The sequence below is a fragment of the Scatophagus argus genome, chromosome 6, assembly GCF_020382885.2.
Source record: "Scatophagus argus isolate fScaArg1 chromosome 6, fScaArg1.pri, whole genome shotgun sequence".
In the NCBI taxonomy this organism is placed as follows: domain Eukaryota; kingdom Metazoa; phylum Chordata; class Actinopteri; family Scatophagidae; genus Scatophagus; species Scatophagus argus.
In genome coordinates this window covers 19580806-19809190 of record NC_058498.1, presented here as the reverse complement: position 1 = coordinate 19809190, position 228385 = coordinate 19580806, and the positions used below count along the sequence as shown (strand labels likewise).

Below are 228385 nucleotides of genomic sequence, written 5' to 3'. Positions count from 1 at the left end.
AAACTGTAAATGTGTTTCAAACTTAGATTTAAAAAAAGCAACAGGTTTTGGCTCAATAAATGACGTAAATCTGTACATCCACATCCATGAAAACTTAAATGAGCCTGTTTTTCAAAACGTGAAACTCTTAGAGTGATGTTTTCTCTGAAAAATATCTCGCTCTTCGTCAGTACAGCTCTTGTCCTCTGGGAAAGCACAATAAAAAATACAAAAATAGTACAAAAATAGAACTGACACTATTACACATTGTCTCATTTCCACAGGATATCTGTTACACATCACTGCCACATTTCATCTTCTGGGAAGAAGCTGAAGATCTCCCAAAATGTGCTGATAACAAGGATATTGTCATTAATTTGATACAAATTGTGTGTCTGTGTGTGAGAGTGTGTGATTATCCTTCTGTACAACTCATTTTTCTGAGAAGTGCCTGTGATCTTTCCCAAGAAACAGAGTAAGAGGTCGGTATGATGTCGGAGACCACCCGTGGGTTTTCACCGTGGCTTCATTTTGATATCTTACAACAAATGACCGGAAAAGACAAATGGACTCTGTCACCTCTCGCCTTGCTGCTCCTCAGATCGTACTAAACAAAGGAAAATCACCCTGTGATAAACACAAGCTGGCCAAAGGTGTCTTAATTATGAATATGCAATTATGATTGCCACTTATGACACTCAGTGCCTGCTCTAGTCTCTAGGCGGAGTGTGGGAGGCAATGATGTACAGTAGCCATAATTTTGGCATAAAGGGAGCTTTCGTCTCCACAATCTGCAGATGTGGAGTCTCTTTAGCCTCAGTGTGTGCACATCCCTGCTGTTGTTATGTGATGATGTTGGGGACATGGAGACAAGGCTGTGCACACCAACAAAATCTAAACAGTCTTAATTTATTATTTATGAGCAGATTGTGTCATTTATCTAACATGCAGTGGTTTTCTGCCCAGTCAACATACCGACAGTATTAGGTTGATGTGGGTGAGCTAATGAGGCAGATGATTATTATAATTATGTGTAATTAAAATAATTTGTGATTCAGGCGTGTCCTTTGAAGCTCTGCAAAGTACAGACAGTGACGTAAATACAGCATAGCGAGAACAAAGCTGAGCGATTGTTTCCTTTGCATGATGCTCCCTCCAGCTGAAGCAGGAGTGACGACTGGTGGGTTTCATAATGTAAAATTTTGAGGAATACATATTCTACTCTTGACATTGACATTTTCATTGCAACGTCATACTTAAACGCAGGTGTGAGGAGGTTTAAAAAACTTAGCAATATATTCTGGACATAAAATTTCGTTTAAAAAAATTCTTTGAGTGACGATTTATGATCCTTTGGCTTTTGATTAAAGCCCGCAGAGATGTTTTCTCTTACTTCTCACTAGACCTCCTTCGGACTGTGTGGACATGTGCAGACCTGATTAACACCTTCTGACACCCTTGTTCTGTTCGTGCGACTCACATCTTTATGACCTTCATGTTTCCAGGGCAACTCCACACAATGCAAATAAATCAGAAATCAGTTTAAACTGAAGCTCCTGTGGACAGAGCTATGGGAAAGAGACCACAGCATCTTGTTACAAGCATCACAGGTTTAAACCACTTTTGAGACTTTACTTGGTGATCCTCAAGCAAGATGAATATCAGGTTCCAATTTCTACAACAATGTGCTTTATAATTTGCCTCATGATTTGTCTAAATGTTGTATTGAACAGTGACATGATATACAAAGGTTTTCCAGGAATGTGATGCACTTTTAGACCATCCTGTATCAGGGCAAACACATACAGATGGCACACAGCAACAAAGTCTGTGGGGTTTAAACAGGTTCCTGTGAAGAAGAGAACTAAAGAATCTGAACAGTCACATGTGAATGTGTTGTTCAGTGAAAATATGTTTCTCATTGTGACTCTCAATTCAAGCAATATTCGTGTGAAAACCTTTAACTATGTGTTCTAACATGTTTTATTAGCCAAGGCTGGAAAAAACTGTGCAAAGGGGCCCTGAAAACTCCTGGGTCACAGTATGGCGGTTAGTCTGTGGCAATTTAGTGAATGGAAAATATGTATAATATTGCACGCATATCTAAAAAGCCTTGTAATGACAACACCAGGATTACTACCTAATCCTGAGATTTGGTCTTGTATAGGATAGCTGAGAATAACATCTAGTTTTATTATCTTTGTATTGTGGCATTTTGGTATTATGGTGCATTTTGGGAATTTGTGCTTAATCCACAAACTAAGCAATATGGGCCTGCAGATTATTTTTGCCACATGACCCCCAGGTGGGTTAATCTGGCCCTGGTCGGAGAAAACAAATTGCATTTTAGAGTGCACTGAGCAGAATGTGGGATGGATGTTTTGTGAGAATGAAGAGAATATAAAAGACCAGCTTCGTCACACAGAGAATTTCACCTCACCGAACCAATAATCTTGAGTTCAAACGGGCAACGCAAACAGAATTTTATCTGAGGATATAAAATAAAAACTGAAGGAGTGAAAAAAAAAGGTTATGGGGCAAATATTGAGATTTGAAATTATATTGTTATTTTATTTAAGTCTAAAAAAAATCTTTTCGTTGCTCTATACAGTTCAACCAAACTACTATCAAAACATATGTTCTCTTTTATCGCTTGCATTTTCTATCCCTACAAAAAGTTTCATTTATTTGTCCAGGTCAGGATTTCCGTCTCTACGATTTCTGCATCCACACTAACAAATGGAGGTGAATGGACTGTTCATTTTGTGGCAAACTGCTCATGTAAAAGTTGTATAAGACAACATTTTAGCCTTTGAACTGGGTAAGATAATATCTCTAACATCTTATGTACATGAGTGATACTGGATATGTGAAGTTCATTGATTCAGATATAACATTTGTCAAATCAGGTGTGTGTGTGTGTAACTCCACACATGAATTTTCATGCTGTGTCCTGTGTTTTCTATACATGCAGCCTCAGTGGGAGCTGGAGTAGAAAACATGGGGAGAGAAGAGGGAAAAGTATCAACACAGAGTAAAGACTGTGCCAGACTCCTGGCAGCAGCTGTATGTTTTCTGCCGGGGGATTAGCTGAGGTTTCAGGGTGACTGAGAGGACACAAAGCTGATAGCTGTAGAGATGGACATGTTGTCTAATGCTCAGTGAAAACCAAAACAAATAGGAAGTTTCTTTTAGACAGAGATATGTTCTGGATAGACTTGGACACTGTGTGGGTGACAAGCTGCCTTGAAAATGTTTTTTTTCTTCTCTTCTTTTTGGGAAAACTGTAACATAGCATTAATCTTCTCAACGGAACATGCTCTTTTTTTAAAAGATGTTTTCAGGTTGTTTTCCTACAGGATGATCACATAGTAACATGCCTAAACTATATCCCAGTGCTGTATGTAGCAGTTTGTTCATACTGATAAAAGTGACAAAATAAAAGATGCTGGACTTTCACATATGCCGTATATAGGCACTGTTCTCCCTCTGTGCAATGCACAGAAGTTGGTCACAGTTTGAAAAGTTAAAACTAATTGTGGTCCTTTACAAATCCTTTAAACTACTTTATATTTGGGATGCACTCAGTCAGTGGGTTGTTCCAGGTCTCAGCAATGATATTAACCTGCAAGAGGTCACGGATTCACATTAAGTAGTTTCTTCAGTACTTTTTTGCAGTTTTGAAAAAAAAAATCTTGATCTACAATGTAACTAGTATTAACTAAAGTTGTAAAATGAGTAAAAAGAACAACATTTGCTTCTGAACTGAAGTGTAATAAAAATAGAAACTGGCATCAAGAGGAAACACTGAAATAAGTAAAATCAAAAAAAAAATACAGTTACATTGCACCACTGATTGCTCATTATAAAAGTTGATATTTAACATGCATCAGTATAAGCAACATATAATGTCCTGTTACTACAAAGCAGTTGAAGTGTTCCGGATACTAAAAACATATTGATTTATGTACTGATCTACAATGTTCCATTATATGGTAATCATCATCACTCAGGGTTTTCTGGATCTGTTTTCCCACCATCCAGTTTATTTTCTTTATGCATTGCATTTTCGGAGAATCTACAGCCATGCTAGCAAGCTAGCTATATGAGGCTGAAGTCAGCTAACTGCTGTGCTAAGCTAACACTGACCACACTCACCATTTTAAGTGTTAGCATGCTAATATTTGCCAGTTAGCAATTAACACAAAGTCCAGCTGAGGCTGATGGGAATGTCAAAAAAAAAAAGGACTCCACTAAGTTAGCTGATAGTCATTTTATTGAACAGAAGAGAGAAAAGCTCAAAATGAGTGCGTTAAACTGTGATTCTTCATGTTAAAGCATTAAAGCTCATCACTAATAAAGTGCACTTTCAGTTTACAGCCAAATGGAGACTCAAATTCATTTCCTGTTTACTTCCAACAAGCACAATCAGATCCCAGCTGATGCTGGACTCTGCACCTGAGCTCTCCTAGGTACAAGACTATCACAGTAACATATATAAGACCAAGTGCAATAACTCAGCATCTCAGTGAGGACGAGTGCATAAGTGTTAATGGAAGATCGGCGCGTCAAGTCTCTTTCCTGTTACCCCAGACTAAGATGTCTCTGAGTATGCCTGCTATTGTTTTCTATCCTGGCTCAGTTAAACCCAGAAAGAGAAATAATATGACAGATGGTGACTTCTGCACAAATGTAACTGATTATGTCACCAAGTGATTGTAAAATAACAGCATTTATCAAGACGGTTTCATTAATGGGCTGCGTGCTAAAATCTTTGCCAAGAATGTTTTTTAATTTCAAGATCTTCCCTTTTAAAAAAATATTTTCCTATTTTCAGAAGTGTTTTTCTACATAATATATATGTACAAGTTGTATCTTTACAAAGAAAATAATGTTCTGTTTGCAAGGTCCGTATATACTCCAGTTTGGCACGTATTCCCTGTGACTTCACCCGGTAACAGACTAAACGCAAGAGACAGCAGCCTTCCTCTGCTGAATAGACAGACACAAAGCAAGCACGTTATTCCTATTACTGCCTCTTATTTATGATGAGATGCCTTCGAAACTGTAATTTCTCTGATGTGCAGCAAATAGGGATGTCATACACATGAAAACAAGTTGTTGGATGAACAATACTCTACAGGGCAAGGCAACAGACCCTGGAGGAAAGGGTCAAAGATTCAAAACATCCACAGTACAGGGAGGAATATTGTATGAGTTAGCTTGAATTTTTAACTCTGTGTGATTAAGGGTTCCATTATGCTACATATGACACACACTATTTATGTCAAAGTCAGAGACAAACCAAGACAAAACTACTAAGTCGAAGTTCGACATGGGAATGAAAAAAAGACAATGTCATGTCAGGTTACAAAAAAGATGGATGAAAGACGGTTGTAGCTACCATCCCAGCTGGTAGTGCACTTTGCACATGGTGACGGTGGGGTGGGGCATTTACTTTGATATCACAAACACACAGCACTGGAAACAGATTAGCCACTAAGAAACACATCTACTAACATTTAAATGTACTTTATATTAGTCTCACAAGGAAATTCCGCACTGGATAACTTCACCTTCTATTGCACTGTTATCTCTCTCCACGTCAATCGAAACATTGGGCAGTCATGTGGTGTCTCACTTCCATTGTGTTAATCTGTCTTATCTCTTTATTTAACATGCAAACTACAAAACAAACCCAGCAAAACTATTTTTTAAACCTGTCCTACCAAGTTGTGTATTACATACACCATGTCCTTCACACTGACAACTTAGTACAAAGCTCTCGAGAGCCATATTACACACAAACACCTTCATTACCTAACAGTCTGAATTACGAGTAACAGTAATAAATATGTTCAATAAATAGGGGTTTTCTATCAGAATACAAAATTAGAAAGATTCTTCTGACCCGAAAGGAGGAAACAGGATGCAGATCTCCTTTCATGTGTAGTGTTAATGTAATGATCCTCTGTGGGATAAAACCTCTATACTGTCAACATTTGGAGTTTGAGTTTAGGTAGTTTTCAGCTTGTGAGTTCTCCAGTCAGTGCTCAGATATTGCTTCAAAGCCACAGGAAACGCACAAAATCTCTCTATGCTTATTATACAGTGTTTGTCTCCAACTTCATCCACTTCTCATGCATCCATCCAGTACACAGAACATGTCAAAGGGATGGACAGTGATGGGGAAAATAGCCCTAATGAAGGGGATTATGAGGGGGGGGTGACCTTATATATATATAATTGATAAAGTACAATTTCTGACAAGTCTGTATGTGCACAAGACCCTTCAATCCCCTGTCATGTTCCCGGCAGAGAATCACCTCTCCAGGCTTCTGCAGCTACTCCACACCAAGTGTGTAGGGCTTGACATGAATGTATACTCCTTTTTGTTTCTGTCATGCTGTTGAGCATTTTTGCTTTTGTTTTAAAGTGCAGTCCAGATGCAGGTGACTAAAAGGCAAGAAGCAAATTACAGAGAGAGAGGGAGAGAGAGAGAAAGAGAAAGAGAAAGAGAGAGAGAGAGAGAGAGAGAGAGAGAGAGAGAGAGAGAGATATGGAGAACAGGTAAACCCAGAGGTTGGAGCTGGCACATACATTAGAGAGACCTGACTTGGAGAATAGGAGCAGGATGGGGTGGAGATGACAGGAGTCGGGTCATTTTTAAAAAAACATCATATTCAGTCTTTTCCTCTGTCACCAGTCCAACTCCAGTCACTCCCTGGACTGATAGAAGAGGATGTATCCCGACTCTGAGTTCTTCGAGATGTCTGAGGTAAGCCCGTAAAACTCCTCAATAGCCTGGGCGTCAATTTTCTGCACAAGACAAGTTAAGATGCTGGTCATACAAACAATGGCAAATGGACAAATAGATGAGTCAGGGAACACCGAGCAGACCATAACAGGCTGAGAGTGACGCACCTCTACAATGTCGTCATCGAACAGCAGCCAGAAGCCATGACTCTTCACTATGGTGATGTAATGACCTCTGTTTGGGCCGCTGAGGACACAGAGACAAACAGTGAATCCCACATTGTACTACATCTATCTTAACTTCCTGCAGCAGCTGCTGAAGTCATCTGTGCAACATAAGCACAGTGTGCCACACAAATATTCACAGTCATAATAATGGGATTTGAAAATGAAGTACATATAGCAAAGTTATTAGGCTATTATTTATCATTATTTTGTAATGCAACAGAATATATAAACTTAGGTTCGATTAATTTACATTTTGCCACAAACCGAATTAAGGTCACATTTGTGTGTAATTCCGAGCAACTTTGGAGAGAAGAAGAAGAGATCTACCCATCCCATAAGAGAGGTTGATTTGCCACTCTTTTTCAAATGCAAGCCTACTTGCGTGCCTCAAGTCTTGGCATGACAGGGAGAACCTTCAGAATCTGCACATATCCTTTCAGAAGCTTTATACTGAATCGTGATTGACGTCCCAACTGGTAGTGATACACAAAATCATCTCATACGTACACGTTTTTAACACAGGGTGAATGCAGCCAAAGTCTGTATGACAATGTGAGCACAGCCTTGTGGTGTCAGACTCTGCACACAGACGTCATTCTGAGGAGTGAAGGCCACAGCATGAGTCATACTGAAGTTTTCTACTCTGGGCTGAAAATCAGTACACCGTACCTGCCACAGTGAACCACCACAGCCACTAGATCGTACATGCGATCCAGGTTAACTGCATCCCCAGACGTATTGAAGAGGCGGAGCTCGAGGGGGAAAACCACTCGATAGGACAGTTTGGTGTATCGGTGCAGCTGCTCCATGTACTTGAACCTCTTCAGGTGTAGCGCCAGGATCATAGGCAGCTTCTTCACACGCATCCTGTAGAGAAAGTACCGGTAATGCATGCTATGAGTGAGTGTGTGTGTGTGTGCGCACGTTGACACATCACAGTGCCATTGGGCTCAGCGCTTTACTGACCGCTTCTGTGCTTCCTGTTTGCTGCAGCATGTCTCACAGTAGTATTTGTATTCGCTGCACAAAGTCTCTGTGTTACTGAAGTCCCTGGAGGAAAGAGCACGACACAGGATTTTATTCAATCTCATTCGCACCAAATGGAGCCTTTTAGCTGTGACTGCATGCTTAATAAAATCAATCCTACCTGAGACAGTGTGTTATTGATGTGTTCTGCTCCACGTCCACAGAAAGATCCAGAAAATCTTCATCTTTGCTGCTCACCTGCCAGAAAGGGGAGACACATCAGGTAACTAAGCATTCACTTCCTTTGACTGAGCCAGTGAGGATAAACCCTCTGAGCTGTGACAGAACACTCAAACCTACACACACACACACAGTCAGTCAGTCAGTCTTTGAAATGCCAATTATACTGAGGAGCTTTTGTGTCTCTGCAGTGCAACGCCTTGCGGTTTGCAGGGGTTGTTCAGGGCAACCCATCCCACTCCTCGCCCTCAAAATAGCGAGGACAAAGCGCCCGGCAGGCCCGACGTAGAGTGGGTGGCCAGAGCCCACCGGGTGTGCACATCGAATTTTTTCTTCCTTTATTTTGCATCTCTCAGCATCTCTGCAAAAGGCTAATCTCTTTTTCAGACTCATTCAGGAGAGATCTGTTATTCAGGGTGACACAGGGACATAAAATAAACTACCCCTCTATTGGGAGCAGAGCCACACACACCGTCTCACAGTTGAGGCAGCGTGTCTCATTGGTCAGTGTGCCTTGGAAGATATCGTGAACCCATGTTGGCTCTGTCTTGTTCTCAGTCTCGGTCTCTGTGGTGATGGCGGTGCCGTTGTTCTTGAGGCGTCCATTCTGCTTTTCCTGCTTCTTCTCCTCCTGCAGGATGTCGGCCACTGTGTTCAGAAGGTAGTTGAGGAATTCGTGGGCGTCCTGCTGCATGTAGTTGTCAAACAGGTCTGGAAGCAGAAGCACAGATAAAGTAACTTGAGATTGTAGAGCCTAAAACAGGCCAATATAAAAACTATTAAGGCAAATTATTTGTAACAGACAGCCAAAAAGCTTTGTGTTAAAAACATCTGACCTGAACACTTCAATGCTCGGTGATACCACTCTGCTGTTGGTTAAATGTAAGGCTACAGCCAGCAGCAACTTAGCTTAGATTAGCATGAAGACTACAAAGAGAGAAAAACAGTTAGCCTGGCTCTTTCTGAAAGTACCAAAATCCACCTCAATTTGTTTTAGAGTTGCTGGTAGGTAGATTTGTTGTTTTCTTCAGACAGAGCTAAGCTAACCTTTCCCCCTGTTTCCAGTCTTTGTGTCAAGCAAAGCTAACTGGCTGCTGACTGTATGATATAGTATTCTATGTAAAGAAAACTAATGTTGATCGATGTCCATCACTGAAGACACTCTGACTTGTCTCACTGAACAGAGCCACCATTACTGCGACCACTCACACCCCGTCTTAAGAAATTTCTACTTCTATAGAAAGGTCGACTGTAGATGATGGAAATAAAATCAGCTGATGAGCGAACATACCAACACCCATACGCACTTGTGTTGTGACAGATCCATATGTGAGAGGTGAAAACTGAACTGAGATGTGGAGAACCCTGGGCTCTCTCAGAAAGAGAGAGCAGAAGCGAAAAAAAAAAAAAAAAAAGGGTCCAGAGAGGAGGCAGCTGACCAAAGCTGGGTCCCAACAGAGATTGCATTGTTCCTTCACATAAAGAGCTTCCTCAATATGGACAGCAGAGAACAGTCAGCCTCTCTGTCAGTCCCACGTCTCCGAATGACCTTATGACCAACATGCACCTGCCCTTCACCTCTAATATTCAGACTACATTAAAGCAAGCACTGCTACAGTTTGTGAACATGCATATGGGGAGGTGCACTCAGGTGGCAAAAACAAGAATACACAAGGCTACAACAGACGACGCGTAATGTTCAGGGACATCAGGATTTTTTTTTTTTTTAATTTCATTTAGGCAACAGAACTTTGTCATGTCATGGGATGCAACAGCAAGAAAAGCACTAATGTAACTAATAATTAACAATGGTTTTGTAGGATGCACCTGTCCTGTGCTGGCAAGGGAGCATGTACAGTCTCTTAATTAGTCACTGGTATGTTTTGGGTGAAACCTGAATTAACCAAATCAGACTGTCACCTCCCATCCTAGAGGAAACGGATCTGCTCGAGTGTGAAATGAACTGCATGTGAGAAAATGCACTGATATTTAACCGAGCTGCTGCACATCGCCGTGTGTGTAATAAGCAGAGTGTACGCACATTATGAAGTCACCTATGCAGGCGCTTTTTGCGATCTGAATAAAATGTGCTTCAAATAGAAGGAAGAACACTGTGCCGCTGACATTAGACCTCAGGCCAGGCTTTTGTTGTCTCGATGACCTAAAGACCAACACACAGATGGACATGAGTACGACTACTACTAACACATCATGGGCCCAGGGCATGAAACTGACAACTGTGCCAGTCAGACATCAACACGCTGAACTGGGCTGTGCGCCAGGCATAAGACAGAGCAACTGAAATTCCATGTATGAAGTCAGGGTTTTCAACTTTTAATGTCTTATGATAAACAAAATATTTCATCTCAAGATGTTCATCTATTCAAGCTTTTCCTGTCTCTCTCACCATTTTCTTTCCGTAGGCGGGAGATGAACTTCTTGGGCGGGATGACGCCCACTTTCTTCTTCTGTGTGGCAATGGAGTGGAAGAGGTCAGCCAGGCATGTGAGCAGGTTCTCCTTCTTCTTCTGCAGGGCTTTGTAAGCCAGCACGTTCTCCCGGAAAGGCCGGCAGAAGTAGAGAGCCTGGAGCACTGAGTTACAGTAACATGTGTTTCCAAACTGACGAAGCCAGGGACAGGAACACACGAACAAAGAAAAACAAAGAGGTTTCAGTCCATTTTTCTTTTCACTGGTGGAAAAATACAGATGCATTGTTCATTTGTTTTTATGCATCTAGTGTTGAGAAACTTGGGAATGCAGAACATCCCTGTGCCGGCCAACATACCCACCGACAACACTGTCAACTTCAAGTAAAGGACATGACTCACCTCAGTCCTGAAGCAGTTTGTTTCGATAAATGAGTTTTTCCTTTTTGGCATTGAGCTTTGTTTATGTAAGAGAAGAGGTACTGATACTCACGTTGACCAATCCAAAGTAGTGTTCATTGATTGGGAATTGCTCTGGGCCGATGTCTTTCTCCAGAGCAGAGGCATTGGTGCCCTGAAAGACCAGCGACAACATCATGAGACATGTGGGAGTTGGAGAGGAATGGAAAGTTACAAGCTTAGTCTGCGCGACTGTAGACAAATTAATATGGGAATTTTGTACAGTCGAGGAGCGGCAACAGGCTACTCAGAATGCCTCTCTTTCATACGGCATAATTGATAAAATGATCCTTCCTGCCCGATGTCAGTGTATCAGTTTCTGAAAGAAAGTTGTAGCCTCTCAGCAAAAACTTCCTGTTAACATAGAAAAGGGATATGGTCTAAATAGGCAGACTCAGGTCAAAAGTCAGGGGTATTTGCGCCCAATTGCTGAGAGAGACCACTTATCTCTTGTCAGAGCTCAAAGCTTTCCTTTTGTTGAGCGAACACAGAAGACAGTTTTGTTTGGGGATGGCTTTGACTTTCAATGACTGTCATTTCTCTCTGTCAAAGCAGGCGGTGAATACCTCTTTGTCTGATTTACTGCTTCCAGTCTGAGATGTTGTGGGACGTCTGCATGTACTGCACACACACAATGAGATTCTTTGCCTCTGGGAAATCTTACAGTGCAAGCATTGCACTTGAATCTACACAAAATGCTGGGCAAGGCCAATAGAATATATGCATTTCGGTCACTGCCATAAAAGGACCGAAGTTCAGCACCCAGCCCTAGATAGGTGTACTGAAGAGTCACGGCAACAGCACACACTTGTTATGTGTTATTTATTAATGTTATTATTTTTATTATCTGTCTTCAGCCTTTTGTAAGCTTGTGTCTTATCTGCGTGCCTTTAGTGCTAAGATCCTTGACCGACATACCACAACAATAACAGACACAATCAGTGTATTGGTACCCTGAATAAGCCAAAAGAAAAAATAATCCTTATATTTCTTCAGCAACAACTTGCCAGTTTTAATTCAGAGACGTCTCTCAACATCTGTGAAACCTTGAAATTTTCTTCAGGAGAAACGCTAGCTTAATTTGTCTTCAAGCTCAAACTTTGTGTTTAAATATGCACTCTATTCCAGTATTTAGCTTTTTACTTTGCTGCTGGAATCATGTTTTTATCAGGTTGTGTGCCTGCAACACAAATCAGCAAACATAATAAAGGAGGAAATGAAGGTTTGTTTGTCACACAGACAGAGTTTTGTCTGACGCGATGCAAAACAGGAGAACACAGTTCGCATGTCATCATGTCACACACTAACCATACTGTAATATATCAATATCTGAAACAAAACTAGAGGTGTGAAGATTAATCAATTAGTTAGTTGGCAGGAAATTAATCAGCAACTATTTGGATAACTGATTGATTATTATGTCAGCTTAGAAATATGCCAACAACTGGTGTATTTCCAGCCTTCATGACAGTAAACTGAATATCTTTGGATGTTAAGACTGTTGGTGGGGCAAAACCATCTTCCCAATCAAAAATAAATCTTAAAATTTGATACTTTTCCTTGTCGTGATAGTAAACTGAATATATCTGGGTTTGGACAGCTGGTCCAATAAAACAAGCTATCTGAATGCATCACGGTGGGCTGTGTGAAATTATAAAGAGGCATTTCTCACTATTTCCTGACATTCTAGAAACAATAAATACAATAAATTGATTCATTAACAAATATTGTCAGAATAATTTAAAATAATTGTACACAGCTCTAACTGGAGAAATATTCAAATTAATGTTGGGATTTGAACCATATCACTCGACCTTACAGCGAACCACAGAAGACTGAGAGACACCTGGCAACTACAGCCATGTCATGTCTCCAGTCAATCCACTCAGACTTGACATTCTTTAGCAGTGCTGTTATACTGGTTCAGGAGGTCTATCTACACCAGCAGCTTATGTCTGCAATACTGTTAAGTTGTTCTGCAAGGGAAACAGTGTAGTAAGCTCAGTGTATTATTCATTAATGCAGACAAGCAGCACCCAGAGGAGACACACACTGCAGGCTTGTGACACTAGTATCCGCTCTAAATAGAGACCAGGCTAATGTCTCTGCTCCCGCATTATGCAATCACAACAAGCTGTCAGAGGCAGCGCGCAGAGTCATTCACCCGCCAATCATCGCTGACAGCTACTCAAACTGAATACTGTGTCATCACGCCAGGCTGCAACACACAGTTTCAACGCTACTAATGTCAAGGTGGGGGATGCAGGCCCGTCTGAGCATCGACACCTGGCACACTGCATATCCTCCTCAGAAGTGACCACCGATAAATTCCCTGTGCATCCCTGCTGAGTCCCCCCCCCCCGCACACTGTGTCTGTGTGGAAGGATGGGGGAGGCGACTCATCCAATGTACATCATTACACATCAGGTCCAAACACAGTGGCTGCAGGCAAATCGATAGCAACACACACATTAACAGCAACATACTCACCATATTACAAATGGAGGCGATGTTTCTGACAGTCATTTAGTTTACAGTGTCCCCGTCACCGCCATCTTCATAAAATAAACATGATTTCAGAGGAGGGCGACGCTGAAAAATGAAGTTAATTCGCAGCCGCGGCTGGAGGCCAGACTGCAACCCCAAGCGTCAGAAAGCGGCCAGAGAGACACGGAGCACCATGCGTCCGGCACGGAGCTGACGGTCAACCTGCACTCAGCGTCGACACGGCTTCATCCTCGCACACATTTTACAAATACTGCAGCCTGAAAGCGTCAATGCATGAGCGAACAGCGGACGGACGAAGTTACAGGCAGCAGGTTGTTAGCAGCTACCAGGAAACAAGCATGATGCGTGAGGAAGCGCAGAAGCCCCACCCACATGAGGTGAACTCCGGAGCTGATTGGTTCGGATGTACTCAGTTTGATTGACAGGATTTCAAGGCCAAATACAAAGCTGGATGATGAAGCTTAGGTGAGCTGCCACCAATCAACAGCAAGTGCGTGACACAATGGCGCAAGGGGGTTGTAGTTCATATTTGGGACGCGAATTTTTTTTTGTGCTCTGTGTTAAACTATGTTGTAACGCAAGATGCGGTGTTAAAGGTATAAAAGAATCCCTTTATATTAAAAAGAATCTGTTTACTTTAAATGATACAGTAAACAATTGAATTAACTGATTATTTCAATCTACAAACATGTCAGAAAATACTCACTTGTGTTTGGAACCAAAAGTGTGTCTATTGCAATACCATAAAGGATTAATTGTCTATTAAAGTTCAGTTCAATTAAAGGGGCACTTCATCAACTTACAGTTGCTATTACACAAAGATGTTAGATTCGCAGTACAAAAGAATAGTCAAAATTGATGCCACAGAGACAGAGAGATTTTAATCCCCATTATGTGTCAGGCTTCAAAACCATGGGACCTACACTTACCATAATGCAGCTCTGTAGTTCTCATCAGACCTTTCCTGTCTGATAAACACATCTTTTCTCAGCATCTTTCAAACTCCACATCAGCAGTTTGCAGTACTGTTTTTTTGTTTTTGTAAGTTGACATTTTCTCAGACTTTAGAGAAGCCGCCCCCACAGTGGAGTGGCTCTTTAATCCTTAGAGACAAGTTGGGCTCTTGTCATCATTTCTGACATTTTGTATACTAAATAACTAATAATTTAACTTGCAGGCATTCTGCAGTCAAACCACCAATTAGCTGAGTATAACGAAGAGGGAGGGCATTAAAAGGTAAGTCTCTTCTCTGTAGATCTCTGCTGGAGTCCAAGGCCCTCAGGACACTCATTCATCACAGGCTTTATTTGTGCTTTCACAACAATCCCTCAGCAATTATCTCCTTAACATTTACATGTGAACAAAAAGAAAGGAAAATAACAAACAATTATGATTCTTCTTGATTTTTAAAGGAATGGGAAAAAAGAGAGAAATAAAAGCATTCACAGAGAAACAAATAACAGAATAACAGGGCTGCCAGATTGAGTGGTAGAGGATGGGAGTTTCATTGTTGATCAGACGTCTGGCGAGCACCATGAGTTTGCTGAGAAATTGGTTGATTGACGTGTGCTCATGGATTTATTCATGAATAGGTTTGACTGACAGGGAAACAATTACATGTAGAGAGAGCTTGTGGGCTTTTCATGCAAAATGTTCCCAGACTTACTTTCTATTTTAGTCTAGTTTTTATTAATAGGACTGAGGGGCACTGAGGATGCAGCTGCCCTTTTCCTGACTCATACTGCTTTAATATAGCTGCTCTTCGTGTGCTTACTGATATATTTGTGGATATGGATAATGTTCTCGTTGTAAAAAAACGAATAAGCAAAAAACATTTCACCCACACGCATTGACTTCCAGAGACCAAAGTAGGCATGAAAACAGCTCCAGTTCTGCACGTCTGATGATCTTCTCCCTGGTTGTTGAGATAAAATCTTTTCAAGCTGTGCAGGTCAGCTGATGTGTTGACACAAGTTTTGAGATGAAGAGAAAAGGTGGGTGATTTAATTTTGTGTTTATGTGGAGCTAATCCAGTATGTGGTCACCTCCTTATGTTTGGGAGGAGCTGACAGGACTTTTGAATGCGCAGCACATTTTTTTCATCAGGCAGCAGGTGAACCTGAGAGGACCTTCACTGCTCGCTTTGTTTGGGATTTTCATGTGGGCGCACGTGCACTTCACACAGACAACACACAAACACACGCAAATTAAGAGTTCAGAGAATGTTTGCAGCAAACAAGACTATCTGCACTACTAAAAGTACTGCTGAAGCAGCCTCTGAAGCAGCTACAAACAGAGAAATGTGAATTATGCATCATTTCTGTACCATGAAGAAAATAATCCCCCAGTTTAGACTGTGATCACTGCAGATTGGTGACATTTGGTACAGGCTGAAACACGAAGGTTAGGAACTATTCAGATTGTTTTACAGGAGTTTACTAGCAGCAGAGAAGCTCTTCTTTTCCACTCTCAGAGCTATGCTCCAGGGACTCAGTGTATTGTAATGCCTGCTAATATGAAATGAGTCACAGCTCAAATCTTGACAAGTCTTACACTTTGGTTGATTGAGCAGTCAGCTGCACCATTTTATTCACTTTTGTTGTATCCCAATTTAAATGCGGTATAAAACCAAATCAAATTAATGTTACTTACAAAACTAAATTAATAATAATAATGCACAAAATCATAGGGACTGTGATTATAAAATAGCTGTGACACAGATTTTAGATAATCCAATATTTTTTCTTTTGTTTTCTGTGAAGTCAGTGGTTTTCAAATTTATTATTGACTGAGATTGGCAAACAGGAAGAAGATGTTCTCAGTGAGCTGAAATACTGGCAAAGTCTTGTGAGTACTTTGGGAAAAATGTGTTTATTGTGTTAAAAAGACGAGTGTGTCGTCATTAAAGTGTTGCAGTTGGCTTTCAGAAACATTTTAGAGTTGCTGCATGTAAAACACTTTGGGAAAAAGTTTCTTTGTGTCAAAGGCATCATTGTACGTTGCTTGCACAAAAAAAAAAAAAAAAAAAAAAATCTGGACAATTGAAATTTATTGGTTCTCTAACCTCCAATCAACTTGACCAATCAAACAAGCCCTAGAGTTGGAGTTACTGTTCTGCACTCACACGTCTCTCCGAACACTAAAACCTAATAGAATAAACATTGTCTGTGTTTTAAGGGAGGTGAGGAGGACAACAGTAAGAACTTGGCCGGAACAGGGAGCACAGCAAGGAGGCGCAGTGAATTATTGCATACGCAACTCCTGGCACACTTATCGATGTCTGGTACACACTGTTCCAGATGGACTCATCCGGACTCAGGTTTACATGTCAGGTACCTCTGCTTCTGTAAGCAGAGGAACAGGGCATGCTGGGTACAGGCACACAACAGGCTCACCGCTGTATTGACACATTGGCATGCTGGATGTCTGTTTACTGTGCCATCAGCGGCTAAATCAGGAACACAGAAAATTAACACAAAGAAAGAATCATTTTGGGAGAATCTATTTCTTCTAAATGGCACAAGTAAACATACTGAAACCTATACGTGTGTTCAGTGCTAATTATTCTTATTATGTGACTTTTGAAGTAAAGACCTTTAATGTCAAACAGATCTCAACAAACTGATCAACATTATTTACAAATATAAAACACAAAATACTTACAGCTCACTTTTTAAAGGCACTGTGGTAAAAATGGCAAAATTTTTCACCACTGTACATGTTATATTTACCTGCATATATTTTACATAACTTATCTGCACATATAGAAATTTCTTACATTACTCATACAATTTCTGTTCCAGAACTACTTGCAATCCCTTGCACTGCTGTAATCCTGTGTACACAGTGTACAGGGACAGCTTGTATACAGTGTGTGTGTGTGTATATGTATTGTACAAGTATATAGACTTAAATTATACTTTGTAACTCTGAAATTTCAAATCCATGTCAGAACAGAAACACAATACATTTTACAAAAACAAAAGTCTAAAAATACGCATGTGGAGAAATGTTTACCCGGGTGATGACAGCTTGAACTATGCCAAAATGCACCTGTTCTGCTTCAGAAACACTTTCACTCAGTGAGACAGTGACACAAAGGCTGCTTTGTTCTCTTTACACAAAGCAGGGAGAAGAAGAATTCACTGTGGCCATCTAATACAGGCAGCCTTGGGTACTATGTCAGCATGATTGCCTGTATATATGTGCACTGAGTGAGTGAACATTTTTATATGGATGACTCACTGGGTAATCAGATTGGTATACAGCACCCTGATTGAAAAACCTGACAAATGCTGTTTATTCAAATTGTGAGCTTTAAGATAGGGGGTTAGTGTCAGTGGATAACAGGGTTAGGTTATATAAAGCACTGGCCTAGTTTTTATAAATTTTTCACCCACTTAACACAATGAGAATGACAAAGACAGGCTTGATTTGCTATCAGGTCATGGGTAATAGGTGCTCAAATAATGCCTATAAGTTCTCTTTATTTAGATAGTAAAAGGTGAATGAATCTCTAATGAAACAGGAGAGAACCAGATCTCTCATGCTACAGACGTATAGCACAGTCCTGTCCCTCTATATCTGAATATCAGAAATATGCATGTCATTTGGAAGACAACCCTCTGCCACACATGTGCACGTACACGCACATACATATGGCAGTGTTAGTCGGATGGCCCACCACTTTGGGCATGAAATATCTCAAAAACTCAGGCTAAAATTTTCATTTGTCCAATTCTTTGAACCATAAGCACATACCTGCAAAACTGATGACATTCAAGTCAAACACAGCCCTACTCTGTTTAGTAATTATTAGCTAACATTGCACAGTTAACTGAGATGGTCAGTGGCTATACCTGCATGTTAGCATGCTGTCAAATTTATTAGATGTTTTTTTTTAGTATTGTTTTGGCCAGCTGTTTCCAGCCTTTGTCATGAACTACGCTAACTGACTGCTAGCAGTAGCATAGTCATCATACAGACGGCGATGTTTTTGGTTAGTCTCAGTGACAGAGTGAATAAGAATATTTTCTAAAATGTTAAATTATTCCCTCAAAAAAATATTTTCCACATCCTGGGGCAATGAACGTGGATCAAATTTAGTCTTCCAGAACTGTGATACATTTGTGGTTTGATCTTTGGTGGCAAAATATGCAGCGGTCTTTCAATCTACCAATCTACCGCCATCATTTGAGACTGGGATGCTGAAATAGGTTAGAAATGGTGTTGATTTTTAGGCTCACTAATTGGATGACACCATGCTCATATATCCCCTGCATATTTCTCTCATTTTTACAGCAGCTCCAGATTCCTGGGCTGCCCTTCTTCTCTTCTGAAAGCGAAGCAGCTTCTTGTCCTCATCGTGGTCAATAACAATGGGTCTGTTTGTATAACTGGATGTCAACAGTGAGCTGAGATGCAGTAAGCACTGGAGCTTGACCCACTTTCCAGTCCTGTGAACTCCATTAATTCATCCTGCCAGGTGCTTGAGAGCCTGGACGTCTGAAGCCTTTACCTGCCTCGACATGGAAAACCATGACACAGGTGTTCTTGTATATATGTCTCAGCAGAAAAATACACATACACAACGTTTATAGGGATACTGAGTTCATATGGATACTGAAATGCAAAGTTACTTGAAAACCTAATCAGTCACTCATTCGATATTTCTTAACAGCAAAGTGGTCAGTAACTTGACTTTAATTACTCAGCCCAACTCCAAATTCACACTCATTCACACTCACATTTAATACATGTAGAAATGGAAAACAAGACACTAAGCATTTCCATCCTCCTTTCAGATTTGGTGTATAAGTCACGACGAGGCTTCCATTTAACTGAAAGGATGAGAAAATCTGACAGATGAAAACAGTGGATATGTTGGTGAAGACACCGTAACTTATGTAGCACAAATTAACTCGTGAAACACAAATGCTGTATTTACATCATGATTTCCTCATAGCTTTCGTATGAGGTTTGACTGGTGCTTTTCGAGTTATTTCAACTCATTGAACCTACTTCTTCTGTAACGATTTACTGGCATCTGATGGGAGAATTAGTGCTACCAACTAACATTGGCTTAACAGTTGATGTTTCAAAATACTGCATTAATGAAATCTGGGAGTGTACTTTTAAACACATACGCATTGCAGCCAACACGTTCTTAATCTTGCGTTCTCTGGTGACTGCAGTGACAAAAACATTTATTAAATCAATACATTTTTTTTTTAAATGCAATATTACTGAGCACAAATCTTATTGAGGTTGAGCTCCTCTCTGACGCAGCTGCATAGAAAATATTACGTGCAAGTCTTTTTAATCTGCTTTAAGTGAAAACATTCCTCAGAAAATAATCACTGTGCTCACCTTGAGTTTCTTTTGTGTGTCAAACCAGAGGAATCTGCTACAGTGGAGACTAGCTGCAATGAAAAAAACGAACTTTCAGTCTCTGCAAGATAGAAAGTGCATGTATGAATCAAGCCATGTGTATTGAAGTCTATCAGTTTTACATGGAAATCTTACTAAAATCTCATAGCAGCACAAAATTTTATCTTTCTTAAATTAAAGGGTTTAATGTGTCATTTTCGGTGATGGCAAGTCCCCCCGACTGTGATGTGTGAAGCATAAGGAAGAGACAGATCTTTCTGCAGTGACACACAATGCTGAGGGACCCCTCCTTCAGGGTGTTTGACGCACGTCTTTTTCTTTATTCATTATTCTTGGTGCCAATTTTTACGGCGAGTACAGTGCGTACCCTTGAAGAACACATTTCCTCCATTATTGCCTGGAGCAGTTTGGTCCGTTTGTTTTCTTTTTCTCACTGTGTGGCAAGCTAATGGCCCCGCTACGCCACAACTCTTCCCTGCAGCAGACATTATGTGTTTCTGAAAGCCAAGCTTGAGGGGGAAAAGGAGTGGGTACTTAACCAGCATCCAAGTCTCATCTGGAAAGAGACGCTGGAGGGAAACAGGGGCAGAGCTGACTGCTTTAATGTCACTTAAATATGTGGGATTTTGCTTGAAGTGTTATATAACATAATGGTGAAAAATGAATGAACTTTTCTGCATCCAAATAGCATTACACTTTGCACTTCCGCTAACGCACATGCTGATTAAAATTTCCCAGCATCTGTTCCCACACACTCTCTTTCTGTTACGCACCTTCACAAAAGAGAGATGCTGCAGGTGACCTTGAGAGTCTAGGAGGAGATTGGTCTCAAAGTGCCTCTGCATCAGGCATACATACATTCAAGCGAAAATGTTTAAACTCTTTGTGAGATGTCTGGGCTGCATAAACACGCCAAAGCACGAGAGTCTTTGTGGGCGTGTATATGCATATGAGTGAATGCAGGCCACAGTATGTTGATGAGTGAACATGTTGGAGGAGTTCACTGCTCCTGAGTATGTCTGCATGTGCAGGGTCAGAACAATTCGGAGTGGTTTTAGTGGTTTTAATGGGAGGGAAATAAGAATAACTCATGATAAACTGTCTCGGAAACTTCACTGTGAACAAACACTGTGACCTGAGCACAGACAAAACAAGGTGTGGATCACTTCTGGGTCACAGACTGGCAGACTAGCCAGAATAGCATCAGTTATTAAGTGTGAATATCAGGAACAAGCTGAAAATATTCAGGGTGTCCAAAGAACAAAAAGGGCAAAAGATGACAAGGGCATCAGCTGTATGATGTGGGGCACCAGCACGTAGATGTCACAAACCCGGCGGCACGGTGGTGCAGTGGTTAGCACTGTCGCCTCATAGCAAGAGGTTCGAATCCCGGTCTGGGCCCTTCTATGTGGAGTTTGCATGTTCTCCCTGTGCCTGCGTGGGTTTTCTCCGGGTACTCCGGCTTCCTCCCGCAATACCAAAAACATGCACATTAGGTTAATTGGCTACTCTAAATTGTCCCTAGGTGTGAGTGTGAGAGTGTGTGGTTGTTTGTCTTTGTATGTTGGCCCTGCGATTGACTGGCGACCAGTCCAGGGTGTACCCCGCCTCTCGCCCGTAGTCAGCTGGGATAGGCTCCAGCTCCCCCGCGACCCTGACGGATAAGCGGTATAGAAAATGGATGGATGGAGTCACAAACCCTAAACTATTTACTATAGAGGGCACTTTATCACATTCTTTCACGTATTATTACATGTTTTATCTACTATAGAAGTATGCAAGGCCAGTCTGCATTCTGGTCATTTTTTGATGTACCAATTTGTGCCTTTTCTACTTCAGTGTATGGTGAAGATGTTTTTATTTATGTGAAGGAAAAATTTCAAAATATAATAAGGCTCTCAGCCAAGCAGTTTGTCAAAATAAAATTCCTCTGCGACTTTTATATATTTCTAACTGCTGAGATCCAAAATCTCAGCATCTTGTCACAGCGCTCAACTGAGAAAAGGAGATGAGGCGTAATTTAGCAAGGATTAATCAGCTCTAAGCCCTCTGAGGAAGCACCTCAGGCGTTAACTCAAAGACATGTTTTCCCTATGAAAAGGAAAGAAAAGGAAAAGTTTCTCAAGGAAAGTTTCTGGGTCACAGAAAGGCTGTTATCATCCTGCTGTTGTCATGTCTTTCACTGTTTTCTGTTGGTTTAGGTGCACCTATTTATGCCATCAGGTGTGTGTTCACAGGTGCCTAATCCACCCGTATTCACGCTCATACTTCCTGTGAGAGGGAGTGACAGGACTGAGCCTGTCTGTCAGTTTGCGCACAAAACTTTATTTAGTCTTGAAGACACTGGACTGACAGGAAAGCTGCTCCTGGGGTGACAATAAGATGACAGACACATGGATAAGCTGTGAAAATAAAAAGGTAATTGAAGTTATCGAAATGAGATGATGAGAATGATTAAGAATGACGTCTGACCGAGATCTGGTTGTAAACGTGATCAGAGTAAATATTTTGGAGCTTATTTTCTATGTGCACATACTGGTCCTATCTGTTCTGTTTTTACTTCCCAGAAGTCCAGTTCTGGTCCCTGTATTGTACACATGAACCTGAACTGGGCGTCTGGGAACTGGGATGACTATCTTCAGCCCTATTCATCACTGGGCTCTTGTTACTTGTGAGCTGAGGATGGGTCACTGTGTCCCGTTGAGGGCTGTGAAGAGGCCTGAGAAGAGCTGTGATAACACTCATGTGAGAGCTGGCATATTTAGAGTCATTTCATTTCCTACTTTGTTGCATAAGAAGAGCAAAAATTTCACTCTGTACCCAGCAAATGACACAGTACACACAGTTCTGCTATGCATAAACTTACTCATACTGTTCGTCTAATTTCCAGTGAAGCAGCTCTTGGTCGTGGCTTCATTTTTGTCAGTAACCACATCCACAGATCAGAGTTCCAGTCCGGGCCCAGAATCAGCCCCAGGGGAGCTGTCTGTCTATATTAAACCACCATAGAGGCTCTACTCTGAACCTCGCTCTGCCTCCAGCATGGGTCTCCAGCTCCGTTCAGTCTGGGCAGTAAAGCAGGCTAGACGGACAGTCAGGGCCCGGAGGGAGAAAGTCTGAATTACTGACAGAGAGGCCCAGAACCATAAATCTCATCGACTGAACCCCGTGTCCCAACACGATCTGTCCAGAGCAGAGTGTCCCCGTCCGTCTGTGTGCCTCTGTCATACTGGTGATGACTTTATCTCATTACAACTCCCATGTGTCACTGTTGCCATGGAGACCAGAACAACAGTGATTCATAAAAAATGAGGATGAAGCTGTAATGATTTGTCTGAAAGATATCTGTAGATCCAACTCCTTTAAAAATGAAACAAATACTTGAACTTAGTGTTTTAAAAACCCCACTCCCTTTTTGGTGTCTAATGGGTGTACCACAGGGTTTAGGTGCCAATATTTCTTGTACACACATGGAAAAGGGGTGGAGGATGCTGCATCAAAACAACTGTTACTGTTGTGTCTTTCTCCATCATAGTGCATCATCAGATTTTTTAACAAAATGTATTAACATTGCCAGCATTGCAGAAGCATCTCTAAATGTAATTTGCTTAGCATCATACCAGTGATATTTGAGATTATTCACAACAGTTTCCTCCATCAAAACAATGAAAAATGACCCCGTCAGATCGACTTTTCATGGTTAAAAGCAGTTTTACTATGTTTTCACTCACAGGTTTTGCACGTGAGAGGAAAAACAACTTCTCACTCGGTGAAAACAGGATAATCCCAGAGTTTAGAGTCTTACTTTAAATACATGTCTACGGTCACATGCACGTCAGGGAAAAACAGCCCGAACCTCCGTTATTACTGCAGCACCTACTGCTTTCTGTCTGGCTGTCTCTTCTGCATGCACAAACAGCCACACATGTTGACACACATAAACAGTTTGGGATCTGTCACGTGCACGTCAGTCGTCAGAAATCAGAGTGGAAACCAGTTATCCAATGTTACGCCCGAGATCAGCTGTGGAATGTAAACAGGAGAAGAAGGGGAGCATGAATGAGAGATGGAGAACAAAGATTTAGATATTTTGCGTCATGTTTCTGAAGTAATTGGCTGTGACTAACTGGCCAGCTTCAGTGTAAAAGCTTGAGCTGGCATTCCTTGAGAGGGAGGAGAAGGCGGTGAGTGTGTGGGGACTATTGTTATTCAGAATCAGTGCCATCTACACACAACCTCCTAAATCACCACTGCCATCCCCCTACTACTGTTGACACTCAGAGGTATGCAAATGGGAGAGCATGTTAGAAGGTTTACATTTCAATAAGAAAAAAACAACCTCTCTTCCTTTGTGTGGCTCAAGAGCTGCTTGTGCCGTCAGGCCTACACAATTTCCATTGGTCATTGGAAATGTAAATGTGCTTGTAAATGTAAACAAATAAGTGAAAAATCTATGAAAAGATGTGTGAATAGATCAGCATTTTCGCTCTTACCCCATGTTTGAGGTGAGGCCAGCAAGATAACAGAAGAAGTGAACAAGTGGTTGTTTCATTAAATTATTTCTTCATTTTTTAATACAAACATTGAGCTTTTATTGAACATTTTAAAACCCTACAACTTTGACGCACCTACAAGATAACATTCAAGAGCGGGACCTAGCATAACATAATTGTCTCTTAACAATCACCTTTGCGTGCAATGATTAAAGGCAATGGGAACGATAAGCATCTATCACGACGGTGATAAACATATGACCGTGGCTCATGAGGATTGCCCCTGGGGCTGCTCCAAAGTGCCTCATTTTCTCTGATATCCCAAATGAGCGTCCTTTGTGGGATCCGGCCTGAGGGGTCAGGTGACAGCAGTGTGTCTCTTCTCAGCTCCACTGTAAAGGCGAGGCTACCTCGGGAAATCAGCCCTCACTTATGTGTCAACAAGGACATCCTTCTGAGACCCCCTCCCTCCCGATTTCACCTGCCCCTCGTCCCCTCCGCCAACCCCCAATTAACTCCACATTCCTCCTGCTTGCAGTGAATACCCCAAATTCTCCCTGATAATTGCCCACACCCTGGGTTAAAAGATCACCCCCTATTTTATCCTCTGTAACCATCTATTGTCACCTATGTGCGGGTGACACTCTGATCCCCAAGTCAGGCCTTGTTCTGCTCTGTTGTAGCTTTAATTGTCCGCTTTGGCTCAAAGGTATTTTAATTTACCTCCAGTCTTCCCTCAGGGAAAGTGAACTCAACACCGGCGTGATTACTCAGGTGCTGTTTTAGTGGAATTAGAACACTGCTGCGTGAAATGTATTACTGCCACATCAACAGTTTTACAGATATAAAACAAATGATGTGGGATTTCAGTTTAAAGTCACTGTGTTAACACGCTGCTCCTTTGACTTCTTGTGTGAGTCACTCAACATTTCTGAAAAGGCTATAAACACCTACACAGCATCCTCCCATTATCTGTCATCATTAGCCTTCTCGCCTGGTTGCCAGAGGAAGGAACAACTGTGATGCATTTTATCTTACTGTGTTACAAATATGCTGCACCGTGGGCTTAGATAACAAAATGGTGACACCTCACTCACATCATTCGTTTACAAAAGCTTTAGCTTAATTTGTACTCGCGAACTCTGGTTTACAAGTATTTACTCGCTATAAGCAAGAAAACAGGACTTCGCCTCCCCACAAATCCGCTGCATCAGCTGTAACATGTTTCGAGAGATGGCTCTCTGTGTACACACCTAACGACCATGTCTGCTCAAGAATCCTGGGCACTAATTTCATATTTCAGCACAGCCGCCTGTCATCAGCACTCTTATCAAAAATACATACCAGCCCATAATCACAGAAGGACTGGATGCCAAAATACCTCAGAGCACATGAGCACAAATGAAAGATGAGAGAGGGAGAGGGAGGCCTGTGAGGGGAAGGCAGAACAAAATGGGACAAAGAGATGGTGCTGGTTAAATCAGAGCAGAGAGCAGCTGTTGAATTCATTTGCCATGTGAAATAACAACAAATGCTCTATTTTGTGACAGCACACTCCTGAAAATAGATACCCATTTTACTGCTCTGCTGCTATTCTCAGATAAACTGCTCAAACATTGGGTCATTTCTGGATGTTGAGGACTCGTAGCTTTCACATCCATGGCATGAATGCTTGCATGAGTTCTTGTGAGGTATGTGTGTGTATGTGTGTGTGATTGTACAACATCAGCAGCCATTAACCCCCTGTGTGGTGGGAGATTCACAAGTGTAAGGGCATGTCTGAACAGGTTACCTGCTGCACCACAACACTGGGAGGTTGAGCAGGATCCGTCTGCATCCTGCACTTCCACGCTAAACAGTGGTGTTACGGATGAGACGCAGAAAACATGCAGAAAGAAACAAAAAAGCTGTGTCTAGAGGATGCGACTAATGATCAAATAAAAACTTAGGCAAACTATTTGTAGTTTACTCATAGGGAAACGGCCATGTTGGTATTTCGCAATGAAAAAATATAACAGTTTTTGTGACATGTGTGTTGTTTTCTATCACAGTACATTCTCTGGTAGTAAACAGTCAAGTCGCTGTAAAGCAAAGCAACATGCCCCCCCCCCCTCCTTTCTCTTCCAGAAGAAAGCCTGTTCTGTCAGGATACCCAGCTAGAGGTCCTACCTGTTGCAGGACCGTTTCTTGCTTGTGTACAGCTCGCACATTCACGTGTAGGCGGGAGCGCACGAGAGACGGAGGGGAGGGGGGGAGGGCACCAGCATCCAATCAGATGTGACCGCCGCTCGAGCGCTTTAAAAGCCGCGTGCGCTCCTCGGCAGCAGCATTTCCTCAGTGCGCTGCCTCTGCTTCGTCGGTTTATTTCACCTCTACTGAGCCACCTTGGGACTGACATAGGATTATTTTAGGAGCGTCGATAGACGTTGGACGACAAAATTGTTTGCTCTCTCAGACGGAAAAAAAATGCGTCTCATCCATAACATGACGACCATCGCGGAGTGTCCAGCGCCCGAATACTCGGTCCCCAACCGGGTCATTAAAATGGCTGTGATGGGAGGCAGCGGAGTTGGGAAAACAGGTGAGGAAACGAGTAAAATCCTTGCGCTATCATTAACACACAACATGGTTATGGAGGGATTTACTATGTGCTATATTATGTGACATATTTATCTAATATCGCGCTATCTCTTTTCTTTATTCCAGCGCTAGTGGTGAGATTCCTAACCAGGCGCTTCATCGGGGACTATGAGAGAAATGCCGGTGAGTCACTGAGCAAAATAATGTTTGGGAATGATATGAGCTACATTGACCGTCTACGATTGAGAGACTTGGTGTTAAAATCCGTTGTTTCCGTTTTGTGTGTGCAGGTAATCTGTACTCCAGGGAAGTCCAGGTGGATGGCGAGCAAGTGACAATCCAGGTTCAAGATACTCCTGGTGTGGAGGTAAGATCCCCTTTCCCTTTCCCAGCTCTTCTCCTCTCCTCAGACAAAAAACAGACACATTATAGTTTATTTTCTCTGGGCTGATTATCAAGTAAACTGAGCTGCCAGGGTTCAACACATGAAAATCTGCTGAGGACAATCCAATACTAAGATGATACAATCTAGTTCACAGTCTGGCTGTTAAAATCACCTAAGCCTCCCCTGACTGGGCACCAGTCCAAAACCAAAGATCTATGGACATTTTCTTCTGCTGTAGAGCCCTTCAGTCTGGCTGTCTAATCTCCCATTTAGGCTAATGGATGTCTGAGGCCAGAGTAAATGATCCAGATCGAGATCCAGACTCCTCAATCACCCACACCTAGCTGTTCTGGAGGAGTAACTCTATAGCTGTTGTCTGTCTCAGTCAGCATTCCAGTCATGACTGAGGATCAGTTGCAGAGAGTCCAGGAACATTTAATCTAGGCTGACTTGATTCATTTTTGTTTAGAACAGAGAATGCTTAAATATTTTAATCAGTCTCCCTTTGTCTTTTGTTCCCAGATGACTGATAATGGCATCAGTCTGCCTGACCATGTGACCTGCTCCATGCAGTGGGCCGACGCAGTGGTGCTGGTGTACTCTGTGACAGACCGCAGCAGCTTCGATCTGATCGATCAGCTCCACCAGCTTGTTGTTCGTACCGGCGGCGCCAATATGCCTCCGGTAATCCTGCTGGCCAATAAAGCGGACCTGCTGCACCTGAGGCGGGTCGACTCTCAGCAGGGTCCTTTGCTGGCGGGAACGCTGGGCTGCTCCTTCTATGAGGTATCTGCCAGTGAGGACTACAACCAGGTGCACAGTGCTTTCCACAGGCTGTGCTGCCAGCTAGCCAAGCAGCCACCTCCCCCCTCCTCCAACTCCTCACACGGCTCTGCCAGCGCCGCCACGGAGAAGAGGCGCTCGCCACTCATCCCCAGGCCAAAGTCCCCCAACATGCAAGACTTGAAGAGGCGCTTCAAACAGGCACTGTCAGCGAAAGTCAGGACTGTCACCTCTGTGTGAAGAGGACTAGAAGTCGAAAGTGGTCCAGAGTGGCCACAGAGAGAAAGAAAGCATTGAAGATGGAAGAGAAAAGAGGACAGAGAAGATTTAAACTTCTCCACTGCAGTCCTGTGTCAGTATGGCTGAAGGAGGCAGGTGTGAAACAAAAAGTGGTAGGTTCTCAATTGCCAGAGGCAGCTGAGTCTTTACAGAGGTGATGACCTCTACATGGGCAGGTGTCTGTCCTGTCAGATACCATGTGTAAGGAGAAGCAGCGAGGAGGTTCGTCATCTGTTCAGGAGAAGAAATGGCAGCTGAGGACACAGAGTCAGCCGTGTGAGGCTGACTGAAATCCACTCTCTCTGCAAATAAATTCAAAAACTGCATATCAAGCTCTCCTGGCAACAGCAGCTCTGAAGGACACTTTAGCTTATTTTTAGCTGTGTTGCCCATTGTGGCAGTTCTTTATTTAGGCTGCCAAATGTTGATGTTATAATAGCAGCTGCTTGAGTCAAGGCTGTGTGCAGCCGTGTGTGTGTGTGTGTGTGTGTGTGTGTGTGTGTGTGTGTGTGTGTGCGCTCTGTCTCTTACATGTCATTACCTGCAGTATATTTTCACAGCATCCATTGTGCATGACAGAATAGTGAGAGTGGAGGCGCGGGATGTAGAGGGGCAGTATGTAGCATGTGGCGTTTATTATCACTGATGCACTTTATAAAAAAAGAAGTTACAAAAGGGCCTGTTGTTATTTATTTGTTACACTTTTTGCTCACAATAAAATGATGATGAATTTCATGGCGTCTCTGGTTTGTCTTTGCCTTTGACAGCAGAAACAATCACATACGCAGGGAGCACATGTCAAAAATCTCACTTTTTGAGCCCGTGTCACGTCTCTGGGCTCATGTGATTATAAGAGACATCTCTGCTATTATGAAGGGGATGACTCATGCAGAATAAGACAGTCTAACTTATGAATACACCAATATATTAAACCTTATAAAAATGCATGAACAGCTTTAAACTGACAATGGCAGCATGACTGTACGGCAGCTTCTCAGGTGTCGAGATGCATCTAAAAAACCAGTGCAGTCCCTGACCCTACGAAATCACTTTGACAAATAAAGGGAAAAAGCTGTTGAAATAGCCTGAGCTGAAGGAGTTCATGTTAGTTTTCATTATCTCCTAAGAGAATCGCAAGGTCCCAGAAGATGAGGAGAAAATAATATTAAACAATTTTCCAATAAAAATCCAGTGTGTGTGTGTGTTAGTGATCTGTTTATTGACAATCCAGAAATAATGAGAGAATCCTGAATATCCTGTTCCAATCTCTCCCGCAAAACACATGATTTAGTGGATTCATACACTCCCCGTCACTCTGACAAAATGTGGGGGACTCTCGTATTCACAATCGATTCAGGTGTGCGTAGGTGGGAGAAATTACTGAGCTGTAGCCTACGTGATTCGTGTTGGAGAGAATAAAGTTGTGTGTGTGCGTGTGGGGCGTGGATGAGTGCTAGGTGTGAGCAAATTAGCAGCCTTAGCAGACAGTGTGAAACAACTTGTTAATTATTCTCCTCTGATTTGCCACCATATGATGTGGAGGTGTGAACGGCCACTAACAAGAGTGTGTGTATTCATTCCACCACAACAGCACACACGCACACAGTGTGTGCTTTCAAAATGGCTAACAAATAAGCCTGATTGCCTTGATGTGCAAATAAAAGAAAGCCATCACATGATGGTGTTTGAAAAGTCACTAATTTTATTGCATTAAAGTTTGCACCTGATGTGCTGTTGGAAATCCACACCTCTGGTTGAGGAAAAGTGCCAAGAGGCTTTTGACAGATTTCTGTTGGGCAGCAGAAGAGTCACAGAAAAACATTTTTTTTTCATTGTGCCTTCGAGAAAAAAAAAAAAAAAGAAAAAGAAAAAGAAAAAAACAGCCAATAGCTGCGCTGATACAATGACTTTACAGTTTAGAATGAAATCAGACGTAAAGCTGACGTAAACAGGATGGGAATGTTGCTTTTCTTCGTCTCCTTGATTTCCACTTGAGGCTTTTAACAGCGAATCTCATTAAAGCCCCGCTCACACCTTTTGAGGTGTCAAGGTGTTTGTGACACGTGTCCTGCCACGTGCGCCTGCATGTGTTTCCACGTGACGCCCTTTCACACACCGATATCGGGAGACAGCCTTTGGGTGGTGAAGAGCAGCTCGGGGATATCCGTCGGTCTCAGTAACCTGGTGGACAGAACCAGCACCTGGTGCAGAACAAAACACACTAATTACGTTTAAAACAGGTCAATGTGGATTGAAGCAGAAATGAATTTCAGGGTGAGTAATGTGCAAATCGGCGATCAGCAAGGTGCGTGAATCAGGTACCTTGGCAGCTGGTTTATTCTCTTCACTTCTGCCAATGAGGTTATGCTGCAAGCCCTGGTTGTTTTTGTTGTTTTTTTTAGGTGGCATGTTGTCTCAAAAAAGTTTCGGTTGGTGCTACTTCAACAAAAATCCTTTGACTGTGAAATACTCATTGAGGATGCAGCCATGCGTAAAAACCAAGCAGAAGCTGGGGACTGAATCTGGTTCCTGCTGTCTGAAATGCATCTGAGAGTCACACATGCTGGCTTCATACGTCTGTTAAACTGATGGCTCTCCAGCAGACATGACGGGACAGTTACGGAAAGAAACGCTGCTCGTGACATTTGCTACCTGCTGTGTCAGAGGCAGTGAGTTAAAAAGTAATGAAGGAGGAGGAACGTTCTCAGCTCTGTCACAGGCTGTTGCTTCAATGATGCATGTTAAAACTTATTTTTCTGTTGAAACGTTTTGACACCAAAATCCCCAGATAAATGTTCTATCAACCGAATCATTTATTATACTTTCAAGTCACTCTCCTGCCTGTTTAGTAAAAGTACCTATTTTACAGTGCGCAGGCAAAAGCATTTATCACATTGATCATGACTGATTGAGTCATCCATGCAGCTAACACAGGCTTCGGTTCAACTGAAGAAGCCTTTTGGATGAGAGGTGAAACGTCTTCGCTTTTAACTTAAGTCAGTTTATCTTAAGCTCTTCTATGCAAGGTGAGCTGAGAATCTACACGGACAAAAAAGGGAGGGAGTGCTGGCCTGCTTAGCTACTGGGCGTCGATATTAAAAACAAGCAATAAAACAACGTAAAAGTTACTTGGGTGCTTATTGAGTCTTATTGCTTGCCATCACATTTACGTAACGAGGAGCATGTCCGAAGAGAGCTTTAGAATACATCTGTACCTGCTGGGACTTCAAGCTGTGCAGTCTTTTTTCTGTGTAAAGAAGCAAAGTACTGGCACAAACACCAGTACTACACTCACCTGTCGAGTCTACAGGTGGTGAAGGCTTGACACAGAGAGAGACTGTAGGTGGGGCATCACTTTCGATTTCAGTGAAAATAATCAAAGAGTCCTGTGAATGTCTGATTGAATTTGTTTTTTTTTTTTTACCCCAAAGCTTTTTTATACAACAAAACATTTTTGAGTGTGTTTCAATAACTGCTGTACTCTACTCAGACACATCCCATGCTTTTCTATCACCATGTAGTAAATTTTGATGCAGATTCACTGTAGCTGAAGTACTTTCTAGTGTGAATAAGAGCCCTGGTTCTCTTCTGTTGTATAACAGAGAAGCTCTGTGTGGCTGCAGCAGTGTTGCTTTAACTCTGGGTCAGCACCTAAAGTTGGCAGCGGACCTGTTTGTAGTGGCAGAGCGTGTTTCAGAGGAATTTAGTCCAGCTTGTTTTCAATGTAACTGTGCATCAATGTCTGGTCTGTATCCATCATCTGGATGCACACTTGTCTCTATACAGTATGTCGTTCATGTATGTGCTAAGACTCGAACATGTGTGCTGACATCAGTGTGTGTGTGTGTGTGTGTGTGGGCCAGCAGGTTATTGTGTAAGCTCGTCTTTATTCAGCTTTCCTGATTACAGATGGAAGGCTTTGATCCTTGCCAGGCCTTTCATTGCCCCTGGCCTCCTTCTCAAAGCCTTTTATCAAGACAGACTCATTGCACTCGGCCTGATCTCCCTCTTCTCCTTATTTGCACTCCTCTCACACAGAGAAAACACACTCATCTGCATGTTCTGCATGTCACTGTGGTCTGCATATGTAATCAGCACTTAAATTACCCAAACACACAGGCGGACAGACACAACATCTCCCGCATGCAATTACTGTGTTAACGCAAGTCGAGATCAGATGTCACTCTCACCTCTACACCTGATCTGAGCCACCTGCGCTCGTACGTTAGTTGTTAGGTGCACTCTGTCTGAAATGAATGTGAGAGTCTCGTCTCATCTTTATCACAGGAGATTTGATGTTTTATAGCTGTGAGAGTGTTAGAGGTTTATGACGTGGATGTTAACATACACTGCAAGTACAAGCAACAGTACTAGCTAAAAAAAAAACGAAAGAAAAAAACCCAAACAAGCTAAAACCAGAGCTTTGATAATATTAATGATAAACACACTATACAGACAAAAGTATTGGGACACCTGACCATTACACCAACAGCAACTTTGATGAAATCACACTATAAATACACAGACAGCCTTGGAGCTATAACAGCTTCCACTCTTCTGGAAAGGCTTTCCACAACATTTTGGAGGGTTTCTGCGGGAATTTCGGCCCAATCATGCAGTACCAAACTCATACAGTCATGTCTTTACGGACTTTGTTTGTCCATTGGGACACAGTCATGCTGGAATAGAAACGGACCTTCATCAAACTGTTGCCACAAAGTTGGAAGCATAGCATCGTCCAACATGTCTTGGTATGCTGAAGCATTGAGATTTCCCTTCATTGGAAGTTAAGGGGCTGAGCCCAACCCCTGAAAAACAGCACCATCCCAATACTTTTGTCTATATAGTGTATATGTTGTTTTCATTGGGATGGGACTAAAATGTTAGCGGGGGACTGTCAGACATTCAAAAAATCGATGATATTTTCCCCCAATTGTGCGTCAAGTTGGTCTGTCAAAATAAAAACAATGCAGTCCCGTTATTGATGTGATGTGGGCAGATTCCCACAATCTCAGGTGATGCTGTCCCAACCTGACAGCAAGTTAATGACAACAACAATGATGGCTTCAATGCAAAAAGATTTTGGCAGGGAAAAAAGAAAAGATGTATGGACACAATTAACTAATTCATCAGAAAAGAAAATACAAAGTACTGCAGTGAAGCAACACAGAGAGACGCCCTGTGGTTCTAAATTAAGCGGGAAGAATTAAACCAACGTGCATTCAATGCCTCTGTAATTTAGCTGATTGAAGCTGCTAACTTTAGTCAGTGTTTCCTGGCAGTCACCCTTGTCAACTTGTGCCCAATGTGCAGTTAGCACATTGGGCACAAGTTGACAAGGGTAGCTGAAGCTACGCTTGCCGCTTTCTTACAAAAAAGTGTTCACTTTGTGGTAACACATCAATGAATGAATGAGACTTTTCATTTATTTCTATATATGGGAAGACAATTTGTACTTATGCTCCATTATGCTCCATTTTCACTTACTTGTCCTTACCAGCATAATGGAAGGCCCTGAACACAACATGAACTGAAATAAATGTTTAGTCAGGTTGTTTCTTCTAAACTTTTACAGGACTTCATTTGGAAGATGTTTGTGTAATGCCAGGTAAGCACATTACTCAACTCATTGTTTCAGCGCTATTTTAAAAGCAATATTTATAATTCAATGATAATATTTGTTAGTCCAACCTAAACGACTGCCCGATCAAACCGGCATGCTTAAAAAGAAATCTGCAAACACGGAGCTGCTGATGATGCCGATGCTTCGTGTCTTCTCAGGAGGACAGCAATGTGCTGGCTGCAGACCTGCAGAGCATCTGTACAACACTGACTGCACTCCAGTCTGATTACTATAGATACTGATATCTGTTACCTGCATTAGCCTAAATGAAATACTTTCAAGAGAAAGAAATTGACTAAAATGTGATGACTTTTGGCCAACTAAAACTATTAGGGAAGAATGGCTCCTTTTAATGTTATATAATACAAAACTATTACTGATTCTCATATTAATATTAACCATTTTACACACTTTTGCGTATTTGTATCTAAAATAAAACCTCATACTTTAGTATTTGATTACACAGAAATGTAGTGACTCTTGCCCACTCACCTGGGTCCCTGGTTTGTGTGTGGTAACAATCTCTCTGATGAGACGCAGCTCTGAGGGCGTGACTCCACCCACCAGGAAGAGGAAGAGCAGAGGGTTGTCGCTGGGATGGGGACGACTCACCTGGAATTAAGAGGGGACATTACAGTCTTAAAACAGTCTTGTGATAAACAACCTGCTTTGTCTGAGGGGGCACTTAATGATTTCCTCATCACATTATTATTGGTAGCTCTCTGTGTGCCTCCATGCTAAGTCACTGCTTGGCTGTGATATCGTGGTGGTACTGATGAGAGTGGACTCTTCCAGGACACAAGTCACTCTCACCCCAAGCAACAGATAATGTCTTCTCATCCCGGTGTTATGACAGCTGATATGTGTGGCCACATGTACAGTTCACACTACACATGGAGACGCACCACTAACATGTCCCAAATCACCTGCGTTAGAGCTTTCACAGACAACAAAAAAGAATTATGAATTGTCACTTAAAAATACATTTTAACAGCAGGGTTAACTCTGGTGATTCAGCTGAGCAAGACTGGCTGCTGGGGGGATAATGGTTATGCAGTGTTGCTTGTTGAGCTGCAGTCGGGGCACATCTGCTGCCTGTGAATGCTAACAATCAGAGCTGCAGGGAGCGGACCCGAGGCGAGGGTGGCTGTACACGTGAAGCACCAGTAGGCTGGGGAGGAGCGTGCTGAGGATGAGTCAACATTTGTGACATGTGATAGTAAATGTTTTCCAGGGTATTCTGCTCCTCTTATATTTTGTGTATTTTGTGTTTCAAGATGGATTCTTGCAGCGCCTCATCACAGACATGCCAACTCCATGTGCAAGCAGATCGCCACACGCATGTTTCCTGGATCCAAAGACAAGCTGAAGCTGAGAGTGTCTGAACCATGTGCACGGCCATGGGATGACAGGGAGGAGGGGCTTATAGAAGAGTGCAGACGTAAGGTGTGAAATGTGCCTCTAAGTGTAAGCAAGGTAAAGGAAATGACAATGAAACACATCCACAGCTTTTATTTAGAGACAAAGCTCACTATGTTTTCTTGATGTAAACTCTTTAAAATATCATTTCTTTAAGGCATGAAATCATGTTCCACATATAGATATATAGATCGTCTTCAAACACATTCTGATGATTCTCATCCAAACATTTTGCCTGAAGTAAAACTCACTTACTCACACTGAAATATAATACATTTGTGGTGCAGCAGTTTTACTCTGAAGTACCATCTTTGATCTAGGAGACAGGAAATGACACTTCAAAACTGTCATCTTAGTGTGAGAGGGTCAGAGGGTCCTGATCTCCTGACGTCAAACATCCCAATCATATTTGAACATTTTGTTATAGCTCTGGAAAGTATGAGATTACAATACAGTGTGTCACGCTGTCCGTCGCTGTGAAAATCACACTTTAACAAGAAAGTCACTGCAAGAGATGGAGAAAGTGTCGTTGCCTTCATGGATCAATAGTCCTGGTAAGCAAATCATGCTCCATAAATTTGAGATATCCTCTGACTTTAGGACTCAAACTCATATGTGCTTGCTGGTGTTAGTCAGATGGAGGAGCAGGAGCCAGATCTGTGGTACAGCTGGGACTGGGTCTCAACAAAGACTAAACCTGGCACAGCAGACACAAACTCACACATGTACCATTTGGTTACAGACAGTTTAAGATGACAGTTTGGCTAACAGTCCACAAGGCGTCATTTGGTCATAATCCAGACTGCAGCGTCCAGCATGTTTAACACAGTGGGCTCTGTTGTTAAAAATAGCAGTTATATAGGGTTGTTTTATTGCATGAGGGGAGTGCACGGCACTCCTACAGAATGCAAGTTCAGGGCTATTACTTGATTCTGTTGAAGATGGTGGTTTGTGGGCCAAGTTTCTTAATTTGTGTAAAACCAGGCCACGGTTACACAACCAGTCTAATTCCTCCCCCCGGGTATTCATCAGTTTAAGCAGGGCCAGATGTGGGATAATCAGACTGTGGATAGTGATCTGCTCTGCGGTGGATATACATTACCCACAAGCCCAAAATTATATGACTGTTGGAGGGAATTCATTTGACCAAAATATTAACATAACCCAACAACTCAGGTCCTTGTGTCTGATGCTGTCCTGTTCTGATGATTTTTAAAATTTAGAAAAAACAAAACTTTGAAAGAATGAATGAATAACTAAAAGACTTAATTCAAGAATAACTGATGATCAGTCCAAGTGCCAATTAACAACAGACGAGTGTCTGACTTTTGACGATCTCTGCCCGCCCAACTGCCCCGTTGTAAAAAGGTGAAGTCTGTGTTAGAGTGGATGAATAAGGGATTAAGGTGTTTCTTGTTACTGTGATACTGTTACAAACTACTGCCAGTGTTTTCAAATGAAACTGAATTGACTCATGGACTGAAAGTGACCACACCCATTTGGTCCTGGGAAAACGTTTGTGCCATTTGTGCCATTTTGAACATCTTTTAGCCAGTCTCCACCAAACTTGGAACATACATTTGGATCTCCACAAATGCCTGCAGTTGATGTTTCAATATAATTGGATACCGACGTTCTGGGGGCATGGCTGATTGATAAACATATCAATGCCACGATTGCAACCAAAGTTGAGGAATGTGACTACAAAGGGTTCCTGAACAAGTCTGTGAATTTACATGGCATTTCATCTGAGTGCTCAGCATATTTAAACAAGATACCTAAAGCACCACCAGGCACTCTGCATTTACGCTGGTAAATCATGAACCAAGAGGGATTTTCTTTCTCTGGATTCCTCGAGTCAGACCAAACCACTTTGAATTTGTGAGCAATTCAGCAGCAGCTGGCAAGCAAAGGAGCGACTGAGTGTTCAGCAGACAGAAAAAGGTGTGCACAGGCGTCATGGCCATGACTGCAGGGCTCAAGGTCCGGCTGCCGTGATTCTTCTTATGCATGTAATGATGATTATAAAACAGACTGACTGATATGCTAAAGTTTTTGATCTATTGGCCACATTACGGTATAGTAAGTCATGTTGTGTCCAAGGGTAGAGTGGTTGTGGTTTAGGAGAAAAGTGGTGGGTAAATACAAGTTTGATGGTGTTGTTTTTGATGGTTTCATTGGCCTAAACACTGCATATGTCCAGATATGAGAAGCATACACAGCAAACTGTCAAAGCAGGTCAAGTTCAGCCAATGAAAGAAGACATTTCATTGTCCGCAGCAGGTAGTGGGCAAAAGTCAGGTTAAAAGGATGTCACAGAGCTGACACCAATACATACAAATGTGTATGTGTGGTGTGCGTGTGTGTGTGTTTGTGTGTGTGTGTGTGTGTGTGTGGGAGAGCAGTGTCTGACCTTCATGAACATGCTGAAGCCGGTCTTGAGCAGATCTGTGAGGCCTCCGGACATGTGCTCTATGTCAGGGCATTCAAGTCTGTCAGGGTGGAAGACTTCCTCCAGGATCTGCCGCAGAAAAGGACGATAGGTCGCCTGCAAAACACAAACAACGAACAACACGCTTGAACATGACAACTAGCTAACGCCTCAAAACACTTGCAAATTTTAATATACTGTATATCTACAAATGTGCAATGAGTGATAAACAATCACAGTATAAACAACATGTACTGTATGTGAACATGTGTGTATAAATGTGGCTGAAGTGCTGTTCTCATGTGTGTTTTCCACTGAGAGCCCTTCTTTTAGCCTCTGCATGTGTGAATGAGGGTGGCTGTGAGAGACAGTGGAGTTATAAACATCTCTGGGCAACCAAACAGACTGCTAACTTGTGAGTCACTTCAGGAAGAGGTGCTTAATCACTGGTGCACTCAGGGTGTAAAAAAAAATCTGTCTGCACTGCTGGGAAAACAGCACTTTGTTCTATTAGGAGTTAAATCAAGAATGAACTTACTGTCAGAGAACATCTTTCTTTCAATGGTAGCAACAAAGCTTTCCACACTACTACCGGTACTATGTTGTAAATGTGATAATTCATAACAGAAATCTTCATTATTTAATCTACCAACTACTGATAAAAGCAGATGCTGCTGTAAATGCTCTGTATATGTGGAACACGGCAAACATCCTAACTGCTAAACATCAGCATGTTAGCATAGTCACAATGAGCACAGTTAGCAAGGCAATGTTCTCAAAACATTGTTGCACTTAGGTCTCACAGAGCTGCTAACGTGGCTGCAGACTCTCACTGTCTATGCAACAGAGAAGACCGTCTGAGCAACGCTAAAGGTCAGCCATATTTCAGCTTATTTTTGACGAGGCTGAGTTTGCTTGTGCTGCTCAAAAACAGCTGTCGTTTTCCCATGAACATAAACATACTGACACCATCATATGTCATGACCTGGCCCTCCAGTCACAGTCAACAGCACCTGACTCACTTATCCATAGTTATGAGCTGCCTAACTTTCACAAGCATTTTATTTCATCCCTTTTCCGGTACTTTTGAAAATAAAAGCTGAAGTTTCAATGAAATGTTGATGTCCTTGGAGGAGCAGAACTGTAGAACATCAACTAAAGCGTCACAAAATGCCGTCTAATATTCCTAAAGGGAGATGCATGAAACAAAGACAAACTCTTAAACAGTAACTCAGCTTCTTCTGCTCGGCTACACAGGACACTATGTCCCATTTACAGACCTCCAAGCTAGTGGCTCAGGAATTCAAGACAGATTTTTTTTTTCCATGAGAGGTGGTGTCTCAGGGAACAATAAAGACCCAGATAAGCTTTGCCAAAGCTGTATTTGAATACCCTGAGTAGTCCTAAAATAGAAACAGTCTGAATATCTTCCAGCACTGGAACTCGGGATAACTTCCCTCAGTTTACATGAGGCTGGAGTTAGTGACACACCGAGGCTATGTGCCAAAATCTGAGTGAGGTAAGGACCATAACTTTTCCATCATGAATCAAGATGGAAAAGCTTTATTTATCTACCAAACTGTTGATTCATTCAAATACACACACACACCCACACACTTAATATGCTAATGCATCCAGGTGTTTCTGCCCACAGACATCCTCTCACCTAAATAAGGAGTATTGGTATGTATCATCCTTCACTGACGTCTCACAGCCTCCCACTTCTCCAGCCCCTGTGAAGCAGTCAAATTAGGCCTGGGCAAATCCTGCTGTTCAAGCTGTATAAATCATGATTTATAATTAACTAATATTTACAGCTTCCAACATGACTGTGCTACATGGGTCAGCCTGCACAAACTAAGCTAGAAGTAAACACATTAATGATTCAGCGCCGGCTAAATAACAGACTCGGACATGCATACACCAACAGCATCAGGTGCAAACAACCAATCAAATCCGTCCCCACAGTAACACATACTCCATTTGCATCTGCTACCCAAAAAAAGCTAAAAGCAATCCCATTAAATCACTGCAAAGAACACCCACATGATGAAAACAATATTGGAATTAGTCATATGATACTGCCATCACTTAAACATTCGTCTGTACACACACAAACAGACCCTCACATGTGAGTATCAGTTTCCCCAGAGTTTATCTTGGCGTAGATATGGAAGAACAAATTAATGCTTCAAAACAACATGGTGACAACATAAAAAAAAAAACCCACACAGAATAGAACAGATTGGAAAGTCTTCAGGAATCAAAGCTGTAATCAACGTGCATCTCATTTAAATTCTTAAAAACCAAAGATCTAAATTCTAACCAGCATGTGTGTCACCACGTGCACGGTGCGTTTTTTTGTCTTCAGAAAATGCTCACCCCCAAGCTAATTTAACTTGTTATATCTTGTTTGTTTAATCTGTACATAGATTGAATTGTAATAATTACAACCGATGTTTTTATGGGAGGGTATTTCTCGGCTGGACACACAGACCTCTTGAAGTCTCTGCTGGTTGTCTGGCAACCTCACACTGCTGACAAGACTCCTGGGACATCACTGTCAAATGTCAAATTATTCCTTGAAAGGATTGGAAACAGCTGCATTGGGAAACTTGATTATAATTTTAACATTGGAATAGGGGTTAGTAAATAAGAAAAAGTGTTTTTTTGTCATTTAAGTAAACTGAGCCTTTAGTTTTTTCACAGTATTCACAGCTGACGCGGTAATAGTGGATATTCAGAGGGCACGTTGATGTAACTGATGTAGGAGAATGTTAGAGGAGAAAACGGTGTAGTATCCTTATAGTCATAGATGTGTGCTCCTCCATGTGCCACAGTCTGTCAGTATAAGATCAGATTGAGCCATTTTCTTCTTACAATAGCTTTTATTTGGTTATGTAACACTCCTCTCGTCTCGTTGCTTTGCAATGCAAAAGATTTTAATGATAGTGTTCATACATTAAAATTGCCATCTTTAAGTGTTTCTCAGACAAAGAAAAAAAAAAAAGAAGTGGCTCCCCTCCGCTGAGGTCAGTAGACATCAGACAGAGCTGTTAAATGCTTTGCCGCTCTGACTTCATTGGTGTATTTTTTTTCCCAGAAGATTCTCAATGTTCAGTTACTCACAGCATGACATGTGCTCAGGGAATATGCAGTTTTCATGCAGCTCTACATACATGTGACAGTGAAGGTATATGACAGCTGCTGTCTGCTGCTCTGATTAACTAAGGCTGGAATAAACAGAGAAACTGTGATATTCACATTTATGTTACTGAATCCATTTACTGTTGTTAGCATAATCCTACTCTTGAATGAGCAGCGATGGCTTCATTAGTGAACACGGTGCTCAGTGGTGCCGGTACATGCTGGGATGCATTGCTGACACAGTCTTATTTCAGACTTCAGAGAAATAAAAACAGAAACTTAAATGAGCCACAGTAAAAGCGGTAAACTGTGTGAAACCCTCCGTGAACACAGGAGAGGAGAGCTCTGCATTTCAAGGAAGTCTCCAATGAGAGGACATCTTGACCATCAGGTATCGGCCACATTGGTGGAGTGGATATGTGCCGGGAGAGGCTGGATGGATTTCTAACGTGTCTCAAGAACAGCAGGCATGTTGTTCTCCCTTTATATGAAATCATTTTTCTCAGCAGGAGTGGGGACAGACAGTTCTGTCCTGACAGAAACACACTGCTGCTTATATGCAAGCACAATCACCCATACAGTCACAGACAAAGATACTGACTTCGTCATTCAGTTCAGCACTGAGAAACTGAGTTTTGACATTCAGCATTTCACATTTTTGACAGTTAGAGAGAAAAAAACGCAATTTAGATTTTGATTCACAGGTTGAACAGTAACTTTAATGTACTCACGTTGAATCTATGATCTCATAGGTGCATGGAATTAAAGGAATAGTTTGATGTTTGGGGAAATGTGCTTATTCCCTCTCCTACCGAGAGCTGAATGAAAAGATCATGTCTGTATTCTAAATATGTGACTACTGCTAGCAGCAGGTTAACTTAACATAGCTCCCACAAAAAAGTACAAAACATACATACATTTAGTATATGAACCAAGTGTTCCCAAAATGTTCCCCAAAATATGCATATTGCTGAATAGAAACTGAAACATATTTAGCTACAATGTTTTAAATGGCAATGAAAATTGATGAAATACTGCTGCTGAACACTACAGCTGCATGTTGATGAGAATATGGGACTGTATCACCAAATTATTTTATGCCAACTGAAAACGACATGTGCTCTTCTGAAAACAAGCTTTGGTTGCTGTAATACCAATATCTGCGCAAGTAATGTGTTTCAGCCTACTTGATTTCTGCTCTGGGTGAAGGCATAGGAATAGTTTGTCACACTGATATTGTGATACAGTGTGGATCTGGTAGAGCCAGAGCTCAGAATTATTAACCTCTTCGGTGTGTTGTCAAACTGCTGGCATTTATAAATATGCAGCACTCCCATTGCAAACTAATGAAAAAAAGCACTGGCCTCAAAAAGTACATAAGACTATCTAGCTCATTGTTTCACGACTGAATAAATATCTTACGTAAAAATTGGAAAAATAAAAAGCTCGATCAAAATGAAGATGCAAGCAATAAAACACAAAAAGCAAAGGCCACAGAGGTCTCTGCTGTTTCAAGGCTTTTGTTCAAACTCAACTCTAGTTCCAAGAATGTCCATGTATTTGGCTAGGGCTGTCTTGAACTGTCATTGACTAACCTTTATGCTCCTGACCTACAGTTCTCTGAAAAAAACAACGTAATCACAGTGAAGGACAGTGCCAGTGAAGCTGCACTGTTGACTATCCATAAGAAAAGGTAAGAGCCTCTCATGAGGACAAAGCCACACGATGCACACAGAGGCCCTTCTGAGTTACATAAGCTGTAAGAAACAGACACTTTGTGAAGACTGTCTCACAGTTCACCATGTGGTGCAAGCCAGAGAGGACAAAAGCATCCAAGGCAAGAGGTCCCCTGCTAAATCTGTGCCTGTGTTACTACCATAGCGCAGAGTGCAAAAAATAGGAAAATAAAACACAAGGAACAGATGATGAATAATCTAAATAGTCTGCCTTTCTTAGGTGTGCTGGCTAATGTCTGAAGACTGAGTTTTGATGCTGACAGGCTGTGTTTGTGTGTCTTAGACCTGGTGAACTCCATCGCTGGAAGTGTAGACGGAGCGCAGCTGCTTCAGGTGGTCTCTGGTGTGGCTCAAATCTCGGAGGGTCTCGAACATCTTCTCCACAGCAGTATGGGCTCGCTGTGTGGTCAGCTCCTCTGGGTTTGCACAGCCTAAAAACACACACATGAACGCACAGTCTTAATAACTGAAGAGAAAGCTATATAATCATATATAAATGTTTGAAAGAGAGGAAACCCAAAAAGCATATGTTAAGTGTTAAATACTAGGGTTAGGGTGTCTGTGGTGTGACAGTTTGTACAATACACTGACATAAAATGAAAAACACCCCATGTTTCTTCCAAGCTGGCCTGAGAAGAAAGCTAAACATGCAAAAAAAAAAAAAAAAAAAAAAAATTGCATCTGCGAAAAATGCCTCATAAGATACAGCAAGTTGCTTTTCGAGGGTAATTTTCTCAGCTGGGTGTGCACTGAAACCAATTATCAAGGTAAACGCATGGCAGCGAGTAGACAAGAGCTCCTTTATTTGAGCAGAAAACACTGCGGTCTAATCAAAAGCTAATGTTCCCTCCTTTCTGAAGGAGTGCATAGGGAAGCAAAGACCTGCTGTGAAATAAACCCAAAATGACAAAGTGTAAGATAAAAGGAGAGAAAGGCTGTGAAAGCGTGAGTGTGGTGTTTGGGGAAACAGAGAGAGAGTGAGAGGACAGAAACACTGCAAAAGACGTCAGAGGATGGCAGCCAAGCAGTTTACTGAGCTCTTGGCAAAGTTGGTCAACTCGCACCTGCACTTCCCCCTCATGCTGTTCAGGAATGCAACTGCCTTCTGTTAACAAGGTGGTCAGCTGGGGTATAAAAAACATAAAAGTAAACATGAAAACTGTATCAGCACAGCTCAACTCTGAGAGGCTTATAAGAACTAACAAAGACAATGATGACCCCAAAACCAGTGCTGCAAATCAGCAAACTGACCTAAGATGGTGTTTTTAAATACAAAGCAATGTACAATAGATTGCATTTAGAAAGAATAATTCCATATTCTCAGCCTATGGCGGACTTTTATTGACTGGAACTTTAAGTTCCCACTTCATCCCAGTCAGACGCTCTGAACTGGATGCTGGGATAAGAAGATTTAGCCGCAGGAGCCACTTCAAACTTTCTTCCCCTCAGGGCTCAGTTGGTTCACTCTGTGATATGAGTCCTCTTCACGTTGGCCCAAAGGCACTCAAGAAAAAGTCACAAAAATATACAGAAATTTATGCCAATCCATCTAACAGTTGAGATATTTTAGCTTGAACTAAATTAGTGGACCCACTGAAACTGTCATCCCTGTAGCCATGCAGCCAACAGGGCCAAATGTCCTGTCAAATGTGGACTCACTGATTATAAGGCTCAGTGGAATATACTTATAAAAAAAATCTTTAAAGCAAAACGCAGAAAAACAAAATGTGAGAATATATTGTATAAGACAATATATGAACAAACATTGTTCAATAACTCATAGTAAATGGCTACATTTATATAGATGCTTTTATCCAAAGGGCTTTTGGCGCTCACTCAACCATTCACACACACACCTGTACCATGCAGATTGCTAGTCTGACCATCAGGAGCAGATTGGAGTACAGTGTTTGACCCAAGGACATTTCGATATGTGAACAGGAGGAGCTGGGATTGAACTGCCAACCTGGTGTGCCTCCTAAGCCGCAGTCGCCTTGGTATAGTGTATGCTTTGCTCTCAGCAAAAGGCAGCAAGAATTGCCAGGCTCTCCTTTGATTAGACTAATTAGGCTCGACTCAAAAGGTGATGCAGGAGTTCTGTCACCGTGGGGTCACCATTAAACTCCGGAAATTCAATTAAACTCTTACTTCAGGATTATATAATAGTGGATGAGCTCACATATCATATAGCCGTCTTTGTTTTCTTGAAATGAAAACAAAGACGGACACATCTATGTGAGTAATATGTGGGTGCAGTTAAGATTAAATATTTACAAGCCATGAGGTAAAAATCTTCCTTTATGCAAACTAATACATTGATGGGCACTGACTGTAGTGCTAAGTAAATGAATAGGATGTTAGAGAAGCTCTGTCACTCCACAAGATTGCTTAACTTCCACAAGGCTGAAAAGTCACCTGCATAAATAGTTTCCTTCATTTTATTTGGCACATTATATAAGTTGAAGAAAACATCAACGTCAGCGGAGTAAGATAACATACACAGAACAGCTTGACTTTGTCAGGTTTTAATCTCTGTTATTTGTTCTCTGGTAGTTCCTTTTCCTTCCCATATAGACGATATCAAATTTAGCACGAGCAGTCTTTGTTTTGAGTTTCTGTCTTGAGGAATGTATAGTGTCTAGCCTGGAGGTTTGCTCTCCTGCGCTGCCCTGGAAGAAAAGCAGCAGGGCTATCTGGAAGAGCTGAGCGTGAAGACTCAGTCAGATGTGGGTCTTATCTGTCCAGACACCCGCAGAGGAGAAGGGCAAAACAAACAACAACTGAAGTTTTTCTTTGAGCATTTATAATGTCAAAGAACTCTACAATGCAAAGAAAAAAACAAACAAAAAAAAAAAGAAGAAATGCAAATACCCTGGAAATTTAGTTTCGTGATCTGATGGTAGCTCTGGAGTTGGCTGGATATATCATAAGGGCCAGGTAGGAGGAGATGTTTGGTTTGAGTGCATGCATGCCTGCCGTGAGAAAGCTGGTTGACTTGCTGCCAAAGCATACAGTGCAGGCCCAGGGCTGTGTCTGAGGGCAGTGGCGGGCTGCTGGATGCAGGCCCCCTCCTCCCCTGAGGCAATCTGTGGTTTAGATGTTGATCATGGCACTGTAGATCCTGAGTAGGAGTAGGACCAGGTGCTGCTCCTGGAACATCCTGCCTGGCTGTGAGGCTGAACACCTGTGTCTCAATTCATCTCACGCAACGGTGCCACGCCACCAACCATAACGGCACCACACTACATTTACAACACCAAACAGCATATGATGTCTCTCACGCAAATATGGGAGCTGAATTCCGTTTTTTTCAAATCAAGGGCAGCATACATGCTTATTTAATAGCCACCTGGGGGTCTTCCAGCACCTTCTCTTCTTTATATCATAACACCACCACTCAAATACCATCTACGTCTGTACACATTTACTTCCCGAAACAACTCAGTTTAACAGTCAGCAACTTGTCTGGACAATTACAAAAGTAATCTCTAAGACTGACTCATCACTGCTCTGCTAAGAAACAGATTAGGGAGAGTGAGAAAACGGAGAGAGAATGTAGTTTGGTCTTGATTGAGGGTTTTCATAATTACATCTAACAGAGCCGGAGGTGAGCAATTGTTATGAAGAGGGACATAAGTGCAACCTGTGACGCTGAAAAGGTGGAACCTACCAACCAGAGGGGCACAGAGGAATGTATCACTAATGAATGGGGCTGGATCTGGATGAAGAACTATATAGAGAGGAGTGATTCATATAAACCTGTGATGGCGACAAGCTACAAGTTCATCCTTGAAGTAAAGTTAGCATCAGGCTCACACACTTTGCTGTGTGTTGATTTCAGCTAAGCATTCAACACAATCTCCTTCACGAAACTGACAGATAAACTGAGCTTGAGTACCACACTCTCTAAGTGGATATTGGACTTCCTCACAAACAGACCTCAGGCAGATTGGCTTGACGGTCACACCTCCTCCACTTCCCTGTTGTTGATCACCGGAACCCCTGAGGGCTGTTTGTTGAGCCACCCACCACTGCAATCCCAGAAATGGAGAGAACTCTATTGTGAAATTTGTGGCGGAAACCACCATCATCAGCTGGATCTCAAACAACAATGAGACATCATACTGGTAAAACTAAGAAGGTTAAATTCTGTGGCCAAGTCCTTGGCAATAGAAAGAAAAGAAGCAATAGAAAACATCCTGACTGGGAACATCACACACAGGCATGGGATGTGCAAGCCCAAGGATAGGAAGGCTCTGCAGCCAGTGATTGAAACTGTCTAATGATCAGTGGCACCCATTTACTGAGCATCTGTGGTATAAGTGAAATAAGATGTCTCTGCAGAGCCCAGAGGATATCAAAAGACACCCCCCCAAGCCACAGCCTGTTCACCACCAGACTACAGAGCAGCGTCATTCCTCAGGCTGTGAGACTCCGCAATCCATCACCTCACCTTAAATAAATCTAAAGAAATAACAGTTTATTTTGTGTGGAGCAAAAAGGCACCGCATCCCTTATTCATCATACACATGAATCTTGGATGATGATCTTAAATGGTCAGCATTACAAAGTGTGTGCTGTGAATTTAAGGCAGCAGGATGGTAGGATGGTTTATGTGAAACTGACTCAAAATACAGTGCTAATGAAGAAAAGTGTCACCCTAACAATAAGGCTCACTGAGGTGTTTTTGGACAACCATGGAGATCCATATGATAATCAGGCTTTGTGAGATTTCTTGATATGAAGAAAAAATTATGATGCTAAAATGAAAAGCAGAGACTGGATACCCTATGTGTGCAAATAATCAGACAAAAAAAATCTGATAAATGTGGAAGTAAGAGGACATTTGTGTTCATTACCCCCACCTCACTGTTGTGCTTACAGGAAACACAGCCTCTGCTAAAGAACACAGGGAACATTAAATTGGAAAAACACAGTCTGTTTCCTCAACAACCCACAAAAGACTGCAAAAACTCACCATCTATGCCTGACACCGCAACCAAAACTAATCGTTCTGTACTTATCACTGGAATGTAGACAATGAGACTACTTATAAATATCCCAGCTTATTTTGAAACCTGATCAAAAATTCTATTCTGGTCTGAGAAAAGAATGAGAGTACGTGATTTTCAGAGGGAGAGAGAGAGAGAGAGACAGAGAGGACATTTCAAAAGAGTTCGTATCAGACAGGGTGATCCTGTGTGGAATGCTAGGAAGGAAAATCTCTCTGCTACTGTATCTCAGACTGAAAGAAGAGACACAGAGATGGTGGGCAATCAAAGCTACATGCTTGTCAACCCCCACCCCCATGATGCTAGCTATCACCATGGCAACAATGTTGTTTCTGGGTCAGAAGGAAGTCAACTGCGTGTGGTGTTATCATGAGAATGACATAAGTACAATGCAGCTGTACTGAGGAAATATGCACTCACAGGGTCAAAAGAAGCTACAATGCATTTATATGTATCTGTTCTTCTTGGTTTTGCGAGTCAAACCAGTCACTTTCCAACCAAAGTTGAAGAAAGTGAGCGGAAGCCACACCTCTGAAGCCCACTCCTCATTGCAAGAAGCTGCCGAACCCTCAATGCGGACAAATGGCAGCTGACTGTTAGCTTGCTGTGTCAGTGCCCTAAAAGTTGGGTCCAGAGTGGTCTGAATTCCAGTGTTAGAGTTAATCCTCTCCAGATTAGGTTGCTTGAGAGAAAACACAAGACCTGTTAATCTGGGCTGCTTCATACACTCTTAAGGAAGTGCAGAACAATGCTCCTCAAACTGATTCACTCACACAGTCAAGCGCCAAAGTCCTTCATTAACATAAGACTTGGCGGACTCTGTAGGGCTAAGTGTGGATGTGTGTTTCATCAGAACATAAAGATGTAAATATGTAACAGTGGAGTGAGAAGGGCACACACACACACACACACACACAGTGTCCACAGCATGTCAGCATCCTCAGCTTTCCCTGCTGCAGAAGCCTGTGTACACACAGTGGATGTGATTAATCACATGCTGAGGAGGGTGCGGTCGCAGCACTGCCACTTATGAAGAAATCCTTTCATGGTTAGAGCAGACCACAGGCAGCATAACTGTGGAGAACAGAGGGATCTGCATGTAAAACGCTGTCTCCTGAGCGTATTCATGTCAGCTGGGTGGTTGTGTTAGTGGATGGACATGTGGGCTGCGCAGTGGCTTGATGACAAGGCCCTGAGATGTTGTCTGCTAACAGGCGTGAGGAGATCAAACAGCAGTCATGTAGTACTCGCCCACTGAGGGGGAAGCACCTTATCGCCGCCAAAGGGAGTTTCTGCCTGTCTGCATGGGCATAATAAATGACTAACGGGAATGAGGGTACGAGTGTGTATGGCGTTGATCAGGGTGCTCTACATGTGCGTTCAAGCATATGTTTGTGTGTATAAAAAGAAGATGAAGGTGAAGACAAGGGCTTAAATAGGGGCTTAAATCAAAGGGTAGTGATCTGCTCAATTAGAGAGTGGCAGCCGCTAATTTCCCCATCTGACTTCAGTTTTTTTAAAGCAGATTAGATGGTAGGCACCCACACATTCATGCATTCACACTCATTTGTGTGACACAACCGAATATAGGCAACGTCTGAGGGAATCTTTGATAGATATTAGAAGATTTTAAAGAAGATGCATCGGACTGAGACAAGCTAACCAACAAAGCTTTCATAGTTTCTAAAACATTCATATTGAAGTTATTATTCACTAAGGAGTCACAGTTTCTCCCCTTTTCATTTCAAATATGCAGATTCTACCAGACAATGGCTGATTCATGACCAAAGTATTAACGGTAGAAATGAAAACCTCCAGCACTCTGAAAGAAACTTGTGTGTCCTGATGCTAATCCAGGGTTTGCTCTTTGATATTGTTCCTCATGATTTGTGTTTCACCTCGCTGTCGTCTACTATTAGCTTGACTATCAGACTCACTGAATTTCACTTTGATCCTCTGTAATTACAGTGCTTTGTGCTTGTGAGTGTGCATTAGTGTGTGTGAATGGTGGTGTATATCATAATCATGGTGGTTACAGTGTTTCAAGCATGGTTTTGAGGTAAATCAGTGAAATCTGGCAAGGCCCAGAGAATGCCACCGACTCCAGACAAAGACAAAATTGCGGCTCTGCACGCAATGCAACATGAGTCCCCTCCTTCAATGGGGAGCAGGGGAGAAGTGTGTGTTTGTAACAGTGTGTATCTTGGTGAGACGTTAAACAAACCCCCTTTTTCCAATAGGCTGTCTGGCTGACTGGTATGTTAGCTCTCCTGCCTAATAAATTTAGTAGTTACATAACTACATCCCAGTGGAACACCAGGTGCTTATGAACATGTCAGCTGCAAATTTTTTTTCATTAGATTGACTGAACACAGTACACAAGTCATGCATACAAATGTTGCACTCGTGTGTGTGCACATTAAAACCAGAATTACAGCCTTGCAGTTGTACGCCTTTGTGCACCAGTCAGGTTGCAGTTTACATCCACGTCTGTTCAGACAGAAGCCTCTGCAGGAATTTAATAAATGATGTAATGATGATAAATGATGTCTTGATGAAATATCAGTTATCACTGTATGATTCCAGTGAGAAACATGGAGTCTTCACTTCAGAGGACTGATGGAGAGCTTCATCACAAGGTGCAACAACAAGCACCTGAAGCTCAATACAATTAAAACCTGTTAGCATATGACAGACTACAGCTGTATGTCCATTAGTGTGTTGAGAGGAACAAAAACAAGAGTCAAACTCCTTCCTTCACATGCTTGGACAGTTAAAGATGATTCTTATAGAACATAAAGAAGCCATACATTCTATAACATTGATGCTTCACACACATCTTTAACCTGGCACCACAGAAGATCTACACAATGAGCACAAGATAAGTGTCACCAGTTCAGTATCTGACCAGATATGAAATATGGTCACAATGTGAGATATGGTGTTGAATAACGGACACATCATGATGCCACAGTGAAGTTGACCTTTAATATTTTGTATATAAAATGTCATCACGTCTTCATTTTATCATATTGAAATTTGTGTAAAATCTTGTCATAAAGAGTATATATATAGACTATGAATTCTTGGGAGACAGTTAGAGGTATGTTTCATGAGAACATAGTGACTTTTGACCACCAAAATCTGATCAGTTCATCCTTGAGTCCAACAAATCCAAATTTCCTCAAGGCCTTCCTGAGATACCACATTGACAAGAATGGGACAGATGGACACACAACGTACAACTGAAAACGTAATGCCTCCGGCCATGGCAATGCTGTCACAGTGAAGATCCTTGGGGTAGTTATGTAAAAATGCGTCTCTCCTCACACAAAAACATGGCTCTTAACATGTGAACAATGGCAATGCCAACATGCTGATGCTATGCAGCTGTGATGAGTATCATGATCGCTGTCAGTACCTGATCTGTCCTGGAAAACCCATTGTGTCCTGTGCATGTGTGAGTGATTGGGGACTGGCCCTAGAACAGTCAGGGATCACTTGAGACAGTGAAATTCATTATCTGGGATGAATTTGCATATTTTGTGTAGTGGATATTTAGGTTACATGCAATAATCCATGGAAACAGAATGATGGTGCTAGAGCATTATGAAGGTGAAGCTCGGTTGTTTCGTGCTTTAAACCTGCATTAGTAGGTTATTCGGTCACTTGGGGGCAGTGAAAACAAGCTGTAATACAACACTGGCATCAGCTAATAAAGTTCTTATTGAAAATCTATTTTCAAACACTTGCTTATGCATTTCTCACAGGTACAGGGCATTCTTCTGGAGTCACGTTTGTAATTTTCATTCTCTTTTTAAATCTAATTTGCTCCACACTAACTCTTAAGGGAAATATACAGCCAAAATCGTTGCTATGAGAGCTGTGAAAATGTTGCTGTTTAGAAAAACCAAAACAATGACCTGAAGGATGTGATAAAGTAAACTGCAGATTTGGATAAAAATATTGTGAAAGTTTGTCACTACAAGCAACAAGTTTCACATTATACATGCTCATTTCATTCTGTTAGTTTTCACTGCAGAGGCGCACTCGATGAAAGTGGGATCCACTTGATCTTAGCACAGCAGAGCTCTTCTCGTGCTAATACGTTAGCACTTTTTCATTGGTTTCACACAGTTTACACAACCTTTATCAGTTTACACAGATTTCATAGAAGGACCCAAACTTTGTCGGATTAAACAAAAAGAAAACATCAGTAATGGATGTTTAGAAAATAACGCCTGAGTATTTCTGAATTTATGTGAAATTTTTTATTGATTCTTTGGAGAGGAAGGAATCCAGTACAAAAGCTGCAAAACAATGAATGTGCATATTTGTCTAGCCTGTATGATTACTGTATGTCAACAACAATTCATGGACACGGAAAGACGTGCACATGAGAATAAAATGAATGAGGAAAACTTTCCTACAGCGTTTCAGCAGGGGACTGAAAAACGTGTAAAAAGCCCAGGTGCAGAGTGCAGCAGTGTTTGTTATCTCTAGTGAAATCATTTTCTGAGAAAAGAAAACAACTCATGTTGTGATTTGCTTGCTTGACCTTTTTGGCACATTCTATGACTGTGTAAAGTATCAACAAAGGGCACATGCATATGGCACAATAAAGGTCCAAAACATTTATACTAATGGATGTATTTTGACAAATTAATGAAATGTTATTTACTGGGATATATACTGGGAATATATGCTTTTGCTCCATGTTTATAATATCGACTGTTAGACCGTTTTGCACACAAAATTGTGAATGTGAACTGTTTTGAAAATGTAACTACTGATGGGTTCAAACAAATGAGAAAAACTGTAATACCAAATACTGATTATGGCAGCTATAAAGGACTGCTGTCATTAAGAGGTAACGCAATACTTAAAATACAGTGTATACATATCAGTGCAGCTAAAATGTAATATAAGTGATCTAAAGGAAGAGAAGATTCAGCCAAACATCAGAAACTGTAGCATGCACTTGATCATGCTCATTGAAGTGTACAGAACACATGTGTTGTAGTTAAGGAGCTAAAACACATCGGTAAGTCCTTTAAGCAAACCTCTGAAAAGTATATGTGCTTGTGCAAACTCAGGGTGTCTGAGTTCATATAGTCCATCACAAGGTGCTTATCCAGTCAGTCTGCAGGATTTATGTTCCTGTAGTTGAGAACGTAGTTGACATGGCAACCCAATACCTTCACATATAGGTTAAAAAGGCTGTGACAACTGAATAAGCACAGTATAGCTCAGCGTCTCTCTCTTTGTGTGTCTGTGTGTGTGGGGTGCCTGTTCATATACACGCATGCATGTGTGTATAAGCATCTGGTATGTTTTGTATTACCAGCAGTGGCTTTTCCTGCTATGTGAAATAAGAGCTTTAATTAAGAGTGAACATTCAGTGAGGTTTGATTACCTCTCAGGAGCCAAGGTATTTTATCACGCAACTGGCTAACGATGAAAATGTTACGTAATGAAGAAAAAAAAAAATCTAACACCTCTTTAAACAGCAACTCTTACATAAGTGTGAAAGAACTAAATGACGCCACTGAATGTGACTTCGTCTTCAAAAAGAGAAACTTTAAGACTGCTCAAGAGATTTTCAGGAATATTTTAAACCTCCATCTGATCTTTTTTTTCTGATCTTCCATCCATCTTCCACTTCCAATTCTTTCATTCATTCATGTTCTAAATGTGCAAAAACCATGCAAATTAGCCTGAATTCAGGGACAAACATCTCTCTCTGTCAGGTCAGGCACTGAACCCAGCTGAACCTGCAGAGTGTTGCTGCCCAGTCATACCTGCCTGTATGTCAAAGAATGTCATTAGCACTGTGATGACGGAGTGTGTGTATGTGCCAAGGCAGGGCAGACAGTTTTTTTTTTTAATTTGGCAAAATATGCTCTGGTTGTGTGTGCATATGCGTGATTAAGCTGTATGCACACTCCAACACAAGTGTGAATGTGTGCATTCTCTGTGTGTCCTAACCAGCAAGGGACAGTTTTCATCACTCCTCAATTGGAGATCATTCCTGAGGCCAGGCGTCAGCGGCTGCAGACACCAGGCCATTCCACAGAGACATGACTCTCAGCTGAACAGCTCTGTCTGCTATTGATAGAGGCAGTGGTTCAGTGTTTTTGGCAAACTTAAGCAGAGAGCACTATGAGCCAAAGTGGGGTTATTCTGCCCCCTACAGGACAGCAATGATAATGCACACATGGAACTGTCTGCTGCAAACTTTGGAAGGAATAAATAGCAGCTTGTTTTGCAGTCAGAATGAAGCTGAATGAATAGCGTGTCTTGTAACTGAAGTTCCTTCAACAGTCTAAACAGTATAAAACTTTATTACAGTACATCTGTTATAAGCAAAGCTTTATGAGGATAGAGGGCTTTGCCTGCGAGACTAGTAAATATTTTTTCTACTAACAGAGAGCCCTCTGTTGGTCAAAGACAGAGCAGCACATAGCAAAGACTGTCTCACCTGCCAATATACGGCACTCACCTGAACCTAAAGAACAGTTTGGCACTGTCACACAATCTGAAACAGTCAGAGCAAAATCAACAACACAGGTGTCAGAGCAACAGAAAGTTTGCAACAGTGGAGTTAAATAAGTGTTACCTGTAATGTATGTATTTATCATCAATACATTCTTCTGTAATTTAACACAAAAACTAGCACAAAACCAACTGTCACTGGTCAGAGATGCTGCACTTAAAGCTGCCATGTTGTACTTCTTTGACAAAGCCAGTAAAGTCAGTTCACTTTCTGCCACATGAAACAAGTTTGAAAACGATGTTTCAGTTTTCGATCACACACTCGCACTTGCTTGTTTAAGACACGTACTCATAATTTCTTGAAGTTTTCTCAGATTTACACATATACTATTTATCAAACATTATGTAATCAGAAAAAAGAAATAAAAGGAAAAGATGTTGAGACACCTGTGTGTCTGTCCTAGCCTGTGAACAGACTAAAAAATGTCATTTGTCTTTCAGACATCATCTTGAAATGATGAGATTACAAGCATACCAGTAACAGTCAAAGTTTCAATGGCTGGTTGGACACCTCAACAGTTTCTGATCCAGTTTAACTTCAATAGCACAATGTCTACAGGGTCAAAAAGCCTAAAGAAAAGGGAGGTCAGAAACAAGGTTAAATATGAGTAAACAAGGACTTCCTCCCTGAGGGTGAAAGCTGCACCTGGACTTCTCATTACTGCTGCGTTCGGAGCCTGCCCAGCAACATGTGGCCCAGAGGAAACAAGCTCATAGCATTGCTCATTTCCAGCATTGCAGCAAACACATACACACAAACACACACAGACAGAGACTTCGGGGAAAATATGTTGGCCAGTTGGGGTTCAATGGACCAACTGTCCTTTTTTCTTGGGTAACCATAGTGCCATTATTATCCTGTTTAAGTATTGAAAGTGTTGGTAAAAATCCATATGCAGCTGCACACACACACATGCACACACAGGAGTGTTTTCACAGAGCTGTCTCACGGTGCTTTATCAATCAGTGTAATAGAACGTCTGCTCCATCTATCCACAGGGAGGGAACAAGATTTATTTATGAATCACTGACACTTTGATCCTCTTCAATTTCACAGCTCAAACGGCTTGTTTGCTTCCCCTCTGCTCCTACTCTGTCACACTCGTCTCCTGCTATCAGCGCCGACATAAATGACTTTTCTGCTTTTTAGCTTTTCTGTGCCAGTATGTGCTTTCACTTGATGTCTTCAGTTCGCATTCATTTTTATGTCCTAGACTGATGCATGAATCAGGTTAAAATAACCCACGTTATCAATATAAGGCCACAAGATAAATGTTTGGCCTATAACATGCAGAAAAAGCCATCAGGCTTGCACTCTTCCTTCATGTGTTTCTCTTATTCTCGTCCATTCCTGTCTCCTTGAGGTCTTCACCTGGGGCCCTGTGAGGCCCCATGGAGCTCTGCCATACGCTGCATTAATCAAAGGTGGAGCAGAAGGAGGTGGAGGAGAGGGTGGCAGGGGTGGCCTGCTCTCCCACCGTGTTTTCTCCAGTCCCACCCTCAGTCTTCAGGATTTTCAATCTCTCATTTTTGAGGAATCATCACCCTCACAGCCCTTGGCCTGCACTACACAAGAGTAATGGATGACCCAGAGCATGTACAAACATACATGAAAACAGAATACGGAAAAGACTTGCATATAAGCCTAATATGTCCAAGTGAAGGAAAAGACACATCCTGCAAAACTGTTTTTAAGAGAGAGCAAGTCGTGATCTGTCTATGAACAAGAGAGTCACTGTCAGAGGTCCAAATGGGGGGGCAGCTCTTATTTTGACAGTCCCTCTGTCCTGGAGAAAATGGCCTCTGTTCTGTTTGTTTTCCATGGAGAAACATCTGAACATCTGTGGTGCTCCTCGGAGCAACATGCTGGGCTAGAGTTACAAGCTGCACTGGTGCACAAATACGCGTAAACACATGTGCACTGTTGGACACATAAAGATGCGTGTGTGCATGCGCACACACACACACACGCGCACGCACGCACGATAATGTCAATCTGAAGATGATGCACTGTATTTTTGCTGTATCATGTCATTGCTATTATTTTGAAACAATGTAAAACACACATGTTTTACTGTCAGATGGTGTGGAAATGCCATAAACTTCAAAGGCAGCCTGAGGAATGTCGCCTAATGCCTGGACTGCTGTGACACTGTGTACATGTGAGTGTGCATGGCAGACACATGCTTGTCTCAAGTTTATACCAGTAGCTGTATGGACAACGTCATTGTGTTGTGGCTGGAGTTTGTATTGCATTACTACATATTGAACCAAGAAATCCAAGGCTCTTTAACAACCCCTAAGCAAATATTGTGTAAGCGCTAACTTATTTTACTTGGCAAAAACATCTGGCCTTTGTCACAAGCCTCCTTTTCCAATAGAAAACGTAGGCCTTCGGCTCTTTTGCTGCGAGAAATGATAAGAGTTCAATAGAGAGCAGTGATGATGACACTCTAAGGACTTGGAGGCAAATGTGTTTTCAGAGATATACTTTGATCACAGAGAGATCTGTGCCTATCTGCACTCAATCCACTTTCACACAATCTCAGTTGATGCAGGTCTCGACATGGTCACTAGGGTGCACTGTTGCATTGCTTTCTGGACCCCAACACATGTACATGTACATGTACACACACACACACACACACACACTCAAAAATACATCAACCCCCACTCCTAAACACACTGCTGCCACGACAGAGCTGTTTTCTCTTGCTCTCCTGAGGGAGATCAGCGACTTTTTTGTTTTTTTTTTGGAACAACTTCTCCATCTCAGATAATACAGCGAGGTTGTGGCGCAGATGTGAGGCACCAACTCTAAACCTGCTAAAAAAACAGTCACTTTCCCTCCTCCTCTGATCTGATTGTGTTTTCTTGTCCATTTTTAACTTCTATACTTCTCCTGACTGTTTGGTGGCACTCTTCTACTCTGTTTTGACTCCAATCACAAATTGAAAGAACCGCAAAAGCAAGTAAAACATTGTGTGGAGCAAAGTACGAATATATTTCAAGTTTTGCAGTTGAAAAGAAAAACAGCCCACACACACAGGGTATGCATGCAAGTATAAACAGTTGCACTGTAACTTGGAATAAAGAAAACCAACACCAGTTGAAGCTGAGGCAATCTATCAAATACAAATCATAATTTTAGTGTTTTCACATTAGCGTCCAGGAAACATTTCAATTGAAATGTAGAGTGCAATGACTCTGTCTCGAAATGTGTAAAATGACGGGATTTAAAATCCTGTATCTTCTCTTTTGTTATACCGGTCCTGTGCATATTCAAAACAATTCAAAACCACTACTCAAGTGACAATTTACACTGGTCTGATACTTGGGTGTACAGCATTTTTCTAACCATATCTGGGAGTTGCTGTACCTTGCACTGAAATTGTGACCTGTAAACTGGCAATGATGATTAAAAGTAGAGGTTTGCCCTGTTTTGCAATAGCACATACAGAACTGATAGACTACCATAATGGACACACGTTGACATTTGTGGGAGACGTTGAAGTATAACAGCTGGACCCAACCCTTTGAGATAAAGACAAGGTGATGGAGTTCAGTCTGTTATAAAGATTCAAAATCTGAATTGAAACGACTCATCTCACTAAATATGTAAATATGTAATATAAACCCAGAAATACGTAGCTGAAAGCAGGTAGCTTAGCTTAGCGTGTCAATCTCCAGGCAACCAGCTGAGACTTAAGGAAGTTACTGCTCCCAGCCAAGAAATAAGGCCTACAAAAAATTAAATTTTTGTTGTGCATGTGTTGGTTTTACACTAAACTAACTGGCTGCTATCTGTAGCTTCATATCAACTGCATAATTTTTCCCAAATTTCTAAACTAAACTTCTTTCATGTTTGTTAATGGCAAAAACAAACTTCACGAGTCTCTGCAAGCATCCTCTAAATCTGTGCAATGATACACTTCTATTTAACCACACTTGTTCTCTCAAGAGACATAATTAAAACAGTGCTGCAAAACATACAAATCCAACATATGGTTGAGCTGAAGGAGCTGTTGGTATGTCACAAAAAGTATGCATAATTTGTAACAGAAAAAATGTGCAGCCACCACCGGAGAGTAGGATTTGTAGCAACCTCTGGGAGGAGAAAATGGGGGAACACACAATTATCAGGTTCTATATATAGTTTCTGTCTGGTTTGTTTTGTTGAATTGAGTTAGTTACATAAATATACTGTATTGGGGCCCATGAATGACTTTTAGGTATCACTTTCTAAAGTAATATTTGTGTCACAATTTGAACTCGCCCCCTCACTGGCTTCTGCACACCTACAAGTCAGCATACTAAAAAGTGAAGATAGCAATACTTATTGCAAATGTACACAGTAAATTAACTGATTCACTGAGGCCAACTGGAAGGGTCTGAACGTACATGTATTACTCCACAACATGCTGTTGCTGTTGTGCTTGGCTTTTTGCTTGACATATTCTGCAATAAATCTGCCATTTAAACACTACAAATATTCCAATGAAAAGTGGAAACGGTTGGAATGAAGAATCAGACAGACCATAATATAGCCAACATACCAAACTCAAAAAGATATATGGTGCTTTATTTATGAAACTATAATCAAAGTTCCAAAGCAACTTCAATGTGAATGTGCGTCAGATCAGTGGGTGAAAGTGCTTTAGGAGCCTGATGGCAAATGTTCAATCCCACACACCAGGAAGCATGATAATGTGATAATGTGCATGGCAGCCCTCACTGCCCTGAGCATAGCCTGTCTGCTCCAAGCCCACATCGCCATGCCGATGAAGAGCTGGAGGAGCAGCAGGGCTCCAGGCCAACCTCACGGCTGGGGTTATCATTAATGAACTGTGGAGTAAGGATGCCATAATTCATGGCAGAATATCGTCTTCCCTGCCAAGGCTGCTTGATTTCCCAATGAAAATCAGCCGGATGCACTAGGAAACAACCATACAACAGTTCAACAGTCATGGATGTAACTCTTTGTGGTTTGTGTAACATCAAGCAAGGGTAAAATCTAGTGTCTGGGCACACAAAGTCTATGATAAGAAAATTAAGAAATACTGAGATATAATGCAGTTAATTGTGAAACACAGTTTCAATTTTTAATGCATTAAAATCTTGATAAATTCATCCAGTGCTAGAATCAAGCTCTGAATGTACTTGGTTGCATGCTCTCAACTCCTCCCCAAATAATACATAATTTATTTAATTTGTTTCACGAGCACACTGCCTGAAGTGTTGATATGCAAACTCGCACACAGAGGAATATTTCTAAATATCAACTAATGGTTTAACATAGTTGTGGTGTTTAAAAATGACTGCCGTGGGAGATGCGCGGAAAAGACAGCACATAATGCAAAAATCAAGACTGCAAGAGACTAGCTCATATTCACAGTGTTATTTAAGAACAGGAGGACTTTTCATGGGTCACTGGTCAGGCTACAGGATCACCTCATTTGCAGCAAGAGGAAAGCATGCATTTTACTCTTCTGTACTTCTAGTTTGAATATCATACGTGGGTTTTGAACGCTACAGTTTTTCTCTGCCATTTTGTGTGTCCAGAAACTTCCATTTGAGGGTGCGGGAGAGGGTTTTCTGTAAATGTACACCTCCTGAATGAATAAGCACTTCCTGTTTCAGTCAGGGCTGGGGTTCACGCAGGGGGGTTAGACTCTAAAATATGCCCTTCTCTCTATTGCACTTTCTTTCCCAACTCTAAGAAAAAAAAAACTTACTCACACAGTCAAGAGCAGGATTTTCAGTTCACTTGCAGACCCTTAAACAAGCAACTAAAATCTCACATACTTATCAAATTATAGAAAGGCTCTATTACACAGACTTTATTGGAGCATATATCAAATTAATAGACAATTTTACAACACTTGGTTCCCATTAAATCAGCTAATGTAAATATTTCATCTCAAAAACATCCAGGAGATGAAAAGAGATAAAAGAAAACAATGGAAGAGGAGGACAAGACTGCTTAACGACTGTGTGCAAGCAAAAGAGTGCTTTCAAAGTGTCGACTAGTGAGAACAGAAATGCTGCCTCAAACGCAGACAAACGTCATCTGCTCGTACACACACACACATATAAACACAACCATTAGACAGGAGGAGGACAGATAGAGGAGAGGGTGGTGCAGCTGATGAAAAGACATGATTAACCTTTGATCTTCTCTCTGTATTGTATGTGTGTGTGTGCGTGTGTGTGCGTGTGTTTGCTGAATGATAGCTGTGCTATGTGCTCAGCTGCTCCCGTGGGAGACAGAGACAGATAATGTTGATGCTGTTCAGATCCTTTGATAACGGCTGCAGGGAAGGAGCAGGAGGAGGAGAATGTTGGTGGAGGTGGCTTTTTGTGCACGCATAAGTGTGTGTGTGCATTTGACGGGCAGGTGACTTGTTGGTTGGGGTGGTTGTGTGGCCTCGACCCTCTGGTGGTCCCTGGGTGCTGCTGGTCTGAATTACGCGCTCAGTGGACAGAGGGGCGGACAGGAGAATTTGTGTTTGACCTCCGAAACCAAACTGACCTGGCCCGAAGCATGGGAATGCAGTAGCCTTGTATGTGTACGTATGTAGTGTGTATGTCACAGTGGGAGTGAGAGAAGTAGAAAAAGTGAGCGATGATGGGAAAAAAGACAGACAATGCGAGTGCGTTTCTGTGGGAAAGCAGAGAGGAGGGATTAGCTTCTATATGTGCTGGACAATAACTTGTGTATTTGTGTGAACAAGTTCATGCACGACTGTTTATTGACTCTATAAATCTATTACTACACGGTCAGACCGAGGGGGTACATGTGATTGTGAGAGTTGCGGGTTTCATTTGATACCTGAAAGCCAAATAAACAAGTCAGCCCTGCCAGATCTGAACCCAGAGCAATAAACTGCACCGATATCTGAGACGCAGGGTTTGTTTACCAGCTCATCAGTCCACACACCACAAAGGCATATACACACACAAGGGCACATCTTAACCCGGATACTCTTATGATAATTTTTCCTGAGGAGACTCTTGCGTAAGATCTGATTCTTTTGCCATAGTAGTATCAAACTCTGAGTGAAATTGGGAAAGAACTCACTGGATTTCAACCACGGAGACGTCTTCAGTGGTCAAAAGTCTTTGTGAAGGGTAAAAGAAGGGTGGGACGCAACAGAAAACAGAGATTGAAGCCACATGTTGAAGCGCAGCACACATCCCTCTCTCAAACACACACACACACACACACACACACACACACACACACACACACACACACACATGCACACAGATTGATTGATTAATCTGGAATGCCTTTTCTTTTCCCTCTAAAAGCACAAAGTTCCACAGCAAAGCCAGAGCAGATGACAATGCACTGCTCATACACTGGATTCATTTCTCTCCCTTTATCTCTTTTTTTTTCAAGCACGCTCATACACTTTACTGTGACTCACACTCATCTGGTAATTCAGATACACACTATTGTGTGATGCGATGAGTCACATCTTCGCCACGCACGACCGTGATGAGGTGTTACTGCGCTCCCAAACAAAGCCCCACTTCTGCAAGAGCACTGCAGTTGTCACAAAAAAAAATTGTATGATCTCAGACTCACGCCTGCTCTGAAGGGTGGAAGAACTTTCTGATGTTGCTGTAATGTGACAGTAGCACATAGGAGGAGGGACGGGTTGTAATCCCACAGTGAGAGTGAGAATGAGGCTGCACAGAGATGAGGGTTTTACAGAGAAGTTAAGAGAAAAAGCAAAAGATCTTAAAGGATGTGAGGGGCATCGTGGGAATTAAAACACACTAATGAACTCTTACAGCAACAGCATCACTTCTGTCCTGCTTGTATGGGGGGGGTTTCTATGGACCACTTCGTCCATACTCATATATATCATAAATGTACTAAATTGTTGTTGAAATCACAACAATTTATTGGAGATATTCACACACAAACATAAAAAATACATTTTTTAATTAGATATGTTTTTTTTTAAAATAACACTGAACTGGCAGACAGGGCAAATTATTGTCTTTGATTGGTGTGTCTTGCTCAGAGCAAACATCATTAATCAAAGAGCTGTTCTTCCTTATACTCCTTGCTGTGGCTTTATTCTTCACACCCCATGGAGAAATTTTTTTTCGACTCCTAGGTTGACTCTTGAAAGCGCTATTGAGTGTAATTCTTAGCAGTCTGATAAATATAGGCCCTAGTTACTGCAGCACATGTAAATGCCTTGTCCAATTTCCTAAACAGACTGACTGGACCTATGCAGGAAGGAACCTGGTCTCCTGCGTTGTGATGCCTTGATTCTGAGACCATGTAGCTGCACCACAAACTAAATTCAATTCACCTCTATTGCACTGGCAGAGGCAGTGAGTGCAAAAAAACTTTACTTTTTGTAATTTGTGCGCTGACTCTTTAACCTGGAAATAAATATGTGTGACAGAAGCAGCTGGTATGTGCAGGGAATACTAAATGAGAGAGCAGTGGACTCTAAGAGAAGTCATTGGCAGATAGAGAGGAGGGCGTGAGATAAGGTGCTGAGTCCCACGGACACAGAGGAAGCCTCCTATCACAGGAAGCACCTCTTGCAAATGTCAGATCCTCCTAATCGGAGCTTCACTTCCTGTTTTAGTCCCTTGAGCTGGACAGCATCACACAACGTACCCACAACCTAACGGGATCATACATATACTTACCAGCGCAGACGGGCATCCTACACAAACATCACATCCTGGTGGGGTTAAGGTCCACATCAAAGTGGATTACAGGGTGGAAGGGGCCAGCGCTACAGTGAGCGCTTGCAGACATACCACTTATTATTTCTGACCTCGATATGTTGACGCCACCCATGAGTTAGGGAAGGTCTCTGAACTGTCTCCTTCCTTTTTTTTCCAGTTTCTTTCATTTTTGTCCACAAATACACACAATACACAAGTAACAGCTGAATCACAACTTTCCACTGCCTTAATATTGTCAGTATGGTTTTCAATTGAATGTGTGTGTGACAGTTCTGGCTTGAGCTCAGACTGTGCCGTAACAGTCCACGATAACCTCAGCAAAACAGATACACCGCTTACAAAAATGGGTGAGCATAACACAAATAACATGCCACTCTCCAAGTAACACACACACTCCATACACTCCAGCCCTACAGAAACAGACAAACTTCATAATCCCATCATTCAAACCACACAACGTGCTACTCTGTTTCCATACATCGCAGTGGAGGGCTATTACGGATGGCCAAGGAACTGCAGCACAGTGCATCACAACTGAAAACATTTGGACTACAAAGTTAGCTAGTTTTAGAATGCTTTTGCGTGAAAGTGTGAGACAGATGCAAGGAGGCCTACCAGAGGGAAGCTGCTCCCACCTGACAGACAGATGTTAGTGTTACGTGTGCATGTGTGAGTCCATGTGTCTACACAGGCAGACAGTGGAGGTCTAGACCTGCCACAGTCATGCTATAAAATGCACATTAGTAGGTCTAATTGTATTTCAGTAACTCATAACATAAGCACTTACATACAGTATTTTGACTACATGATTATTTAAAGAATTCATTCATAATTTAACAGGTTGTGCTGTATTTCAATCTTAATTCTATTTAACATGCTGTATGATCCATTTCCAAGATGTGAATCAGACATCACAGTGCTAATGCTGCTTTGTCAACACTCTTCAATAAATGACTCAGTGTTTCATTAAAGCCGAGTGGTTGTGTACAACTGTGAAACTCTGGAGGGATGATACTGGAGAATTGTGAACACTTGCAGCAGCAATATGTGAGAAAAGTTTGGAAAGGGGATGGGAGGCGTAAAGGAGAGAACAGGAAAAGGAGAAAATTAAAACCATACATCCCATCCTGGAAATAACACATCCCTTACAGTGGATTTTCTTTGGACTTGCCTTCGCTACAGAACGTAGAAAGAAATTAAAGTATGCCCAAAAATAGTATACGTTTTCAATATGGAGACTTGAGTTTGTGTGTTCTGGATCATGGACGATAGAGAAGGAGCTGGTATACTGGGTGAGTATACAGTAGGGACAGGGGGTTGTCCTGGCCTTGAGGCAAGGGGCGACAGTTATAAGGAGAGGCGTGTGCGTGTATATGTGTGCGTTCTAATGTGTTTGTTTTGTGGGGGGCTGAGTTTATGCTGGCCTCTGTGCAGCGACCCTCGCTACAGACAGTCATTATCACCGTATATACACGCCCACGCTGTGTGGATGGCGGCGATAACGGCAACAGTCTGCGAGACTGAATGGGAAATGTTACAACAGCCAGTTCATTCATCCCTCCATCTCTGCCCATCAGAGAGAGACGTTTACCTGGACTGAGAGTGGGCTGAGTCCAATGTGATAATGCTGAACTCACAGATACAGTGCAGACGGCAAGCAGCTGTCAGCATCAAAGAGTGCTCCAGTGTGTATGTGTGTATGTGAGTGTGTGTGAGAGAGAGAGAGAGAGAGAGAAAGTGAGAGGCATCCTGAGAGGATCAAGGAGCAGACAGAGCCAAGAGAAGATAAGGTGAAATGATGGAGAGGCAGACAGAAAATGTGATGTAAAAATAGGTTCTATTGATAATAGGTTTTAAATGATAGCGACCATCCTCAGCAACAGCCTGTGTTTTATCAGACTGAGCCAACTCAGCACAGCTAGAACACTCGGGTATCAGGGTGGACAGACTAGGAAACCAGGAACACCTTACATTTAGGGGTGGGTATCACACCTCTGCAGACCACATTCTGTTTAGTGCTCATATGGCTGCTTGGTGTTAAAGAAAATTAAACCCTGAGGCATCTGGGATGTTTGGCTTATTTGTTAAGAGAGAGTTTGTGTTGATTTTTTTTTTTTTTTTAAATAATTTCTTGTAAAAATGCAACCCTGCACCTTTGCCTTGGAGTTGGAGTGGTAATTTTTGAGGCTGGTGCCAAAACATCTTTGTGATGATAATTTAATAGACAAAAATCTATTGCAGAACATTACACTATTTACTGGAGGGTGGTTGCATTGGACTATGTTTTATTATACAGGTCTTTCTTCAGGAGTGACAATGGCTTTGTATCGACTATCCACAGACACCTGTTTATTGGTGGTCATCTAGTTATGATTAGGTGGTTTACACTGAAAGGGTGCAATTGTGTGCATGTCATGCAGGGTTGGGGAAGCTACTCTGAAAGCATAGCTTTGTTAGCAACCAGTTACTTCACACTGATATCACTGCTCATCATCATGATCTTGTTTTCAGCACTGATTACCTGAGAATGAGAGATTACTGTCTTAAAAGTCCTTCCTTTTGTGTTGTTTGCCCATATTGAATAATGAGAACGAGAATTGTAAACACCCAAATATTTTGGACTACTTATTAGTGTGATTACTGAAAGTCACCAGGAACAGTGCTGGGCTGAGAAACTATTTTACCAGAGTGGCTGCACCAGGTATCGCAACTTCTAGATAATCATGTCACCGGGTTAAAAAGCTTTCTTCTCACATAAAATCACTAGAAAAGGAGCATCTATAAACACAAACAATTTGGTTCAACAACATTTGGAAAGTCTGCAGCTGTAAGATTAAATCATTTCATTACATGAAGTACGACACCTCAGACACTGGCTCAGCCAGAGAGGGACTCTCAAGCGCTCTATGGGAACAAAAATGCAGAATCTTTTGCTGTACATCAAATGAGCAACTAACATACGAATAAAACGGGTGCCATATTCAGTATTGTCTCCTCTGCAGTATCAGATGAGATGAGCCCAGTTATGGCATGGAACAGTCTTCAGAGCAATGATACCTGAGACCTGAAATCATAAGTGCTGAGAAGGTTTAACGCATGAGAATTGACACTCACAGAAATTTATCTGACTCAAAGATCTAACTGAAGAACTATCAGTTAGGTTCTGATAGAAGATATTGTTTCTGAAGTTGTGACTGCTATTAGAGAAGAAAGAAATGTTCTTCAAAATCAGCAATAGTTTGGACTGTTTGTGGTCATCAGAGTTAAATCGCAAATTGGATAATACAACAACAGCAAATCCCAAAATCTCATGGAACATTATGTTTTCATGCCAAAGTCTGAATCTCATACTTGGTGTTTTTCACACTCAGCGTAACCACATTTTCTCTAACTGAATTAAGTTTTTATGCATCAACCCAAAACTAAGCAACATGAGCTACATATGCATGAGTCCACCTCCAAGCATGTAAGTCTCTCCAAGGAAAAACCACAGCTGAGGCAACGTTTCACCATTGAACACTAGAGAAGAGACACGTAGACCACTGAGCGATTAGGAAAGACATAGCAGGAGAACTCAGTCCAAACATTCCCTCTGACTGCCCCCCTTCAGTTTGTAGGCCGGTGTCTGGTCAGTGAGGAGGTCGGCTGAGCAGGAGGAGCAAGGAGATAAGCCTATCTCCCACTGTGTCCATCACAGTACAGGAGAGACTAACAGACACAACAGAAAGGGACCAGACATGAGACTGCTAGTAAAGAAAGACTCCTCTCACCCCATTCCTTATTATCTCCTTCTATCTATTGGCTGGGCCTGCAGTCCTCCATGGGGACACTTTGATAACAAAGACCATTACCTCCTGATGATTTATGACCACCTATGATACTACCATCTAAGTATGACATGTATTAAACAAAGGAGGAGTATGGTATGGAAGACAAAAGAACAGAAACTAAAGGATGAAAATAGGGGAGGAGGGGAAAATGTGTAATTTTTGGGCTCTCTGCTAGATGAGGGGGTGTAAAAGGAGAGGGGTTGTAAAAAAAGAGAAAAGGAGGAGGTGGTAGGGGAGTAGGGGGCGTTCCCGCTGGCTCAGGCCTTGATTAACACCAGGCCTCCTGACAGGAAATGACCCGGCCAGCTCATAGCGCCAGGAGAGCTTCCATCTGGTGTCGAGGCCGTGGAGGAATTCTCCGCCCAGGAGAACCGAGCAGAAGAACTTCGGACTGAATGAGCACATTTCACTTCCACAAATGCTAGATTGGTCCCACTGCACGCACAGGATGCTAACACATAAAGTATCATTCTGTTCCTCTTGTCATTTGAGGATGTAGTTGTTGAAAGCAGTGCAGCCTTTTACTCCAGGCAATTGTGAACACATCACTAGATTTTATTGACAGTCAAGGCCGCCAAAAATTTAAGGCTAGAAGACCATCGAGGGGTGTGAGGTGGGTTGTGAGTCCCTCAGATTCAGAAACTGGAGGAAATTGCTCTGGTTGGGGACGGGAGGGTGTAGAGCGAGTGAGGGGACAGCTTGGGGAGGAAAGCAAGTAAATTAGGACAGGTCGTCTTTCACTGCCGACTGGAATCCTAAACGTAAACAAGTTCTTCCGCACCAACAGATAAAACAGAGATATACTGTAAAACCAAGTGGCTCTGGTAAAAAACAGACATGCACACAGTCTCAAACACTTGCTGATGACTGTTGTTTGAGCCAAGACATGTGTTCCTATAGAAAAAAAAGCACAGACAGAGAGGCGTACATACACAAATGCCCACAAAATACAAAACTCTTAAATTCTTTGTCTCTTAGTCTAAGGGCTGCGCAGACTTTAAGCAGAAACGTATGTATGCAGATCAAAAGGGATGTCTTCCCAGAGGAGGCGAGCGGGTAGAGCGTGTTGGCTGGACTCCTCCGCTGACCCTCCGTCAAAGGGTCACAGATTGACCCTCGCCTGCATCGATGCGTGTGCAGGGGCCAGGGGCCGCTGCCTCAGTTCAGTCCCTCTGGAGCCTGCCTGCACACGCTTTTGCCTTCGCTGTGACCGAGTGTGTGTTTATCTATTTGCAAGTCTGTGTGGGATCTTGATATTGTTCTTTTTCATTCCACAAGCCCAATTTCCAGTGGAGATATAAGCGCTTATGAGTCTTTTACGATGTGCATTTCCTGTCATAAATAAGAAGCAGAGGAATTCTCTGCTGAGTGCTAACACAATCCATAAAACAAACAGAGGTGTACAACTACACTGTGAGCCAGATCTGTGAAGGCTACTGACTGCACTATTTTTACAGAAGATGGTTTGCTTCAGAGTGACAGGTACCACTATTTGTTACTGTGCATAGTGCATTGTCAACAACAGTCTGAGGACAAAAATATCTTTCAAAGTATAACTGCAAACATCCCCCCAATGATTAGAAAGCCCCTTTGACTCATGATACCTTAGTGACAAGCCAAAATAAAATTATCCCCTGAGGTTGCAGAGGTGATGTTTGACAGCTTTCCCTGTTTCATGAGTTGTATTTCAGCTTGATTTTGACTCGACAATTTACTTCTTGAATGAAAAAGTTGAGCCCAGTTTATTACTGTCCTGCACTAAACGATTTAAGGGAGTTTTATGATATGGATGAGAAACATGAATTTGATCTTTTTCCATAAACTTCATACACAGGTAAGTTTTACTAATTTCACATTAGGACCAATTAAAATTTGAGGAGAATGAATGTTATGCTGAAAACTCACTTAACTCATTAAATTAAGTTTAGACACAGTAAAGACACACGATCATTAGCATCATTTGAGGGTAAAAACTCTCCAGAGACAAACCAAACACAGAAAGCTGCTGGGTGTCTTTAATATATGTTAAGATACTGTAAGTCCTGGTTGTTTCTTGATAACAAATAAAACCATGTTAACCATGTGAAAGGTCAGTATCCCATTCTGTGGTTACATCACATTGTTTCACAATGTAATGACATCTGTGAAACTATCCATCCATTCATGTATCTGTCCATTGTACCTGGTTACAGCCTCCAAACTAATTCCAGGTCAGTTTCTGGCAAGTGCCTGCCTGATATCAAACTGAACTGCCAACTTGTTCCATTCAGACTACAGAATGAGTCAACTCGGTGGAGAGAAAGCTGATTTGTCTGGATGCAGACAAGGCAAGTGGAACATCAGAGACATGTTTCAAAGCTCACCAATTGTTCTTATAAGAAGAAGACTGTTTTTTGCACAATAAAAATACTTTATCAGTCAGAGACTGAGATAATAAACAGAGGTCACTGACAGGATTTATACACTGATTCATCTCTACTAAGACAAATACTTCCATGAGTAGAGGAGGGAGATGATACATCTTTTGGCATTCAATTCTAATGTAGCATAAATTCTAGGTACAGCCTCCAAACTAATTAAATGATTTGAAAAGAAAAAAAAACATGCTTTAGTTAAAGTAATTAATCACTCTGCAGTAAGCACATCTGTGATGGAGGGTCACAAGTTACAGTCTCTTAATTTGTTCTGCACAGTCTTCCTCTAGTCCTCATAAAAAGGCCGTTTTTCAAATGCACTTGCCACTTCATCTATATATCCATTTTGCTCTTCTATTTTGTAGCTGTAGTCTTTCCTCTCTGTTACCTGCTTACAAAACTGTTACACTGTCCTCCGTGGGTCTAAACCAGCATACCCCAGAGAAGAAGAAAGTAGGAAGTGAGATGGATACCAGAGAACAAGAGACCCAGTATGGAGACCCAACCACATTGCCGACTTGGGAACAGACTTGGTGAGGTTTGAGTCTGGGGGTTTGATTGTGACTCTGTGTGTGGCCCTGCCTGTTAACCAGGCCTGTCTGGCCTGGCAGAGAGGAGCTGATGAGCCTCTGTTAATTAAAGCCTGAGCTCCATGTCATCAGCTTATCTGATGAAGTGAACCAGAGAAAAAACGCCACTGGCTGCTTTGTTCACCCTTAGATCTATGGTTTTCACCTCATACACTGTATATATATATCTATATCTATATATATATATATATATGTGTGTGTGTGTGTGTTTGTGTAACAGAGGAGGAAGTAAAGAAAGACCACCAATTAAAAATAATTGGGACTAATTTCATAAACACAGTGCAACAGGGGAAATATATTTAATCAGGCACGATCATTAGGCTAACTTATGCTCCACTTCCCCCTGCAACCAGTCTGGTGCTTTAGGGAATTAGAGAGAGGGAAGGAAGGAGAAACACAGGGTGGTAGAAAGAGGGAGAAATGGAAAAGGAAATTAAAAAAACAAAGAGAAGAAAATTTTAAGAAGTAGGCAGACGGAGAGTTGGTGGCCAGAGTTATGTGTGATCCCTTTCATGTCCCTCTACTGGCTCGTGTTGCCGTGCCAACCCAAACAGCAGCGTTGGGGAGGTCTGACTCTCCCACTGGTCCCCTCGTACTTGCCCCGTGCACACCCCACTGACAGGATGAACAACAAACCCAATGTGTGCCTGAGGCAGAGAGAGGAACATGACATGAAACCACAGCCATTTCAGTTAAAATTCACGTCTCTAAAAACTTATTTGCAACCTTCTTCCCTTCTTCTGTCACTGCTGCCTGTAAATCACTATCATCACCATCTGGGGACTGGGATTTCACATTCTCACTACTGGAGCTGTACACCCACACGCTGACATGAGTGCAGACAAACTATGATCCATAAACTAGCTTGATGTTTTAAGGTGAAGAATAAGGAACATTTGGGTTGGCCTGCTCTCTGTCTTGGCCCACTGTACCCCAATGATGAGAGCAGAGGAGAAAAAATGAGAAATGACTGGGAGGAGGTTTGATTCTATACCAAAGAAAATCAGGATCCACCGAGGCTGACAGGAAACAAATCCATAAAGAAGTCTGAGGGAGACTGATTTTCACTCTCTCACCAGCATCAATGTTGTTTTGTGCCACAATTGAAGGAGGGATTAACAGTAACTGCTCATGGCTATTTACAACCTGCACACATCACACATACCACCAATGTACGCAACAGATCGTCTGGCAGCAGCCAATCAGACTCCGGGTTTAAGGAGAGCAGTGGGTTCCTTACCCAGTCACAATGTTTGTTCTCCATTCGCGGCATAGCCCATGACCAATCCGACTCCTTCCAGATGTGGTGTTGGCTGTGGAGCATTTGGTTTAAGAGCTCATTTCCCAGGCTGCAATAAGCGGAACCATTTTCTTGGATAAATACTGTTCAAGTCTTTAATCAAAACCATACCCTAAGACAACAATGCAGATACACTGCAATGTACCATATAGAATCAATGTTCATTTCACATACAATTCACACACAGTATTGTTTACTAAAATATTATCATATAGACATAGCAAAACGTTTCTGAAAACTCCAAACCCCAAACTCAAGTTAAAACTTTATATTAGGACATTTTGTTTAGGCTGCTTAGCTATGCTCTCTTCAGTGTGAGGCTGCAAGATGAACCACTGTGGTGAGAGCTATTGTTTAAAGTCTTATTACGAGATATTTGATATATTTCTTATTGTCAACAAATCCCATGGAAAGACCAAAACAATGAATAAATCTTTCTCACAAGTTTTGCTTACGTAGCTAAAGTCTGATATAGCTGTTTCGTACAGCTGCATCCTTGTAGCTTTTCTCTGTTCTGTGTGGTTCAGTTTGGTTGTTTTGGTAACAGAACTATAATTTCACGCAATTTATTCAAAAGACATATTTGTACCGTCAACTCCACCCTCACAACTGACTGTAAACCATTGCTCTTTTGAGAAACAGCTTGTACTCTGACAGTGAAGTCTACAAAAAAACTGAACAACCCCCAATTGCTTCCTCCTCCGAATGAGCAAAACCACAGATTTCAGTCCTGAAGTGCGGATATTACTAGGACCTTATCGTTTAAAGTTCCCCTCACGACTATATTTTATCACATATACCTTGCCCCAAATGCCACCTACAGTATATGACAGTATCTGAACTAACAATGGCAAAAAGTTGGTTTGTAGCTATTCTTAATTTTATTTTAGAGTTTGTAATTTAATGGAAAATGATTAAAAAAAAGTCCTGATGACTCATCCTGGGCTTAATACAAATTATGCATCCTTTGAAATGCTTTCTGAATTTTTATGACACCACCATGGGTGGGATTAGTGTACTAAACCACAACTCTCTAATCCAAAGATTTGGGTGAAACCGGATCATATTTTATGGGGAAAATATTTTCTGGTTTTCCCTCTGATGTCCACCGGCTGCTCTGCCTGAACTCGGGACAGATAGCTTTATTTATTGCTAAAGTAACTGCTAACTGTAGCCTCCTAATGAACACGACCGGACCACAACCTCCGAGACCAACAGAGGTCAGTTTCAACACTGTTTTGTTGCTAAGTAACCACCAACTGCTGCTAAATGTAGCCAACGTCACCCACTTAGCCAAGTTAGCTTATTCCTAATAGCTGACTCAACCCTGAGGTGCCAGGAACCAAATCCAGCAAGAAAACCACCTCAGTACCGTGATGCCTGACATCAAAATGGCCTCTTCAGTCTTGGGGGCTGTGTTCTGTCCTGCTCAGGCTGCGTTCACTGGGAGCTCTCCTTCAATGCTATTGAATCAGAATCAGCTTTATTTGCCAAGTACGTGTGACCATACAAGGAATTTGACTCTGGATTTCTCTCTCTCCTGTGCACCATACAAAACACAAAAAATAAAAAACAGTAATAAAAATAAAGTATTTACAAAAAGAAAAACAAGATATAAATTGGTTACTGTAAGTGCAAAGTGTCAATAGCTGCGACAAGTCCGTTCCTAACTGCCTGATTTTACAAAATAAAACAGCAGTTTGCTAGCCATTTCACAGGAAATTTAAATATCCCTATGAATAACAATATATTTCAACCTCAATTATGCAACAAACCAAAACATTGGTCTGCCTTATTGTAAAAAACTATGTGTTTATGTAAGTTTGAATGTGCACTAGAGAATACTTAGGTCCACCAGGGCCAAGAAGCATGGAATAGCCAAAATGTCTACAGTGTACAGTAGGAGGAACACCATTCCCTGAAGATGCTTTTTAATTAAGTTCCCAGAAGGAGGTAGTTAGCAGTGACAGGGTGTGTTGCATTAGCTTGTCCTGCATGTGGTCCTAAATTTCTTCTCTTTGGTTCTGGCATTCTTGTAAGTGTATATTGTTCTTGCATTTCTGCACTCTGTTTGTACATGCACTGTAGCCAAGGAACAAAATAAAAGAATTTGTAAAAACATTGTTCTCATGGCGACCAGGTTTCATTCAATGTCTGGTTTCCATTTGAGTTCTTTAATTGGGGAGAATGTCACAATCAGTGTTTTGCTCTGGATGCAGAGAGAGACGACCTCCCGCCTCATGTTACTCCAGCCAAGCACTTCATCAACTGCCATAAAAACTCTAACACAGACGCTTGTGCACGCGCATATACACACTCAAACTTAAAAGCAAGACGCACACCCTGTTGAATTCCTCTGAATGGGCAAGACTCACATAGTTTTTTTTCTGTCTAAAACACACCTGGCACACTATGACAGGGTAATTTCCAATGAAGTGTTTATAACAGAGAGTCAGGTTTTTAACATGAGCCACATCTCTCAGTCTGTGACTGCCAAGAGGCCCCTCAATTCCAAAGCTGCAGTTAGCCAAGTAGAACAGGAAGAGAGAGAGACAGAGTATAAGAAGGAAAAGACTGAAAAAAAGAGAAAGGATCAACAATCTTTATTAGCGCTTTACATAGATTTTACTAACCCTATATATATACTATATGGGCCTATGTGCGATATGAGATGAAAACCCTAACAGCAGTGTATTATTTCAGGGTGTGTGCTAAGGTACGCAGCAGGCCAAAACTAAAAGTAGCTCTAATTATGAACTATGTGGCAGGGGAGGAGGCTGTGTGTGTGTTCAGGCTCAAGGTTAAAGACGCTATTAGTCTGGGAAGTACAGCTAGCCATGGTGGTGGAGGTAGACAGTTAATTCATCTTGAGGGCTGGCCTTGATCTGCTCTACCACACAGTTACCAGCTCAGCTAAACCAACAAAACCTCTAGTTCTGCACGGAAGAACCAAATAAACCAGTAGACTACACGCACACATGCAAGTTATCAAGTTTGAAACACATAACACATGAAAACTTTTCCTATATCTGTTTACAGGTAAATCTCACTGTCATGGCAGAGGAGCTACAGATGTTAATTTGTCTCTCACACTTATGTACATGCAAGCACAGACATTCCCACACTCCAATGTTTGTGTAGCTGCTTGCCAAACTGACCAGACTCTGTCTGTACGTGTGTGTGTGTGTCTTTGCATGAAAGAGTGTGAAGTAAAGATAGAAAGAGAGGGATGGGGTGTGAAAACTTTGATAAAAATCCACCCATTAACAGCACTGGAGGCAGACAGAAGAAATAAACAATCAGCACTTCCCACTCTCCTACTCAGATTTCTCTTCTTTCAGACCATCAGCAAATCTGGCAAACTGGGCAAGCCCCTGGAAGTAATCATGGAATTGTGGTCACACTATCACTCTCACCAGTGAGTTTCTGGAGCAGGGGGCTGAGCTCAGGCTCTCGGGTGATGACCAGGGTGAGGGCTCCTATCAGCTCCCTCTCCAGCTTCTCCAGCTCCTCCTCCTCGGCATCCTGCTCTGCGGGTTGTGCCTCGTCAGCCAGGGAGTACAGGTAAACCAGCAGGAGGATCAGCTCATCAGGCCCGCATTCATCCTCCCTGGACCTTGACCCCAAAGTTGTGCTGTCCTCGCCTCCACTGGGCTTCATCAAGGGCAGCAGCTGCCTCAGCACAGCAGGGAAATCGGAGTCTCCAAGAGCCTGTGACACCCAAACACAACACACATGGAACACAGGCAGTCAGTCAGAAGACCTGCACCTTCTAGACACATAAAGATGTCATACATTTCACTGCCAATACTACAAAACGACCTGGGCCTGATATCATGTCAGTTAAAGGGGAATTGATTTTACACATCGTCTGTTTACAGTTGTTAGGGAGTACTACCGCATGTTAAAAAAATAAGTTATATAAATCCTTTTGTGGCTTCAGAGGGAGCTGCACAAATTCTGATAATTTACCCCAAGTGACATAATTTGAGTCAGCATCTGACTGAACAAGTTTAAAAATGAAAAAACCTGAGTGTGGAGTGTGAAAAAAGGGTAGTTAACAGACCTATATAGCTTCCTAAACTCTGCTTGAGGCTACAGCAGCCACTACTAATGTAGTACACCTGACCACATTGCATTGTAGTTAATGTAGGCATCGGGTTTTGATGAGAAAGAACGTGTGGAACAAAAAATATGATGTCTCTGGTTTTGCTGCATTTAAATAAAAATCTGTCCATTTAGAGTCTGACAATGTTATAACAGTGCAATGCTAAATGCTAACTGAGTACTCTTTTACAGGAATACTTCCACACTCTCTGAACTCTAATTACTGGCTTTCTTGTCTAGTTGGATGAAAAGACTGATACTCTCAAGTCTGTATGTCAAATATGAATGTAACAACAGCAGTTGGTTAGCTTTGCTTGAAATAAGCTACTGGGACACTGGAAGACCCACACTAACAAACATTTTATCGAGTTTATCTAGTCAAAAAAACTAACTGTAGAAACTATGTCCCCCTTTAATTCATGTGATATTACCTATTCATTAGTCTACATTCTTATTAGTTGGCGTCTGTCTATAAACGACTCACACAGCGTGAGTGAGCTCATCGTTCCATTCAGTAATTTTACAGTGCTGTGAGTGACTGAGGTAACATTTAATTTTGTTTCATTCTTTTGTGGAATTTGCAAGGGCACTGAAATATCTTTGCTTTCTCTCTCTTTCTCTAGTGCACACACACACACACACACACATATAACATTTGGGCCCATGTTTAGGTGCAATGACCTGTTTTGGTGAGCCTGTCTGAGCAGGTTCGAACAGTCCCTCACGATGGCTGCACTCTAGTCCAACATGCTGCAGATCACCAGACCGTTTACAGAACACTGGCCTCTCTCACAACAAGAGTGAGCTCATAGAGCTATAAAACAAGGGTGTGGAGCTAATCTGTCGGATGAACCGCATTAAAAAATTGAATGAAAATAGGTCTGTACAGGGGAAACAGAGGCAACAGGGTCACAGAGTATGGAAGATTATGAAATATACAGCGAGGAAGAGAAGGAGTCCAGAAAGATACTAAGACAGTGCAAGAGGAATAAAGTTTCAGATGATAGTATACAGGGGATGACTGTTGACAGAAGACACTATGTTTGTGTCGGACAGAGTTACAAATGCCCCTGTGGATATATTTCATTTTAATGAGGGAAGAACTTTGTGTTCCTCTCACCAAGACAAACACGCTTTGAGAATGAGGGGCTTTAGACCTTGTGGTGGGCCCACTGGGGGGATCCTGTGTCTGACCCAGAAGAACCCTTTACTGAGCCAAAAACGCAATACAATTAGAGCCGCAGATGGTGAGCCAAAGCCACAGAACTGACTGACGGTCCCTCATGAAGTAGTGGCTGAGAAGAAATGACTGTCCCTCATGGAGAGTGTTCACAATATAAGGTCAACATGAGTGACTCTGTTGATGTCAGTAATTTCCTTAAGTTAAACTTAACATCACAGTTACAGTCATTTATAGCCATTCCTACATTAACAGACACTGCTGAAGGTGACTCATGTATCAGTCACATTCTCTCAACATCTGAGGTATCAGGAGAACCCTCTATTCCAACAACTCCTCCCTGCTTCAGCCAACCTCTTGCCCCTCTGGACCATTCAAACACAATCTGAACACACATTTTTCTTCTTAAACATTGTGAAATCAAATACCTCTCTAAGTTGCACTCATTTGAACTGCCAAACAATGTTTGTGAACTTTTCTCTGCTCACTTTGCTCCTGGACTGCAGTGAAGAGAGACAGACAAAGGAAGTTAAGGGTTTCTTGTTGAAACTGAGTGCTTTCTCTTTCATTCTTCACTTTAGGACTATCAATCGCCTACACACCTGTCTGTACATGTACAGGAGGACATTCTTATGATGCCTGGGTTTTCAAAGAAAGTGTGCCCACTGTCAGCAAGTTACATTTTCATTTTGACCAGAGCCTGAGAGGTACCTGCAGACATGTAATTTTGGCATCAGAAGCTCTCAGCATGGGTCAGTGAAGAGAGGAGGAGCTGAAAGAGGAGCTCTGGAGGGACTCTGGGCCCCTCACATCATTTGTCAAGAAGAACTTCACTCAAACCTGAAATGGTGTTACCTCCTAGGGCTCTGAGCACAACAGAGTTTGCACTCAGTTGTAGGCACCCAGTATTTTTTGCGTATTGTTCTTCAACATGTGGTCTTAACTACTGTTTGACAACTACCAGGTTGGTCAGCATAGCTGCCAGATAGTAAAAAGGTTAATGGTTTTATCGAGGTCAACTTTTTGCTGCTATCTTGCATATAACAAGTTTTTTTTTTTTTTTGAAAAAAAGAAAAAAATCTGTAATTATTTACTATCATCACTGTGGTATTTGAATATCAGAGAAAAACACTTAATAACACAAAATAATTTTGTATTGTGGCAATATATAGTTTCTGTTTTTGTCTTCTCATAATCCCTCAGATTTATCTCCACACCACCTTGGAAACCATTGGCCTCATTCATTAGTCACTTTGTTTACATTTCTTTGCCAGCTTTATTTAAATTAAATTGAAACACCACATTCATGTGGAAAACTGAATCTGACTTTGGAAAATGGAATTTGACACTGTAAATAAATTGTAAGCATTGTTTTTAATAGAACAAATGTATGGAACAAATGTATTTTTTTAAACGATTAGAATTCCTGCCATCACTTATCTCTTCTATTATTTCTCTTTCTGTCGCACAGATGTCTTGCATGTCTTTTTTGGTTCATGGAACCTTTGTACAATTACTTTCACCTCTGCACCATAATATACCTTCCTTAACCATGTGCTCAAACTGTGTGCTGTGCAGTGAGCATGTGTATGTGCTTTTACATGTGACAGGAAGCATGCACTGTAACTGGGTCCCTTCAGGAGTTCTATAAAAGCCGCTGTCAGCTACATGCCATGGCGCCAGGGCAGGAAATGGAGGTCTTTGGTACAAAACTGAGACTGAACTGCGTGAAGCGGAGTGGGAAGACTGACTAAAGCTCTTTCCAGCACTGAAGCTAAACTCAACAATGCCCGCCTCACAGTGCTGGCACACAGGCTCACTGGAAAGGTAGTGAACTGTACACCTCTGGGAACAGAAAGGAGCTGAATACAGCATGCTTTCCATGGCACTTTGGATAAAAGTTGCAATCAGGATTTAGCACTGCTCTCAGATATTACGTGTTTTATTTCATTAGATCCATTTGACTGTTGAAATACCTTACTTTGAGCAACAAGCAAACTACAAAAACTACAAAACTCACAAAACACAGCGCCACAAATGGTGAGTGGTTAGACTTTGTGCCATCTGTACCACCAACAGCATTTAAACACATTTAACAGGTTTGCCGGTTAATGCATCAATAGTCAAACACTTAAAAAGAGCCCATTCAAATTGTTTTACCGGTAGTTAAAATAACTTTTAAATGGTATCTTTCCACCACAGCATTCATCTGACTTTCAAAAGTCAATTTAGCATTTTCTGCAGGAAACCCTTTAAATACTCTCAGTGACAGACTCTAAAAAAAAAAAAAAGCAGATAAATTCATGTGGCATTTAAAGTCCACCTTGCAGATTTAGGTGCAGTGCTCGTGGCCTCAACTACATCACTGCAGTAATAACAGGAAGCTAACGTTATTATTACACTCCATTACTAAATGCACTGGTCCTGCTGTCGTGCTCTAATGTGACTATTACACACAATTATAGAATAACAATGGCACCGCTCTGTCAAAACAAGGCTAATTTTGGAGGCTGCAATTACTCAAATAAAGCAATTACTTTAAATTACTTGAGAGTTTCTTATCATGACACAATATTTCCCAAAGAAAAACTGATTTTGGATAAAAATACAGAGCATAACACCTCTTTGTTCTCTGATTGGGCTCTGATTAGCTGATGCCTACATTTGCCACTGAACTATTACTATGTGACTGAAACATCACTGGTTTCACGCTCACGCCTTTGAACCAATCATAAGCTCTCTCTCACATTGTGTTCTGTTTTGAATTGGTATGCCAGTGATTGACAGATTACTGTTTGGCAGTTGCAACCATCGTGGGGTCCATAAAGGCTCAATCTCGCCCAATCACTGAGCTGGGCCAAACTCCGCCCCTGACCAGCGCAGCCTGAACAGGAAACCAGCTCCAGATGCAAACCCTGGAGGAAGGTGAGTGTTTCAAATGCAGCACAGCGTGCTAACCAGAACCAGGCCTCACTTGCCTCGCTCCCCGTCTGCACAATGAACCTTTTCTGGGCCCGAGGGCAGGGGGAGGGGTGGGTATTGGAGGTGGGGGTCCTTGTAGGAGCATGAACAAAGTGGGCTATAGGTCAGTTGTTGTAGTGAAGCAAAGACAACCTGGACAGAAGTTACCTTAGCTGGATGTCAGCCAGCTCATCATTATCATGGCAACTAAAAAAATATCTCATTTGCATTCTTTTGGAGAGGCACACATGTGCTTCATTTGCAAATGTGTAATCATATCCAATTTGCATTCACAAATAACGCCATGTAAAGCTGGAAGGGATACAAGCAAACTTCTAAAAATGAAAAACATAAATCTTGGAGTTAGAAGATGACAACTGAACTGACTCTATATACAGCAAGCTTACTCTGATTTGTAATAGAACAGCTGGAAAACAATAAAACAGTATGTCTTCACCCTCAGAGACACTGGCAGGATTTTGAACAAGACAATGCCAAAACTCAGACCAAACAAATGCTTTGACAGACATTTTGTAGATGAGTGTGCCTTTTCTGAGCCTAACAGTACACTCACACACATAGAGCATCTCAGCAGGGACATATGCTCATTGTAACCTGTGGTGATGACAATGATGAATTCGAGAACGGTTTCACCGGAAAACTTCTGTTTATTAAAAGACGGAAACTTACTTTAAGTTGAACGGGAATGGAAAAATAAAGTTTATCTCTGGCTCTCTTTTTATAGCCATTATTCTGTCGTGTGTGAAAGGTGTGCACAACAGATCAGGTCTTTAACAAGGAGAGCGGAAATGTGACTTTAAACACAAAAAAGAGCAGGTCTGCAAACAGGAACATACCTTCGCTGAATGGTGGAAGATCACCAATTAATCAAAATCAAGTTTGACACTTCTTTGAAAACTTTTTATCAACATTTTTCTTCATCTCCCTCATTATTTTTATAACTAATCAGCTCAAACAACAGGATTATGTTCTGATGTCTCAATATTGCCAAATCACTTTGCTATGATTATGAAGGTTGTGACTTTTCTGAGGCTCGAATACAAGGTGAGAGATTTGAAACTCCAACATCTGTCAAATGTTAGCGGTTACCTGCCCTTTTTAACACGCTGTGGTGTTCTCAAACTTAATGAATTGACTTTTCATAGGATTTTCATAAAATCAAAGCCCATTTTTGATACCATTTATGTTTAGCATTTTTCTGGAATAGTCTGTAAATGAATTTAAGTTCACTAATTACATCATTATAAATCATTTTCTATTGTTAGTGGTAGAGACCAACATCCTGTGCTAGATTGAAATATCCTAAATACATGTGAGGGATTCACAGGGAAGAATGTGCTTTTTTTAAAAAATATCAGTAATCAAAAACAGTTTAATCGTCATTATTATTATTAGTAGTAGTAGTATTAGTATGACTTGCTTCACTGTTAATGCTAATGTAAGCCAATAACTACTACTGCTGTTTCTTTCTTTTAAAAGCATTCAAATGGCAAAATATGTGATGGTATTTATTTTAAATTAGTCCCAGAAAACACAATGTATTTGTCACTGAGGTTAGTGCTGACTAAAATTGTTCATCAGAAATGTTCCAAAACAAGAGCCAATTTCTACATTTTTTGACGGTGAATCGGTTTTAAATGTTGCATTGAGTAACAGAGTAAGTGGAGGCAGCCACAGTGAGCTGTTAGCAGAAGAGCTCCAACTCATCTGCAAGGTAACCAGCTTTACGGTGTCCTGCCACTGAGGGGGAAAACTACTCGCGCCGTGTGTATCTGCAAGTTATCGGTCAGAAATTAAGCACATTTGTTGGTCTGAACAAAGTCTTTGACTACTTTCTTCATCAGATCTTCTGATGACAAAAAAAAAAATACAGCTTGAATGCTAAAGGAAAACAAGCAACCATTTTCTTTAAAAATCAATTAATGCTCAGTAAACAGTGGAATGTAGTGATGTACTCTACAGCCAGACCTCTGCTCTGTGGCTCAGCCATCCATCCATTGTCAGTTAACTCTTGCATATCACAGTTCACAGAAAACATGCATAGAAACATAGTTGAGGAACCAAATTTAAGGAAAACATAAAGAGAAAAAGAAATTGCGAAGATCTGATTGACAGATTGATTGATTGATTGATTGGACAGACTGTTGTAAAGTGAGAGATAGGATAATAGATGGCGCAGTGGATGGAAAAGTTCCTAAAGTTAAGGTGACCTCTGATCTGGTTCCATCAGCCTGATGCCTGTTATGTTTGTGGGAACACCAAGACATAAATCCTATGCTTTAAATGAGGCCTGAATTACCACACAGAGTGTGAGGTGAGTCTGTTTTGTTTCTGCCCAGCTTAGCAGCCTCGTCGCAGATCTGCAAGGTGGACTGTTGGGAGGAAAAAATCAATGGACTCTTGCATGTAGAGACACACAGCTGAAAGTCTCCTCACAGGATAAGTGATGGACAGGCAGCTGTCTCTCAGGCAAAAGCTCTCAATAGCTTTTAGATCAGTCCCTCTCCCTTTCACCTTTTATCCTCTTTAAGCCACTGTCTCCACATGCATGTCTGTCTTTTATCTGCACTTTTTCTCTTCTGCTCTGTGTGTCAAAGGTTGGCTTGGCTCAGAGCATGAGGGCTATAATTTAGAGGAGACGTGGGACCCAATCACAGACACAAACATAGAGTCCCTGCACGCCGCCCTGTCACCACCAGTCAGCCACATGCTGGTCACTGCGGCTGGACTCTGTCTGCCTGGCACACGACACGCTGCCTGCTTATCACACTCAGACTGAGACCTGCCGCTCCTTTGACACTATGAAGAATAAATGAGATAGAAATTGTATGTAGCTTTTAATGTGAAAAAGTGTATGAAGGCAGAATACTCCAAGCGCTCAGAAACATAAGAGAATTAATGAAGCTTTATTTACACCACATAGGCTGCAACAGATTACGGTGTAATTCACCAGATGAGAGCTGCTCTGCAGCCATAAACCCCAGGGCCATGTTAAACCTCCCGCACTTTTCTCACACTGCGAGAAACTGAATCATACGCATTCATGGGTAAACACACGCACACACACACACCCCAATACTGCCAAGGACAGTACATTACATCCACTAATAATTGACTAAGGAGGCTCCAGCAGGGAGAAAACATCCTGAGGTAAACAAACGGTTTCTAGACGGAGCAGAATGAAACAGCCACAATTTATCCGATGGGATTCAAAGCAAAACAACTGGTTTCGACATTTTGCAGTTGCACACATTCTTTTTCCACTGCCGCCAATCAAAAACATTGTATGAACATGATACAAGCGATCACTCTTTTCCTCTCGTATCTTTTTTTGTAGTGTGAAAGATTAAAGCAGCCCATCTGATTCCAGTTTCAGTCTTACACATGGAAAGTAGGGTGCAGAGGTGTGTGTGTGTGTACTTATGTGTGATCGGGGGGCTGTATAAGTTTAACCAGCACAAAGGAGCCTATTTCAAAATAAGAGTTTGGCTTGTTTGGCTGAGAACAAGCTGACTGCAAATTTGTAGTGCGGTCCTTTTCTGCTTTTGAGTTTGATTTATGTGAAGGAAAACACATTTTTAAGTTCATATGAACATGTCTGTATCAGAAGGATATAAAGTTTTTGAAGTCTTGAATTCAGTTCCAGAGCTAGTGGAGACTTTTCAACATCAGGGGGCCAACATCAGGGGGCACTGTTGCACCACGCCGAGCCCAGGAAGGCTGGATCTGCACGATCGAACAGCGTCAGCCTGTCTCTTTCCCTCCAAAACTCCATCACTCTGTCTTGGAGAAGTCTTCAATGGACAGGAAATGGAGTGCAGTCACAGTGTTGGATATTTTTAAACCAATAGCTGTATGTTAGGTGGATCACGACCGTATTCTGCACCGCTGACCTGAGCCCTATCCATGCCGTCATCTCTAACCCATCAGGATGTCAGGATGTTGTAGTGGATGCAGACCTCTGTCAAGTGTAGGCTTCTGTAGTGAAGTTTGAATAAAACATGGAATTCATCATGAAGAGCTGTGTCACTGACTAGTGCGCTGTGATGTGAGTCATTACCCTGAGGTACAGTCAGTATGCTCTATGTCTCTTAAAGGAGGTTATGCACTGTATGCGTCAGTGACTGTGCCACATATGGGTGGAGACACGGCTTCTTTTCTGAACCCCAACATTAACACAGAGGTCAGGTAGGTAACAGAATTTATGGGTAAATGAAAAAGAGGTAATGTGTACATCTCCCTTAAAGAAAAGGGCTGCAAGGCCTTAGCAAGGGAGGGCTGTGTATGTAGAACTGCACGTGTAAGAGTGCTTGCGTGTGTTTTGTTGTGAAAATATGGTCTACATCACAGTCTGCAGCTTCCCAGCCAACCTGTTCATGTATCTCTGTCACAGACACTGACAAACGCCTACACCCGGCTGCTCTTCCCTAAACATTTATAGAACACTAATTACAGGCACAGGAAATGGAAAACAACTAATCCCTCTCTATTGCCTTGCAAACACACACTTGTACACACACCTGGGCGGATGTAGAGATGAATTATGCTCAAAATAATAAAGCGAAGGAACATTTTAACATTTCATAAACAAGCAAAAAAAAAAAAATCCTGAAAGGCAAACAAGAAGGAAAAAAAGATAAGATAAAATAGGGAGAGAGACAAACAGGAATAAAGTTTGGGATGAAGGGAAGGAAATGTAGTAAGAGCTCCGCTGAGAGATCATATCGCCACAGTGATGGTAATGTGAGTGTGCGTCTCATGATGCTCCCCAATGACCACACTTAAGAAGTGACTCAAACCAATCTTCTATTTACCAGTCAATTATGATCAACATGATTATTTACTGCCTTGCTAACATGACTGGTCTCTATGTCAACAAAAAGGATTAAATGTGGACCTGTAGCATGCACGCACATCATCAAATAAAAGCATCATTGGGTAAGACCACGTAATAAACTGTTACAGGCATGTTTTCCCATCTGCTTTTTACTGGAAACCCCTTTTCACACAAAAAAGAGACACAAAATAGAATTAGGAAATAGGGGGTAGTCACAGCACATAGCAGCCGTGGCAGATGGAAGGAAACTTTCAAAATAAAAGTTAAATAAAAGTGGAGGTAATAACAGTTCTGTTCTTTTCGTAAGTTTTATTTACGACAGGTGAGAGCTGAGTCTTTTTACACGTTTTCCTCGCAGACGCTCAAAGAAAAAACCTTAAAGTGAAATTTAATACATTATTCTTAAACAGCAACTTGCCCCTCAGTGTATCAGGGCAGGACGCTGTGAAGAAAACACTCTTTCTTTGAGTAATCTAAGACCTGAGACAGGGAGGCATTCTGCACCTAAACAGCAGTCCTCTGTCACACTGCATACTAACCTGCCACCACCAACACAGGTTATATCGAAGGACGCTGGTATATGTGTTATGCTGGTGTTTACTGAAGTGTCATGAGAAGGACTGAACACAACACAGGGGCTTGAATGAAAGAGAACACAGACATACAGAAATCCCGCTGCAGACTACATGTCTGCACACTAACACCCCTCGCCCCAGCATGAATTCCATCTGTTATAACACTCTGAATATCAGCGGGGTTTACCAGAATCTCTGTATGGCAATTCATTTGAGCATTGACCCACATTTCATGAAAGGGGCAAAGACCAATAGATGCAAACATGGACGGGGCAGAAGGAGAGTTAGCAGTCGGGGTGAGGATGGAGACAGAGTGATGAGTGCATGGCTGATTTTTCTTTATTCATGTGAGTGCGCCTGTGTGAAAACAAATGAAAACAAAACACAGCGCTGGTCTGCTGACGCTGGTTCGACACACAGGCTGAAATAGAACAATACAAACAACATCACCCAGGGTTTCTACTGCACAAACATTCCCAGAGCCTTAAGCCAACAGCTCAGCTAAAAACACAACCCAGAGGGGCAACAAGACAAGCTCAAACCATTAATACAGCCTAACACCTTTTGTTAAAATTGACTTTCTTTAGGACTAAATACATAATTCTCTCTTATTATCTCCCCTTTTCCCAGATTTCCTCACCCATTCCTCAGTCCATCTCTCTCTCTTCCTTTCACTGCCTTGCTTGTGGAAGCATAACTCTGCTTGACATGATAAAAAAAAAATTCCCAAGACTATCATAACTTTTAGAAATCATAACTTATATCTTTAACCAAATCAAAACTGCTAGATCGCATAACACAAATCAAATAACGGCTCCAGTGAGGTTTTTTTGTGAGACAGTAGAGCTGAGACAGTGTTGGCGAAGGAATGGAGGCATGAATGGATTGCAACACCGAACCCAGGCTGGAGTAAACTCCATTACTCTGACCTGTTTCACCCCGCTTCAATCCTTGCCTTATCCCCACTGGGTCTAAGGGACCACCTTCACTTCACAGAATTCTTGGGTCACAAACTGTGTTCCCCTCACAAATTACCTTCCTCAAAAACTGGACATTTCTCACACTCTCTGACTGTTCGCATGGATAATTTGGAAACAAGTTCAGCTAACGTGAGGAGGTAAAATTCTTTGTGTCTGAGTGTTGCATCAGCAGGGGTTGTTTAAAGGTTGGCAGCTGTTTCCAATGTGATTATCTCCCTGTCACCTTTGGGGTCCTTACCACAGGTGGGTCTTGTATTATAAAGACAGCATCATCGACAATTCCTGGCCTGTCTTCCAAATTAAGGATGACAGTGTGCCACAGAGTGCACGCCAATGTTTGACTGGCCTCTCTGATAAATAACGGCTGATGACTGGCAGTAAATCCTCAGACGCCCCCCCACCATTGCCTCTGTACACCGTGAAAATGTCTCTCTTCCTCATCCTCTCCCATCATGTCTGTCCTTCCTGAACAGATGGTAAACACATCACTAATGCCTTGTCTATGTGTTTGTCTTGCCTGTGAGGCAATGCAGAGCCTAGCTGCTAAACTAGGCCTAAACACATCACACTGGCAAAGAGGCACCGCTGCGCCAAACACCACTAAGAATGTGAGAATCACAATGTCACTGTGTGCTTGATGGTCTAAATGCTCAAGTGTCCAAAGTATACCAATTAGCTAATACTGCTTATTTCTTTTTTAGCTTTGTTGACCACTGGGTGTTTTTTTTTTTTCCCATCCTTTCCGGTAGTAGTCCATATGAGTACTTTACTGTCCTTTACTTTTAATTTCAAGACACTTTACACGTATATGTTCTACAATTTTACAACTTAAATATGATACTACTTTGTAAAAAAAAGAAAAAGAAAAAAAAGAAGAAGAACATACAATTTGAGCTTAAACAATCAATCGATTGTTAGAATAATGTTAAAATGAGTCTTACAATTTTAAAATAAAATTAGTCAGTAACTGTTTTGACAACTGATTCATCGTTAAGATTATTGTTCATGTTAAAATGGCAAAAATTTCCTAATTTCAGATTCTCAAGTTAGAATAGTTTGAATTAATGTAGTTTGAAATAATTTGAATTACTTTTACTTTTAACTAACTTTTACTTGCAATGGAGTATTTTTATAGTGCAGTATTATAGTATGATGTACTTTTGGCCAACAGTTAGCAAGTCTATTAAAAAAGGAAGATATTTTTAAAAAACAGTGAATGGTTGTTTAATATTGTCAGGTTAATGACATGTTGATGGTTTAGAATTTCAAATAATTCAGACATATAAAGATATATTTACTTTCAAAAGTCAGCTAAAAATGATTTGGCATGATGAGATACAATTCTACACTAACCTCCAAACCAGGTGTTTGTTTCAGTTTGGCCAGATCCACTGACATTAATGTTATATGACAAAGCACTGCAAACAGTTTTTCCCTAACTTAATGCAGTGCAACATCTCCTCACACTACAGCCTGTAAAACTGCCATAGAGCTGAGTCAGCGCCTTTCAACGCAAACTGAATATGATGATAAATGTAAAATGTGTTGCAGGGCTTCTGCATTCACTTAAGGAATTTATGTCTATTATAGTCAACCACATACAAAACTGTTTTATTTTGTAACATATGATGACACAATTGAAGAAATTCTTACAGAAAAAGTTTTGTCTCTTCAAGGAAATTAAAAGGAAACACTGAAATATGAGCAGTGTCAGCCTGCTGCAGACTGGAGTCATGCAAACTTGCAAAAATAAAATTTGATTCTGCAGTTTCTGCAGTTTAATCTCTGAATTGTTATGTTTTAGGCAGGATGTGGAGTAGTGGTTGGTGCAGTGTGAATGAGGACATCTGAACTTGTGAGCCTCACAGCCAGATGTGCAGTGTGTGTGTTTAATGTGTCATTTCAGTCGATGCTTCATTTTCTCAACAATGAACGCCTAACAACCACAACAAGCAGCTGAAAATCAGTTGAAAGCTTATGGCAATTTCAACACAAACATGATCACCAAAAATGATCACACATTTATTAAATCATCAATTTATTAGGCCTCTCAAAGACACAATACAAAGCATGTAAAAAGGCCTTGTCAGCATCAATAGCGCCTCCCATGCTTGGAGATATGAGAGGAAAAAAGCAGATATCTCGGCTGTGATGTTTAGACACCCAGAGCTTAGAACACAGAAACGTCAAAACTATAAACATGAAAGAGAGAAAACACAGCATCTTAAAAATCTCCGAACAGAAGAAAAAACAGTGGGGAGGAGAGGATGGAGAGCTAAGGACTCCTGCTCCTTAGCTCTCCATTGGGAGGAGGGGGTGAGGGGCACATGGTGGCCGTATGAGAAACCAGTCTCCTCCTCTAGCCCCTCCATCCCTCCTCCTACTCATAATTAGCGGTTCAGCGTCTGCTCGTTTTGGGTTACTTTCATTCCTTTTCCCATTTCCATGAAAACAACAGTGGGACAAACAGGCCCACATGTGTCTCTGAGTACATAAGAACAATAGAAGAAGAAGAAAAGTGGGGCATGTGAGTTCACTTGAGATGAAAGCTTAAGTAGGAAAACACAGGAATTAGTGAGGTTTTCCTTCACATGTTTTCCAATCAAGTTTTCCTATTGGATAAAATGTAGTGTGGAAGGCTGGAACAGCTTAGTTTGGCTTCATCTGGTATACACTATGACAGACAGTGGAAACTTTTCAAATCAAAAATCACTCTTGTACAATAGCCCACATGTTTTATTATGTTACACACATTCACTACAAAAAAATTAAATCAAAGTAAGATGTTAAATCTTAAACCAAGGCAGTATTTGTATTTTTTCTCTTTGGTCAGACAAGATATTTCTTCTTGCCAGGCAGTTTTATTTCACATTTCAACTTATTTTGTCCTTAATATTTTATAGATTTTATAACTTATATAACTTAAGGCTTGATACCAGAATTACCAGAGTTTTAAAGCTGTTTAATCAGTGATTTTGATATCGTACTTAAAATAAGTATATTCCAGTCTTGTTTTGAGAAAATCACAATAGCATTTCATGCCAGATTACAACTTTGGTATGGTAATGTCAAAATAAAGAGAGAAGGTTGTGTGTTCAAACCCATCTGTTGGGTGGTGCTGTTCTGTGTAGACTTTGCATAGTGACCTATCTGAGGGTGTATACTGCCTCTCGTCCAATTTCAGCTGGGATCAGCTCCAACTACCCAAGACCCTCCAAAAGAATAAGCAGTTATAGATGATGGATGAATGGATAGACAAATGTACTGGTTTCTGTATTGTATCTGCATTTTATACTTCCTAAATATAAAGCCTTATTTCAAGACAATGGTTATGGCATTTGCACAATTTAAGCATATCGAAAAACTAATAATAACTAATTCTACTAATTAAATATTTTTCTTTGTAGACAGACAAATGCGCTTGCTTTTAGTTCGGCTGCAATAGATCAAAGATATCCATGAGTTCTGTTCTATTGGCAGATATTATTGCTTATTTTAAGTACCATTTCCCCAGTTTATTGCTTTCTTTCTTGCAGTGTTCAATGTATCTATGTCATGTGTAGCTCAAAATCTTTCTATCTGCTATATCAAGCAAACGTGGGCAATTGGTCTCTATTTGTCATAATTGCACTAAACACATACAGTATTTTGGCAACTGTTCTGAGGAATTTCTAACAAATCCATTTACAAATATTTTGTCCATGTGTACATGCTCACATCAGCCCCTCTGGTTTCAGTCTCTTGCAAGATGTTTGAGCATGTGGTTGCAGTCCTTCACAAAGCTGTACTAGATACACCGTTGTGCCCCTTAAAAAGACTATGCAATTCTAATGAGACACATTTCCACCAATCAATGCAAAACCAATCTTATTAATAACGGCCGAGGGGAGGAGAAAGACGATGAGAAGAGAAAAAACCCAGAAGAAAAAAAAGACAAGACATAGAAGGATACTTAACTACCTCCAGACCCCAGCAGTGAGCCTGGGGGGTATCTCCCAGTAGTCTACACCCTGATGTCAATCATGTTATGAGGGAAGTGGAGTGGTCTGTTCTCCAAAAATCCTTCAACAGATGAGTTTCATTTCTAGCTCATACAAAATGATTCCAAAAACAACAAAAGGCAAACTTGCCAAATACAAAAAGGGAAGCTGTATGCATTTTCTTTTCTTCATCCACATAGCTCCTAACAAATGCAAATACCAGCTCAAATGAAAGCTGAGCTTAAAAACCAGATACAGCTAATGCTGTCACGACCTATAAACTTTGAAACATTTAAAGTTAGAGTGGACTGGGGTCTGTACGCTCTGGCTGCTCAAATCAAACTCTGAGACGCTGCTGGACGAGTCTTAGATTGCTCTGCTGTGAAGTTCTCAAACATTTAATCAAATAAAGCCTTCCTCTCGAGTTAAAGGTCTCTGTAACACCCCACAGGTCACAGGAACGATTGGAGTTATTATTGCTAACATGACATATCAATTTGACATACCAGTTTCCAAATGCTGTTAGAGGTGGTATACACACTTAGCTGGTAATAAATACCACACTGACCCTGCCATAGATACACATATGAAACAAATGGTGTGCTCCACCTGATCATAGTCTCAGACCACTTGGATCCAGCCTTTTGAGCTGATGTGATTACATGTGGCGCAGTGCCCCAGGGAACTATGGGTAATTAATGACAGAGCAACGGTGGCAAGAGTCTGCCTCTGATTGACCCGGTTTGACCCTCACTGCTTAGTTACCATAGTGATTGGTCAGCCTCGTTCTCTTTGGGTGACTGGGTGATTCCCTGGGGCAACAAGGTGGTCTACAGGGTGGGCATGAGTGAACAGAGGGGTGGGGGTAGAGCAAAGAAGGATGTGCAGACTGGGATTTCAGATGGGTACAATTACATGTTAAAGCAAAGAGGAGTCCTTGTCCCACCTTTGCTTTACGACCTAAGGGGGTCAGTCCCACATCCCCCCACCTTACCCCATTCATCTCTGATAAGAGAATGCAAGTCTTGGCCCATCCTTGGCAGTAGGGGGCACTACTAATCTACTGTGTCTCTAAACAGGTAGGCCAATAAGAAACTGGCCAAGTAAGTTTAAAAGATTGCTGTGCACTGGCTCACAACGATGAGCATTCACCATTTGTCAACCAAGCACAGAGAGACTGGAATGTCACACGTCCATCTGCATGGCAAAAAAAAAAGATGATTCTGTGAAGGCTAGCGGTAGAGTTTCCCATTTGCTATTGCTGCTAATATACTCTTTACCCTTAACTGATCAATCATGATGGAATCTTCAACATGTCTAAAATCTGTAATCTGGGTATTCGGGGTCATTCAGTATCTGAAGAAGACACTCAAAGATCCTGGAATGTTTCTCTGTCTCCATTTCACATCAGACATACAGACACAAAGAAAGCCACATGTCCTGTGGGCTGTGACCTCCTTTGGCCTGTGCTCAGCAGGTAGTGACAAATGACCTGATAGTTAATCTGTCCTGAGGTGGAGCTTTTCCACAAGGAACAGAGAGCCTGTTTGTGAAAACAGGAAGTTAAGACACTGTTACCAGCATAAGCACATTAAAGGATGCACATGCATGAATGCATGCATGCACACATGGCCGCACTCACATTTACAGGCAAGCACACCTGGCTATAGATTGAGATGTAGTTCATAATGGAAAACTGAAATATAAAACAGTGAGTAGTGATATTTTAAAATGAAGGATGTGTGCCATTCAAATTAATATAAAATAAAGGTATGAAGTGGTTTCTTTGGCCAGCTCTGTCTGGCACACTGTGTCATTGTTTGGCTTCTTGCAACCCCTGCCATCTTCCCGAATGGTCAGCTATTTCTATGGCCTTCCTTATTAACAATCCATGGGTGAATGCTGGGCATTGTGGGATTTTCCCCAGTCTGTGGTGTCTTGTTGGAGCATGCTCAAATCAAGTCTGACGCCAAGAGGCCAAGTCAGCAGACCACACTGACCTGATTCACCAGAGATGGAGAGTGTTAGTTGGAGCTTCAAGAGCCCCCTCTGATCATGTTCCCAAGATCACCTCACCCAAACACTGCAAGATGACAATACAGCTCAGTACAACAGAGTGTTGATTTACCAGAGGAGTGTTTAGGTGGAGCATGGATGATCTCCAAGAAAGATGATCCATTTCATTCTGCAAGTTTGATCTGAGCAAGTGTGAGCAAAGACTTTGGCTGAGGATGTGAAAAACATTCAGTTTCAATTCCTGCAGAACCCTCAAATACACACATTCGTGAGGGGAAAAAATCCAGGCCACATGAAAAATCCTCCTGACATGAAGAGTTTTGACTCCACAGTTAAACAGCTGCAATAAACAATAGAGACCAGTACAAAAAATATCCGCAGATGCACACATGCGGCAAATGCAACTCTGAAAGAGTGAAACTCTGAAAGAGTTGCATTTGCTGAAAGAGAACAATGCCAAAAGAAAATAGGCCACTTTAAGTAAAAGAGAAAATGTTTAGTGTATTAAATCCTTACAAGCCCATCTCACTCCCTCAGCTTTAACATTCAGAGAGCTGTAGCTCCATAATTCTACAGCTGTTAACACCAAAGCAATACCTATAAAGTTTCAGCTCAGTGGGCTGAGATATAGATTTAGTGAAAAGATGCTTAGTAGAACATTTAAAATGCAGCACATGTAAATTACTACTGAACTAAGAAATGGGGCCACTGAGGTTTAATAGAAGGCAACTTGATCTTAGGTTCCTCGACAGATTGAGCACAATCATAGCCAGCAGGATGGCGAGGCCATTTGGGATAAGTAATGCAGAAAGTGGAGCCAGCCAAGCACCTATCTGCCTAAGAGAAGAGGGGTAATGATAGCAGGAAGTGAGATGAGTTGGTCTTGCCCTCTGGCCTACCAGCCCATCACCTCTGTTAAAAAGGTCCCTCTCTATAAACAGGCTTCTCTCTGCCTATTAAACAGATAGTACATTAGGCCAGAGCTGTGCAGAACAATGTAAACACAGCCGTCTCAGGGTACCGGCACTGAGAGGTGGGGGTGGGGAACTTGAAATGGGGCCTATTCCTGTGTCTTTCTGGGAGTGAACTCCATCACTGTTCTCTTCCACTGTAATCCTCTCCAACTAAACACAGGAAGGAAGAGATAGGTAAATAACTCAATCTTCTGATAAACCCAACTTTCTCCCAATTTTAGAAGGTTTGTTATGTTACAAAATACAGTGGATTCAGCAGAGCACAGAAGCTCATGCTGAACATGTGTGTGCATGTTACAGTGAGGCGCATATTTAGAGAACACATAACACAGATAAACAATAATCACGACACATTTACCAGGAAGAGCAGGATAAAGTACGGTCTGGAGAAAAGGCATTAATACAAGGCAATAAAAGAGAGCCAGAGAGAAATTGTCAAGAGCCAGGAGTTGAACCTCCAGAGGCTCATTCTGTGAGCAGATCTTGCTCCAGAGTTGAGGTTGCTACAGAGAGGAAATACAGGGATTGAATAAGGGAGAATACGGTTCTCAAATTGGATAGATGGGGAGACGGTCAGTCCAGGTCATTCCAGATGTGAGGCTGTTAAACAGTAGGGAAGTGGAGAAGGTCAGTGTTGGGCATCTCAGGGCAGTGCCCTGGAGTCATTCACACCCCTTTGTTACAATCTTCACCAGCAGGGACACAGCAGAGATGGAGAACAAGGGGAATGTCTGGGATGTGGGGACAGGCTCCATACCCTGGGGAAAGGCCAATTACAGTCCTCTGTCTGTGGCATGCAGCTCAGATAAGATGAAAGTTACTTCAGACAAATATTAACTTTTTTCCTTCTGGCACCATAAGAAATGATACAGACCAGATGGTTCACATATGACTGCTGTATTTCGGGGATTGGTTTGCCTTCTTACGGCTTTACATAACAGGAAAATGACACACGCTGTACCGTTAGGTTACTGACATACTACAGGCCTGAACGTTTAAGCATATACAAGTCAGTGTGTGTCCAAGGGGGGGTCAAGGGATAAATGTGAAGGGTCATGCACACACTGACACTGTGCCGAGGAGGTTAATGGAGTATGTGGCTCACCAGGCTCCAACCTGGCTATATACTCACAACAACAGACATGGACACACACAGCAACGGAGCATCACAACAGTCTGAAAAAGACTTGGGACTTAAGACTCAGGACACAGCAGCATAAAATGTAGGTCTGCAGAGTTTCTTGCAGAACTATCACAACTGGTTGATAAATCAATTAATGAATTAGTTACTGACTATTTTGAAAATAAATTAATCAATTTAGTCATGTTCCAAGCAAAAATGTTAAACACTTGCTTGTTCCAGCTTTTTCAGTGTGAGGATTTGCTACATTTCTTTGGTATTTATGACAGTAAAGGAGTCTTTTGGTTTGGTGTTGGTTGGACAAAAGAAACAACTTGGAATTTCAGGCCTCTGGAAAACTGTAATAAGTATTTTTCATACTTAATGATGATTAATCATGAAAATTATTGGCAGATTAATGGAGAATGACAATATCTTTTAGTGGCAGCCCAAGCTTCTTGAGGGCAAAAGTCCGGTTTTCATTGCATTTTTTTTTACCAGTTCTATAAATTGATGTCAAGGGTACTGGATTTGGGGTTATAGCTCGATTTTAACTTAAACATCCAGTATTTCAGACTAAAACACAAACACACAGCAGAGACAGAGATAAGGACCAGGCAGGCAGTTTTGAGTGACTCCTGGGAGAACGAGACATGCAGCTTAGTGCAATTCTCTGTCTGAGCAGCGCTGTGACCAGTAATAACTCGAAGCTTGAATGTTTGCAGAAGCATGCCCTGGTAATCCCAGCAGAGTAAAGCAACAGGCCAGGGTGAGAGAGGTTAGCTCCTCTCTACTGCACTGCTGTCATCACTACCATGTTCAGTGATGTGACAGCCTAATCAACAGTAGGCCACATAGCACACTCACAGACAATAGCATTAAAAATCCTGCCATGATATATAAATAAATATGGCTGAAACTTCCAAGAGAGTTCTCTCTGGGAAAGATCTGCAGTAGTAGTGTACATGTTTAGTTTGGTGAGTTAGAGGCTCTGGCGGGGTTGTTGTTGGGAATGTAGTGTGCCTGTGATGTTCTGGGAAGTGGTGAAAGAGTGAGTCTGTTGAGTTTTGCCTTGGCTGTACCACCACGTCAAGCATACACATTCTGTAACTGCGGGCTGGAGCTAGACCAAGACTGCTCAATCTGAGCCATTCAGACCAAAGCCCAATAACATGCCAGACATCCAGGGCCCAAGGCAGCAGGGGAGGGTGGGGGTGGTTAGGTCCAATCAGGGTGGCAGTGCCAGCCAAGAAGATATCTGACCATCTCACATAAATATGAGTACTGTATAGCGAGGAGGTAATAAATCCAGCAGTGTCTGTAAAGGCAAGTATCACACTAACCACACTGATATTTAAGCCCAACTAATATGTCAAAGTACATAACCACATCTGTACCCCAATCTTATTAATATCCTGGCTGCAAGACACTCACAGGTATATGGCCTTTAGAGTTAAGGCAATAAAATGTGAAACCTGGAAAAGCAGGGTTTCATTCTGAACAGATTTTTATGTATCACAGCATATTTAAGCATTACCTCATGAGTAAAATGCTGCACTCCTGCTTGGGAAAAGTTGTCTGGGTCACAGTATTACACAGTATTTTAAACAAACAAAGTGTGAGTGTAGCTACTGGGAAAGGCATGAACTAGGCTAGGTCCTGAACTCAATGGCCCTTTGCCTCAGTACGGCTCTTGCCCACTCTAAGGCCTCAGTGCAACGCCGGCCTGAATGAACTCACACTGTCCACCAGTGACGGGGTGTCCAGCTCTGCCTAGCTGTACCCACAGCAGCCCTCACACACTCAGGCAGAGCAAACATGGCTCAACCACCAGGCAGAGCCTAAAGGCATTTCATCCTGCCATTTTGTAATGTAATTAACTTCTCTCTGTCCATGTTGGGATGAAGCAAAAAACCTCACTTGGAAATTAAATAAACAGAGGGGGCACAGAGGACACACAACTCATTTCCCTTAATACCTCAATAAAACTCAGGTCCGTTTTGATTGCAAAAGCCAACTCTCACATTATGCTCAAGGCTGGATTGTAAGATTTGATTCTTGAAGAATGTCATTCTGAACCTGGGCCCAATGCTACATGTACTGTCCTGATGCTAAATACAACAACAGCCTGTTTTTAACACAGTCAGCAACAGTTTTACGAGACCCTGTTCCACCTGTGGACAGTCACCTAAAAGCCTAGTTATGAGACTGAAACTAAAAAGAGTAGTGAGAGAGTTGTACTTTGAACTATCCAGGTGTAGAAGACAACCATGGGGGAGTGGATCAAAGTGGAGTCATGAAGAAAATGGATACTGGAGCTATAAGCCCTAAAGTCTTCTTCCTTTATTTAATAAAGCAGCGATGGCCCCAGCTGAGGACCAAGGTTTATGAGGTTGTTTTCAAATTCCAATTTGGCATGGGGCACTGCCGCAAGCTTGTTTTATTTTTCCGTGATTTAGTTTAATAAGTTCCTAAATACTCTGCTGTCCTACTGCTTGCTTTACAGCTTCAGGAATATAAAGCGACTCAGTGAACACAGCAAGGTAAGAGAGGGAGGAAATGGCTTTAGCATTAGTTAGCACATGGTGTAGGGTATGGCGTCATTCAACTTGATGAGTAATTTCGTAAGATATCAGTTGATCATCGCTAAAGAGCTGAAGTGAACAAGCGTTGACCGGTTGCTCTCTCCCTCTTCTTCTGTATCAGACTTGCCCTCTGATCCCTCCACGGTCAAACACACGTGTACATCTGCCTGTATCCGCCCCCGTAAACTCCACGTCTTCCTCCTGAAGGAACAAGTCTCTAAACAAAATGATGGAAATCTGGCATGTTTGCAGTGTTTACTGGATCTGAATGTTTTCCTTACAAACACAACTGACCTTGTTTATGAAGGAGAGGAATCTGCATTTTTTCCTGTCTCTGTCAGTTTAACACAACATTCTGGCCACCACCTAGTGAACCACAAGCACCCACTTACCTGCTGAGCATCGGTAATAAAATATTTACCCGAAGGAAAAGATGTGACTAATGTTAGTGTGAATAATTATCAAGTTAATTACAGATTGCAGAGTGAATATGCTGTTTTCTGTCAATGCATCGTTGTTAAGGATACAGTTTAAAAACCAACATGTGCATTCTTGAAGTTATTTCATCCACATTCCTTAATATTTGCATCTGAAATAATGCAAGATTCTATCTTTTTCCATCAGTCTTTCTGTCATAGCTGGTTATAACATTTCCACATTTTGAATGGAGCCTTTTCACTTTTCATCACCAGTTAAGCATATGGATAATATGTTAGTGTAAGATGAGTACAGACCTGCAGCAGCAGCCTCTCGAAGGCCAAGCAGGCATCCCAGCGGGGCAGGCTGGGGTGGCGGAGCATCTGGACCGTGGCCAGGCCCAGCTGGAGCACCCCGCAGTGGGTCTCTAGCACCCCCCGACTGCTCCGGAATGGCTGCATGTAGGTGCACAGCTGCTCGGGGGTCACACGGCCTGAGAAGAGGGGAAAAACACACTTATAATCTGGAGAGAACTCTGAAGCCATCACGCATTCATCAGTTAATATTAGTCATAGGACATCAAACAGTATGTATGTAATTTTTATCTTTGGTCTTTTATGTACCATCTGTTGCAAACAAATAAAAATGTACAAGATTGTAAGGGACACACACACACAATCATTCCCACTGACAGGAAGAGCGCAGTGTGGAAACTGAATAAATAGACAACCTTTTGTGTATGTGTGTTCTTGTTAACAAAGCTAGAGAGTCCATTTTATTTATCATTTGAGCAGTGGCATAGCATGTCGCATAGCATGGTCCTCGTACGACAAAGCTATCATTTATCACAATTATTTCTTGAACACCAGGTCATCCAACAAACATAGCTATCATGACAGGACTATGTACGTGTGCTTCAGTGTGTCACTGATAAGAGCTCCTGAGAGCCTGTCATGTTTGTTTTCTCTGAACATTTATAGAGGTAGCAGAGAGACTCTTCTCACTGTTCAGGACCCCTTGCCTACCCCCTCAAGCCCCTCTTGCAAAGATTCACAGAGACAGGAAGAGCGATGTAAAGGGTGTAAGGGCTACGGCGGGGTGTGCAGGGTGGCCTGGAGGTACGAGGGGCTGTGTCATGAGCTGGGATAGAGAGGGGGTACACATTAACTCCCCATAAAGCCTACTTCTTCATGTTGATGTTCTGAACCAGCACCAGATGTGGGAGTATTTCCTGTTGGACTACATGGCCAATGTTTTCTTTAGCAGGGCCAAACACATGACTAGAAGAGAAACAGACAGGCAGAATAAAAAATGTAACAGAAAGCTCTAGAATACTAGATACAATATGAAGTCAAAGCAATTAAAAAATGCAAAAACAAAACGTTTTTGACTTTGTTAAACTGGATGTCTTAATCTATGGATGTGAAATACTTTCAGAAGGAAAACTGAAGGGAATCATCCAGGGAAGCTAATAACAAAAAACTCATTTCAGGGCAGCTGATAAGTAAACCTCATAGCAAAATAGTTTCCTGCTAGGCTGCCTGTTGGGAAACACACTTTCCAAGCTGAACTCAAAGAGTCAGTGTGTTGTGTGGCATTTACAGAGCAAGTGTCTACAAAAGGGAATTAAATTTCTTGCTGAAATTAAAGTACTTTTTTTGGAGAATAATCTTCAGTCCAGACATATTCAAAATCCTGAAAAGCACTATTGTGAACATATCCAGCCATAAAATCCTGGCAGCATAACCAAGGTTCACCAGGCTTGATGTGCCAACCATAATTCAGCACAGACCAAGGAAATACATCCAAAGCAAGGGCCAAGCATAATTTCATCTGAGAATAGGCAACCAAAGAATGGTACACTGTAGGCCAAATGTGATCTGACTTTACAGCTCGGGAGATCATGGGAGACTGAGTGAGAATATGTAAGACGCTGGAAAAAACAGAAAAAGGACTAGGACAAGAAAGCCACACAAAAGCCTGTTCTCCATTACACAATCAAACAACGCTGGCTGAGCCTTAGCTCTTATCTATACCGCTAAACTTCCCTGAAAACAGTTCTGTGATTATTCAAGCATCTTGTTGCCAGATGCAAAATGAATGTCACAGAGACGATCTGTCAGCTGAGCTACGGATTCAAACAAGGTTGTTTCTGCAGTTAGAGCAGTACTGGAAAGGTTCTTCTTGTCAGTCTCTGATAAATAAGACTGTACATGTAAGATGACACTGCGCTTGTGCCACCTTTCCATGCCAGCTTTAATCATTTGTTTAACCACTATTTTTATTGAGAAAATATACAGCATAGTCCTTTTGTGTTTTTCAGTTCATTTCAAAGCCTTGAAAACTATGAAACCACCAGCAAGTTAAACTGTGGTTAAGTCCATCAGCGTGTCTGTTTTATTTACCAATGTCAAAAGGTTTTCAGCCATACACAAAACTCCAGTTTGTATAGAAACCCAAAGGTGGTGTAAGAAAGCTGAACCTTTTGGCCATTTTAATGTTCTTCTGGGTGCATTTATTGCAGGACCAGCCATAAAACAAATCACATTTTCAGGCCCATGCTATAAACAGTTTGAGCTGCTGCCCATTTGTGCACAAGTGGCAATTGAGACTCAGCCATGATCAAAGTTCTGAACAATGCAAAAAAGGGCAGAAGCCAACAATGATTTAGTTCTGTTACTGGAAGATGACTTGCATTCTAGGTGTGCAGGGTTACTCAGAGGCTAAGTGATGTCTGATGTCAGCTTGGAGCTGAGTGGTGGCTGGCCTCAGCAGCTGGACAGCCTCATAAGTAATTCTACATAGATGGGGGACACAGGAAGGCTGAGAGAATTTTATTTATGCACTCTGAGAGGAGGAAAGCCCTGGATCTTTTATTTGTGGATGCACATTGGGGCCCCTTTCAAGACTCCACTGTACAGGAGTGGGTATCACAGGGTAGAACGAGGCAGATTCACAGCCACATTCAGTTTCAGATTTTCTATAGTGTCTGTGTCGTAGAAAGTTTTCATCTGAGGTTTCTCTTCATTTAAAAATGCATGCAAAAGGTTTGCAGTTCAAAACAGCACTCACCGGTCACATTCACCTGTCGGAACAAATTTTGTTTATCAGAAATAAATCTGATCTTATTCAAGCCATCTTCTTGTTTTCGTTACTAATTTTTGTGTTGTATAATTTAGAGGAACTGTTCACCCTAAAATGAAGCTTTTTTCAGTATGTTATTTTTTTTCTGTCTTCTGTCTTACATTTTAAAAGTTCCTAACTTCCATGAAGCTCAAGAAAGGTTTTGTGGACTAACAAATCTCACCTGAAATTCTATTGGTATGAGCAGATAACTACTGAAATTTAATTTCTGGATGACTAAGATTGTAGAGACATACTGGTGACTCTGCGAGGCTGAGCACTGTTTTGAGTTAAATGAGACAAGAGTTAAATGATGATGATGATGTTAGATGATTAACATGACCAAGTTGAGTCTGTATTTATGATAAATGTTGTAGTTTTCCACTGAAATAACAACTGTGGTCTATGACACGCTATACAGATAAAAGTATGGGGACAGACCTCTTTTTTATTGAATTCAGGTGTGGGATGGGGCTGTTTTTCAGGGGTTGGGCCCCTTACTTCCAGTGAAGGGAAATCTTAATGCTTCAGCAAACTAAGACATGTTGGACAATGCTATGCTTCCAACTTTGAGGCAACAGTTTGGTGAAGGCCTTTTTCCATTTAAGCATGACTGTGTCCCAGTGCACAAAGCAAAGTCCATAAAGACATGGCTGGATGAGTTTGGTGTGGAACAGAGATTGTGAGCCAGGCCATTTGGTCCAACATCTTGTCTTTCCACACAAATGCTCTACTGCATGAATGGGCAAACATTCCCACAGAAACCCTCCAAAATCCTGTAGAAAGCCTTCCCAGAAGAGTGGAAGCTGTTTTGGCTGCAAAACTGTCTGTGTTTTTAGAATGCAATGTCATTAAAGTCCCTGTTGGTGTAATGGTCAGGTAGCCCAATGCTTCCAAATTTGACAGCTTGAACTGATGAATGCAATCAGTTGTCTGGTTGAGTCTCACTCTTCTTCGCAGTTAAAAGCCCAGGCTGCACCGCAGGAAAAACGGTCCTGTCAACACATCTCGTTTACACTGCGGTGTCGGTGCACAAAATATACACACAAACTGTATAACCACTTGGTGCATGCATACATACAAGCATACATACATACACACAACCACTCACACTTAGACACACGCACACAGATGAGCAGATAAGATGAACGTTTATGGACAATGAAACCAAAGCTGTCTAACTAATTCCCTGCTAAGAGCAAAAACAACCAAGATAAACACTGGATTCTGCACAACCACATAATACATAGCTACACACACACACACACACACACACACACACACACACACACAATGGGAATTTCATCATCCCTTTGTGCTTTGAGAAACCTGATGGGTCATACTCAGGCTCTGAGAAATGGATTATTTTCTCTGTCTCTCTCTGGATGATCTTATCCTATTGAGATGAAAAGAAGCCATGTTGGGTCGGTGTGTTTGTGAGAATGCAGGGCCTGGAGGATCCTGATACAGTATAGATACAGATACAGTATTTTCCCCACTGATCTGCATAAACCTACTCAAGTGAGAATGTGTTGGGGTGCAAGCGGAAAATTCTACTCTCCTGGTGAGTGAGTGGGCAGTGCAAGAGCAGATAGGTACCGGTATTAATGTTAAGCGTTATGTGTTTTTGGGTTTAGCTTGGCCTCATATGAGCAGAGTGTGATGGACTGAGAACGCTGCTGGTGGTGCTGGTGGGCAGGATGGGAACCGTGTGGGGGCGCGCTGGGAGCTCAGGGGGCTTCGTGGAATCTGGTTGTCTGCCAGGGGGGGTATAAAGGTTCAGTGTGTGAGGAGTCTGACAGTGCTCCCTTCTTTTCGTCTTTTTTCTTATTCTCACTCAGGGAAGACATTAAGTCAACAGACTGTCAGCCAGCAGGCAGGAGCGGCTTTAATCCTACACCTTTTTCATGCTTTTCTACTTTTTCTGTCACTCTGTCTCTCATTATTCCTTTTACATCTGTAGCTCAATCTCTTGTTGTTGGTGCATTTGTCTAAATAAACTCATCATGTAGCCGATATCCAGAACCAGAAGAACTGCAGCTAAACACAAGTGTGTGAAAGAAAAACCGCCATGTGTACGCAGAAGCTTGGCAGAGAGTGTGGGGTGTGTGTGCATATGTGTTTGTGTGACCTCCAACATATTACAACCTGACTGTTAGGAGAGACAAGACCTTCTTTACCTCACAGATTATAGGAGCTGAGGGACCACACTGCCCCTCCCTGTTAACCCCAACCCCCTTCTGCCAGATGCTAACATGCATATTAGCTTTGTGTGTGTGTGCATGTGTGTGTGAGTGACTGTAGTACATCCATTACCGATGTGAATCGGAGGTAGCGTAAAGGTGAATGTGCATGAGGGCACTATATACTTGCATGTAATGACTTTATTTTTGCGTGCCTACACATATTTTTACCCTTCGCTTCAGCCCCCTTTGCTTCATTAGCAAACAACAAAAGTTTTGAAAAGCAGCGTGTGTGCAAGCAAGCATGTGTGTGTATGTGTGGTGTGTGTGTGTCATAGAGCCAACATGTGGTTCAGATTTCCTCTGTGGACACATGGGCAAACACACGGCAAAGCAGAGAAGTTGGATCTCAGTAGGAGGCGCTACAGTTCTGCTCCAAAACACGACAGCACTCACACACACTTCTCTCTAACAATATGACTCTTTACTCATGATGCCTTTATCTGATGTGAATGCTCATGTTTGTACAGTTTAGTTATCTGTATTCTGTCAAATGTTTTGTGTTTTATTTAACAGAAGACAAAATGTGTGCTTTGTTCTATCTGCAGTATCCTGTTTCTCACCCATGCTCATCTTGATTGGCAGCTTCTCCTTGCTGGCTGCTTCCACTAGTTGCCGACGGACCTCCATCACCCCCTCTTTATGTTTACTGGTCAGCATGGCCTCCCACAGTGACTGTGCTGCAGGTGACCTGGTGGGCAAAACAACCAAACAGGTCATTTGGTCTCAATGAAGAAAAGAAAACATTTTAGTAAAGGTTGTACAGTCATATTCAGGACTAACAAGCTGAGAAACTGTTTCTGCTCCTGCTGTTTATCCAGAGCATGCAGAACTCCAAGTACAAACACAAAAGGACAACACAGACGTGATCGAGTGCTTGTCTCAGCGATAGAGAGTCTGTTGCTCGGAGAGCGGTGACTCCCCTATGGGACTGCACAGAGGAAAAACTGAAATTAGCAGAGGAAACATCAGGAATGTTCTCAATCCAGCTTAAACTGATCAGTGCTGTCCTTAGATCAGTGGCAAAACAGCACAGTCTGGAGACCAAGACTCCTCTCGATACCATCTCAGTCCCTCGTCTCATTATCCGCTAGGTTATGAAACACACTGATGCACATCTCTAATGGGAGACTGAGGACAAGGCATGTGTGTCAGACTATTACCGTCTGCCATGGGCAGTGGTAAACAGCTTTAAGTCTTTCAATGAAAGAATCAAAGTGTCACTGAGCAGCCTCATCATCAAAAGCTTCATAGAATGACACTTTTTCTTCTAAAATTGAAAAAAAATTCAAGCTAAGAACATATTTCATGTTTGTCTCTGTTGGTCTCTTCTCAGATGGCCCTTTTAAAAGTTACTGACATTTTATTGGCTGAATAAAAACGCATCACAAATAGCCTACATCTCAGTGGGACTGGCATGAGTGGACAAGATTTTCGTCTTCTCAGTACTGACCAGAAACTGAAGAAAAACAAAGAGAGAAAAGGGGCTAAAGACAAAGAGAGGGAAGGTAGGAGGGGGCTCGTTGACAAATTCACTCTGTTTTTCTTTTCTTTCTTTTTTTTTTTTAAAAAAAACCTTTTTTCTTCTCTCGCCTTTTCTCCTTTCTAACTGCTGCCATGTGTTTAATATCAGATGTAATCTGTTCCAGACCTTGGGCTGGGGCTAGATGGGGAGGAGAGGGGCTCACACTGGGACCGCCGCCATTTTCACACCAGAACCAGACACAAAGACCGGCAAACACAGCCCAGGGCAAGAGTCTAATGTAAAAAGCAATACAGTAAAAAATAAATAAATAAATAAAATTAAACAGATATTAATTACAATCTCTTGGTTTTATTAAGAAGTGATTGAAACATGAACATGAAGTGGTGCTCTGCACTTACTGGTCAAGAGCTCTGACGTGTTGTCATTTCTGGAAAACACTTAATCCTTTAGAAAAACGCCTCCCATGCACTAGATGAAGTATTGGAATTGCTACAATTATGAAAACCATGAAGTCCCTCATACTTGTCATGGTTGAAATACCATTAGTGTGACCAGGCCATATGTGAGCAGCCATGTGTGTGCTCATGCATCTGCTTGAGCACATAAACTCCGTGCATCTGTGTGTGTTCTTGGAAGACAGAGATAGTCTCGGTAGAGTGTGGATGAAATATGTTTTTAATTTGACTATTTGCCAAACCCAGTCCCACCCCTCCCCCCGTTAGCCGGCTCCCCCTGATGCTTTCCTTGGGCCATTTGGTCAGACGAAGGCGGGGGTTTGAGCAGGGCTGAGGGGTGGGGGGTGAAGTTTATACTGGCAGGGTGTGAGACAGGCTCCATAACCAGCCAGGAACCTTGTTGAGTAACTACTCTACTATGGAGGGGAGGTGGTGGTGGGGGGGGACTGTTTATGTGGGGTGCGTGTGCGCTTGGCCATCTGCGAACGTTAAGTGCAGTGTGACTTTGTATGTTGAAATGGCTGCTCAGATACAGACTGAAGGGGGCACTCTTGACTTGTGTACATCACAGCGGATGTCCTCTTTGGCCTGCTTGGACAAGATGAGTGGGTGTGTTTGGAGAGTGCGGGCATCTGTGCCCAAACTAAATTCCACAAGATGTGTAATGAGTGCCGTACTATTAAAAGGCAGTTAAACATCAAATTCTGTGACCTGAAGAAAGATGTGCATACCACGTAAAAGAATGAACACGTATGTGGGCATTAACAATGATTAAATAATCCTGATCGTGTCCAAGTCACTAATGACTGGAGGGGTGAGGAGGGGGATAGTTCCTGGAAGTGAATGATGCAGCAGAAAAGAATGGCTTTAACTGTTCTGACTCAGGATTTCTGAATTTTACTGCTTATCCTGTGGCCCCCTCATCATTCGGCCGAACATGCATGCGCACATGTGCAAATTTTGTGTGCAGAGTTTATGTCTTTATGCTGACCCTCACACACACAAGCATGTACCCAAAAGTATTCATGACATGACTCAGAAGTGAGTCATGCTACATTCATATGGCTGAACAAATGTCTTTAAAGGGTCAGTTCACCCAAATTGTAATCTATTTCCCAATGCACATCAATTAGATAATCTGTCTACTTTCCAACAGGTTTGCATGCAACAATTCAATCCAAAACAATTGTGCAAGCTCAGGCCCATTCCTCCTCATTGAGTTAATTTATGGAGTGCACGGGACATGGGAGGGGGGTGGGGAGAGGTGGACCAGAAGCAAGCCTGGCCTTGAGTGCCTGTGTGTTCTGGCAAGAGGGACAAATGACCCAGTGGATTGATGCACCAAAAAAGAGGGAGAGGAGCTCCGCAGGAAACGAGGAGAGGAAGGGAGATACAGACCAAAAACTAAACACACTGATGCTGGAGTACCAGGAACTGTCAATGAGTCATTCTAATTCTGTGATGATTCCCCCCGTACTTCTAGTGTAATATTTCAACACTCTTTGCAGTTAGAATTCATGTTTTGTATGAAAACATCTGTTATTGCTAACGATGTTATATACAGCAGTAGGAAATGTTCTATCTTTTACGGGAGAGGTGTGCATAGGTACACGTATCATTTATAAAGTAACCTTACCCAAGTTTATAGAAGACATGGAAAAATTCACATGTGAAATAATATCAAATCTTCAGAAAAATGGCAATAAAAATGTCTGTAGGTTTCTTCTTCAGAGAAAAGGTGAGAAATGAAAGGATCTGCATGGGCATGATGCTGGAGCCTGTTTCTCCCCTCACGTCTCTTAGTTAATTTAACATTTCAAACGAAAGCTAGCAGTGGGGGTTCGCTTAAGAAGTGGGACTGGGGGATGTGATGAGCCACATCTTTTGGGGCGTTTTACCCTCTTGCTGAATAAATACACACACACTTTCCCAAATGCAAAGTGTGTTCTGTAGTGAACATCAAATAATTGAGCACAAGATGACATACATGACAGAACAGGTTTTGTTATCTTTATCTTGATGGGAACACAGAGTACAAGTTTTTGAGGTGAAAGTAATCCACGTGATTGATGTACTGTGGTTTTCAGGATGAGATACCTTCCACAGTGGAGAAAAAAGACTGAATAAGGCAGCAGACAAAACAGAGACACAACATCTCAAATGGACTAGGGGGCATGTCAGCTCATCGAGTCCCAAAATATGAAAAATCCCTTCATCTCCCGTATACCACAATACTTCAAGTTATTATTGGGGAGTCCTGATAAAATCAGTGTGAAAAATGATTAGATGAAAGCAACCAATCTCTTACACAAACACAGCTCAGAGGGAGAAAGGGTTCTCCTATTTCACGGCAGAAAACTTCAAAATATCAAATTGAGGCTATTTTAATTTGATCTTCACACTATATTGCAATAATGGAATCAATCAGTGCAAAACATATAGCTACCATTTCAATCAAGTCAAAGTTTTCATTCAAGAGAAGAAAAAGCACTTTTCTGTGGGCACGACTACCTCTTCCTTCCTTCCTTTTCCTTATGTGACTCATTTTCCACTTACAAACATTTGTCTTCAGCTAACAGTGGAACATAAAAAGCAAATACCCCCAGAATTACATTTTTATCGAGATATGATGTTTGGCCTGAATCAACCCCCTGCATAGCACCGTTTAAACAGACTCAATAAGCAGGCTTGGATGGGAACTCATACTACACTGTAAGCAAATGTGGAGCACAGTCATTGTAAATCATTTGAACAGTAGAAGAGCAGAAGTAAAGTAAAACAATGTCTGCACTATAAGGAACCACCACAGAATGCATGTGGTCAGTCTTCATGCCCCTGCTTTATTCTTGGTGGGGTAAAAGCAGGGTTAGCTCTGCTCAGTTGTCTGTCATTTGCTCTCTCCTTTCCACACTCTACTATCTCTGCTTTTATTTTGCTACTTTTCCCATAGAGCATGCACTCAAATAAGCTTGCATGGCTTTTTATTCATGCTCATATTTCCCAGATGGGACAGAAATAGGTGTTTAGCCTCCTTCCTGGTGGTACGCATGCAGGAGCCGTTGGGCAGATTTGAGGAGATGGCAGCCTCGAAGTGTTTTCTCATGGCAGGGTGCGGTCAGTTACTCCGTCTGGCTTGAGCTCAGCAGCTCCTGAGGCTGGCCCAGAGCACCTTGGCCACCCGTACTCGGTTCTGCCCACATGCACACACTCCCACCACAGAATCAAGGTCGGAGGCGGCCAGATGACAGGGGTGCAGGGCTCAGTGTGAGACTGAGGGAGACTTGGTGCCCTCTGCCAATGGGGTTCGTATGTGCTACTAAGGATCACAAGGGCTGTGCAGCCAAGCACAGCAAATTACACAGACTGGGCTGGAAGGTACCTGACCACAAACACACACATACACACAGGCACACAAAACAACACTCCCACTGCCACTTTCACTCAACATCCTTCTATATACAGCAAACTCTGCATTCTATTTAATGTCTGAGAAAAAAATGTCATTGTACAAGCATGGAATAACAAAAAAAACGTGTGTAAGTGTGTGTGTGTGTATGCGCGTGTGTGTGCATACACATCCACACACAGTTTACTTTCTCTCAGGCATGACAACTAGAACCACAGAGTGAAAGTCAGGTTGCAGGATAAGGAAAATTCACACCAGGTTATGAAAGACAATACGACAGTAATTGCAAAGTAAGTGTGGGGTCTAGAATCAACAACCACCCACAGAATGTTTAAGACACAGTAATCTATAATAATATCCTGGAGTTACTGAGGGAAATATCATACAAAGGGTCCAAATTAGGTCCGCACCTAATAATTAAAGGTTTGAGCTGGTCTAACATCAAGACCAATCCAAACACACTGTGGTCTGAGCTAAAAATAGCTCATCAATTCATAGGTGCATAAAAATACAGTAGGAGGGAACTTATTATATAGACAGTCAAACCGCACAGAGTCAGTAGGGTCTAGCACTTTGCACAGCTCACATCATGCAAAGAAAATAATCCGTTTAGAAATGTGTGCTTTCGTTTCTTTGGAGAGATTAAGGCCTAAGAGCAGTACACCTCTAAAAACATGCATTCACAGAGCCCTGTGCTGAACGTATTAAAATGACTGACATGGGCTCTGCCTACGGTGAGCTGCGAACTTGAAGGCAGTTAAATAAAGTGAGGTACTCCACACTTCTTTCTTGCTGTGCCTCGGCAGCACTTCAATCTCCTAAACATCTGTGATAACGCTCAACTGGGCCATCTGCTCAGAGATAGCACAGGCAATAACACTCCTGCTGATCCTGCTGGCCCCGATCAGACACAGCCCCCGCGGCATTACTTATTACTGTCAGCTACACTTCTCAGTCTGTCTGTTTGTGTCTGAGTGCCTGCTGGAACTTGTACGCAACATCTGAATCACTCTTCTAAATGTTATGAGATAAAGGTGTTTGGCTGAGGCTTTTATTTTGTGAAATTATCTTGAACAATAATTGCAAACAGTCACCAATCCCTTCTTCGGGTGCTTTGCCATCATATACTTAACCTTACACTTACACAAAGTGAAAGGGTAAGGTCGTTGCTATACTTCATTTTTTTTATAGTTCTAGTCAACTGTATTTGTGCAAATGAGATATTCGCAACAAGTGCAATGACTCAAGACAAGCATTTGCGGGAGTGCTGAAGGTATCTGGTTGACGTTTGCCCCAGACTTGAGCCCTGCATCTGAGGGTCAGTGCAACCCGCCCCTGCTGTGCTCACATTATCTGCTACAGTACACACACTGTCTAAACAGCACTGACCAGAAAGATCTAAGAGTGGTTCCATTACAACAGAACCTCCCACCTAGCTCAGAATGGTCCGCACTTAGTGTGTGTGTGTGTGTGTGTGTGAGTAAGACTGTTTATGAACACGGTCAAACATACTGCATGACAGCTCCCGCCACAAAACTCTTCTTCTCAGTCAAAGCCTTTTCCCCCTGCAACCACATGAAGGGGCAAAAGCAGGAGTGGAACACATGATGTAGGACTAATCCCTGCCATGTACAACAACCCCACCGCAGGCGCCTAACACGTGTATCCGCACAACCAAGACTGGAGGCAAGCTTCACTGGGCAACTGGCACCTAATCCTAGTCATGTGCCACTCAACTCACTCGGTGGGGGCTGGTTCTAGGCTGGTGAGTGTGTGTTTGGTCAGGTGGGGAAAGTATGTCAAAATGTATATTGTGGTGTGTTAGTGGTGAAGGTGGATTCCAATAGCCAGTTTCATTTGGGTGCGGTTTCAAGTTGGTAAAACAAGTATATTTGTTGATCTCTGGTTTATGTTTGATGCTGAGTGAAATAAAGCTGTAAAAGTATATATAATTTTTTTCATATTCACATTAAGATTTGATGAAAAGTCATCTACTCCCATTCAAACAGCACAAAGATTCTGTGGCGAAGTGGGCAACAAAATATTTGTCCTGCTGCTCAGTAACTAAACTCATCATCCTGAACAGAATAAGGGAGGAAATTGGAGCACCCAAAGGAAACACACAGAAACAGAGAGACCATGCAAACCCCACATAGAGAGGCCACATCAGGTCAGCAGGTTTGAACCCTGGACCTATCTTTAATTCTTTTTTTCAAACTTTACTTGTGTAATATCAATTTATTAAGAAAATCAGTCAAAAACTACTGAAATGGTTCTATCTGAAAGACTAGTTATATGATTTCTCAGTATAAAAGTGACCGCAATCTCTAGGGTGATGAGTTTTCCACTACAAATAAAATTGGTCATAGCAAGTAACAAACCAGACAGAAAGCTTACCAATAGCTCAAACTACAAATCCATTTCTGATATGCTTGTGGACACTTTATTTCTCTTTCCATTGGAAACACAGTTCTCTATGTGCAAAACTTCAGAGTGAAACATGCCCTTGTAAAATACAAGCTATATCTCTGGAGAAAATTATGGAAGGATTAATTAATGTGCTTAAAAACAGTACGTAACCTTAGCTCTAATTATTACTGTGTTGGAGAGCAGGGCCACAACTCACAAATATTTTCATTATTGACTGTACTCTCAAATATTTCCCCAATCAAATGTTAAGTTTAGCATGACTAGTGGTCCAAAACACTTAAAATATTCAATTTACCAAAATGTTCCACAAAAAATTCTCACATTTGACAAGCTGGGACCATAAATATTTGGCATTTTTCACTTGAAAATTGATTTTAACAGTTGGGTCTGCAAAACACAAGCCTGTGAAAGAGATAACCTAATAATTTTGCCTAGAATTTTGCCTTTAATCATCTGTTTACTAATACATTGGGTCTTGGGCATTACAGTGAGCCGAACCACCATAACTTTATATAAACTAGCTAATAACCACTAACACTAAAACTAATTTAAATCCAAGTCTCTCAAGTAAATGATAATCAGTAAGAAGAGGAAAAAAATGAATATACTACTATAAATGAACCATTGCATATCGACACAGAGGCACTCACTGGTTCTGTGCGAGACAGCCGGGTGCCAGGGTGGTCTGGGAGTGAGGGGATCGCTGCAGATTTGTGAGCTCCAGCATGTCCACCTGTACGTCTGTCACATGACCAGGCAACGGTTTGAGCAGCGTCAAAATCTTCTCCACCAGGTTGTCACCATGGTGACCAACAGCTCCTGACAATCAAGAGAAACTGACATTTAAAAATGACCAAATATCTATCCAGCATGTAGTAACAGTTGTCAAAAACATCAAGTTCCTCAATGCTGGTCACAGAACACTCTTTACGCAGTTTCAGCTACAAATACTATAAAGGATACCTCACAGGGTCATGACTGTGATGTAGTTAGGGTTCAGCATTATGCAGAATGACTTGATGTAATACAGTACAAAAAGGAGGGAGATTTCACCTGTAAGATCCATTGTTCGATCCACAAAAACGATAGATGCTTTATTAGCAGCTGTCTTCCTTCGGTTTTTGGCTTGAGGGTGATTGGCCAGTTCCCCTGCTATGATGCGGCTCATAGGACCCACAGCAAAACACTCTTCCCTGGTGCCTGTAGCTTCAAATACTGAATTTACTGCTGAAGCCAAGGATTTAATTTCAAGCTGAAGTTCAACTGGAAGAGAGTGCACGTCTATGTCAAGCAGGCTTCCAAATCTCTTCTTTTCTGGTCGTTTTGCATTTATTGTCTCCAGATCAGGAGAGAGCAGGGGAAACAGGTGACCAAACACGGGTGTGAGGAGCAGCTGCTGTGATAGAGGGGCGAAGACCACTGGGACGTGCATGACTTCAGCCGTGTAGTTCATGTTTCCCATCCACTCACACAGCTTTTCTTCAAACTGCTCAAACACAGGGTTCCCTTCCATTTCTGTCGTGACATTGTTGGCGAGCAGGTGCACGGAGTGAGCAACGGTGGTGACGACAACACAATACTGGAAGTGACTGAGGGATATGATGTCTTTAATGATGTCGACTGTTCTGCCCTTCAACAAAGTGCTCACCACAAATACGGCTTTGGGTTCATTCACACCACAGGCTTCGAAGCTTGAAAACTCCTTTAAATTTTTGGCTCCAGCCTCCAATAAGACGGCAGCACCACCGCTCCAGTGTAGAGCCTCTACACATTTGTCATCCATAAAAACAACAGCTTTCTTTACCTTCGACAGCACCTTCTCCCACATCTGGAGGGGAAAGCGCATAAAATCCTCCGTCGTCACCATCTTGCTAATTGTCAGTGATAGCTAAATGCAACGAAATGAAAGATACATCAGAAATGCTAGCTAAAGTTGCACCAACTAAAGATACACACGAGTCTCTTAGAGGTGACGTGGCACGTCGCAGCATATAAACGTCACACAAGCGTGAACTCGTTGCTATGGCAACATGCAGCGTTTAAAGATCAGCTCACAGTGCGGTACAGTTTAATGTTACAGTTACAGAGTTATCGATTAATTGTTTAAATGTAATATTATTATTAAAGAGTCTATAGAATTCACTACCATTACTAGCTGCCACATTTCAAATTTTAAAAAGGAAAAAGGGAATCCAAAAGGTAGACTCACCTCTTAAAAATATGTAAACTGTTTGTTTGATATGAGTCGTTAAGCTGTCTGTTAATTGCAGTTGGTCGAGCGCGAGACAGTTTCTGACCAATGACAGGACTGGGTTCATGTCCTGAACTGCCACTTCCCTGAGGAACCATCATAGAAACGACAAGAAGACTTGAAACTGTCAGTTTTACAGACACACTGGCTAATAGTCACCTACCATCGCCTTTTTTATTGGAGTCCGATTCGTCACCGGAGTCGGACTCCAAAGTATTGTCCGAAGATGAAGATGAAGAAGGACAACTATATCAATGTAAGTTTAAACAGGCCAGCTGCTATATGTTAATGCATTTGTTCTCTCCATTTACAGTGATAGCCGTTAAAATAGATGCCTCAGGTGAATGAAATACCCGTTTTATTATTAAAGTGACAAATTAGGCCACCAACTTTGACTATCATGTGCGCTCGTTTGTTTCAGTGATTTATGACATGAACACCAAAGAAGACAAGGAGGAAAAAGAAAAGGTTCAAGTCTCACCCAGGTGTGTATACTGTGTGCCATACTGAGGCATGTATTTGTTACTGTGATAGTGACCTTTTTACTTTAAATGTGAATACAAAAGTCAAAAGTTATGTTATAGGCATAACCCTGAATACATCCGCTATGTTGCTTCCCATAACCATGAGAAAATGATAATATAATACAGTATATGATACAGTTATTCTACCTGGCTTACTTAATTCTCCAATACCTCTCTTGAACTCTCTGAACTAATACACACAGGTTAAACTGTTCTGGTATGCTCATTCCCATGCACTGCAGTAATGAAGCATTCAGATATAATAATGACAGTGATGTTTATGGTTGCACAATACATATGTGACAGCACCGTGTGTGCTGCCTGAAGTGTGCAGTCAGTCATGAGGAACTTTAAGAAGTATTTTGATGCTCATTAAATCTGCTGCCAGGTGAGCAGTGTTTATCTGTGAGCAGGAAACTGTGGACGTAAGCAATCACACGACTGGAGAACTGACAAGATCTGAGGTCTGCATTCTCCAGCCTTTTTACCTCAGAGTAAATGTAGCGTAACCTGCCAGTTACAGTGAGTTACTGTAATGTGCACTAAAGCATCAGCACTGGTGTGTGTATGTGTGTGTGTGTGTGTGTTTGTTGGAGTTTAGTCCTCTTTGCATTTGTGACTTAAACAGAATGTATAATAATAAGACCTGATGCCTGATGTTTAGAATGACCCACCCCAAGAATCTGAACAAAGCTTGGGCAGTTGTTGCCATACAGTAACTGGCTGGGAATCCAATAATTTTTATAATTACATACCACCATCCCCTAAAAAAACTGTGAAAGTGGGCACCTAGCCTGTGATTGGTCTTGACAAGAGTAAGAGCTGCGTGAGCACAGCACTCTGCTAAAAATAGCCTCTCCATGCTCTATTATGTACTATGCATTTATTTTGTATTTTTGTTACAGCACCTGCCATATAAACTGTGGCAGGTATAATATCATGTATCATATAATATATTTTTATGGGGTTATTTGACAACTATCCAAGATAAAGGAGGCAATGACAGTGCTGATGAATGCAGTGATATCTGTGCAAACATGCAGCCGTGCATATGAGAGTGTAACTGTTTACTATCCATCTTCTGACAAAATAATGTTGATTCATTCTTTTTACTTTCATTGCTTTTGTTTGCCTGTTGGGCACAATATGAATGTGCATTATTTGTCAAGAACCCACTTCTGTCAAAATGTAGCTTTGAGGTATTTTCATTGTGTTTTTGTGATATTAGTCATGCATGTAGAGGTGCCATTTGAGGTTATCAGCACTCAGCCCAGACAGCATCATTTCCTAATGTTCAAGTTAATGTCATGATGATGAAGATGACTGTATTGATAATGTGTGTACATCTTATTTTCTTGCAGCTCTGGGCCCACACCTGTGCATCTGACAATGAATGCTGAAGGGGCTAACTCAGAACACAAGGCAACACATAACACAACACGAGCACAAAGACAGGACGACCAGGAAGGTCTTTGTATTTCGTGCACAGTTCATGCTTTTTCCTATTGCTGAAAATGCCAAGGAGCATACGTTTAGCCTCTTCATAACATATCTGAATTTCAATATAGTTCTTTCATGAAACAGCAAGTTGACTTTTCAGACAACTCAGGGAATAGCTGACCTTAAAAAGTAATCATCATCACCTTCATTATCGCACATCAGCTCTGCTTAATGATGTCTTTATGCTAAAAAAATGTCTCATGGCCTTATTAAATATGACAGAGTAATAATAAATGCATTGAAGTCCTTGGCTAGCATGTCTGCCATGATTATGAGATTCAGATACCCTGGATTCTGTCAAATGTTTCACAGTTGATAATACAAAGGGGCCAGATGTGAATAAAGTGAACCGTGTAAGGGAGGTGAATGCAGACGAAAAGCCATGGAGGAAAGCTGGTAAGTAGTCTTAGAGCATGTAAATGTGGATGATTTTCTCTATGGTGTTTTCTCAAGATAAATTCATTTAGTGTAACTGTGTACTCAGTAATTATATGACTTATTCATAACTATTTTGTGTTTTGTATTTAGGTGCTAACATCTCAGATTATTTTAACTATGGTTTTGATGAAGAAAGCTGGAGCACGTACTGTAAAAAACAGTCGAAACTCCGTTCAGCTAACAGAAAACTGTGCACTGAAATCACGGTGAGACAAGACCATAAGCAAAATAAATCACAGCAGATACTATAACGCTTGGTTTCATTTTAACTGAGAGCGAATTATGAGAAGATTCGAGAGCAGAGAAGGAGAGTGAAGTTGCTGTAATTCCATTCAGGTCCAGAAGGGGCACACTAGACATGAATCTTGCTCTGCTCATCCCCCCTCAGGCAGCCCATCTATACCACCTTCCAGGTTGGTAACATGTGTTCTACCTACACCCAACTCCAGCCTCAGTCCTCGCTGTGAACTCCTAGCTGAGGGCTTGTAGAGGCTGGCAGCTGGTTGTTTGTTTTTTTGTGACACAACAGCTATCAGGCTGGTGCCATCTGTTTTCTCTGATCCAAAGATGGGCTCAGCATATTAGGGTTGTATTGGCAAGGGATACTGAAGTGTTGAAGTAAACAGAGACTAATGTTCATCTGCTAAAGGCTGAAGTGAAATTTCATAGAAGGTATGCACCACACAAAGACTACCACAAAGGGAATTATGGAAAAATTTGATTTAGAGCATGATGATGAACAACTTTTGACAGTTCTTTTTTTTTTAACTTAGACTTTTAGACCCTTTACACTCACAGTGGTGAAAAGTAAATACTGTAATTTACTCAGTAAAGAACAGTTTTGATGTACTTGTGCTTAAGCAGAGTATTAGCATTTTTTATGCTACCTTATACTTCTACTCTACTTCACTGCAGTGGAAAAAAATGATCTTTTCATTCCACTACAATTATGCAAAAGCTGCTAATGGTTACAATCATCCAATAAAACTTGATGTAATGTTAGAGATTAAAATCTAGATTAAAACTGATATCACCTTAACCAGTTGCAACATGTAAATACTGCTCACATTTAACGATTACCGTATAAAACCCAGACATTTGATACTTTGAGTACATTGTGCTCATAATGCCTCTGTGGTTCTCCTGCTAATGTGTTTGTAGTTCCAGTGTGTAACATTAAGGGACAAATTGTATAATTGTGTTTTCATTTGTGTGTAGTCACTCCGTAAGCACGCTGCTACATTGTTGTACTGCAACTTTTACTTACACAAGGTATCTTACTACTTCCTCAACACAACTAATGTGTTAAATTCATTTAAATGCATTGGAGTAATCACATTGTGCTTTACAGTCCAGTTAGTCTTCCATCATTTATGTATGCACTCATGAGCAGTAGATGCTCATCATGTTAGTAAATAGCATCCAGTCCCAGCATGTGTTTTGCCTTTATTTATGGAGCAGGTGCTTTATGCCTGTGAGTGCTTTTGTCCATACACAACAGCATCTTTTCCCTAACTCAGTCCCCTTTGGTTGAGTGGTTAACAAGGAAGCTGGTTGGCCACTTAATTAAAGATTTGTCCGCTGATGATGCTTCCCTCTGTCACTGAGATAAACCAGATGAGGACCAGGAAGTCATGCTGTAGCATGTCAGAGACAGACACACTGTGTGGAGCATGTGTTCAGTGTGTCTTTGATATTGTAGCAGTCTCATTCTCCCAGAGTCTGAAAATATGAGGATTTCTCCAGGAGGTTCTCGCTGTACTTGTAGATCTGCGTGTGATGTCTTCCCCTGGTGTGGCCTACCGCATTATATATCTGTACTCTGGGATGTGAGTGAGATTCACTCAGAATTTTCCCCATGATTTTGTGTTTTAAATTCATGTTGTGTTGGAATGTAAAAGAAAAGGAAAGGGCTCTCTCTCTACAATGCCATTGTACTAAAATTTTTATTTGGTGTGCGTTTGAAAGCTGAAGTGAGCAGAAGAGACATTAAGGAGCTCCAAGCACTCTACTGGGTTGCCATTAGATGTAGTTGTTATTCCTTTTTTTCTGTATGTTTGTCTCTATTGCTGATGAAGTCTTAGTGACAGAAAGGGGTTAGTGTCCCATCTCTCTCTCTCTCTCTCTCTCCCTTTCCTTCTCTGTATGTGTGTGTGGGCGTGCTCAATTGGGGGGGTTAGGACTGTAAAGGGCTGTTTCGTGAAGAGGGCAAGATGACCCAGATAAGGAGGCTTAATGCGTTAATGGACCTGCGGGGGGTTGTAATAGGGGTATGTGGAATGAGATTAAGACAAAGTAATGTCCTGTTATATAAAACTGTTAAAAACTGTTATATAAGTGCACAACAAAACTTCACATGAGTGTTGTTTAAAATGAATGTGAAATGCAAAGGCTCCACTGCTATTTTTAGTACTGTCAGATTTATTTGTTTGAATGTGATGTAGTGGTAAATTTTATTAATCATATGACCTGACCAACAGACAGTCAAGTGTTGCCAGAGATGTAACTTATGGACAAGATGGGCCCAGCAGAGGAGTGGAAAAGTGTCACAGTGTTGAAGGAAGCAGTACTCAGGTAGTGTGTGTGTGTGTGTGTGTGTGTGTGTGAGTAACAAAGACAAGGTCACTGAAGCCATTAATAACTATGTTTACATTGTAGGTGGTTACCGAGATTTCCCCCAAGAAAGATATAAATACTTCTTATCATCTGTCCTCTCCATCCAACGTGAATTTTTTCTCTGCATATACTGCTCCTCCACGTAAGTCACCCCACCACTGGAAATAGCAACATGCTTATTTATATACGTGCTCATTCATGACATCCTTAGACTTAACAAGTGAATATCCTCGCTTTTTGCCCTTTGTCATCTGTTGCTGTATGAAGATTTGAGTTGTTTTTTTAGGATCCTGGGTGGTAGATTTAAGTGGAATTTTGAGATTTCAGGTGGAAAAGGCCCCATCAGAACCTCCTGTGGGACACATCATGCAGCTGCACAAATGACTCATGGCAATCTGACCGTCTGTGTGCGTGCGTGTGTGTAAATGTGTTTGTGAAGCTGCAACACGTGTCATAATAAATAATCCTGTGAAGTTAAAAGACAGACTGTGTGTAGTGAACACAGACATCGTATGGATATATGCCTTCCAGGCAGGTGTCTGTGGTGCCATCCAGGTGCTGTCAGTCTTTAGACTTCCTATTGGTCTTTGTAGTGAATTAGACAGAAATACATGAAGGTTCCCTGGCCTTAGCACACAGCTGAACACATGCCATGTCTGCGCCTTCAAAGATTCCAAAATAGATGCACCCGTTTAGGCCCCCTTCATACTCCTCAAACAATCCATGTGAGCCCCATACTGCCTGGTGAACCCACGCCAGAACTGCTAATACAACCAAAACATAAAACATCCTGCTGACTGCAGCTTTGAAAAGTCAACTCCAGCTTTGAAGTGTATTTGTGTAGCTTTTTATATAGGCCCCTCCCCTTTCTTTAAGTTACAGGCCCTGCCTCCTTTTGTGATGCAAATATATAACATGATAAAAATAGCTGCTGGCAAAAAAAAAAAATGCTGGGCCAGCACACTGTGGCATAAGAAATGTGCTGAACAGACCTACTATAGGGAATAGGACAGAGGAAAAGGAGGAGGTGGGTGTTTTTTTATCCTTTCATTTTTGTGGGACTTTTTTTTTTTTCATTTAGGTCACATTAGATGCCATGCGTGTTTTATATGTGCAGACATTTGAGTAGAGCTATATCATTACAGGGCTGTTCTTGTGTCATCTATCAGTGCAGTACAGCACACAGTCAAGGTGAGGCTGTCTCCTGCTCTGTGCTGCAGCTAATGATTTCTACAACTGGTTAGTGGGTCACTACAGTATCAACACAGCCTATATGTGAGTGTCCTTCTGTCTGACACTGATACATTGACTGAAGATCATAGCTGAGCAGATGTGTAGTTATTTCTGAAATAAGCATACCATTACCAGATGCCCTCAGATCAGTGGTATTAATCTCTCAGAGCGAATCCACTGAATTGAAATGAGGAAAATCAGTACATAACATGAATACGTTGTGTTAAAAGTACCAATAAGAGTTGGACATGATGAAATGATGACAAAGCTAGAAACAAAAATTTCTAGCTTTGTCATCATTTCTAAGAACACAAAATTTAAGAGCAGCAATTCCTTTTTTTGACTGATCGATTAAATCAAATATCTACACCCAATGCTTGACCAGCCTCTAATGGTTATGCTCTTTACACGCAGCAGGGCGATGACAGAACACAGGACACACGGCAAGAGAAATCATGCACATCTGTCTGAGCAGATAGCATCTGACAGTAGCCTTTACCTAAAGAAAGCTCAGACTTCTTCTGTACTGTGGAGCAGCAGCATGTGGTTCAATGTGAAATATCAACTCCATCTAAAACCCTCCAGCTTGTAGCTCTGTGAAACATTAGCATGAGAGAGAAAGCCATGCAAGCACAATCGGCAGCAATTAGCCCTCAGCCATTAGCTCTCTTATATGCTGCCAAGCATAGAACTCCAGCCATAATCAAACACTCATTTGAGATCACCACAGGTAGAAGCAATTACTAACTCACGCTAACATTCATGGCATGTGTGTGGACAAGCTGGTGTTTACTGTAAGTGCGTGTGTGTTAGTTTGTGTACGCAGTACGCACTGCATAGCATTTCTTGAGGACAGTTACTGTGAGAGGGAGATGTTCCAGTTTTAATCATTTTTTAATTCGTATTCCAACATTACATAGGAATTGATTGTTTAAATTCTTGATGTTGTCTCATGACTTAATCTATTTGTTGTAATGAATCCTTAGCTAATTTGCATGCTGCACGCTCGAAGTTCCTGATGAATAACACCTTTGTATTTTGTTTCCTTGAAAGGAATTGCCTGAGGTCGAGCCTCAACACTGCACTACAGCCTTTCTTTCTCAGACTGTTGGAAGTTTATGTGTGTCTGTGCATCTGTGTCTTCCCTTGGGTGTCCAGGTGGCTGAGGTATCAAAGGCCTTGCTTGGTTAGACTTTCATAGTGAGCAGTTCAGGCCCTCTCAACTCTGTGGGACTTGTATTTGAAAGGGAAGGAAGATGTTCTACATTTCACTTACAAAGCAGGGGAGCCCTGTGTCCTTTTTTCAAATTCAAGCTTGAACTTCCAACAACTCTTATTATTCCTCCTCCTGTTTCAACCATATTTTGTGTTCTTCATGTTGAAAACTATTCTGAGCCACTCTCACTTTAGGGGTCTGTACAAAAGAAAGAAGAGGATGGTATCCAGATGTGAATGAGTGTTTTTGCCTTGGCTCTTCAAAGAAATCTGTGTGTGTGTGTGTGCAGGCATGTAGATGTGTACTCACTGCAGCCTAAGTGTGAGATTTAGAACTGACTGTGTTGCTTGGTCACGTAAAATTTGAACATTATAATAAGTGGGGCCATTAACTGTGCACCCAAGCATTTGACTCTTTCTGTTTTATTGATGGAGGAAAAGGCAAGTAGGACTTGGCGCATTTTATTTTCTCTGACATTTTGAGGCCGATATAATTTCTCCACCTTAAATAGAACTGAGGTATAAATTATTAGGTTATGCTCTTGGTAATGGGTGATGTTTTTGAATTTGTGTTTTCTTCTTCTTTGCTACATTTAATAATGCTGACACATCGATCTGCTCACATTTAATGTGCCTTCCTTTTTCATGTAACTGAAATGCAATATAATATAATACAATATAAACAAAAGTATTGGGACACCTGACAATTTCACCAACAGGGATATTAACGAAATGGCATTTTAAATATGTTGACAGTTTTGCAGCCATAGCAGCTTCCACTCTTCTGGAAAGGTTTTCTGTAGGATTTTGTGGTGTTTCTGTGTAAATTTTTGGACAATCATGCAGTAGAGCATTTGTGAGGTCAGACACTGATATTGGACCAGAAGGCCTGACTCACGATATCTGTTCCAGTTCATCCCAAAGGTATTGGATGGGGTTGAGGTCAGGATTCTGTGTGGGCCAGTCAAGTTCTTCCACACCAAACTCATCCAGCCATGTCTATATGGACTTGGCTTTGTGCACTGGGACACAGTCATGCTGGAATAGAAAATGTTCTTCACCAAACTGTTGCCTCAAAGTTGGAAGCATAGCATTGTCCAACATGTCTTGGTATGCTGAAGCATTAAGATTTCCCTTCACTGGAAGTAAGGGGCCCAACCCCTGAAAAACAGCCCCATCCCACACCTGAATTCAATAAAAAGAGGTCTGTCCCTATACTTTTATCTGTATAGCGTGTCATAGACCACAATGTTTATTTCAGTGAAATACAGTCAGTAAATACAGTTTCAGCTTGGTCATGTAAATCATCTAACATTTAACTCATGTCGCATTTAACTCAGACTTTTGTCTGTGCGGTGAATCTGTTCCGTGTTATACAAGATTTACCAAACTTTTGCCATATCCTCTGTTGTGACTGTCAGTAGTCTGTTATGACTCATGTTAACTTTGTTTTACTCCAGTGGCTGTCATTTTGAAATACATGTAGTTCAGAACTTTTAGGTTTTAACAAAGTCAAGTGAAAAGCAAGTGACCAAAACCTTGGTGTTATGATAGCATTTTGTCAAATTTAGGAATACGTGACATTTGTTCTGAATTTGTAACAGGCCAGATTGTTGAGCAGCTGTGCATGAATTTTTAATGCACAAAATAGGTTTGCTTACCGGTTATACAAATAATTTAGTCATATTAGCCATATATGAAGGTAAATAACTCAGCGTAATCGCCTCTTAAACACTGTCTCTGTATTACTGTGTCAACACTTGAACTGTCTTTTTGAACAAATTGTCTGCTGAATTTTTCTTAAACTGTGAAACAAACTCTTCTTCAGCGATGGCTTGAAGTCCAGATAGAGAGCTTAACAACACCAGGAGTTTCTCTTTTGCTTTTGAAGCAAATGACAGAGTTTTGGTCAATAATACCAAGGTGATGTTGTTTGTTGCTGATGAGAGTCTAGAGTTGGCAGTGAAAATGTGCTGTGTTGATTTGGAAGCTGCACATTCCAAATCAGGGAGAAATCTTCTGTATTGTATTTTCACTGTATGATGTAGTACAAACACTTTATGTTAATCTCTTTGAAGACTGGTTATCTTTTTTTGCCAGGTTCACGTCTGCACGTTCCTCCTCCTCCTCCTCCTCCTCTCTCCACCCCTAATACTTGGGCCAGGTGAGTTCATGAATTTATCATCATACTGTATGTGTGGTTACCTTAGAGGTGTGCATGCAGTGGCTGTAGTAAAAAGGAGCAGGAAGAAACTGCAGCTGGGATGGAAATAGTGTCAGAGAAATAGTAAAATGATCTCTCCTCAAGCTGGTTTGACTCAGGCGCAGGAACAGGACTTAAAACAAATTCAGGAAAAATGTGGGAAAATGAGAAGATAAACATAATTCAGAGGTAGGACTCGAAATGATTAATAAAAGGTGCATTAGAGCTAAAAATTGAAAATAAAATGATTACTGTTGGAAGAAGTTTCCTAATTTCTGAGGAAGACACCAAAAGAAAACCTGTACTTAGTTTTTCTGACATTTATGCACTGTGCTGCTGATCTGGCTGCTGAACCAATGGCCAAATAAGGTAGAAAGCAAGACAGCAACCTTGTTTGTGCCTGTTTATCAGTATCCAAGGCATCCCCCCACTCCCCTCTTCCGATCTATGTCACAACCTGTCTAGAAACTCCCACATTTCAACTCTAATTTACACTACTTGGATCACAAGTGGGCCATGTTGTACCCTAGGCGCTCCTGCACTTTCTTACAGAGCCCTAAATGCAGCTCCACTCCAGTTTTGCTGCATAGATTGTTTCCCTTGGATGTTGTCTGTGTTCAGTCTGTCTCATTCCATCTTTCTGTTTGTCTGTCTGTCTAGCTTCCTGTCCCTTCATCTTTTTTTCCTCTTTTCCCTATCCCACTCTTTCCCTTTCTCCTAATTTGCTGTATCTACGTGTGGCTGAATTCATTCTGTATTCTGTCCTAAAAGATGGCTTTTCTCACATCTTAGTCCATCTGCCAAATCCACCCATCCTTCAGAGACTTACTGTTCTTGTGAACTCTGCCAACCGTCTCCCTTACGCTTTATGAATCATTTCCTTTTTAACTTTTCTCTTAGACACACATGTGTAGTGTCTGCACAGATAGTCCCTGCCTCAGTGTTGGTGCTCAGCCTTGCCTCTGGGGATATTAGGAACAGCAGGTATTTCTGGCATGATCTGGGCCTTGGCTTCTCGTGCCGTGAAGAGGGCCAAGGGCCTAAAGGGCTCCTAATATCCATTTTTAGCTTTTGAATAATTTCTCAGTGATTTGCCTTTATAGGGGCATTAATAGTATCATGCCAATGCTGAGCACTGATGGTTTTCAATCTTTTACATTCTCACATTCAGTCTAAATATAAATCTGGTGTATTTATTGAATAAAAATAAAAACTGAACACAAAAGAAATGAATCCAGAGGAAACACTAGATGTTAATGTGCTGTGAGTGTCTGTGAGAGACACTGGAAAATATAATCAGTGGCAATAATGTATTTCTGTCAAGGTGATTCAAGCTAGTTTAACAATCTATATATGGAAATGTTAGCTGCTTTTTTGGTGGATTGCTAATAGGAAGCCTCTTAGTTTCTCAAAGTCTAATATGACTTCACAGGAAACAAAATAATATAACTGAATTACTGACACAACATACTAAAGTTCACCTTGGGCTGATTATAATATCTCTTATATGTTATGTGATTGGATTGTTTTATTGTTTTTTGCAGGTTCATATTTTTGTGAGATGGTCAAAACTGGGTTCTGTATAGCTGGCACCATCACAATATAGTAACATGTAGATCAGTGTAACAGAATGGATTGTGAATCTGCTTTAAAAAAAACATGTTGCACCATCATCCACCATTAATTTTTCATCCAAGATAAATTCTTTTATTGTCCTGGGATGCAGGAACAGGGCCGGATTCTCCTCTCTGATAGATGTGTCAAAACCGCATAATATATTACTGACCATTAAAATATCTTGTTGTGTGCTTGTTTTAGTTATTTTGTTTATGATGATGAAACACAGGGGCCACAAAGCGAGACGTGTGAGCACAGAGTAGTGCAGAGTGCTTTGATGAACCATTATGCACACAGTTATTATCCCACTGTTAGGGCCCTGCCAGCAGCCACATGCTCTCTCAGTCAGACTCGCTCTTCCATTCATTCATTCTGTCTCCATTCACAAACAAGCCTCTCTATATCTCTATGTCTACGTTACACCGATAGAAAAAGACAGAAAAATGGCCAGGCAGGTGCTGATGTAGCACAGGGAGTGATGGATCTGCTTACTGTGGGATTTATGGCACAGTGTGTTTGAACTCACACCTGGTGGGGAGCAGTTCTATTGGATCTGCTGCACATCTTCAGTGCAAGTAGTAGGAAGTTTTCAATTGGAAGCAGGTGTGTGTCCAGGGCACGTGGACAGCGCAGAAGATCCAGATAGTATCAGTAATATACCCTCCATCCGTTCCTCATGGGTTGGCAAGCACACACTGCACTTTGACAATGAGCCAGTCACTTCAAACAGTTGGAAAACACAGCTGTGCATTTAGAAGAAGTGCTTTGATCGTGTTGCAGACCCATCCACTTGTTCTTCTTTATACATTGATTCATGTGTAAATTTTTATTTTTTTTTATTTTAGACTGAATTATCTGAAATGTTTCAAACTGAATGATAACCGGCAATACATGTTTGCCAGGGATAGATAGCTAACAACAAGCCGATTGAAGACATGTGTGATTTGACAGTATGCTCACTTTTTGTTTTCATTTTCAGTGGTCAGTCTAAAGGCTTCGATGACCCCTCACTGTGCCCGTGTTCATCAGGTACATGTCTGCTTCTATAAAGGTCCACAATCCATGAAGGTTCATAAGCAAAGCTTTCGTCTATGTACAGTATGTACTTTGCTGTAATGAGTTTACAAACAGCTTATCATCCGAGATCAAAGATGGATGGTGCTTCTGGTTATTCTGGTCAAGCTGTGTGAATGGATTCCTCTGGAGAAGTCAGCTGCTTTGGGAATTTACTCACTTCAGGCTCTTAACAGTCTTTGAATACTGAGACATCTCCATCAGGACAATAAAAGCATATGATTTTGGCCCTGGAAACCCATGAGCCTTTTAGACAGATCAGTGTACATTTTGAAGACTCGCTCTAATTTTTTTCAGGACAGTGATTTATGTTTATTCTTTTGTCTTCAATAGAAAACAGTTTCAGTACCTGCCCTATATATTCTGTTTGAACTTCCAGTAAGTGTTTGTCCTAAATATGTTCTCTTTTGAAGTCTTGCACTCAGAGGTTATATTAATCATACATGAGTATTGTTTTTGAAGAAAATCAGCAGAAAATGACTTACTGTAAAGGGGTCAGGTGCTGTTCTGAATACAGTGTCTCAGTGAATGCTTAGTTTATAAACTGAGTGAATGAAATGTATTGCATTTGCCAGCAGCTGCTGTTTACGGTCCTGTCTGGAATCACTCTGTTCTTTTTCTTAGGTGAGTCATCCTCAGTCCCAAGGAATATGACCTACGGAGTGTTTCAAACTGCCAAATTCTGGGAATACCTCATACGGCAGAAACCATGTGACAATGACAGAGGCAGATCCACCGAGCATGGCCATAATAAAGGCCGTAAAAGAGGCAGAGATATGGACAGGGAGAGCTTTTCCTTTTCACACAACAGGTGGGTCTCAGTGAATTGAAGCTATTAATATTAAGTTTATTTAAAGTGTGTGACTCTTAAGTCTGTTTTCCTGTTGTGTATCACGTCAACCAAGCTTAAGACACATCGTGACCATTCTCATTCATATGTCCCTCTTTCCACTGTTGGGTGCCTCTCTAATGGATAAATACAGATATCTGCCGAACAGCTGTGTCTTCTTGCATTGGGCAACATGTAGTATATTGGTTCTCATCCAGATATCCGGTCTGTTTTGGGTTCCTTCACAATCTTGCTTTCCACATACATACTGCGCGTGTACAGCAAGAAAGATTTGCTGTTGAGTGATTAAAAGAGTCAGAGGAAAGACAAAAACAGAACAAAGGAGGTGGAAACAATCTGTTTGCCAGGTGACAGTGAAGATGTATGGTGCATTAGTGCTCTGCAATATTTCAACATAACAGTATAGTGTGATGTTGCTGCAAAAACCTGAACTGAATTGGAATATTTGAGAATATTTTGCTTTTCTGCCTTGTCCTAATTATATACATTGTTCAGCCACAACATTAAAACCAGTGACAAGTGAAGTGAATAACATTAATCATGTATTTACAATTCAATGTTCTATAGGGAAACCTGGGACTGTAGCAGTCATGTGGATGTTCTTTGACACACACCACCCAACTAAACATTGTAGAACAGAGTGACTTTTAACTTAACTTAATATGTTGTCCAATGTTTGTTTTGCATGGCACTGTAAAGTTGCAGCCAGCATTGTGCCCTGAGTCTATGAGTGGTTCCTCTCTCATACCGTCAGCTGATAGCTACAAAATAACCAAATATGTCTGTTTTAAAAAAAAAAAGTTTAAAAAAAGCTTTGTAAAAAAATTTACACTACTGCTAAAGAGACTATACAAGACTATACAAGGCCATGAGAAATTACTGTCAACCTATTTTTCTGTTGTTGTTGCTGTTCCGGCACAAAGAGACGGATCAAAGTGCAGTCTAGATGACGGAACACTTTGCTGTATTTACCAGCTACTGCAAGGAAATAACTGAATGTACGGCCCTCTGCATGGAGCTTGAGCCCTTTCTCACCGTGGCTCACTAATGATAAGAACCAATCTGATTTCCACTCCTAATTTTACGTAGTGCCCTACTACCCTACAGTCTGACAGCCCGTGTACTGAGTTGTGTACTCAAATGCTCATGCTCACATGCATGCACAAGCCAAATCCTGCCCTACATTTTCTCTGCACACTCAGTGTTGACCAGTAGCCAGATATCTATTTAATTATTATCAACTCAGGCAGCTGCCAACTGTAATACACACAGGCACATCTTCCCTCCATCCCACATACTCCTGACCCAAGGCTCATACTTTATGAAAGGGTGAGTGTGACATTTTGCAGTGGAAGAACATTCCTCACTAAACCGTGTACATATCAGGGATACTCCTGACATCGCTCTTAACCGAGGCACTGGCCTCAGATCCAGACTTGGTGACTATTACCCCTACACAGTTAAATCTATAAAGACATCCATTACAACTATAAAATTTGAACTAATTTCTAAATCTTTCTCCATGGTTACAAAAGCTGTAATGCTACTAAACAACAAATTACTGTGTCAGCAAGTGTTGGAGCTTCACAGTTAATAAACATGCGTTGAATTTAGTGCAAAATGACAAAAATGAGAAGCTAAAGTATCTCTTACTGTACTGTACTCTGTTGAAATATCTTCATATACTGCTCTGCTTTTCAGTACCTTCCTGCTTAAAATTGTCATCTTTTGCCTGAGTATTTGTGCTGGACTCGGGTTATGCATGAAAAGCTCAGAGTGGTCTTGTGGGTCAAACGAGGGAAGTGGGACACGGGGACAGCCGGGAAGCTGTAGGCTAACTGCAGAACATAGGAAGTACGTGAATCACATGTGCGTGACAGACACACATGGAATGCATAAGAGATTTGGGTATTTAAGAAGTGCTCTAATGTCACAATCACAAAGGACTGTTCCTGTGGCGTAGAGTCCAGTGTGTGCTGTTCACACCTTCTGGGCTCTGTTGATGTGTTTGCCCCATATTCTGGTCACATGATCTAAGCTGCATGTGTCACACACACGCTCATCTGTAAAGGTTATGCGTTTTCCTCTTACACTGATTTATGACTGTGCTCTAAGCTATTTATAGACTGGAACCAGAGGCGTTCAGCGTTAGTGAGTGTGTGTGTGTGTGTGTGTGTGTATGTGTGTGCGAAAGAGAGAGAAACAGATGGAACCTTCCATGACTTTGTTTCTAGTCACTCTTATTATTCATTGGTCAGGTCAGTGTGCATGTTACATTGTGCAGTGTGGCTGCTCATGTGGGAGGTGTGCTTGCTAGCCCACATGGCCTGTGCTGAATCACACACAAGGCAGAGTGTGGCAGGGCAGCCCTCTAGGCGTCAGCTACTGGTTATCAGCTGTGGTTGTGACCGCATGCTTACCACGACTTACCACCAACAGATTCCATGAGATTAATGCTCGCATTTTCACCCATGCATTTACCCTTTGAGTGATTGTTTTTTGTTTGTTTTTGTTTTTGTGTTCTTTGTTTCTGGTTCTTTCCTTGTTTCCGACACCTTTTACCTTTTCAGCAACACGTGTAACCTTAGGAGCTGATTGACCATTTGGTAAGCACTGACTGCAGATCATTTCCCTGGATGATAAATATTGCTCTCATCTTTCCAGCTGGCATGGCCTCAGACTCTGTCATCACCTCTTTCATCTGCACATATGCACACACTTGTGCAAGACAATGGCAACATCTACTTTTTGTATTGGGCTTTTTCTTATACATGGCATCTGTTAATATGTTCAAAGAGACATAAATCTAAATTAAATACCCGTTGGCTAGTTTGATCATTGACAGAAAAGCTTGCACACATTAGCCGGTAAATTCTATGGATAATAATTCAGTGGAGAGGTCCCAGTGTGATGAGGAAATTAAAACGATAATTGTCTCCTTGCTTAAACTAAAAGCTTCATTAGAAAATGCTGTAAGGCTATTTTCAGCGTTATCAAAGGGTTTAGCTGACTGAATATGGAACAGGAACTGATCATTGAAAAAAGGCAGCTGTAATGCAATCTGTTATAACCAAATTAGAGGATTGGTAATTCAGAACAGCAGATGCATACCAATAACACTTTACAGCCTTAAAACAAATTTATACCTGTCAACAATAACAGCCTCGTGCAGTCTGCATCAATGCACAACAGACTGATTTTCCTTCTTAGCTTAAAACATTTGGAGTGACATTTTCCTAAGTTTCATAAGTCTTGCCTGTAGACTCCTTAGTTCAACTTTGATGGCAGCCTTGTGATTCGGAGGAACAGCTCTGTCTGCCTTACAGGTTTTTGTTTTAGATTTAAAAGGCATAGCAAATCCCAAATTGCTTCTTTTCCTCTACCTCAGGCACAGGGGGTACAGTAAAACCTGTCTTTTACTTGATTTTCCTCAGTTGCTTTTGTTGCCTGATGCCACTTTTATCCTGGCTTCAGGGTGTGTCTTGGGGCCTGTATATTTTTTCCACCTACATCTGTTTTTATTTTCCCTCTATCCAGCTTACTTAGCCCTAAATGTGACATTCTTTTTGTTCATGCATGCAACTCATTTCTTTCCAATCCCAGGGTCTGCACTTAATCCATTTTAATGTTCCTTCAGCTGTGCTTGCTCACTCTTGCATTGAATGCTACTTTCTGTCTTTACATATGAAACATACAGCATTACCTCCTGCCTTAGCGTTAGCTGCATACATTCCTCTTCATTTGCTTCTTGCGCTTCCTCTTCTCTTCCTAGCCAACAGCCAACAACACTTGTTCATTTGTTTCGTATGGATTAAAGCACCCTTCCCAAGGGCGCTGCACTCCGGTTATCTTTTACAAAACATGTTTGTTTTTCACACACTCCGCTGCAGTTTGCACTTCTTTCTTTTGTTGGTTTAAATTGACCCGAGCCCCCAATTTCGTTGGATGTTACACTGACCTTGTATGGAAGTACTGGCGTTAAGTTGTATCTTTGTTCTGTGTAGGCCAGTGGTGTTTTCACAGAGCCATGGTCCATCCGTCCGTCCGCCCCCCACCCCCGTAACCTAATTCAGTGGATGTCCATTTGTCCGCTAGGAAAACAAGTACTAAAGGAACAAATAATGAGCATTGGATATTTATATGGATCAGATGAATCATTTTTCTGCTCCACTCTGGCTTTAAAACAACAAAAAGAGAGATGGTGTTCAAGTCTATAAATACATAATGACAATTATAGTTGCATTTTAATTGCGCAGAGCTTCTTTCATTTTGACAAGATTCCTGACAGCATCAATGCTTTTACAATGTCAGTACTGCTCAGAACAACATAGTCTGATCTGTGATGATAACTGCAAATGAAGATTTTTGGCAGCAGAAACAGTCTTGACATCACCTTTAATTCTTTAATGTGCATCAGAAATTCATGAAAGATTGTTTGTCACCTGACAGAAGAACAAAAATTCTATACTCTATCTAATGATATACATGTATAATAATTCCCACAAAGCCTTAGCCAAGCTTTTAATATTTAAAAATTATTATAGCTTCTTATTCTAATTTAGTCATGTGATTAAATTATATATATTTCACCGAATTATAACATTTGATTTTGTTGTGCGTTGTCATCTCATTTCAGAATTTGATTCGCAGTTCTGATATTGTGTTTGTACAACACTGTCTTTACATACCATTTCACTGGTGATGTACATTTAGAGAAACACAAACAAGGAGAGTGCCTCAGGTTTCTCTAAGCACCAGTTGACACATAGCACCAAGGGATGTGTCAGAGCTACCGAATAAGGTCACATAAGAATCTACATATTAATGGGCTCTAATATGTAAAGCATGATTAACAGAGAATACCGTAGTGTGTAGGAACAGGAGACAAGAGAGATACATGGAGAGGCAGTAAAGCCAACAGAGGCTGAATTAGTAATAATGAAGTAATTTGGGTTATTTTAAAAAGTGAGAATACACACTTGTCTCTGCAGAAAAGCTGACCTTTTCTGACTCCAAAGCACTGCCACACTGGCACAGTCATGTTTCTGTTGGCGAGCAGATTCTCCACCATAATGTAGTTGAAATAACAACATTTCCTGCTCCATGAGTCATTGTGTGTTAAATTCTATCCATCCACTCACAGCTGCTGCTTTATTTGCGTTTATATTGCTTTCATTTTAATTGTGTCAATTGTCAATTATAAATTGTGTTTCATGCTCTGGTGTGGTTCAGTGGTTTCTCAGTCAAATGAGATGGATGAAGCGGACAAAATGACTCCACAACAGGCTCAGGCATCTAATAAAATCTGTGATACTGCCTGCCCTGGCAGCCTGGGCATTAGTAATGAATAAAAACATAACACGTGAAAACAAATTCTGAGGCTTCTTTGCTATAATTTACTCTTTCTAACATTGCCTCCTTGGGAACTGTTTGACTGTATTCTTGGTCTTATGTGAGGTGGTTGGTTCTGAATTAAAGCTAATGGCTCTGAGCAAGAACAAATGAGGGCCTTGGGTCCCAATCCCCCTGCTAACAGAAGAGCTGTCTCCAAATATTGAATATATTTAGCTGTGTACTTGCAACTCCTCTGCCCTTTAAGGCTCTCTCTCTCTCTCTCTCTCTCTCTCTCTCTCCCTCTCTCCTTCCCTCTATGTTGAGCATGTGAATGGTAATAATTACTCCAGCATTGTTTGCCTTGCAGAAGTACAGTATCTATACTTTTCCTTTATGAGCAAGTTGATATTTCAGTGGCAGAGAGAAATCCCCCCAGCGTGATGAAAATTAAATGTCAGGTTGATTATTCTAAAACTGCAAATTGCAAGGTGTGCCAAGGTTATCCCGTGTTGATGCAAAGGAGTGAGAGGCAGTTCAGAGACACAGCAGATTCCCTGTCGCCACACTGTAAGGTCTTCTCTTTCTTCTAACAGTCCACAGTATTACTTGTATTCACCATATTCTGTATGGGACTCTTAGACCCCTCCAGCTTATTACGACCATCCATTCTGAATTAACATTATCTCGTTCATAGATGTGTTTGCTGTGTCATACCTTATATTGACAAGCATGGGAAAGACCATAATCTGCTTTAGATAAAACGAGGTTAATAACAACACCAGTGCTGGTCTTGAACAGTGAGGAAAGTCTCTTTGGATAATAAGCTTGGATTTCCTTCGGGATCAATGAAGTATCTATCTATCTATCTATCTAAGCACAAGTTACATCATGTAACATTTTCTGGATTATGCCTTTTAGGAAATCAGTGACTAGCTACTATAGATTGCATATAAGCAGGCAGAGTGTTTAAAGTTTAAAGAGTTTCCCCTCAGTAATAAATAAAGGAATTCTGGTTCTGATTCTGATTCTGAGTGGAGCTGAGAGTGCCATCTTTACTGTGGTTTCTGACTGTGGAAATGTTTACACGGCTGACTAACTAAAACATAATGAAGTGAGAGTCAAGTGATGGTAAGGTGTAATTATGTTATGGTGAATGTCATTCTGGGAGGAGACAGTGCTGCAGCCAACCAGCCTCTGATTACTAGAGATGCCCTCTGAAGGTCACACTGTAATACAGTGTATCCTTCAAAGGAGGCAGCTACTGAAATGGAACAATATGTCAGTGGTTCCCAGACATTTTTAAACCATTGCACCTTTTCACGTTTTTATGGCAGTTCCCCATGCCCACTCATTGCATAAAAACTTTGTGTTTTGTATCAAAACATCGTAAATATAAACTAAAAGGGTTACATTTGATATCAGTAGTTGTTGTGAAATCAACACATTCTCTCCACTGTCAGTATGCCCTTTGCAGGAATATTTTTGCATGTGTGCTACGAGGACAGAGAAGGGGTGGAGTAATGATCAGTGTGGTCTCACAGGGCTGCATTTTCTACAGTGAATAATAGATTTTTACAGCCTAGGGGATACTGCGGCATGGCTGCTTGTCTTTAGTGTAAAGGGCAGGCTGTGACACAAGTGTAGGACTCTTTGTTAGTCAGGATCTTGGTTAGGGGGAAGCTGCAAAAGCTCAAGCAGGCAAGCAGCAGGCACTGTGGTTAAGGTTTTAGTCCCTTGAGTTCTGACTTATCTCTCTCCCAGTGGAGAAGGGGGAAAAGGCCAGCAGTCTCATTCCTGTGGGTCACAAACTCATTTTCCTTTTGTCTTATTTCCCAGAAGAAAAAGCTTTCAACTTTATCAATATAAAATGAATTCAAAAAAATACACTTACATGTATGATATTTTTCAGTGCGGAGAAACGCATGAGGTACAGGGACAGTATGGAGCGAGGGCACAAACGCCACACTTTTGAAAGATTCAGTGGAGAAAAAGAACAGTACAGAGAGAGGAGACAGAGAGACAAAACATCAAGCAGGTCTAACAGACACACACACACTCACACACTCCTGAGAAGAACAATGAAAGATGACAGACGGTTAACATGATTGTCATCCATGTCCTCGACAGCAGCAGCAACAGGAGTACGAGGGACAATGGTGAGAACAGAGACAGTCAGAGCAGACGCAAACACAATAAGGCCAAAAGAAACAGGAAGGACAAGAGGACCTGAAAGATGTTGTCTACTGACCAAGAGAGGAAATTAAAATCTGACTGACTTTCAGTCTCCTAATCTATTTAATGAGAACTGCCCTGTGGCATCTTACTGTGTTTCAGCAGAAAATGTGACTTTAATTAGAATTTTATTAGAGAAACTTTAGCTAAGTTTTTATACATATTATACAATATGTATGTTGCATCAACTTGTAGTGTTGAAGTAAAGCTTTTTTCCTCACACAGCTCTCTTTTTCAGATGACTTTATTGATCATTTAACCAAATGTACCATCAGATATACTACACAAGCCAAAGCGTGACAGACAGAACCACAGCAGATTGGCCCCAAACCATCCACTGATACACAGAAACCAAGTCAGTTTTTTTTTCTTAAAAGTAAGAAAATTAGTAAGGCCACAACAATGTCACCTTATTAAATATTATTTTTTAACATGTTATGAACACACTGATCCTTTATTTTTTATATTTTTATTGCCAGTGGTTTGATAATTTAGCCATAACTTCTGAAATAAAAGAAAAAAACCTCAACACAGACTACTACTTGGCAACGTGTCCTCAGGTCAACGGACGATGATGAACCACTGTCAGTACAACAGAATGAAGCCTATATTTAAAGGCCATACCACAAACAAACAAAAGAAACATATTACAAGTGCTTGGATCAGTACTTTTTTAGACACCCAACATTTACAGTAAAGAAATGTGAGTCCATCTTAACGCATACCCTAATATATAACTAATGGAATTGGCAACGTGTTGTTTCTCCTCTCAATCCACCCACCCCAGTCACTGGGGGCTTTTCTAGACAATGACCATGTCCTCTACAATGGTAACGTTCAACGTCCTAGTCAGACTGGCTCAGTCATGGATCCTACCAGTTTAGCGTCCTTGGAGGGCAAGTTCAGCTCTGGTGACAATCCAGTCTCATGTTTGTCCTCCAAACTCAAGTCTCTCATTTGTCCATCAGCAGTGAGATACCCATACGGCTACAGCATTATTCTAAGCTTCTCCCACACAGCAAGCTTAGGGTGGTCAGCTAGTCTTAAGCTCTGCTTTCCACATTCCTTGGTCAGTGCTACTGAAGAAGTGCTGGATGGCTTGGAACACTACTACAGCAGGCTGCCTGGCCAGGAGACGATGGTCAGGGTGATTCTGCCCCGAAGCTCCTTCAGAAAACGCACCAATGCTGTGTGGGTCATCCCCCAAGTACTCTTCCCATTCACCTCAAGCAAGATGTCCCCACACCTGTACAGAATAAGGTGACCATCAAAAAACTATTTGTTAGATATAAACTTAAGAAAAAATGGAAGTAGTTCAGTTAAATATAGTTCATGGGCAGTAATAAGTGTTATACTTAGGCTGAATACCTTATTCTGCCATCATTGTAGGCTGGCGTCCCCTCCACGATGGAGCGGATAAAAAAGGATTGATTGCAGTTGACCTCCTCCTGACCTCCCACGATACTGAAACCCAGGCTGCCCGAAGTGCTCCTCCGCAGGACAATGTCTTTGCAGCAGTAGAGATGCCTGCGTGAGCCAAGAGAGAGATTAAAAACACTAATCTCTCAACTGCATATTTATTTAAATATACTGTATATCCATACTGAGTATGTATGGATGTGCACACGAGATTGCTGAAATAAATGCCACGCAGAAGACAAAAAGCTGCCTTGCTCTTTGAATGAAGGTGTGACTTTTTCCTCCCAGGAGATGTGGTGCAATGAAAAAAGTTTGACTTATCTCAGAAAGATAACTAAGGTCTCAGTGAAAGTTATATTCAAATCTTTTCAGTTGCACTATTGGTCTAGACTGCATTCCTATGGTGATTCAGTATTTGGGTTTGACTCCTAATCAATTCACTGTTTGAAGACAAATATATTTTTATTTAAGGAGCCACAGCAGTTGTTTATTGCTGTCAGCGCACCGCAGACTTCCTGACAATGCACTGTAGTAAGATAAATTCATATATTACAATCCGAGGGAAAGTTTTTCGGTCTTAGAACTTCTACTGATATAATAGTGGTGAATATTTAAACTGAAAAGTTAGTCTGAAAGTATAATGAGCACTCTTTCCCCAGCTGGCTCTGTCAAAATTTCAGTTGGCATCAGCTGGCAGAGGTCCCAAGGACCTGTGTATGTGTGTGTGTGTGTGTGTGTGTGTGTGTGTGCGGGGGAAGGTAAATTATACACGGCTCAGAAATAAAAGAAATTTAGAAAAACTGTATATGAAGGGGAAACAGACATCAGGGGTTCCTCACCTGGGCAGCTGCAGCCATGACACCCACAGTGGGGAGTAATCGTCATTGGGCAGTGGGCTCTTTGTGCTGTCTGTGGGTGAGGGTGTGAGACAGGACGGCAATGTGCACTCTTGTAGGCTATCCTCCGGAGGACGCATCTCCAAGACCTTGAGCACCACGGGAGAGGAGGTGTTTTTCAAGTTGGCCACGGCTTCGCTTCGCGTCACCCCCGTCAAGTCCACCCCATTCACGTTTATCAAGATGTCACCTGAGAAGGAGGAAGCGGACAGCACAGCTCATCCTCTGCCCACTGTTGCTGCCCCGATGAATGCTTTTTCAAAAGACCTCACAGGACAGGGACTCATCATCTGCCTACTTAATATTCAACAACCTTCCTGCTAGAACACAAAGGGGTGGAAACCAAGCACCATGTGTATTTCAAAAAGCCTCCTAGGGATGAAAGTGGTGCGAAGAAAAACAGACAGCGCAGTCGAGCCTGCTAGTGAACAACTGAATATATTTGTCTTTTGCTGATATGTAAATGCAAATGAATAGACTATTACAATACACAAACATGCTTCATAAGCACACTAACCGAGACAGCTGCTGCTGCTATGACCCATATGGAAACAGTGATGTGCACCTTGAACCATGCACAGGACAAACACACTCGATTTATTTGTGTTTTTATGGTACTGTTATGCACCATTGCAGCATTTCTCTCATTCTCATAAATAGAGCCTTGGGCAGGGAGATTGAGTTGTAAGATGGATATACTGGAATCAGGCAAAAAACTCCCCTGACTTTAACTGCATTACAGGCAATAGGCTGCTGCTATTACATCCAGTTATTTGTGTGCAGCTCCATGTTTTGCTCTATTTCAGAGATGAGTGACTTCATATAACGAAATAATTAAGCACTCCACAAATTCTCCTCTGGAACACAATAACTCCTTCGTACTCCTATGCTAATGTTTGTTTGTGTTTTTGTTTAAGTGTGTTAGAGCCAATTTGCAGAGCACTGAACCACAGCAGCAGCACTGAGTTTTTCTGCTGGATGAATGGACTTCATAATGAAACATGATTCTTAAGTGTTCATCAATCACTCTGTCTGTTATATACAAAGTATTCATTATCAAAAACAAATCCATGACAGTCTGCCTGCTGTAATGTGAGCTCCAGCAGACAATGCCTCACTCATTCATCAGTAGCTCATTTTTACCTTTGCGGATGGAGCCCTCCTGTCCCACCACTCCATCTGCATCAACGTTTGTGACATAAATAGGGAGGTCCCACCCCCGGCTCGACATGCCACCTGCCACTGTCATACCCAGCGAGTCGTAGGGCTCCTTAGTCAGAGTAACCGTCTTCTCATAGCATGCAGGCTTCTGACAAGAATCCTTCACAGGAGATAAAAGACAGGGAGAGGAGGTAACTTATTAATGGAGATCTAAAAGCAGGGTTCAATACCAATGGCCCAATACCATCCATCCATCCATTTTCTATACCTGGGTCTGTCCCAGCTGACTACAGGCGAGAGGTGGGGTACACCCTGGACTGGTCACCAGTCAATCGCAGGGTCAACACACAAAGACAAACAACCACACACTCTCACACTCACACCTAGGGGTAATGTAGAGTAGCCAGTTAACCTATTATGCATATTTTAGGGATTGTGGGAGGAAGCCGGAGTACCCGGAGAAAACCCAGACAGGTACAGGGAGAACATACAAACTCCACACACACACAGAAGGGTCCAGACTGGGATTCGAACCTGGAACCCTCTTGTTGTGAGGCGATAGTACACCACCGTGCCGCCCTTGGGCCAACACCATAGACTAATTTATGTCCCACTGCCATGTTAGGAGATATAAAAATGCAAGACTAAACATCATATGAACTTATTGTTGCACCAAGGGCACCTTCTATAGACTATATAATCTAATTGGATTTTGAAGCAGTACATTTGCATCTTAATAAAGACTGTTTTCTCTGGGACTTGCAATAGCCCTTTAATTCTTATGAATACAACCCACTGTGATATGTAAACAAGAGTCCAGTGACATAGACATATTTGAATGACCTCATTATCATAACTGGTATAATATATGGTGGTTATTAAGCTGGAACATCAAGCAGCTCAGGTGCCTGTTCATTTTATGCCTATGTTGGCTGCAGAGAACTGATTTATTCATAGGCGTTGTGATTTGTGCACTGGTTTGGTGAATGAGGTCGTGTGTGAGAGAAAGTGCATGAGATTTTTTTTTTGTGGTGAGTGTGTTTTTGTGTCACATGGGGGAGAGCAAGGGAGAGTAGAGTAAAACTGGATAACACATAGACACATTGAGGTTGATGGGATGTAGCTTGTGCTGCTTTGGTAATGTGCTGCATTCACACATTTCTGCTACGCTCGCAGGAAGGGATCACTCGTGATCACATGACTGACCCCAGGGCATGACACTGACTATAGCTGAACACTGTTCACACTCACTGCCGCACTCTAGGTTGTGCATATTTTCCAACATGGGGACTTGTAGTGGGACAAGTAGTAGAGACAGTTTGGGAAATGTGCGTATTTTCTGTCATGCTGGGTGTTAGATGAAAAGAGTGTTATTTCTCTCATGACTGCTAAATACAAAGCTGCAGCCAGCAGCCTAATAGCTTAGCCAAGCACTAAAACTGAAAGCAGGGGGAAAACAACTAGCCTGGCTCTGTGTGAAGGTAACCACCAGTACCACTAAAGGTCATTAATTAAAACTTATCTGGTAAGCTTATACTGCACAAAAACCAAAGTGTAAACAACAAGTTTGTGTTTTTTTTTGCTTTTGTTTTTTTAAACTTTATGCTTCCCAAAAATATCAGACTATTTCTTTACAGGATATTTATTTCAAAAAACATAAATTGTTTGAAATGTGAATTTTGTAACGACAGTGATTTACAGAGAACTACTTTGCTGACTGCTTTTAAATCAAATTTGAAATCATACACTTTCTGCTTGAAACAGTGATTCTAAAAACATATTGCACTTCAAATTAGAAAATAAGGGGGCGACATCTAACAGATTATTACATTACATTACATTACATTACATCATTACAACAAGAAATATCTTTGGGTTCAGGGACTGGATGGGATCTTTCAGTGGACAGTTGGACAGTACTCTTAAGGGGTGAGCGGCTGATTTCCATGCAGTGGAAGAAAAAAAAATGATGGCTGATGTGGATGCGATTCTCTGAGAGTAAAGTCTGCCTGCTGTACTGCTTAAATGACATGCTCAACTTTGATGGGAGAATTATACCTCCATGGATCATTTGCACCTGAAAGAGAATATTTATCATGTGTAGGGAGACAGAGGAACAAAGCTCCTTTCTGTGTATTGGTACTGTTCTTGTCTCTCAGATATACCTGTGTGTGTGTTTCTGTGTGTGTGTGTGTGTTTGTGTGTTTCTGTGTACTGCTCACCAGTAGTGTTTGTTCTATGTCCACAGGGGAATATGGTGGGGGGCCGTCCATGCCCCACGGGGCTTCTTGTAAAATGTCTGGGGTAGGTAGGCAGATCTGACGGGATACTATGAAGTGGACACTCTCCTCACTTGCCTGGAGAAAATTCAGAGACAATGCAAAGTTTATGAGTGATAAGTTTAGACATGAGCAAATGACAGGCAATAGATTACTTCTCAAGAGAATATTTTTCAACACCATTTTTCAATATTCTCTATTCTCGAAACTCTGTAGCCCTGAATTTAACATCCAGGGCTGCAACCAACAGACAGTTAGCTTACTTTAGCACAAAGACTGGAAACAGGAGGAAACAGCTACCCTGCATTTACCAGATGGTATCAAAATATACCTACAAGAACCTCTAATTAACATCTGATATCTCGTTTGTTTAACCCATCCCAAAATCACGTAAAAAGAGTGAGCAAGATATCAGGCAGCCAGCAGAGACTCCAAGAAGTTAAAAATAGTTTGGCTCATAATCACCTGTAAAATGCTGAGCAGTTGTTTATACCCTGGGTTTTGTGCAGAATAGACAAAAAAGATACAATGAAATGTAGATATGCTGGTAGGTAGATTTTGTTACCTCCAGACAAAACTTAGCTTTTGCTAAGCTACACCTACTGACTGTATATTCAATGGATAGATATGAGCATGGTAATTAATCTCCAAACAGTCATCAGTCAGTCATCAAATGCTGTGTGCATCACAAATGCAGTGTTCTCTCTGTGACTCAGACTTTAACTACTGAACTGAGTCCAGCTACACTCATTCACACATTCACATATAAGTGGTTAAATAGACCCACAGACTAGCTGGCTGCTCCCCTCTCTGTCGTTCCTCTGAGAATTCCTCTGCTCTCTGTTGCACAGAGCTGACTCCTGAATTAGCCAGTCCAGCCCATTATTGCCTTAATTGGACTAATTTAATTTCTGCCCTGCCAGTTCTTAATCTCTGACAGAAAGTGGCTGCTCAGTGAGGCCATGTTGGTTCCACAGAGACCCAGAAGAGTCAGTCAGACTGTTCAGACAGGAACTCTGGGCCCAGAGACCCTGCACAGTTAGCCACAAACACGCTGCAATCAACCACGATTAACCACAAACACACCACCATTGACTGGCATCAACCAGGAACCAGAGGCAGCTGCATGGCCTGGTCCATCAGGGAATCACCACAATTAAATACTATTAACTGCAGTGAGTGCAGACACAACAGCACAGCACAACACAATTAGCCTGAATCACCACAATTATCTTTAATACCTCAGGGACGTGGGGTAAGAGCAGAGCACCGTTGTTTCTGGTCTGTATGTGAACTTGTGACCGTTACCACTATGAGCTTTCTACACAATGCTATGAACTGCTGTCCTAGTTAAATCAATATCCTTAAAGAAAGATCTGCTGACTGACCTGGATAAGCAAAGCAGCATGTTCTGGTGCTCCATAACGTAGATCGTGCCCATTGATAGCCAGCACGCGGTCGCCAACACACAACTGTCCATCACGTGCTGCCAGGCCTCCCTCCAGCAGGTGAAAGATATAGACACCGTGTTCCTCCGGTCGCCTCACTAGCTTAATGCCCAGCTGTTCGTCAGGAGTGGTTTTATTCAGCACCACATGGATGCTATCATCCCTCATGGGATGATGGGGTATGCCGTGAGACGGGTGGCCCCCAGCGACATCATGGCCGTGTCCATGGCCATGCAGATGGCTGTGTGAATGTGACCGGTAGCGATGGCGTTGTTCTCTGAGCACAGTTAGCCGGAGGAGTTGGCAGGGCTGTTTGAGGGTTGCCACGGCGTAGCAGTGGGGTACGTTGCTGATATCAATGCCATTTACCTAATAGGGCAACAGAGATGCAGTTTAAAATGGGACTTACAAGTTCGATTGCTTCTTACTGGTGTGAAATTCATTTTTACTGTGATACCTTCAGTATCATATCTCCAGGCAGCAAGCGTCCATCCCGAGCAATGACACCCTCTCTGTAGATGTCCTGGATGAGGATGCGGACCAAGGGGGTCTCATTGCCACCGACAATGCTGATGGCCAGCGGTTCTGAGGGATCTGCCCGTGTGATCTTAATACTGGTAAGTTCACCGTCAGGAATCAGGTGATGTAGCTGAGGAAGAGCCAGCACTAAGGGAGAAGGAGCAGTGAAGGAAAAGGCTGAGTTTAGTTATAATTTTACTGTACAACAAGAAAAAATTGACAAAGAGCCAAATAAAACAGAGGAGGAAGTGGGAAAAAGAAAGACACATTGAGGGAGAAAGAGTGGAAGACCGTGGTGGAGAGGTTCAGCAGTGAAACCAGCTGTTTCTACTCCCTCAGGTTACTAAAACAAACTTGTACAAGCCAAGAGGGAAAATTGACTTGGCTGATCATCCTACTCGATGTTTGTATCGTTAGTCACATACATCTGTAGCAAGTATGCTTGGGAAAACCCTCAATTTCAAATTTCCACAAGGTTATTTCTTGGGTGGGGAAGCAAGTAAAGTTATAATACACACAAAAATGAGCACAGTGAAAACATGAATCCAAAAGGGCATGTTCTTGTTTTTCTTAAAAGAAGCAAAATTATTAATGCGGAATTGTACCAAGTCAAATAGTGATGTGTATGCATGTTAACTTCAGCTAAAGTTGTCTGCTAGTTTTATCTCTATCTTTTATTCAGTTGTGCAAGCTTCCCTCCCCTCATGCCCAGTGGTGAATTAGACTTAACAGCAGAATGACACATCTTGGAATGGACCGTGTGGAGGTGGGTGTGGGATCTTTTGAAACTATTCCGGCCAACAGTACTGGCCAGTAAATGACAGAGAAGATGTATTCCTCATCGTATTTCTTTTTCTTTGGCCCTGAAAAAAAAAAGCCTCTCTCCTTATCCCTCAGTGGGCTGTCTCCCTCTGTGTCTCTAACGTAGCCACAGTCGTTCGTTCTACTCACACTGCACTTTCTCCATTCCAAAGTCAATATTTTGTCGTTATCGCAGCAGATTGCTTCCAGGGTGGAGACCACATTAACAGAGAGACGTGCAGCTGTTATGTAACCCCTCCTTCTCCCCGTCACACAAGCTTTCAACCTCTGTCTTTCTTCATCCCATCATTTCTCTTTTTTTTCATCCATTCCTCCATCCATGGGGACATTCTCATGCTTTTATTTGTTTCCTTATCTCCATTTTCTGAATAGTCTCTTCCCTCCACCTGCTCTGTATGGACCTGTCTCTACTTCAGTCTTCCATTCTGTTTGTCTATCTTTGTCTCTCCAGCAGCGGGTGATGAATATTTAATCTATTCTTTCAACCTCCTCAGTGATGGCCTCAGAGAATAATCTAGTCCCTGATCATTCGTCATCCTTCATTCTTACGCAATACCACATCCATTCTCCTCTTCTCATCAAGCTACAGTTGTACTTAAACATTATGCTCTCTTGTGGTTGACTATATTTCTTTCACTCAACCATCATCAGTGTTGGGCTGTGGATATTACATTAAATATCTCTAGAGCACATTTTCTTTACTACATAGCATTTTGTGGATGTGCCATGTCAAGAACACTGCTGTCCCCGGGGACTACTCCATCAAGTTGGCACAAACCTGTTGACCCTGGCTGTGTTGGAGGAGGATGTGATTCAGCGTTAGTGGAGGAGGTGAGGAAGGAGAAGACAAAGAGAACTAAAAAGAGGTAGAGAATGAATGGAGGACATCAGCCGCCTCGTCTCCGGTGACCTCCCCTATCCCATCACTGTCCAAAGTGCCTCAGGCTACCCCTCTCCCTCCATAGTGATGCACAAGAGGACTTACGCAATACGCAGCTGAATTATTAAAGAAACATATGCTGCTGTTATACTGTGGGCTCCCAGCTGTGTCACCATCCTCCTACAGCTGAGGGAACATCACAACATAAGCACATTCAGAAACATTCACGCATGTTGAGTCTTCTCTCTGGAAACCTCTTCAGGGAATCATAAAGTGCAGATGCACCAGTGACATCGCAAGCAAAATACGAAAATACACACGTCAAAGAAGGACCAAAGACAAGATATACAGGCCCCAGTCCATACCTTCCTGTGGCACACTGGAATTCCTGGCATTGTCTCTCTCCTCAGATGTCTCGTTGCTCACTGCGTTGCCACTTTTGGTCCTCCGCAGAACACTGAACGCCCGGTTCAACCTCCTGAAGGAACGGCTCCTCACTGAGGAACGATCAAAGTTTCTGACTGCAAAGGAAACAGGGGAGAGAAAACACACACTTTATAGATTGCCTCACGCTGAACATGTCCGGACATGTCTGAATCTGCCTCCTCACAGCCAATCAAATGCCTCCTTGTGGCTTGAGATCTGTTTTGGTGTGATGTGGTCGGTACTGGGGGTTGATAAAATACCTGTATAGTTCAGGAGGTCAAGTTTGAATAATTAAACCATACCTTTGAAGGTTTAGCAGATGTCAAAATAGAGCACAGTGCTTTGTGATACTATGAAACAAAACTGTACAAGTAAGTTTTCAGCAATCATTTTCCCATTCATTGTGTTGATAGTGAGATAAACAGTGCAAGTATGAAGTACAATCATACTTTTGTACAAGTTTAAAAGTGTGCAGGGGTACTATTGAACAATGGCAAGTACTTTTGCATGTACATGTACAAAAGTTTCCTTTATCGTAGAGCAATATTTTTATGAGTAGTTCCCTGTTTTGTATTGTGCACACAAACAAGGACATGCATCTGTGATCTATCACCTTCCTGCTCCAGTTTCACTTTATTCCCAATTCTAATAATTCAGGATATATGCTGATAACGAGCATGGATACCTCATTATGTGGAACTCAGTGCAATCATTTTATGTAAGCTACCAAAGTCAGTGACTCACTCTGATGTAATGAATTACTTGTACTTACTTACTAGTTACCACCTGTTACTGATAATAAAAAAAAAAAGAGTAGAGAAAGAAAAGGAACAGAATTTCATAATCGACAAAGATACAGCATGTAATGTGGATTGGTGATGTCACGGCTGATACCTGATCTACCTCATAAGGTCAGTTTCTATGCCAAAACTAATGCAGTGTGTTGGATGAGTGCAGCTCTAGTAAACAATAGATGGGAAAAAAAGCAAATAATAAAATTATATAATTAAAAAAAGTCTGTAGCTGGATATAAATACAGCGTGTGTGAAGGCAAAAGTTGAGATAGGGAGCTTTTTTTTTCTGGAACCCTCTGTATTAGGGCAGCCATTGTGTCACTACAGTGGTTTCACTGAAGGGAGTGAAGAGAGAGAGAGTTTTCTGCCCTGGTCCATCCATGTCTTCCACTGTTATTTTTGTGGATGGAAGAGCTGTTTTCAACCAGTGGCTCTTTAATTAAAAAACACAGTCGATGCTGACTATAGTTACATGATTGTGTAACTACAGCAGTGATGTAACACTGTGGACTCTAGTGACCACATTCAAAAGAGACCCTCTCAGATAGACTGTTGTCTGTTTTTTTTGCTTTACTTAGAAGAAGACAGGTTACAAGAGCCTGCAGCAGAGAGGCAGCAGCCCCAGGCTGGCTGCTGCGAGCACGGGTCAGGGAGCCTCTGCAGCGCCCCTCCCTCCTTCCCTCCCTCCCTGCTTCTGCTGGCTTGGGGAGATGCAAGGGCTCCTGACAGCCACATTATTCTTTAAAAGCGCCAGCCGCTTCTGGAGCTGACAGCTTGTTCAGCAGTAGTAGCGTTTGTGGTGGTGGTGGGCGCTCAGCCGGGCCTAAAGTGCTGGTGCAGCGTCATTTGGTGTCCCCACTGCCTGTGTACGCTCACAGTAGGGGGTGGGGGAGACGGATGGAGGTGCAGAGAGGAACACTCATGACTACTTCCTGGTTTCACAGGTGAGGGAAATAGAGTGAGAGGGGTGTTCACGTCACTGGGCATTAACACACACTTGCATCAGCTATATTTAACCTACCTTCTATTTCTCCTTGACTGCATAATGTACCTGCCCTCTCAGAGACTTTCTATCTCTTTGTTTCTCAGCTGTTTTCCACAAAGAGAGATTTTATGGATTGGTGGAAAAAAACAAAAAACAAGGCAGTGGAGCTAATTGGCTAATAGGATTTCTATCAGAGAACATTAGGAAAAACAAAAACTGTATTCTAGCTTGACGTGGTAAGTGTGCAGGTGTAAATGTATATTTGAGCATAGAGAGGGAGACTATGTAACTGTGACTAGTAAACTCTCTACTCTCTATTGATTTTCAATCTGTCATTCTGGCAAACACTCCCTCTAGCTCTCTCTCTCGTCAGGTAACTTCAGGGTAACATCATGCAGGACTGAACATGACCACACACAAACACAGACATCCGTTCGCCCACTCACACTCACTCTTCTTGCTACTGCTGCGGGCGGCCAGGCTGGTCGTGCTGCCTGATTGACTGTTGTCCTCCATGCTGGGGTCGAAGGCGGGGTTGACCAGTCCGGGCTCGTCTGACAGGAGGGCCACGGCGGCAGAGTTGGGGCTTTCATTGGGCAGCGTGGCAATGGTAAGTTCTGATGTACTGTCGGTGCATTCGCCCTCTTGCGAGCGTCTCTTCCTGTCTGCCGAAAGCCCATAGTGAGAGGCCCCTTTGCACCTGCACACAGGAATCAAAAGATCATTCTTAGACTCACATTGCATAGTCGGTATTTCATACACTTCATACTGGGCATAGTGGTGAAATGGTGATACTGATGATCTGACAAAGGATGCTTAAATTCTGTAATTCTGCAATTAACAGCAGCATCACTTATCGCAACAGAGTGAAAGTCAACAAATTCATGTTACCATCCAACAAAAAGGTCATATTCTAATATGAGCCAATTTCAGTCTCTCCCTCCACCTGAGACTTCCTCCATATTCTGCTCAACTGCTCAAACAGAACCTCTCCAAGATACCACAGACTGTACGATATGCCACACCAACTATTTAGAGGTAGAATATATTTCTTGATGCTCTCACTTATGCGGCACCTCTCTGAGAATGTACCAGAAATGTCATATTTACTCTCATAAAGAAAAAAATGTCCTTTTTTTTGCCTGCACACCACCTCTGAGACAGTATCTGTAATCACATGTGGGATGAGTTTTCTCTGTGACTGTGAGCATCCCTGACAGCTGACGGAAGAGGAATATAAGAAAACACCCGTTAGAGAGGAAAGAGGGTGGGTAACTGACATAACATTTGAATATAAAACAGAGATCATCTCAGTGTTGTTTTTCTCACAAACAAATCTATTTCCTAAGTTGCAGATGTCTCCTCCCTGTCAACAACACCACAACCAAAACACATTCACAGAATCTCTCTCTCATACACACATCCAGAAATACACATCCTCTACACTCTTGTGCACATATTATGCTACATGCCATAAAAGGCTTTTCATACTGACATTATTATATTGAGACTGTTTTTGTGTAAATTAAAGACATCCCCACAGAGTAGGGTGTTATATTGCTGGAGAATTTTCCCCTTCTGTAAGCCATAAAGTCTTTGAGCTAATGCTTCATCAGAAGCAGGAATAACACTGGCTTGTCTCTCCGACTGTCTCTCTGGAGTCATCAGCACAAACATTAACTGGGTTTTAATGAGCTGGATGAAACCCAGGCTTCACTTCAACAGTAGCTCAGAAATACTAGGAGCACAACCATTCTTCTGTGCTGAAAGATGGGCTTTGTACCACTGGATCTTACATGCAGGATGTTAATCCAAAAAGAGGGGTTAAGGAAAAGCAAGGTAAAATGCTGACCATCACTGTGGAGTCACAGAAGATTATATGCTGGTTTGAGCCAAGGGAGGCCATTGACCCCCTTGGGGCACCACATCACTGGAAGCAGCATTTTGTCTCAATAACAGAGCTGTCAGAGTGGGTCGTGCACTCTGTCTATATTTCACGAGGAAAATCATTTCACCCTGAAGTGGGTTCTATATCTCACTTGTAGCCATGAGACTCACAGTTAGGTACAGCATTACACAAAGCTCAAGTACCTATTGATCTCTTCTGTGACATAACACTGCGATGCAGTGCATGTGTCTCTGCATGTGTGTGTGGACAGCGCCATTGTGAGTTATTCTCGTTCATTCAGTTAGGAAATTGAATGCTATCAAGCATGTCCATGCAGCAACATACCACTTAATTGAGTGAAGTGGTTGAACAGAGCAATATTTCAATCAACAGCAGAGCGGAGGGCAGCGCTACAGTCTGGAGGGGGCAGAAGCTTTCCTCATGTCACTCACCATCAGTTAGAAGAATTAAAGCTGTATGCTGGTTGAAAACACCACAGGTATTACATAACTGTCTTCAAGAAAAGAAGTTTAGATCCCATGTGTAGACAGACAAAGGTACAAATGTTGGGCTTATCTACACTTGGTGTATATAGTTTTCACCACAGTGAAGATGAGTTTTGAACTTCCTAAATTGTTTTCTTCTTAAAGAATGAAAATATCCCAGAACAATCTGCTAACATGAACATAAAAATATTATGGACTTGGCTGAAGATTTTAGCTGGCTGTGCCATTGTCAAATGACCGAATAAACTGATTAATATGTTAGCACGCTGTGATTGGCATTGAGTTCAAACCACAAATGTGTCCAAGTACAGCTGTAGATGCTTATGATGTTCTCTTATAATATTCAATATTCTCTTAGTGAATATTTCACCACATTCATTCAGACCAAATATCACCAAAAACCATTAGATTTAAGATTTAATGGGCTGGTTGTATAGCAACATTTGATATTTTGACATATCATAGCAGGAAACTCACAGACATATTAATGAGTGCTGCATTCCACTTTAAGGAGGTCCTGCTATTGTACATGCTGGTTCACTGTCAGTTGGACATTGAATGGAGCTGAGATATCCTTACTGTCATTAAGTCAACCCTTTTCTTAGTGTGAGGAGTCAAAATTACTGCTGTGCAGCCAGTCCACGGTTCTCAAAGTCACATGACTTGGAGCCGCTGTGACCATCCGGTGTAACAATGTCCTCATTAACTTTAATTTCTCACAGCTGGTGTCATCTTCATAAAGATTCACTCCCTGACAAAGTCTCTTGCAGCAGCACTCACTATTGATGTTTGATTGAACTCTTGCTTCATTTCTCTCAGACACACACACACACACACACACACACACCCACACACTCCTTTGATGGCTTGCTTGTATAGGACTTCTGGTTGAAGCCTTAGACAACATTCCCTTGTTTCAGCATGGTTAGTGGAAAATGGAAAACCACAGTCGGTCACTGGACTTGAGCAAATACTGTTAATAAGTTAATTCAGTTACATAAATCTTACAGACCACCCAAATCTCAGCAAAATGTCCGTCCAAGTATTAATGAATGAACACTACAGACAAAATTTGAGGAAGGAAATTCTTTAAGGGTTCATGCCTCTGGGTTCATGTACTGTGATTCCAGTCTCAGAGGATAAAATCCAAAGAAAATTAAATTTAGAGTTGTCACAGGGACCAACCGATGCAAGATATCATTTATGATGGAGGCCATCACGACGCTGAGTATCTTAGATAGCAGTACACAGCCATTGTTTAGAGAGGGACTCATTTATTAAAGGCTTTGTCTCCCATTAATTAAAATCACCCACCTCCAGGGCATAAGAGTGGCCTTAAAAGTGTAGCTGTATCTCAGCTGCTTAGACTCTGAGTGTCTGAGTTTTAAGGCCACAGTCCTTGTTGCCTGAGGTTAAAGGCAGGGATGCATGACAGAAACCCCTTGTATGTCTCACCAGGGTGGTCCTGGAGTTTCAGAGCCAAGGGAAGCGAGCCAATTAAGTCTGCATGCTGGAGAGGTGCAGTGCATTGAGGGAGGTATGCTTGCAAAGACATCCACATGTACACTTTTCCTCCTATTTTCCACTTCCTTTTCTTTCCCACATAAATAAACATACTTTATGTGTATAACGATGGATACTGGAGAGGATAAAGCTATGCTTTTCTCATAAAGCATCATTTTTTGGATGGTGGGGGCTGATCACTGAACTCAGAGGATGCTTATTAGCGCTGCAGTATCTGTGTCTCGGTCAGCACAGCCTCAGTTATCATATCATCTCCCTAAACATCGGGGTCTGCAGCGAGATAAGGAGTGAAGACACCAAAACATCCTCAGCACTCATCCTCCTCTTCCCTCTTATCCTCTAACTCCTACTCTCTTGTTTCCTCCATTCTGTCCTACATGGTAACAATTACCCATGATGTTTTCAGTGACACGGTGGTGTTGAAGCACCCTGGCGGTGACACAAACAGTCCCGTTCTTGTGATGTGAAATAAACACCAGCTCACAACTCATCAAAGCCTGTGAGATTCTCCAATCCTCTTTAGGGGTGAGTGGATTATCCTTCCCAACCAAAATACTCTCTCTGCTCCCTGACTGCCACAGACAATCATGTTGGGCCACACTCTGCGTACTAGAGCAAATTACCTCCACCGAGGTGACAATTCCAGGTCAGGAGTCAGATACAGAAACAGAAAAAGGCATGTGTGTTGTTGCGTATTTTTATATGCTGCAGGCATGTGATCACGCAAAAGGTTTGGAATCAAAAGCATTATTTATTCATAAAGTCATGCAATGACAAGGGAGGTTTGACTAACTCCGTTTAGTTGACCTCTTTTCTTTTCTTCCTGCTTCCTTATTAATCTGAAAGCAGAAGCATTCAGTCGTTGCTGACTCTGGCAGCCAACTTCTGATGCTTTTGAAAATACACCAGCGACACCTGACGCGTAGGAACCCGAGAGAAAGGGGAAGAAGCTCTGGTTGCACCATGAGCCCGGAGGTAGCCTGCAGGTTTTTCTCACTGAAGAATGTGTGGAATACAGCGAGCGAGTGTGAATGTGTGATATATGAGAAGTATCCTTGTGCGAGAAGCTAAAAAATGACAGCAGTGTGTGCTGAGTTTATTCTTGGAGCACTAATGAATATGGGAATGCACACATTCAAGGACGTCTTAGTCCTACTGATCTATCAGTAGCACAGAAACATCGCTGAACTAAAAAAAGACAATCTTCACAACCAAATTTCCCATTGCTCTCTTAATAAAGGCAAATGATGCTAAGAAAACAATCTTCAAAAATCCAGGAATGTTTAAAAGATTTTTGCTTTACTCAGCATCAACTCCAGCTGATTCAGGGACGGCAGAGAGCAAACTGTCTGTCCATAACAGCTGTTAGCTAAGACTCACACACATACATACATACATACATACATACATGCACACACAAAGCAGCCAAACAAGAATGCTGGTGCACTATTGGGAGGGGTAGTGCTCATTAATTGAATTTATGTTGATTAGGGCAAACATTTTTCTTTGATTAGATTAGTATATCAATTACTCCAATCCTCCTATCATACACTTGAGCCGCATGCCAAACACATAAAGCAAAGTTTGATTGGGAGGCAATAGACAGAATGATAGATAGATAGTTACATAGAGGTAGAGAGAGGGGAGAGAGTGACATAAAGACAGACAGACTAATCCAGTTAATGATGAACTAGAGGAGTGTTAATCAGAGGATGTGCTGGTGTGTTGATTGCATCCGCCTGCTGTGAGGGGTAATCCCATCTGCTGCATGAGGAGAAGGTGAGACCGTGGCGAGAGGGGACAGCCACTGCTGTGGGAGTAAATTTTGGCTATGCTTGTTTACAAAGACAGATCTGCAAAATTGAAATTCTCGTGTTAGTTGGTTGGAAGATGAATGCATGCAAAGACAAAAAGTGAATGTGTATAACAGCTCACACAGCACATAAATGCTGTCTTTGTGTGTGAACTTTGCAGTGTGTTCCTGCACCTTGAGCAACAGATCGACAGGTCTAGCTATGCTGAATTCATCCGTGTGTTTGTGAGTGCAGAGGCTTCCCGGGCCAGTGCTGTGTAGGTTGAAGCAGCCTGTTAGTGGCAGTCCAAACTCTCGCGTCATGCTTTTTTCAGCCAATCAATATGTATGATGATCAGTTGAGTCCTGACCTCATGATTGGGTTGGAAGGACATTTATGCTGCATTTACTGTGTCCGTATCTGGTTTCAACCAAGAGGTCCAACTCACTCTTTTTGTCAGCAGAGAAGAAGAAGAGCACAGGAAGCATTAGAACTGATTTATTCTCTACTCTCTGGCTGAGCTGGATCTTAGCTTTACTAATACACCTCACATATGTCCACCTTAACAGTGGCTGTTTTCCAGCTCTGCAGTGAAATAAGTCTCTCACTGAAATACAGACAACTCCAACTGTAATTCCCACCACACTACAGTACGTGATCATAGAGAATCCCCACTAGGCTACTGTCCCACATTGCACTGTTTAGCCTATATTTCTATGCCACACTAGCCCTTGGCAGTGTCCTGTTTTCTCTACCTCCACGTGCCATGGTAAAATTGCCATCACTGATCAGCCCAACCCAAAGCTCTGGCACTCAGCGGGGCACCGTTCACGTGAGAGATTAACACTACATTGCTCTCCTCTCTGCTGTCAGTTACACTCTGATGGCTCCCTGCTCTGCAGGCCTCTCACATGGTACCCCTCTTACAGATTAGCCAGCCACAGACAGGAGACAACATTCACATTAAACATGTCAAGCCTCAAAGACCCTAAACATCAGCCAGACTTTGAGCCACCTAGAGGCAAAGGTTAGACACCCAATTTCACAATACACACACACATCTTCAGTGTTACGGCTAAGAAAGTGGGGCACTTGACGTAAATGACTCAGCACAGATATAAAAGTGTACTGCATTGCGGAAACAAATAACATACATTTAGGTTTAGTAAAATGCTTTTCATTAAAAACTCCAAAGTCAATCTCTTTAAAGCTCCCCTTCAGGCTGACACTAATATCTGTTCACCTTGCTGGTGTGCTTCACTTCTGCCTGAGCAGAGGCACATCTGACAGGAAGGCTCTGCTAAAGTAAACAAGTTGACCTACTACTCACTTCACTTTATGAATAAATGAATACATTCATAATTCATCTGTGCTTTTGTAACCATGTATTTACACATGCATACTTATGGGCACTTCAATTATACATGGTTAAGTGTGTGTTCTGGTGTGCGAAATCTATGCATATTTGTTTTATGTACTATGAGACTCATACAACTTCACCGTGTCCTCTGAATGTGTCCTTGCCTCATGTTGTGTTTCATGTTTGCTTGTGTCTGCAGTGCACACTGCTTAACACTGTTGTAGCTCATAGACTTTGTCTATCCCTTGTATATTAATGTTCCCATGACAGATTTGCTGAAAGTGCTTCATACTGTAAATTTCATGCAAAGAAATAATTAAGCTGATTTAATGTTATCTTATTTTTGAGAGCTGTGCAAGTTGTTCGAGAGGGTTGAAAGTAGGCTGTTAGTATGATTTATGATTATCTCTCAGCTGCTGTCCCTCTGGCCTTGCCTGTATTTCTGGCCTGCTAGATACAATGAGACAGGGAGAGCTGTTTGATTACAGATCAGGGATTAATATTTAATCCAAACAAAAGTCTAATTAGTGAAGTCTTCCCCACACTCAAAGCAGCCACAAAGCCAAAGAGGGCATGTTGCACTGCCTTTGACTTGAGATGGACCTGGCATAAACAAATGGCCTGGATTGTTCAGATTTAGTGAGTGCGTGGCGGCCGGGTGGCTAATCCTGTTAGAATGTGTCCATGGTGAAGATGTCCGGAACACTAGCAGCACGCGCAGCTCGTGGTGATCAAACACCTCCTAGATGAGGGCTGAAAGGACGGAAGCTAAGCTAATCATAGTGTTTAAGACATCTCAGGACAGGACCAGAAATGAACACAGATTAATCATTAATGCTCTAGAGCACTGCACTGTGATTATCATGGCAGGCCATGTGGGCTGGGAGAGGCAATAAGCAAGGTCTAATGGTGTGTGCGCATGTATGTGTGTGTGCGTGCGTGTGTGTTAGGAAGCGAAAAATCACAATCTAGGTGCTCCCCTTTGTGTGCCAGTGGCGCTTTTTTATTGGCTGCTGTTGACAGTGTCAAACGGCAGTAACCATATTAAGCATTTCATCACAGAGAAACATTTCTCTCTCCCTGCATTGTTAGTTCCACCTGCAGCGTACATAGAGCCACACTGTAGTCTCTGCACACACATTCATATGTGAGTAAGACTCTCCTTTTTCCCACGCGTTATAAATTCACTGTGGTAATCACGTAAGTTGAATGAAATCAGGAAAGAAGGAGGGGAGGGAGAAAGATGGGTGGAGAAAGGGAGAGATGGTGGTCACACAGGGGGAGCTGGAGGCTGCTCCTGTCAACAGTATGGATAAAGACAAATGGTATACCACTGCTCTCCATCCAGGCAGAAAAACACCACATCCACGAGTGTCTGCTCCTGCTTTCTCTGTCTGTCATGTCATAATCAACAAAACCTCGCTGTCACCAGCACAGACACACACACACACACGCACACACAGCTTTTTTTTACATACAACCCCTCATTGAAATGACCCACAAACCATCACTATGGCAGCCCTATGTATGGCCAGATGGAAGGCAGGCACAGGGAGTGACCTTACACCCTCCTGTCTCCTCTCATCTCCCCACTGCTCTCCACTGTGCGTCCCTGAACTGCTCATCCACTTCATTTTCATTCTTACTGCATCTTTCTCCTCCTCCTGTTCTTTTCTGGCTGTAATCAAACGGAAGGATTTCATCTGTGCTACCCCTCTTCTTCCAGCCCGTTTGCCTACTCCTTTCTTTCTCGCTCCTCTTTGGCATCCGTTGCTGTCCAATATGGGCTTGTGGTGTCTGCAGGAGCTAAAGCCCCACTCAGTGGAGAGAGCGTACAATGAAATAAGGGGATTTGCGAGGCGCATCATTGTTCCATGTATTCATGCAGTATAATGGGACATTTCCGTCAGGCTGGAGAGAGGAGCGGCAGCCCAGCTTGGGGATCAGAGAGCCCTGGCTTCACATGGAGCTTCTGAATATAGTCAACATTAACTCCCACACAAAGAGAGTCTGAGGGCCAATACAGAGCACAAAACAGTTCAGCGGGAAAAGAGCCAAAAACTGGTTGGCGTGCAGTATAGTTTAAAGTAAGATTTTGCTTGCTGTGAGGTTGACTTCTGCAGAAATGATTCAGTGTGTGAATAATGTGTTTGTTTCATGGTGTCAAAATTGAACAACAGCAGTCATCTTGCTGTCCATCTGTGCGTTTATGGTGAGATGAAATATTAATTAAAAGGAAGTGTTGTGAAAATGTGCACCAACAGGTGTGTTTTTTATATGTTGTATGTACTGCCGGCAATTTTATTTATCCTAAATACAATAAAGTTTATGTGTATATAAATGTATTCTATATATTCAACAGATGTGATATGAGAGTAGCCAGCTATGAATTTTTAAGGTTGAGGTGAAAGTGTAATCCAGAAACCAGCACACTGGTTACAACCGCCCATATGCCGAGCAGAACTCGTGTGCACGCGCGCACACGCACACACACACACACACATACACGGTGTATAAAGTCTGTGAGCAAACACATGCTGACATTTTGCTCAGATCAATACAATAGTCACGGACACCCTCACACATGCCACTGAAGAGAGAAACAGAGAGAGATAACATGCTGCAGTGCTGTAGCATCTAAACTGTCCGGGACAGCACGAAGCCCAGCCTGCGGGCTTTACTGCATCCCAGTGTCACAGCAGCCAGTGACCAGGGCATCAGAAAGCAGTCCCATTGTCATTTTTACACAAAAGAAGCACCCTTGAACTGTCAAGGTGAGGACAAAATGTAAGCATTACAAGCAACAGACAAAAATACGCATGGCTGTGCTGCAGAACCAAATGGCTGAGAAAAGTGACAGACATACACAATAACACACGAACAGCTGTGTGGACTGTTGATGGAGGGGATGAGATGGGGTGATGTTGGTGAAAGGATGCAGGAGGAGGCTGAGTGTTCTACTCACAGCTCAGAATAGAGGATGTGCAGGTTGCCCAAATTGTCTGTGTAGTTGGCCGGGCTGAGCCAGGGCAGGACCAGCAGCAACAGAGCCTTCATGGTCAATGCTCGGCTCTTTTTCCTCTCTTTTTCCTCTCTTTTTCTCCTCTCTGCACTGAAGCTCTATCCTCTTCAATCCCCCCCTCCTCCCCCTCCTCCTCCTCCACCTCCAATTCTCCGAACCTGGCCGTGATGACCCACCCCCTCTCCTTGCCTGCCTTCCTTCTCCAGAGGTGCTCTCAGATCAGAATTAATCCTCCACTTCCTACCTTGTCAGTCCCTTTCTTTTCCCCTCTGCTTCTGCCCCCTGTCTACCTCTCTGTGTGAGGTTGGCAGTTTTGTCTTCTGCTTCAGGCTGGCTGCCTGGTCATCTCAGCTGCAGAGGCAAACGGGCCAGTTGCCAGAGGTTGAAGACGGTGCTGAGGAAGAGGAAGAAGCAGCAGCAGCAGAAGCAGGTGCAGAGGAGAAGTCCCGTTGTGGTACAGAAGGACGAGGAGAAAGTGCAAGAAGAAGAGGAAGGAGACCCATGCAAAGGTGGCACATTTGGAATACAATTTGAGATGTGCAGCCCCTTAATCTGCTCTGGGCACTGGCGAGTTGTAAGAGGATTTACGCTCGTATGCGTGTGTGTTCATGTCTGTCTCTCTCGCCGTGTGTGTGTGTGCGCGTGTGTATGTCAGAGAGAACAGCGCAGGCTGTGACTTATACTGCAGCAGAAACCACTGAGGGGGGGAGATGGAGCAGACCAAACAAAGACAGAGGGGGTGGTACCTGGTGCTGCTTTGATTGGCTCTTCCCTCCTCACATGCGAACACACACGTACACACTCAAGCATACACACACATACACGTACAACCTCTGCATTCACCTCCCCCCTCACTGCACACATGTCGCTCCATGAAGGGGGAGGACAGAGAGCAGGGAGGAAATATGTTGCCCCCAAACCCTCCCCCCTCCCCCCTGACAATGGGCTGCTCCCTGTGCAGCAGATTGGTCTGATCGCTCAAAAGAATCTGCCTATATGTGTGAAAAAAAAGAAAAACAAAGAAAAACAAGACAGAGCATGGCCAAAACACACCGGCAAATCAATGTCCTCTGCAGTGACGGAAGCTTGTTATTCTAAATGACATAAAAGACAGGGGCAGACGGGGGAGAAAAAAACAAGATTTGGAATAAATATATATATTTTTTAGATAACGCCTGTCCAAGTGCACAGTTCATTCATTCAGCTATTCATACAAGCATTTCATATCTGAATATACAAAGAGAAAGGGAGAGATAAAGCACGTAATAACACAATAATGAAGGTTAAGGCTGTCTGTCATCACTGTTCTGCAGGGATCTTGGGAGGCACTTAGAGCTGGGAAGTGACAGGCTGACAGGTGTGTGCTGATGGACCGTGTTGCAGGCAGTGAGATACATTTAAAGCCTGTTTGAGGTGTGCGTTTTTGCAACAACAACATACTTTGAATGTGAAATACTACATTTACTTTATAATCTATTTTCTTCCCATTCTGTCAAATCACATGCTTAATATCTCTCCAGGTTCATTTAATTGGCTAGTTCATCCTAAGTAGTCATGACAATTTTGTGTATAAAACCTAATTGTCTCCTTTTCCTGACCTTTTCCTTTAAATTTCTTTCCCTTACTTTATCCCCTTTCCTTGTCTTCCGTCTTGTTACCTTTTTTCCCCACCTTCATCTGCTTTTCCTAGCGCTGAGCTGTCTGCTACCCTTGAGAAAGACACTTAACTGGTGTAAATACCCTGTCTGAATGAATATTTCATGCATGGAGGTAGTGTGGATACAGGCTGAATTTGTCTCTGGGTGTGTGCGCATCTGTTTGTGTGTGTTAATGCATGCATGCGTGCATACTGAGGCATAAGTTATCCTGAGGTATTTGAACAGTACGCACAGCAACAAGACCACAGGGCACACAGGAAATGGAAATGTAATTGGATTGTGACAGGATGCAGTTTGTGAGCAGAAACCAGTCTGCCCCACAGGAGTCATTTCATACACTAGCACATTAACTCGCGCTCACAAAAACACCATCATAACATGCACATATACAGATACTTTCCCCCCATTACTCCTTTTCATTGCCCACTCATAGCAGTCAATTCTTCATACTGATCTGTAGTGGGTACTTCGAAAGACACAGTATATTTTGGTGTCTGACATTTTGCCTTACAAAAACAATCTAGCAAGAAAGTATTAAATATGAGTAAGTCATTTTGAGTGAAATGGAAGTGATTGATGCTTTGACAAATAATGAATTAGTAATATGCTGCAGGTGTCTTTTCCCTTTGAGCTTTTTGGAAATAAATGGTGTGGGAACACAACCTGTTACAACTTAAACTGGTATGTGGTAATACTCTTCTTACTACCAAGGGATGGAGTTCAGCTAAAATGTTATGAATTTGAGGAATAACTTGCACCTTTCTGCAAATTCAGCTACTGTATTGATTCCTTTGCTACAGACAGTGATGCAGTGAACAATCTGTAAAGTTCTGAGGCTTTTCAGTACCGTGTAATAAGGTTATGTTAAAGGGGGTGAGACACAACCTTGTCTGTTTAAAAGTAGTGATGAAAAGACTGGTTCTTTAAAGTAACCCTGTTCATATTGTTCATCATCCATCAGGAAAATGACTCATTAATTACTCTTTTGATTGATTTTTTTTTTTTTTTTTTGTAATGAATAAAGCAAGACTCTGTTCTTGCTGCAGGGGTTCTCTTGTTCTCTGGCTCCGGGCCTGTGCAGATCAGAATGAATGCTAACGTCCGACTCAGAGTGTGCCTTTAAACACAGCTGCCCACACACCATACACACTCATGATTTGTGATTCATTCTCTGCTTGCAATTCGAGTTAACTCGTTCAGAAAGATTGACTCAATGGTGAATGACATGAAAAGAGCGAATTGTCTTATTCTGAATGGTATTTGCTATTGAAAATGTACCAATGCAGACAGGAACAATAACTTTTTGTTTTCATCTTATGTTTAGTGTTGCTTAATAGATGATGCAGCTGCAAAGAGCACAATTTCCTTCAACTCCAACAAGCAGACTTAGTTTGATACTGCAATCCAAGGCCACTTCTGCAGTAGAGGAAGATGGAGGACACCTGGAGCATAGATCCAACTTTTGCACAAGCTGGTTCAATGAAGTAATGTGTCCATTGTATCATGTCCCTTATTACTCTCACTGTCTCTGATTGTATCTCTCATACAAACGTACACACAAACTGCAAGGTGGCATAAAAAAGTAACTGGCGCATTTCAACACACAGAATGAAATTATAGCAAACACGAGGAAGTCTCATTTCTTTTCCACACATTCACACAAGCTATGAAGAATTCCTCTGAGCACGTTGAAAGTGAACTGGAAAACAAATACATTTTCCCCAAAAAAGAAGACGAAGAAAGAAACACCATCATGCTCAAGGCAGCTCATCAGTAAAACATACACACAGAACTCACATCGTTAAATTAACTTGACACATTCAGAGCAGAGAATGTGTTTCAAGCGTTCCTGGCATACATGCACATGTAGCTACACGTAACAGGCTAAAAACAAGAAAATACCTGAGAGGGCAGGGAGACCCCTTGTGCTTAATTCTGTGCAAGCCTTTAAGTAGGACCAAACCAGGAGATACCATAAATCAAATGATTAAGATTTTACTCTTAATTGCAGTGGTTGTGTCCAGAATGACAATTCCTCCAACCAAAGGCCACTAAAGGTCATGAATAATTAGATGAATATGAAATCAGCTCTGACCAGATGGCATGGCTGTCTCAGTCATTACGACTCCTGACCCACTGCCAGATTCTGTGGTGTGGCCAGAGACAATGTATTCTGCCACCACAGGCACCAAAGTACCTGCAGAAAAATAATGATAGAAGAAGAATAATACTTACTAATGTAAAACACAAGTTTTGAAATCTATATGTATATGTCTGGATACAGAAGAGATTTTATTTTTCTTCTTGGCTTTATTCTCGTGATTCGGATTTGAACTTCCATTAATTACTAATTCGATTCTGTCTCAATCGAAAAGTGTAAAAATGTTAACAGGTGGTTTACCTTGTAGTTCATTCCAAGGTGCATCAAAGCTGTGTGGGTGGCTCATGCAGGTTTTTCCTGTCTCACCGATCTGAATATGTTAAAACTCCAAAAACTATTAGCCAACAAAACAACCAGCCTTTCAAAACAACAACATCTTACTCTGCAGTAAAACAGCCACAGAATAACCACAATCGCTGGACCGTAGTAAACTAAACCCAATAGCAATGTTGAAAGGGGGTTTTGAATGAAATATTTTCACATCTTTGCATGACCCAAGTCCAAGTCGTCCCTCTGGATGTGGCCTGTCACTTCCACCAGATAACACCTTCTAACTATGAGAGAGGTGCTGAATCCTTCTGGGAGTCAGCCTCAGAGCTCCACTCCTCATTATGACATTCACACTGTGCTGAGGAAAAAAACTGGGAAACAATGGAGCAACGAGGAGAAAAACACAGGGGTGAGAATGGAGTTGAAAAGAAGGTGTGAAAAGAGAAGAAACAGAGGAAATGGGTTTATTTGTAGGCAGTAGGTGGTGGGAAGTGGGAAATAAAACAAGGCAAAGAGGCAGAGAAAAGGACACCTCTTTTTGGGACTTTATAGAGTTTGGTACAACTTGAGGTTTTATAAAGTGCAGATGAAAAGGAAACCCTCTGCTGCTTGTGTGTTATGTGTGGCGAGATGCACTAATTATCCCTGAGGCCTTTGGGCTCGGGGAGTGTTAATGAGCTTTAATGAAAACACACCCAATCCGAGAGAAACCAAAATACTGTCTTTTAATGATATATATACAAACAGAGGAGCTGAGCTGAGTTTAGATGAAAGCCTGGTTGGAGGAAAAAGTCTTCCCCCTGGAAATGGAGTTGTGGGTTAATGACGATGGGCAGTGGAGGGTGGGAAACTTGGAGTATGCATTTACTGCAGGTCATTGAAGTTTTTACCAGACAGAAAGGGTAATAGGAGACAAAAGCAAATGCTCAAGTAGTTGCTTTTGTGTCTGCTAATAGCACTGATCATATCTTAGTTTCTTTAATATAAAATACACAGTAGATCTACAAATGCTTTGAGATACAAACAGCTTTTACTGTGCCTCTTCTGTCCTACCTGCTCTTGATGTGGTCTTCCAGTTCACCACGGTGCAGTATTTCAGTGCAGTGATCAGTGAAGGGGCAAGCCACAGTCAGCTTGTCCAGCAGTTTGTGCACCAGCAGGCTGGACTTCCTGCAGCTCTGCAGCATGAGGGGTGTGCGGCACACGGGGCAAAAGTCACTCTCCAGCAGGAAGCTGGTGAGACACTCCTGGCAGTAGGTGTGTCCACAGGGCGTGTCCAGGGGCCTGATGAGCGGCTGCAGACAGATGTGACAGACGAGGTCGTCGTCCACCTCGTCTTTATAAACGTACTCGTGGTTCTCTTCCAGCTGGTGACTGTGGCCACATGAAGCGCACAGGTCAGGAGGCGGGGACAACAGTCCATACTCTGAGGGGGATAGGGGTGGAGTCGATGCTTCGGCCATCGCCGTGGAGACTTCAGAGAGTGTACTCGCCTCGTCCTGGATACTCATCTAGACTCATCTAGGCCTTGGGATGCCTGTTTAATCCAGTGAGGAGGTCATTAGCAGCAGAGACCTGTGGGGAACAATGCGCGGAGAAGGAATTCAGTGTGAAAAAGGCTTTAGTGGAAGAAGTACTCAGATCCTTTACTCAAGTAAAAGTACCACTTATACAGTGTCCATTATAAGCAAAATATACTTGTAGTTTCAAACTAAATGTAGATTTCACAAACAAAGTTTTGGTAGAGAAATTTGTGTTCTGTTTCTTGGACATTTTTGTGAAATATTTGATAATTGTACCTCTTTGGTCTTTTAATTGAAACAATAAAAAGTGTAGAAATTAAATATCTCTTTGACAAACAATACATATTGTTAGGAGTCAAAAGCCAAAAAGGCTAGGAGCGGCAGTGTACAATATTTGCCTCCAAAATGTAGTAGAATAGAGAACAAAGTACAAAGTAGCATCACATGAAAATGCTCAAATATAGTACTGTATTCAAATACAGTTCTTGAGTCATCGTCTACCTTAGTTACTCTTCACCGCTGAATGGGGGACAGCGGTCACAGTTATCATGTCAAGTGAACAGTGTGTGAAATTATTCATAAGCTGTGCAGTTGGAGTATTGCCTCGTTCCCTTTCACACACACGAACAACAGCAGCACATGTTGCACGCGGCAGCCCCACAAACTGTTCTCTTCTTGGTTTGTTGATTTCCTCCACTGGCACAGAAAAGTGATATCGAACTACTGAGATATCTTTTGTAGGTGCAGGGACATCAATAGCACTCATCTCAGCAGCAAGTGTAGAGATGGGCAGACACAGATAAGTCTCCCGCACTCACTCGCTGCACTGCATGACAAACACACATCACTGTTAATCCACTTTTTTTTTTCTTTTTTTTTACTGCTACACAGGTTCATATTGTGCTGCACTGTGAATGTGCCAGCGTACACGTCATATCCATACCAGGCAGGCTCCTCGAGCACATGGGCACTAACAGATGGGCTCAGTCAGACACACGTCACCTTGGCAACAGCCATCTTGTTGGCGCTCCACTAGCTTTATTTCTGGACCCACCATGGGCTCTTGGCTGCTTAATTAGACACTAGATCTTGTTAAAAAAATACCAACAACAACACTACTAAACTAAAGTAGTGCTGGTTCTATTTTAACTGGACACATTTCCATGCTTGTGTGCTAAACACCTTAAATAATCATAACAACAGATTGATGTGCAATCCAATATACTTATGCAGACAAACAAGTACATACAAATCTGCTAGGTGACCACAAAGAAGATGTTAAAATAAGACATCTTCTTTCCTTTTTAACATAAGTAGTAATAAAATGGTGCAGTCATAAAACTTTAGTGTCTTAGGTGTGTCGAGGAGGGGTCAGGCTAATAAGAAGCGGCCGAGCAGTCGTAACAAAGATGAACTTTCCCACTGAGAGCTTGCAGCAACACGACTTATGCATCGCACACTGTGGCACCTGCTACGTCTGAGGTCTCACCTGATCTATGGAGCAGAGCGCTTTCTTCACTACACAGGAAAAACTGAGTGAGAGAGAGCAAATATCTACCAGCAGGAGATGAAAATGGAAAAAAAGCTATTCAAAAACAAAGGAAATGAAAAATAAGGCTGCTTTTCTCCAACTCCTGATCTGAACAGGATAACATAATCACCTTTGAGTTTGTTCTCTAATCTCTTCTGGGAAACTTTGGTGTTAAGAGAGAAAAGATAACTACATAGTGACAATACGAATATAGTGAAGAATGAATCAGAATGAACTTCTGTGTAGTCTGAAACAAAATGGATGACACCAGCACGCAGACACGTACAGCCTGACTGAAACTCATTACCCTTAATAACCTGTGTTTGGAATGACGATCACATGAGAACAATACTTTTCCTGCACACAAGTGCACATACCTACATGCACAGACATGCATTTGGACACAAGCATGTCCCCGCTCATACAGAGCACACCCATGCCAGAGGAGCATCAGCTCTAGAGAGACAATCACAGAGAGCAGATAAGCTGAACCGTAACTACATAATACTGATGTCTATTAATAACTACATCTGCAGTCCAGTCTCCAAACAAGCATGATGCATTCAGTCCACATTTCTGTTTCCCTTTTGATCACAAAGTCAAAGAAAAAGCAGTGTTTGGATTGTAAATTCAACACATAGGGTTTAAAGTGTTTCCATTGTCTTTGAGCTTAAGTCATGTCAAGCTTTGGCTCAATAGGCTGTCGCTTTTTAACGATCTAGTGCTGGGCGAGTTGTTTGTTTAAGATAGCCTCTACCTTCTTACTCACACATTACACAATTTAAGCAAGCAGGGCTGTTGATTCACTCTCAGGTATCTCTCCTGTGATCTGAGATGACTTGATGAGTTAATAATGATACAAGGCCTGCTGAGTCAGCTCCTTATCCTAACGAGTGAGTGCAGAAAACAACCCAGTGACACGGTAACTGGTGTCTGCGTCAGCACTCTCACTCTCGCTCGCTGTCCACACTCAACTAGCATGTTGCTATGTACATATCCACTCCTTATAATCAACAACGGACAAACCCTGTATCAAACAAAACAAGCACACCATTGGGCAAAAGGCACAGTCAGCCAAATCAGACAAAGTGTGCAGTTTGCATGTGAGCGTAGCAGGCTAAATGAAATGAAACACAGCATTCGTTTGCATAACTAGTTTGTCAGTCTTTGCAGAATTGATTTTATGTGTCACAATGTACTGATATATCTGCGCTGTAGTGACATTCATGTCATGGAACATATAACGTGCAAACCTGATCAATGGACTCTGTAGTCTCGTGTTGTTAAGACCACAAACTACTCTGTGATTCAAGTCAAAGAGAAACTCAATCACAGGGCCCACACTCACCAACACAACTACAGCGCAGAGTGGGAGTGCTGAACAATGAGTTACTCATCAGCATCATCATCAGATCATAAAAAATAAATCTGAGCAGCGTGTGGATATTCGACACATCTGTTCCAGGCAGCTCAGTAAACATGGCCTCTGAGTACAAATGAACATGAGGCACCTTGGAGGTACAGGCACAGCAACACACACAGACTCCAGACTCCAGCACAGTCTGTTGTGTTCAGACATGCCCTTGAAACACTGAAATTCCAGTAAGCCATTTTTTTCGTTTGCACTTTCTGCAAACATCTGCTCCATGACCACACACACACAACAAAACAGAGTGGAAAAATCTGAATCATGGAGTATTATTTCCGCAGTATATAAAAACACTGAGAACTGAAACTTCTCTGCTGTGTATCAATGATTAGTTACACACCCATGAATCTCATCATGAGTCATTTAATCAGATCTCTAATTGTACTGCAGGAATGTTGCCACGTGATCAGGTGGTCATGTTGCACAGCAAAAACATGGACTCTTTCTCACGCCACATCAATAACATTACAAAACGTAACTTACTATTTTTAGCATTTTTCATATCTAGCACATCTCATTCAATTTAGAATGAGCATATGGGACTAACTCAGCAATGAAATTCCTTATCTTTTAATAACCTCTACATGAAGCTCTTTTGTACTTATGTGTATGCTTGTGAACGCTGGTCGTTCACTGAGTTCATAGCAATCTCCATGGCCAGTCTGAGCCAGACCTGACACCCTAGTCTGGGAGAACAGCTGCAGGCAGATGTGAAGCTCTGTGAATTGTCTCTTATATCAGAATGGATGACTGGATCTGCACAGAGCGTACCGAGTACCAACGATTACCAACTGAGACACTGAGATTAGCAGTCATACCCAGAGATAACAGTAAATATACACATGCAGCCTGATAATAGGCACCATGTATCTCTTACATGCGCTTTACATGAAGGTGAAAACACACTCACATGGGGATTCAATGCATATGAATTCCATGCAAATAACACAGACCAGTAACCACTGGATCAGTGTTTTGTAAGTCTAACAAAGTCAAAGTTTCACTATTAGAGCTTTAAGATGAATAACAACCACAGTTCTATTAAAAATCAACTTCAGGTGAAGAAAATGCACTTACAGGACTTCATGGGCGACGTTCACTTTCAGCAGTGTAGCTCACCTGGACAGGTGAAGCCTCACAGTGGGTGTAACGTTAAACCGTTCAGGGAGGGCAAAGGAGAGTTAAATGACTCAGTAAAGAGGACTTTGTCCCAGTCACAGAGTTGGCCGATTGGCTGCTGTAGAGAAATTTTATCCGACTGCCGGTCTTGAGGGAACTCTGCAACCCAAAGTGAGGAATACTGTTCCTGTTGTGAGCTCAGAACCTGCTCACCTCTAACAGGCCAAGGTGATCAGGAAGTGGCAAAGCAGAGGGGCGGAGCCAGACAAAAGGTAAACAAGAGTACTGCCCAAACCTGCTCTGGGAGTTCAGGAGAAGCTGACATTTCCTATAAAGTGGGGTGAACATGGTAAATGGAGCAACGGAGTGTTAATGAAAAGCACCTGAGACATATTTCAGAAGGGAGTATCAGTACCACTCACTGGAATATTGAAATGTCTTGAAATGCATCTGGAGCTACAAGCTCTAATAGGATTTCTTCTATAACACTATAAAAATTTAGTTACACACAGAACATTTTTTATACCTAAGTGATTGATTTCCTGCTGCCTGCTTGCATAAACAGAAGGATGGTGCTCTTTAAACAGGAAGCCCATAATCTGAGTAAATGACAGCATGTTTTAGGCTTAAGTAATGGTACTGCATGTATTTCAGACCTGTGTACAATACAGACACTGTAATACTTGTTGCTTTTGAGCCTTCTTTTTTGTTGTGGTTTTGCCTCTCTATAACAATAGCTGCTTTTGATAAGCTGTGCGTGCGACTCGGCTTTGCACAGAAACAGTTGTTATCCTCATTTTCAGATGTGGTTTCCTTCTCGGCTTTTCCTACCCCACGCTGCTCTTTAAACCCAGAGACTGTGAGCCATAGGTGCTCCAGACAATTACAACTACAGACAGACATAAAATGACGGTTCTTCCTGAGTCACTCGCAGTGACGTAAGCAGAGCTGAGTCATGAGTTATTCAATATGTGGAGAATATTGTCAAAGTATTTACAGTTTTGCCCACTTTGCTGGTCACATAATGTCATACACTGTGATGTACACTACTTTTCTTGCTTTTAATTAAAGTATACGGACTGTGTATGGGACACTCTGCCACAAAGTATCACTCACTCAAGAAGAGTGTGGACAAACTAACAAATTAATCACAGCATCATTTTCAGACTGAATAGCTCAATGATGGCTGTGAAATTCCTTCATTCGTCACATTCATGTTCACCTTGGGATTACGAACTTCAGTGATCCTTTGAACCTTTTGTCTCCTGGTCAGAATTTCATTTTAATGCATTGCTCCTTTCTTTCCACACAAAAGTCAAATTTTTCTCTGAGAACTTTTTCCACAAGGAAAACCAGTTGTTAATCACAGCTTTAATTCTTGCTGGGGCATAAAATCACAGATTGATGCAGGTAATGTTAAAATCATCCTGCCTCCTTTTGAGAAATATTCTTATTTTAAATGACAAGTTGTCCTGTGATCAAAATGAACAGATGTTTTCATGAAATACATGAAGGAAAATTTTTAATGTATCCTATTCTCATAACACTTGCAGCCTTGAGGTGGTGTTTTGTTTGGTGCATTTTTCTAGGTACATTTTATTGCAGTTTCAGTTCACATGTCACTCACAGGACTCCTGCAACAAGTGCGTTTACAGGAACAGAAACTCGTCATTGTCTCTGTGATTCTTTTTGGATTGTTGAAGGTTTTGTCAGATATCTTCATGCTCACTGAATAATCAGGCTGAGTATCGTCTCCTGACTGGATGAGTGAGCTCGGGAAACAGTGCAGCAGTTCCTGGTGACCTTTACAGCTGTCCTATCACTCCCACTTCCTCTCCACATGACCACTCTTCTCTTCTCTTCTCTTCTCTTCTCTTCTCTTCTCTTCTCTTCTCTTCTCTTCTCTTCTCTTCTCTTCTCTTCTCTTCTCTTATTTATATATCAGGATTTGCTAACTAGTAGGAAATATCAATGGAACAGTTCTTTTACAAAATGATATAGTGTGTTTTTGAATTCTTAAATTTTCACTGAAGTGCTGAGTTGAACCTACAACCTGTTTCATTTCTGCTGAGCCCTAAGCTCCCTGCTGGTGGAGTTTATTTAAACACTGAGGTGCAGGTGAAACCAGTCTCCCTCGTCTCTCTGTCTCTCTCTCTCTGGGACACTTTCTCTTCTTTCTCTCTGTCTCAAACACACATACTATCTCTTGCCAGCTTAGCTGCGTTTCACATTCCTCTGACACACTTTCCTCTAAGTCCCAAGCAATGATTTAAATTCAGATGGCAGATGAGAATGTAAAAGAACTGGCTTATACAAAGACACTGAGTATTTTCCTTTTAACTCAAATTTTGAAATACCCTTCATGAGTCTCTCTTTCTATCCATTCTCATGTGGCAGTGAAAGGTCGATCGTCTCTCTTCCCTCCACGCAGCATCCATATTTCATGGCTCCAATGCAGATGCTCTTCGTAGCATGAATATAAAAGAGGGAAATGGGAGAAGGTCATCAAACAGAAGCAACCGAACCTGCTCCTCCATCACCACAGAGATGGCCTCCTTCTTGTCCTTCTGATGTGATCATTTGACCCAGGCTGCGTGTGTGTGCTGGTGTCAGTCTATGCTGGTGCATGTGCCTGGGTGTTGGGAGTGTATATTTGAGGGTCAATGTGATAGAAAGGCAACGTTTATCAAACACAGAAGAAATGCGCGCTCAGCCGTTTCAAGCTTTGTCTTTTGAAAAAGAGCAACAATTTAGTCGCAGCCAGCCTTCACTGACTGTATTTAGATAAAAAGCCACCTTGAGACTTTTCTGCACCCAATAATGATGTTGAACTGTGGTATGTTAAAAATGTAGTCACTGCATTTACAATACATTTAAACTCCTCAACCTCCAGTAACCCTGATGGTTGCTGTATATTAATTGTTAATTCTGAAGTATAATGATGATTTGTAAGCATGAGTTAGTCTGAATCAACAACAAACACGAGATGACTGCAGTGATTTGGAAGTCCAAAATTGAAGGGAAACTCCAGTATCTGTCAGCCTGGGTGACTATTTGTCGTGATAACAATTTATTCACCACCACTGTTGTAGTGATCTGGGAAATGCAGCAGGAGAACCAATGATCAATGAGACTTTATGGAAACAAAAACAAAAACTATTTACTGTGACATAAATCATATCTGAACCGGTTGTCCAACTAAAATCAAAAACCCTGTGACAAACAGGAACATAGCAGCCACTCCCGGGTCAACTTGCAGGCTGATATACCGGCTGTAGTTATGCTGGTTTGTTTGGTTTAGTGTGAGGGTAAGGCCCACTTTCACTTGTGTGTATGTTCAAAAGTAAAATAACAAGTTCCACAATATGCAGTTTTTGACTGTATTAGTGACATGTCCAACCTTTTGGTCCAAACTGAAGTATTTTAAAGTTTGCATAGACAAGGAGCCAAGAAGAAGAACTCCACTGATGTCACCATGATCTCTGATTTCTGAGATTCCGATCAGCCTAAGCCCTAATTTCTGTTCAGTGCTAATTACCTCATGTTTGCATGGTAACAGGTTAAGCTAAGATGGTTCACATGGTAGACATCACACAAGCCCCCAGGAAAGGCACTGAACTATGTGGACCGAAAAAGACGTTTGCCTGTAAGCTTACATTGTGAAACATGCATCTTTAAAACAGAGGATACATTTGTTCGAGCTTCATCAAAGATGAAATGTGCATAGAAAATGGATGGATCGATGGCAATAAATAAATTATTGATGGATGGAACTATGTCTCTTGTGTCTTAGTATGATTTAAAAAAATATGAATACCTTCTGAGTTATTGGTGCTGGTCTGAGGGCTGGTTTGGGCCCAGTCCCCAGGGTGATGTTGTCAGACTTTCTTTGATTACACTGGTTAATACTCTCCATCTCTTGCTATAAAAATGACTGACATAAGACAAAGAAAAACTTTGTTTGTGGCCAATTGCTTCATAAATGCTACACAGTTAGCTACAGTAGTATGGATCTTAGAGCGTTTAGTTTTGGTCTGACTCAGATAAGTGAGATGATTTCTCATCTCCTGTTCTTTGCCTGGATCAGTGTTGATCTCAAATCAACATTTACTTAGGCTTTGCATTTGAAGTGGGGACATGTTATGAGCTCTATTAATATTGGACAAAAAATATAAGAACACCATCCAAGTTCAGAAATGCCAGATTTTACCTTTACAACAGTTTAATGAGAACAGGCTGACACCGAGTTCAGACAGGGTGTGACTATTTACAGATTTAAGTTTGTTGGAGAGATTTAACCCAGCTGGATACAGTAGGCAAACAAAGGTAATGCTTTTAGACTTGGTTCCTGTGTAATTATTCAACAGTCTGAATGAAAAACACTCAGCACTTCACCCTCTTTGCACTGCAGGCAAATGACGCACTTTCAAACATCGCCGAAAAAAGAAACAGCCCTCTTTCATGCAGTCCCACTTTTCCATCTATCCTGTGGTTTACCCTCAGAGCACTTCTGATCCGGATTTTTCTTTTTTTTTCCATCCTTCTTATTTCTATTATACCTCCTCTTTTTTTTCAGTCTCAGAAATACAAGTACTTCTCTTTCACTTTAGCAGTTTTATTTTCTCATGAATACATTTTCTTTGAGTCAAACACTTTCAATTCCTCCTTCTAATCTTCAACTGCCTAATTCAAGGTGGCATCTGAAATACACAAATCTGTCTCACATTGTTTCCTTGTCTCATGTTGTTTTCCTTGCTTTTTTACTCACTGGAGTAATAGAATGTGGCTTTCCATCACTCCCAGAGCCATACATACAAACATATGCACTTCACTTTCACATATATATGCACAAAATGATGCCACACATCAGACAGAAGCTCATCCATTAGTGTTATGACACCACTGGCTCACTGCCACCTACCCAAACCCCCACCCTCCTCTAACACACTTCAGTCTGGAGCCACATACTGAGACAAGACATCAAAAGGGGAGAGTTTGAGTGTGTGTGCAACATCTAAGTGTTACACACACTCTCTTTTATCACTCTGGAAGTCTCATTTACACAAAAATACAGACATGGTGATAAAGTAGGGCAGTCGATTTTAATTTTCACAGCTCTGACAAAATAATATGGAGAAATAATGATGTATTCAATAAGTCATTAGTCTGGTGTGAGAAGGGGCACCGTTTTTGACACAGCGAAAACTGCTGTGTATGGCCGCAGAACACGCAGGTTTGTGTGCTCTGACAGCCGCTCTGTAAGCAGTAATCACTGGTTTGAACATCATTCAAAGTGCATGGGATGTGTGTTGTTTGTTATGCTATTTGTCAAATGTCACAGTGACACCAAGCCAGATTGTGACAAAAGAGGGAGACATTTTTACACGTGGGACAAGAGGGACAGATGCTGAACAGAATGCAGAATGAGAAGTGAAAGAGGGACAAATGAAAGAGGGCACAGAGAGAGAGAGAGAGAGAGAGAGAGAGAGACTGATATGAAGCAAGTGGCATGTCTGGCTCAGTTTTCAGTGTTGAATCGGTGAACTGAGTCTCAGGGGGAAGCAGAGCGTTGCTGGTCTAGCAGGTAACACAGCTAACGCCAGCCAGCAAATGAAGATGAATGCACTTAATCTCTCTGCTGCCAGAACTACACCTTGGCATTGAGACACACACTCGCCCATAGACACCCAAAGGCCCTCACACACACACACACACACACACACACACACACACACACACACACACACGCTAGCCAACAATTTAATATAAGCTTCACTGCCTAAATGTTTACATTTAACATTAATTTCAGTGTCAGTAGAAATGAGTGAGTAATATTTTGTTTGTCGCTGCTCAAAAAACTCTGGACGTGTGCATGTGTGTTTGTATTTGTATGTGTGTATTGAAGTGTGTATCCAAGGAAAACTAGAGCAGGGCCACAGATGCTTAACAGCGGGACAGTCTCATTATCCTGGTCCAGTGTGAGAGGCTACCAGCCACCCCTGCCAACTCCGTATGTCACTCAGAAGTTGCCTTTGGTAACAACGAATCAGCCTGATTGGCTGCAGGTGCTGTGACTGGAGAAGGCTGATTAAAATCTCTTGGAGTGTGAGAAATAGCAAAGAAAATATGTGCAATTAAATAGAAAAAGTTTGGATTTTATCTAGAAGCAACAATGTGCACTTGGTGAACATGCAGCAACCAGCAAATCCTTTCATCTTTCCAGGGTTTTTAGCAACTGCAGTAAAACTGCAAAGATGTGTTGAATGCCTAATAACCCTGCCCAGTCCCTGACAAGCCCTCAGTCTCCCAGCAGGTCCTCCTTGCCTCTGGAGAGCTGTGAAAGCACACTCAGCCCGATGAGCATCCACAGTCTAATTTTCCATGACATTTACATCAGGATCTGTGTGGAGATTGCTTCCCCGTTTCACCTTCACGTCTTCTGCTATCAGCAGAACCCTCACCTGACAAATGTCATTTCATCCCCACCAATTCCCATTCTGTCCATCTCTCATAATGTTTGTAATGGTTATGTAAAACTCAGGTCAGGTTGAGCATACAGTAGAAAGAGGCCTGTTGGGGCCCGTGTTGGTCTTGCTCCAATCATTTCATAGTATTTTGGAGTGATTAAATTGGGCTTATGATGCAACAGTCCAGCTGACCAGGACTTACAAGAATGTGAACAGACGGAGTCATTCATCACAGCCATAATCCTCTCATCCTTTTTATTAGACAGTCATTCCACTCCACTGCAATGCAACCCTGAATCCACATGCATGAGCACCTAACATGGAGACAACACACAGTCAGTGATACGAGATGACGCAGAACCGCACAACAGCAGGTGCAAAAGAGAGGATGCAATAGGCTGAGGGCTTGTTTTTGTTTAGTGTTTCTGAAAGCAAACATCATTTTGGGGAGGACTGTCGAGCGTTGAATGAATTAAGCTTTATAAATATTCACAAACCTCTCCTCCTCTTGATCTACCCTACTGTGATCGCTTAGCTGCTCGTCCAAAAAGCCTTAGATCTTTTCAGGGCTCTAAAAACTTATTAGTACAGTGAAGCTCAACATGTTTATTTGTTGAGAAAAATATTCATGTATTCAGAATGAGACATGAAAACATGCTGCACCAAATCACATTAATCTGAAATCATAATTATGAGACCAGGGCGATTGTTCGTTCTGAGTGCTCCGTGATTATTTGCGTCTGTCTGGTGAGATGGAAATAGATTTCTAATTTCATGCTTTTTGACACGATCTACATGCTTGTTGTTGCCTGGTGTGGGTTTGTTTTCTGCTCCCCTGTTTTCTGACCAATTGTTTTGCATGTCTTTGAAGCCTCCAGCTACTGCTGCAGTATTTCTGTGTTGTATTGATTTTCACTGTACCCTGCTTGTCTTTTCCTGTTGCTATAGTGGAGTCTGATGTGTTGCTCTGGCCGTTGTCCTCGCTGCTCCAGTCACAGCAGCTGCTCTGCTCTTAAGCCGGCCACCAGTGGCTAACTCAGCCTTTGATGTGAAGCATCTTGATGGCTCTCATTCAGCCTTGGGGCTTAGCCTTACAGCTTCACGCTGACCTGGACAACAGCCCTGTCAAAGAAATACTGCAGCAGGAAAGATATCATACCTTTGTTTGTACAACAGCGTCTGCACTGTAGCACCTGTTTAATGACAATATTGGTTTTAATACTGCCACAATACTACCACTACTACTATTAAATGCCATCACGGTGAGTTTGATTGGTATTTCTAGATTCTTTTATTAAATGCTTTCTTTGTCAAAGTCCTACAACTAGAGCAGAAGCCAAGATACTACAGTATTATGCTCCTGTTGTGTATGCAATAACAGTTAAGTGGACACTGTATAATAAATGTTAACCAAATTCAATAAAACAACCAATAAGTTATTATCAAAGAAAGAGAGTAATTATACAACATGAACAAGTGTGGTGTTGGAAGAAGTATTCAGATTAATTACTTAAGGAAATAGTTTGACAACTAGGCAAATCTGCTTCTTTAGAGTTAGAGCTAACTTTAGAGTTAGATGAGTATTTTTTTTGTGCAATTCAATTCTTTAATTTGTCTGGAAAATATGAGGCTACAGCCAGCAGCCAATTAGTTTAGCAGAAGGGAGTTACAAAGTAACAAAATCCACCTAACAGCACATATTTAACATGTAATATCTTATTTGTTAAATCTGTAAGTGTAAAAAGAATTTAATATTATTATTCATGTCATGGCCACCTTACAAATATAAGGCCATCATGCTCCTCTCCTTTGTCTTGTCTCTAGCCACTAAATGCTACACTATGTTCATCAGATAATTGCTAGCTTTCTTTCCTTTGTTGTCCTGGATGATTGGCATACAATTGAGGGGTTTTTTTTCTTCCTGAAAACAACTGCCTTATGTGACCAAAAACCAAAAAGTACAAAATTCCAGGAGTTGAGCAATGCTTGAGTAAATATACTTAGTTACATTCCACCAATGCATTTTTGTGGCTGTGATTTATAAATGGGATTGTCTTTAGAAGTAATATATGAATTAGTACCTCTCTGACATAATAGCATCATTGGAGGAGCTTTGCTGTGCATGCTATCCCATGATATTGTGAAAGGGTTGTCGATATTGTGTCCTCTCAAGTACGCACACAGACCCGTCTGAGGATAATCTATTAACAGTATTGCTAAATGTTTAATCCAGCTTTCATGTGAGAATCTTGCCCTCTTTCCTTCAGTCTGGGACATAAGGCTTTTCACAAGCTTTTGCAACAATGTGTCTTTGTCTTCTTGTGTGTCCCATACAGTGTGTGAAATGTTATCAATATCTGCAAGACACACACGGTGAATACAGTTCTCATAACCTAAGGGTGACACAAGATATTCAAGCGGCACTGCCTGAGCTTCTGAGAAAGGCTTAGCAGAAACAAGGTCAGAGTCAGATAAAGAATAACAGTATGAAGTTATTATGATGTGGGGGTGACTGAGGAGGAGTGCTGCTGTGTTAAAGCAAAAGAGAGCTTTTACATCTAATAGGAGAAAGAAAACCAACATGGCTAATGATGGGAGGCGGAGATGACAGGGAGAGCAGTGAAATACTGAAGGCTTTTAGGCTAAATGACTGCTTCAAGGAATAGAGGAAGGAGATGGTCAAATGGACATGAGGAAAATAGAGCCAGAGATTAATAGTGTGAAACGAGAGTCTTCCACTGGCAGGAGAAGGCCAGAAGTGATGCATAGGCCACACTTAGAGCTATGCCTTTCTCCTCTCTTTCCTGTGCTTGTTTCAGCACCAGCTCCTTTCATCACCCCCCCCCCCCCCCCCCCCCCCCAATGCTCGCCCACCCACCCACCTCCCCTGCGGCTGTCCTGTGACGCTGAGCAGACGTGGAGGTTAGCGTCACAGAGAGTATGGAAGGGAGGGCACAAAGAAGGGGCTTTAGGGTGGGAGGGGGCTCAGACATAAATAGAAACTGACCTATCATGAGCACACTCTGGCAGTTACCAAACATTAACACATTGGCAGATGGATTTTTACTAACGATAATGCACACATTTCTGTATAGGTACATACTGCATTAACATAATCTCTTGTCCGTGTATTTTTGTAGAGGAGGATTAAATTAAAATGTCAACTACTTTAACGGTGTATGATGTTCATGGTGAACTGATGTCCTCTCCTAGTCCCTTGCCAGTCTCTCTCTCCCTCTCTCTTCCACAAGTAAAGGTAATAATCAGACATCTCAGGTTTGCCCAGCATGGCTGTGCTCTGCTTTATCTACCAGCAGCCTTGTCCTGCACAGTGACGGAGCAAGGTTGGTACAGAACAAAGCCAGGACAAGGGAGGGCACACACACTCTTATAAACCTAAGAGACTACATGCAGTCTAAATAAATGAGGAGCAGAATTGGACTTTCAGCTGTTTTGTATGTTTTCAGCCGCCCAATGTTAGAACGAAATTGGTTTATTAATGTCAGAGTGGGTGACAGAGTGCATAACAAAGGGGTCCTTGGACTGGTGGTAATCCCATTTAGGTGGCTCCTAATCCTGTGATATAGCTGAGATGAGCTTGGTGGACCATACTGGATGCTAATGACAAACCGTATTGACTGTGGCAAAGACCTATTTTTAAATTGAAATTGTTACATAATTAAGAGCAGACCAATAAGTCAATTGAAGGAGAAAGAGGGAACAGTGACATGGCCAACATATAAATATGTTAACAACCCTCAAGGGAGCTGTGTGCATGTACTCTGTTTTCATCACCATGAACCCCCCCCAACACACACACACACACACACACACACACACACACTTATGCAGACACACATGAAAACAAAGATTATGCAGAACTCCCTGCTTATTAGTATTATGCACTGAGCAGCCAGAAATGAAGGGTGGTGTTAATTTGTGTCTAAATATTCACTGGCTGCTCATAGCAACACAAGAAGGAGCAGTGAAGTGGCCCCAGCCCAATAAAAGGAAATCAGTGAACTGTTGAGGTGGGAAATTATGTACAGATTGAATTCATTTCAATCTCTTGTCATTTTTATCAGGAGACAAAAAGCATCTGCATTTAGTAATTATGTACACTATTCTAAATTATTCAAATGAAAGCAATGAGCACCTCCGGTTTGAAAATGGAGTGTTATTGACAGTTTTATTCCAGGCAGACTGTGACAGCAAAATGATCATGTAAGAGTAGTTGTGGTGAAGAAGTAACACATTGCGGACAGTTGTGAGACAGCATGTGGTTGGTTAGAGGTGCATGGTCTCATGTCTTGCTATTGATCTGTGTTGCACGGCTGTAAGCAAAGCTTTGCTGAGGTTTCTAGTGTTTTATGTGTGCAGTAAAAATGGATTTGATCTCCTATGAGCCTAATGACGCAGCCTGGAAGTCACTGCCACTACCATTTAGGTAATATACCACCTGGCCTTTAGTTTATTTACCTTTAGTGAAAAAGTTCCCCTTTTTTGACACTTGCACATTTGTGCAAAACTAGAGATTAGGCTGGCATTGTAAGATGGGAACCGTTCAGAGCTAAGGAATAGCCATGAACATGATTCCACAGAAAAATGAATATTGATGATTTTGCACTTAGATTTTTGTACAAGTTAGGAAGTGAGGTATGGCACATTATTAGCAAGCTTTAGAGGTGCTGATAGGTGGACTTAGACCCAGGTTACCTGTCTCGCCCTGTGTAATGTAAGCTAACTGGCTTCTGTAGCCACATATTTAAAGGACAGATATGAGAGTGGTATTGATCTTCTGGTCTAACTCTCCAGGAGAAAACAAATAAGTGTATTTTTCAGGATGTCAAACTATTAACCTTTAAGATAACAAAAGCTGAAATAAATAAGAGCTGATAACGTGTACACTGATATACCTGGTATACCACAGTCCACATGTGGTGTTTAGACTGGACAAAAAAACAGCTGTATATTTTTAAACCTCACTAAAGACTGAGCTCTCTAACACAGTTTTTTAAGTGTGATCTTATATTAACAGCAGCTGCAGTTGAAACTTAATGGTTTGAGCTTGGATTAGCTTGCAGACGGTATGTTTGATGCTTTCTCTACAGGACATATTTCATATTTACACGCTAAACACATAGAAAGTTAAGCAGCTGGTGATTTTTTTGATATCACATTTAGTACATATGCAGAATTTGTGAAAAATCTCCCTGTAAAAGCTGAGTTAAAAATGCAATTTTGCCTATTTAAAATAGCCATGTCAGTCAGACGTCTGCCATGACTTCAAAGTGATGTAGTTAGGACAGAGTGGTAGTGTTACTGCTGCTAGAGTCATCAAGATGCAACTTCAGGCAGCACACAGTATTTAGCTCTAATGAGCCTCTGACTTTGAGGCACATCAATGAGGCGCCTCATTCATAATAAAGAGCCTCAGTCCCACGGGCAGCAGCTAAATGAACTGGGACCGAATGCAGACAAACAGTTTAGTCTGCTCCCTCAGCTCTGTGAGCATCTACTGTGATAATTAACCGCACAGCCAAAACCCAGAGAGGTCTGACCATGCTGTAGGTACCTTAGCAGACACACGGATACGCTGGGAACATGTGAATATCAAATTGGATTATTAGATGAAAAGTTTGTACATCTCTCACATACTATATGACCAGCCTGTAAGACAAACCAAGATAGAAAAGGTTAGATTTAAAAAACCCCCACTGATCTCACATCTCACCATCAAGCTGAGGATTCAACGCCCAAGAAATAATCATGTAACAGAACACTGGTGGGAGACAAAGTATGGATTAATTAAACACACAGCAATTATAAAAATTATCTTACACAACAGACAACTTATCCAGTGCCCTGTGGACCCCAAAATAAATTCAGTGTTTTGTCGCACAGTCACTCAAAATCCCCAGGGAAATAATCAATGGATCAACTCCACAATTCTAATACCCGGAACAAAGCACACAGGGGGATTAGCAATGTTTATCATCATTATCCTAACAGTCCACATCCAAATGAAATGAATTCCAGGAACTCCTGCATGCCTCCTACTGTTGAATATGGGCATACAACACTGAAAAGACCATCTCACACCCCTCAGAAACAGCCATGATGGATGGCATACACACAGGTCAGTGTTGATGCTGATTGATCAGCCTCTGAGCCCAACGATCTGAGTCACAGCCAATGTGATGGAAGTGAGGGCAGGCATACATAGAAAAGCCAGACAGGTGCATGATGGAGCATTCATTGCACAGTAGGCGCATGGAAATGTGGGGTTTTAAAGCTGTGAGCATTCCTCTTTGCTTTCTATTCAGGCTCTGGGTTGGGTTGTGTAACATAATGATGGTGCAATTTTAGTCAGAAGTCTCACTCAACAATTAAATGAAGTCCAATATATAACAAGATAACTGAATAAATGCATGATTGCAAAGAAGCTATCCAGATTACTCTGCTTGTACTCTTAACCAATGAACAGTATTATAGACTTCTGCTAGCCTTCTTTTGAAGTAAACCTCATTGTAAGGACAGCACTTACCTTTATTGTATGCTGATCTATTGAGGAGACACTTTACAGCATTCATGACCGGCCGTTGCAGACAGTGTTGCTCCAGGGCTGCACAGCTGCTGAATTAACTAACACCAAATGTTACTTTGGTCAAAGTTACAAAGTTGCAGAAACAAGCCCATGCTGCTTCCACAGTGACTGTGTCTAAAGTGGTAACAGCAAGTACATCATGTTAGTGGCCTTGGCTTCTTTTGATAGCAGTTTAAAGGGGGTGTAATCCTTAAGATTTTCTTGAAATCCAAACCCATTTTTTCATACCTTTGGGCACTGTGATTAGATTAAGTTTCATTTAGTTAGGAACTCTCTATGTAGTGCACTTCATTGTGTGCAGCACATTGAAAAAAGCCCTGTATTAAAACCAGTGCCACATCCAAAGAAATACGATGCAGCAAGTCCAGTAAAGGCTTATCAGATGTCAAAACACCGTACAACTCTTGTGGTTACAATCCTGAGGTTAACAGTAGAAATACGATGGTCATGTTACAAAGTAACCACAAAAGTGCTCTTGCGCTGTTTTTGATAGGTCATCACAGCAGTGTCTTGCATTGTGTTACAAGTATTTTGCTGGAGAAGCTTGGGTTGTTTTGACAGATGCCCCTGCCTTGGCGCCCTCGCTGTGCCAACTGACTGGTGTCATTCAAATCAATGACAGGCTGACAGACTGTTGGTCTGTGTGTAGCCGTAGTGACAGAGTCCACCATTCCCACACAGGATTTGAGTTGCCTTCACATGCCTGAGGGATTCACAGGAAACAATGCATGGATGTAGTCCAGTGTAACTGTTTGTAATTTTATCTCATTGATATTCACTTGAATGTTTACTGTCCAGTCTCCTGCAGCTGTATTTGGTTTCAGCTGAACTAAGATGAACACTTTTTACTTCTGACAGTTGTGAAATACTGTTCAAGTTGTTTTTTTTAATTATTATTGCAAAACAGTCACATAAAACAGAGTGTATTTGTCACCAAAGTTAGCACTGACTGCAATCTTTCATTAAAAATTCTTCTACAAAACATGAGAACAATCACTGTCAACGTTTCTGAACAGCAGGTCAGTTTCTAATATTGCAGGAGCAATGTTACAAGAAGGAGCAGCCACAGTGAGCAGACAGGCTGTACACCTTCAGCCTCTCAGCAAGGTAACCAACTTTACTGTGCCCCGATGTGAAAAACTACTCATGCTGTGTACAAGATGAATCAGACAACAATTTCAGTTATTATTAATGAACTTCTTTAACCTATTCCTCTTTAACAGGGATCTGTAATCAAGTAAAGTAAGACTGAAATCTCACGGATTTTATCTAAAAAGTGGTCCTGTGGTTAGCTGTTAGTTTCAGTGTGGTGATATACAGACATATACTGCATACAATACTCTAATTTTTGACTTGTATAACTATACATGTTCAAAACCTTGCATAAGCAATCAGAACTTTTCTTTGTTCACTCAACTTTCTTCACTCCTTTTATTTTCACCCACCGGAGCTCTTTACTGTGGTGACTAAGAACCTGAAACACTCTGCCTATCATGACTCACTAATTGACCACATTGTGGTGTTCATGGAAGTCAGATAAAATTGCTCCATTGGCTGTGCTGGAAATGGCAACCCCGCTGAGGTGAACATGGTGCTCCAAAAGCTCTGGCAATTTAATGTAGATATAGACTTTCAATGTACTGTTTCTACAAAACTCTCAGTGTGAGTGATTCATAAATCAGAGTCAGAACAAGTTTGACTTTGGCCCTGATTGTACCCAACTGTGAATTCTCACTGTGTTAACAGCTGAACACCTACACAGAGAACCTTCTGCAGGGATGGATAGAAATGAAATGATGTGGTTGTGATAGCTATATTAAGCTATATTATAAACATAATACTTAAACAATTGCTGGCAATGTGCAGCGGAATAATATGTAGCACATTTAACTCCATAAATTCTGTGATTTACAGAATCAGTTTTGCTTAAAGAAACAAGAGTAAGGGAGACACTAACACCAAAGAGTGCTTGTGCCATGTAATCAGAAGTTACATCACACTAACCACAGTTTGGATTAGATAATGCAATTCTATAATTTCCCTACACTGGTGTCAGATTGAAAAAGAAAATAACTTTTAAAGCTGCATTACTCATTTTACAGAAAACCAAATAACCACAAACTAATGGCTAGCATGAACCTGGGGCCTTTGCGGCCCAGACTAGTTGTCATTTTTGTGAGCTGACTCAAACTTCTTAACATATGTCATCATATGAAATAAATGGTTGCTTGTGAACTGCAAACATTACCCTAATCTGTCAGTGAAATCAGTATGGTGTCATTGTATCTTACTCAGCCCATTTACACTAACTGTAGGTCTAATCTTCAGCTTAATGCATCTTTGTAATTACACAAACACATTCATCTATGACCCAGCTGCTGTGACCCAGTACACTACTGTTCTGGTATTGTAAACCTCCTCTGTCAGGATGATCTAGAACACTGGGGACACAACTGTTTTCAAAAACCCTGTTCAGAGGCTGAGAGATTCAGGTCAGGTCTGCAGACGGAACAGAAAGGTCTGAATCTGAAACACGCTGGCTCCAACAGACACTAAGGTTGTGCTCTCCTGAAATAAACCAGTCAAGTCATCCTCACAGCAAAACCAAGATCTTTTATTCCAGAACTGATTTTACACAAATTACATATCTTCCTTATATCATACACCTTGTGCTGACCCACTCATACCCACATTTGCTGTCCCATTCATACCCACATTTGCATATGCGATCATTTGCACTTCCTCCATTTGACTGTATCAGCGAGCCCTCATCATTAAATTATCATGACATTTGAGCCCAAAGGCATTTCTGTGCTTTAGTGTAATAAATAACAGATAAATGTATTTCTGTAATAACTCCACGGACGGATGAGATCATCTCCATGGATCCCCCCACCCCACATCCTCCACTCAAACACCCAGCATTTGATTCACTTGATTAACCCTAGAGGACACTGTGTTCACAGGGGGGTGGTTCAAATAAATATAGACTTATACAAAGAGAATGTACAATTACAACTAGATCTCTGTGGCCACTTAGGCCTGAAATAGCACAAGCTAAGCGCAGTGGGAGATTTATGGAGCTTCACCTTCCTCCAGGCTGGGAAGCTGGGAGCATGGTGAGTCCCAGGCAAATGGCTTGTTAAGGGCTTGAGCAAGATGATGCTTGCTCAGACTGGAGGGCCTATTACACATCAACAGTACAACACTAAATATATATATATAGTATACAGACAAAAGTATTTAGATGGGGCTTTTTCTGGGGGGTTGGGCCCCTTAATTCCAGTGAAGGGAAATCTTAATGCTTCAGCCTGCACGGAGCCCTGACCTCAACCCCACAGAAACACTCCAAAATGTTGTCAAAAGCCTTCCCACAAGAGTGGAAGCTGTTATAGCTGATATTTAGAATGTGATGTCCCTGTTCATGTCATGTTGGTTACACACACACACACATATGTATCGCTAAGGGTTATTTGCCAAACAAAGTGTGCACCACTACTATCTTGTTGAAATAAAGTTTGTGCTGCCTGTATAATGCCATGGTATGAATAATTCCATTTCCATTTATTTGTCTGGCTTTTATCTCTGTGAGACATATGAATCACCCTGGGCTTGTGTCCCTAAGCGAGTGTGTTTTATCTTTCAGTTGTTCTTACTTTTCCTAAAATTTCTCACTCTCTCCAGGGGTCTCTAATCTCTCTCTCATCAGTGTTCTCGCTCTCTGCCTCCCTTCCAGTCACTGCCAGTGCCCTTAATTCTGAGCACCGCTGGTAGCAGTAGGTATTTCGGGGCTGTCTCCCCCCTGCTTCTTCAAATGTCATCCTGTCGTGTTGTCACGTGGCATTTGGAGCGAGTCCTCTGGGGCCTGGCTGTTTGAAGTATTGATTGAAGTGCCCACGTCCCCTGAGTGCCATTATGTAACAGAGATGCAAAAATTCACAAAGTCACAGAGAGGGAGCAACTGAGGGAGCATAAAGGGAGATAGAGGAAAAGCCACGAGGAAGGAAAAGCTGTAAGGGGACACAGCAAAGATGGACAAAGGAGAAAGAGGGATTGAGAGGAAAGGCACTGCAGTGTCAACTGTGGATGAGAGGAAGGCAAAATCTGAAACTATGGCTCATCCATCAGAAAATAACACAAACCTGGACAACTGCAAATGAGTGTCATAGATCAAGGTGAAAATAGGCCAGCAAAGGAAGGTATCTTTACTCCATCATTGTTGTTGTGTGAGTATGGAGACTCTTGATATGTTACATGAAGACACAAAAGTAGATCAGAGTTACTCTCAGAGAGGAAAAAGAAAGTGGGATAAGGTTCTCAGAGGGATAAAAAGCTTTTTATTTACCCCAAGTGCAACAGAGTACCACAAAAAAAAATCATTTGACAGCTGAGTGTCTAGTATTTCAAACAACAACGGGCTGCACAATCCAGGCTCCTCCAAATGTACATGCTGATGTGAAAAAGCTGCTTGTATACTCATATTGCAGTGGTAATTGCATATAGGTAGTAATAAAAGTGAGGCTGAAGTTAGGTGAGACTATTAAACTACTGTTAAATTACTGATTATGTACAACCCTGTTGAGTCATCAGACCAGTGACTTTTTCACCAGAAGAAACTGTCTCAGTTACTGTATGTTTAAAGATTTTTTAAATGTGGCTTTCTATAATAACCGCTAAAGTTAGGCAAAGATTGTGGTTACAGTCTGGCTAATAAATAATGTATGATCACGCTTAAGGGTCTGAAACAATTGGTTGGAAAAAGTCTAGAAAGTATTTCAACTGATTTTGATGCATAAAGTGCAATTAAATTAAAGAGGAACACAAAAGAGAAAACAAAGTATAATTCATGCACCAGATGTACTTGCTCTAAAGTAAGAAAATTATTTCTGATTTTCATGATTGCACCTATTTCTAAACATTAATATGCACACACACTGTGTCTTTTACTACAACTTTGGCAGACTCAAACATTTGAGAGTGTGGCAGACAAACACAAAAATTTACATACTTGATTTTTTGGACATTTTATGACACTTTATAGAGTATTATGATGGGATACAAAAGACAAAACAACTGTGACATGGTGAAATAATCCAGGATATGTGAAGGACCTAGTTTGAAGATGTTGACATCCACCCCCTCATGCCCCTAGTGCACACACACACACACACACACACACACACACACACACACACAAACAGGAAGGATGGTCCTTGTTACACAAGGTCTTCGTTTGACATGCAGGGCTCCCCACCATGATCTACGACCCGTCTTCAAAGGTGTCAGAGATGAACGTCGCTGCGAGGACAGACTCAATATGTGACCTTTGATCCAAGTCAGACCCTTGAAGTGCAGATTATTCTCCTGGTGCTACAGGACGCTCATGCATGTATGTGAATGTGTGAGAATTCAAATGTGTGTCGATGCCTGTCTGTTTCTGGTCCAGAATGATGTGACATTGCACTTTTCATCAAGATTAACTAACTCAGCCTTGAGTGACCAAACATATTTTTATGAATGCTAGTACCCTGAAAAGCTAAATAGAAAATACTTGAGTATGCAGTGTTGTGAATGATTGCTCACTTCTTTTTCCCGCTCATGAATTATCTGCCCACTATTCACATTTGTCTTGTGATTCAGAAGTTTCAGTGGTGTCCTGTCAACAATTTGTTACTGCAGGAAGGAATTTTATGTTTTGGAAATGTGTGCCTCTCCCACCATTTGCTTTCCAATTCTGAGACATCTTGTCCTGCTTTTTGCCTTTGAATAAAAGACATTTACTTTGGTCTTCCTTGAAGTTATAATTCTGAAGATTTTCATCAAATCCTTTGCAGTTGTGATACTACGTACATTCTGCATTATTTCTGAAATACTCATTCAATGTACTGACATTCAGTAAATACCTTTCTCCTGTTTTTTTATTTATTTATTTATTTTTTCATAGTGGTGGGTACCTCCATTCCCATGCTGGATTCAGATTGCCTAACTAACCTTGAAGAATTTACAGGAAAGTGATGCATCTGTAATCCAGCGCAATTTTATCCCACTGACATCAGCCTTTTGCACAATATCAGAGCTGGATTTTGTCAAACACGTTATTGTTATGTCAACACTAACGGCAATCATTCATCCAAAATGCAGCTGAAATACAAGACAGTGTCATTGTTACAGAGTGGTTGCTAACCATTAGGTTTGCCAAAATTAAATAGAGCTGAAAACATTGGATTTTAAACTTTAAGATAAATTGTAGCTGACCAAAGCAGCTTCACTGTGAACACTTCATTGGTAGTCAGATGAGAAAATCAGTGCATTCGGTATCCAGGTCTTTTTTTTTATATTCTTTTGTCTACATCTCAGCATGATTCAATTCTGTCTCCACTAGTCTTTGATTGTTCCTGGTATATGCTGCAGGTTGAAGAGAAAGAAACACATCTGTCTGCTTGCCTCTCTGTCTCATTTTATGCCTAGTCTTTCCCCCATGCTTTTATCTTAACAATGTCTTGTTGGCCTGCTGTTTCTCTTCCAAACAGGGAACAGACCTTTCTCATAATTAACTCCAGTGACTTTCTCCTACCCAGAACCACTCCTCTGCCAGCCAACACATGACGACCAGGGCAGTTTGTCTTTGCTTTTATGAGCCACAGTGTTCTCTGAAAGACATTTGTAAGCTGACATAAAAACCCTGTCCCGTTTCTATAGCAAAACTAAGATCACTGTAGGTAAATATCATACACAGTGAGTTCCTGTATGATGGCTGCATGACAGGAAACCATCAGTGAGAGTTCATTAAAGGCCCCTGTAAAAGCCTCTCCTGTCTGGCATTAAAGCCGATACATCTGAGTGTGTGACTTTCTCTCTGGAGGATAAACAAAAGCACCTCTTCCATTTATAGGAATTTAGAGAAGTCTACTGTCTAATTTTACCTCTGAAAATGTCAGCAATTACCTTGATGCCCCTCATGATGAAAGGCGGACTCTTTCTCAGCTGTTGTGTCATTTATGTTTTAGCAAAGTTGCAATCCAGCAGTCCTGTGATAGCCGCAGCCACTGGTGTGGGCGTTGTCAGTGACGGATTTTAAAAGGGCAGCTTATAGAAATGCCACACACACATCCTCCCCTTGCTTTCCCTTCACAAGTGTGTCACTAACAAACCACAGCATCACACCTCTATGACGTGAGGCCCAGGAGCAGCTGTTGGCTTATTTCTCGACCTGGCTGCAGCTGTATAGTCACAGACTAAATGTACATTAGGCAGAAGCAGCGTCCAGAAAATATACTTGACAAAGTGGTTTGACTAACAATCTAATGATCACTGGTTATTACTCAAGATAGAGCTTCTCTCTTTGAACTCCTCTTCATCATCTTTGTATCAACGTGTCTTTAAGCCGCCTCCTGCTGATCTCAGAGATAGGACGCGTTAGCCAGCTAGTGCTCCCATTTATCACAGAACACTTATGTAACTCCCCCCCACCTCCCATATGTATATACGCATCTATGCGCTTGTGACGGAACGGGGAGGAAGGGTGTTGGGGCTCACTCCGAGGGACACTCTCATGAGTGTCAGGACTCACTTTGAAGATTAAGAGTGGAGATACCATCATTGAGCCATGTACATAGTAGACTGGAGTTACCGCAGTGCGACTCCGCAGGAGGAACTCGAGGCTTCAGCTGAATAATAAGCACACACAGGCACACACACGTGGCTGCGCATGATTTTGTCGAGCTTAAATTAGAAAAAAGATCAACTCCTGGCTGTCACCAAGAGTCCTCTAAATGCAACCAAAGCAACATGTCTCTCCTTGTTGCTAAGCAATATCCACCTGCAAATCTAAGTTTTCAATCCATCCATCCAACCTCTTATTTCAGCTGGTCCAAGCAAAACTCAAAGACCTGCTTAATTCAAAGGAATCACACGTGCACATCCACATAAACACACCAACGTGAGGTCATCTGGTTGACTCCGTATGGGGCTGACCTCGTGGCTCACAGGTTACCATCCATCACAGTCCATCCTGCCCAAGGTGAGTGTTTGTTATCAGGCAGCCCGCAGAGCCACTAAGACAGCCAACCGTAGAGATCCTCAGGGGTCAGAGGTCACGCCTGTTCCCACAGTAGCAGAGGGGGCTTGTCTCTGTTCACTGTCACCTCATCAACACACTCACAGCGTTTGACCCCCATCAGTGATTGAGATAGAGTAATCCTTGTTTCAATAAAAGTAAATGGAAGAAAGTCTTGTAAACACATGTTTCTAAGCAGATTAATTCCAATTTGAGAATTGCTAGAGTGCGTGCTATGACAGCTCTGTAAGCCCACATTACTGAAGTCACCCAAAGTGCAAATGTTATTTTTAGTATGAGGATGACACTGTTTCAATCTCTCACACCACTGAATCTAATGAGTCACTGTAATGACTGAGGAGATAATTAGTCCCCTAATTGTCTAAATTGTGGAAACTGTTACTGAGCTTTGCTGTTGTTGTTGCTGCTGACTGCTGACCAAAGAAAATGGTGTCACTCTATGAAGGCTTCAAACATTCACAGTCCTCAGGGTCCAGCTCTAGCTCTGGACTAACACCAGAAAATTGTGATGTGAGCATAACTGAGTCTGACTGATGTTTACAGTGAGTTGGGACCCCCAGTAAACGTTTTAAATACTCTGGAGTGGAGAAAGCTGCTGCTGTTGACTGGGGAGGGAAGCAGCAGTAGTCACTGTCTCGTGGGAGAGTCTGGAGGGCTAAGCTATAGAAAGTGTCAGAACCCATGTTAAAGGGACCCAATCTAAAAGACAGAGGTTTTAAACAGGATGTGACTGTTAAGGTTGTGGCCCTACTTCAGCACATTCCCCAAGGTTTTATTGTGTTTTCCTCTTCCCTGTGTTGCCAGTGCCAGTCTCCCTTTAGTTGTTTTCACCTATTAACTCCAGATAATGTCCACGCAAGTAGCACACAACAGGACACTGTCTGTGTCAGATGTGTCTTCATCTAGTGGGCATACTCTGCCTGGTTTAGGTGAGGGATGGTGCCTGGGCAGACCATGCAGAAGTAGGAGGACTCATCCGTAATGATAATGGTTTGGCTTTGACATCAATATGTCATGTATAACTGTGTGCTCAGACAGAACACACAGTTATAAATGTAGTATTGATGAAAATGTTATGTTAAAGTTGAAAATGTTATGTTATTTTTATCTTAAAATTGTGCACCAATCACAATGTCAATCTGCTTCATTAACATGGGCTCAACTTTAGACCTTTAGATTCGACACACTTCGCACGATTGACCCATACACACTGTAAACAACAGGACTGAAGGAACCAAATGTCTTAGCTCTTTTTGATAGACAGGACAGATCAATGTTAAAAAAGTCAAAACTACTTTAGAAGGGAGTGCTGGTCAATATTAGGGATATGGATGAAAACAAGTTACCCACTATGTTTATGTCAGATAGCCCCATCAACATGTACGAGAGACCAATGAAAGACATGCTGAATGAAAGATTGCACTGACTTACAGAAGCTAATATAGATGATAGCCTGAGGGTGACTTCAGGAATTCAGCCTGCTATAACATCTGAATTGCAATCATCTCTGTCTAAAGTCCAGCCCACATTGAGAAAACCTTTAACACCTGCACTGTATGACAAATGAGGAATTCGCTTACTTCATTGCTATCTCAGTTCAACAACTTATTTTCAAGGGAATTGTTTTTCTGAATTAAATTCTACGCTTGTCTTCAGTAATGAGTCTTCACACGTCTTTATTGTTTTACTGTGATGTACTTTATTATTATTAAGTGCCCGTGAAACCTTTTTTCATATTATCACCCTGTGTTTTGCCCCCATTTCCTTGTTTTCCCAAAATTGTTTTATAAATAGTATTTGGAGCATTTTTTGGAACAGAGAAATATCTGTTTCTCAGGGTAAGTACATGCATGGCCAGCAGCAAGCTGGGTTGTGATAATCAGAAGCAGGGAAGCTGTAATTTAAAAAAAAGAAAAAGAAAATCAGTCATGAAGAAAACAATGGCCGAACTAGAAATGGGTGCATAGGAATGCTGGATGCAGAAACGTCAGCTGTCTCAGCCACAAGCTTGACAATGTTTCAGTGTGGATGGCTCATAAAGATGAGTAGTGACACATGTTAAAGCACAACTGATACCACCTCAGTCAGACAGGACATGGCTAGCAATATGCTCTCCTCCAGGAGAGGAGAAGTTTGCAATTTTGCTTTTGTCCATGTAAGTATTTCTTTCAGGTGCATATTTCTTTTTTCTTTGCCCCTGACATGCGTGCTGTTGCCCCCCCTCTCTGGGTCCAAAGTCGAGGTGAAGCTGAGGTGGGGAGGATCTATCTTTACCATCAGCTGAGAGGACTTCAGGAGTGTTATTACTTTGAGCCAAACCATTAAGCTTTTACCCTGGGGCGATCGATGGCGGATTCTGGAGGGGTTGTTTATCTTTTGTCGTCTTATCAGAGCGGAAAGGAGAGGTGGGAGCACAGAGAGGGGTGAGAGGGGTGAGAGAGAGATACAAGAGGAAAGGCAGAACACTGGCAGAGAAAGAAAGAAAGGAAGGGGAGAACACCTTGTTCCAGTAGAAGCAACAACTTTTACTTAGAATTCAGCATACAGTCCATGTCCCGCTGTTTGACTCGCCAGAATTCGTGTGAGCAGCTTGACACTTCTGATGTGGGAGATCAGTGATTAGACAAGGTTATGTGAAAGGCTCACAGCCTACAGGGGAATGACTCAGTATGATAATCAGATGAACTGAAAGCCGTGCTTCATATCATTAAGCTCACCAACGTAACAGGTTAGCCACATTATGCAATGCTCACCTGTATGTTTTTGCTTGAATATTTTATTTGATGCAAGCCCTTCATCAAGGCAGCTCTCTGCTGTTTCTGGCTCTGAAATACAATGAGAATGACTGGAAGGTGACTTATGAAAACGTAGAGGCACACACATACACACACACACACACACACATACACACACACACACACACACAGGAGAAACCAAAACTCTGAGATTTGTGGGAAATCCTGATGAAAGCATCTCGAGTCACCACTAACGAGGAAGATGGACCGAGCATGAAGCAGAACGATGAAAAACAGCTGTCTGGGGGAGATGCCCTCCCCCCTCCCTTTCTTTCTCCCTCTATCTCTGTCTCTTGTCTCTTGTCTCTTGTCTCTGTCTCGTAAACATGCTCAGACACACACATGCATAAACTTTTTCCCCTTTTTTCAATACTAACTTCAAAACCCTCTTTTTTAAAATGTGTTAATTTCTCCTCATAAATAAAATAAAAACACAGAGTGAACTGGAATTACAGTGAATTAATCTTCATTACTATGAGATATATTTTTCATCCCGGCTTACTTTCTAAATCTGTTTATTCTTCTACCTCTATCCCCCTCAGTACAGGTCCTCAATTAATGCTCTTAATCATCCACTCACAGAGTTTCTCTTATTCTCCTCTCTGCATCCCTTGCCTCATTTAATTCAGCACTAACTTCATTATAATTACCCATTCTGCATACAGGTGTGAACAAAAATGACTTTCAAATTAGATAAATTCTAACAAGCAAGTTTGTTTTCCTCAGTGCCTGGAGATGGTTTTGTTTATCTGAAGCAGAAAATCCTCATCTCACAGGCTGGTTGCAGATGATGCAGTCATATAAACCTTGTAAGTCATATAGAATCATGATTCTTATTTTGTTATCTAGAGTTGAAAGCTGCCAGTGAAATAATGAATGTGCTCATACATGAGCACATTCATTATTTCACATCATTTCAGTGACTGGATGTGGTATTTGCCTTAGGGGAGGTGTGAATCATGTTCTGTTTACCTGGTCTAAACAGGACTGGTGTGTGCCTGTTGAAAGGGCCCATTGATAGGCCCGAAGCCGGGGCCTTTCCTGCTGAGCTGCTGCTGACAGAGTTAACAGCACTCTGGGGAGCAGCCTGTCAGCAGCTTCCACTCTCCATAAACCAGCAGCTTCGGGTATCACCAACTTTTGGAGGTGAGTGGGCATCAGCATGAAGGTGTGGTGGGACCAGTGTCCTTCCACCGGAACATGAATATTCTAAAATGTTTTTCCACTCGACAGTGTGACTACAGCTTTCAACGAATGTGTTTTACTAGTTATAATGTCAAACTACCTTAGTGCAGAAAAATTGATTGTAATGGACCTCTGTCAGACAATCAAAGATTAACTCCTGATATTAAAAACCAGGCTATGTAAGTGTTGGAATTATTAAGACCTTTTAAAGGGCTTAAAAATAGCAGTGTTGAGAAAGTAAATGGATCTCAGAACTCAACTGCCTGCATTTACTAAGCTGATAAACAGTGTGCATTATTAATATACAGTTTCAGTCACCATTAATTAGGCTTTAGGCGTTTGTGTCTTGAACTATCGCTGTTCTTTTAGAAGCCTTGTTTAAATGAGTAATCATGTAGCTGAAGTGACCCTACTAATCAGTATAAATGTCTGTAAAAATCGGCCTTGTTCAGAGCACCTTTAGCTCACACAGCCCCCTTTTGTCCATGTCAGGATCTGGTCTGAATGATGACTCATTCTCTCCAGTGATATGATTGGTCAGTCGTTGTGGCAAACTCACTCATGTCACTTTGTCATACTGGCCCTTGAAGTCAGCTTTCAGACCACTGGCACACAGACAGGGCGTTGATGTTTCCCAACTCAGTAACGCCTGCTATTTATGACAAATCAAAATATATGCTGTGAATGCCTATTCTAAGACTTATTATCCTATGCACAAAGGATTATGGGATATTAACAGCTGCAAAGCATCCCACAGCTGTGTCCTCAAAACTCAGGCAAAGTCAGGCTGTATTTCTTCTCCTCCTCTGACCTGGGACAGCCACATTATGATGTTTTCCATCTTCACACTTATAAAGGTTCTGCCCCTGAATTGAAACGCAGCCTGTTTCTGTGTGTTTTGTATTTTATTTCAGACTCAGTCATGCCACAGCTGCCCAGTAGACAAGTAATCTTGTGATCAGCCACCTGCCTGCACAGCTGCTGCTTGTTAGCTCCCAAGGATATATAGAGAGCACTTAGCATTGTAGTTTGCCAGATTGTTTATGTTGTGTAGTTGCTGTAGGGTTCTTGCTTCACTGTACCTGTTGCCTGTTCAGCCTACCTGTTGCTGATGATATCCTTTCTGATTTCTGATTTTTTTTTTTTTTTTGCCTGACCACCTTTGACTAACTGTAAATCTGACATTTAATAGAGCAAACAGCATGTTGATCTAATTTTGCCCTGTGAGCCTGCTCTTTGGGTAAAAGCTCAGCCACACCACACAGAACTAATACTCAGAGGGGACAATGTTTATTGAGGTTCTCCACTAGAGCTTAATAAAAACCTTGTAATGGGCCTCAGGTCAGGTCCATTCTCTAGAGTGGTCAATTGCTAGAAAGTACACTAAAGAAATAGCTTTGGGAAGACATTCATTTGATAAGAGTCGAACAGGGATGGGATGTAGGTTGTTTTGGAAACTATAGCAAAGAAGAAATGGGGGGGGGGGTACACCAGAAGAGTGGTAAATTAACATCTAGCAGTAATAATATGTAGATATCTGTAGTTTGCTTATGCATTTGCGTGATTTCAAAAGATATTGTTCATCTCATCTACAGACAGGGAAGACAAACACAATTTGTATGGATTGTTGAAGAGCTTTTGTAACTCTAGAAGCAAAAACATACATACAGAGATAAGCAAAGAGTGGAGTTAAACAAAGGTTTCCTGCCTACCATGAAAGGTGGGGGGTGGGGGATGTCATAGTGGAGGAGGTCAGTGTGCAGCTGAGCCTCTTCCATATAATAACCTGTCTGCTCTTTACATGATTAAATCCAATTTAAATGTGAAGCTTTTACACACTGAGTTAAATATAGTACACATGTGGAAACACACGGTTCAAAACAAAGCCATGGACATGTTAGCAATTATCAGAGTATTTTTGTCTTACTGGTTTATTTTCAATGAGACAGAGCAAAATAGTGTCTCCATTTAGTGGATGTGAATTTATACATTCTACCACACCAGCCCACTCTGCATGCTTAGAAAACAGTATTTTGCTATATTTTATTACTGTTTGCTGTCCATTTTTTCCAGTGGGGCAGTTTAAGTTTTATCTTATCATATTGTCACGAAGAAAGCAGTCTTATCATCAGTTATGGTATTACTTCTTAATACCAGAGTAACATCAAATAATAGAAAGACTGTGATGATTCTCATCACTGCGTTTCAACATAATTAGTTCAACTGACACAGACTTGCTGTGAGCTCGACGTCTCTGACTTAGCCTGGATGGGAGAGAATGATAACAAGTGACTAAAGTTGACTTCCTGCAAGCTGAAGCATTCCCTTCTGGCACTTTATCGAGCAAAGTGATGACAAGAACACTGGACATCAGCAGTGCTTTGTTCATCATTCACACACAGGTGATGTACTTTAACTATCGCAATTTTTGACGGGTAAAAAATGATGCAACTTGATGCAATGAAAAATTTTAAGAGTGCAACAGTAAAGAAATACCTTTGCGAGGACTGAGGAGGACATTTAAAGATTATTGCTGACTAAAAGGATTTAATATTAAATGTATATTTATGACATCTCTCTCTCTTGGTTTCAATACAACTGGTCAAGGCAGGCGGCCACCCGCCTAGAGCCCACCTGGGATCTGCTCCAAGGTTTCTGCACTATAAAAGGATGTTTTTCCTTGGAGGAATGTTGGGTCTCTGTACATTAAAGACTAATTTAATGACTATGATCTAGACCTGCTCTACACAAAAAGTGTCATGAGATAACTCTACTCACTCTACTCACAAACAAACTGTGTTAAACTGAATTTTATGACTGTACAGTAAATATAAAGCAGTCTGGCTTAATGTAAAAGCTGGAAACACAGCAGCTGCTAACCAACTAACATCTCTAAATAACATAAAAGTAACTACTTCAGAAATAATCTGCTTCAACCTGCAACCCGCAGCAAATTAAACAAACAAGATATAATGTGTTCACTGGTGAACTTTAGGCATTCTCATAATAAAATGACAAGTCCCCTTGTCTCTGATTTGACCTGGTGGACAGGTGGCCAGGTGTTGTTTGTGTCGGGTGACAAACCTTTCACTATAGTGCAGCCCAGCTGTGTAGGTAGGTCTATAATCTCAGTATGACCACATTAAAGATGGTAGTCACATGGCTGCCACTGTTTTCCCACAGCCTGCCAGCATGTGGTTGCTCTTTCAGGAACATCTGTGTCCCGAGTGCCAGCTGAAATCCCTGTCAGATAACCCAGAGTTCACCCTGCCCGACCACTGACACACTCCCGCTGGCTGTCCACCCTGTCACCCGCCATGACCCTTATCACTTATCACCAGTCTGGTCCTGGCATATACACGCAGAAACACGTAAACACACACAGATGGCCTCACTGAGGACCGCATGCACACTTGTATAAACCTAATGTCAGTCACACATGCACACAAGTTCACTCTCGTACTTTCTCCCACTTATAGTTCACACTGAATGAGGTTTGATCACACTGCTGTTTACCCAGCCATCCAGCATCTCTGCTTAATTTAATGGTATTAAAGGGCAATGAAGATGGCTACAAATGCCTCCTGGCTTAATAATTCAGAATGTGCAGGTGAATACATTGAAGAGATTAGTGTTAATATGAGGTTGTGCTCTGCATCACTTGGCTTTCCAATAATGGGAGACCTGCATTCACAGCATCCTCATCTCTCAAAAGGATCAACATTGTCTCTGCTCTGTCACAGAACCTCAGCAGGTCTCTGCCATTTTCTTATTATGCTATGCAAGGTGGTGAGGGAGAAGACATTTGTGAGGCTGAATGTGTGTGTGTGTGTGTGTGCTGTGTTTTCAGTAAAGGTATTAATGAGGTATAGTCCTCAGCCTGCAGCCACCTAATTGCTATAAACCATTGACCTGGGAGGAGTTCTACACACATCAACACACATTAACCCTTGTCATGTTTCAGCCTATTAAATCAACTGTGAAAATCTGGGGAATGATGATACTTTAATCTACGGTAGTACATTTTTACCAGTTTTGACTGATGTCATATTCGTGTCATGCTGGGGTTACTGTAATTATTACTTTCCAATATGAGAATACAGCTGCAATTACAACTGGGAAACACTGAAAAACATTGATGCAACACCATTGGTTTATGTAGCTTGTATAAGAAACATGAGGTACATCAGGTCGTGCTGAAATGTCTGAGAAAAAAATACCTGCAAAAAATCCATTACTGAAGGAAAATAAATGCTAAATCAACACTCTGTCTTCAAGAAATTATGTTTACATTATTACCCACTATTTTCAACAGCACATATGTTTTGAAAGAAAGAAACATAGAGATTACGTTTTCCATCACTATAATGAGGAAATTACACATCACATCACAAGATCCAAAATAGTGACAATGCACAGAACACTGTAACACTGAATGTAAACATGTTTTGTTTATTGTATACAAGAAAACTCTATACAGGGCACCTTCAAGAGAGCCTAAACATAACGGCATGCAGGACTCAGTCTCTGTTGTCAAACTCCCTGTCACCTACGCCCACCAGCCACCCTGACCTTTATGACCATGTGCAGTACGCCAGATAAATGTAGTATAAAACACTCATCACAAAACATTGCCAGTAAACATAATCCAGGCAGCAGTTACATTTCCTTTCATAACATAACTGGCCAAACAAACCCAATTTCGAGGAGCCAGTTTTGCTCTGTGACATTATGATCCTACGCTACAGCAGGGAAGATCAACCTTGCACAACAGATAAGCTTATAAGTATTTTTATTTTCTGACCCACTGCACCAGGCAATTTTAATCATTAGTCATCTTCTCTAGATAGCATGCAATGGGCATATACGTGAAATTATTCACCCACCTGAAATCTGTTGTTGTTCACCTCTAATGGTACATTGTTCCTCACTCTTTATCTGTTGGGCCAATCCAATATATTCAAGTAATCAAGTGAATCTTTCCACACAAGCTTTATTGATACCAAAGTTTAAAACTTTTAGAAAGAAAAAAAAAAACACAAAAAAAACATGACTGTCCAGTGAGACAGGACTTACACACACACATGAATCCTGCACACATATTCACAGATATGTATGTGTACATAAATGCAACCCGCTCCTCTGTGTTCTGGACCCGTCCTACCCGTAGTGGTGGTGGGCTTTAGATAAGAATGTCAGTAATCTCAGCTCTTCTTATCGTGCTGGCACAATAACATGACCCTAATCCTACACTGCATTAAATGCATTCTTTAAAACGCTATATTTGTACTGCAGCAAATCTTTGAACCATCATGCTCTCTTTTCACATCATGAGTGCTCCTTGAGGACCTCCTTTTCTTCTCTTTGTGTGTGACAAGAACTTGTAGAAAATGTAGACTGTGTGTCATCCTCTGCCTCTGGGCGTTGCTATAGGCATGGCAGTCTTATCTGATATTTCATTATCTTGTGAGTTGATCCCCCTACCTTTACCTGCTTTAATCATCCATGTTATAAGAATATAAGTTGAGTTCAGAACATTTTTGATATCAGAACACAGTTTGAAGCCGTGTTCTGCAGGTCAGCCTCTTGATTCTACATATGTAGAAGTGTGTGATGCTGAAAGTATTCATAGCAGCAGGTTAAGTCCTCAGAGTTCAGCTTCTCTGCATTTGAAAGATGACCTGCAGTCTGGTCAGTCATAGATCCAGCTCTACAAGGGCTTAAAAATTAGCTCCCTCCTACTCCATTTTGTTCCTTCTTCACTGGCTCTTTTCCCCTCTCGTTCCCCCCCTTCCCTCTCAGATGTGTGCTTCAAAGTGCGTCACAGATCCGGCTGTTTATTCCCAGTCTTCCTCCAGGCATCTCTCCTCCTGAGCATCACTTTCATTTGCCACAGCAGCTCTGATGGCCTGTCAGCTCTGCCACACATGTCCTGACGAGTACTGTATGTGCACAGTAATACGCACGCAAAGACACCTAAGGAGGAAGGGATGTGTGACTACATTAGTGCATCTACTCACTTTTTCCATAAAATCCTGTAATAGCAGTGCACACACACATTTGGACAAGGCAGGGGTTGACAAAAAAAAAACAACAACAAAAAAAACAAAAACAAAAAACTGAAAAACTGCACACACAATAAAATGTGCCCACATCTGCAGCTGTACTTATCCCAGCTTTAAAGCAGTCTTTGCAATTTACTTGCTGTGTTCAGTGGAGTGCCCTGGACTCAGCTGAATGCATTAATTACATATACAGTGCTATAGATCCACTGTCTAACCCTGCTGATTGTCTTCACCTTCCACATGTCAAACCTAATTGTAACTGTTAACCTTAAAGTTGCTCTCATAAATGAAATTGACAATCTGTCAGATTCGATTAACTTGCTGTAATAGGCTAGATTGTGTAATTTCCTTTACACTTCAGCACACCTTCCACATTTCACATGGTGACTGTATATAGGAAATCCATTTAATGATTAATCATTTGTGCTTTTTCAAGTTTAGTTGAGCTGTAAAGCTGAGACAGCAGAATGTAAAAGTCCTCGTCTTGAACTCACGTCAAGTATTCTTTCCTCTTTTTCCTGAGTGGTGTTTTGTGGCCAGCAGCTCTCTGTCTGAATATCGCATCAGTGATCTTGGGATGCTGCATTACATAATAAGGTCCAGAGTGTTATCACTTTCACGATTTAATAATTTATGAAAAAATGTTACTCGACGTACAGAATGCCTCATATGATAAATTCATATAGAGTCACTCAGGTGTTAACAGTTTGGATATTGCTTTACATGGGACCTCACTTAATGGTGAAAAGAAACAGCATGCAAGCAATACAGAGAAGCTTCTGTTGCTCCCACAAGTATCTCTGGTGTGTTGGAAAGAAGCTGGATTGATGGAACTCCATGCTCTGCAGCGTATCACGCATCCTCACTCTCGGCAACAAATGAATAATATAAAATAATTATGCAGCAACACGATTCAATATGCAGATCAATTTTCTTTTCTTCTTTGTGCGATACTCACTCTGACTCTGGCCTCAGATAGGCGATGGAGGTATTGATGCCGTGAGTATGAAAAGGCTCAGTGTGTGAAAATGTAAAAACAGTAGGGAACCCCTCAGGACAAACATGTACAGCCATCTTCCTCATTGTCCAGGACACAGCATTAGTACATCAATAAGATGTACAAGAGAAAGAAGCGAAATGTGTGATGAAATAATAGCCTGGTGAAGTTACTGCAACTTCCATATGGATGTGTTGGTTTGATGAAGTTCCTTATGAAAGCTCATGTTTTATTGACACAGTGACGATGTTAATAACGGAGCACGTCATCCTTAAAGACTTCAATGGACAATACCAGCATCATTTATAGTGGAAATCCTGTTACAGCTCAGCTTTATATTTCTCCAGACTATTATAATGTATTCTGAAAGTAATTAGATTTGTGGACATTAACTTGTTTTTTGTCATTTTTAAGACACAAAATTTATGGTGGTAAGCCAACCTTGAAATTAACTGCTGTTCTGCTTTCAAAAACCTTATAAATAAAAAGGTACGATAGAGGTAATAAAGTTTGTAACATGTTTTTGGAAGGATTATAACCTGGCAGAACTTTCATTTCTTCCTGAGGGTGTCGGGTAAGTCACAATGACCAGACTGATGCCACGAGCAGACTGATGTGAAAATAGTCCACTCAGACAGTAAAAAAAGTGATAACAGAGGCACATTTTGACAAAACCAAATTCACAATTTGTCACTGTGACAGATTATGTGACTCAGGCCCTTTTCAAGGCAGTGGAATTTCATAATGCACAAAAAAACGACGTCTTCTTTGAGTAGAAAAGCAAGTCTTCATATCTCCAGCTATGCTCACTGCTGACAGACAGGAATAATGGAGTAATAATGGCATGCCAGGCACCAGAGCTGTTTTGAAGTCTTGTGTCAAGCTCAAGCCCAGTCTCATGTTTTATGAAGGCAATTAAGTCTTGTCCAAGGTTCTTGTGTATAAGTTCACATCAAGTCACAATTAAGAAACAAATAGCAAATTAATCACAAGCCATTCAGATCCGCAATTGTTGACCATTAAAATGACAAGGTTTTTGAACAGCTTCTGTTATTTAATGGTGATGCAATGTGAGACAAGTTGCTTTAAAAACGTAACTGATTACCCATTGAAAGAGTTAATCATCACAATTAATCAGCAAAAACGCAATTAGTTTCACTGTTACATTTATTCTGTGAGTTGGCACAGCTAGAGGTCACATTCTTCATTAAGAATAAGAATTTCCCGTCAGCTTTTGGTAGATGCTAGCTGCCTACCATCACCTCCATTCTCTACAGTAGCCCTGCTAAAACAAAGGCTGTGTGGCGATGCAGCAGAGATTCCTGCACACCAGAGTCTGGTAAAACAATGCAGAGTCGTTTGGCAAAAGAGTTGAACAAACCAAAACAAATATTGATAGAAAACAGGAGCATTTGCTTATACATTCAGCTCTTCCTGGAACTATGATCATTCTTTCAGCACAGTTAATAAAGGATGATGCGTTCATATGTGCCCTTGCGCAATGGCCTGAAAGGTGGACTACTCCTGCAGTGCCTCTCTCTCATCCGGCCAGCGTCGTCTTTGGAGACACAGCAAGGAATGTGCTCAGTCAGCTGTGGTTGTGATGTGTCATTGTATTGTTACAGCAACTGACCGACCCCTGAGGTTCCCACCTATCTCACTCCTTACATTTACACACTGAGCAGTACACCAGAGACTTAACTCAAAAAAGGTACTGCAGTTAAGTTTTCAGACTCATGCAGACTTGTTGTATTGGTCAGATGAGTAGTCAGATGAGCTAGTCCATGTAATTTATGCTATCTGTTGCAACAGTGTCTTGCTAACAACTACTTAGATCAAATGGGGCAGATTTTAAAGAGATTATCGATGGCGTATTTTTATTATTTTGTGTTTGTATGGGTATTTAGCAGCAAGTGTAGCCAAGGACTCAACAGATTCGGGTTAATGAAGAGGGAGATTTGTGGAGCTTGGTTATTATTTTAACAGAGTGACTCACTACTCTCACATGTCTATTGATGATGAATAACCTCGATGATAACCACCAGATTAATGATTAGTCCACCTCTCTGTTACTGGAAGCACATCTAAGGGAACATTGATATTAATGAGCAGCCATCCCAGTTAGCTCTTGATGCACATCACATGGATCATACTGCAGCATGCTTCCTGCACTAATGGCTCATAGGGCTCTTTTATCTCAGCTGTGGCCCTGATCCAGATGATGTAACAGACCAATTGAAATATCATCACTGGAGAAAGCCAAACATCAAAAAACAAGGAGTACCATCCCCAAAACAAACCTTAAATATTAATATCAGTGATGCCACTTACGTAAGCCTGAGCAGCAGTGGGAAGGAGGCAGACACGTGCGCATCAGGAGAGTAGGAGACATTTGATTTTACAAGAGCTGTTATATATTCTCTTCTGGTTTGAAATGTCTGAGTCATAACGGTCAGTAGACAGAAAACAGAGTGCCAGAACGTTCCCATTCAACCTTGTAACGCCTTTTTCTGCTTCCCCTGACATTGTGTGTATTTTAAAGACAGAGACAGTAAATGGCAATTTCCTTCAACCCTCTGAAAGAATTCCAGGTTTATAAATTAGAGCTTTGGACAAGGGCTAGCAGATACACAGTTCAGAGATAACGATAGAAAATGAGACTGTATTTAGGTGAGGTGAGGCAGAGTACGTATCTCAGGAAACAGTAAATCTCTCTCAGGACAGAAAAGGTTGCCCAGAATTTGCAGATGTCTCAAATATTTACATAAGGTGTGCATAGACATTCAATCTCTCTTTGCTCCTTGCTTCCTCTCTTTCTTGTGCTGTGAAATGGTTTACGTCCTTCCTCTGAGGTGAAACACTGGGGAAACATTCTAAACAGTTTTATTAGATGTATTGGGGAACCTAAATATTTGTGTAAGGGGAAGGGCGAGAGGCCAGTGTATCATTCTAGGAAGAAGCCTGTGGAGGGCACAAAAATGAAATTCACTATACCAACATTTTTACTGTTACTCTGTCTTCAGTGATATTGTATGCTATTTGAAACACATGTAATAACAATATTTTCAGCGGTGTTGGTGGCAGGGCTCTGTGGCTGGCAGCTATTAAATAGATTGTTATGAAATTTTGTACATCTGTGGCTACCAGATGATTAATCCTAATGATTCTGATGATCTAGTGCCACTATCAAGTGAAAAGTTTAATGTGTCCCATACATTGGTTTATAGCAGTGTCAAGATTAACACTATCATCCTTTTATTAAAGATTTTGAGAAACACATTCAAAATGCCCTGGTCCTTGTCTTTCATTCACAGTAGATGTATGTGCTTCTATATAACTTGATTCAATGTCTCTATAAGTTGTACTGCCCGTCATCTCCAAAATATGTCTTTTTACTGTCATGTGATTGTACCTAATACTAAATACTAAATACTAGTAATATTAAAATAAATCATCTGAGCATTACTGTGCCATGAACAGCGTGTGTATTGAGTGACGAGATGTCTTTATTAATCAAGTGTGTCACCACAAGCTCAGATAAACTTCCATGTCTGCAATCTCAATGGCTACTTTACAAGACACAAGTAGGCACTTAAATACAGCGCGAGTGTTGATGCTAAACAATGCAGAACCTCTGCCTTGCCTTCAGTGTCTTAAACACCTCTGTAGTAATGTTGTTGAATGAGTCATCATTCACGTTGCTCCCTCCTACACAAAGCAAAGCAAAAGAAATTGGGATTCTGAAGATAACAACAACCTGCATTTACCATTTCAGCTGTAGCAATGGTTAAACTGCCATCTGCACGTCAGGGATAATTTGATTTGCCCTGACATGGTAAATTACCTTGCTACAGCCTGTCCATTTTATTTGCTAATTCAGTTCAGTGTCATTTAGCACCCAGAGCCCTGCCTTCAACAGGGTCCCCAGAGGCACAGGGAGGCCGCTTCACTGTATAGTGGGTTCTTCAATGGGCGGGTGTGCTGGGTTGAGGGCAGAGATGACTAGGGTGATATGAGGTGGCCGGACTCTGAACTTAACAAATACTCTGACCAGAATGACCTTGATTTGGAGGAAAAACCTTCCGCAATGGCAGAAATACATGCTGACTTCATTTGTGGTGTCATGAGCCATTGAACTGGGCTGGTCACTGTTCCAAGCCTCACACATTCACATGTATATGAACACACACGCACACACACATACACACTAAATCGTTCTTATATTGTAGTTTATTATCCCCTCAGGGTTAAAGAAATGAAGTTTCTTCCACTGCCTCACCCTCTTTCTTCAGTGATGTTTTGCAGCATCTGATCACCAGCATCACAAAACGTCCGTATATACTATTAGACCTCTCTATTATCCATCCCTTTGACAAAGATATCCTCAGGGAAGTGATCTAAGATAACTCTCCATTTATATTTTCCATGTGGGTGATTAAAAAAAGATGTTCTCTGACTGGCTTCTGACCTTGTTTTTCCCCACCACAAATTATACTTTAAGAACAGACCATGTCATTTCTGGTCCCCCTGCATAACTATGTAGAGAGACAGTTTCATGAAGAAACAGTTTTTTCTCTCCAAACATTAATATGGAGACACTTCCCCCCCCCACTTTAAACAAAGAATCTCAACCAGACCAGAAGATTCTTGCCCTTCTTGTTCTCTTCTTCTACTTCTCACCAAATTTTTGTTTTCTGTCTCTTATTGTTGATGTTTTCAAATCAAAAGCCCACTCCTCTGAGCTTTCCAGTAGACTAATATTTGTCTTTCCTCCTCCTCCCTCTCTCTGAACATCTGGACTTGAGCTTTGCAGGAACACAAACTTCCTTGGAGAGTCTTTGCTTCTTTTGATGATTGCACACATAAGCATCAATAGTTTACTGAGACCATAAACATTCCCCTTTGGCCACCAACACATGGCCACTCAGCTGACTGGTGATTTTTGTCAATTACATTCCTTATCAGAGATGGGACACGCTTGCTGTTTTGGTGTAGCAGTGTAGCAGCATGTATATTTATAGTGGATATTTCAATGATTGAAGCAAAGTCAAACAATCTGAAGTATGCAAATTCTAGATTTTCAGCCAAGATCTGGTCAGAAGAAAAACCAAAAATTGGTAAAAACCAATTTTATAGGTGACAGGTTTGCTTAAATGCAATTGCAGATTATCAGGTAAATTGATAAATCCTCTGAACAGCTCTGTGGGAAGTCCTTCTCTGGTGGGTTTTCTTTACTGTTGGAAGCTTCATCCCTTGATTGTGATAGGATGGTCTGCAGGATGTTGATGTGTCTGTGACCCTCAGATTGGTGTGAGCACTGATTTGCCTGCTTTTATTTTGTCGTGTCATTTTTCCTCCAGTCGAGCTTCTATGGCTGAGAAAGTGATAAGAGAAAGTCGCTTGTGAACGTGCTTGTACTGTCAATCTGGAAGTCCATGCATACCTGCATGAATGTCTGCACCACTGTGCGTTTCTACGTCACCAAGTCTAACAGCCTGAAGTTTGGTCCAATTTTCTCCGTGTGATGGAAGTCATTACTGCTCTGGCTCGCTGCTCTGATTGAAGTCTTTTAGTCACAATGGGCTGGTGAGACTTCGTCTGAGGCAGGGTCAGTGGAAGCCAGCTCAGTAATCAGGTGGGATTTGGAAGGGAAGATGTGTTCAATCAAGCACTTTCCTGCTACACCCTGCAGGTCATGAGACTGTGATTATCATGAGCAGCTCCATGTATCAATGCTGGTGTCAATCACAGACACGCACACAGATTGCTGTGCTGTCTGCACGCATGGATGAGACACGTATGGATGCACATATACACCGGAAAACAACATACAGGAAATAAGTTGGATTAACAACTCTTTTACTTTTAATCTAACAAAAATCAGTTTTATTAAATGTAATTCAACATTCTTTTTTTTTTAAAGTCTATTGACTTGAAATAATGTGATAAATGAATGCACAGGTGAGAGTTCAATTAACTCGTTAAATAAAGTCTAAAGAAACATGACTGTCATAATTATGAGCCCCCTTCCCCCCCAAAAAAGTGCATTGTTTATGACTTTAAGGCTCTCCAGAGGCCCCTGTCTTTAAACTTGAAGGAAGACTTGTATAGAGGTTTGTTTTGTGTTTTTATATTTATTAAGCTAACAACAACATAAATTCGGTGAAGTCACATTTTCAAGGCAACAGGGGAGCAAAAGTGTCTAAGATAAATGAGCGTATTGTGTGGCTTTATGCTGTAGACATCAATAAAAAAATGCATACAATGAGGGAAAGACAGGGAGATGCTGTGCTGTGTGGTGCTGCAGCTGTGTCTTTCTATAGATGGCAGTGTAGCACAGATTTCCTGCAGCTCTGTGTGTGTGTGTGTGTGTGTGTGAGAGAGAGAGAGTCACCCTGCATATTCTAGCCCCCGATAACCAAGATAAATCCTTTTGATGGAAAAAGATTTCACATATTCCTGAAATAGCAGCACTCTATCTTACCATATTAGCTCACTTTTAGGTAAATGTAAAAACGTAGAAGGCTCATACAAATAAATCATCCTGATTTGATTTCTGTCCTTGCAAACTGAATTGTTCTATTACAATAAGAGCATTGGTATAAATATAGTAGGACTACAGGGGCATTTGTGCATGTGTGTATGCTTCAGAAAACGATTGATGGAAACTGCACATTCCTCCTCATCAGCCACACAGGGCTGTCAGGAAAACAAGCCAGCTCTTTGAGCAAGAATAAACCCAAGTCCTGCATTCATTTGCATTCATGTTTCCAGTAAACATATTTCTCTGTATTCCGCAGACAGAGGGATCACTGTTAAGATGTATGAAGAGTGGCCACAAGCAAAGAGAAGGGTGCAGGAAAGGGATGAAACATAGAATAAAGAACCAGATTAGAACAGAATTGGCAACGGAAACAGTAAATTTAGCCGATATGATATTGATAAGAGAGAGATGCTGGATGTGAGGAATGTTTCCAGGAAAGGCTTTGACACACATGATAGGGTTGCAAAGGGAGAGGAGGAAAGAGAGAAATGACTTTATGTTGAAAGAAGGAGACGGATGTGACCCGGCCGTTAGTCATGTCCCCTGTGGGGTCCTGGGGGAGCCAGCGGCGTCTCTCACTTGCTTTTTCCTCCTTGTCCTCTCCTCTCTCTGTCAGGCCTCTTGCACTCTTGTCCTCTGCTCTCCTTCAACATCTGGAGTCTGTTTAGCATCATCAACACCACAACCCCTGCCATGACACCTCTCCTAAAAATGCCTACAATCAGGAGTTTTTCGGACGGGAAAAGGAATAAACAGTTCACTGGGAGGCTCCATTTTCAAGTGCTTTCTTGCACCTTGTAGCATCTAAAACTCTCCTTCCCTGTGGTTTCACACTATATAGCTTTTCATTGGTCTGTGTTTATTGCAAATCAGCTCAAACTGCTAAATAATGTTTGAATAATGGTTTGACATTTTAATCAGAAGAAAACCTATTGCTTTATAGCTCATTGTCAGATGCTGTTAAATTAACAACAATATGCCAGTGTTTACAGATGCAGTGATACTGAAGCAAAACTCCTGTACGCTGCCTCTGGTCTTTCCTGCAGGCTGACAATGCTGTAAATGAGACATGTTTAATTGGGAGGTTTAACATAAGCCATGAGCCACAGCCTGTTTGTAAGGTATGCGTGTGTCTGTGAGCACGTTCAGTGTTTACATGGAGCTGTCACAGTCCCCCCGCAGCCAAAGGATTAGAGGTTCGCAAACACCTCTGTGAAAGTGGTTGACATCGGGGCCATGATGACGGATTTTCACGCTGGTCAGTCAGCAAATGAGCGCACCATTCATTTTCTGTTGTCAGAGATGCGACCTCTGTGGTCAGAAGCCAGCTCATGGGAAACAACAAAGTTTGAACAAGTCTGTGTTCTGGTCAACAGCTCAGAGCTAAGATCCTGTAAAAACAGGGGCATGGGAGGTTGGGGTGGAGGGTGCAGAATGGGACGTAGCATTTGGTTTTGGGGGAGCTGAGACCTGTAAAATGTATTATTGAGTTCATATGAGGCATACGTGTGCCATGTGTTTGCCGAAATGCCTGATGTGTTATGCTTCTAGTTGAGATGTGTTTCACATCAGCTTATGTAATGAAGTCAATGGGTGTGCAGTCAAAGTACCTCGCTGGTGTACATTGTGAGTATGCATGACTTTCAGGGACACTTTTCAGATTCAAGACCAGTTAACCGGGGGTGTCCCCAGTTGGAAAACAGCTGATTTTGGGTCAGCAGTTAAAGTTACATGTCTCAAGGATATAAATTTAAGTCTAATTTCACCAAAATCGGCTTAAGTAAGCTTGTGTGTTTGTGTGTGTGTGTGTGTGTGTGCAAACTGAGGCTTGGCTGTAGGGGTCCACATGGGAGAGGGTGGGAGTTCCTGGGCAGCGGGCCTTCAACAGTAAAACATTTCAGAGGCTGTCCGTCACAAACTTAATGACTTCAGCAGACAGAGCCTGGATTTTGGCTTTTCCCCACCGCCGACACCAACAGCCATAAAACACTGCATGTTTGGAATGCAGAACATTGATCCTGTGGACGAGAACTGCGACACAGATCACACACAGGGCAGAAAAGACCACGGCTTCCACAGCTATTTTAATATAGGAAGTGCTGTTATTTTGAGCAGTAGTCTGTGATATTTGCTTGCACACCAATCAAAATGCAGACTTATGTGCATGAATTCACATTACGTAGTCAGGAAGCAGAGTGGTGTGCATCCACCCCGGAGGGTCAACATACTGAATGATTCATAGAGTGGTGTAAGTGACGGTGTTTACAGGAGGTCATACCAACAGACCTGTCCTCCTCACCTTTAACCCCTAACCCGCACAGGATAAAGCAAGGGTTAGTTTACCAAATGAGGAGAACAACCCAAGCATCAGTAACACTTAATTGAACTGAGAAGTTAGTAAATGAGAGGTGGTGGCAAGACTGAAAGAAAGGCAAATCTAAATGTTCTAAATGTACACTAATATAATATAATGAAAGTCTAGAGTGGATGTGGTTATTAAAAAGTGAAAACAGGAAGTCACAGGCTCAACAGAGATGGAAAATGCATTGATGGTGAATAATGTCAGCCCCCCAACAAACCATGTCAAATTCCCCAGCATGTGTCCATTAAAGTCCCTTATCTTGGCCCACCTCCTTCACACAGGGTAGAGGTGGAGTTAGGTTACTAAGCTGACCTCCCACATGGAACCAGCATGCAGAAGAGGTGGTGCTCCTGACTGTGTTTTACATTAAGAAATGTAACATGTAAATCCCTGAATCTTTGCCTTCAGAGCAAATAGTTGGGTCCGTGGCAGAGATAGAGGGAGCTCTGCAATTAAGCAACACAAACATTTGCCTTTTGTAATTTGATCATCTTTATTGACAGAGCATGTTATCCAGAACCTCCAACTTCTGTACATTAAAAGGGAATGAAGAAGTCATAACCGCCTGTAGAGGAGTTTTTCTCTGAGAGTAATGGGTTTAATCTCACCACGGGCCAAATAACAGGTCAGGTCAATCGAAGAAATGACAGAGATTATTCCCAGTGCCACAGAGGTCGTTGTCATTTGTAGCTGGTCCCCATCCACTGTAATAGGTCACCTCCCCAGGAGCCACCAGGCACACAGCCCAGTTCTTTCACTGTGGAGCGCACACGGTGGCAGGAGGGATAGACATGAAGACTTGTCACATCTCAAATGAATACAGTGGTTATATGAAAGTGGACTGTCAGTGGTGGGAGAATAAGGTGTATTATAGCACATGTCTACAACTCAACATTAAGAAAACTATATCAATTTGCTTTTCCTCTTGGAGTTTCTGATGGAAAACTGAAATTTTTCTTAGGGTTTTGGGCCCAGTTAACAAATAGTGTGTCTATGGCTAACTCTAAGGTGCCCTTTAAGTCCCGCTTTGGATGGACATCTTTCTCTGTATCGGGGATCATTATGTGGAACTTCTTACTCACAAAAATAAAAAAAATATCATGAATGTTATCATTTAAATAAACATTGGTGCTTGTCTTTGTCTTGTCTTGTTTCATGGTAAGACCCATCCAGGGGACAGGATTTAAAAAGTAGTATTGTGGTTGTGGTATGGGCTTCTGAGTACTGTTGTATTAGATTAGATTAGATTAAATTAGATGTATTTGTAATTGGTTAATAATAAAAACAATAAAGATGAAATAAACAGATAAATCAATTGCATTGCTATTTGCTATTTACTTTTCATGAAACAGAACTGGTTTGTCTTGTTGTAATCTAATCTAATTGATCTAATCCCTTTCAGATAAGACAAAAGCCACAGTCATTTTTTAATTAAAAAATACATTCAAAAGTTCCTCTGAAAATCAAGTGAGCATTTTTCAAAGTTGACATTTTTTGGTAAGAAACCCCCTCATGTGTTTCCCCAGAACATCTGAGTCAAAGAATTCTGTACTAAAAAGGCTGTAGCTTTGGAGGATAACCACTTGATTTGTCTAATTTTACTTATAATAGTACTGAATATGTTTTTGCACAGAGAGAGGACTCCAAATTTTGTCTCCCATTTTCCACAGTGGAGTGAGCATTAGATTGTTCATATAACTGCTGTACAATTTTGAACCTGGAGCAAACAGAACTGACTAAGGGGATATGAGTGTAATTGCTCTTTACGCTGCTTCCACAGTCGTCTTTAATAGTTATGTATAATTCATACCTTCATTTATGTTTAACACTGCTTCTAGGAACTTTGCCAGTCGCTACTACAGCAACATTAACATGGAAAAAAGCCTCAACTTGCTCTAAAAGGCTTTCTTTTTTGTTTTTTCAACTTACGACCACATTATAACATCCCCAGTCATATCCTGGATCTAATACCCCCCACCCCCCACCCCATTTGCCTTGCGGAAATGCTTTGTTTCCACAAGAACTTATTGAAAAATGTTTATTTTGCTTGCAAAAACCTCACTAATAAAACAGAGCGTGTGAGAAAGCAATACTCCACTGATGTGAAGATCAAGCTGACAGCATCACAATGGCTGTTTTCTTAGTAGGACTGAGTAAAAAGGGCCCCCAGAAATATACACACCCCCAGGTTAAAAGAAGGCATCACACTGTCATTGGACTGGTAAATGAAGTTCTACTGGTTTCCTCTAAGAAGCAATTTACCGATTCAACGGTCACACTGCGAAAGCACTGCAGCTTAAGTCTCTTGGCTATAAACATGTGATAGAAATGTCATGCAAAAAGGCTTTTACAATAAAAATATAATATCATCCAAGGCCAAATACGTAGCAGCTAGTCACTGCAGGCCATGGGTGACAGTTGGAGTACATCATACTGTTTATAGATACCAGAAGCAGACGGTGAGACATCTTTCTGTGTTTCCACATGACAGAGACAGAGGGCAGTGTTTGTCTTTTCAAATACAGCTGGTCCTGGCTAGGAAGCACAAAACAGATGAGTCTCTTGTAGATAAACAGGGATCAGGGACATTGAAGATTGGTATTTTGTACAGCATCAGATGAAAAAAAGAAGACATTTAAAAAATGTTCCCACAAATGCATTAGCTTCAGTGTGCAAAGAATGCCAAAAAAAAAAGGACCACACAAAACTTTATTAAATCCTACAACAACATATATCTAGTATCACCCAAACCTTTCCTGGATCTCTTCTACATACTGCATAGTGCTAGTATCCAACCATTATCTTATTAGTGTCTGCATCCCTGCGGTACTTTGTTGACCCTAAGAATGATTACTTACCGTAATAGGTGCTCTTATACTTTTGTCTCCTTTGAAGAGATGCATTGGAGAGTGTCTTGAGAATAGTCTCGAGTGCATCTGTCTCTCTTGAGGAGTTACGAGTGGTGTGGTTTTTGTAAGTTGCCTCATTTACCCTGAGAGTGTGTGTCTCCAGCAAACTCTCTACTTGTGCTCCAACCCATCAAGAACAATGCCCGACTCCAGACCTTGATCTGGAACTAACATGGAAAAAGCAGAGATTTGACTGAGAGAAGGGATTGTTTCACTTCAAATGTTGGTGAGACTGTCACTGTTGATGTTCTTCTGGAGCTGGATCAGATGTGGCTTTTGTTCGGCAAAACTGACGCTTTGTGTTAGAATTTTCTTCAAACAGTATCACTGATTGATGATATAATGTTTTGTTTGTCATTTATTTTTGAGCTAAAAACCCTCTGTTGAAGTTTTGAACTGAGCTTTCAAGTTCAGTAAAGTCTTGGTAACTCAGCTCAGTGTTCAGACTCATGGTCAGGCAACACAAGATGAGTTTCACCTACAAATGACCTTAATTGACAACCAAATCCTCTCACTGTATCCCTGGGAACAGATTAGCAATCAAATCCCCCCACTGTGTGCTGCCTCGCCTCTTTCTTAGACAAATGTGTGACCATGACAGCCAGTGACATAATACGGTTTTGCATGTCTCTGGGCTCAAGTCTATGAAATCAGTGTGTGCGTGTGTGTGTGTGTGTTCTTGCTGTAGGTGGGTAAGATTACAGCTCATGTCTTGATTGGATAGAGTTGCTGCGAGTCTTTTGATGTGTCAGCCAGACGTTAAGAAGAACTCCACTGAGTGATTTATGAAGGTGCTGGAACACACACACACGCATGCACACATACACACATGCAAACATACAAACACACACACTGATTGGCTCCCTGCAGAGAGACACAGTAGTAGACAGGACGCGGGCTAGGCCTGTGTAGTCGAAGGGCGCAGACTAAACAGTAAACAGACACCTCACTGGGTAGAGTCAGAGTTTACATAATTCCTCTGCATGGACTGCCTAAAACTTGAACCAGACAAACAAAATGTCACATTTTTTTTCCACATGCAACAAGATCATAATCCTTCATATTCAGATAAAAAGGTAATCTTTTGAAATGTATTCTCATTGTTATTTATAAACATGTCAGTGTCGTGTAGTTACAGAGAAATCTGTCATGTAAGAATTATGACATAAAATGAACGGCACACCAACAGAATCTCTAAGCTCTAAGTGTAGGTGGAATTGTGTTCAATCTATCTGTGTAATTCTTGTGTGTCTTGTTTGTCAGTGGAGTCTTTGTGGTGTGGGCTATATAATAGGAGGATCTGGCTTTATAATGGGACCCTCTCTATGGGTCCTGGCCCACTGCCAGCAACCCCAAATGCCTCTTACTGGCTGTTGGTTTAGCCGTTGATCCCTGGAAGTGGCGGTGGAGGATCATGGCTATACTAGTGCTTGTATAAATCACAGGATATGGCTGGTTTTGCTGTGGTTGATTTTTTACATCTCTACAACGAGCTTAGGCTCTCTAACAAAGCTGAGATACTTTTTGCCCATGCTTAGAATAGTCATCTGTCTTCGGAAAGTTCTGGGAAGCCAGCAGACCACAACAGACATCAACAGCTTTAATGTTTCTTTCGCCTCTTCAATGTTCGTTAGTTTGAGTCGAGCAAATAAGAGTGCCCCAAAACAAAATCCCCACCAGTATCCCTCTTATCCAGTCGGTTACTAACCTCCTACACACAGTCACAGACAGACAGGCGGGCACAGGCACAGAGGAGCTGAGATTAGAGCTGTTGGGGCTCGTGCTCTCTAATCAGAAGCAGAAGTGAAGATGTTAGTTGCAGCCAGTGAGAGCTTATGAGACACTGGCTGGTACACATAGCATGGCAAATGTTTTGTGTTCATACATGTCTTCCTTTTTTGAGAATCTATCTATCTATCTATCTATCTATCTATCTATCTATCTATCTATCTATCTATCTATCTATCTATCTATAAATCTATCTATCTATCTATACGTCAGGCATCCTTGCTTTAAATGAGTACATTTACATATTTCTATCTTAACATTTTTGAAAATCCATTGTCTGCAGTGCACAACACATGAGCACAAAAACCCCTCCAATTTCTATACTTAGAAAAAGCAATCTCTTACTCAAAACTTTAACTATGGAAAATGGTTAGCAGAGGTTCATAGATAAAACAGGAGATATCATCCCATCTCTTCTCATCAGGCCTGCAGGCTTATCCTGCTTGTAGAGCTGTTTCTCTGTGTGAGGGCGATAGATCCACCACCCACAGCCCCACCCTCTCTGTAATGAAAAGTGTTATGAATGTATGTGTCTTAATTCTCTTCTACTAATGTCTGTGGGTGGCAAAATTAGGGTGGGCTGTGCTGGGGCCACTTAAATAGAAAACCGTGTCCAGTTTAACCGAGCTGCTCTAAGCCGATTTTTTAAGGTCACATTGGCACCAATGGGGGATTAGTTTGGTTCAGATCAATGTCTGATTGGGATCTTTCTCTCTGCCATTGCCTCCCTCTGTCCTGGGAGAATGCAGCCAAAGTCTTGCGATTTGTACTTGGGGAGAAGAAAGGCTCTCCCCTCCCATGGAGGACAAAGACACACATTAGATCAGTTTTGCTGTTTTTTCTCCTCCAGCAGTAAAACCCCAAGCCAAAAAGATCAAACGTATGAAGACATGACCAGTGATGGCACCCCACTGCAGCTGCTGTAGCTACTGTTGCACAGGATATCTGTATGTTCAATATGTGTGTGTATTTCCTTGTGTGTGTGTGTGTGTGTGTTATGTGTAGGAAAAGAAGAGAAACAGGTGGCTTCAGCAGCCTGTGCATGCATATGTTGTGAATGTTTAACTGTGAACATTTTTGTCCTTGTGAATTTTGTCTTTGTAAGGATTTGCCTCTGAGCAAGTGGCATCCACATTAATGAAATGTTTCTCATGTTTCCCACGGGACTTAAAGATAGCTTTAGTGTTAAATTTAACTGTCACTACAGTCAACGCAGACACTGTTTTATACAGTCAGTGATGTTAAACTTATCCAGCCACATTTGTTACTTCATAAAAGAAATAATGTATCAAAAACCTACCTGAATAGCGAGAAACATCAAAGTTAAAACTGAAATCTTGATAGCAATCCATGTTGTTTTACGTGTGAATCCTCATTTACAGCTAAAGAAATGAAGTACTTAAAGTCAGTATAATATTCTGTCATTCAAGCAATTCCATCAAAATCACAGAGTAACCTCAATTTTTATGATGCATCATATTCTTGTCATTTGGTAAATTACAATAACTGACTTGTCAGAACAGTCAGTGTAAAGAGACTAAGCAGGCCTGGGTTCAGTGGCCACTGGCCTCTTCGAAGTCTGAGAAGGAATGAAAAGAACATGCACTGACCGCAGATAAATGTGGATAAATAAACAAAAATATAAAAGAAATTGTGTTTTCCACACAAACTACAAAGCATGCGACTTCAAAACAATTTACTATTTAAAGGTACTTTAGTACTTGAGTTTTCTAATTAAAAGCTGCCTCCCTAACTGTCTGTGATCTGAAGGAGGGATGAAGAATATCCCAAGTGGACAAGGTCTTTGTCCCAGAAATATTAATGTTGGTTTAATGTTGATGAAGAGATTACAGGAATCAAACAGAAACATTGGGGACCCCTCAAGTTTTTACTCGCAGTGTTTTGATGCAGCAAAGGTGTCCGATGGGCAAATTCTTGGTTGCGCATAACTACTCAAGCCTATGGTGAGATTACATCACAGTGAACATGCTCACACTCATAACATCACCTTTGATGCATAGCTGTGATCTTTGATTAGCTGTTATCAGAGTGTTTTTCTGAAATTTCTCTAAATTTGTTCGGTTGAGAGGTTACAGTTCATCAGCAGGCACAAAGCTTGGAGAGATAATTGCTGGTGTACATGGAGAGTGAAATGTTTCTTTGTTCATCTATAGCTCTCCTTAGAGCTTGGTGTATCATTATCCAATGAAAGAGGAGACCATCCAGACAAACAGAGCAGCCCATAAATGACAGTCAAGCTGCATAGTAATCTGTAATTCTATCTGTTCTCCCACCAACACCAGCATCATTATTTAAATAAAAGAACAAATCAGAAATGTGTCAAATCATTTGTCTTTTTCTTTTCTCGGTACACACATTATGTGATTTATGCAACACAACAGGCCATGCATGGTTTACACAGAGAGGTTCTCAGCACAGGCTGAAAATAAACACAGCAGGAAGAGCAACAGCAACTAAGGTCAACATGGAGATTATTTTTTTAGAACCTGGATAAATCTGACATTTGACACTTCCTTTGAAATGAACTGTGCGCTTCTTTACATCAGAGTTATTCCCAGGTCTTATAATTTTTATTTGAAAAACATTGTGAGAGTGCTTGTTAATGCACATTTGAATTACTGTCATTGCTGACACAACAGTCTCAAGTGACTTCCTGCAAGTGTGCTACAAGCATCTTGAGCCCACTTGGACTGCTGCTACAGAATAGACTCTCCTCCCCTTTAGTTAAAGGCTATTGAGAGCCTCAGCAGCTGGGAGTGTTTGTCTCCTTGTAGTACACTGGTGAGGGTTAGTTAAATTAGGGTCACAGGTCAGAGGTCAGCCCTGGCCCTGGTGTAAAAGAGGTTTAATTGACATAGTTCCAACCACCTCAGGCTGGACCATTAGTCTTACACTACAAGACGAACAATACAAGACATACATTACAGTCTGAAGACAGCTATTTTAAATTTTCTAAAACTGTTTGTTGCCAAATCCAAAACTTTTTGCTTAAACCTCATTAGCTGAATGTTTGGCTGCTTTGGTAGCAGCAGGAAACGATGTGAACGCAGCGCCAACATTTTCACCATCCAGGTTGATCTGAAAAACTATTTAGAAAACAGTCGCCTGCAGAGGAAGACAGACCAAAATCACAGACAGCCATCTGTCTCATCAACATGAAAAATAGTTTTTATGGCTCAAACCACATGAATTACAAAGCAGTTGGTGGAAAATTATTTCAGAGGTAGATGTTGCAGAATTGCTGCTTAGAATTCAGTATCTTATTTAGAAGGTGGATCTTACAGAACCTGGTGAGATTAAGTCGCAATATAAAATTCCTTAAAAAATAAGGAGACAGCAGGTTTTCATTATGGCAACATTAACATAATACCCATACATGCTAACCTTACTTCTTAAATTGCTCTTATTCTTTAATTTTTGTGTGTGCGTTCACTTGTTAAAATCCAGCATTCACACTCTTTTCAGCTCTGTTTTATCTCCAAGGTTTTTTTTAGTTGCTAAACGCTGCACAATATTAGTAACTAACTTCATCTTTCTGCTGATTTGTGCTGGGCAGGTAACCCACCGCTGCCTGCTCTTGATAAAAAAAGAAAACACTATGTGAGTGCTGAGAGTGAACCAAAATAGTACAGCCAAAAGACTCTTAAGAAGCTTTGTTTTTCACTATGACTGTCAGCTATCACATACAAGTGGTTATATGACCCATTTGTGGAATCCTCATGTGAGATATATGTCACTTTTAAAATGGATAAAGTCAACACGTGCAGCAAACTTTCAACCTTCTATGATTGTATGCAACTGAGAGACCCATGAGGATAGATGGCGTATGATTAGGGTTAAGTATTGTAGTTTCCTCTGGGAACTCAGTGTTTGTTTCTGTAATGTTGCACTGAACCTCACCAAAGGCACAACAAATAATATGCACAGCTGCTAAAAGTCAGAGGTTTCCTCAGAACAGCAGCCTCTGCTGGAGGCAAATCTTTGATTATCTAATTATGTTATAACCATTGATGTAGGCCTGGTCTGAGGGGTCCTTATGAGGGGATACTTCTTACACAGCTGCAGGGCAGGACAGATGTGTTTGTGCTTCTGTGGGTTAAAGTAAGAGAAAGTTGCAGAGAGGAGAAGATGAGTGAGCAAATTATATGGTTTAACAGATTCAAACCCATGAGGTAGAGAAAATGTGTGGAGCCTCGCAGTGTAGAGCAGAGAACCAAAAATGTGGTCGTTTTTCACAGTTTCAGGGGAAGAACACAAATACAATTTGCAATAAATATTTCATGAGAGTTCTGAGAAGAAGGAAAAAGTCTATAAGTTTAACATAACATCCATCCAGCTAACTTTATTTTAGCCTTTCTTACACTCAGATGTATAAACTACAGGTTATTAACTTCTTTATAAAATAGAAAAATCTGATATTATTGATTGTCCTGTCTGCATCTGCCACGATAAGCAGGAATTTATTGGTACAGGTTGAAAAAATTTATATCCATAGATTGTGGATTGATTAAATAGTATTATTTATGGGTCAGACTGTTTTCCCATAGAAAACCCAGCAGATTACTTTGTAATGAGGATGATGTATTCCTTTGTTTACCTTTGAAATGTGCATTTTTTATTTTTTTTTGCATCTCAGCCTGTAAATACATTAACCTGTTACTCTAAATAAACATCCAGGATTGAGGATTATTTTTAAACAACACGCTCCCAACAACAACTCAGACAGCCTCAGCAGTACCAGCCGTTGGTTACTGCAGCCTGTCCATCTTTGCTATTAAAATATAAACATCAAGCCAGACTCCTTTTTTTTTTTTTTTTTTTTTTTTTTTTTTTTGGAAACTAGAGAATGCATGATAAGCAGTGGCTGGGACAACTGTCTGTCAACATTGTTCATCGAAAGTTATGGTACATTTCTGGATATGGAAATACATACACCTTTGCAATAGTATCACCCATATGAAGTGCTTTTCCCCGTGGTGAGCTGCAACCCTAACCCTACAAGACCACCCCCAGTGACTGAAAATTCAAGAGCAAAAGAATCTTTCAGAACACAAAAACAGTTCCTTTGTCATTGTCCTTCAAAATGGTCCTTACAAGGGATTTGGCAACCCTGTCGTCAAGACAGCATTGTTTTGTTATGCCTTCCAAAACTCATATAAACCTCATATAATAAGAGGATTTTCTGTTTTGCCTTCTCTGTGGTTACTGTTCTGCTAAATTTAGGCACAAAAATGACTTAGTAAATTGTGGAAAGATTGTGGTTATGATTAAAAAAGCAAACGTTAACTGAACTGCTGTCTCTGGTATCCAAGGAAGACACCCACTTCCTCCAACCCATTCGACACAGGAACGTGGTCAGTGAATACTGGTGATGAGTGTCTTTTCAATGATAAGAAATGTAATCTTTGGTTTTCTTGCTGTACCAAAAATCCACTGAATCGTAACCCCAAACCACAACTTGTATCGAACCTTGAATTTTGCCTAATTTGCTATGCAGGCTGCTGGACACCTTTCTTCCCATTTTCTCAGTGAAGGGAAAAATATGTTTGTTTTACTCATCGGTTAGTTTTTGGGTATGAAAAGGAAAGACTGACAGTGCACCTGTGGGCTACCAATGAAGGAGTGACCCTGAAAAAGAGAGGGGGAAGGAGAGGGGGAGTGGCTGGCCGAGAGGTTCCTCAGCTCTGCAAACCACTTCAGTTCTCACTTGAGTGCCTCTCTTTGGGCCTTAACCCACACGGACCCCCACCTAACTGCTTCAGATTGAAATTCCTCCACTCGGCAAGACTCTGTGCTCCCCTCCTCCCCCAGTGCTCGGCACACACCAAGGGGCATTCAAAACGCATTAACACCAAATCAATGGGAAAGAGTGAAAAAAGCAAAAAGAAAGAGAAAAATCTCCTTAGCAACATAATCTAGACAGCCTGACAAGAGGAGAAGTGAAAAGAAAAGAAAAAGAGAGGGGTGGCAGTGCCGTTTAGGGAGGGAGGAAGAACTGGACACAAAGGCTGGGCACACCGACAGCAACAAAATTGAAAATTAACACAGAAGAAACTGTTCCTTTTTTCATGGGAGCACAATCAGCTACATTAAACCAAAGCCAGGCCCCTCCTCCTCGTCTGGCCTGCACTTAGCTCCCACAAGACTTTGCCCTGTTTCAGAGAACTGTGGAAGGGAGCAATCACAGACAAATGTTTGCAACGTACATGGATGCCACTAAACAAGTTTCACTAAAATTTTTGATTTGAAAGAAGAGAATTTTTGCATTTAATTTCTTTTTTATTCACCATTTGTTCATGCTTGGATGCCTATTCTGCATTGCGTGATTGCTGCATTAAAATACGGCAACAATTCTCTTCTAAAGTGAATGTCTGTCTGTGAATCCTCTTGTAAATGTGTGTGTTTGCAGGCCTTATCTTCATGTCCACAAACACTTGTTGGGGATTTGAGTTGTCTTGTCTAGCCTTTGGACAAACACTCAGTCTGGCTTAATGAACTCTGCGTCTGTTGGCAGGACAATGCAGAAGTCCCTGACAGAGGCCGCCAGTCTCTGTATGCACCGAGAGAAGAGAGACTGGATGGTGAACTCATTCTGACTGGAATGAAATAACAAAAATTAAAAAGACAAAAAAGCTATTGTAATAATAAGGGGGGAAAAAAGCCTAGGAAGGTGCATTCATACCGTTAAAGTTAACCTGGCAGAATTATGATGTTGTGTTCATTTGTCTATACTGGAGGGCAATTAGCATGGAGCAGGAACTGTGGCCACCAGCAGCCCTGTAAATGACCTCTGACCCCTACTACATGATCAGCCCACTGAGCAGAGGGCCTGCTTTAATTAGGAGGTCATTAAGAGCAAACCTCAACGCACCATGGGACCGCATGAAGCCAGCACTCACTCCCACCTGCAATCACAAAATTGTACAGCACCTTTCATTCAAACACAGCTCACTATATCTTGTTGTCTTCATTTGAATGTAATAAGTCTGCATGCATGCAACTACCTGAAATTATATAGTTTATGATGCATGAAAAAAAAAAGTTTGGCCCTCTGCATATGAAAAGTTTTTCTTCAGGCTAAGAATTAAAAATTCTAATTTATGCAGACAGAAAAGAAGCCAATGATAAACCGTTTTTCTGCATGTTTTCTCTTCAGGAAACAACTTTGTATGTGATTGGTGAAAAGAAGGTTATACTGTGGCCATGCTTCATAGGATGAAATATAGAGGAAATGGAAATAAAAAAAGTATGAAAGGCGGGTGATCACCAGAGAGCAGGATAGGGTCTAAAGAGGGGAAACAACAAAGTCAGATAGAGTATAAAGGTGAGAGAAAATAGATGACAAGAGAAAGAGTGATTCCAGAGCCCTTTTATTCAAGCCTCTGATTTCACACTCGCACAAAGAGCTTTGGGGACGTTTCATCCTTTTCACATTTCTTCTGCATTTAGTCAGTGTTATTCTGCAGTGCAGTGTCTCCTATATGAGAGAAGGGAGCACTGCCCGGAGAGGAGTCAGCTCCATTCACAGCTTTATAAATCACCTCAGCATGCGCAGACCGTAGCCAATCGGCCAATTACGCCCCCCTGACACACCGGGGCTGATAAAGAAGGCCCAGGACAATGGGATCACAGGCCAGATAAACGACCCTTTAATGAAGTCGCCCACAAAACAGGCCAAAACCGCGCGCCCCACTTACGTATTCCATCATGCCGTTGCCCTCACATTTCCTCTTGCTCAGCCGCCACGGCAGGCACAGCTGGGGAGAGGGAGACACAGAGAAAGAGAGGCAGAGTGAGAGAAAGAGGAGAGAAAAATGACTCTGTGCTCTGACACTGCTAAGCCCCCCACCCAAGGCCCCTTTCAGACTTTTGGCCGAACAAAAGCATCTGTTGCCATACTGTGCCGCTCAGACCCCCCTTAACACATGAGCGTACTCAAGACGGGTGAGGAGCCTTGCAGGAGCTAAAAAAGGCAGCACTGGGCCGTATGCAGCTGAGGCTGCTCACCTTGTGGCACAACCTATTGTGTGGCCCATTCCAGGAGATTCTCCATCCATCTTTGTGTCTCAGGGACAAATAGAGAGTGAGAGAGAGAGAGAGAGAAACTTTGTATGACAGAGTGAGAGAGAGGGGCACAAGACTGCAGCTGCAGGATGAATAGGAGAGGGAATGAAGGGATGAGGTGGGAGTGTGTGTGAGAGAGAGAGAGAGAGAAGGGGGCAGCTGCAGGGTGGTCCCACCCCTCCGTCTCTCCACCTCTAGAGTGTTGTTTGGCTTCTCTTAGGACTCAGAACACAAACAACTTGATGCTATGTGCTAGAAGAGCAGAGTGATCCAGGAGCAGCACTGACAGGGCAGACAGGTGACAGAATGTGCAGAGAGAAGGGCAGCAGTGTACATGTTTACCGAGATGTTTCACATTCAAACCATCAAGGAGGCAGGCGGAGAGATTTTCATTTTTATTTGAGATTTGAGATTTTTATTAAAACCTCTGAAGATCCAGTTTCCTCTCCATTCCCCCCCTTAAAATAGTTAATAGAAAGAGACCAGTATACCTTTGTCCAAAAGAGACGCTGTAGACGATGCTGTATGTTCTGCATCATTGTCCTTCAGTTCTGAGATGATGTCTACACTGATTATAATACTGAAACCACAGACTTTTTGAAGCTGCTTGCATAGCCAATCCATCAGATGAAAGTACCCATCAATGTACATTTCACCAAATTCAGCATATCATTTGGTACCTCCGAAAAAGCTGAGATTTCCACTTGAATTTAAAACAAAGTTCTGTGTAGTTGAACAATGTATGACTGTGTGACATGAGTTTGCTATGACTGACAGAACGGTTAGCTGGAGACATCAATGTCTGCAAAAAATGATGCAGGATCTGAATAAGATAAACAGCTGAAGATAAATAAAACATCATTACACATTTATTGATAGGTTACTTTAAATATCAATGCCATGGAACAGCGTTGGAGCAGTGCCATTTTCACAGTGGAGAAATCTTTAGTTTCATTGTGCACTGCTCAATTAGAAGTAGTCCTGTCGTGATATACAGCTACTGATGATAATCAGGATGTCAAAATATTCTGAGTGATAAAAAGACTTATTGCATTGTTTTTCACTTTTTCTGTAGATATTGTGATGATATTGTTATCAACAATCGTGTAGAGATAATTTGAAATCCTGACAGCAATAATTTGGACTCATAATGACTGACCTTGAATTGTTGCTTCTGATTGCTAAAGATGTATAGCAAATTGTGTGTGCTTGTTAGCTGATGTAGTTGAGGGTATGGAGAGCACTTTAAACGTGTTTGATGTTTTTACTGTAGTTTAATATGTTATGTGAAGCATGAAGCATTTATATGGTCGGACTGTTTTTGGACTGTATGTCCTGATACTGTGTTCAGTTGCCAGTTTATTGGGTGTACCTTGTTAAGACGAACAATTTTTCACTGTCGCCTCACAGCAAAAGGGTTCCAGGTTCAAGTCTCGGTCTGGGCCCTTCTGTGTTGAGTTTACATGTTCTCCCTGTGCCTGCATGGATTTTCTTCGGGTTCTGCAGGCTTCCTCCCACAATCCAAAAAGCACATCAGGTTAAATGGCTACTCTACATTGCTCCCAGGTGTGAGTGTGTGATTGTTTGTCTTTGTGTGTCAACCCTGTGGTTGACTGGCGACCAGTCCAGGGTGTACCCTGTCTCTCGCCTGTTGTCAGCTGGGATAGGCCCCTAACCTTGACCCCCCACACTGCAACCCGCCATGGATAAGTGGTATAGAAAATGGATAGATGGATTTCTGCAATAAATCCAATCCTGTGGTCCTGCTGACCTGGACTGCATTAAACAGATAGGTCTTTCTTTTATTTAGCCTGCTTCCATTAATACAAATGGGGTGGACAAAATAATAGAAACACTTGTCAGTTCAATGCAATACAATTCAATAGCATTGCCAAAAAACACAACTGTTGTATTAGACTGTGTTAGTTTTACCCAAGTGTATCTGATGATTTGTCAAACGTGTGCATGCTGATAACAATTGCCCTAATCCTTTATTGCCTCATTAATTTTGATCTGCACATGTCGAGACTTTTTTCTTTTATTTACAAATTGTCACTGTTTATTTAAAACCACATATCTGCAAAGTTGGTGGATTTTCATTTTTGAATTGTTTGTTCTTTCAAAGCAATGTAAACAATTAGAATTAGACTTTTCACTGTTTTCACATGAAAGTGACAAAGAGCTGAACAACAAACACAACGCATAAAAAAAAAAAAATAAACCAATATTTCATTTTAGTTTCTACAGTTCAAATAGATCATTAGCTGCTCTGTTTGAATTGGTCGTTATCTCCCTTTGGTGGGGGGAATAAGCTGATGATTACCACAGCTGCAGGTGCAGGAAGGGTGTCACCAAGTTCAAATCCCTCCCCCCTCCCTCCCCTCACCCTCAGTGGTCGTCTTCCTGGAGGACTGAAGGAGAGTCACAGTGTCCAGCAGTCGTCCTCTCTGTCAGCACACACCACGGCCGAACCTCCAGCGTCCTGAACCCAACCCACTTCTTCGTACTTTGTATATGTAACCTTGCTCCTGAAGAAAGCTTATTACGGACTAGACAAAAATACACTTTCATCAAAAGATACTTCTTTGTGATAAAGCACCTTTGTTTAAAATCCTCCCCTTTATCATCATGATGCTTAAAGCTGTTTTGGAGAAGACCCTCCACTCACGTCTGTGTGTGTTTTTCTGATTTATATGCAGATCAGGTGTCATCCAAAGATGCTCCTACAGTATCTTCACTGTAGAGATATCTGTAGAGATATCTCCATCCACACAAATGTCTCACTCACACTTAAAACAAATTTACTCTCTTTGGCATTGTCATGCTTCAGAATGAGGCTTTTAAGAGTGTGTTTAGCATTCAGGTTTAGTCATTCATTCCCCCCTGTCTTTGCCAAGAAATCTTTGTTTGGCCGTTCCTCTTCAAACCTTGGAGTGTCAGGAGGGGCGGGGGGATCGATTTGATTCTAATCGGACCATGAAAAGAACATGATCTAACTACTTTCAGTCCAGAGTATATTTAGGCCCACTCCTCTTTAAACTCTCCCTCTCTCCATCCCCCCCGCACTTTAGTGCAGGCACAATGAAGCTGACTAATTTAAAAAGCTTTGAATGTCTCGTCAATGACTTTGTGAATACAAGGGATAGAGATTTGGAGAGGAGGAGAGGGAGAGAGGGAATGAGGAAAGGAGGGAAAAAGAGGGGGAAATGGAGGAAAAAAAGGCCAGAGAGCAGACATAAAAATTCCAAGAGTTGTTTGAGCGTGGGTGGGTTCATTTGCATGACAGCGCCATGTGAATAAGACTGACCTCTTGGACCGCCCCAGTGCTAGGCCGAGCTGCAGCCTGACGTGCAGGCTTTGACCCAGCTCATTGACTCTGAATGGATACTCTGTCAAAGGGAGGGACCTTGCAGCTCTCAGCCGGACAGGCATCTGCAGACCTCCTGTTTGACACCCAGCTACCTCTATTTCCATCCCCGCTGCTATCACAGAAAGCTGTGCACACACATACACACACACACTCACCAACACACACATACAGACACACACACACATAGACAGACACATTTACCAAACTATTTGGCGGATCTCCAAAACTCTCTTATCACTGACCCCCAGGCCTGATAGAAGAATCACACACAGCAAAACGATGAAGTAAAGACGCACAAAAACCGCTGAAACATTTGCAAAGACCTTTCTTTACTTTCTTCAGAACAAACACACACACACACACACACACACAAGCAGGCATGACAGGTGCAGCAAAGCTCTTGCACGTGCAGGCCCATCAACACGCTTCACTTGATAGCTCTATGATTTACTGCAACAGGCAGGTGAGAGGACATAGAGTGGACCGAGGGGGTGGCTGAGCGATGTAGTCTGCATACAAAGCTTAGTAGCTGCCCCGAACTCCCCCTCAAGCCTATACAAAGTTGTGACTCTGTGCAAACACAAAGCTCAGCCAGCTTACAAACACTCTCTCCATTTATCTGACTGGCGCAGAGCTGGGACGACGCAGACAGGAGCTCCTGGCCCTGACCTCCTCTGTCTCGATCGGCTGAAAAGGAAGCCCGCTGCTTTTGGAAATGCAAACAGTGTGATGCAAAACACTTGTTAAATTTCTCTGAATTAACTTACTCTCAAAGACAAAACAAAACAAAAACAGTATCCCGCGCTGAATGGCTGATTAACGAGACCTGTGTTGGGGAATTATTTTGCAAAAATCTACATAGGAGCACTCGCAGGACAAAGGACACAACTCCTAATCACTGCTAACCATAGCCAAATCACTGCGACCCAGCACCTTTGTGTACAATTTACATTTCAAAAGCTTGTTTCACGTCATGCAGATTGCAGGAGCAACTCAATATGTATTGCACGCCATTGTGAATAACATGCCAGGTGAATGACACTGAAACGCACCTGCTTATTACTGTATGAAAGGTAGATATCCTGCATGTGGGATGTGCAGGTGGCTGAGGTCCTGAACAGTGTCTACGTCGAGTGCTTAGTGTAAAAATCTAACTTTTATTCAATTTTACAACGGTTCTCGCTGTTTTGCTAGCATAAAATACGATCATGTGGGGTCAGGCTACAGAGGTGGTGGTGTAGAAAGTTACCTTTAGGGTCGGAAAGAAGGTGAAACTTATTTCTCTCTTTTCTCACACTGACCACACAGGTGTTAAACAGTGGTGGGAGAAAAATATAAAAGCGTCAAAAACAAAAGTACTAATTACACTAAGTGATTCATATTGTTATATTTACCATATAAATTATTTACATATCATTACTTAATCACTGGTGTGTTTCTTATTTTTTAATTTCTTTTCAATTGGAGTTTTTAACTTGAATCTTTTTAACTACAGCTAACTTAAACTGAAAAATTTAGCTGAAACGCGACTACCTCAAAATTGTGCTTCATACTGGAATAAGTATACTTACTTCATTACATTTCACCACCGGTTAAACCATAATCACTTTGGTCAGTATGTAGGTTTTATTTGGAGGACCTTTGACATGGTGGAAATGATCACTTTTAATTAGTTAATTTTAAATTAGCTACTAATATTAATATCAACAGTATTTTTTGACATCACACACTCTTTCTGTATTCCCCTGCTATCTACCTGAACAATCAATATTTGACCATCTATAATTAAACTACCTTTAATTATATTATTTACATTTTTATGCATATAACTTGCGTAATTATAACATGCTGATAACAATGCTGAGTCAGTGAAAATTTAGTCAAAGGTTTTGGTTGAAATTATGTTTTTCTATCACCTTAAAAAGAAATAACTGCCAAATCACTCAAGTCACAACTAACGCTATCACAGTAAATTAATAAATAAATAAATTAAAAAAAGGTCAGAAACAAAACTATTGGATTATTATTGTAAATACTGTTTTTGCTTGCTGCAGCTTTTAAAACTACACAGCCCCTACAGGGTCCAGATATGTTTTCAAACAGTGTGTGAACCCACTTTAATAATTTGAAGATTTATTTCTGTTTAATTTATTTGATTGTTACAAATGGATTTGATTTATCACCCCACAAGAGGAAATCACAGAGATCCATAAATATTTTGGTAATATGTAGATGTTTGACTTCACTGTCTGTGAAAATTTGATGAACGAAGGTGCCTCAGAGTAAAACATAAAGCATTTGAAGATTTGTTTTTGAGACACCTAATTTTCCATGTCCTAATTTAAAAGCATTACGTATATGAGATTTCACGCAAAATGGAATCACAGCTTTTTTCTAAGCCTGTGAATATCCCACAAACAAAACAAGCCAGAGCTCTGGGCTGTGTTCCTGTGGAGGGCGTCTCTGTGCCGCTGCTGCTGCTGCTGCTGCTGCTGCTGACACACTGATCTGGAGGTTGGATGCAGCTGTCCACCAGACTCCAGCCAGTTCATGTGATGTCCCAAACTACCCACCGCACAATTAGCTGCCTGTTGTATAATAAGCCCTGCTGGGCTTACAACATTTTATGGGTTTTAACATTTTCATGCCCTCTGCTACTGCCAAAAAAAATAAAAAAAAGGAAAATTGTTACACTTAATTTGAAATAATTGCATCCCATATAATCTTTACTTAAATCTTTTCCTGCAGGTGCTGAAAGTGTCATCTGTATCACAGAATTAAACCAAAACACTGCAGCTTTCCTCTTCAAGAAAAGACAGTAAACGGCCGTCTGTGGCAGCCCACTGCCAATTAACATGTATAAATCTGATAATCCTCTCATAAAAAGAACCACATGCACTGGCAGGAAGGAACACATCCATGAGGAATACAAGGAGGATTTCAATATTTGGCTTGTGTTACTGCAGAAAAGTGGAATGAATATGAATGAGCGCTGAAATGCCAACAGCTGTAACAATGATGAAGACAAAAATCAGATCGATGTTTCCTTCATTGTCCAAACGAGCAGCGTGCGGCAGAGGCTCAGAGAGTGGTTGGGTCCTGACAGCTCGCTCTCTAGCTCCTTTTAAACGTCTGAGTATTTTTCAATAAATCACATTACAGGAACACAACATCCATAATAATAGATGGGAAAATGGGGGCATCATCTCAATTAAGGAACGTGTAAGCTTTTCCTCTCTGTTTGAAAGCTTCTGTTTTAACTGGGATAAAGTCAGAGCGTGGAGATGTCTGAGAGACACAAACAGGCAACAATGAAAATCAACATAATGACAAACTCCACTCAGCATGACACTTCTCTTAATCAGTATTAAATCTGAAAAGGGTGCACAGAGGAAAATAAATCAGAAATATTATTATTTAAGTCCCTCAGTTTGGACCCATGAGAGTTTTAATCTGTCCTTTCAGTCTACATTTCATGTGAATTATGGAGAACAGCAGAGGATTCCACTGAAGACTAAAAATGTGCAGTTGTCTGAATTTGTTTCCTATGTGCTGATTGGATTAAAGGTGCAATTCAATGAAAGTTCTACGTTTAAATATCCCTTCAGACAGGGGAAAAAAAAAAGGTGACTGACAGGTCTAAGGTGCCGCTAACATGAGGATGAAACATTTTGGTTTGTTTGCTTCTTCACAGTCTGATAAACAGACGACAGAGAGATTGCGGCCCATGTCTATTCACAGTCCCGGCCAGCGACAAAAGACACAGCCCGGACACACATTCCAGTCTGCTTCCGCTCCAGCACACAAGCTCAATCCCAGGGATTTCCCCTTTCAGAAGGGAGAAAAAGGGCTACAATATCACCTTCTTTAGAGTGAGGGAGAGACTGGTCCGGGTAACTGGGTGGAGGGACTCCTGTCATTCACTCTTTGAAACATTTCCTGATTTAGGTTTGACAGGAAGTCAGGATCTCTCTGTTGTTGTGTGCAGAGGAGGGGTGAGAACCTTTCAGGTTTGGTTTAGGCTGTTCTGTTCAGGGAGAAGATGGTTGGTCTCTATCTTCGACTATAGCTATTTGTAATCTGTGAATTTGAGTGAGAAACTTTGTCCATGTTCTAAATGTTCTGTTTTCTGTAGCGATGTGCATATTTTCCTACAAAGCCTACAAAGATTCTGAAGCCAAATAGTTTGGGTAAAAGGGCATCCATTAACGAAGATGAAACAGCATCTTGGAAAGGAGTGAGGAGCACAATAATGAGTCCTTATAGCTGATAAGTCCTGCAGGGAGAACATGCGCTACCAAATGACTGGCAATGGAATAGCTTCCTATTAACAAAAAAAAGATGGAATCTCATGACTATTTGACAACTCAAGCAAGAAAAGATTGAAATAAGGGCTGCTCTGTGCTGTCTCTGTAATGGCATTTGCTTAGTCTTTTGGAAAGAAAAGAGGAGTGCGAGGGCCGAATCAGGGCTCCAACAATAAGCTTTAATAAAGACATTTCTCTGGGAACTTAACCGCGATCGGCGTCACTATCAGTCGGTGTTTATCTCATTTTCGAGGCTCGTTAATTGTGTGCGCCATAAAGTGCGGACACATACACATGCTGCGTCGAGTGTGGACATCCAGACGCACTCGTTGGCGCAGGGGCACACTTCAGACTGGAGTGTCTGGTCTGAGCAGCTCTGTGAGACTGAGAAGCGTTTCCCTAATTAGAGGGAGCCTGGTGCAGGACATCTCTATAGGCCATCAACAGGGCCCTCGCTGGCTTTGTTCAGCAGCCTCTTCTTAAGCTGAGCCTGTCACTTTACTTTTCTATAGGACTGAAGGCCCGACTCCCTAACTGTAGTTGTATTATGTTGTATGTTCCCAATCACAGAAACAGTTTGTGGACATGTTCAGGGACAGAGCTGCAACACAACAGCTCCTTACTGAAAGCTGTTTCGCGATCTATTTTTTGCACTAAACTTTAAACATCAGCTTATTGATCTTGGACAGTGAGTTGAAAGAGCCCATGGTGCGAGACGTTAAAAGGAACTGCTTTTCTTTGTTTATCAGGCTAAGTTGTCACGGTGTTTTAAAATGTAATTACTTCCAACTCATTTTTGCATAGAAACCTAATTATTCACTGAAATATAAATTAGATTCCACATTCACTGAGACCGTGAACCCCTTAAACTCCTGCAGGATGCTATTCACTGGCAAGCCTCTTTCTCTCCCTGCTCCCCTTTTCTCTGCAAACCATGAGATGGAGAGTAGCCACTGCAGCTGCTATTCACATCAAGCAGATAATTGTTAATGAAAAGTCATTGCGTGGCATTATGTTGTCCACAGGATCATTGTTCATTTTCCCCCCATCACCACTGAGATCTATATGGAGGACCAGAGTGTTTTCTTTGAGTTTTGGTATTCAGGATCTGTTGCCTGGTAACTAATAAAGGGGCAAATCATCCACTGTATTGGCCAAGATGGGCCGCAGACTGGCCCTGCACAACAATGCAAGGTTTGTAAAAAGGCGTTGATACAAGTTAATGACGCTTGTTCAACAAAACATTAATGGACTTCTTCACGGTATAATATGGCATGGGATGCGATGTGAATGAGAGGGGGGGACTTTAGCACTGCACTTTTACAAGTTTGTGTGTTTTTTACTACTGGGAGGAGCTGGATACACACATCCATCCACCCACACCCACACACACACACACCTTTTCTCTCCTTTGATGCACTTGCACAAACTCTAATACTCCTAAAATGTTGTTTTCCACTGAGGAGGATCAGCTTAGACTAAACAACCTTCGAAGAGAATCAACTGGTCTTTTTAAACCCCCTTTTTTACATTTAATTTTCGAGTTATTGAATAGGCCAGTGATTAATTGCCCATCAGCATGATTTGAAAAGGGGGTGAATAGTGGAGGGTAACCGCTGCACTATAAAGTAAAAGAGAGAAAGAAGAGGCAAGTGAGAGGTGGGGCCCTGAGTGCTTTACACATTTCTGAAATTCTTTTTTTTTATTTGTAATCTAACAGTTTAAACAGTGAGTGATATTGCACCGGCCCCATTTCTTGCACCGGCTTCTTAACCGAAGCGGACAAAAAAACTGCAGCCCTGTCACCCCGAGCAGAATAAAGGGAATCAAAGGATTTTTCCCTTAAATGGACTAATTTTCTCCTTGAATTATGAAAGTAATGGCTAGGTAACAGCCCGTGCTCAGTACCCGACGGCTTAATGCTTCCTAAACCCTTCCACGTGGCTCCACTAGTCCTGGCAATTAGGCCTCATTATAGCCTCATAAAGGATCTCATTTGAGGGATTACTTAATAGACAATGAAATTTTATCGTGCAGAATTATGGAAAAATAATATTAGAGCTCGCATGGTGTGATGAGGGCGCGCGCCACGCATCATTCCGCCTGGTTTGCTCTCTCTCTCCCTCCTTCTCCCTCTTGTTTCAGACTGTTATCTGTACCGTAACAACTCTGC

The 228385-nt window shown here is 41.6% G+C and overlaps 6 protein-coding genes and 1 long non-coding RNA gene across 22 annotated transcripts; 3 read left to right on the top strand and 4 right to left on the bottom strand.

The window, feature by feature from the left end:
* Positions 1 to 4237: 4237 nt before the first annotated feature.
* On the bottom strand, positions 4238 to 13937 carry usp46 (ubiquitin specific peptidase 46). Of its 4 annotated transcripts, XR_006843650.1 has the most exons (10): positions 13547 to 13937; positions 11091 to 11171; positions 10577 to 10790; positions 8642 to 8880; positions 8111 to 8187; positions 7930 to 8013; positions 7633 to 7830; positions 7471 to 7560; positions 6904 to 6982; positions 6750 to 6798 (listed from the first exon to the last, which is right to left on the bottom strand). XR_006843650.1 is itself a non-coding variant. In XM_046392255.1 (9 exons), exons 1-9 carry the CDS (start codon positions 13580 to 13582, stop codon positions 6697 to 6699), a joined length of 1110 nt encoding a protein of 369 aa, XP_046248211.1. In that variant the 5' UTR covers positions 13583 to 13936; the 3' UTR covers positions 4238 to 6696. The 4 variants fall into 4 exon arrangements, 2 of the variants coding, with proteins under 2 accessions (XP_046248211.1, XP_046248212.1); XM_046392255.1 differs by lacking the exon at positions 7471 to 7560 and having other exon boundaries at positions 4238 to 6798; positions 13547 to 13936; XR_006843649.1 differs by having other exon boundaries at positions 6743 to 6798; positions 7471 to 7830.
* Positions 13938 to 19086: 5149 nt separating this feature from the next.
* On the bottom strand, positions 19087 to 26704 carry LOC124060123. 4 transcript variants are annotated; one of them, XR_006843510.1, is made up of 4 exons: positions 26617 to 26704; positions 26240 to 26298; positions 19934 to 19986; positions 19087 to 19752 (listed from the first exon to the last, which is right to left on the bottom strand). It is a non-coding gene; the product is annotated as an uncharacterized LOC124060123 (long non-coding RNA). The 4 variants fall into 4 exon arrangements; XR_006843509.1 differs by having other exon boundaries at positions 19087 to 19404; XR_006843511.1 differs by lacking the exons at positions 19087 to 19752; positions 19934 to 19986 and adding an exon at positions 23280 to 23977.
* Positions 26705 to 26780: 76 nt separating this feature from the next.
* Positions 26781 to 29209, top strand: rasl11b (RAS-like, family 11, member B). The gene is made up of 4 exons (XM_046390672.1): positions 26781 to 27028; positions 27154 to 27210; positions 27318 to 27394; positions 27935 to 29209. The coding sequence occupies exons 1-4, from the start codon at positions 26914 to 26916 to the stop codon at positions 28433 to 28435; spliced, it is 750 nt and encodes a 249-aa protein (XP_046246628.1). The 5' UTR covers positions 26781 to 26913; the 3' UTR covers positions 28436 to 29209.
* A 941-nt stretch (positions 29210 to 30150) lies between these two features.
* On the bottom strand, positions 30151 to 112157 carry scfd2 (sec1 family domain containing 2). Of its 3 annotated transcripts, XM_046390668.1 has the most exons (10): positions 111208 to 112155; positions 110805 to 110973; positions 102941 to 103068; positions 97329 to 97504; positions 74675 to 74969; positions 54345 to 54380; positions 43116 to 43261; positions 37930 to 38064; positions 34590 to 34709; positions 30151 to 30675 (listed from the first exon to the last, which is right to left on the bottom strand). In XM_046390668.1, exons 1-10 carry the CDS (start codon positions 112019 to 112021, stop codon positions 30583 to 30585), a joined length of 2112 nt encoding a protein of 703 aa, XP_046246624.1. In that variant the 5' UTR covers positions 112022 to 112155; the 3' UTR covers positions 30151 to 30582. The 3 variants fall into 3 exon arrangements, with proteins under 3 accessions (XP_046246624.1, XP_046246625.1, XP_046246626.1); XM_046390669.1 differs by lacking the exon at positions 54345 to 54380 and having other exon boundaries at positions 111208 to 112153; XM_046390670.1 differs by lacking the exons at positions 30151 to 30675; positions 34590 to 34709; positions 37930 to 38064; positions 43116 to 43261 and adding an exon at positions 52121 to 52357 and having other exon boundaries at positions 111208 to 112157.
* Positions 112158 to 112519: 362 nt separating this feature from the next.
* Positions 112520 to 119907, top strand: fip1l1a (FIP1 like 1a (S. cerevisiae)). The gene is made up of 8 exons (XM_046391970.1): positions 112520 to 112661; positions 112827 to 112890; positions 114291 to 114397; positions 114742 to 114825; positions 114958 to 115073; positions 115204 to 115280; positions 117348 to 117441; positions 119875 to 119907. Exons 2-8 carry the CDS (start codon positions 112838 to 112840, stop codon positions 119905 to 119907), a joined length of 564 nt encoding a protein of 187 aa, XP_046247926.1. The 5' UTR covers positions 112520 to 112661; positions 112827 to 112837.
* A 4727-nt stretch (positions 119908 to 124634) lies between these two features.
* LOC124060513 (pre-mRNA-splicing factor 38B-like) lies at positions 124635 to 133290 on the top strand. 4 transcript variants are annotated; one of them, XR_006843584.1, is made up of 5 exons: positions 124766 to 124780; positions 125159 to 125203; positions 125450 to 125636; positions 132919 to 133044; positions 133137 to 133290. XR_006843584.1 is itself a non-coding variant. In XM_046391587.1 (4 exons), exons 1-4 carry the CDS (start codon positions 124687 to 124689, stop codon positions 133237 to 133239), a joined length of 507 nt encoding a protein of 168 aa, XP_046247543.1. In that variant the 5' UTR covers positions 124635 to 124686; the 3' UTR covers positions 133240 to 133290. The 4 variants fall into 4 exon arrangements, 3 of the variants coding, with proteins under 3 accessions (XP_046247543.1, XP_046247542.1, XP_046247544.1); XM_046391587.1 differs by lacking the exon at positions 125159 to 125203 and having other exon boundaries at positions 124635 to 124780; positions 133140 to 133290; XM_046391586.1 differs by lacking the exon at positions 125159 to 125203 and having other exon boundaries at positions 124635 to 124780.
* Positions 133291 to 133469: 179 nt separating this feature from the next.
* lnx1 (ligand of numb-protein X 1) lies at positions 133470 to 164861 on the bottom strand. 5 transcript variants are annotated; one of them, XM_046391580.1, is made up of 11 exons: positions 164613 to 164861; positions 160106 to 160627; positions 145317 to 145570; positions 143031 to 143186; positions 140902 to 141110; positions 140385 to 140813; positions 138940 to 139074; positions 136700 to 136877; positions 135500 to 135746; positions 134610 to 134768; positions 133470 to 134487 (listed from the first exon to the last, which is right to left on the bottom strand). In XM_046391580.1, the coding sequence occupies exons 2-11, from the start codon at positions 160561 to 160563 to the stop codon at positions 134352 to 134354; spliced, it is 2361 nt and encodes a 786-aa protein (XP_046247536.1). In that variant the 5' UTR covers positions 160564 to 160627; positions 164613 to 164861; the 3' UTR covers positions 133470 to 134351. The 5 variants fall into 5 exon arrangements, with proteins under 5 accessions (XP_046247536.1, XP_046247538.1, XP_046247539.1 ...); XM_046391582.1 differs by having other exon boundaries at positions 145323 to 145570; positions 164613 to 164860; XM_046391583.1 differs by lacking the exons at positions 160106 to 160627; positions 164613 to 164861 and adding an exon at positions 154907 to 155061.
* Positions 164862 to 228385: the final 63524 nt, after the last annotated feature.

What these genes read in the sequence shown, in the direction of transcription:
- usp46 (XM_046392255.1), bottom strand. Translation starts at nt 13,582, where the DNA reads ATGACTGTCAGAAACATCGCCTCCATTTGTAATATG. An exon ending in GTGGTGGTTCACTGTGGCAG is followed by an intron (nt 6,983 to 7,632) that starts GTACGGTGTACT and finishes CTGTGTCCTCAG; the next exon opens with CGGCCCAAACAGAGGTCATT. An exon ending in TCGATGACGACATTGTAGAG is followed by an intron (nt 6,799 to 6,903) that starts GTGCGTCACTCT and finishes TGTCTTGTGCAG; the next exon opens with AAAATTGACGCCCAGGCTAT.
- rasl11b (XM_046390672.1), top strand. Translation starts at nt 26,914, where the DNA reads ATGCGTCTCATCCATAACATGACGACCATCGCGGAGTGTCCAGCGCCC. An exon ending in CAGCGGAGTTGGGAAAACAG is followed by an intron (nt 27,029 to 27,153) that starts GTGAGGAAACGA and finishes TCTTTATTCCAG; the next exon opens with CGCTAGTGGTGAGATTCCTA. An exon ending in AAGATACTCCTGGTGTGGAG is followed by an intron (nt 27,395 to 27,934) that starts GTAAGATCCCCT and finishes TTTTGTTCCCAG; the next exon opens with ATGACTGATAATGGCATCAG.
- scfd2 (XM_046390668.1), bottom strand. Translation starts at nt 112,021, where the DNA reads ATGGTGACGACGGAGGATTTTATGCGCTTTCCCCTCCAGATGTGGGAG. An exon ending in TCGAGAGGCTGCTGCTGCAG is followed by an intron (nt 74,970 to 97,328) that starts GTCTGTACTCAT and finishes TGGGTGTCACAG; the next exon opens with GCTCTTGGAGACTCCGATTT. An exon ending in CCAGCGATGGAGTTCACCAG is followed by an intron (nt 38,065 to 43,115) that starts GTCTAAGACACA and finishes TGTGTTTTGCAG; the next exon opens with GCGACCTATCGTCCTTTTCT.
- fip1l1a (XM_046391970.1), top strand. Translation starts at nt 112,838, where the DNA reads ATGAACACCAAAGAAGACAAGGAGGAAAAAGAAAAGGTTCAAGTCTCA. An exon ending in AAGGTTCAAGTCTCACCCAG is followed by an intron (nt 112,891 to 114,290) that starts GTGTGTATACTG and finishes ATTTTCTTGCAG; the next exon opens with CTCTGGGCCCACACCTGTGC. An exon ending in TTGAAGGAAGCAGTACTCAG is followed by an intron (nt 117,442 to 119,874) that starts GTAGTGTGTGTG and finishes TTGGGTGTCCAG; the next exon opens with GTGGCTGAGGTATCAAAGGC.
- LOC124060513 (XM_046391586.1), top strand. Translation starts at nt 124,687, where the DNA reads ATGTGTGATTTGACAGTATGCTCACTTTTTGTTTTCATTTTCAGTGGT. An exon ending in ACTGTGCCCGTGTTCATCAG is followed by an intron (nt 124,781 to 125,449) that starts GTACATGTCTGC and finishes TCTTTTTCTTAG; the next exon opens with GTGAGTCATCCTCAGTCCCA. An exon ending in TTTTCCTTTTCACACAACAG is followed by an intron (nt 125,637 to 132,918) that starts GTGGGTCTCAGT and finishes GATATTTTTCAG; the next exon opens with TGCGGAGAAACGCATGAGGT.
- lnx1 (XM_046391580.1), bottom strand. Translation starts at nt 160,563, where the DNA reads ATGAGTATCCAGGACGAGGCGAGTACACTCTCTGAAGTCTCCACGGCG. An exon ending in GAAGACCACATCAAGAGCAG is followed by an intron (nt 145,571 to 160,105) that starts GTAGGACAGAAG and finishes TCCTGTGTGCAG; the next exon opens with GTGCAAAGGGGCCTCTCACT. An exon ending in GGAGGGCTCCATCCGCAAAG is followed by an intron (nt 135,747 to 136,699) that starts GTAAAAATGAGC and finishes CCTCCTTCTCAG; the next exon opens with GTGACATCTTGATAAACGTG.